The sequence below is a fragment of the Wyeomyia smithii genome, chromosome 2, assembly GCF_029784165.1.
Source record: "Wyeomyia smithii strain HCP4-BCI-WySm-NY-G18 chromosome 2, ASM2978416v1, whole genome shotgun sequence".
NCBI lineage: Eukaryota > Metazoa > Arthropoda > Insecta > Diptera > Culicidae > Wyeomyia > Wyeomyia smithii.
The window spans coordinates 269191951-269420053 of NC_073695.1; the positions used below are offsets into that span (position 1 = coordinate 269191951).

The 228103-nt window shown below is 36.4% G+C and overlaps 1 protein-coding gene and 1 long non-coding RNA gene across 9 annotated transcripts; one reads left to right on the plus strand and one right to left on the minus strand.

Moving 5' to 3' along the window:
• Window positions 1–17000: 17000 nt before the first annotated feature.
• Window positions 17001–222657, minus strand: LOC129725904 (putative polypeptide N-acetylgalactosaminyltransferase 9). 8 transcript variants are annotated; one of them, XM_055682331.1, is made up of 11 exons: window positions 222458–222657; window positions 218988–219418; window positions 97561–97637; window positions 53047–53727; window positions 52610–52981; window positions 52382–52546; window positions 52124–52317; window positions 33625–33843; window positions 33323–33556; window positions 32724–32828; window positions 17001–19271 (listed from the first exon to the last, which is right to left on the minus strand). In XM_055682331.1, exons 4-11 carry the CDS (start codon window positions 53453–53455, stop codon window positions 19002–19004), a joined length of 1968 nt encoding a protein of 655 aa, XP_055538306.1. In that variant the 5' UTR covers window positions 53456–53727; window positions 97561–97637; window positions 218988–219418; window positions 222458–222657; the 3' UTR covers window positions 17001–19001. The 8 variants fall into 8 exon arrangements, with proteins under 8 accessions (XP_055538306.1, XP_055538304.1, XP_055538301.1 ...); XM_055682329.1 differs by lacking the exon at window positions 32724–32828 and adding an exon at window positions 33133–33243 and having other exon boundaries at window positions 218988–219163; window positions 222458–222655; XM_055682326.1 differs by lacking the exon at window positions 32724–32828 and adding an exon at window positions 33133–33243 and having other exon boundaries at window positions 218988–219358; window positions 222458–222655.
• LOC129725906 (uncharacterized) lies at window positions 222353–224599 on the plus strand. The gene is made up of 4 exons (XR_008728203.1): window positions 222353–223002; window positions 223421–223614; window positions 223678–224233; window positions 224298–224599. It is a non-coding gene; the product is annotated as an uncharacterized LOC129725906 (long non-coding RNA).
• The last annotated feature ends 3504 nt before the right edge of the window (window positions 224600–228103 follow it).

A 228103-nucleotide genomic window follows, 5' to 3' on the forward strand; every position in this document is an offset into this window, starting at 1 on the left:
ATTGCAGGTAATAGTAGTGCGATAGATACAAATGATATAAAGGTCAAACTCGAAATGTCTTTGTAAATAATAATTTAATGAACTTCTGAACTGATTCTTTTGGTTTGAATGCAACTATGTTTAAAGTAGTAATCCTTCTTTCATAGCACTTTCATCATTCAAAATCTAAGTTTTGTCCTAGAGCTCGAACTGGAAAACATGAGAGATGGTAGGTAGGTTTTCAACCATTCCTGTGAGTGTCCCTAGCCTTTCCAAAGAGTTTTTCCCTATGCAAACGTAAAAGCGACTAATCCGATAAGCAATTCCTCGGCGGCCTTCTGATGCATTTCTGCATTCTCTAAAAGCAGCAAAATTCACAGGAATGGTTAAAAAGCTGTAAAACCTTTGGAGGGCAACTTTTTTTTCGCTTTTGTCGACCAGTGTTATTGAATTTTTTTTAACACCGTTTAGTCAGCCTAGACTAAGTGACATTTTTATCAAATCGAGGAAAATAAAATTTAAGTTAACTATTCTGTAAACTTTGAAGTTTTCAATATTTTTGCACATTTTTTAATATAACTTAAAATTACTTTTTAACTGAGCAGTTCCACAAAAAATGTCTCAGTTTCAATATTTTTTGTCATTTTAGATTTGGCCTAAACTTTGCATAAACGTTTCTATAGGCTGAGAAGCTAGTTAAAATGCTATTTTGGGAGGGTTATTGTGATTATAAATATTTTCAGAGCCAAAAGTTTTTTGATCAGTGTGACGTCTCTGGAAAAGTTTTAGACAGTAATTTTATCTTTCCGATAAAAAAAACTCTGAAAAATTAATTTTTTTAATGTAAAAGAAACATTAAAATTAACATAAAAAGCTTATTTTTCAAAAATCTTTTTTTGTGTAAAAATTACAAAAAAAAATACCGAAGCGATGAAGAAATCAAAGAAAAATTAAATGTAAAAAAAATTTACAACATGTTTATTTTTGGAAGGACAATATTATTATCTATAACATTGCCAAAGGCACTATGCCAATCAAACCAACTGTTTCGATTATAAAAATATTTTAATTACCCACAGAGTGTCCAATTGGAGATTAAAATTATTTTTTCAGCTAAATCGGTTTGTTTGACTGGCATAACTAGTGTCTCTGGTAAGGTTGTAGAAAATAATTTTGTCCTAAAAAAATATGCCCTGTTAGTTTCTGCGACACCCAAAATAATAAAATGCATTCGGGACCATTCCTAAACTACGTGGTCATATTTTGATCCCTTTCATACCCCCCTTCTCCTCCGTGGTCTTTCGTGGTCTTTTGTTTTGTGATCTTATTCTGCAAATAAATGTACAATAAAGTATGAAAAATTTATGAAAAAAATGAAGGTGCAAGAAAACTGGTTATTAGATATTGCGCAAATTGTAAATAGAATTTTCAGTAATATCATTTTCTCAAAACCAAAATAACAAACAGATAATGGTTGTTTAATTATTGATAATATTTCATTGTCTTTAACAAATATAATAATTTCCTTACCTGAAAGTAATTTAAAATACGCTTTTCTGTTGAGTATATTCAAAATGATTTTTAATTTGTTGTTGAGTATCAAAATAAATAAAATTTGTTTAAGCAGATTGATCATCTACGATAAATTTTTCGCTTATAGTTATGGTAAATTGTATACTCATCTAGAAATCATTTTAATTTAATTTATTTCCGATGTATTTTTTACACTTGAATCGCTAGAACAAGTTTGCACTTCCAGTGAGCATCTGCTCTTTTAAGGAAGTGTGATACGATGTTGTTAACTATAAGTTGAAGCTGGTGATGATACTTGTCGACAATTGTGGGGTGGTGCTGGTGGTTCGCGCGTTGATGGCGTTGCTCTGGTTACGGCGTACGGCAGAGGCATTGGTGAGTAGTGTTTGTGGTATTCGGGTGTAATCCAGAATTGGGCTAGATACTGTGGTATTTTCGTTTTCATGATAGCTCGCAAACGACGCTTGAAGATATATGTTGTGGGGGCATTTTTACATGATGGGGGGAGGTCGTTAAACAGTTTGCTACCAATGTACTACATTTTTTGCGACCGTATTCCGTGTTGAATCGTGGCAAATACAGGTGACCAGTTTGTCTGCCTGAGCGGTTTTCGTGCATTCTTCTTGTGACAAGGACGGTTGAAGTGATGTTATTTCGCAAGTGGATCAACATTTGATACTCCTGGGGTACACGGATTGGTAGGGTTGAGTCCCTGGGATCTTCGTATAGTAGATGAGTGGGATACAGATGAGGTTTCCGGAACACGGCTTTCAAGCTTCTGTTTTGTATCACCTGTAGCTCTCTCAAAGAAGATTTGCAAGCCAGTCCCCACGTTGCAACTAGGTACTGGAGCCGAGAATGGATTAGTGAGAAGTATAGTGTTTTCATAGTCGCCAAAGGCAAAAATGATGAAACCTTCCTTAATATACCACAGAGTGATGTTAGCTTCCGCTTGAGAGACTCAAGATGGGCCTTCCAGTTCATTCTATTGTCTAGCGTTAGGCCGAGAAATGGGTATTCAAATACTTCTTCGATGACACGATTGGCGATTTCGATTGGCTCGCGAGCCGGGAGTTCTCTGCGGAACGAGTGAATGAGCATATACTTGGTTTTCGATAGACTCATTGACATCAAATTAGTTTGAAGCTGGATAGCAGTGCATTCTGTTTCTTGATAGAAGACTGACGTGTCGTCAGCAAAGAGACGTAACTTTCCATGCAGCTCTAACTTGGCCAGGTCATTAATAAACAGCAGAAAAAGAATTGGCCCCAAGTTACTACCTTGGGGCACACCAGTCGACACGGCCCCATAGTGATCAACGGGTAATCATCTTTTAGGCACCTGACGATAGCATTACTTAAACCTGGGACGTAGGGGAGTGATGCGATAAAAAGCCCGAGAAAAAGAAATTGAATCCACCAACGCATCGTGCTTTGTGATGTGGTAAAAGTTTGTAGGTAATCTCTAAACTGCCGCTCATAGCAAGTCCGTCCCATTTGCGTTTTGGTGCTGACGAGAAAACAGCAATTGAAAATCGTAACGCTTTAGGTGAAATTTTGCACTCAAATGCTTTTTCAATCAATACCATCAACAGAATTTAGTACTGCAATGACAATCTAACACTTTTGCATCATAAAACTTGCATGAACACCGAAATTTGATTAAAATTTGTTGAAAATCATAAGCTGGGACTCACATGCGATTACTTTTACGGTACGTAGCCAGAATGATAGCAAGTCAGTCCCATAGCCAGCTACGACCGGTGATGAAAAACAAACTACTGCAAATCGATGGCGGTGCTATACCGTGCGTTTGGAATGAATCTATCGCTGGTCAATTCATAAATGACCTTCTTTCGTGCTTTATTAAACAAGTTTTTTGTGAGAAGCATAACACAATATACCTACCAACTGCGCCGCTCAAAATAAAATTAGATTTTGTTTTTACATACTGATAAATTCAAAGTCAGTTTAGGTGTAGGAACTTGTTCTAAATATTCCTGAGAGCGGACACACGTTCGTGACGGCGGACAGCTTTCACGTAGCAGTGGAAACAAATATGAAAGAATACCTATAGCTTAGGAAAATGTTTGCTCCGTTAAAAAACAGCTAAGTAGCGTACCGAAGTATTTAATATGACTGACAAATTCTTCAAAACGAAATTCACGACAATAATTGAACAATTCTTAAGCACGTCGTTACATAAAATACGGATAAAATACGAAGAGTAGTATTTACTCAAGAATGCTTCAACTAACAATACAGTGACACACCTAAAGCGTTCACTGTCAACAAACAACAGCTGAAAGAAGCTACTGGTGGAAACTTTGTCTTGAAGAAAACATTGTACTATCAGCTAGAGCCACACGATGTAGAACGCGTAAAATTTAATCAAACCTCCTATCGAATATCACTTGGTACATCCAATTCTAAACCTGAAGACCATTAGTTTTGGTAAATATCACATTTTTCATAATCATTATTGGCTGTGGGGTTAAATTGCGAAGATTTTTTCAATGGGACCGACTAGCGATCACTTTTGCTATGGGACAAACCAACTTGCTATTTTTTTCATAGTTCCTCAGAACAAAGTATTCAAAAATATTTGTTTTATCGAAAGTAGATATAAAAAGGAATTGATTCCATAAATAAACTCAAAATAGATAAAAATGCAATTGGGACAGACTTGCCATGAGCGGCAGTAAAGCTCAAACTAACTCTAACGTTTCAATATAGGTACTTTGAAAGAGATCCTATAGACAGCTATGACAACCTATCGTAAAGCTTTGTACGAAAAACGGTACAACTATATGTAAGTTTTTTGAAAAAAACAATGTCAGAGTTTTTGAAGAAAAAAAAATGTACTATTTTTATAAAATGTTTTTAATAAACTTGTAGATCCCCTTAGGAAGGCCAAGTTCAAAGGCCGAAACGTCGGACATAAAATCTAGTAGCGTTTTGATACACCCCTAAGACTGAAAAAGCCGTATTTCCCTTGAAATAAATTACAAAGTTTTTGAATGTCGAACAAAATATAAACATCTTTCTTTCTTCCTTCAGTTCACGAACATCCAGGTCTTTTATATTGTTTTTAAGACCAAAACGTTGATTTTTTACCGGTCGTTGAGTATTGAAATATACTTTCAGGAAAAATAACATAAATCCCGACGCATTGCAAAATAGAACTATTATTCTAAAGAAGTAAATGCCATATAAGGCAAAGCCTGTTTAAAACAAAAAAAAATTTTCTTCGTTCGGATAAATTTGAAATATGTTTCAAAAATTTGATTACAGTTGATTGCTGACAACTCTCAAACTTTCCGTGACACTTATTAATTAGTAGTGTCAAATAAATATATTAATTAAAAAATTGCGAAAGCTTCGACTTGACTTAGTGGCAATAATAAATTATAAGTCAGAAAAAAGACAACGTGGTCTATTCGTTAACCCGCACGCGGGGGGATTTTTCGTGGTCTTTTGATAAGCCACCCCCCGTCTCCCTATATATGACTACGTGTTTGGGAACGGCCCCTTTGAAACAAACCAAAAATTATTTTTCTTTCAACCAATCAACAGTTAGAATGGAATGTTGTAATGCAACAAACAAATAGTTTTCTCTTTACTCAATCAAGTTATTCGAAATCATCCTCGTTCTCTTATTTCTCGTTCTTTCTAACCTTTCTTTTCTTCTACCTTGTATATTCGTCAAGTGCAAAGTCAGAATCACTTCTATGCCATAATCTGAACTTGTTTTTGACATTGTAAAATTGTGTGTCCCCTAAACAAGAGTAACATTTCTCAATTATGTGTTCAACGATAGCGAACCATTTACTTTTTATTCATTCATTGATCAAGTATACTCTTTTGATAACACGTTTAAAATATTTTTGATAAGGTACCTGGCAATTTTGAAACTTATGCTGACTTTGAAGTCAGAGTGTTTTGAAACAATACTAAAAATTCAGGCAATTACAACTTTTTCTGCTTAACACATCGATCACTCTGTCTGCACACTATAAGGCATGATATCTGGTCAGCCTAGTGATAGCAATGAACTATCTGATAAAACACATTTAAATACACTACGGTGTGCGAAGAGGAGTCCTCTAACACAGAGAAATCCGAAAAAACGCTTGAAAATTTTTACAAGTCGAGTAGCATAGAACATTTGGCCTGTAAGATAGAGCTTCAGAGCTTTAGTTTTGACAGAAATTGCTATGCCCTCCTAAACGAAAGACAAAAAGTGACCTCTTTAACCTTGTGGGCTGCAAATATAACCACATTTGATGTACGTAAAAGATGCGTAAAATTTATTCCTACAAACAAATTACTAGATACCTTGTAGCGCATTTGGACGGCTTCATATTCCTCGAATTTGACTTCAGTGATGACATGAATTTTATGCTCTGCGTGAATAAAAAATACCTCCCGCATGATGTTACGGTTTTGTCTTTAAAAACAAAAATTACCGGCTGAGAGTTTATTCTTCTATAACTGACTTAGTATACCAGATATCTGTTGAGATATATTCAGTTTAATTTATAGTCGCAATGAGCACAAACCAAAATAATGTAATAATGTGCATCGGAAATTTGGTCCGAAATTTCGCGAAATTTCGTAATCGTCGAAATTGGAACTTCAATTTCGCGAAATTTTAGGCGGAATTTAGCGAAATTCAACGAAATTTTTCGGCAATTTCGCGAAACCGAAATTTCGCGAAATTTCGGGAAATTTCGAGTTTTGCGAAATTATACGAAATCATTCGAAATCTCGCACAGCCTTATAAGGAACTGTTTTGAAACAATTCGGAATTTGAACAATTAGCTTGAATAAATATGCGAAATCTTTTCCTCATCCATCACCAAGTCTGTGAAAAACACTGCTCTGCTGTCATAACTTCCGTCCAGCAAGCTAGTTGTTGTGTTGCTCTAGTGCATGTTCAAAAAAAACATCGACGTCCTCTAAACCTTTAGAATAAAATAAAATGCAAAAAAGATCAGGCTTTGAGCTCTTATATAGCAGTTGTTTCTTTAGACAAATTCAATGAGACAAAAAGATCTGAGTTGAAGAGTAAATAATTTTATATTATAAAAGGCAACTCAAGCTATTCTTAGTTTACTTCGAGAACTAGTTTATTCTTGTGTCGCAAGGCGACTTTTACCAACCACAGCACATACAATGCCTAAGATATTTATTATCAGCAGAGCAGCTCCAACAAAAATCCAACATAGATTGCAAACGTCACTTTCCGATTCACCGTGTACTGCGATTTGCGTCCGATAGCAACGGCCTACTTTTCGATTCAGTGCATTTGCCCGTGGACCAAAATTGCACAGCGACGATTCCAAACAAACACTGAGACTGGCTGTCCATCCACTCGCGTTGTGGCCCGCCGGAATGTTATAATCCAAATTCTTTTGGCTGTAGTCGCATTCCGTAAGATTAACGACCGTAGAGAACCACATTGTTGAACGGTCAATCTGACTGATGACGAATTTATTGGGTGAAAGCTGTCCTTTGTAGGAAACATGACAATGGCTGGTTGTTTCGCCATTACAACTATTAATTACTAAGACAGGTAATAGAAATTGAAGGAGTCACAATCGTAATGTGGATATTATATCTTATGTAACCAATATTTACAAGTTCTGACCCGATTTTGGATTTGATAGAGAATGACGCATAGAACTCTGGATTCTTGAAGCCTAATTACTGGTAATAAGTCTTGTGTTTTTTCCCACAGCCTACTATTTTATTGCGCATAACTCAATTAGGCAACAGCATTTCTACATTAATACATTAATAGCATGAAGCTTTAGATACAGTTCATACGAACTATTGAAGGACTTCAGGACAAATTTTTCTAATATTATTTAGAATAATCCGTTGCCCATAAGATAACAAACGGCGAAAAATTTGTTACAATTGTTGGATGATTGGTATTGTGATCCTAATGTTGTTGGTAACTATTTGTTTTATTTTCTTTAAAAACTTTTCAAAACAATCGTGTAAATGAACTAATAGTTGCCAGTCAGTAGATTGGTTTGACAAAATTCCAAACTATACCAATTAGTTAGAGTAATATATGTTTGATATATATCCCATTTCACTATTTATTGAAGAAACCCTTATTTGAAGAAATCACTTATACGTTGATTGAATGCTAGTTCGAATAAAGATATGAGCGATTCCCGTTTAGACTGCGCAACTATTTATATGAAGTTGAGATTTCGTTTGATTGAAACCCCATATTGATTAAAAAACTGCATTTGTATAATCAAATTGATGAACTCCTCGTTAACTGGGAATTATCGTTTTTTTGTGGATCTTTCATCTCGAACTCTTGAGTTTTTTCGTGGAATTATTAAATCTAACATATCATTGGACAGAGGAAGAACGGTAAACATCAAAGTTAGTGGTCACCATAATGAATGTTTTTCCTTGACAAGTCTATTAATTACCGTCGCAAAAATCAATTTTTGGAACCACTCTATTTTAAACAGTCTAGCCCCTTAATAAATAGTAGGAGAGTGGTACCCAAGGCACGATCGCATGACGTAGGACTACGGCATTTTTCCATATATCGATGCTTCGAAGAAATCGTCTTCCGCCGATCCTTCGCTCGCTTCTGGGAATTGCGTTTATACATCATATTCATATGACGAGACATTGCACATTTATTTACTAAACGAAACTGCTATCGCTGTAAAACTGTAGTACAAAAATCTGGCGTCCGTATGTCACGGGTACGGTCTAGAAATAAAAATGATGATAAAATTTTTGAATGGTACCTTTTCTATCAGTTCGTCTGTTACTTGGAAACTTGGAAAAAGGGCAGAGCGTAGCAGATTGGGAAATGACAAGGAAAGTAAAACATTTTTGAAAGCTGCACCAGCCGCGGTCGACAAATGAACACTAAGAAAAAGGTGAGAATTCGATTATAAGCTTATTTGAATGGCTTTTACCGCTATCAAAAAACTACCTACTATCTGCTTCAATTACATAATTTTGTGGCACCAGAAGGTGCCAGTTGCCGATTATTCTTTTTCTGGAGAGAACTTTCATATGTTACTCACATCAGTTTTATTAAATAGAGACTTATTTTTGTTAGGCGGAGAGTCAACAGGAGTACTGTAGAATCCAGATTGAATGAAGGATACGTGGTAGAGAGCCTGAGAATAAACCCATGCTAAAAGTCCTTTGACAACCAAATGGCCTGATTCTACTAAGATTGGAATCCACGACCATCCGCTTGCCAAAATGGTCTCTGTAACCTTGCGGATACGGAGTTCTCTTTTTCTCTGGTTATTTCGGGCAGAATTTTCAGCCATTCTGGGCATTTTTGCAGCTACCAAGTACTGCTTAACAGCCGCTAGAAATACGGGTGAAACCGAGTACGAGATAACCGGTGCTATTTTACCTTTTTTTTTCCTTTTCACGATCAGAAGTTAGCATCCTTATGATATCGTTACGGTTTTGGAATGAAAATGTTGGTAAAATGTTTGAATGGTACCTGTCATACATTTCGGATAAGCGTGGCGTGTGTACTAGAGCGAGAAAAACAACAGAAACAAAAACAAATCGCTCCAAAGTCAGAACGGTTGTATACTTTAATGTCGGCTGTGCTTGGGATGTAAGGTAGTGATTGGTTGCTCGGTGTGATTTAGACAATCCATGCTATTTACTACTTTTTTCAAAGGTGCCTCAATCAATTGGTTGTTTTTGTTACAACAACTTAACCGTAAAAAAACCTAAATTAATCCACCTAGCGGTGAGACTCAGCCTTTCTCATTCGAACTTATCATTTGTTAAAATAGATTTACACCAACACTTAAAAAATACACTTTGATAATTTCTGCTGGATTTATTATTCTCTTGTTGTTATTCTCATTAACACACAAATCATTTACACACATACACATGCAAATAACATTAAATCCTTTCCAATATATGATGCGATTTTGTTTTTGATCAAGGTATAATCGATTTGTACTCATATACAGCGTATAAATATTTAGATTGTTTTTGTCAATTTTAGTTAGTAGATTTCAAATAATTTATAATTAAATGTTGTTCCTTATACATTAATTTGAATTCTTTAACGCAGTTGATATTACTAATCGTTTCTGAGGGGCATCCAATGAATGTGCAAATACCAATCAATATGGGTTAGATTATACCCAGTGGTCAGAATCCGACCTCAAACCCCATTTTTAATCCAGATGATCAGTACGATTTGGGGTAGCGGTATGATACCCGGAGGCCAAAAATTCACTTTCAGACGCCATTTCAAATTACTAAACAGTAGCTTCCGGTTTCTGGAAACCAGTCTAAAAGGGACAAACATTACGCAGTGTGAGTTTTTTTTCAGTACCCGGGATGATGCGGCCAGGAATCAACTCCATACTTCATTTTGAAATCCTAATTTGCGACTTCCGGTTTCTGGAAAATATCCTTCAATTGCCAAATATAATCCAACAAAGCAGCGGTTCTCAATTTGGGGAACGCGTACCCCTAGAGGTACGTGAAAGCTTTCAGGGGTACGCGAAAGAAAAATCAGTAATGGCGGATAAAGCAATTTTTCTTATAATACTTCATTTGTTGTTCAAACTTGCTCTTGAAGCATGAGCATAGTAATCAAACAAACCATAATTCAATTTGAAACCTGAATTAGACTACCACAACATGATCTACCACTAGTCTACGCGAATAAAAAAAGGTTGAGAACCGCTGCGATAAAGGTATATCCACTCTTTGGATTTCAGAATATTGATGTTGTATTTGAAGGAATAATTGGAGCATAGTATTTGAAGTTTAACGTAATATTTGTACTAATTAAATAGTTTTTCTATCATATTATGTCCTAAATTCAAACTTTGATCAAAGCAGCTAGTTTTAAACAGCCTTTGGGTTTTGTTTCTTCGTAAGTTTGAGGAACAGGTTCGTTTGACACATGTTTTCTTTAAAAAAAAGTCGTGAAATCTTTGAGAGAATAGACTTTCAATATTTTAACAATTCAACACATAATGGTTGAAATAAAAGTCCAATTACACTGGTCAACACAAGTGTGGCCCCGAAGGTCAAACTAAAATAAATTAAAAATTATAGCTTTTCCCGTGAGTTTTTCTTTCTAGGGCAACTATTGTGAGCTTTAGAGCAGCATTTTTTTCGATTTTGTCAACCAGTATGATAATCAAATGTGATGGGTACCAAACCAGCAGCTGAACCCTTAATTGAAAACTAAGATTGTTGAAATCAATCATGCCATCTTTGCCAAAACGAGTGCATTTAAAAAAGTTTTCTGAACACGTTTCTCTTCATAACCTCCGAACTACATGATCACTCATCATAAAATTCGTTATTTAGGGGTTTTGAAAACAGTCCGTTCATTTGATACCTATTTTGTTCAAATCGGTTGTGTAGTTTCTGAGATTATGGAGTTTCATAACTTTTACATTTTGATACATAACAGACAAAGTTACAGTCCGATTATAATTAAATTCAATAGGTTCTTATCAGGCAACTAGACCTTTCTATTGCAACTTATTTAGAAAAATTGGTCCATCCATCTCTGAGAAAAGTGGGTGAGTTCAAACAGTCTTAGAAACATGTTTCTTGTCATAGCCTGATTTCACATTATTATACATAACGGACAAAGTTAAAGTCCAATAACAATAAAATTCAATACGGTCTCATGGGGCAATAAGACCTTCCATATGACACTAATTTTGTGAAAATCGGTCCTGTCATCTCTGAGAAAAGTGAGTGAGTTTAAACAGTCTTTGAAACACATTTTCTTACATAACTTTTGAACCACATGTCCGATCCTTATAAAATCATTTTACAAATGGTTCAAAAAAACCCGTTCTTTTGATACCAATTTTGTTCAAATCGGTTGTGTAGTTTTTGAGATAATAAAGTTTTGTGATTTTCACATTTTGATACATAACCTCGAAACTAAGAATCCGATTGCAATAAAATTCAATAGGGTCTTATGGGGCAATTAGACCTTTCATTTGCAATTAGTTTCATTAAAATCGGTCCAGAAAATTGAGATTGGGAGACCGTTACATACATACATACACACACACACACACACACACACACACACACACACACACACACACACACACACACACATACACACACATACACATACAGAAAATGCTCAGCTCGTCGAACTAAGTCGATTGATATACGAGATTCGTCTCTTTGGAGCACTTTTATACCTTTGGTTTTTTCAGTGATTGCTATACCTTTCTAAGAGAAAGGCAAAAATCTGATTAATTGATGCCAAAACCTCGATAATCTCATAAAAAAATATTGATATATAAGCGCTCAAACCATGATCACTTTTTCCATGGTTGATTATGATTATGGTTGATTATGTTCGATTATGGTACAAAAACAGCGCGTTGGATTGATATCATGCTTTTAGTGATAAATTTTGAACATTGTTATGTATAGCTAGAAAAAAACGTTAAAAAAAATTCTGAGTGATAATGTCAAAATACTCAAACGATTATAACTTTTTGGTTTTTCATTTTACGATCACCAAGTTTTGACAAATATTAGTACATATTGTTATCTTCAATGTGTGAAAAAATTAGATTGTAAAAAAGAGTTACTTTTTAAGATATTTAATATTTTGTAGCAATTTGGAAAATTGTAAATGAAAATTCGCAGTGTATATAGTTTTTAGAACCACAATTTTATTACCTACAACCTTGCTGAAGACATCTTTTCAATCAAACAAGCCGTTTTTCTGATATAGAAATTTTTATCTATCAGGCACTATTTTGGAAAGGCCCTTTTGAAGTAGCAGTCGCCAAAAAAAAAACATGTTTTTACCTATTTTCCATGGAATATCTCTATATAGATAAGCCAAATGAGCGAAGCCTTGGTACTACATTTCGTATCGGAATTCGACCTTCTGTTTTACTATACACAGACTTCGCAGCCGACTGTTAAGTGTACAGAACAATTGCGGGGCTAGCGCTACGATCCTACTGACACGGACAATCTCTCCCGAGCCGAGACTCAAACATACGACGACTGGCTTATTAAGCCAACTGGGAGAATAAGGATAGTAACCAAAATAGCACAAAAATGGCACTCAATGCCAATAATTATGAAAATGGCAAAAATGACATTACCGACAAAATATGACGACAATAACAAAACACATAAACGATTTAAAATAACTACAATATTTGCAAAGAAAAAATTATCCTAACAGCGAAATAAAAATGATTCAAAAAACTTGAAAATAGAAAAAAATAAAAAGTGACACAGAAATGGCAGTAAATGACACAAAAATGACGCAAAAGTGCAAAATTCATGCAAAAGTTTTGCATTGACACTGCTATAAAATAAGGCAACATTTCACAGTGATACAGAGAGGTAATTTAGGCAGACATGAGCTTTTAGCCATAGTTACTTCTAAAAAGTTGTTTCTTAAAGTTAGTCCTTTATTTAGGTGCAGATGAAAATAAGGGTGGTCCTAAAATCAGCGGAATAAAACAATTGACATTTTTATTTGCAGAAATTATTGTATACATTCTTCGGCGAAGTTGTAGATCAACTAATTTTATGTATCGAAGATTATGATTAAAAGTTTCAGTAATTAATCAAATAAAACTCTTTTTGTGCATAATTTTATCGAAAAATTAATGAAAAGTGAACAATTTCAAATGAACTTTATGGTGTTTCAAAAAATAGTATATCTCCAGTATTTTTTCACAGTAAAGTACAATATTTGTTTTTTCAAACGGTGCCAAACGATATTTTTTACGTTAGCCCCAAACGGAGATATAAATATCTAAAAAAGGCCTATTTTCAAAATAGAAATGTTAATAACTTTTCACCTGTTCAACATAACGACAATGTTTTTGTGTCAAAAGTTGCGTCTTTTTAAGCTTTTATAGTCATCCGTAGACAACTTTGTTATAAACTTTGAACCTTAAAAAAAAAATATAATAAAAAATAAAATAATAAAAAAATAAGCAAAAAAAATGTTTTTATGTTTTTATATTTAATACATTCTAGAAAAATACAGAAAAATGATATCCGGCATACAAAAGTAGATAATGACTTTGCGTCGTTGTTTTGAAAATTGTTACAGAACTACACAGAAACAAAACAAAAAAAACACACTCTATTGAATAAAAATGAATAGTGAAATAGAAATAGCTGCATTACTTGAGAGTTAACGAGTGACAAAATACGAAGTGCCCTGCCAATCGTTGCCAATCAGCGTGAGATAGGTCTCGTCGTCTATCTTCACCGCTACGTCGCGATTTGCCGGAAAACTCGACTTGAAACTGAAGAGCGTTGCACTGCAGTGACAGTAATTCACAGTGATTATGTGTTCAAACCTAAGTGAAGAAACTAATCCCAAAGTTAGCAAAAATATGCCACTGGAGAATCCACATTTGATTAGCAGCATTGCTGTTGTTGGGATGTAGCCTAGAATTATTTTAATTTCAAATTGGCTATATTGTAACGAAACTTGCGGACAATCTGTTCTTAAGCGTTTCAGTAGTCTGTATTGGGGCGTAACAGTATTTAACTGACTGAGAAAAGGAATTCAGTACAAAATGAAAATTTCAAGGATATACCCTGTTAACGTCAATATAGCTAGCAGCGCAAACCCAGTGAAAGTCACACGAAACGAGTCCGATGGGTCCAATGGGTCCGACTTGACATCCTAACGTCTTTACCTGTTGAATAGGGGCGTCTTAAAATGGCCAACGTCATAACTCAATGGGTCGTAAACTGTTAGTTTGGCTTCTATGACCACATCGTCGATCTCCACTACGCTAGCTTGGACGTATATAGTATACAACACGATACTGTCCCATAGTGCTTTGCCTACACCGTAATGCCTTACTTTTGGGCCGTAAGAACACAACGTAAGCACCAGGTGATCCCTTTGTGTAAAGCTTAATTCTTTTGGCTTGTTCTGCCAAGCTAAGTAAATTTCCCTGGATACTTTGTGGCGACCGGCCGCGAATAACGCGTGTAATGTTGTCTTCCAAGGCTGGAATTGTTGTTGGCTTATCCGCATAGACGAAAGACTTAACGTAGCCCCACGATAAATAATCTAGCGGTGTTAAATCGCATGATTTAGGCGACCAATTCACCGGTCCATTTCGTGAGATGAATTGCTCACCGAACTCATTCCGCAGTTCGCGCGATGTGTGGCATGTTGCTCCGTCTTGCTGAAACCACATGACAACAAGACTCAGCTCTTCCATTTTCGGCAAAAAAAAAAATCAGAAATCATCGCGTGATAGCGAGCGCCATTGACCGTAACGTTGCGATTTTGATCATCTTTGAAGAAGTACGGACCAATGATGCCTCCAGCGTGTAAACCGCACCAAACCGTGCATTTTTCTGGGTGCATTGGCGATTCTTGTATTGCCTCTGGTTGCTCTTTGATCCAAATGCGGTAATTTTGCTCATTAACATACCCATTTAACCAGAAATGAGCTTCGTCACTGAACATAATTTTTCGGTAAAAAAGTGGATTTTCGGCAAGTTGTTCTAAGGCCCAAAAATTCGATTATTTGTAAGCGTTGCTTAGGCGTAAGTCTGTTCATGGTAATGTGGCAAACCAAACTGAGTACATTAGACTTTGACAGCTGTTGGAATTCCCGCGTGAAATGTCAAATCTGAATACACGAAAAACCAAATAGCAGAAAAGTCTCCCTTTAAAAGTCGTTCAAGAACAGTTTCAAGATAAAAATTAAAATTCAAAAGTTAGAGCGCAAAATGTGTTTTTTTATATTGATCGAATGTTTTCAAAGATAGAGAAAAACTTTTTTCCAAAGAGTTACTCAAAATTAACGGAGCTATAACATTGTAGAACATTTTTTCTTCTATCTTCAAAGATCAAAAAGTTAAATACTTAACTTTATCGAAAGTTTTGGTCACCCTAATTTTCGATATTTTTTGTATAAGCACTTTATCATATGTAACAACTTTGTAGAAGAAAGTTTTTCTCTAAAATATTGCTATAGAGCTCTAGACCCAAATTTCCCCCTAAATTTGGTTTTTGGACCATTGTGCATTGACACCAAAATAAAATGGAGAACCCAAATATCAAAAAAGAGATGAAAACCGAATACTCAAAAATCCCCAGTTGAAGGACAGAGAGGTAAAAATGCTAAAAAGAATAAAGATTGAAAGATTGTCTTTGGAAGATGGAAGAGAAGTAAAAAGGGAAAAAGTTAAAAAAAATTAAATGTTGAAAAATTGAAAAATAAAGTAAAATTGAAGGTTGAAAAGTTAAGAAAATAAAAAAAATAAATAGTCGAAGACGTAAAAAGGTAAAAATTTTGAAACGGTCAATGTTCTGTTGGGAGAATAGTAAAAACATGGAAATGGAAGAGATAATAAATAAAAAAGGTAATGAAGATGAAATGTATAAAGGTAGAACGGTAAAGAAATAAAAAAATAGATTAAAAGGTAGAGGAATGAAAAGACAAAAAGTTAAACTGGCTAATAAACAAAATAGTAGAAAGGTATATATGTAAAAAGTAAATTGCTTGAAAAAGTGTCCTTATGCTCATCTGTACTGTAGCTTATGATAGGCATAGAACACTTATTTCGAAAGAGGTCCAACCTCAGTGGCGGTTTCGTAAATACTTAGGACTGGAACATAAGAAAAATAGTGAAGATAAACATCAAGCCAGTAGCGTGTGCTATAACAGTTTTTTGTTAGAAAAAAGATTGAAAACATATGATCTAAATTTAAATTAATAATAAAATATTATTTGATTCATTCAGTCAGAAACGATCTCAAGAAAACCAGCCCTCGTTATATTTTACTACTTTGTGACAAATTAAAAAATAATAACTATTTTCTCCCGCTTACCGTTAACAAAGTTTTATGGACCAAAGAATATTTAATAAAATAAAAAATAAGCGCTCTCACCATTGCCATCCGGGTCAGGAGCCAGCTGCCTGTATCGGAAGAAAAATCCGCAGAATTCTCTCCATAGTTTTATTCTTAAGCTCGATAAGTTGCTTCTGGAATTCTAGGATTAATACAAACTTTACTGAGCCGGTCACAAACACAAAACAAACTTTCACTAAAACAAAACACCATAGCACAACAATCTAAACACTATATAAACGAAATTTGCTATCACGTTGTTAAAGCACATGAACAATTTGTGACTTTTCGCGGTCGCGGCTTGCTCCGATCTGTTTGTCAAATTCTGAACTACCAGTTTATATTCGAACTTGGTAATTTCGTATAACACCTGTGATGATTTTGAAGTCCTGAGTAGCCTAGTTTTTAAGGTCTTGGATTCTGAAACTAGATTCGCATCAACAAGTAAACAGCCATGATGTTATGTCAAGCAACAAATTAACAATCAGTGATATTATCTACATAAAACATGCCTTAAAAAGCACCCGATCGAAGATAGGGTTGTTCAATAATTTCCTCATACGGCTTCACAAAGCACACCGCTTCGCTTTTCATAACATTACATACTTTTGTTTTATTTATTATTTTCATAATTGTTTGTGTTTATCCGCTATCATTTCTAGGTTGATTTGCTTGTCACATGTATTGATTTTATTGCATCGAAAGTTTGTTTTTTTTTTGCTTTGTTACTCTTACTTAACGAGGAGGATATGTATGTACAAGTATCTTGTAATAATTAGGTTTTTATCGGCCTTGCTTCTCGCCTCCCCCAGCAGATCTACGGGAATTGTGCCGGAGGGGAGACAGCAAAACCTTCTACAGTAAAGGAAAACCTACAACTTTTGCTTTGAAACAATGCGTGTGATTTCTTCTTGTGTTTGTGTGTGTATGTTTGTATTAGATAATTCTGTTTTTTTTTTGCTTTTGTCTCAGCACAAGTAGTAACTTTTTTTTTCATTAACTTATTTTATTTTTTGACAATAATTTACAAGGCACATGTAGAAATACGCTCATTCATTCATTCTTTTTTTTTTGCTGTTTACTTTTTTTTGTTTTTGTTCGAATTTCTACGGTCGATCGAACACTCGCACACATGCACAGACACGTTCATCAGCTACGTCGCTTGTCATTCGTAGGTTCTAATCTTGTTCTTTTTTCTCCCAGTGTTTTGTATAAATTTGCCTTTTTAGTCAAGAGTTCAGGAGAAGGGTTAACGGGGAACCTAAATCACATATCTAAGTAAGTGCTATCGTTTATTACAACAAAAAAAAAGTTTTTTGTTTCCCTTTTTTCTATGACTTATTTGATATGAAAATAAGTATATAAGGTAAACGTTTCAGTGTAGACTCTCTCGGAAAAGATTTGTTTGCATCATAATCGTGATGTTCGTTTTTTTTTATAATATATATGCATATTGCAAGAGTGGGAAGATTTTCATTTCTCAGATATGTAAAGTGGTAAGTTTTCTGGCTTGGGTTTCCATCAAAAACCAACACGAGGAGTCAGAAAAATCAGTATTCACTACAATAATGTATGGCAAACCTGTCTCTTTCTTTCTCGCGCTCTCTCTTTTTCTCTCGCTATTGATCTCTTCTCAGAACATCGTATCGTGATATGTTTCTCGGGAGCAGCCCTACTGTCTGCCATGTTTGTATACTAATCAGTTATTTTATAAACTTTATACGCTAAGTGATGCTTATAGTGTAATTTTGGAATGTAGGACTAACAAGGAAGAGCAAGGCAGGGAGCTTGCAGTGGGCCCTCTACACTTTCGTTGAGCAATTCCGACGAAAAAAAAAACAGTGAATGGCAAAAAGCCGTGGTGGAAAACGAAAAACTCGGAAACTTGGAAAACTCATGGCTTGCTACGTGCCTATTTCACTGTGATCAGTAACTTTTTTTTTTGCTTGTTCGTTTTTCAGACGGGAAGAGATGCCAGATCTACAAAAGTCCGTACAGATTATACGGATTTTTAGTGAAATTTTCGATACAGAAATTCGTGGATTGAACCAATTTAACGGACGCAGTTGTTAAAAAGTTCGGCATCTCTGCACGCAAGATCGTTCAAGCGAAGTGGCAAGGGGCAGTCGTTACTGCCTCCAACCCAGCGCATGATTTGAAATCTTTCGGTTTCATCTGCTTTTCGGTACAGTGACAACAATATTACTACTAACGTTTGCCAGGGATAGTGCGGTTCGACTTCGGTAATGTTTATGGCAGTTGACGTTCTCATAGCTACATGATTTTTGTTGTTCTTGTTTTGTTTTGATAGGAAACAGAGAAAACAAACACGTTTTCTTCTCACTTTCTATGCGTACTTGTAAAGAGGGTTTCAATACTTAATACAGTTTGGATAGATCGCATGGGGAAGCTAACTCAATAATTAAATAGGTGTTTATCGTAAAAATCACATTAAAATCATTTTTTCTAACTACGACTATCGGTCTGTTTGTCTGTTTCTCTCGGGTATGATGGAAAACAAAGTTTGCGATACATTTCGATAAAAACTAATCCATGCTACCAGTCGTCAACTTGCGTCGACCGCCTCTTCACAGCTTGCTCGGATCGTAGTTCTGGAATACCCACTTCTGTGCGTCAACCAGCGGATCGCAGTCCGCCATGATCAGCTTCTGCTTGCTTTCGTTGATGGCCAGACACTTGTCGGAAGAGCCGTGCCGCAGCAGCCGCGAGCTTGGCGAATAGTTCCAGAACTGGTTGCCCTTGGAGCCGTGGCACGGGTACAGTATCACCTCCTGGCCGGCATAGTCGAGACACGCCTCATCCCGGCGAATTTCGCCCGTTTTGCTCAGCATCCAGTACTGTGAAAAGATTACTAGGTTAGTTCTTCTTGTCACGGCGATTTAAAAAGCTGAGCTCGATACTGGCAAACGAATCAAAAGTTCTCTATCATTTTTCATCACTAACTAATGATTTGCTTGCACTAACATCGAGCGAATCTATGAAAAAAGCAACAATGTCTACTTGGGTTCGTTAATTTTAACGACATAACCTAAACAGAGAGAACAACATATTTACAGGAATCTGTTACCAACATCCAATCATTACCAGCTTGGCCTGTTTTTGTTTTTTTTTTCTTCCAGTTGGTCTGCAAAATGGGGTAGTAAAAAGCGGCTGGCACTTTTAGTTATTTGCTACCGGTAAAAGCTCTAGTCTAAAAATCAATCCTCAGGTTTTCCTATTCCATTTTTTATTTCCTCAAACTACAGCGAGGACATGCATTTTCGGGAGCTAATTTGTTTAGCTTTAGGTTCGTTTTGGAAGGGGGTTTTGTTTTTATAAGATTTGTCAGTTTTAGTCATTACAATAAGGATGGAAAGCTTTAGTCAATAACCATTTCCGAGGATCATAGTGCTTACAGAATAATATTAAATTAATACCAACACCCATACGCTTATCTACAATATTCTTAGCTCGCTGCTTTAGGGATTATTTGTTTCTTTTCAGCCCATTGTTTGAAATATCGTCGTGTCGCGGTTGTAGAACATAGATCGCAGTAGTCACTGATGTTGCTCCAGTCAATGCGAAATGAAATGTGGTTGGTCCAGTTTTGTGGTTATATTTTCACCAGTAAATTTTTTTTTTCGACATGTGAAAACGAAATAGTGAAAGTAGTGATTTTTTTTTGCAAAATTGCAGTGTTTCCGAAACTAACTGTGCTCAACATCTATCATGAACTAACAATAAAGTTTGGCTTGTGCATGCGGTTTATCAATACCAGAGTTGATAAGGTGAGTGAAAATTATAACTCTAGAATGTGAACATTCATACAATAGATTATTGCACACGAAAAATAACCTCACTTTTCTGACACTTCCCACGGGTTTGTTTACAAGGTGTTAGATTTTTTTTCCATTCACTGTTGAGTGATAGAAGTGAAAATAAACGAAACGAGTACGAAAAAAATGGGAAAACTCTCCGCCGTTGCTGTAATCTTTTGGTTTATTCTTGGGAACGAATTTTTAACAAGATACTTCCGCATTTTTATTCGAGCCAAAAATTTTACTATGAAAGCAAACCCGCGACAACTGTCAAATCTCTTTTTTCTTGTTTTTTTTTATGTGACGTCATCGTGCAATGATCTATATAAAATTTCTATGTTGTTGCTTTTTGTAGGTGTAAGACTTCAATCGAATTACTATGAGACTTTGTTGAAGGGTAACATGCCATCGTAGCAAAATTAAATTTTTGCCATACGCATTTTACTTTTAACAAAACGAAAACTCTTGAGTGTAAGACTACTAAGGGCACTCCAAGAGAAATCAGTGAGGGCCGATCATTGCGTTAAGTTGAATTATGAAAAGCTGTTTAAAGAAGTAGTGAAAAATGTAGGCACGTAACAACGAATATGTTGAAAAAATGAAACAAAAAAGAATAGTTAGAAGAAAACATAAAACCTGAAAACTGAACCCAAAGTAAAGAAACACGACGAAACAGTAAATATAATACGAAACATAACAAGAAAGCCGAAGAGAATTAAAAACCAGAAATACAAAATTAATTTAAAAAATACATAGATGTTGCTAAATGGAAAAATAAAAATCAAATAAAACTTAGGAAAAAAGACCCTATTGAAACAAATAAATTAGGAATAGCTTCCCCATTGCATTGTTGCTTACGAAAGTTATCGCAAATGTTCGAAGTTCGAAGCAAACTTCGCGTGTAGAAATATGTTCATGTCAATAACTTTAATCCAACCCCAGCTCCAGTGCATTAATCCAATTAAGGAAATATCCGTAATTAGTATTTGGCCATTTTTAGCTGTTTTTCCGAAATTTCCAAAAACACCCGTATTACCTTGCCTTAGGTTCAGTTTGATCGAATTTTTGCGTTCAAAACAAGGCTGGACATTTTTCAGTAGCTTATTTTTCTAATCGTTTACTGCAAAAACGAAGGAAATCCGTTTGAAAATAGCCGAGTTATAAGAATTTGAAATTTCCAGACAACTTCCGTAACATTCTCGGTTTGTCAACACCCGCTCTCAAAAGCTTTCCAAAAAACGTGGCTTCACATTAAAAAGTGCACAATTAAAACGAGTATAAATAGTTTTTCATATTAAAACACGAAGACATAAGAAATTTAAATGCAACGTATAGTAAAAAAACTGATTTTTTTTTTTAAAGGGGGGATTTGTTAGTAGCTTAAGTATTTATGATAAATATTAGTAAATAATGAGTATGTGTGTCCAATCACAAATGGTGACTTCTCAACACTGTTAGAAATTTGTAATTTTAATTGTTAGGATTTGTTTGCTTTCGCAATTAGGACTTATCATTCGTAGGGATTTAAACCTACTTGTCAGAAAAGGGGAAGTAAACTTACAACTAACTTAATTGCTAACTTATTGGCTATAAAGAGAGCTTATCGTAGCAATTGAGGATTGCAACGATTTTTGTCGAAAATTGTTAATAATTTTATTTGACATAGCTTCTAATGGTTCAACACCAGTAAGTCTATGTAATTCGAGTGTACCAAACCAAGGAGGACGCTTCAAAATCATTTTCAGAATTTTATTCTGAATCCTTTGGAGCGTTTTCTTCCTTGTTGAACAGCAACTTGACCAGATCGGTACAGCATAAAGCATTGCTGGTCTAAAAATTTGTTTGTAAATCAAAAGTTTGTTCTTTAAACAAAGTTTAGAATTCCTGTTAATGAGAGGATATAAACATCTCGTATATTTGATGCACTTGGCTTGTATACTCTCAATGTGCTCTTTGAAAATAAGTTTTTTATCATAAATTAGTCCCAAGTACTTAACCTATCGGACCAACTTAAAATAACCCCATTCATCTTGACAACGTGATTATTGTTTGGCTTGAGGAAAGAAGCCCTAGGCTTATGCGGAAAAATTATCATTTGAGTTTTAGAAGCATTGGGAGAGATTTTCCACTTTTGCAAGTAGGAAGAAAAAATATCTAAACTTTTATGCAATCGACTGCATATGACACGAAGACTTTTTCCTTTTACGGAAATGCTTGTGTCATCGCAGAACAATGACTTTGTGCATCCTGGAGGCAAATCGGGAAGATCTGAAGTGAATATGTTGTACAGGACTGGACCCAAGACTGAACCTTGAGGTACACCTGCTCTGACAGGAAATCTATCAGATTTTGAATTCTGATAGACAACCTGCAGAGTTCGATCAGTAAGATAATTTTTTTTAAATTTTGATTAGGAAAATTGGAAAATTAAAAGTTTGCAATTTCGCAATCAAACCTTTATGCCAAACACTGTCGAATGCTTTTTCTATGTCTAAAAGAGCAGCTCCAGTGGAATAACCTTCAGATTTGTTAGCTCGTATCATATTAGTAACTCTGAGCAATTGATGAGTTGTGGAATGCCCATGGCGAAATCCAAACTGTTCATTTGCAAAAATTGAATTTTCGTTGATGTGTGACATCATTCTGTTAAGAATAATTCTCTCAAACAGTTTACTTATTGAAGAAAGCAAACTGATTGGTCGATAACTTGAAACTTCAGCTGGGTTCTTATCCGGTTTTAAAATGGGAGTAATTTTTGCATTTTTCCATAATTTGGGAAAATATGCAATTTTGAAGCAGCAATTGAAAATTTTTACTAAAAATTCCATTGTGCTCTCAGGGAGATGTTTGATTAGTATATTAAAGATTCCATCGTCACCAGGTGCTTTCATATTTTTGAAATTTTTAATAATTGATTTAATCTCATTCAAGTTAGTTTCAATTATTTCTGCAGGTAAAAAATTCTGGGAAGAAATTAAATCAAATTGACGTGTGACTTCATTTTCAATTGGACTCACAAAATTCAAATTTGAGTTATGAACACTCTCAAACTGCTGAGCAAGTCTTTGAGCCTTTTGTTCATTGGATACAAGAAAACGTTCACCATCTTTTAAAACAAGAAAACTGATTCATGTGATAAAGAAAAAGTTATTGGAAGATGATCAGAATCAAAGTCAGCATGTGTGATCAAATCACTACATACATGACTTTGATCTGTAAGCACCAAATCAATTGTTGAAGGGTTTCTTACAGAAGAAAAGCATGTAGGACTATTCGGAGACAAAATAGAATAGTATCCTGAAGAACAATCATTGAATAAAATTTTGCCATTGGAATTACTTTGAGAATTATTCCATGAACGATGTTTAGCGTTAAAATCGCCGATTATGAAAAATTTCGAACGATTTCTGGTGAGTTTTTGTAAATCACCTTTAAAATAATTTTTGAGCTCGCGTGTGCATTGAAATGGTAAATATGCTGCGGCAATAAATAAAATCCCAAGTTCAGTTTGAACTTCAATTCCCAAAGTTTCAATAACTTTCGTCTCAAGATGGGGAAGAGCACGATGTTTGATTCGGCGATGAATAACAATTGCAACTCCACCGCCGGAACCCTGAATCCTATCATATCTATGAACCACGTAATTGGGATCATATTTTAATTTTATGTTAGGTTTCAAAAATGTTTCAGTAATAATTGCAATATGCACATTATTTACTGTTAAAAAGTTAAAAAGCTCATTCTCATTGGCCTTCAATGAGCGAGCATTCCAATTTAATATTTTAATTGTTTTATTTAAAATCATTGCTAAATTTTAAATTAGAAACAATTTTAATAGTAAAATTTGTGCCTATTTGAATGGCTTCAAACATTGATTTTGCCTGCAACATGGCGTTCATAAGATCGAACATTGCCTGTTGCAAAAAAGAAAGTTTACCTGCCGTAATAGGCCACAGGCAGTTGACATTAGAAAAAATATTTTCGGCAGCAATATTAGCTGGGGTAATGGGTGTACAATTATTTTCTAGCGTGTTTTGCTTACCCATATTAACGGTCATTTTCGAACTACCAACACTAGGCGGTATAATGTTCGAACTACCTGTAACCTGTGCATAAGTTAAACGGGTATGCAAAGGAGTAGGTAAACTATGCGTCACTGGTACGCTTGGAGAATTTTGTTTTGAAGTTGGTTTTAATTGAGAAATTGAATTTTGTTTACCTTGCCTTGCCTTAACAATTGCTAAACGGACTGGGCATTGATAAAAATTTGACATATGGTTGCCGTTACAATTCGCACAGCGAAAATTTTTACTCTCTTTCACAGGACATGTATCCTTTTTGTGAGAAGAATCTCCACAATTAAGACATTTTTGGTCCATGTTACAGAATTTGGAACCATGGCCATAACGTTGGCAAGTACGGCATTGGGTGATATGCTTTTCACCTCCGCCATACTTCCTATAAATTTCCCACTTTATACGCACATTATACAAAGCATGTGCTGTTTCAAAAAATTTTAAGTTGTTAACCTCATTGCGATTAAAATGAATTAAATAATTAACAAGGGAAATTCCAGCTCTCTGACTGTTTTCGCCTCGTGATTTTTGTTTCATTAGAATTACTTGGGTAGGGGCTATGCCAAGTAATTCTGTTAAAGTAAGTTTGATCTCATCAACGGTTTGATCGTTGGTGAGACCTTTCAAGACAACCTTGAACGGCTTGGTGTTCTTGGTGTCATATGTAAAAAATTTGTACATCTTGTCAGTTAAATACTGAACAAGACGATCACGACCCTTTACTGAGTCGGCTATTAAGCGGCATTCACCTCTACGGCCAATTGATAGGTAACTTTAACGTCAGAAACAAACGTTGAAAGTTCCTTTTTGAATATATTAAATTCAGAAGAAATAGTTACCACAATAGGTGGAACTTTCTCCTTTTTAAAAGATTTTATATTTTGTATAGTTTCATTATTAATAACTTCCATTTCACCAGCTTCTTGCTCAGGCAAAATATCAAAAGGATTGTCACTACAGACACTCGATGTGTCAGAAAGAGATGCCTCTCTTTTCCTCCCCGCAGCGATGCGAGGTTTCTTTTTCCGTCCAGCCATTTCAGGTGATACGAAAAAAGTTAAAACAAATGTTAAATTCAAAAGTAGGTAGTCTTGAGAAAGACTGATGGGAAATAACTTTCAGGTAATCTTTAAAAGACACACTGACAAAACACAAACTTTGAAGCTATAGGCAGTCAAAGACCAGTCCACAAGCAACCGAAAAAACGTCTGATCTGTAGGACAGTTCAAGACGCACTCAAAAAAAAAAAAAAAAAAAAAACTGATAAGAATACGAACGAAATCATGAGAAGGCAAATCAAGCCATGAATAACTAACACAATAAAATCCAACCATGAGTTGAATAAGAATGTGAAAACAAATTAAAACACAAATAAACATGAGAAGGGAAAATAAAAAAACACATAGCTAGCAAAAAATTAGGAGATGGTATAAATTCAACATAGTAAAAAAAATCAGGAAAATCATGAAGAAAAAAAAAACATGAGGAAAAGAGTACAGGATTCGCAAAGCAGAATTTTTGAAAGCTGAGTCTTAAAGACATACAGAGTGAAATCACGAATGGCCCAACAGCATCAGCAACCAATTCAACAAAGAAAAAGGAAGTAACATAAAAAGCCAAACAGTATCGAACAAAAAAACAAACAAATCATTGAATAACTGAAGAACCGAAATTGAAAAACTAGCAAAATCAACGGACAACAGCAAAACGATAAAGTGGAAAACTGCCGCGAAAAATAGTGAGCAAGGAAAAAAATATAATAGTTTAACAGCAATAGAGTAATTCCTGTGCTGCTTCTTATTTCGATGATTTTTGCCAAATAATGAAAAAACATCTCAAAATGAGGCGCTAAATAATTAAAAAACAGCTCAATATTCAAACCAACAAGAGAAAAAAAAGGGTTAACGAGAAGTTAAACATAACAATAAATAGAGAAATACGTGCAACAAAAACTATAATCCGAAAAAAGGAAATAAAACGAATAACACTGGTCGACAAAAGGGAAAAAACGTACTGCCCAAAAGCTCGAAATAGCTGCCTTAGAAAGATTATAGCTTTTCAACAAATCCTGTGAATGTTGGTACCTCTAGCCATTACCAAAACGCGTCAACTTACGTTCGTCGCTCAACGTTTTGTTTACGAAAAAACTGATTTAAGTCTATGAAAAAATGTTAGTGGATGGAGGCACCAAAATTCATAGTAATAGGTAAAAACCAAAAAAACAGTGCAACATTTTTTTTGCCTTAGCTTCTTTGCATGATTTTTTATGTATAATGATGTAAAAACAAATTTTCCCGAGTTTGGACGAATTTCACCTTAAAGGGATTGACGAACCAGTCCGAAGACTGAAAGTCTCTATGATAAAGAAAAAAAAAACCTTAAAGGGCAACAATGGCGCCATTTTGAATTTTCGAGGAGTCTAAAAATTTCAATGTTTTTTCGACGCCATTTTGTTTTAAGGCAAAGTATCAGAATTCGAAGAATTTGTTCACATAACAGCTTTTCCAATACATCTTTGAAAAAAAAAACAGATCCTAAATCGGACAGAAACAACTTTAAAACGGTATGGCTTTAATATATTTTACCAAGCAAAATAATATCAAATATGTAAAGCTGTAATGGATATTATGTTCTATATTGAGGAAAACAGTCTCAGAAATTATTTGGTATGTATCTAATTGACGTAAAATGTCAGCAACATGTCGATTTTGCCCCAGTTCCCTACAATACTGAAATAGGCTTATCTCGACGTAGGATTGACCTATTACATCAATAACAAGAACGTAGGTGATGCTCAAAGATACAATAACAACAAATCAGCATTATCCTCCCGAGATTCCTTTGCGGGAAGAGGGCCACATTTTTGGCCAGGGCCAATTTGGTCTTAGCATTTTGATATCTGGCGTGAAAAAATGGCAAACATTGAAAATTTTCGATTTTTCAAATGTCCTGAGACTGCTGAAAACTTCATCGGTCCGGGTCCATTGGTTGCCAACACGAAATGAGATTCATGTCTCGTGCATTCTCATTATGTACGGAATAAAACGTCTAAGCGCTCGTGAAACTGGGAGAATGATATAACTTGAAAAAAAAGGCGGGACACATGGGTATGAAATAACCATCGCAAAGCGAGGTGGTTATTTATATCAAATGAACTGTGATAAAAATCCGTTCCAGATGCGCTGTAATGTGATGTTTATCACAACCCGATAATACTGTGCATATTACTTAACCTGTCGTTTAAGACGTCGGTGTTCAGAATCCGCTCAGTAATAACATGATTTTTAGCATATTGAATAGAAAATAACACAATTGAACCAAACACACAAATAAACATGACTAGCCAGAACGTAAAACAACTAGAGACACGAGTAGACAAGTTAAAGAGTTGTCGGTAGGGTTGTTGGATGTTGAAAAGCAAATTACAGTAATTTAAAAAAAAGCAAAAAACAGGGACAACAAACTTTGAGAATAATCAAACATGATATTTTCAAATCAAACGCCTACACGGAAACTGTAGGATTAATCAATATAGAACTAAAATTAAACGAATGAATATCACGCGCATCGTGTGAAATACAAAAGCAGTAGAAAACGAAATGAAAAAAGCATAACGATAACCTTAAACTGTAAATTGACTATTCGAAATTTAAATTGTCAAGCCTTTTTAACAAGCCGTTTTCGATTGATGCTTTTCCTAACACGGTCGACCCATATTTAACCTAGTTAACCGCGGTAATGGACTCTTGGGTTATATAACAGCTCTCTTCTGCTCAAACCAGTCATTTTTCTAATGGATGGCGTGAAGAACGGTCTTAACTTAGCAGCTACTGATAGCAGCAGCGGGAAGTACGATCCGTAATAGCAGTGCACAGTGGTCCAATTAGGCAAAAAGTGGAACTTTATTCCATAGCGCCTTTCACCTTCATCCTAGCTTAAAGGTGTCTTCGGAACAATTGTTTGTATGAATGACCCGCATAATCACAAATTGTCAAAAAGTATGAGAGGTTTACTATACTAATAATAAAAAAATTACTTTTTTGTGTTAAGAGATAGAAGAATAGTTTATTCAGCAAAGTTGTAGAAGATTCAAAAATATGAAACTTTGTTGAACAAATAAAACCCTATCTTTTTTTGGTACAAAGTTATAAAGTGTATAACATGGAACTTACTTAAAAGTTAGTTTTTTGTACTTAACTTTCGTTAGTTGCATTTTACTCTAAAGTATTGTTCAGAGGAATTGTTAGGGCACACAAAACACACATTTTTGTCAAAAAGGTCATATATTTCCAGGACTTTTCCTTACAAATTTATATCATATTTTAGCTTATTTTTTCGATAATTTCAAAAACGTATAGGTTAAAAAGGGGCAAGTGGAATCATGATGTCAATACTTTTCCTTGAAGTTAAGCTGAAGTACTATAAATTCTTTTAGGTTCCATTTGTCCCAATCCACCCATATTAGAGTACGGCGAGCATATGTTATAGTTGGTTTTCATATATCAAAAATACTAACTTTTTTGTGTTTAGAGATAGAGGAATGGTTAATTCGGCAATGTTTTAGAACGTGCAAAAATATGAATCTTTGCCGAACAAACGAAATTCGTATCTTCATTGGGTACAGAGTTACAGAGTATTTTCTTAAAAGTTACTTAAAAGTTAATTTTTTGCACTTAACTTTTGTTAGCTACATTTTACAAGAAAACGTTGTTCTAAAAAAGCATTTGGGCATCCAAAACACACGTTTTTGATGCAGACCACACATCTTCAGGACTTTTCCTTACAAAGTTATAGCATGTTTTAGCTTATTTTTTCGAACACTTTAACGACGTATAAAGTAACAAGGGGCAAGTAGAATCAGGATGTTAATACTTTTTCTCGAAGTTTAACTCGAGTGCTCAGAACTGTCATAAGTTCCATCTGTCACAATCCACCTAATCTTTATTCTATATGTTGTTGAAGTTATCGAAAAAATATGCTGAAATGTGCTATAACTTTGTAAGGAAATGTTCTGAAGATGTGTGGTCTTCAACAAAAACGTGTGTTTTGGATGCCAAAATGCTTCTTCAGAACAACTTTTTCTTGTAAAATGTAGCTAACAAAAGTTAAGTGCAAAAAAATATTTTTAAAGTAACTTTTACAGAAAATACTCTGTAACTCTGTACCCAAAGAAGATACGAGTTTTGTTTGTTCAGCAAAGTTTCATATTTTTGTATGTTCTAAAACTTTGCCGAATTAATCATTCCTCTATCTCTTAACACAAAAAAGTTAGTATTTTGATATATGAAAACCAACTGTAACATATGCTCGCCGTACTCTCATATGGGTGAATTGGGACAAATGGAACCTAAAGGAGTTTATATTACTTCAGCTTAACTTCAAGGAAAAGTATTGACATCATGATTCCACTTGCCCATTTTTAACTTATACGTTCTTGAAGTTATAAAAAAAATAAGCTAAAATATGATATAACTTTGTAAGAAAAAGTTCTGGAGATATATGACCTTTGGCAAAAATATGTGTTTTGTATGCCTCAACAGTTTCTCCGAACAATACTTCCGAGTAAAATGCAACTAACGAAAGTTAAGTACAAAAAACTAACTTTTAAGTAAATTCCATGTTATATACTTTATAACTTTGTACCGAAAGAAGATGGGATTTTTATTTTTTCAACAAAGTTTCATATTTTTGAATCTTCTACAACTTTGCTGAATTAACTATTCTTCTATCTCTTAACACAAAAAAGTATTTTTTTTATTTTTAGTATAGTAAACTTTTCATAATTCTGACAATTTGTGATTATGCGGGTCATTCATATAAACAATTGTTTTGAAGACACTTTTAAGCTAGGATGAAGGTGAAAGGCGCTATGGAATTAAGTTTCACTTTTTGCCTTATTGGACCACTGTGCAGTGGTATATTCGATCACCGTTGCAAGAGAATGATTTTTTAAGAACTGGATCGACCTGCAGCGATATCAAATATCTCGCTACCTTCCATAGCGGACGGTAAGCTTGTCATTTCTCCTCAGAGAATCGCCATTGTGTAGGAGAATATATTTCACTGCGAAAACAGCTGCTCTGACACTGGTGGACAAAGCGCCGCCTTCGCTTGAAGAGAGCAGCGAATCTGTTCGAATGCTATCGAATTTATCTTAGCAGTGCGTACCTTTCTAGAGTGATTCACCAATCTTGTTTTTCTGGTTTTTCTGGCTCTGGTGTAAGCAGGAAGTGTATTAGTTCTTCTGCTAGCGGCAGAAACACAAGACGATGCAAAATGAAGAAGTTTGGTGGAAAAAAATTATTGCTACACTCAGCGCTCATGCTGGGCACAAAGTGAGCGGTGAATATTCGCTCGCTTTCCAAAAAAAACATATCGAGGAGAATAACAACCGTATGGGAAACAGCAGAACGATATACTTTTCGAACATATACAGGTCGTACTCGATTATCCGGAACTTTGGAGTCGATTAGCCGGAATATTTTTTTTGCTTCTCAAGACTTCACCTCTTCATCTAATGGAAATAATTTCTGGCTATACAAGTAAAATAACAAAGAAAAACAATTGTTTTTAGTTTCGTTGATTGCGAATTGGAATACTCGATTATAAGGAGTGAGAATTCTTCCGATACTCCGGATAATCGAGTCCAATCTGCAGTAGAATCACCACTAGCAGAGACAGTACCAAGAGACAAACTAATGAACAGAAGTCTAAAGGTCATAGAATAGTAATTTTGAACAAATGGTTGAAAAGCAACATGGTCAACAACATGGCAGTGTAGCAAGACTGATGTTATGTAGAGCTGTTTAAAAAGATTAATAAAGATTTCCGTTGTACGTTTAAACTTCAAAAATATTAGACGTGTTTTTAATTTCTCTCCAGCTTGCATTACTTTTCAACACAACCCTTTCTTTCCGTCGCTTTCCGTCGCAGTCGTGGAGATGCAAAGGTTAACTCGGTCTGCAACAACGGTCATAGTTGGCTTGCTTACCCTAACGACCATATGGACAAGCCGGCACCGTTATCAATCTTTACAAAGCGGAAGCTACTAGATTGTAGCACATTGAAGATAGTAATCTAATCCCTAGTAACCATGTTTTCCTGTGTTGACTTATCACTGCAACCAGATACATTTTATTAATTGTGATATTGCCCAGGTGTTTTCTGTACTCCCCACTTCCTATTATTGGCAGTATCACTTTTAAAATAAGTGATACGCTAATCAGCCAGATTTCAGCTTGAAGCAAGGATATGTGGTGGGGAACCTGAGACTAAACCCATGTTAAAAGTCATTAGACAACCAAATGGCCTGATTCTAGCTAGATTCGAATCCATGACCATCTGCTTGTCAAAGCGTACTCTGTAACCTTGCGGCTACAAAGCTCCCCGTAAAAAAATTTTTGAAATAAGGAAGATTCCCAGCTCAAAAATTTCGAAGTCCCAAAAAGTCGAGTTCGAAAATGAGGACGGGGATCCGAAACTTCTAAGCACTACTTCTAAGTGAAATTCAAAAAATCGGTTTTCCATTGCCACACTAACATGCATCCGCCGTACAAAACCACTACAGAACACAAACCATTTTTCGGAAGAGACAATCAAGAAGCGAAGTTGCCTAGTTTTTTCGTTCAGGCTTTAAAAATGGTTTGCCAAGATAAGCAGAAACATCAGGCATAGATAGACGCAACGTCCCACCTCACAAACGATAGCAAATCTTTCATAAGCCGTGATATCCGATTCGTAAAGCTAGATGATGAAATCATTTCTTATGTGAAAAAGGTTCAGCCAGAAGAAAAAGACGAACACTAAAACACTAGATGATTCTGTGCAGTTCTTCGAGGCTGAAGATGGTGATGATTGTAGACAACCAAACCCAGAAGAAGATTTTTCTAATCCAGTGTGACGTTTAACTCGTTCGAATGTTGGTGTTCCTTTCGGAATGGTGGTTGGTCACAAATTATTAATTGAATGTTACTCTTCTTGTACAAGCCGCAGTGGTCTTGTGATTGTTTGCTGTCATGGTCTTAAAATTAAAACTAAAAGTTCATTCCGATCTGCTTCTGATGGAGCATCGGTTTTTTTCTCGCAACTCCGTCACCAGGAGTTTTTCAGCAAGTCGAACCTCTGTGTGACCGTGCAAACCCAAAATTTTGATCCCGTGTGAGTTCTGCCAATTCTACCCGTTAAAGTGTGTGAGTCAACTATTCGACGTCGGACGGTGGTGGTTATCAGTTCCTGGCTTCCCATAAAAAAAAATAGTAAACAATTTTACGAAGCGAATTTTGCCCATTTACCAAGGTGATACTAGAACCTTCTACGTTGTGAAAAAAACTAGGGATTTCTTTTAGTGTACATGGTTGAAGCTTTGGTTTTTTTTTATCCCCCGTGTGTTTTGATTTGTACTGCTTAGGTTAAATACCTGATTACCACCCGCCTGGTGGCAAGGCCACACACCGAGTGGCGTATGCATGTCCTCGGGCTTGGCGGCTGAATCAATACACAAACCTGACCACCGGTTCGCGACCTGAACGAGCGACAGTTTTTTGTTTCATTTTGTTTCCCCCGGCGAACACGAGAAAGTAATCGGAAAGAAAGAAAAGAAAACGCGTAGAAGAGAAAGAAAAAAAACAGAATTGAAATGAAATTTGCTAGCAAAACAAGATGGCATGCGTTTAGCATTACATAGGGCGCTACTGGAAAATAAAAACAAAATGGAAACAGAACGATAAGGCTTGGTGCTGGCGGCTGACGAACAGATTCCTGCAAACTCTGCTCTGCTCTGTTGAGAAACCTAAACAGACACTGGGAGTAGAAGTAAGAGTATTTACTTGATTTCCGCCTTGATTGTGGCAAGGATAAAGCCCTGCCGGTTTGCGCAGGTTCTTTTTGCCTCCAGGAGCATCCAAACACGTACGGTTTCCGTATCCCATGTTTCTTACCTTGATTGGTTACATTAAACATTCGACTTAGAGAAAAAACGGGCGAAAGAAAGAAAAAAATATGAACAATAAAGTTTACCTCTCCCGAAGCTACAGCTTCGCCAGGGATGAACAGCTCCGGGAAGATGTTATCCAGATACCACCGGAATGATTTACAGCCCAGATCCTCCCGGAGCTGTTTACGCGAGGACACATCTCCGTAGTCGCCCTTATCGTTGCCGATCCGCTGATAGTAGTACTTGGCATACTCATCGAGCCAAACTTCCGCCAACCGAACCGAGTTCCGCTTGATCACGTTGACACCCGTTCGCCACTTTGAAAAAAAAAAACAACAATTCATTCTAAATCTTTCAAACAAGAAAGCTTCTACGCAAAAAATACCTTATATGGTGAACGTTTCCGGAAAATGTGACCGACGTGGGAACAGGGCACGATTTCCAGCGTTCCACCGCACATCCACGTTTTGAAGGACAGCTCCAGATTCTCTCCGCCCCAGATGTCGAACCCGGAATCGTAGGTGCCAAGCCGTTCGAAAAATTCCTTATCGATCGCAAACAGACCGCCGGCCATCGTGGGCGACCAAACAGGTTCGGCGGTGCTCTGAAAGAAGATAAGGATTCGTCGTGTCCATTATTGGATGGGTGTTTTTTGGATAATTTTTGGCCTGTCATCGTCATGATGGGCTAGTACCATTAGCAAACGAATGAGTTTGCTAATTTGATTGTTCCGGTTTTGAAAACCGTTAGTTTCCTATTCAATTTTATTTCCATATTATTTTATTTTTATTTTTCGTCGTTGTTGGTTTATCAAATCCACTCAACTTTTATCGTTTTATTTAAGTGATTTTCTTATTATCTTCATCCATGTTTTTGCTGATCTCATATTTTTTCACTGGTTCGTGCATTTTCATTTTTGCTCAGTTTCGTTTCCATGCATTTGCCTCAATTGTTTGCTGGTTTTTCCACTTCACTTTCATTTTACTTTGGAATGTACACTAAGGTCGCTTTTTACGGTTTTTTCAAATGGGTTTTTTGTTATTTGTTATTTATTGTTAAATCATCTGACACATTGGTGGTCTTAATGATAATATATATTACTATCTAAATGCTAATTAATATTTACAAACGATAAGAAACACTTTAAAAACAATTGAAACACGCTTCAAAAACAATTAAACCTGTCGTCTACGAAGAATTTGTTTGAATGTTGTTACTGAGATGTTAAAATCGAATGAATCTGCTACGACGTTGAAGCTAGCTGACATGAAACGAACGGGGTCGTGTTGCCCATATGATGCAGTGCGATTCGGTAGCGATAGAAAGTTTCTCCGCCTTAAAGACCTTTCCGGAGCATACAAATTTAACTGCTGCAGAATTTTGCAAAAGCTGGCAGCGATCCGAGTACGCCGGTAGCTGCTGCGGGTGTCGCCACGGAAGAAAACGTAAAGCGTACCGTACAAATTTCCTTTGCACGGATTCAATTCTTGCAATCCAGTTTGCGTTGAATGGACACCACACTACGGAGTTTGTTTCAAGGACAGATCGCACCAGAGAGTAGAATAATGATCGGAGGCACAGTGGATCATGAAAATCCGAGGCTACCTTGAAAATAAAACCGAGTTGTCGGTTCGCCTTTGCTATGATCTCATTATAGTGTGGCCTGAAGGACAGGGCTGAATCCAACGTAACACCCAAATCTCGGACCAGGTTAACCCTTGTCAGAGTTTGACCAAGCATAGTATAGCTGAACATTTCCGGAACATTTTTCCTATGGAACGAAATCACACAGCATTTCAGGATACTAACTGTCAACAGGTTAATGGAGCACCACTTTAAAAAAACGTCGACTAGTCGCTGAAGTTCGAGACAGTCTGAAGTATTTCTTATTGTCTTGAACAACTTTACATCGTCTGCAAAAAACATTCGGCAATTTTCTGGCAACACTAACGATACATCATTTATGTACAAGGCAAAGAACAGTGGTCCTAAATTACTGCCCTGCGGAACGCCTGATACATTTGAAAAATGAGCAGAATGTTGCGATTCATGCGGATTCCGGAATTTAAGCGTTTTTTTACGCGGATTCCGGAGTTTACGCAGTTTTTTTACGCGGATTCCGGAATTTACGCGGTTTTTTTACGCGAATTCCGAAACTTACGCGGTTTTTTTTTACGCGGCACGTATCCCTCGCGTAAAAAGCGAATATATTTCACTGTAAAATTTTTAGTTACGTTTCTTTACCTTGTTTGTTGCTGTTTTTCTTTTTCTAAAGGTAAAGAAGCAATTAATTGTTATTAATTGTTAATTTACAATTTAATTTTTGAATTTTAATTTTGTGTCATTGTTCCAGAGTTTTTGCTGCTTGTTGTTTTTATTAAATTGTTTTCACGTTTGATCATTTTTATTTTTTTTCACTTTTTTCCCTAACGCCTGATTATTTTTCCAATTTATCCATACTTTGTTATTTTGTTTGTTATCATTTTCCTGATTTTTTGCCTTTCTCCTAGAAAGGTACAGCAATCATTTGCAAAACCGAAGATATAAAAGTGCTCCAAAGGGCCGAATGGCATATATCACTCGACTCAGCTCGACGAGCTGAGCATTTTCTGTATGTGTGTGTGTGTATGTGCAGATTTTTATTCTCACTCACTTTTCTCAGAGATGGCTGGACCGATTTTCATGAAATTAATTGCAAATGAAAAGTCTTGTTGTCCCATAGACCCTATTAAATTTTATTGTAATCGGATTTTTAGTTTAGAGGTCATGTATCAAAATGTAAAAATCATGAAACATCATTATTTTTAAAACCACACAACCGATTTGATTAAAATTGGTTTCAAATGAACGGGCTACCTTGAAAACCCCTAACTTTTGAATTTTATAAAGATTGAACTTGTGGTTCAATAGTTACGAAAAGAAACGTGTTTTGAAGACAGTTTAATCTCACTCATGTTTCTCAGAGATGGCTGGACCGATTTTCATAAAATCAAAGTCAAACGGAAGGTCTTGTTGCCCCATAAGACCCCATTGATTTGTTTTGCAATCGGACTATTACTTTGCCTGTTATGTTTAAAAATGTGAAATCCAGCTATGAAAAGGAATATATTCCGACGACTATTTGAACTCACTCACTTTTCTCAGAGATGGCTGAACCGATTTCCACAAAATTAGTGTCAATAGATAAGTTTAGCTGCCTTATAACACCCTATTGAATGTTACTGTAATCGAACTGTAACTTCGTCTGTAATGTACCGAAATGTGAAAATCACGAAACTTCATTACCTCAGAAACTACACAACCGAATTGATCAACATTATTATCAGACGAGCGGACTAGTTAAGCGTTAACTGATGAATTATGATTGAACACGTGGTTTCAAAGTTTGGCTGCCCAATACGTTCCCATTTCATTTGATTATAATTGAACTTAAGTAATCGTTATTAAATTGTTAATAAAACAACGAAAGTCTATTATCTCAAAGATTACATGACTTTTTTGAACATAACTAGTGTCATACGAACGAGTCATCTCTCAAACTTACAAATAACAAATTTCATAACAATTTGATATGTGGCTCAAAAGTTATGGAAAGTAAAGAAATTCAAAGTCTATTTAAAAAGATACCTGCTTTTTTCGATATTTGTGACCTCAATATAATTTAAATGTGGTATTGTACTGTTTGAACGTTCCAAATTCGTTGATTCCTTGCGATGTGTTTAAAGGCTGCAAAAGCACGGAGAATCGGCCATAGGATATGATCGAAGTTTTTCACAAACCGGAAGTCGCCGTCTTGGATTTCCAATGGTAGGGTAGAAGCACCGGTTTTGGCCATGATAGAATAAAATTGATAATTTGGAAGAAGTATCTTGAATTACTTCTATTTCGAAGTCTCCTTTTGAAACTGCTGATGTTATTCGACAAATACATTACTTACTGTAGCAATCAAATATGCGTATTTTACTTTTAATAAAGGAACTAATTATACTCTCCCAGGTTTACTTACAGTCTAACGTTTAGGTAATTTGCAAGCTATTTTTGATAGAGCATAATCTTGTTTAAGTTTGTACATTTCTATAGCAAATTTTGTTACCAGCATCAGGCACAACTTATTACAGCACATGGATAAAAAAATAGGCATTATGGTAACAATTTTTTCTGCAATATCAAAAATAACAGAAGCTTCTAAAAACGATCAATGATCAATTCTTGGCCACATGTCAAAGCAATTCCATAATTCATAATCCTGATAATGGCCATATGTAAACAAACCCATGGTAACGTATTAACATTGATGCAAAACATGAAAAGTACGAAGTTTTTTGGGCTGTCATAAGATATCGCACGAGATTCGTGAAAACACAAAACTGGTTTTGGATAAGAAAGATTGTATTACTACAGCACCGCTATTTAATATAATATATCCGTTCTCTATTTGTTCAGATTATTTACAAAATTGCTTGTATCTACCGAAACTAACGCTTTAGACTTTTGACTATAGTTGGTGAATAATACGGATAAGTTTCTATGTGAAAAAAGCAAAAAGCGGAAGCTTTTTAATGAAGATAAAAGAAAAATGAACGTAGATCATAGATGCGATGTCAGTGTTATTAAATATCCTACTCAATCTAAATAAAATTCTAGCTCGAAGTGCTTTGCATTGCTAGCTATGTGTGAATATAATATTATTATTTAGTTTGCTTAATAGATATACTGGCCTTTTAGTTAGTTAAATAACGAGGTTTTTCTGCTGATAGAATATATGGTAAAGTCAAATTATAAAACTAAATTCGTGGGAATCCAACTTTTTCCCGAATTTGCCAAAACAGGAGCCCTGAGTGGCCAATTAAGAAACGCTATGGCCAAAATAAGAGCCTAGAGAAGTTTTTTGGTTGGAAAATATATAAGCAAAATAACATAATTTTACTATTTAAACTCAATGTTAGTGAAAAATACAGGCGAGTTCTTTCGATTTTCATGTTGAACTGATTCAATTACATATTTCCGAAGGAAGCAGGCCAAATATCTCTCATTAATAACATACTATGGCCAAAACCGGTGCTTTTGCCCTATTTAACATAATTTCTGACCTCTGAGCGTCATTCTGATTGAAGAAACACCCATATTGGGTGTTATTCGATCATTTTCGGCTGTTTTCCAGGAACCGGAAGTCGCTAACCTAGAATCCAAAATGGGGTCTGTGGTCGATTTCAGCTGCTGTGTATCATTCTAGTTCCGGAGATACTCATGTTAGGCGAAAATCGGCCATTTTTGGCTGTTTTCCAGAAACCAGAAGTTGCCATCCTACAATTCATGATGGTGTCTGAAGTCAATTTTTAGCTTCTTGCAACATTCTGGCTCCGGAGATACTCATATTGGGTGGTATTTGGTCATTTCCAGCTGTTTTTCAGAAACCGGAAGTCGCCATTTTAGAATTCAAAATGGTGTCTGTGGTTGATTTGAGCTCCTGTGTATCATTCTAGATCCGGATATTATTATATTGGGTGGAAATCGGCCATTTTTAGCTTTATTCACTTATGTTCGAGCGTCTTGATAGAAAAATTTTCACTACACTTTTCACTTTTTATTCACTTTCACTATTTAATTTTATCACTTTTCACTTTTCACTTGCAAATACGTATTTCGGCACTGACATAGTGCCTTCGTCAGTGCTTATTTGGACTGTGGAGAAAATAGCGAAACCCCAAGAATTTTATACCTAATTAGGTAAACGACTGGGGCAAATTTTAACTCAGAAAACGTAAACAACTTGAGTTAGGTAGAGAAATGTGCGGCCTGGTGATCCATGCCTTGTCGGGGAGTTTTCGGTAGAAATTTAAAAAGCCAAGAGAAATGATTACCCTGATCTCTGTTAAGGAGGGTAGCTGGGTTTTGTTTGAAAATTTCTAAACTTTCTGCGACATCTAATTTCCAAGGGGATGTTACTGATCGAACTAGACTAATGTTGTCGGTAGTCATAGCGTGATCTTCATGAAATATATGGCTATTTTGGATCTGAAATGGTGAGTTATTCCTTTTTCTGAGTCTTTCTTAGCCTTTACAAGTTCTGAAGTATGTTCCTTGAACCGGATGTCTAAATTTCTTTTTGTTTGGCCAATGTAAACTTTATCACAATGTGGACATGCAACTTTATAAACACCCGCCCTATGTAATTTGTCAATAGTGTCTTTAGTAGACCCCAACTTTGTTTTCATTTGATTATTTCTACTACTGTAGATAATATCGATACCAAATTTTCTAAATTTTTTACGAAGTTGACGAGTGAAACTGACGTCATATTCAACCACTACTCTTTTCCGATCTTCTGTTAGCGGAGTGAGTGTTGTGTGAGATTTCCTATGTTTGATTCGTTTCTTTTTGTCATAAATGGCTTGTATGGTTCTTCTGTTATATCCATTCTGCTCACCAATATCAAAAATATATTCCATTTCGTTTTTCTTACCTTCATTACTGAGAGGCAAAGATTCCATACGGTGGATCATATGGTGGAAAGAAGCCATTTTATGCTGGGAGGAGTGGTTAGAAGTGTTAGGTATTACCCGCTTAGTATGTGTGGGTTTCCTAAAGATTTCGAATTCAAAGTGGTTGGAGTTTTTAACAACGACTACATCTAAAAATGGAAGCCTGTTGTTTTGTTCAATTTCCAAAGTGAACTGGACATTTTTATGAAGACCATTCAAAATTCCCAAAAAACTTTCCAAGTCCCCCTGTTGTAAAATACAAAAAATATCATCAACATACCTCCACCAACGATCTGGTAAGCAGTCTTTTTCATTTAGTTTATTTTCCAAATGTGCCATGAAAAGCTCACATAAGAAAGGTGAAAGAGGATTCCCCATCGGTGCTCCTTTTGTTTGTTTGTAATATTTCCCACGAAATGAAAAATAATTGTCTTCCATGCAGAGTCGAGTTAACTTCAAGTAACTGCGTACTTTAGTTTTCCAAGGGTTGTCACATTGTTGGGAAAGAAGCCAATCTTCCAAAAGATTTATAGCTTCTTTCACTGGAACACTCGGAAAAAGTGCTGTGACATCAAAAGAAACCATTATCTCGCCAGTGTTGATGCCCCCCGATGATTTTAAATTTTCAACAAAAACTCCTGTGCTCTTAACAGATCGACTAGGAAATTTTTTCGGCATTGATTGAAATTCCTTGACTAACCATTTTGCCAATTTTCTGTTGGTGCCCCCACCGCAGAAACGATTTCTCTCATTTCATTACCAGGTTTATGTACTTTAGGGAGACCCTTTATTCTAGGAAGAGAAGGGTTCGAAACACGAAGATTTTTCAAAGCGTCACCAAAAATAGGTTGGCATTCTTTGATAGTTTTTTCAAAGTTTTTCACCATGTCGGTAAGGGGGTTGACTCTCTGTTGCCTGTATGGGCCATTATTAATTTTCTCCAACATTTGTTGATCGTAATCATTTTTGTTCAAAATAACAATTTTATTCCCCTTATCAGCTTTTAAATAAAAGACAGGTTTATTACATAATTCTTTGATTGTCTGTAAGTCTGTGCTATTATTTACAAGACGTGGACATTTTTTTAAACTATCCAAGAAGGATGTGCGCACTTCACTAATTTGTGCGGTGGAAAAATTACAACTGCCCATCCCACTTTCAATATCAATGATTGCCTGTTCAACATTTGGTTTAGAAGAAACAGCAAAGTTGAGGCCTTTGTTCAAAAGATTTTGTTGCTGTTGTGAGAATTCACACGAAGATCGATTGACCACAAAATTTTCTATATATTTTATCTTAGTTGTCATTTTACTACTCTTATTTCGTAAAAACAACTGGTTAATCTTTTTTGCACCCAATTTTCGTTTTCTTTCCCCCTCACACTGTTCTGCAACTTTTACTTTGGTTAGGAATTCTGGGAACCCAAAGGGAAACTCTTTGGCCAGTTTTAAATGAAGGGAGTAGCACTCTAAAGTGACTGAATTTAATTTACTATAAAGAAGTTTTATACTATTTTTTATCCATTCCAATTCCATCTTCTTAATGAGAAAAGGAGGAGTTAAAGTTCTAATTTTAATCTCATGACTTTTGGGAGTCAGTCGATATTTGACACATTGCTTTAGAAAAGCTATGTCTTTATGAATTCTTGCTATTTTCTTCCTCAACCCCAAAAACTTATTTGGCTCAAAAGGCTCGGATGCCATGTTCAAATTTATTCACTTATGTTCGAGCGTCATGATAGAAAAATTTTCACTACACTTTTCACTTTTTATTCACTTCCACTATTTAATTCTATCACTTTTCACTTTTCACTTGCAAATACGTATTTCGGCACTGACATAGTGCCTTCGTCAGTGCTTCATTTTTAGCTGTTTTCCAGAAACCGTATGTTGCCATCATAAAATCCAAAATGTTACCTGAGGTCAATTATGGAACATATTTGTTGCCACTGGAAACTTTCAATCACCAAATATGGTTCCATTTAGTTGATTAGTTCGCGAGATGTGCAGAAATTTGTGCAGAAACATGTGCTTCCAGAAGAGGGAGGGGCGTCGAACTATTATGGACATATTTGTTACCCCTCAAAACATTCTCATACCAAATTTGGTTGTATTTTCTTGATTGGTTCTTGAGCAGTACGAAAATTGTGTTTCATTTGTATGGCACCCCTCCCTTCCAAAAGAAAAAGGGTGTCAAAACATTATGAACATATTTTTTACCACTAAAAACATTTACCTGCCAAATTTGGTTCCATTTAGTTGATTAGTTTTCGAGATAGGCAGAAACTTGTGTTTCTTTTGTATGAGACCCCTCTCTTCCAGAAGACTCAAACTATCATAGGAACCTTTATCGGCACCAAAAACCCCTACATACAAAGTTTCACGCCGATCGGTTCGGTAGTTTTCGAGCCTATATGGATCAGACAGACAGACAGACATACAGACCGAACTGAATTTTTATATGTATAGATTACAACATCAATTTTTTAGAACTTTAAGAGTGAATATACATTTTTGGATTGAAGCGTTCATGTAAATCTGTTTTTACAAATAATAAGTTTGAATGAGAAAGGCTGGGTCTGACCGCTAGGTGGATTAATTGAGGTTTTTTTTTGAATGCATTGATATTTTTTATTTCATGTTTTGCTATATGTCATTGAAATTTACTAATCATCTACTTCAAGTTTTGTGTGTGTCATTTTTCGCTCCTGCTCTGCCTCTTTTCCTTTCCTCTGTGACTTTTATAGACTTTGAGTTTCGAATAATTTTATTTCTTCATTTCATTAGCTATATATTTCGATTTTATTTCACTTTCCATGCATGTATATTTTCATGTGGTTTTGCATATCTTTTATATTTGTATTCCTGTTATATAATTTCCATGTTGAACTTTTTTATTTATCTTATTTATCTTATTTATCTCATCTTTTGTTTCCTGCCAGTTCTTCACCATTATTACAACCATCACTTTTTATTCTTTTTTGTTTCAAGTTTTCCACCATTTTACTTCACTTTCATGTTTCTATTTTCAAACTTTCATTTTCACTTTAATTTTCGCTGTTTTCATTTTTGGTTTTGTGCATTTTTTTAATGATATTCCTTCTATTTTTTTATAATTCCTGTTTTTCCTATGTCTCTAAAATTCTAAATTTCCTCGTCTTTTTTCACATTGTTGTTTATTCAGGTTATATTATTTCATTTGCATTCTCGTTTAATTTACATTGGAATTTTTACCAAGTTTTGTTCATTTTTCGATTATATTCACGATTTTTTCTTGTGATTTTTAGAGTTGATCGTTTCTATCAATTATTGTTTGTAATCCCTTTTACCAGCTTTTGAAATTATTTACAATTCACAATACGAAATTGATGGTGTTATTTTGCACTTCTGCAGCAGTAACTCTGCTTATTCGTTTTTTTTTTAATTTTTTGATTTCTATTATTTTCTATCATTTCGCTGCGCTTTCAAGTTTCCATTTTTACCCTTACCTTACACTACTTTTATATCAAATTTTGCCTATCCCATTTTAACGTTTTTGGTTTTTGTGTTACGTTTTTTTTTTAAATGTTTTCACTACATCTTATTATTTTAACATAACATCGTTTCGTGTGTCTGTCATTCTACTTTGCGACAGTTTGTCCCTTTTTCCCCGTTTGAAAGTTTCTTGAATATAGTAAACAATGTTAATATCATTATTTGTCGCATCACAAGTAATAATTTTGTTGGTTTTTCGTGTTTTTTTTTTTTATTAATTTGCTTATATTGTTTTTATTTTTTAAATTTATTTGCTGCGCTCCCTAGTTTTTTTTTTTGATTTCGTTAAAAATCTGTCCACGTGGTATGTGGATGGCCCCTTTGCTCCTAAATTTTTGAGGATTTAATTCTTTCTGCTTTTATTTATAATTTACTGTTACGATTTTTAGAACTGATCCTTTCTTTCCTCCCTTCTAGTTTTTTATTATTTTTTGATAAGAATTTATTTATTCATCGTTCAATTTGTCCCTACATTTTTTTTTTAAATTTATATTCTTTCGATTTTTTGTTACTCAAACGGTGCAGCACTTTGAATGTTTTTTTTTTACATTTTTACTCCTATTTTAACATTTTTTTTATTTTGACTTGCCATTTTTTACATTATTTTGTTAATTAATATGTAAGTTGATCAATTTCACTCAAATTTTCAATAGTTTCCATCCTGTGTATTTGCTAATGGTGCTTCCATTACTTTTTGATATTTCTGCTTTTTTTTCTATCACCACCAAAATCATAAAATTGACTTTTCTACTTATTAGTATTTTACACTGTTTCATTTTCCTTCTCTTTTAAAATTAACTGCTTCTCTGGCATTTGTTTTCACGGCCCATCTTTCTTGTTTTTTCGTGATATTATTTTGTTGCGCTTTCAAGTTTCCATGTCTCCATTTTTACACTTTCACTTATACTTTCTATGATTTTTTCACCCTTCCTGTAAATTTTGATGCTCCTAGTGAATGCAGACGGGTTCGTTGCTTTTACGTCTGCCATCTTTGCTCAAAAAGTTATTTTTGCTTTGCTTTCATTTTATTCCAGCTCTAGGACAAAACTTGTGTTTACCAGTTCAATTTTCTGATTTTTCTGGCCCGTCTATTCAACTCTGCCCAGCTAATTTATCGTTTTTATTTTATTTTATTTCTTTCTTCGTTGAAGTTACCTCTGTGTTTTTGATTTTTTATTCTTCTACAGCCCACATTACCATATATTTTTTACTATTTCCTGGAGTACACAGTGGTACGAAAGCTCAAAATCGTGAACTTTTTTTATTTACTCTCTAAATACTGGTGTTATTGATATACTATAATTAGTATATAAAAAGCCGTTTAAGAATGCCAATAAGTTTTAGTTTGAAGCGTCGCCGCTTACTTTTCAGTTTTGCACTTTAGAGAAATGATGTCTTCAACAAAGTTGTTGATAAAGTTGTCTCAAAAAACTATGTTGACGACTTTTTGCTTCTAACTTCTCTGTATTGGAGATACACCGTAGCATTTAGAAGACCACAATGTTCGGCAGACATTTGTGCACCATCGAGACACACAACTTTGTAGAAGACACAGAAAATATAGCTTCTACCAAATCCGAGTAATTACCAAAAAAATTTAAAATATGTCACTTTTTGTCCATCCCTAAGTCATTTTTAAGTAAAACCTAGCAGACAGAACCTGTATAGGATGAATTACTATCATAATCACTCTGAGAAATTAATGCTTTTTCGTGTCTTCTACAAAGTTGTGTGTTTCAATGTTATACAAATATATGCTGAACATTGTTGCCTTCTGAATGCTACAGCTTTTAAACATTCAAGAAATCAGTTTCTAGGGACTAGTCTGATACAAAACGATGTATCTCCAAAACAAGACAAATTAAGACAAAAGTCTTCAACAAAATTTTTGTGACAATATTATCTACAATTTTGCCGAGATAAACATTTCTCGAAAGTGTAGGACTGAAAAGTTAGATTTTGTAGCGCCACTAATGGTGATGTTCCTCACTAAAACTTGTTGTCATTATTTGGGGCCTGTTATATACTAAATATTTTTGCAGATAACAATTGCGGTTAAAAAATGGACAAATATTGCCGATTTCTCATGGTCACTGATGTTGCTTACACGCACTAACAAAACTACAAATTAAGCATCAATCATATTAACCCATGAGTCAGCAGAAAAAATTTGACAGCCTTATCAGTCGAACTCTAACCGTGATGGCGAAAACAGTAAAGCTACTCCGTTGAGGAGTATGCGCGTTCCTGCATCTACAATATCTTGGCACTATTGGACAACAATCAGAGCATTGAAAGAAAGGCCGGTTCCGGATGGTCGACAACCCTGAGCGACAAGAAGCTTCAAAGGATGCTGAAGGGGAAGACCGAGGGATAAGTGACTACATCGCTGCGTGCGTTTGGCAGGGAGGTCGATGCAACGGGCCAAACAGTGAAAAAGTACCTGGCGGACATAGACATACATGTCAGGACACAGCAGTCTCGTCCTTTAATCTCGAAGCTGCAGGCAACGACGCAGTGGCAGCGCCTGAATAAAATGGTCATGTCGATTCTCCCGGCAAATCGCGACGTAGCAGCTATGATGGACGGCGAGACCTGTTTCACTCTGGATGGCAACGACTGGCAGGGCACTTCGTATTTTACTTCCCCCACGAAGGAAGTGAGCACCGAGGTGGAGTTTATTTCACACACCAAGTTTCCCAAGAAGGTGCTGCTGTGGCTGACAATCAGCGAGAAGGGAATGACAAAGCTGTTCTTCTTTCGCTCCGGACTGGCATGAACGGGGACATTTATAGTACGAAGTGCCAACCGTTAGTTGCGTCGTTCATGTTTTGGCCGGATCTGGCGCCGGCCCACTACTTGGAGCAATCGTTGGAGATGGAGCGGCTAAATATCGATATGGTATGAAAGTTGCGTCCCATTGAGGATTTCTGGGCAAGTCTGTATCGTAAGATCTACTCCAACAATTTTATCGCTAAAACTGATAAAGAATTGATGAATGAAAAACATGCCTACACGTATGTTTTCGTCCGCCATGGCGAGTAAGCTAACATAATTGCCATCCATGGGAAATTTATCAACCTCAGTTATCTGTTTTACCACCATCTGAGAAAAGTCCATTTTTTCACCGCATACGTTAGTATGTCAATAACATTACTTGGAGAGAAAATTAAAAAAAATCACGATTGTGAGCTCCCGTATCACTGTAGAGTGGATCGTTTCTTTGTCATTTTTACACGGTTTGTCAACTTCTGTTTCCCGTTTTCAAGTTATTTACATTATATGATTATAACTTTTTGTTTGCAGCGCTTATAAACACTCCGTTATTTGTAAAATGTTCAAATAGCTTTTCAATTTATTTGCTTATAGTATTTTGTTTCTCTTTTCGCTTAATTTGGTTCTGTATTTATTTCTGTGATAATTTTTTTTACGAAATTTGTTTTTTTTTAATTCATGTTTTGTTTCACATTTCTTTTATTACTAAACTTTTCATACATTATTTCATGTTTATTTTTGCAAGTTATTTAATTTCACGGACTTTTTTTGTAATAACTTTCACCAATATTGAGTTTTGCTCCATGTTTTTTTAACCCACCTCAAACACAAGAGATCTTTTCTGTAGGTTCTTCGATATTATTTTTTCTTGTTTAGGCCGATACAAATTTCCTTTTTTCATTTTATGTCACCCCCCCCCCCCCCCCTTTCAAAAATGTTGAAAATTGGAAGGGGAAGAAAAAAAAGTTCAAGCCGTTTTGTTTATATTATTGACTTTTAGACAGCGTATATGCTTAATTCAGCAACAAACAAGTCCAGTGACAGTGAAAGTGTCACCAAAAGGCAAGCCAAATGATTAATAATGATAACAATATGATATTTTTCAACACACTTTTGCATGCAAGTTACAAACGTCGTAATTTGTGCACAATTTCCAATGAAGGCCATTCCTTTTTTTCTTCTCAGTGTTATTAATTTTTTGCGCTCCCCTTAGCTAACTTTGATAACCGTGGACATAAAAACTTTTCAAAATTTGTATCAGCCTTATTGAGGTTATATTATTTTTTTCATCTCTTGCAATTTTTGGAGTTGATAGTAATTCTGTATTTTTATTTCACAAAACACACGATTATTTTTAATCCCTCTTTCACTATTTTAACCAACGGAAATGTCTGATTTTTTTTATTTCTATCGTTTTTTATTATCTCGTTTAACTTTTGCGTTTTCAAATTTCATTATCACACATTTACGTGTTCTACTTCACTCGTTTTTTTATTTGAACTTCTCATTTAGAAAACTAATTACGTATCTCGTTTACTTTTGATTCTGTTCTGTTCTTTAATTCTGTTCTACCTCTACGTGTTTACCCATAACCACTAAATACCACTAAAATGTACTAAAAACCTTCTTTGCAAGTTCTTTATGTTATGCAGTGAGTTTCTCATACATATATTTCGAATCTTCTGTTTAGGGAACATCCATGAATGGCGTAGCTTTTTTTAGGTTTTTTCGACTCCCCCATCGTAGCATTTCGTCACAAAGTCAAGACCCTCTATGGATAATTACGTAGCTTTATAGCAACCCCCCCTCCCTCTCATGATATTTTTTTGCCTGTTTATATTATCAAAAACACATGAATGAACAAGAAAAAACAAAAAAATAATAAAAATAACCCTAAACAGTCAAAACAGTGATAAAATAGAACAATTAGAAAAAAACACTTTTTTTTTGGTTTCATATTCGCTACAAAGCTTGTCTTGACCCCCTACCCACCCCCTCGTCACATTTCGTCACAAAACTGCAAACTCCCTTCTTCCCCCTCAAATGCTACGTCATTTATGAATGTTCCTTTATTGAATGATTGTTTCCTTTTATTTTTTTTGTTTTAATAATGTGTTTCATTATTTTGTTCCATGTTTACCTTTTACCTTTCTTCTTTGGTTTTATAAAATATTTTCATACTTATAATTGGTAATTGTTCCATTTGGCCGAAGTCATTTATCTTTTATGTTCTGTAGTGTTTTTTTTTAATTTTTTCAGTTATTTTATATATTCTATTTATACTATTTTATTACTCATCTCGTTTAACTACAGTCGACTATCTTAACGCATAATTTTGTTGAATAACCCACACAAACTGTCTGTTTTCTGTCTGAGATTTTTGGAGTTGATCATTCCTCTATCATGTTTTTCTCTATCATGTTTGCAAACACTTTTCATCTAAAAAAATATTGTTGTAGTATTTTTTTTATCAGTAATTCAATTTTGCCCAACTTAATAATTGTTTCTGTTCTGCATATCTGTTTCTAAATGTTTTCACTATCTTTTTATTATTCAAAAATGTTTTTTCATCGCCTCCAACAAAGCAAAAAACCTTCTCTGCATGTTCCTCGTAATTTGTTTTTTTTACTCTTTTTGTTGTATCTATTTATCCAATTTTTATTATTTTATTTTTCTTTTAATTTGCTTTCACATTTTTCAAACTTTATTCTTATTGTTTTCTACATTCTTAAACGAAGCAAAGCAAAGCCTTGATGCTACATTACGATTCGGAACTCTCCCTTCTGTTATTATACAAAGAATTCGCGGCGAACTGTTTAGTGTACCGGACACTTTCGGGGCTAGCGTTACAATCTAACAGTCTCTCCCGAGCTGAGACTCGAACCTACGATGGCTGGCCTGTTAGACCAGCATCGAATCTCGGGACCAGCTGGAAGTGATTACCTACCTACGCGTGCTTATTTTTCTCATTTTTTTCCAACAACTTTCTATTATTTTTCTACGAATATTTAGTTGATCGCCTTTTTCATTTCTATATATTTTCGAAATTTCGTATTAAATTTTTTTTTCGTATTTCAAATATCACACAATAGTCATATTTTTGTCAATTATTTAATTTCGTCTACTTTATTATTTTGACTCCGTATACTGCCGCGCAGAGCAAGTCAGTCCCATTTGCATTTTCAGTAAAATTGAGTTATTACGCGTAAATGGTAGCTAACAATGCATAGTTTCGTAACAATGGATGAGATCAACAACTTTGTTCTGAAAAACTGCTGGAAAACATCCAAACATATTGTCCCATCTCGTAAGAAGCAATGTTATAAAATCATATAAAAAAGCGTTTTTCTCGGCTTGCTGAAAATGCAGGTGGGACTGACATGCAATGCGCGGCAGTATAGCCGTAACAATGTTTTCAGTACACTTCAATATTTTCTCTTTTTTTTTTTTTGCTGTCGTTACTAGAGCTCTAAGAAATCTCTTTTTGGTTCGTCGTATTTTGCAGTGTATTTTTCCCTATGTTCTCGATTTTATGTTTCTTCAATATATATTGTTTCTTTTCCTATTTAATTTTCTTCTGCATTTTTAAATTTACTTTCGAATTTTTATACATTTTTAAATGCGCATGATTTATTATTGCGATTTTGGAATCGTTTATCTGTCATTTTTCAACATGACTTTGCCTTTTCGTAATTGAAAGTTTCTGATTTGTTTTTTTTCTGTTATTTACATTGTTTCACCGCACTTTAATGTAATTATATCCGCACGTTCACTTTCTCGTTCACTATTGTAATTGTTTATTTTGCCTGTTTGTTCCGATTCTTTTTTCAGATTCATCTCTATTAGCTATTCATTTTTACTAACCTAGTTTATCGTTTTTTGTTTCATTTTTCGTATTTTCTTTGTACTGTTTTTCTATTTATTTTCCATTTCATTTTTATTATTTTGTTTTGGTAATTTTATTTAACCGTCTTCGACACAAATATCGCACTGACTGTGAACTTATTCTATAATATTCTACCAACTAAACTAGTCTACTAGTGCGGTATTTAAAAACATTTCTAGCCATGTTGCAATCAAATTTGTCGTACACTTCGTTGAACAAGCGAATGCATTTTTCCAAGGGATTGTTGTATCTATAATTGGTTCTGTGGTAGCGAGTAGCCAGTAGAGTATAGTTCCGGACGACGAGAAAGGACATTCATCTGCGTTTGCTCGAGTAACGCAGGGCAGTCAATCACCCCTCGAAGCACATCAAGCACATTGCCTTTTTATATCAGTCTTTAGCTCAAATTTGAATTCGCGTTTGGATCCTTTTTAATTTCGTTTCTTGTTTATCATGTTTTTGTCCTATTTTGTTGTTACTTTATTATTGCTCGCAGCTACTTTATTTATCAAAGTGAATCCTGATCCAACGAGCCCTGCCTTACTAACAAAAACCTCCTTCCTGTGACCTTTGTGGAGATGCAGAGGTTGACACGGTCTCTAAATAGCAAGGGTCACACTAACATCCCTTCTCTCTTCGCACCTGATTGCAAGGACGTGGCCGGCATCGTTATTGATCCTTCAAAGTATTGAGTCACAAAAGCTTGTACAATGAGAATGGTCGGTCACTCCCAACCCCATTCAGTTGATTCACTGTGCAATTTTACTGATTCGGATCAATCACGGAGTGCAACAATTGATATGTGCAGTCAGTCAAGCTAAGCTAAGCTAAGTTCGCAGCTACTTTTGTTTGATTGATTTTCTCCTTGTTTTTTTTTAATAATCCACGCGTCTGATTTTTTCTCCACAAGTTTTCGGAGTTAAGAGTTTTTTTTCCTCTGTGTGGACTCATCACTACGACCAGAGACATTTTGACAGCCCAGGTGTTTTCTGTACTCCGCACTTCATATTATTGGCTGTATCACTATTGAAGTGAATGATACGCTTTTCATTTATAGCCGTGCTTGTGTGCGAGAGTTTACCCTTCCATATCAAGCTTACTGCTCTACTATACCGAGCCTCTTTTCTATCCTACCAATATCGCCAAATTACAATTCCCTGAACTGAGGCTACACCTAACGTTCCTCTCTGGCCAGGTTTTTTCTAAGAGGGACTTATTATATCAAGAGGAAGGAGTCTTATCGAACCTCGTTCTTCCTACCAACACCGCGTCACAATCACAATTCTCTGGAGAGGCACTCAATGCTCCACCTCTGGTCAGGTTTATTATGGGTTGGACTTATATTTTTGTATAGAGGAAGGAGTCTTATCGAAAGCTCGATCCTCCAGCCAAGACCGCAATTCCCTGAAGAAAACTTTTATACGTTACTCGGAACAATTTTATTATAAGATGGACTTTTTTGTTAGGATGAAAGTCAGCGAGGGTACTATAGAATTCAGTTTGAAGGAAGGGTATGTAGTGGAGAGCCTGAGAATGAACCCATGTTAAAGTCCTTTGACAACCAAATCAAGCCTGATTCTACTAAGATTCGAACCCACGACCACTTTCTTATCAAAGCGGACTTTGTAACCTTGCGGCTACGAAGCTCTCTTGAGTTAATATTTTTAACCTAATTTTCCCTTTTTACATTATCCATGTTATGCCTATCAACGTCGTTTTTGTTTGATGTCTTACAAAATTCATCTCTTGTATTTTATCATTGCATTGTGTTTCACTGCAATTTATTTGCTGATTGTTTCATTGCATATAAAGTTTGTTCTTGTTTTATTTAGTTTAAATTTTGTTTTAAGATTTTTTCTCTAGTTTTTTTTTTTATTCTCGCTTATTTTCCGTCGGTCTAGTTCCGCCACTGTTGTGGCCAATCACCGACGCCCAGGGAGACGACTTATGTATTTTTTACAACAGTTTCTTGGATCCTTACGTTTTTTTCGAGTTATCATTTCGTTTTATTTTTTTTATTCATGAGTTGTTACGAGATAGCAGATTTGTGAATGATAGTTTTTATCCAATTTCGTTTTACTTGTTGCTCGATTATTTGATTCAAAAATTCTAGTTTTTTTTTGTTTTCGTTTGTCTAATATTCAAATCCAGTAGAGCAAATCCATACAAAGAATGAGCCAAGATAATGTTCAAAAGTTCCCAACTTACCCTATGTCGTTTCTTCTCTCTCTCGGGGACCGCGTGCCAATTGAACTGCAGATTCCAGTCGAATCCACCCACGTTGACCCCACCGGAGTCCCGATAGTGATACTCCATTGTGTTATCATCGATCACGTCGATCACGGGACAAACCACGGTGGTAGAATTCTTAGCAATCCGATCAAGCAAAGGTTCAAGCCATCCTAAAAATTTCAAACGAAATTTGTAAATCGTTTCACATCTCACCCATCCCAGCAGTCCACTCACCAGTTGTACACTCGCAGTGAGAATCCAAGTAGGTCAGAACGGGAGCAGTTGCGTAGCGAGCACCTAGCAACCGGGCTCGAATCAAACCTTCACGTTTAGGAGCACGTACGATTTTTACCCGCGGATAGGCCTCAAAGTAATCCTCGAGTTGTTTCTGAGTGTGAGCTGTCGAATAAAGAAAAAATATTATTCCTCCATTTATTACACTCTTGATCCAATAATACTCACGCATATCGGAGAAATCATCCACCAAAATCACCTCCTTCACCAAATGCTCGGGCGAACGATCCAGAACGGAATGAACTGTTCGCAGCAGCACCGACCAAGCCTCGTTGTGGAAGCAAATGATCACCGAGGTGGCAGGCAGATCATCCTGGTAGCGACCCGGTTCCTTACACCATTGGTCCCGTGGATCGGGAAGACTTCGTCGGATCGAGATTAAATCGGCCGCATACTGATTGAAGGCATTCTTAGCCCACCCATCGTCGACGGCTTTCTTCATCTCCGGGGACATATCCTTCGGTAGAACCACCGGTTTGCCCATGGCCCCCGGAGCATCCGGGCTGTCCTCATTGGGAGGAGCTATAACTCCTTCGTGATCTGCTTGAAAACACGACAAATTAATTAGGACCAATTCAATACCAGAAATTCAAAGTCATAATTACCAGGGGCAATCTCGTTCCTCTTCTTGCTTTTCGGAGGAATCCGCTTTTTGGATTCTTTCTCCACCTTCCTAATCGGAACCTCTTGGTCGATGTTGTTATCGACATAGTCAGCGACCGGACTCTCCAGATCCTGATTCAGCTCGTCCTTGTTGGCATCCTCGCGGGCGTTGATGATAAACTGGTTCAGCTTTTCCCGAATTCCCTGCAGCGGCAACCTCCTTGGGGCTTCAAATGCACTGTTCCCACTTCCTCCGATGGGTCCCAGCATAGCGGAACCGGCCGATCTGCTGTTGCTATTACTACTGCTGCCATCGTCGGAATAAATTACGAACACAACCATGAACCAAACCACGCCCAGCAGTGCGATTATCTTCAGGAAGCTTGATCTCCGCCTACCTATCAGTCCCATTGTTTTGTTTTTCTTTTGTTTTTTAATTTAAAATAATGATGTGTTTACTGTTTACTTAAGTGATTTTTTGTTGCTGTTGCCTGCCTAGCGCCGATTGCTTCGATCGGTTTTCAGTTCAATGGTAACGTTGCAGCGGGCAGAGAAAATTCACATGGTGCGAAAATGCTCTGATTTCCCGGTTGCCTCATCCGTGGTCTTCTGGCGGCGATATGAATTAATTGAGGCGCATCTTCTGGTGCGAACCAGCTGCTGATATGTGTGCGTGTTTTTTTCTGCAAGAGAACAAACGAAAGGGAACGTTATTAGTTACATGTTCACCATGGGTGCGAAACTGTTTTTATAATATTTGCAAATTTAATGCTCTGATAAGTGAATCCCGCTTGATCGCTTGAACAGGTGAGAAGTAGGCTGTTGCACCCAAGCATCATAATTAGCATCAAAGTTGGCGTGAATCGCCACCGGAGCAAACAGAAAAAAAACACCCAACAACTCATGACAATGATGGGCGCAATTACTTCATTAGAAGAAAAAATAAAACCTAAAGACGAAGCAGAGATATAATTCCGCATAGCTCGCCTCGTTGGCTTTCTGACGAGATTTTACACTTCAACACCTCACCAAACAATCGACTAACACGACGTCAACGCTGCTGCTACTGCTTGTTTACCGAGAAAAATGCCGGCAGCAACAGGGAGTAAAACACCACAACCGGGCAGAGGTTCGTTTCTTGTGCCAAACAGTCTTTCGTGATGGCAACCAGGAAGACCGGAAAGAAACAATCGAACAGCGTTTTAACTCACATCGCCCATTTCCTTGATCGCAGCAAGCAAACGAGCAAACTGGCGTCGCGTCGTCGTGTTGGGTTCGAAAGGAAAATCAAAACAAAACAATGACTAATCTCTCGCCTCTTTCTTCCGCGCACAGTAGGAGGCGGCGGTGATCTTCAACAACGACATAATAATGTAAATTATAAACATAGTAGGTCGGGTCGGGGTTGGAGACCAACCTCGATGATGCAATTTTTGGTTTTGTAAACATTATAGGTATGTGGTTCGCAGAAAATTAAATTGGCACGACTGGTACCGAGTGTCAATATTGTAAAAGTAATGCTTTTCAGAATATATTCATACCAATAAACTTTTAAACTAAAATTTCGATTGAAGGAACTTTGATAGACCTACGATTGCGGATTATCGACAATGGTACTGATAAACTGTTGAAAACAATAACACAATATGGTAAAAAACTAATCATATATTCAAAAAATAAAACACAATTCTGCTAATTCAGTAAATAATTGTAACATATACGCCGACAATAATTAACAAATGAATGGCAAGTACCAGAACTGCAGTAAGAAATTTTTCAAACAGAGACAGTGTCAAAAAAATTGCCAATAAAAAGATTGAAATAACAGTAATCTAACAGTTCACGGAAAAACTAATTGATTTGGGGAAAAAAGAAAGCAAAATTATTTAAATATGCAAAAAACATTAAAAGTAGGAATATGAATAACAACGAATAAACGAAAAAACTGTCATACAAACAAAAATTTGCTGAAAATTGACAGAAAATATTTTCGAAAAACTTTCTACTGGTTAAAAAAAGCGACCTACAAACTAGATCAAATGGAAGATTATAGCCTTTTAACCGTTCCTGTGAATTTTGGTGCTCCTAACCGCCTCGAAGAATCGTCGAGTCTTCAGAGACTTCAAAGAAGTTTTCCCGTAAGTAAACGGAAAAACGACGAGCGATTCGTCTGTGGCCTTCTAATACATTTTCACCAAAGGTAAAATGGAATTGTTAAAAAGCCAAAATGCTCGATTGTATCTCATTTTGAGCTCTAGGGTAAAACCTATGTTGACCAGTGTAATTATGAACTGACGAATAGTTAAAAACAAAATTATCAAACTTCACAGCATATACAGGAGATTGCGTTGACACAAAGGCAAAAAATAAAGGACAAGTTCTAAATTTTAATTTTAATAAGAAACACGTTAACAAAATGTAAAAAATTATCAAATGGAATCAATCGGCTGGTTGATGGAAATCCACTGAATGCTCAATGGCTACAAACCGCTGAGACGATCAAAATACTCGGCGTATTTTTCACCAATTCGATTCGGGCAATGGTTAAAATAAACTGGGACGTGCTCGTGTCAAAATTTTCCCAGCATTTGTCGCTGAGGAGCCTAAACCTTCAGCAGAAAGTAATACTGCTGAATACTTTTGCGACGTCCAAGATTTGGTATGTGGCATCAATTCTTCCACCGTACTGCGTTCACACGTCAAGAATAATTGCACCCATGGGGTCCTTCTTGTGGCGTGGACTTCCGGCGCGCGTTCCAATGGAGCAGCTTGCGCGTGACATAGAATCCGGAGGGTTGAAGCTACCAACTACCCTTTTAAAGTGCAAAGCGCTGCTGTTAAATCGGCACATGCAGGCGAGTGGCTCCCTTCCCTTCTATCAATCCCTACTGAACCAGAACATCCCTCCCCCACAAACCTCCATGCCTTAAGTTTATTTCACAGCAAATTCCCCTTCTTACCCCACTTGTTCGAGCAAATCCCTCGAGTGACCAGATACACCGTCTGTTCCTCGAACGGACTGAAACGCCTCGTGTTGAGCGAAAATATCCAGGTGAAAATTGGAGACGAATATGGACCAACATAGTGAACAAACAGATGTCGTCAAACCTGCGTAGCAACCTCTACCTGTTCGTAAACGAGAAGACGGAGCACAGACGGTTGATGCGAATCATCCAACGAGCTGACGGTGAGAACTGTCTTCACTGTAATGCGACGGTTGAATCGCTGGAGCATAAATTCAGTGGCTGCGCTCGTGTAGCACACGCATGGGCGTGGGTGCAACAGCAGATATCCTCTATACTTGGTGGGTGGCGGCGACTCTCATTGGACGATCTAATGCGGCCTGCCTTGGTAAATATACGCCTAATAAAACGAAGACAGATATTGAAACTCTTCATATTATACATCACCTACGTTGATGAAGTTAACGGTAGGATCGATGTTGGCGAGCTTGAGTTTTACATAAGGTGTGCATCTGTATAATATGTAAATATTATTATTATTTTTTTTTTTGAAACAATAAACAATACTTTTTTACACCAAAAAATAAATATTCAAAAGCTTCAAAAATATTTGGTTAAGAAAAATCAAAATACACATAAGGACGGCATCATTTGCACTCCTTTGCACTTCAAAAAAAAAAAAAGGCCAAAGTTGACGTAGAACGACATAAGGCTGTTTTTAACATTTTTTTCACAGTTGCATTCGACTGTGATAAGATAAGAATCAAACTTCTTTTCTTCAATACTTCTTCAAATGATAGACTCAATTCGATCATTTTGGGCAGGACCGTGGCTTTAAAAATTAAGTTTTCGTCTTTATTTTTGGCCTTTGTATCATTTCGATTAGGAAAATACTTATACTGGGTGGCATTTGATCATTCCCAGAAACTGGTTGCCATAATGGATTTCAAAACAGTTGATTTTCAGTTTCTGAGCTAGAAATATCCTTATCGGGTGGTATTTGGTAATTTTAAGCTGTGTTCCAGAAACCGGAAGTCGCCATCTCCCATTCAAAATACTATTAATAATACTATTGAGGTCGATTTCCAGCCTCTGAATATTATTATTATTCCGAAAATACCCATTGATTAGTGAAGGATAAAAGAACGCACTCAATTGTTTTCGCAACAAAACTTTTCCAATAAACTATCATAATATTCGGTTTTGTTTCCATGCGAACCTGTTGTCTTCAAAATTAAGTACCAAAGTTTTTCGATTTTTTTTCGTAGCATGAGGATTTAACTTTTTGGAAAAACCTGCTGCAGTGCTTTAACCGTGTGTGGCTTAAGCAAATATCAAATGAGAGAAAAATCTAGGTAGGAAAATATATAGCGGTGTTTACTTTGTATATCGAAATTGAAAAAAAAGTGAATTCAGCCGCCCATCACGCATATTTGCTCCGAAGTTCACATCGCGGCCTTCTTCTGTGTATTCTCACTAAAGTAATTCACCATTCTTGTTTCGCTCAGCTGTGGTGCAAAAAGTTAGTAAGTTTTTCTGCGAGCAGCAGAATCACAGCACAAAACAGAAAAAAAGTGTAGAGCAAAAAATTACTACATGCAGCGCTCATGCTGGACAAGAAGTAAACGGTGAATATTCATTCTGCTCGTCTCACATATTGAGGAAAATAGTAAGCCTAATCTCCCAGATGGTCTCGAGGTACGATGCTGGCCTAACAAGCCAGTCGTCGTAGGTTCGAGTCTCGTCTCGGGAGAGACTGTTAGTGTCAGTAGGATCGTAGCGCTAGCCCCGCAATTGTCCTGTACACTAAATAGTCGGCTGCGAAGTCTGTGTATAAACAGAAGGTCAAGTTCCGAATCGAAATGTAGCACCAAGACTTTGCTTTTAGTAAGCCTGATGTAATCAATAAAAAATATTGAAAAAAATGCTTAGATACTTAAGAAAAGAGGAAGAAAATCAAGCACAAAATAAATTAAAATTCTTACCAACAATACAGAATTTAAAAATCAAAAAATTTAAATTTCATTAATTTAAAAGAAATAAAAAAATATATATAATGAAAATATATGTTAGTGTCAGTAGGACCGTAGCGCTAGCCCCGCAGTTGTCCTGTACTGTACCCTAAATAGTCGGCTGCGAAGTCTGTGTAAAAATAAATGTGGTGTGGTAGCACCGAGGCTTTTCTACATAATGAAAATTTGCTGAATGTGGTAATTTAATTATTTTCACTGGTTTCAGTGATTTTACTTATTTTCCTGTTTTCCGTGATTGTATTAAGTCAGTTGATTTTACTTATTTCACAGAGCTTAAAGATTATACTAAACTTATTGCTGTTGCTGCATTTACTTATTTAACCGATATTGTTGATTTTACTAATTTATCTAAATAACTGATTTTGTTGATTTGGATAATTCTATTGATTATACGATTTCACCGATTACTGGTACATTATTAGCTAGTCTCCTGCAGTTATTTTTTCGAACTAAGTTTCTATTTTTAACAACGGCTTTTACCCGTTGACATTCAAGTTCATTAAGCAGACAATGTGTGCAGTAGGGAAAGCGAAAATTAAGCGAACTGGAAATATGATACAGATTTGGAAAAATATACCGCATCCCGACGGGACTTGAACCCGCAATCTTCCTGTCTCCGGCATGGTGTTTTGACCAATTAATCTACGTGGGACGGTGGTTCTGTTCCACATTCTATATCGTATCACATTCTACTGCCGACTTATTTTATTGCTCATTCCTGACTACACACACTGCTGAGCAAGCGTTATTTATACGACTGAAAGGAATGTCTCATCACACACAGAAGAATCAGCTGATGCAGATAACTCTTATAGACCTGTGTGATCGAGACCAAAGTCGGTGCAATGTGACCTGACATAGGAATTATGAAGTGCTTTAATTAATATAAAACTGAGCATGTTACTAGCCTTATTGATAATTGTATTGTGATGATCAGTGAATGTTAATTTTGAGTCGAGTACGACTCCTAAGTCCCTAACTCGTTCACATTTCTCTACTACCTGATCTCCTAAGGAAATAATAATGCTTGGTATGTTTCTTTTTTTGCCAAAAGCCATCGAACTACATTTAATACGTTTAGCTGAAGAAGGCTTTTTTACACCAAATATAAAAATATTTTATCTCGTTACGGAAAATGTTTACATCATCATCGTTTTTAATTTTAATGAAAAGTTTTATGTCGTCGACACATATAAGAGTTTTTTCATGTTTTAGGATAAAGGAAATGTCGTTTACAAACAATATAAATAGTAGAGGGCCCAAGTGAGAGCCTTGAGGAATTTCTGAGGTTACCTGAAAGTCTACCTTTAAATTTGACTGTTTGTTGAAATCAGAATATATATATTATATACACGAAAATCGTGATGTTCCGCTAAACTCTAGTTTTGGCCGAACGATCATTTTGGGGCGCTTGAAAAATCGTACTTCATTTTCGTGCGCCGGTTCATATGACCGACTTGCTCATCCCTGCTAATTCTTTGCAGCCAAAACAGCCCTCAGCGAACCATGTTACCTCACACAACTTAGTGACGCTGGTGCCAGTAACGTTGAATCATATGCATATTAATAAATCAAGAGTCATAGATCAATGCAAAATATTTTGAACAAACTTAATGTCCTTTGAATTGGTAATGATCGATCAGTTAATATTTTCATTAATCTAGTCAGTACTTAAATTATTAGTATTGATTGCTGGTTGCACTGTTTCAACGAGATCAACCTTCTAAAAAACATTATCAATACCAGTACAAATCAACATGACGAAACTTAAAACTTTCAAAGTGTAGTATTTTGGAGCTGTCAACCACATTGAAAAAAACGCTAGAGCATGATTTGTGTTATGCCCAAAACGCAATCATTGTGCTGGTTCCATACTCCATCAACAAATGGGCTAAAAACGCAAAATTTTGTACTGGTTTCGCACCATCCAACTTTTGCGTGCATTGAAAGTAAAAGTTTATAATGTCGACCTAGATTGCACACTGGGCCAGAAATGGAATCTAGCGGAACGAAATTAATAGCGCTCTCTGGGTTTGACCAATCGGTTTCCAGTCTTCTACACAGATTCTTGGTATAGTTAGGGCTTCATTTTGGATGTTTGAATTAGTTCGGAATTTAGCCGCAAAGGTAGCGTTGCGATGCCAACTTCTTTCTCTTACACGCTAGAGCTTTGCAGTATTCGAAAAAGTTATAGATCTCTAAATTCCATGAAACTTTACAGAACATACAAAATTTCTAACTCATCAAGTTTTAGAGATCTACGAGTTTCTATAAATTTTGTCTGAATTTCACGTTTTTTTGTGATAATTATATGAGTTCACTTGAATTAATTTCTTACAAATTTTTTCTCGATAGAAATTGAATAAATACGTCGTTTTCTTCGAGTACAGAAGTTTTTGAAGTACTTAAATGAAAATATTACACAAAATTTGAAAAAAAATACATAATTTTGCGAATTAGATATCTCAGCGGGTAGCAAGTATTAGCAAACCATGATTTTTTCTAAAAATTGTCCATCCAAAAATCTTCATTTTCTGAAATTTTGAAAGAGGTGTTTTTTGGTGTTTATGTGATATTTCAGTTTGAATATAAGCATAGGTTTCATGTAAAAATACAATTGCTATGTATTTAATGCATGGAATACACGGTCCAGTACTTTGATACTCTATCCAACCTATGTGCAGTCTTCAGCAAAGTTTCTCAGTGTAATAAGAACTTCAACTTGACGTTCAGTTTAGTTCGCGATTTGGCCGCAGAGATGGCGCTTCGACACCAACTTTTTATTCTTACTCGCTAGAGCTCTGCAGTTTTCGACAAAGTTTTAGATTAGAAAATTTTATGTAACTTCGTAGAAGAAACAAAATTTCTGTTTTTTTTAAATTTTCGCAATTTTCTGAATCAGCATACATTCTCGGTTTAAGTAGGCGTCGAGTTTTCGTTAGTAAAGCTAGGCTTATTGATAGTAGAATTACAAAATATCGCTGAAAACCGATTTCCGGTTTCAAAGCATCATCCTGGTTTCGGAGATACCCGTACTGAAGGGATTTTTGAATGCTTTCCGCAGTTTTATACAGCTTCCCAAAAACCGAAGGTCGCCATCTTGGATTAATGAAGTGTGTCGAAAATGTTCCGAAAATCTGCTTCTGGCCCCCAGTCATGAGGAAGGGCTCGGCAATCAGCGAATTTATTTCAAGAGTTCTTATACCACAGTGCAACAAAAATTAACTTTTTTCCCTGCCTTGGCTCCTTTATATGACTCCTCCCCCCTCGCAAAAGGAGCAGTATCATGTAAAGACATATTGTAATTGTATCCTTGAGTATCGCTCACACTCTTGATATTACATTAAACAGATTCCAAATAAGTTATTATTACGTCGAGGTAAACCTATTTTAGTATTGTAGGGGAGTTGGGGCAAAATTGACTTGTTTCTGATATTTACGTGGATCAGACACCTACCAATCGATACCTGAGGCTTGTGAAATATAGTAAAACCATTCCAAAACCGTTTTCGTATAATCACCGTTTTGAGCTCAGTTTTTGTCCGCTTTAAGATCTGTTTTTTTAAGATGGGTAAGAAAATGCTAATATGTGGACAAACTCTCAGAATTTTGATATTTGGATTTAAAATAAAATGGCGTCGAAAAAACATCGAAAATTTCCGATTTCTCAAAAATTCAAAAAGGCGCCACTGTTGCCACTTAAGGTGAAATGTGTTCAAACTCGGGGGAATTTGTTTTTGCGTCAGAATACATGAAAAAATCATACATACAAGCCAAGGCAAAAAAAATGTTGCAACTAAAAATCTCAACTTTTGTTTTTCAGGGGTTACCTCTCCCTTTTCCAACACGCCTGTAACCACCGTCTTTGTAAAAGGAACTCGTAAGCTAAGTTTGATGTAAATAAAATCAAGAATTCCAAAGTTGGGCTGGAACATAAATACATACATAACTTGATTATTATTATAAATTTTACCGTAATATTTTGGATCATCATCGGGGATATAAACACTCAGATCCCAAGGTGATCGAGGCGATACGTTAGAAATGAACAATAACACCCAACGATGTGTAAACTTGGCAGCTTCCCGAGGACTGATAGTTCAAAGATCGTTCGTTCTCGCAAAGACATCCATGAAGCAGCTACCTGCAGATCAGCTGACCATGTTGACCATATTCTCACGGCTTAGTATCGTGCAGTTTTGGAACCCGTAAAACTGCCCAATACTATGCACAACGACTGAACAAGGTATTACACACTGCAGCGGAGTGAGGCACAACTATTTTGGAGAACGGATTGCGCAGAATAAGCACTGCTATAAAAGAACCCACCACTACGAAACATGACCAAGTTCAAACTGTCACGGTACGACGTGACCATTTTATTTCTCTGTGTGGATTCATCATTGCGACCAGAGACATTTGATCTATTGTGATATTGCCCAGGTGTTAAATGTATTCCGCAATTTATATTATTGGCCAGTATCACTATTGAAGTCAATGATACTTTTTTTTTTAATTTATATCCGTGCTTGTGTGTGAGATTTTACCCTTCCGTTTCAAGCTTACTGCTCTACAATACCGAGCCTCTTTCTATCCTACCAATATCGCCAAAATATAATCCCAAGGAGTGAGACTTCACCCTACTTTCCTCTCTGGCCAGGTTTTTTCTAAGAGGGACTTATTATGTCAAGAGGAAGGAGTCTTATCGCAACCTCGTTCCTCCAAGCCAAGATCGTACCATAATCACAATTCCCTGAAGAGAGCTATTATACGTTACTCAGACAAGTTTTAGCATAAGGTCAGCAGGGTACTACAGAATTCAGCTCGAAGGAAGGGTATGTAGTGGAGAGCCTGAGAATAAACCCATGTTAAAGCCCTTTGTCAACCAAATGGCCTGATTCTACTAAGATTCGAACACACGACCACCCGCTTATCAAAGCGGACTCTGTAACCTTGCGGCTACGAAGCTCCCCCCGACGTGACCATGGTTCTGAGACGAAAGAAATGCCAGGAAAAGAGAAAGCATGGAGCGTTCTTCCGAGCCAATCATACGCGGAAGTTTCACGAGAAGGTACCATCCCCTACCTTCAGGAAATCCAGCAGGAGATTTAATATATTTATATTTGGTATCGCTTGGTTACTACTATAAACAATACTAACAAAGAGAACCAGAGACGCATCTAATGTGGGAATTGCATCTACTTTTCACTTGGGAAAACCCTGAGGTCGAGTTAAAAGCGCAACCGAACAAAATAAAGATTGCAGTAAACTACAAATAAACCGGTGGTCCACTACAGGCTTAAAGTTACTATACTGCTCTCAAAGGACCTGAACGCCCTTGGAGTTTTCGAAAAAAGAGGTGCTATGGACGGTCACAGCAATCCTTTCGGTACCAGAATTCGAGGAGCACAGCGGACACGATGGCACGATCTAATCGTTAGCGAATTGCGAGTACTGAGACGCCCAAGATCCGGGTGACAAATAATCCAAAAGAGTTTAGAATGGAGAAGAGTCACACCAGCTCTTAGCTTATTAAAGTAATATAAGTAAGTTATTCAGCCATTCTACGTCCAACATCGGCGCAACTTTTCTCACACTTTATCTTTTATTAATAAAACTTTGTAGCTCAAAACTTTCAGATGTATAAAACAACTAAATCGCGATCAAAAATATATTGAAAATAATATTAAAACTATCTTAATAAAATAGAGATATAATATTTCATAGAAAAAAATAAAAATTCATTCACAAAATTTTGCGAAATACGCTTTGGTGGCCTTGTTTATCTCCAGTTCTAGAGCTAATAATGACAAACATCACTTACGACAGTCTGACTTCACAGCAGACCGGCTAGATTTACTAACCCGATTCGAGAAACTAATTTCATAACTTCGCTACTGCGTATAAACGGGCTGCTCTCCCGTCCCAGAGCCAGGCTGACACAATCGCTTAAGTAACAATAGAGAGCGTAATGAAGTATCAATTTTCCGACACCCAATGAGCACAGGCCGGTGAAGAAAGCCGCGACGGTGCGTGAAAGTATTCCATTCAGTTCAGACACAGCAGACATTATCATCTCTTACTGTCGGCCGTGGGTGCCAGAGCACAGTAGGCCGCCGCAGGGACGCCAAATAACCCAGAGCCCTTCTGACTGAACTCGAAGAAAGAAAACCCATCGCCACCGGCCTGCTGAGAGACTGATCTGCATCAATGTTGTAACTCGGTTCGGCTGCTGCCTGCCAGTGCAGTCAGTCAGTGGGAAAAGTTTGTCGTGTGCACGTGCTGAAGGGAGTAGCAATAAAAAAAAAACAAAGTGTCGGTAAAGTGGCTTAACAAATAATGCCGATGAAATCGAAAGCTTCGAGTGGAGAGAGAGACGAGGCGCCACCATTTTGCACTTCTCGGCTAGCTAGCTAGCGGTGATGATGATGATGTAGATAATGAGATATAGCGTAACAATTAGTCGAACATTTCTTGAGGTTTTGTTTTTCGTTTCGATATCGTGCCGCATCTGATGGCAGCTTTTCACAGTCATTGAGCCGATTGATGAGAGTGCCTTTTGTTGCATTTTTTCTTCCCCCTGCCTCTCTCTCACCATTGAGAGCCGACAAATTGATTAACGATGGCACGTGAGACGTGTCGAAGTAACGGTAATAATTAATTAACAGTTTTGAGGAATGTGTGTACGAAACGATATCTAATTGGTAATGGGCGCATGTATGATCGGAAATGTTGGGTAAAAATCAAAGTTCAACACACTCCACCGGAGTGCTGTTTTTTTATCGGCAAACTCTGCATTGAACGATCGGAGCAAGTCATTGCTCGCGTTTGTACCACTGACACTGAACTGACCAAGCGCCTACTGATCAGCTCACGTTTTAATAAGATAATTAGATCCATGCAAAAAGTGGATGAACCGAAGCAAACAAAAAAAAACGTAATAATCGCCGAAAAACGGGGCTCAAACCACTTCGGTCGATGATTGATTGCCAGCGGAAATTCCCGATAAAGTGTTAGACAATATACGCTGGGAAAAAGTAGTTCAAGATCGCACACAAAAAGTGGGATGGGAAGCCCGCCCATTCGCAACGGCCGACCGTTGCGTAAACGGTTCACAAACGCATTTTCGACAAGGTGTCAAAATTTGAACTTGAACAGTCTTCGACGTTTTTAACTGATTGAGAGATTTCAAAATCTACACTGCTGTTCTACGGATGTTTATCCCATGTCTTATATAATACAATCGAGTGAAATAGTTAAAAATTTTCACAATAAATTACGCATTGCTTTAGTTCGAGAAAAGTAATAAAAAAAAGTCTGTCCAGATTCACATTATCGAATTAAAACTTTGTTCTAGAAAAACAATCCCAAATCTATTGTTACCAACCACACAGAGTTTCACTAAAACCACAGAGGGTGCCAAAAGCGGAATTGGCGGGAAATCAAACACATTTTTGACGAGGCGCAAAAATCTGACCTCTCAATCTTTAACGTCTCAGTGTCCACGTGGTCGTGTTTATGTTTCAAAGCTTTGCAAAAAAAAGCTAATCAAACACGTTACTTTACTGGCATTCGACGGCTGTTTGGTTTGTTCAACTTTACGCACTCTCCCTTTCGCAGGCCATCTGCGATACGCGATCCATCCCAAACATGACAGCTATGTTTCATCTAGCAAACCGTCGCCACGCTCCAACGCGTACTGCGATGAAAACAAAAAACAAAACATTTCAATACTTCAACTAGCGGTTTGATACGGTTTCCAGTCACTGCGTTTCGAGGAAAAGATCGGTGAACTGAGATCGACATTTTTTTCGTCGCTCAATCCGTAAGCCATAATTTAGCAAACAGGTACACCCTTCTGTAGAGGCGCAATGATTTCGCTTTCATATTACTAGGTACTTGTTTATGTTTCTCTAGTCCAACTCGGATTCAAGCCACATTCAGCTCTGCTCTGCTAGCAAGCTGTTGGATTCCACGGTGCTAATTTGTGATTCGTTCGGCGGCCCACCTGAGAAGCGGATGTGATTCAGCACGAAGTGTACGGTAGCTTTTTAATGCTATTTCATGTGTGAATGACTCCGTCCAACTGATTCTACCGATCGTACCGACCGAGAATGCTACAAAGTTTCGCTTTTGAATCTGAATGTTAGTTTCGCTTTTTGACTGCATACATAATCGACCGAATAGAGAAATCTTTTGTTTTGTTAATCGTACACACTCGACCGTATTCGCATTTAACTGCGGTTCACTCTTTCGGTCAACCCGGAGTGGAAGCCGGTTTCGGAGCAACTAGAGCGAGTCGGTGTCCCCCAATGTCAGGTTATTATTACACATGTGGTGTCGGAAAAAAAGTAATCACGTCAAATTTTACCGTCCATCACATCACATCACATCGCACGCATGCAATGACGGATGCGGCACGGCATGCTCTGATTACCAGCGACACAGAAAGGAAAAATCTTTAACAACTTTCGGAACCCGGTAATATCTCTAAAAAAATTAATATTCGATATAGGTGGCTTCCTACTGTGCTTCAGCTTAACGTTCATTCATCTCCCAAATGTCAAACGATCTTCTCGCCTTTCTCCAGCCCAGAAAAAAAAGAAGACGAGAGAAAACGACATAATTTTTATTCCCATCACATTATCGTTGTCGTTGTCGACGACGTCTGCTGGAGTCGAAAAACGACAACCATTAGCATTAGCTCTGTTTTGTGTCGGCAGAGGCTTACCGAATTGTTACGAGAGAATGCGGCGGCTGCTGTGTCTCCGCCGCTGCTCGTTTTATATACATATATTGCGTAACGATGACGGCGGTAGCTTCTTTCTTCGATCTCCGGAACCAGTCGCGGCGCGACTACTAAATGTTAGAAAACGACCCGCAGAAATTTCAATCTTCCCCCTTTTGGCTAGCAGCGGGTGTAAAAGTGCAGCCAATAATCAACGACATCATCCTCCTTTGTACCGGGCGGCGAAAAGTGAGCGTAGAAAGCTTACCGCCTGCTGATGCAATGCTGGTTTTTTTTTCTACCGCTCGAACGTGACTTTTTCCGGATGCTCTACGTTGGAGATGAAGGGTAGAAAAAAAATAAACATCGTAACACGGTGTAAGTTCATGAGCACAGCCGTCTGTGCTGAGAAAAAAACGATTTATTGGTGAGTTCAGCTGAAAATGCGAAATTGCATCGTGTGTTGAATCATAGTTTTGCCTTTCCTGAAACCGTAGGTTTATTGCCTGTTTTGCCTGTTCCTGACGTAAAACTATACATACGTGCTTTCTAAAACGCAATCGCGTAGCAATGCGTTACTCTTCTTTACTACAAAGTATTTTTCTAATTTTTATTTTTACTTTTTACTTATTACTTTTTATAGTCTACTTTCAACTTTAAACTTTTACTTTTCAATTTTTAACAATTAGCTTTTAATTTTAAACTTTCAACTTTAAACTTTCAAATTTAAACTTCAAACTTTAAACTTCAAACTTTAAACTCTAAACCTTCAACTTTAAACTTATAGATTTTAACTTTCTACTTTTTACTTTTTACTTTTTTACTTTTTTACTTTTTACTTTTTACTTTTTACTTTTTACTTTTTACTTTTTACTTTTTACTTTTCACTTTTTACTTTTTACTTTTTACTTTTTACTTTTTACTTTTTACTTTTTACTTTTTACTTTTTACTTTTTACTTTTTACTTTTTACTTTTTACTTTTTACTTTTTACTTTTTACTTTTTACTTTTTACTTTTTACTTTTTACTTTTTACTTTTTACTTTTTACTTTTTACTTTTTACTTTTTACTTTTTACTTTTTACTTTTTACTTTTTACTTTTTACTTTTTACTTTTTACTTTTTACTTTTTACTTTTTACTTTTTACTTTTTACTTTTTACTTTTTACTTTTTACTTTTTACTTTTTACTTTTTACTTTTTACTTTTTACTTTTTACTTTTTACTTTTTACTTTTTACTTTTTACTTTTTACTTTTTACTTTTTACTTTTTACTTTTTACTTTTTACTTTTTACTTTTTACTTTTTACTTTTTACTTTTTACTTTTTACTTTTTACTTTTTACTTTTTACTTTTTACTTTTTACTTTTTACTTTTTACTTTTGACTTTTGACTTTTGACTTTTGACTTTTGACTTTTGACTTTTGACTTTTTACTTTTGACTTTTGACTTTTGACTTTTGACTTTTTACTTTTTACTTTTCACTTTTAACTTTTAACTTTTTACTTTTTACTTCTTACTTTTTACTTTTTACTTTTTACTTTTTACTTTTTACTTTTTACTTTTTACTTTTTACTTTTTACTTTTTACTTTTTACTTCTTACTTCTTACTTTTGACTTTTGACTTTTGACTTTTGACTTTTGACTTTTGACTTTTGACTTTTGACTTTTTACTTTTAACTTTTAACTTTTTACTTTTTACTTTTTACTTTTTACTTTTTACTTTTTACTTTTTACTTTTTACTTTTTACTTTTAACTTTTAACTTTTTACTTCATACTTTTTACTTTTTACTTTTTACTTTTTACTTTTTACTTTTTACTTTTTACTTTTTACTTTTTACTTTTTACTTTTTACTTTTTACTTTTTACTTTTTACTTTTTACTTTTTACTTTTTACTTTTTACTTTTTACTTTTTACTTTTTACTTTTTACTTTTTACTTTTTACTTTTTACTTTTTACTTTTTACTTTTTACTTTTTACTTTTTACTTTTTACTTTTTACTTTTTACTTTTTACTTTTTACTTTTTACTTTTTACTTTTTACTTTTTACTTTTTACTTTTTACTTTTTACTTTTTACTTTTTACTTTTTACTTTTTACTTTTTACTTTTTACTTTTTACTTTTTACTTTTTACTTTTTACTTTTTACTTTTTACTTTTTACTTTTTACTTTTTACTTTTTACTTTTTACTTTTTACTTTTTACTTTTTACTTTTTACTTTTTACTTTTTACTTTTTACTTTTTACTTTTTACTTTTTACTTTTTACTTTTTACTTTTTACTTTTTACTTTTTACTTTTTACTTTTTACTTTTTACTTTTTACTTTTTACTTTTTACTTTTTACTTTTTACTTTTTACTTTTTACTTTTTACTTTTTACTTTTTACTTTTTACTTTTTACTTTTTACTTTTTACTTTTTACTTTTTACTTTTTACTTTTTACTTTTTACTTTTTACTTTTTACTTTTTACTTTTTAATTTTTACTTTTTACTTTTTACTTTTTACTTTTTACTTTTTACTTTTTACTTTTTACTTTTTACTTTTTACTTTTTACTTTTTACTTTTTACTTTTTACTTTTTACTTTTTACTTTTTACTTTTTACTTTTTACTTTTTACTTTTTCCCTTTTTTCTTTTACTGTTTTACTGTTTTACTGTTTTACTGTTTTACTGTTTTACTGTTTTACTGTTTTACTGTTTTACTGTTTTACTGTTTCACTTGTTTACTGTTTTACTGTTTTACTGTTTTACTGTTTTATTGTTTTACTGTTTTACTGTGTTACTGTGTTACTGTTTTACTGTTTTACTGTTTTACTGTGTTACTGTGTTACTGTTTTACTGTGTTACTGTGTTACTGTTTTACTGTTTCACTATTATCTGTTCTTTGTTTTTTTTGTTCTTTGTTCTTTGTTCTTTGTTCTTTGTTCTTTGTTCTTTGTTCTTTGTTCTTTGTTCTTTGTTCTTTGTTCTTTGTTCTTTGTTCTTTGTTCTTTGTTCTTTGTTCTTTGTTCTTTGTTCTTTGTTCTTTGTTCTTTGTTCTTTGTTCTTTGTTCTTTGTTCTTTGTTCTTTGTTCTTTGTTCTTTGTTCTTTGTTCTTTGTTCTTTGTTCTTTGTTCTTTGTTCTTTGTTCTTTGTTCTTTGTTCTTTGTTCTTTGTTCTTTGTTCTTTGTTCTTTGTTCTTTGTTCTTTGTTCTTTGTTCTTTGTTCTTTGTTCTTTGTTCTTTGTTCTTTGTACTTCGTGACTCTTGTGACTCTTTTGATTCTTGTGACTATTGTGATTTTTGCGAATCTTGTGAGTTTTGTGATTCTTGTGACTTTTGTACTCTTGTAGTCTTGGAAGCTTGAACTCTTAGACTTATGGACTCTTGGACTCTTGACTCTTGAACTTTTTAGCATAATTCCGAAGGTAAATCTAAAGTCGCATTTCAACTATGAAACATCTCTTTCAAGAGTCAAGCATCAGAAACTAGACCAAACCTATTTCGAACGACTAAACCTACATTATGTCACATTCCTATGAGGCATCTTTGAAAAAACGAATCACCAAACATTTTTGTTTCGGTTTCCTACTTCGTACCGTGAACAATTTAACGCACCGCATCGAAAAAGTCGGAAACTTGAGCGGCTAATCAAATTTTACTCGCAAAAAAACAAACTCCACATAAGATCAATTATCTGTCGAATTAGATTAAATAATTATTTCCAGTGCGAGTCGAATTGACAGCGGTAAAAAAAGCGGAAGACGAGTAGCCAAAAACAATCATTTTCCAATCAAACTGTTTGAACTTGACCGTGAAAGGATAATAACCGTTACGGCATCCAAGTTGTCTAATCACCGAGAGAGCAACGTGGTTTCCATGGGTGATGGCAGCACATTTTACTTGAAAGATCGAACCCAAATCGGAGGAAAACAAGCAAATCGACAGTCAGCGGTTTTATTATTGAAAAAAAAGGCTTAAGGTTTAAACACAATTGATACGTTGCGGCTGCGTTTGCGGCAATTTGACAGTTATCCCATACATTTTCTGTCAAATTAACGTCAACGCAACGCAAACGTATCCATTGTGCTTGGGCCTTTACGCTATTACGGGGAATAAATAATTGTGCATTACGTGTTTACAATTGCCTGCTTTGCACTTAGTAAATGTGTAATTAACTGTTTTCAATGGACCGTTTGGTAACTGTAGTAAGGGTGAATATTTGTGTTAGATTTTCGTACAATCAGAAAGCTTTTGTAAATAATTATTGTTTTAAGATATTGACAAGATACGAACATTCAGGTCGACAATTGTTTCGGAAACGTTGTCTATCAATTTAACGAAAGAATGTAATGACATCAATCATTTTTGACACCATGAGCTCGCGCTATCAAATTTCCATAGAATTCGAAACATTTGACATAGCGGATTGCGATACGCTTGAAATTATAAATTGATAATAAAATCATTCTTCCGTGACGCCACGCTCGTTGACCCGCAGTGGTTACTACAGTCATCATCCAACCTTCGATCGGTCAGTGAAAGGTATTCGCACACTCAATCACTCACAAACTCACACATACGCCTACTCCGATGGGGCGGTAGGAAAAGCGCGTCCCCACAGAATAACAAGCCCGTGTCGGAATGGAAATTGATGACACGATGATTATTACGGACTGCGGATACGTTTATTTAAATAGTCTCACACAGCCGGCTTACGTCTCATCCTTGACCCCCTTCGCCTCCCCTGTGGGTACAGCATAATTACACTCATCCAAGAGCGCCCACCCAAAACGGGACTCCACAGCTGTCTGCACTACGAGACGCACTGGGCTGGGGTAATTGATTGCCGTTTTGGCATTAACAAGCATAAATAATGATCCGTTGGTTGGTTGGCAAGGGGGGCTCGCGCTTGAATGCTAGATTTTGCGGAAAATTATGACTTACGATCGACTAGGGAACGAGGTCGATTTGATCGCGATTTGTTTTCATTACACCAGACGGTTCGCATACGAATACTGGGTAATTTGCTCTCCGGGGGCAAATTCGAAGAAAAGGTGATTACTATGCTAATCAACGGTGCGACAGCTTGTTGACCTCTTCCTGCAAAAAAAAAACGAAAACGTACGGTGGGAAAATGATCCTCTTTTTAATTGCGTAGAAGCTGGTGAGTGCCAATCATGGCTGCCATGACATTTTAGTTCGCCGAAAATCGATGAAGATTTGATCTATCCAATCGACACGACACTAACGCTCAGGGGGAATCTATCTGTCAAATATCGTGAAACCGTGACCAACACATTTGGCAACAAAGCGTCTGTATGTTTGGTTTTTGTCGTTTTGATCGAAGTTGAATGGAACGTTCTCTTTTAACAAAACTCGAGAAATCGCGAAAAACTTTTATTAATAATGCGTTCCGTAGTGAAATTTTAAGACAGCAACAAGTTTTTAACGAAAATTGGTGATGTTTTATCGTCACATTGGTAATTTATCAAACGTCATGGACCAACAAACTACATGGACCAGAGTTGATCTGCGATAACGCACACATATATGAAATTTGACAGCGGTAATTCCCCCCTGCTAACGCTATCGCTGCTTGTGCAACAACACTTACGTAACCCGTTTTTCTTGCAACTGATGAAGAATGCGAACCATCCTCTCAAATCCGCTCACTTTCCAACGAAAGCCTCGAATATTTCAGTCCGCTCTGATACATTTGAATGCACATGTTAATGTGCCAAAAAACACAGCCGACCACAAATCGCTCATCATCCAACTCGGTGGACACCGCAGAAAAAAATAGCAGTTTCGCAGTTCATTACCAGGGTATTCGCGTTGACGATGTTGCTGATATTTGTTTGGTTTTTGCATGCGAAAAAGAAGGAAGGAAATATTTTTGCTTTTGTCATCACGCACATTTTGACAATTACCTATGAGTGTTCACGTAGATGCGAACAGCCTTCAAAATCTCTTTCAACGCGAATAACCCGAATAATAAACCCAGATTCGAGCAACGAAACCCGGAAAGCCAACTAACGACCGACGCATCACGTGGAATTCTGTTTTTTTATTTATGACTTGAGCGAAAGCGAGAAAAAAACGTAGTAGACCGTCGTAGCATCCTCGTACGAAGCATCGAATCGAAAGCTTTCGCTTAACTTTCGTTTGTCGGTTTTGCGTTGCGTTTGTCACACGCGGGATAACGAATTGCTTTTGATTGCACCGACGCACAGTGCGTTGCGTGTATGAAAATGTCGGACAGACTATTTGCATATATGACGAATATACATAATCGCAAAAGTAATTAAAGCGACAAATTAATTTTTTCTTGTTTATTGTTTCCTTAATATTTCTTATTTAGGAAATCAACTCAATAGGTCTGTTCGACAAAGAGCAAACTTGCAGCTAGAACCACTTCCATAGGTTCAAGAGTGCCAAGCCAAAGTAAGCTTTGGAAAGATACCTTGCCATACTTTTCTGAGAGTTATATTTAATCTATATTGGGAATTCAATGATCTACAAGTTTGTCAAAAAATCTCTGGGATCACGCCTTCCATCGCATGAGGAAGTAAAGCCGTTGGCGCCGGTCCGTTAATAAACGGGTCGTGAGTTAGGGTCCTGGGTGTGGAGTCGCCTCCCTGGGCGTCGGTGATTGGCCACAACAGTGGCGGAACTAGACCGACGGAAAATAAGCGAGAATAAAAAAAAAAAAGTTTGTCAAAAAATACAAAGCTCCAGAGTGTGAGAGAATGTTAGGAGATTGTATCCAAGACTCGACCGCATAACTGACGTAGGATAGGTACACTTCCCGACAAAAATTTTTGTTGATTTATAGCTTGTAAAGTTACGTTTGAATGGATTCCGGCTGAACTACAGCTTAATAAGCTGTTCTATAACACCATTGTTTGTTAAGTTGGTATTAGCAAATTCTTTGTTGATAGTGTTCCATTAATAAGTCATAAAGTCTACTATTATTCGTTCAAATCAAGCAACTCTTCATTGGTTAGCCCACATGGAATTTGATTTGTGCAACTCGAAACTGTTGAACAACGCAACTGATGCACACATCACGAACAAAACCCTTTTTATTATTAATGCGCTTTTTGGTTGGCAATCTATGAACATTAAATTTTATTCCATTTATATCCAGGCACGTTCGCAGAGTTTGTTGATAAACTCAATCAAAAAATTGATCTCAGACTACATATTTATTATTGTGCCTTATAGATAAGTATTTACTATGCTTTTTGTTGACTTTCGTCCCAAAAAGGACGGTTGAGTTCATATTTTCCAAAGCTGGGAATCAATCAAATAATACCAGCTATAATAATAATTCCTGCTTTCTTCGAAGGCAGAACAGCTTGGTTGTTACAGAGAACATTTACCTGGACAACTGAAGACGCCGGATAGAAGCTCGTTTAGTTTCTCGTCATTACGAATTGCTTCTTGCAGGATGATTCTCGTTCTATTATCTCTAGCAACGTCCCCTGCCAAATCCAACACTTCTGCAGCAAGGAACATTGCAGCCGCCAGATCGATAGGTACTGCTATACCAACCCGCATAATTTACGAGTACTGGCCAGTACTCGTATCGTGAACAGTTTTAGAACGTTATGCATCTTTTTCTAAGTTTTGCGTAGGTGACGTGGTGGGAATGTAATCACGAAGAATAAATGTGAACTGGAACCAATTTTAAAATATACACCCGAATAGCGCGAAATTCAGTTGACGAATGAATGATGATGTGATGAAATTAATTCGTGTGATTGTCTTTATTACCTACGGAGAGGACTAACGCGACAAGTGGGCCACGCACACGGTATTATGAAAGAAAGTAAAAAAAAAGTTGGTTTTCCGTCAACTGTTCAACCGTCAACAAACTCGTCATTAAAATTGTCGAGGACACAAGCGGCTGAATAGCCAAGTTTAGCTTCCCGTTCTATTGCTGTTACTAGTAGAGTTGGCTAAATACACTGGGTTTCTCAAGGCCACAAATCCGTTCTTGAAGCAAAGCTGATTTTTTACCATGCAAATTATGAAATATGCAGTTCTATATTTATATCAAGCGAATAAAAAGAAACTATTTTTAATCAATTGGATAATTTTGATGCGCTAAAAAACAAGGCGCCGTCCGCTACGCAATGCTACAATCAAATAAGCCTGTAAAGTAGGGAAAACTATCAAACATAAAACGGCAATTCTGCTAGGTCGGTTTCCAATAAATCATCCTTATGCTACAGTGATTGGATGAACAATGAAGACTCAATTGTTACATGCTGGCTTTTATATGTGACTTATGACAGTTATACTGCCGTGAAACGCATATCAGTCCCATTTGCATTTTCGTCGCAAATATATAATATATAAACAGTGACTATCTGGCAAAACTATTTCTCTGGACAAAATGTCTTTTGTGTTTCATATTATCACCGTTACTACTTAATGATAAAAATACCCTTGCTTCCAAAGTAAAGTAATTTGGTCTGTGATTCTTTAGAGAAAAGCTTGTAAATTATATTTCAATTGTCACAGATACAACAATTAGAAAAGTTTGTTTTTGAATGAAAACTTTTGTGACTCTTGTGAGAAAATTTGCAAAAGTTTTTCTATAAAAAGTAATAGTTACACAATTACAAAAACTGTTGCCCCATTTTTTTCTAAAACATTTGGGGGACAATATTGAGACCAAAGCCTTATTTTATTTGTGACTCTCGTGCGGATTGGGAATTGTTTCAAGATGCTTTGCGATGGTTGCAGAGGGACAAAAAAATAATAGGGTATATCGGACTACTTCGGCAGCGGTTCGCTTCGGTTGGTTTTACATTAGACTGCTGTGAAAAAACTTACCGAAGCAGTCCGATAGCCTACACGTTGCACTGTGGTCCAGCAATGAAAAAAGGTGGTCAAAATTCATTTTTTCATAAACGTTACATTTTAGAGCAATACTGTCTTCGGGAAAGTTTTAGAGTAAAAAAGACCCTTCTTTGGACATCAACAGATCCGTGATGAATCCCCCTACAAGTGAGATAAAAAGAATATTTTCTCAAAAAATCAATATTTTTTATCGCCGTTTTTAATTTTTATCGCCGGCAAAGTTTTCCAAAATAACATAACAAAACACTGAAGACACTAGGTAGCTAGTTCTCAACCTTACTGAGCTATCTGATTATGTTAAATGATGTTTAAAAAGAAAAGGTTTTTGCCGTTAAAATTCATATTTTATACCGCTATACCTCTGATATTCTCACTGAACTTTTAAAACAACGTCAGACCTTTATTTTTTATATGTTATAGCAGACTTTATTTTATGATAATTAGGTTTCTATCAATTTTTCCTGCCAACAAATTAACTTTTGACAAGTAATTTTCGGTTTTCTGCCGTTTCCCAGCACATCCCACGGCAAGATTACCACCAATTGAATTGTCAATGTGCTCTGCACACACGGCAGTAAAAATTTCTTGCAGAAATTTACAGAAACTTATAAAATCATGCAACACAATGACTTTAACGTAAGTTTATTTATGTCACGTTGATCATTAGCGGATCTTTGTTGGAAAAAACATAGCAAGCTTTGCATTTTTACGTTTTGACACATCTTTTGAAGCATAATCGATGCATGTAAACACGTGTTTTTTGAAATTTAAATTTCAGCTCAAATATTCTCGAATAGATGCACCATCCATATAAATTATCTTTAGTAGGCAACAATAATAATTAGCTATTGTTTACATTCATTGATAATACTACAAAAGATGCACCAAAACGTAAAAATGCAAAGCTTGCTATGTTTTTTTTTGCAACAAAGATCCACTATTGATCAACGTGGCATAACGTTTATGAGAAAATGACTTTTGACCACTTTTTTCATTTCTGGACCACAGTGCGTTGCCCCACTGTCGGCTGTCGGTGCATGAAGCAAAACCGGGAAGGAAGTACTCCTCCTAGTCGAGCAATTTCAGTCGAGGATAGCCCGGGGTACGTAAATATCCTTTGCAAACCTGCAGTGAAGTGCAATAACTCTATTAATAAAATAATACTATACCCTAATAGTGGCCATTTTACCAAAGTTTAAGAGCGCGCTCTTATGATTGTGCCCAGTATGGTTACTTGATACAACAATATGAGCATTAAATAACCACCCGATGTAATGCTAGTTGTTCAAGTGTATCTCCATTTCCACGTTTATTTTACTTTTGACGTAGAACTACGACTTACTTTTGAGAGAGGGTGTAAAGTGAAGATTCAAGGGATATATAATATTTTGTGTCTAATTTCAAATCCTCAGAATTTGGTTAGTTTTCAACGGATTTCTTTTTTTTGCAGCAATCGATTGGAAAATTAGCTGCAGGAAATTTTATATTCTAGGATGTTAACTAATGTATAATGTCCAGCCTTGTTTTGAACGCGTATTTCGAACAATCAACACGGAAAACAAGGACAAATACTATCCAATATAGGTATTTCAGGAATCGCGACAACATCCAGAAGCCATAAATAGACCTCAGACGCCATTTTGAATTCCAAGGTAGCGAAAACTGAAAATCGACCCCAGACGCCATTTTGAAATCCGATTTTTTCCGATTTCTGATAAAAACCAAAAAAAGCCAAATACCATTTAATATGAATTTCCCAGCTGTCAGCTGTCAGCTGTGTCAGTAGGATCGTAGCGCTCAATGAGGTATACAAAGGTGAGGAAGAAGAAGACATTTGTCTGTATTAGTAACGAAAATAAGGTAAACAGAAGCACGTGTTGGGGTTGTGACGTAGATCTCCAAAAAACGAAAATGCCATTTAGAATTGTGTTCCGAATTGTTTAGCGACGCAGGTAGGCGTTTTCAGCCGTAAACTGTCATAGCTTGTGAAAATTTCTTGAAAAAAATGTACCGAACATTGATTTTTGAGCATTGTTTTTTGACTTCTACGTTATCACTGTTAACAAAAAAGAACCCGAGACTCGAACCATCTCCGTACCTTTCTATATTCCATTGCGTAGCGCTAGCCCTGCAATTGTCCTGTACACTTAACAGTTGACTGCGAAGTCTGTGTATAATAAACAGAAGATCGAATTCCGATACGGAATGTAGCACCAAGGCTTTCCTTTTTCACCATTTAACATGATTATTTCTGGAGACAAAATGATACCCAAAAATCGGAAATTGATGTCCAATTGCCCATGTTTGTCCACGGGAGGAAGGGTAGGGTGTAATGATAATGTCAACGTGGAACGATATTTTCATTTTTCATGAAAGTTGTAGCTCTGTGCCTACTTTCCAATTAGCCATGAGCTTAATTTGGGAACAATTTCATCCATGTATGGAACCACTTTTAGTTGAATTTGGAATTAATTTTTGTTCTGCCTTCTTCGCTTAACGCATCTGTTCTCCAACCATTAGGTTGAATTTGAATCATTTTCTCATTGGTATCGTCCTCTCGTTAGAATTATTTTATTAATTTGAAGAAAATTTAAGATCATTTTCTTTATTTTTTTCTGGATCGCAGAAGCTTCCTCAAGCATTTTTGCGTTTTTCAGAGAATTTTTTTAAAAATTACGGGACGAATGTTTATTATCGTTTGTTTTATATGTACCTAAGAAGCATTTTTCAGATCTTGTTGTCTATGTTTTGATCATATTTTATTTTGACTTTTTCCATGTAGTCAAAGTTCAGAGACGTTTTGCAACCATTTTAAGCTGAATTCAAAATTAATTCTTTTCTTATTTTGCCAAGCCGTTCGGAGCATTTTAGGATGTTTAGGGCGAAATCTACCAGAGTTTTTATGCATTATAGATTTAGTCTGGATGACTTTTTCTTGAGTTTGGTATTTTTATTGATTGGTTTATAGTTGCCTTTCTAAAGTAATTAGATACTAATTTTAAATCGATATTTTAGATGTGTTTTTTTTTTCTTTTGATTTGGACTTATTTCTGTTGTGGCCTTTTCACTGTTTTGTTTTGTTTTCGTAAGCTTTCGAAGTACTTCCAGTTATTTCAGGGTGTTATTTTGATTATTTTGCTCCTGGGTTTTCCAGCTTTTAAGAGCACTTTAGTTAAATTAAATTGTTTGTTTTTTTTTTTTGGACGCTGTTGTTTTTTTGTTCTAGCAAACCTCATACAGGAAATTATGCATTTAATTTTTTCGTAAACGCCTCAGAGTCGAACTGAATTCATAGTTATTCTGTTCACTCAAGTTAAATTAGGAATGTTCTGATAAAATATATAAGAATTTTTGAAAGGACGGTCGGCTTCCATTTGTGAATTTTCGTTCCGTAATATTTTACTACAGTAAAATATGTTCACAGGTAATAGTTTGGGTCTTTGTACTTGTGTTGGACTTGAACTTCTGCTTTCAATGCACCATCGAAAACTTTCCAATCCCGAACTGGGAGTGCAACTTGAAACGTCTTCATATTTATCGAATGGTGTGGTAACGTTGGCGAAAAAACGAATAAAAAAAAACAATGATCTCCATCATTTCTGAATCCTGTTTCGTTACACAACTCGCAGACCAAAAGCTCAAATCAAACAAGGATCCACGCTGTAAGCGTTCGAAGCCGATGAAAACGAAAAAAATAAAAACGCTAAACAAAACGATAACCGCTGCCAAACAAATGAATCGACTTAGCATGGCGACCGGTGCGCAGCTTTTTCACACCATAATCATCCCAGTAAGCAGGCAGGCGCCTTCTAATCGACCATACAGCCGAATCGGCTGCCAATGAAGATTTTTATCGTCATCACCGTTGGAAATCTTGCGTGTGCAGCGCGAAGCCGTAAAAGCTGGGTGCGCTAGTCTGGCTAAACAACTGCACACATAGCAGGCAGGGAGCTGAAAGAGATTGCGGGAAAATTGAAAAGAAAAAAAAAAGATGAGATAACTTTGGATGCAAACGATGCCAGACAAACAATCGCAAAACTTGCGGCAGTCTTCGATGAATCGTTAAAGAAGGGTACGAAGCGGTTATCGGGTTACTCTGCTGGGCTATGCAGCAGCACAGAGATGCAGTACAGGATAAGCAGACAGTGGGAGAAGACCCTGCGCTTCACAAGTGCTTGCTTGCTTCGATGCGGTGTGACGTGATCTTCGTTATGGAGAATGTGCAGTAATATGCATACCTTTGGATGATTTTGTATTGTTGTTACTCGGTTGACAACAGCAGGGGGTAACCAGTGGCGGTGTAAAAAGAGCCTACTGTAATGAGTTTCAATGCTTGGTGTGATGGCGTTTGTTGAAAGGAAAATTATTACCTAATTAAGCGATTGCGCAATAGAGCTGAAAAGTGACATTGAATCTCTTGCTTCGGCTGTTCAAGTATTTTGTTCGAAATGCAATCTTTTTGTAGTAAGAAAAAAAAAAACGGTACAAAATTCCGGGATGCTATTGTTGTTAAAGTCACGATAATCATTACCCAACTACAGTTGGCCTGTGACATTGAACTATGCATAGCTATGGTGGTTTAGGTTTTGTCATAAAATCGTGGTGCAGCACAAACGGACCCAAGGCAGCTGCCAGCTTCCCTGGCAACTTGTAGTCTCGAAGCGTTGCGATCATTTGCACGCGATAAATGCCAGCATACTGCGGTGATGCGAGAAAAGGTCGCGTCTCATTTCGAGAGACGAATCCGAAGCTACTCTGACGCGAATTCGTTCATGCTTGTTATGTTTACAACTCTTTTGTCGAATTCCGTTCAGCCAGCACCGTGGGCACGTTTTTTTGTGTTTTGATTCCAAACCCTGCGAAGCGGAAGTAAAGACACACTTTTGATGACAATGTTGGGAAAAAATAATCAGAAGAGAATTTTAATTACACTGTATCAAAAAGTTTTGGTTTTTCAAACTATTCAAATGTTTAATCAGAAATCTTTGGCGCATATTTATCAATCTAAATCAGCGAGAAACCCAAAGGAAAATACTAACAGTCAGCAAAGGAAACCCTGTGCACGACCTTGAATTCAGTTTTTAAAATCTCCCTTCGTCTGTTCTGTTCTCTTAATGCACATTAATTATGATGAATAAACTCAAAATATTTGTCGTGACAAATTTGAGCCGCCCCGGGTGGCCTTAGAATTGAATTATTCAGTACTTCTTGACTTGGCGCCTGTTTAACGCACTTTGCTCAACGCAAAACCGCACGAAATGCAGCCAACCTCAACCCTGGCCCTGCGGAAGGCAACAACGCGGACAGCGGCTACTAGATCATGGATTATTTTGTTCTGCTAGGACCGGGGTGGTGGCGTTTAGACACTTGTTTTTCTGCGCCCCCCCGGTTGTTGAATGTTTACGTTTTCACTTGCTAATGTTTTCGAGTGCAACGACGCTTTGTTCGTGCCCCGTCATGGTCACTGGAGCTCGAGTGGCGAAGGGCCGGGGCAGGCTTGCTTTTTTCAATGTCAAAAGCTGTGCTCTGCTCACGCCAAACCGGTGTTCAATGTAAACAGTGTTTTGATTTTTTTTTTCTTTCGCGATTAGCTGAATTGCCCTGGTCACAGCACAGTAGCCGGTGAGTCTTGCGAAGAAATTCGCCGCATCAGTTTGCTCCTTAGATCTTATCATGTCTAATTTGATGGACTGTCAAGGCTGAATTTAAAAGCGTTTTCATTGGCAGATTTCACTGCAAACGTTCTACGAATGATTGTTTCTAATTAACTCTTCATTTTAGTACCTTCGGTATGACGATCTTGATAAGACAAAAAAATAATCGGAATCCCATCGCAAAGTAATAACCTAGGGCAGCGCCTACTTGTTGGAGGAGGGGATGTTCATACAGTACAACTCTCTACACAATGCAGGGGAAGTGGTTTTGCTAATCCCTCGCAGCAGTAGCATCATGTTCGTCCAGTCCAGTTTGACCGTCCAGTTTGACCGTTATACGCCTTTGCAGTGTTGTTACGGACTCTTGTAGCAGCAGCAGCAGCATGTTTATAATTTAAATGTAAACCTGCTTGTATGTTCACCCGTTCGAATGCGGATTGCAGGAAAGTGCATTTGCCTCAGCCAGCAGGTCGGTCAAACAACGGACTTTGACGGGTAAGGAAAACACAGAACAGACAAACCGGACGCTGACTGCGAAATGTAAACCCTTTCCGAAGTTTGTTAAATTTCCGGCCCGGTTCTGTGCTTCCCATTCCGTATGTCATGTTAGTTCAGAGCAATCGAATGTCCAGATGAATAATTCAATCTTCAGTGGGTTTGTGAGTGACAGCTTAGATAGAAACAGGCTCTGTTTGCCTACTACATGTCAAGATTGGTGGCACTAGAACAAATGTAGAAATGTTTCCTTTGACTTTACTTGATTTTAGTACAACTTCTGAAGGAACAATTCAGGCTTGTAAGAGCTTGTCTACATTGTTCGCTGCTGTAACTTTACTATTTCTAGAACAAGTCCTAATGTTTGTGACTACATTCGGAATGAGGTTTATGGTTGGAGCTTGTTTTGTCGCCTTTTAATAGGCTAAATATCAGAAGATCAGTCAAGATCGACAAGAAGAAATCTAAATTTAAGGCAACAAGAAGTTAAATGGAATTCAACACAAGATTTTACAAAAGCGACCACGAACCTTTTCATTTTTTGTCACTGTTAAGCATTGAAGTAATGATGACTAACTTTGCACAAAATTCTTCTTCATTTTATCTGTCCAATGACGTATAGATTATGGTTATCCAGTTTGTTGTTGAACCGTTTTTACCGTTTGAAATCTGATGTAACATAACGTAATCGTAGGTGAAAAAACAGCTTAAAAATCTTAGTAAGTCCGATAGTATGAAAATTTCTCAGACAGCAAATTCAAAAAAAGCTGCCTTCAAAGTCTAATAAGTCGCAAAGAAATGATTTTAAATTGAAAAATACATGTTTTACCACCACAATTACTCATGTACTTGAACTAGTATGGGTTTCTTTAGTTAAACCTCAACAGAAATGCATTCCGGTCGATAATTGGTGAAGCAAATCCACCAACTGCAGTCTGCAGTTTAGCATCAGAGATTCATTTCGAACCGACCCTACCAGGCGTTGTTGACCGTTCCGAAGTGTGACAGTGACAGAGAAAGCTCACAATATCGCGCCATTCAACGTCACGCCGCCAAAGAGTCAGTGCAAAAGTGTCATCAAAGCTAACATCAATCCGCTACCGCGTGCGTCCCAAAACACGACAAACCGTACGTGCATGGCTTCCAGCTAACCTGCCAGAAAGCCTTCTGGGTCGTGTGTGCGAATACCATGACGACAAACGGATTACTACATGGACCTACCGAACCACCAGAATCATCGAAATGAAACCATTAGAGCTTTGAACATTCAGGGGCCACAGCTTGACCCACTCGGCAGCCGTCACTCGACCGGCACGCGTTCAAATTGCTGCGTGGCACGGAATGTTTGGCACGCTGTTTTGTGTGTGTGTTTAATGTGTTTATTGTTCTGGGACAGTAGCCGAGACCTTTTCGATTAGGCACAGTAGGCCTAGGTTGGGCACCGACTTAATGCGGAATGTACAAATTGTTCTCCGCGTTCAAGATGCCAGTAAGTAAGCCATCAGCAAATTCTTCAATCACGATCGCTGATCTGCAATTTGCGATCTACAATTCAAATGTCAACGGACCTCGGAACGGACGGAGAAAAGTCCACGAACTGGAAAAGAAAATCCAAAAATTAAAGGTTATACCACCACGATACGAATGAGGTACCGCACAGTGTGGGAGCGTCAATCGCTGCGATACTCCACAGGTGGTGGAGCGAGAACCGGGATCGATTTCTATTCCCATAAAGGTGCAAAACTTTGCCATCCAGCGGAGCTGGTTTTGGGCTATCAGTTGCATCAAAGTAGGCTTATTACCAGTGAAGGCGCAGCTGCAGCATATTCCAGAAGAAAAATAAACAATCAAACTAGTTTGGGGCACAATGCTTTGATAGGCTAGTAGTAAAGCAGCAGGCTACTTGGACCGCGGTTCAACTGAGGTTGGCTTGGAAATTGGTTGGTCTTTTTCTTGTTCGCTTGCAAATTATCGAGTTTCTCTTTGAATCCACGAGAAAAAATGCGATCTTGGTTGGTTGATTGTCGTACGGAGGATATTGAGACTGGATTGAGGGTATTTTCTTGGTATTAACCACGGGAATGGCATCGCTGTCAGCTACCATACATTTGACGCGTTACCAACATCACTGGTACTGGCACCCGAAAAATGGGCAGTTTACCCTTATCTTATGTTGATTCGGGCAAACCGGCTAAATGTTGACTGCAATTATTAATAGCATATCAGACAGTTTTGAGCAATTTCTTAAGGTTTTCACATGGTATGTGATATTCTAAGTGATATTTAGTACATTAATTGTGTCCCAAAGCAAAGTGAAGCAAACTGTGACAGCAGAAAAAGTAGTTTTGGAACAAACGGTACAGGAATAGATGTTCGTAATGCTTGAAGGCTACTATACCATTCCCTTGGTATTAACCATCTTAGGACGAAGAACTACACAGTTTGATGCTGGGGATCAATTAATCGACCTTTAGGGGATAATTACAACGATTATGATTTGCCAATCATAAAAGACGTTTCTATTTGTTTTCACAATTGCAGACAATTCGAAAGAGTCAGATTTGATTTTTTTTTTAAATTCTACAGAGCACTTGTTTAAGGAATCATGGGATGTAAATTATAATCTCAAAGACAATTGGAATTTAAAAATATCCAAAATTTTTAGAAGTTCCTGAATATTCTAAAGGATTTAAATTTTGTTTTCTTTACTTTACTGATGAAATTCCGATAGAATTTTATTTACTTTGCCCATGAAAAACGTATTTTCGTGCCTGCACCGAACTCAGAGTACTGTTTCATAACAAGTAAAGGGTAGAAATTCGATGTCTATCGGTATGGTAAATTACGATGGAAGGGATGTTGCGGATATCCGCAATCGCGGATTTCTACGGATTTCCCCTTATGTCCCCCTCTTTTCTACGGATTTCCCATATAAATGTTAATCCGTACTCCGTAGACTTGACTTTTGCCTGCGTCAACGAATTTTTTTCGAATCACGGATAGATATTTTTCAGATTTCAAGCAGATTTTTCCGGTTTTTCGAGCAGTTGCAGATAGTTTTCAAAAAAATCTGGCATCTCTGGTTGAGTGCATGAGTACGAGAGAATATTGAAGCAGAGAAAAACGTTAAAGATAAAGTGTTTTCTTGCTATCTTTATCGATACAGTTTACTGTGCAAAACCAGGTATAGCCACCAAATTCGAATTCCACAGACAGACAAACACTCGGAGCAGCTATTTAGGATATTTTCTCAGATAGAATATTTTTCAATATTCAATCGTCGGAATAAACTGCTGTTATTAAACACACCTTGTTACCCGTGGGAGAAACAACGACATTCGCATGGTAGCAAAATCGATTTTTTTTTTCATGCCAACTGTCTTAAGCCTGTAGTACACTTTTTGTCTAATGGTCAAATATTTGACCTTCTGACATAATGGTCAAATTTATTTGACATCATGGTTGTTGTTTGCCCGTGTTTGCCCCATGTTGAAATCGGAGAGTGACAAATAATTATCTTTGACCAAATTTTTATCTGTCAAAAAGTGACAAATATTTGACGCTCGGTCAAAGAGTGTACTACAGGCTTTAGAAATGCATGAATTGTCGAAATCTGGTGATGTTTCTAAACAAAATTTTTTCATCAATCGACTTTAGAAGTCAGAAAATTTTCGACTTAGAAGTTTATTTTTGAGATTTTTTTTTGAGACTACACCAGATCTCGAAGTTTTATGCATATCTGAGACACCTGGTTTAAAAAAAAATCTATTTCGACAGTTTCTGTGCATTTTACCGTCGGTCAAAAGAACCGAAACTTTTTGAGGCTTCCAGTTAGAATGTCCGATTGAGCTGAAATTTTGCATGAGGGCTTTTTTCGAGAAGGGGAAACTTTCATTAGCACCCTAATAATCAGTAATACGGAACTCTAATATTGAAAAAAAAATGAGGCTTGCACTGCCAATATTTCTATGTTTACCATATTTGGCCTTGCCAATGTTGCCATTTTCGGCAGTTTTAGCATTTCTGACATTTTCGATATTTTTGGCGTTTTTGACATTTTCAATATTTTTACATTTTGGAAATACCTTATGTCACTTCTGACATTAATAACGTTTTCTAGTACCATTCTTAATATTTTTGACATTTATAAATATTTATAAATTTGTAAAACTGTCCCGGCAAGCTTAGTACCATTTTTTTTAAGTTGAATTTTTGTTTCGAGCATTATCACGACTATGGAAATACTCATATTTGGTGATATTTGGTTACTTTCAAAGTTAGGAGAGGTGTCGACCCATCATAGAAACATTTTTCACCCCCGAAAACTTTCACATGCCAAATTTGGTTTCATTTGCTTGATAAATTCTGGAGTCATGCATAAACTTGTGTTCTATTTGTATGGAAGCTCTCCTTTCCACATTTCTTATCCCCAAAAACCTCCGCATGCCAAAATTGGTTCCATTTAATTGACTAGTTTATGAATTATACAGAAATTTGCGTTTCACCCCGCCCCCCACCCCTTCCTTGGAAGAGAGGAGTGTCCAGAGAAGTGCCAAATTTGGTTCTATTTGCTTAAATAAATCTCGAGTTATACAGACATTTGTGTTTTGTTTGAATGGGAGCCTTCCCTTCCAGAGCAAGGAAGGGTGTCAAACTACCACAGAAATAAAAAAAAATATCTTTTCAATACATGACGGTGTCAACTTTGGCCTCATTCGCTTGATCAGTTCTCGAGTTATGCAAAAAAATTGGTTCATTTGTATGGAGGCGCTCTCTTCCATAGGAGGGAGAAGTCTCAAACTATCATAAGAACATTCCCGGCCCCGAAACCCCCTACATACAAATTTTAATGAGGATCGGTTCAGTAGTTTCCAAGTCTTTGTCGATTGTGACAGACATACAGAACTCAATTTTTATGTGTATAGATTTTCATTATTAGACGAAGCGAATATTTGCTATTTTTGGTACGAATTTTGATTGCACAAAATAAAATCTGTACCAAAAATCGCAAATATTTGCTTCGTGTAATACTTGCCTAAACATATAAAAATGCAGCTCTGCCTTCCTGATCCATATTGGCTTGAAAACTACTGAACCAATCGGCGTGAAATTTTGAATATAGAAGTTTTAGGGGCCGATAAAGGTGACTAAGTTAGTTCGAGACCCCTCCCTCTTCTGGAAGGGAGGGGTTCTATACAAATGAAACACAAATTTCGCACAGCTCGAGAACCAATGAAGCGAATACAACCAAATTTGGCATGTGAATGTTTTAAGGGGCAACAAATATGTCAATAATGCCTCGACACCTCTTCCTCTGTTGGAAGGAAGGGGTTCCATACAAATTGAACACAAATTTCTGCCCTTCTCGAGAACTGATAAAGTAAAGCTTAGCTTAGCTTAGCTTGACTGACTGCACATATCAATGGTTGCACTCCGTGATTGATCCGAATCAGTAAAATTGCACAGTGAATCAACTGAATGGGGTCGGGAGTGACCGATCATTCCATTGTACAAGTTTTAGTGATTCAATACTTTGAAGGATCAATAACGACGCCGGCTACGTCCTTGCAATCAGGTGAGAAGAGGAAAGGGATGTTAGTGTGACCCTTGCTATTTGGAGACCGTGTTAACCTCTGCATCTCCACAAAGGTCACAGGAAGGAGGTTTGTGTTAGTAGGGGAGGGCTCGTTAGATCAGGATTCACTTTGATAAGTGATGCGATCATACATGTAACTCCTACCCGTCTATATTTAGCAATTTTCGGTCTATTCTATATTCAGCCGGCTGACTAGAGGATTCTCGAGAACTAATCAAGTAAATGAAGCCAAACTTGGCATGCGAATGTTTTAAGAGGTAACAAATATATTCATAATAGTTTGACACCCCTCCCTCTTCTGGAAGGGAGGGGTTTTCTACAAATGAAACACAAATTTCTGCACATCTCGAGAAATAAATGGAATCAAATTCGATATGTTGAGGTTTCTGAAAGCAAGAAAAAAAATTCATGGTGATTCGACACCCCTCCTTCTTCTGGAAGAGAGGGCTCATAAAAGTGAAACTCAAATTCCTTCACAACTTAAGAACTAATCAAGTAGATGAAGCCAGATTTCGAATATGGAGGTTTTCGGGAGCAAAAAAATATTTCATGGAGGTTAAACACCCCTCCTACTTCTGGATGGGCGGGCTCTTATACAAATCAAACACAAATTTGTTTCGACACTCCTCTGTACTCTGGAAGGGAAGGGAGGTCTCCCTTAAAAAAAAAAAACAGATATTTTAACGAGGTTTTTCGGGAAACAGCCTGAAATGGTCGGGGAACAGGAGCCAGAACTCGACTCCAGACGCCATTTTTGGCGACCTCCGGTTTCTGAAAAACAGCCTAAAGTGACCAAACACCACCCAATATGAGTATACCTGGAAACAGAATGATGCAAGGGGCTATAAATTGACCTCAAACACCATTTTGAATTGTGAGATGGCAACTTCTGGAAAACAGCCGAAAATGACCGAATACTACTCAATATAGATATTTCCGTAATCGGGATGATGCACAGAAGCCAAGCATTGACGCTGGACACCATTTCGAATTCAAAGATGACCACTTTCAGTCTCTGGAAAACGACCGAAACAACTGGATACCACCCAATACGGGTATTTTCGGAGTCAGATTGATGCCAAAGAACAGCTGAAAACGACCAATATGGATATTTTCAGAATAGAGATGATGTACAGAAGCCAAAAGTAGAGGCTGTTGTCATTCCGATAAAACCTATCATTTCAAACGATTTGCCTTTTGACTTTGATCATATCCTATGTCCGATTCGTCGTGCTTTTGCAGACTATAGCAAATCGCAATCAATGAATTCGGAGTGTTTAAAATTATTTAATTAAACACAAAAATAAGCGGGACGAAGTTTGCCGGGTCAACTAGTTGTTGAATATAAAGCAAGTCAAACTATTTTTTATTTATTTTTTTAGTTTAGGCAGTGAATGTAGGGATGAAACTGGAGAAATCAATTAACTGAAAAATAGGATATTAGAAACTTCGAAAAAACAATAGTTCTGGAGGTGGGACATTATTGCTACCTTGCTAATGTTAAATTTTTGCTTCATTGTCAATGTTGACATTTTCAACGTTTTCGATATTTTTTACATTTTCGGCAGTTTTGACACATTTGATGTTTAAGATCTCTTTGACATTTCCGGTATTTTTATATTTCACAAACACATTTTTGCTACAATATTGGCCTTTTCAACGTTTACCATATTTTTGACGCTTTCGGCAGTCTTGACATATGTTCGTTTTTCTTTTTTTCCATTTTAAACATTTTCGATCATTTTACATTTTTTATTTTTATATTATTTTTTTCCATTTGCAGCAATTCAGACTTTTGGCATTTTCGGGATATATACATTTTTACCTTTGTGTCAATGCAGTATTGTTATCTTGTCAATATTGGCATTTTTAACGTTTTCGATTTTGTCAATTCTAAACAAAAAATTTTTTTCCAAAATTTTACCTTTTCTATCACTTTTGGGGTTTTCGTTACTATTTCTGTGTCTTTCGGCATGTTTGGGACATGTCCAAGAATAGTATCCATTATTTTTGGAAACATTTCCAATATTTTTGACATTTGACATTTTTGATTTTTTTCGGCAATTCTATGATTTTAGATATTTTGTCATTTTTACGTACATTTTTGCTATTTTCAACATTTTCTATGTTTTTTCACATTTTAGGCAGTTTTGACAAGAGACATTTTCGATATTTTTAATTTCGATATTTTTACATCGGAATATATATAGTTTGCTTGTCTTTCAGTCACGCACACGACAAACGAAAGTTACTCAAATTGCCTTTTTCCTCAGCAAACTCTGAAGCTGGGGTACACTAAAGTTTGTTATTTTTTTGTGGGTAGCAACGCAAACACTCCTGTTCTAACTACAAGTTACCTTTGCTTTTAGTCCTCCACTCACTCTTCTCGCCTGGTATGAAACCAGTCGTAAGGAAACCAAAGCTAACTGCGTTTTAACTAATATTCGGCACACGTGTTAAATTAGCACATGGCTATAGGTTCTGATGCAGGTGCATCGACAAAAACCGCCAAAACGTAATAAAGAGCGGAAGGCAATTTCAAGATGTAAGAAAGACATAATATCAAAGATATCAAGCATGTAAATGAAACCTAAAGTTAGCCAAACCACTGTCGGTTGATTATGAACGTTATTTCATAGTTACATGTCCAATAAGTTCTGCAATGTCATGGGCCATGGCATTACCATCAAAATTAGGTTGTCAAGTGATGGAATAAGGCAGTACCTGTTGTAGTTCATTTAGGATAGACTATGAAAAAGTCAAGAAAATAATGGGGATTATAAACCTTTTTGCTCGAGAAAATAAGCAAAGCCATTTTATGCAAAACATCATATCGAGTTTCAAGTTTAGCTTATGGCGCGTGACAAGACGCACTTGATTTTTTTTCGATATTTTCAAAAATAGAAAAGACATTTAACCTACACTAGACATGCTGCACATATTGTACCCCAAATTAATTCTTTAAGTATACTGCGACGTTCAAGATGTATGGAGAAAGGGATAATTATTTTGCTAATACGTGAAAATTTTAGCTGTTTCAAAAAATCTTAGAGTATAAGATAAAGCCATTCCCGACGAGTGACATTCAAACTTTGATTCAAGTTCAACAATTATGCTTGAAAATTTTCACGAGGAAATTATTCAGTAAGGTACAGATTGATCTTTAATTTGCAATACAGTTTGTAATAATTATGTTTATAGTTGATGAGTAATAAGAGTTCAAAGTTCATTTTTGAAGGTAAAAACTGATTTCTCTCCGCCTGGATCGGGTTAAGCTATTGGCCATTATTTTTTAACATTATGTAAAATCTAATCAACAGTTTTTATTTAAGATATTTTGATATATCGACATAAAATTTTCAAAGTTTTAAAAATTAAACATAGGTTTATCAACTATCCTGCAAATGCGCTACAGTAAGCCAACTTTTTTTATCAAATAATATTTGTTTGCTTATGTATAAGAAGACGCAGAACAAAGAAGTAGACAAAGGTGGTGGTGATGGGATGAGGATTGTTATGTTGTTACGCAACACTATAAAAGGTTTCTGTGATGGAACGCAGATGACAGATGCGCGTCATTTATCATGTGGGAAGATATAACGGAGTGTTAGAGAGGGATTTGAACTACCCATCAATGATTAAAAGAGGACAGTACTTCGCTATTCCAAGCTTTGCTATTATTAATAACAAATTGCAGGGACAAACTTTTGCATATGTGAATGTTTTTTTAGCAATCCAGTATTTTTTCATGAACTATAGTTTTTGTAAATTGTTTTTTTTTTCAATCACATTCAATTTTTGTTATTTTGTAAGTTTAGTTTGAATATTACCTATGTAATATCAAACAATTGAGAAAATAAAATATTATTCATGTTATGAAACTTGAAAAAAATTAAATCGTTAGAAAACAATTTTTCGAAAATAATCAAATAATGGAGAAAAAGTATTTAGATATTGGAGAAAACAGCTGTGCAGTTGATCCGTATAAGAAGCGAGATGCATATTCGTTTTCGAGTAAGCAATCAATCCACGATCTACTGAACGAAGGATTTATCGCAGTTTAGATAATTAATTAAGTTTTAAACCAGCGCTGGCCATCTGAATCGAATTGTCGATAGTGTCATAGTTACATCTTGAACTTCAACTTGATATTTAAAAAAAAAATTCATTTTAGATTAAATACCAACTTTTAATAGTTTAAAATGCATTTGAAAGTGGCTAGCCACTACGGGCCAACTAGTTTTAAAATACTTTGTTACTACCAATATTGATGTATTTGAAGTTTTCTATATTTTCACACATTTTCAGTAGTTTTGACACAGTTGACATTTTATAAATGTTTGACATTTGTTTAACACATTGTTGCTACGTTGCCATAATTGGTATTTTTAACGTTTTCAATATGTTTAACATTTTCGGCAGTTCAGACATTTTTAACGTTTACGATATTTTTCACATTTTTGGCAGTTTTTACTGCGACATTCTCGATATTTTTAGTGCTACCTTGCAAATACAGGTCGGACTCGATTATCCGAAATATCAAAAAAAAAAATTCATTCCGGAAAATCAAATCACAGAAAAAATATTTGCTATTATTATAATATAGGGTAGGGAACATATTCTAAGCAGCTTTAGGAACCGCCTGTGTATTGAGACGAAATACTCGAAATGTGTTGGGTGAAATTCAAACAGAAGTATATCAATCTGTTCTCTATCTTTTATCCTTGTTTAACTTGTTGTCAGGTTGTAAAACTAAGTTAGCAAACTTTAACAATAATCAATTAAAGTTACCAATCGAGGGACACTATTCCAATCACCCCTAACCTATTTTAAGCAGTCTCCATCTGTTTTGCAGGCGTTTTTTTTTTGCAGCACCCGAAGTGGCTCCTGAATGGCAATATAGGTCGATTTGTTTCAAATGGTGATTGTTCACAGATTGCTTTGTGATTAACGGTATTTCTTATATTCGTAAGACAGCTAGACAATCAAAGTTTTCGTTTCCATCATTGAAATTGTCGATATTGATCAAAATTTAGAAGTTTGAGGCCTGTTTTCTTCGACTGATTAGAATAGATGCTTCTGCTTAAGCCGTTCCTTACCCTAACCTGCTATTAACGAACATAAAATAAATATTTCCTTTTTCTATTTTACTTATATGAAGCAGTGACGTAACCAGAAATTATTCCTGAGACGAAAAGGGGTAAAATCTTGAGACGCAAAAAAATAAATTGGACATTGATTATTTTCACTTAATTCGAACATGTCCAAAACATGCCGGAAGTAACATGAATGGTCACAAATATGCCAGAAGGGATAGTAGAGGTAAAATTTCGGAATAAAAATTAAAAACAAAACAAATAAAGTTCCGGATAATCGAGTCCAAAATTCCGGATAATCGAGTCTTCGGATCGAGTACGACCTGTATTAATATCTTTTACGTTTTCGATATTATTGACATAAATGACATATTCGATATTTTTGCATTTTTTGGATATTTAAGGCTGAAACAAATTTCGTATTTTTTATGTCCAATGTAATCAAAGTTATACAAGGGGAGCGAAAAATAAAAAGGGCTGAGAAGAAAAAAAAGATTATTTATATTGAAAATTTGTCTGCAAGTTACGATGTTTGTAACTTGCATTCAAATGAGTGTTGAAAAATAACACTATCATTTTTATTAATAATTTTGCAAGTCTATTGACGACACTCTCACTGTCACTGGACTTATTTGTTGCGAAATTGAGCATAAACGCTGTCGAAAAACCAATATTGTTAACGGCTCAAACCTTTTTTTTTCCTTACAATTTCCATCATATTTGAGGGTGGTGGGTGACATAAAATGAAAATAAAGTTTGTATCGACCTTATCGCCACCTTGTTTACATTGGCATTTATAACGTTTTCGATATTTTTGACACATGTAACATTCTCGATTTTTTCGACATTTTCGATATGTTTATATTTTTTTAAATACATTATTCTCACACTCACACAATATTAACATTTCTAACGTTTTCGAGCTTTTGGAGTTTTTTGCAGTTTTGACATGTGACATTTTCGATATTCTGGCATTATCGACTTTATATCATGTTTTTGACACTGTAGATGACGTTATTGTCGGAATTTAGGCCTTTTCGATAGTATTGTCTAACCGTTTTTGAAACATATGAGAATTTGACAATTATTGCAACCTTGTCAACATTTCTAACGTTTGCGATAGCTTCTACATTTTCGGTGGTTTTTACGTGTGACATTCTCGATATTTATGACATTTTTGTTATTTTGGCCTTTTTTAACGTTATTGCCACCTTGCCATGTTGACCTTTTTTAGGTTTTTGATATTTTCAACATTTCCGGCAGTTTGGATTTGTGACATTTTCGATATTTTATAACAATATTCGATATTTCAGCATTTTTTATTTAAATTATTGCTACTTTGTCAATCGCGAATAACTACCTACTAGTTAAAACGTCTCTATTAAAATTAAACAATAATATATACCTTGTACCAATTTCAACGTTTTCGATATATTTGACAATTTTGGCACTATCAATTTTTTTGCATATTTTAGACGCTTTTGATGGCATTATTACTGTAAATTAAACCTTTTCGATATTATTGCTTTGTCATTTTAAAAATTTTTGAAACACATGATAATTTTTCATTATTATGGTTATTTATGACATTCAAGACGTTTTTGATATTTTTTAATTTTTGACAACTATTAATGTTGAGTAAAATAGTAAATAAACATTAAATTATAATTGAATCAGGGTTGAATTTTTTCTTCGAATTAATTTTTTCTTGAAATTTAACATTATTCTAAAAAATTTTATAAAATGAAAAACAAATTTTTACTTAGAAGTTAAGTTTTGCACGATTTTCAAAATTTCAATTATATAGAAAAATAATTAAATCCTGATGATGCGGTATGATTTAAATAGTAAATTCGAAGCATAAAACTCTTGGTAGTTAATTCTCTAAATGCATCCGTTTTTGAGATATTTTAAACTAAAATTTAGAAAATTTCAGTTTTCTATGAAAATACACTTTTTTGTATGTTATTTGTGGTTCTCCAGCATAAACATGAAGTGAAGTTATGGTTAGGTTCACATTCACGGAGAATTATTTGCATGAGTTGAATAATAGGTTGTGAGAAAACCAGAAAACTGAGTTTAATACCTAAAAAATGAATGGTATCATTTTTGTTCGTTGTTTTCGGTTTTGGCGTTCTAGTAACGTTTTTTGTGCGAATTTTTTACCCTGTACTTCGAAACATTTTTTGATTAAAATAGTTAACTTAAATGATCTCTGTCCCAAGCAGCACTTGCAACATGTTTTCAAATGAGATTTCTCAATATTTGTTGTTTTAAAACTTTTTTAACGGTGCAAGAAACTTTTTCGGTTACTCTGAAGAAATATAAAAGAATTGAGCAACATTTTGCTATTTACGTGTATCATTCTCGTAACTGAAAACTAGAAATTGCTCAATAATCTTCTGCAATCTATTTCCAACTGCATATTTCATGATGCTTTTAAATAACGATAATGTCACATGATGTTGCATATTGTTGTTTCACAAACGTTTTCTTTGAGGGAAAGCAAACTAGTGATGAACATGTATAGCAACATCTTGTTAAACCATATATTTGCTAAAATTACCACACAGTAAACAGCCATCTCTAATATAAACGAATGATAAATGATTATTGTTGGAAATATGGTTTTGTTATTCCATATTCCGCATGATTAACACTGCAAATCCACTGAGCAAGGTTTTCTGAACTATCGTTTCCCAAAACATTGTTCATAATTTGGCGAGTTTGAATCATAAAATTTCTTTTACAACACTTTATAAAAGGCGCGTGAATAATTACGAAGCAAAAACATTTTTTGCACGGTAAATTTTGAATCGCAGGTAGAATAACATACCTATCAGAAGCGTAAGTAGAGAAAAAGTTCGATATATTTGAGGTTTTTTATAATGTATGTAGTTATATTGAACTTCGCGACACCATCACCGAAGAGTAATGACAGTAAAGGTAAACAAACTTTATTTTATTTCTCCTCTCTTTTCTTCCTATACTGCAGCGGCTATCGATGCAGATGATGCTTCACATAGCACTGTTATATATAGGCTCCACCTCCTGCGCTTTTTCGGTTATTTACAAGTTGAATAAAAGTAACGGATGCGATTTATTACAATCTTTAAATGCTGCATTGATAGTTGCATTTGCTTCATTGCAACAATGCATGCTGCTTGGGGTTCCATACCTAATTATGAATAAAATGTCATGTTCCACAAATATTAACATTTTCACAAACAAACATTTCCCGATTCTGGCCCAATCTTACCCCGACAGACGGTATATCATCAAAAAGCTATGATTATTGCATATTTCTCATAATCAGTTATGAGGGAAAATATTACAACCCAAATGTGGCATGAAAAGCAATCAAATAAACTGTTATACTTAAATGGGCAGTTTAATGTACTCAAGAGTGTCGATAACTCCGGCACGCAACTGGTCGAACACCCATTGCAAATCGAAACCCACCGGTGGTGGTGGTTGCTGAAAGGCACTTCACTTACCCGCGACCATATGCGAAAGTATCAGATGTGCATCGATCGCAGCCGCACAGCACAACAGAGACCCACTTTCTGGTGTGAGAAGCTCTCCGATCAGCGGAAGAAAGAGCAAACAGCACACAGCGATCATCTGTGTTAAAAACCGCTAGCGTCATAGCAATTGGCGACGACGACGACGACGACGACGCAGTCGTGGCACGGTACGAAGAAAATCAAAACCATCTTCTTGCAACCCAAAGCAAGGAAAGAAAGTTCCATCTTTTCTGCAGCGCAGAACCGTCCGAGGACCACAGCAACAACAGGTCAAACCGGTCCTGGTGGGGTAAATATTTTACCGTTAGAACCGGACCGATGCGTAGCCGATCGTGCTGCCCCAAGGACCGTGAAACTTGTTCCGCCATCATCGGACATCGGCGATAAGCAATTATGTCAGCGTAGGAGAGCAAGCGAAGAAAGAACACGTAAAGAGAAGGTTTACACCGAAAATTACCAGTTCGATTGCAACGAACGAAAAAAAAAGAGCAAAGGTAACTGTAAGCAAGACGAAACCGTGGAGAAATCACGTCCCGATCGCGAGCTGCAAAGTATGTTTCCACGGCAGACACGGGATCACGGTTAGCCTTGAGATTGATCTTGCAAGCGGATGGAGCAAAAAAAGGTGGAACGTGCCAAGATGCCGAAGGCTGATAGAACAACCCACAGCTGGTTGATCACAATATTTGATGTTATTATTTATAGAGAATACGAAGAGGAAAAAACCATCGCAAGGTAAACGGATTGAACAATCGTTTTATTTGAAGCCACAGATAAAGTTTTTTTCTTTTACATTGTATGCACAGAGAGGAGGAATTCCATTTGCTCGTAATCAAGATGAAGATGGATGGTTATCATTGTTTAATGTTTCCGATGAATAAGGCTACTACTTGTACGGTTGAAACTGGGTTAAGCTAGGCCAATGTGAGCAACGTTTTTCACCATCAAACAGGATGACGAACAGGTTTGATAGATGCAAGCAACCTGGATTTCTCTAAAAAAAAAACCATATCGCTGCCCACAATCCCGTTTGAACGGCTCGCTCGGTGGATTAAATTATTTAGCTGCAAAAGATAAGAGCGGCTACACTGTCGGACACCGATGACACTCACTCTAGCAAGGCAAGGAACCAGTTTGGACGCCGATCGGACTGCCGTTACAAAATAGGTCGTAAAACAATTCACCAGAAACCGCATCATCATCATTGTCATCATCGCAGTAGCCGCAGCTTTGCTACGATGCCACGACGAGTATATTATTTTCTATTTCAGAAGGCTGATTCTACAACTCCGGAGGCTCGACTAAGGCAAAAATCGAACCGGAAAGGAAAGTTGCGGTAGCCGGAAACCGACCTTTGGGGGGATTGTCTGTGCAACTAGCAAAAACCACACATACGAAACCCGCAATAATGCCACCAAAGGCTAACTACGTTTACACTAATGTCAAGCTTTTCCGTCACCAACTTTCTCCGCTCAGTCCACCGTTCGTTGGTACATTTCTACGCCAGCAGTAACAACAAACAGGGCGATAAAATCTGTCCTTACTTATTTCATCTTGTGATGTGACATACCTCAATTAATAACGGCTGACGGGCGGTCGGTCGTAGTTTTGTCGTGCACGCTGTTTTCACTGCGCGATCGTCCGCACCTGTAATGAGCGGAAATGAGAAGAGAGGGAAAAAAATATGAGCAAAAGTTTTATCTGTCACCAACAGATTATTAGACTGCAGTGCCGAGGGATTTTACGCTAATTCAGTGGACTGTTTTTTAAAGTTCTTTTTGGAAACTGCTTCAAAATTTTGACTAATAGAAGTGTTATAATAATACTTAATAATTTAATAATTTTTAGTTCGGTTACTCTCTGCTTAGGTTTAATTGTGCAACATTCCATGTAATAACTATTTGTTTAGGTCTACAATCTTCAAACTCTTAGGGAATGTCAAAGTGCAGTCATCAGTGCTGATAAAAGTCATTTTCCCCAGCAAAATTCTTCGAAAATTACAGCCAATCATTTTCATTTTTCACTTCCAATGATCGCAGCACTCTTTCAGATACACTAGATTTTCGTCCTAGTAACGTGCTTTTATACTCAGATGAAATAGATCGCGCGCATCATTCACGGTTACGGAAGAAATTTGACGACAAATCAAGCCAAATGATCTTCACTTCAAAGCGAAAAAGAAAAACAAACAGTCCACTCAACCAAAATAAACCTCACCGAAACACTTTTTCACTGACACTGACCGATGCCTTGACAATCTTCGTTAACTGATAAACTGATTTTGTTGTCTTGCTTCCATCGCATGAAATATAATGAGGTGTTTTGACAGTTCATTTCCATGCAAAAAGCGGGAAGGGAGAACTATAAAAGGATTGTAAAAAAATAACGTTTATGGATGCTTTTTTTCATTTTCACCCAAGAGTGTCAACAAATATCAACTCTGGCAGTCATACCTCGATATAAGGCAATTTTATTTTTATATTCGTTACGTAATATCGAGTTCATTATATTGAAGCAAAAAATATCTTTATTTAATTCCTGCAAGAATATTAATGGTTACTCAAAGATGCGCGAAAACCTATTTTCCATCACTTATCAGTATTTTTAAACCTTTCTAATGCTCATTTAGAGAAAATTTCATCAAGCAAAAAAAATTTTTTTTATATGATGCTGATGAATACTGTGAATTGTTACTGGAGGATGCGTGAAAACCTATTTTCCATTACTTTTTAGTATTTTTAAACCTCCCTCATGCCCATTTTGTACAATTTTCTCATTGGTTGCATTGGTTTCAAAGCTTACTATAAACAATGTTTTGAAGTAATTTATAGCCCAAAAACAGTTGCTGTATTATTTATTTTCAATTTCAATACATTTTAAAAAGTTACGTTATATCGAGGAAAAAGTTACGTTATATCGAGGTTGCCTTATATCGAGGTATGACTCTACTGAGAAAATGCCAATATTGCAAATGCATATATTATATTAAATATTATTAATAAAATTAACAGAATATAATAAAAAAAAACAGCTAGAAGCCAGCAGTCGAAAAAATAACGTTCGCATTTAGAGTTAAAACCAAATCATTCCAAACAAATAAACAGAAAAAAGTTAACAGAAGAAAAAAAAATAAAAGAGGATTTAGCCCAACTTCCTTCAAGCATTTTTGTTGTAGTATCTTATATCTATCATTATTTTTTTCAATGGACGCTTTCTTGAATATTTGAAATACTGTAGTCTCAAACTTCTTATTTGAATTATATGTATGTCATTAAAGCAAAAAATAAACCTGGCAACGTTAAACCTTGAGAAGGTAAACCGTTGTAGTTGGAGTTGGAGTTGGGTGTATATGTGTAGAATTAGGCCATTCAATGTCAAAGTATTTGAGCATGATTTCATTCTAAGACACATTCACAATACTTCTTTCCAAATTCTAGACTAAAAATCTCTTCAATCTACAAATCTTCGATCAATTATTTTCAAAAAATAACCATGGACACTCCAGGAAAGAGCGGATGTTTTGAACAGCTCGATCGATAAATAGCCAAACTTTAACACCTCCTTTCAATATCCGAAACGTGTCGGTTCTAGAAAGACTCGACGTTTTTGAATCAAATGATTGGAACGTGTTTTTCGTACATCAAGCGGCCAATAGACTGGTTATCAGGGTGGGGAATCGTTATATGGAAAAAACGAAACTTGATAGCAGAAAGCCAGAACCAAGTTTTTTTTTGTTCTATTTGGGGCCCCAAACAATCCTAAATTTATCGGAAGTCGATTGGTTTTGTCTCCGCTTGGCGCATTGCATTTCAAATTTATATGGAGATTTGTATGGAAATTCTAAAGAGCTCAAAATGGCTCAAACCATTGAAACGCGTTGTAAATCCATTCTACGTCTAGAATATTGACCTAAATTTGTTTGCTTGATCCAGCTGAGTGTACAAACTCGTAACGACAGGTTACTTCTGGTGGGAATCCTACTGACGCCGGTACATTGGTAATGTTGGCAGAAAACAAGATTTTCTGCATTTAAATCGACATACTCAACTTTGAACAGCTCTTCTTAGGGACATTCTAGCACTTCAATGTCCTCTGCAAAGTTGTTAGGCATCTAAAATACTATACTTTAACATAATTTAAGGCATTATTAGAGCATTAATGAGCTCTCTAGAAAGGTAAATGCAAAAAAGTAGGTTTATCCATATAAATTTTCATACAAATTTGAAATGCAATGCGCCAAGCGGAGACAAAACCAATTGCCTTCAGGTAAGTTTGGGGCCCCAAAAGGAACCAAAATAACTTGGTTCTGGAAAATCGATAACTTTTCCCCACCCTACTGGTTTTCCTCATAATATATCACCGGATTCTCCAATTCCTTCACCAACTCCTTGAGCAGACGAACTAGTCAATTGCTGTGACACACAGCGGTGCACAAGGCCTCGAGCTATGCTTCTGTCGAAGACGACGAAATGGTAGATTCCTGGTCAACCAACTCACGGTGCCGCGACACAACCGAAAGATGTATCCAGTAAGGAACATATCCACTGTTGAAACCTTCGCTGAGAACACCAGACCTAAGTACAGTTTCCCTATTTACCGCAATACCCTCTTGGCTTGCATTCACTGTTGATACCTAGAACAGCCTTGAAACCAACGCAGATACCTAATCACAACACACAGGTCCGGTCTTGACGTCTTTGTCCCTACTTCGTCGTTTCAAAATGATAGAGTGCAACCTAGTATCAACACCGATTGCGCGCCTGCCTTTGAAGAAAGGTAAGGAAGCTGAGCATACTGTGTGCTCAGCTTCCTTACCTTTCTTCAAAGGCAGGCGCGCAATCGGTGTTGATACTAGGTTGCACTCTATCATTTTGAAACGACGAAGTAGGGACATTTTTTGATCCGGCTGATTTGCAGCGTTCTCTCCTCCACGTTCCGGTCAATCTTCATGCCGATAAACGTTCGCATTGCCATTAAAACCGTCTAGTGAACATTTGATTTCCATTCTGACGAAAGCCACGAGTCTCGCCTTGTAGGGCTTCGTTGTTTTTCACTCGTACTCATCCTTCAAGAAGCTTGACTAACGTCCATGTTTGATTTCGCTAGGAAGATTCCATCTTCTCGCGACGGATGCTTCCCTTGTTTTATGTCCACTAATGAATCTGGCAGGTCAACCCTTCAAAGTTCATATCGTATTCCGCATGCCACCTTGGATGCTCCTCCTATTTGTCCATCCAATTCATCCTCCGGTCCTCCCGGTTCATTACCTGATTCATCAGAAGCATAATCTGGTTGATACTGCGGCCAGGCTTTGGACGTTTCTGAACTCGTTTTGCTTGCACCCTCGACGAAGGCTATGTCTCGGGTCATGACGATTCCTCTACGCTTGAGGTTTTACACTCGGTAACCACAATGGGAGCAGGTCACGAAAATTTCTCCCTAGGGTTTCCTTCTTTCCTCGGGGATGTGAGTTCCCGTTTGCTCCAAAAGCCCTCATACCCCGGACACTTGGATTTCGTTCTTCCCAAACCTCGTACAGAGTCTTCCGCAGATCGATCTCACTGTTGGCCCCCAAACATCATACCGGCGCCGCGGCACTCGTGCATGGACCGAATTTTCTTCATGAGCTTTCATTTCATTCGCTCGCTCGCACCGTTCTGGTCGGGAATAACGTTTGCATTAAAATATGAACAAAAATATAAACATTAGGGCGACGATAATTACTGATTGAAAAAAAATTCATGATCGAACTTCAAAAACCGATCACATACACTTTGTCAATCGGACAAGGTTTAGGGGTGCCACCAAACCGCTCAAAGTTGTGATTTTTTTACCTTCGAAAATCTACAAATGAAAGAAAAAATTTGGATGCTAAACGACTTTAAAATTCATAAGACGTCGAGATCCGGTCTTATGTCGAAAAAAAAACATTTTGACCGAAAATCGACTTTCTGGGACTTTACCGTTTTTTAGACAAACGACAGCCTAATATGGGATATTTTCCTATAACCAATGCAACATCAATCATAGTAACCACTGTTGCCAACTGCGCAGTTTTATTTGAAAAGTACAGATTTTCTTGGTTTTCTCGGCAGAAATTCTGTACCGTACAGATTACAGATTTTTGTGAAAAAGTACTGATAAATACAAATTTTTCAAATGATTTCAAAAGATTAAACACTACATTGCAACAGACTCCACAAAGATTCAATGAACCTGATCTTGCAACCAATACACTTAGAATATACTGCCGAACCTCGCAAAAAGCAGCTGTCGCCATTTTTTTTAACAGTCGAAGTAGAAGTTCAAAAGAAGTTGTTTTTCCAAAAAAAACTCAAAATAACAACCATGGTCCAATGGTACAGATTTTGATACAAATTTATTCAGATGGAAGAGATTCTCGTAGCTTCCAGTACAGAAGAAAATGTGGTAATGATATTAACCCATGAGTCATGGCAAAAATAGTGAAGCTACTCCGTTCAGAAGTGTGCGCGTTCACAGAACGGTATCCCGCCGCACAGTGGGACCAAACTGAATAAAAGACGGACAAAAGTCTTTTTCGACGTTTTAGCATATAGGTGTCTTCAGAGAAGTTTTCTAATATGCGATTTTGAATATTTTAAGGTATTCTTTAAAACTGTTATTAAGGGGGTATTCTGTCAAAATAAAAGCAACAACATCTAGTTGCAAGATATCAAATTCAAGTCTTCGGCAAAGTTGTAGAACTATAAAATTTATGAATTTTTCTCGAAGACACTAAGTGTCTAAATCTTAAAACCATTGAGCTATAGTAAAATTTCTGTCAACACCCCCTTAAAACAATTTATTGAGTTTCTTGAGTTTGAATCGCATTTAATCGAGTTGACATATTCTACAAAGTTGTTGATATCATCAAGATAGACAACTTTTCTTAAGACTTCAATATCGTATATCGAATGGTTTGTTCAGAAAATTAGTTTTGAGCCTAAATTTTACTCATTTTTAATCAATATATCTCAATGTGTGGCACTTTGTGGCAGCCAAAATTAGCATCATTTAATCAGTCGTTCATCAGAAATGTGATTGGTATGATCTAAAACATTGCTGGGAAAACCATAATACCCGGCCATACCCGGCCATGATTTTTCGTACACTTCTAGTGTATACAACGACTGATTAAATGATGCTAATTTTGGCTGCCACAAAGTGCCACTCATTGAGATATATTAATTGAAAAATGAGTAAACTTTAGGCCTCAAAACTAATTTTCTGAACAAACCATTCGATATACGATATTGAAGTCTTAAGAAAAGTTGTGTATCTTGATGATATCAACAGCTTTGTAGAATATGTCAACTCGATTAAATGCGATTCAAACTCAAGAAACTCAATAAATTGATTTTAAGGGGGTGTTGACAGAAATTTTACTATAGCTCAATGGTTTTAAGATTTAGACACTTAGTGTCTTCGAGAAAAAATCATAAATTTTATAGTTCTACAACTTTGCCGAAGACCTGAATTTGATATCTTGCAACTAGATGTTGTTGCTTTTATTTCAACAGAATACCCCCTTAATAACAGTTTTAAAGAATATCTTAAAATATTTGAAATCGCATATTAGAAAACTTCTCCGAAGACACCTATATGCTAAAACGTCAAAAAAGACGGCACTTCGTGAAACAACAAGAAGCTTCAAAAGATACTGAATAGGGGAGGGATAAGAGATGGGGAGGTCCGTACAACCGGCCAAACAATGAAAAAGTACCTGGCGAACATGGAGTTATATCCGGAAGTGGCAGTACCGTCCACTGGTCTCGGAGCTGCAGGCAATGGTGCAGCGGCAACGGCTGAATAAGATGGTCATATCGATTTTCCCGGCGAATCACGACGTGGTGGTGATGGATGACGGAGCTTATCTCACCCTGGATGACAACGACTGGCAGGGCACTTCGTATATTATTTTCCCACGAAGGAAGTAAGCTCCGACGTGAAGTTTATTTCACACAGCACGATCAGCGGGAAGAGGATGCCAGAGCCGCTCTTCTTTCGCTTCTGACTGGCCGTGAACGGGTAAGCATTGGCCCACTACTCGAAGCAATCATTGGAAGAGATGGAGCGGTTGAATATCGATATGGTACCCAAGTCAGCGAACCCACCCAACGTCCCTCAGCTACGTCCCATCGAGAATTTCTGGGCAAACCTGAAGTGTAAGATTGACTCCAACAATTTTGTCGCTGAGAAGGAATTAGCGGGTGGTCGTGGGTTCGAATCTTAGTAGAATCTGGCCATTTGGTTGCCAAAGGACTTTAGCATGGGTTTATTCTCAGGATTCCCACCAAGTACCTTTCCTTCAATCTGAATTCTACAGTACCTCTGTTGACACTCCTTCTAACAAAAATAAGTCTGTTATAATAAAACTGGTGTGAGCACGTATGAAAGTTCTCTCCAGGGAATTGTAATTAGGCGATTTTGTTAGGAGGGACAGAGGCTCGGTATAGTAGAGTAGTAAGCTTGAAACGGAAAGGTAAAACTTACACACAAGCACGGATACGAATTATAAGCGTATCACTTACTTCAATAGTGATACTGCCAATAATAAGAAGTGCAGAGTAGAGAAAACACTTGGGCAATATCACAATAGATCTAATCTCTGATCGCAGTGATGAGCCGACACAGGAAAAAAAAAATCATGGCAAATGTTCTTGCAAACTGCCGGCAGACCGTTCGCAAGGGCGTAGATTATTTCGCAAGTAAGCTAATATAACTACCTTCCTTGAGAAGTTTATCAAACTTAATCTGTCTTAATTTTTTAACATCATCCGAAAAAAAGTTCATTTTTAATGCGAACGGTATAGGAGACGATTCAGTTTGAATCCCCTTCTGCTTGCCAAAATTCTTGAACTCACGACCGATGTATCCTCCACCGTTGTCACAGTTCGAACTACCTAGCGCTCCATACTCTCTGAACTTTTTCAACGATTCATCTACTGACTCCAGTCGTCGACGAATGACACGAAATACTTTTCGTTTTCAATCCTCACCGACGATGGTTCTAGCTGGCTTGTCAGATCTACGGATTCCTCCGTAGATTTACGAATTTGTTTCACTTCTTGAAAATAGTTACGGAAATCGGATTTTTCAAAATATCTGCGAAAATCTACAGATTTTATCGATTTGGGGTGAATATATTTAATACATTTGAAGGGAATTCTCTCGCAATTCGGTTCCATTTATAAAATACGGTTGCTAGTGATAACAAAATTAAATGATACTTTCGTCGTTATTTGCACAACCTTCACTTTTTCTTCGAAATTTTACCATAAAGAAAAAATCCGTTGAAATCCTTACAATCCACAGTGGTCTAAACTCGAAAAATCGTGATCGTTTTAGATTTGACTGTGAAATATTAACTATATGTACACATTGTCTTCAACAAGTTTATACCATATAAAAAGGCCTTTCTTTTGGCGTTTTCGGTTTTTTGATCAATCAATTAGATATAAAAACTATTTTTTCTAACTTTTAAAATACCAGATTGCTTTCTTCAGCAAAGTTGTAGGAAAATCTATAAGTAAAAGAATTGCTGAACACTGTAATCTTCTATCTGTACGTCTGATATGACGAAATAGAGTTCTACGAGGAACATTCCTCAAAATTAGTTTGTTTATTAGATGTTCTAAGATTTTGTTCATTCTGCTAAACCTCGCATTTTTGTAGAATATGTTGATTTGATATTTTTATTTGTTGTAAAGATATTTCTAGTTTTTGCAGATAATAGCCATATTTTGATATTTGAAAATATAATATATAATATTTTTGATTTCTTTTTATATTGCCTCCGCTTACTTCCCGGGTGACCGCCATCCGAAGTTACAGCGCTTGTATGGTACTGCCGAGGAATCAATAAGCTACTCAACGTCGGCTGTGATGCCAACGCGTACCAAACAGTCTGGGGCTTCTAACAACGTTAATGTATGCACTGTAGGAAACGAACCAATTTTTAGTAATGCTTCTAGATAAGAGGTCTTAGATCTCACTCTATGTAGCACCTCGATAACTGAGAAGGTCAAAACTGGCATGTCTCTGATGAACCTATTTTATCAGACCATAAACATATCAGAATTGACATCGAGGCAACTCCTCTCAGAGAAGAACACTTGAGGAATCCTAATAAAACCAACTGGAACTTTTTCAAGAAACATCTGGTTAGCTCAAGAACATACTGCCATATAAATATTCGAACTCCAGTTGAACTAGATATCACAGCGAGTGACCTACAGCATAGGATCACGGAAGCTTTGAATTCAAACTGCCCTTCAACAAAACGGACAGTATGCCGTGATGTGCCCTGGTGGAACGAAACTTTTAGTAATCTTAGTCGGGAAGCTAGACGTCTGTTCAACAGGGCCAGAATCACATCTAAATGGGATGCTTATAGAGCATCCCTCACAAAATATAACGCCGAGCTTTGCAAAGCGAAAAGGAGATCCAGAGTCCGATTCTGTGAGAAAATTCAGACTCTGTCTGAGGCTACGCGACCGCAAAAAGCGATGTCCAAATATCACACGAATGGTCTTGGGCAATTAAAAAAGGGAGACGGAAGTATGACTGTCACTACCAAAGAAACGCTGGAAACGCACTTTCATGGCTCGACAGTGACCACCGGGTCGAAGGTTGAGGAGCAACAAAGCCGTGATCCTAAAGAATCGACGGTGGCATCTCCGCCGAATGAAACATTAGAACGAAAGATAAATATGGCACCCAAGATAGCAGATAGATTATTTAGATGGGAAAGGAAAGGGGGAAGATAGACTAGGCCTAGAGAAGTGAAACATTGAGTCAAATGTTTGACGCTAAGTTTAAGTTAGGCTGAATAAACCCCATGTAATGGTACCATCACACTTGTGACGATTTGGTGATGTTTAGGGACAGTGGTAAATCGCGATTTCGCCGAAGCCGCGAATCTCGCGAAATCCAGCATCGGCCGCGAAATTCACTAAAACCCGCGAAATGCCACGAAAGTAATGAAAAACAGCAACATTCTATGTCAATTATGAAACGTTTCGATTTGAAACCTGCGAAATTCATGAAAACCAGCTAGACGGACAAAGTTGAATATTAATGGGCACCCAGATAGCAGCGCGACGCCTTCTTCTACGCAACCGAAAAGATTAAACAGTACTAAATCGCTCACTTACAACGCGATTTTGTTAACCTGAGTTGAATTGTCTTCGGAAGATTCGGCTGCTAGATACACTCGGAGGTTTTAAAAACCTACATGATAGGATAAAATCCAAGTTGCGAGATGAACTGAGGGCGAACAAGCAAGCATTTTTTTAATATCTGACAGTGAGATTGGTTTTATAATTTAATTCGATTCGCGGATGTTTTCTTGAACTTTCCCGGTTTTTAATTGAATATTCATTGATTACCGGAAACTCGATAGATACGGATACGGAAACACGGAGCCAATATAACTGAAATAATACGTGCCTGTCAACACTGCAATAGCACTAAAAACAATTTGATAAAGCATGTAATTTTAATTAGTAATAATACAAAGAAATTATCGTACGGGTAAATTACCGCATATTAAACTTTTCTTGTTGTTTCTTGTTTTTTCATTAAAAAATCTCTTTTTTTAGGTTGCCGCGATATTTGAATATTTTCTATTTCGCCACCCGTCTCTACTAATAACATTACATTATGTGTACCTATTAGAATACTGTAGAATATTTTTTTTATAAATCATATACCCTATTTCCAATACAAATCGGGTCGTTTACAAATGCGTGTATGCGAATCCGGAAGACTGTTCGAAATGAAACTGATTCTTGAGGTATCAATCAATGAATGTCAGTATCGCCGAAACGATTCCTCTCACGATTTCGTCACCAAATTATAGGTATTCTGAGAATTCTCACTCAGGATTACTTAGTTACTTAGGATTTCTTGTTGTGAAATGTGAGAATATGGCGGTTAGGTGAGACTTCCCATTCGAGCATTTTTATGTAAGTTTTAACGGCTTTCGCAGTATGAGGCCGAGCGTTGTCATGCAGTAGAATCACTTTTTCGTGCCTTTGTACATAATGTGACCGTTTTTCAACAGCTCAAAATAAATGACACCGACCAGGTTCCATCAAATACACATCATCACCTCTGCAGGGTGTATATTCGGCTGAATCGACGTCGTAGAAGCTTGACTTTTCGTTTCTACAGGTTGCTGTGATGAATCACATTTTTCAGACGCTCAACGACCCTTGGCATCAACTCATAATAAACCCAATATCTTTGTTTTTTAAATCATTCCAAAAGCATAAATTAGCATGGATTTTCATCCAGCGATTCCTCCTATATGAAAACTTTTTCCTTCCTTCAAGCGGACAATCTACAGCGTTAAAATCACCGCCTTCAAAACGACAGAAATACAACACGGCATCGTTTCACTAAGGGCGGCATTTTCGGAAACTTTTTTTTTTAGCTCTTGATGCGTTTAAGATGCTATTTCCACTTATTAAAATGAGAAAAGTTAAACTTTCCGCAAGTACCGACTATTTGGTACATAATCCGACATTTTAACATAAGTATATAACGCCTCGATAAAATCACTAACGTGTCAAAGCAGTTTGTTCACCATAGGTCTCAGCTTAGTAAATGACATTTTAGACATGTCAAAATCTTACCACTCATTGACAATAAGCAAGAACTTAGTTGCGTATACAATATACAAAACAACATCTTCTGTTCTTTCAAACTATATTTTCGTGAAGAATACAGGTCGGGCTCGATTATCCGGAACATCAAAAAAAATTTCATTCCGGATAATCGAACCGCAGAAAACATATTCAAATTTGCTATTAACGAAAATAAAATAAATATTTCTTTTTTTTTATTTTACTTGTATGATGCGTAACCAGAAATTATTTCTGAAGCGATGAGGGGTAAAATCTTGTGAAGCAAAAAAATTAATTGGAAATTGATTATTTTCACTTAATTCGAACATGCCCCAAACATGCCAAACAAATACTGGCCAACGTTACCGGGTGATTGGGGGTTTTGGGGTCCTCCGAACGACTCTCACCAGACGAAAATCAATCGACAGAGTCCCGATTGAGTTTTAGTAATGGATCCAACCATCTATCGTCATGAATCGCCACAAAAAGTCCTCCGTAATCAATGCCAAATTTTATGCCGAAAGTTTGACACAGATCAAAGAATTATTTGTTCAGAAATGCGGCTTCGTCATGTGAAAACATTTATGAATGCTATGATCAGCGCGTACCTTAAGGAAACCTATGGTCTGAACTAGCTCACTCAATTTCACTTAGCGGTCATACTTAGAGGTATGGAAACCAGCTCTTTCCGTACCAGTTACCGTATGCCATTGCTTCGTTCGAACATTATTTAATCAGTATTTACACATACTGGCATTTTGTCTATTTTTATCGGCGATATATGTAATTTATTTTTTAAATCAGTAAACTGTTCCATTAAACCTAGTATTTTCAAATAATTTCAAAGTAATATGTTTCGATAAAATTTGTCCCTGGGCATCCAGATGTTTATTGAGGTTTCAAGTATTGCTCAAATTACCAATATCAATATGTGAGCTTAGTTCCACTGAACTCTGAGCAGATGTTACCGAGTGTGCGTAAAATCCCCCCATAATGTTGGTCTGACAAAAACAAATGAGGTCGTGATCACATAATCAACACCTTCCATTCGAATCAAATCCGGCAATTTCCCCAAAGGAAAAAAAGAGATAGAAAAAAAATACCGGACGCCGATTATGACCCAACAAAGTAAGCACTTGCAGCTATCGCACAGCGCTAGCCACATTGGGCGCTAGGGAAACTGCGCTACCAAAGCGACAGATTCAGCGTCGGCATAACACTAGCCAGCACCGCACTCAAAAGCGTAACACTATCCGGAAGATTTTATCATCGTCGTTTTGCCAATGACAACTTCGAGACCGATAATCGGAAGTCTTTCCTCCTACCTACTGATTGTTGGTGTTGTCTATCATCCATCACTGAAGATGCTATCCATGGCAACTGGTTGCCACCGTCTTAGCAACCAGGTAGTCGACGTTGGATCATGTTAAGTAACCGTTCAATTTAATCGCCGCTCATCAATCTTCCGCCGATGAAACAATTCCCCCCTTCGTTTTCAGTAGCCTAATTCCTCAAATTACGAGCCTAAAATGCAATAAATTTCCATTGCAGCGTCTGGCTTACTGCACTTCACAATGGCTGGCGCACGGGACACAGTGTTTTGAGCAAATCACACCGGAATTAAAAAACCCATAAATTTTGCTTTATTCTGCTAAACCCACGTGCAGAGGGCAGGAATTATTCGGTCACAGACGGGAAACACTGCGGAAGCTTTATTCCGTATACCGAATCTCGAATGCCGGTGACTGTGGGCTCTCCGCACCCATCCATTACGAAGTAAAAATCACGAAGAAAAAAAAAGCTGCTAACAACACTGCAACGCTTTGCTGGTGAAAAGTTCAAAATAACACGAAATGAAAATGCACCGAGAAATAACCGAAAAATACTGCCCCCGCTAGGCGTACTCAGGGCATGCTCGGATGACCGGCAACGGGACACTCGGCCTCGTTCAGCGCCGACACCGGAACGAAAAGTATAAACTTTCATCAGGTCATCCCGAAGGTTCCATAGAAAATGAAAAGTTATGAAGCAAAAAAAATGAGAAACAAGTCAGTAACTGTGAATTTCGAACGAAAAAAAAACACTCGATTGCTGAATTGGTTGGAAGATGAACAGTGAAAAGTTCGAAATAGAACAAAAATCTGGAAAAGTTCTTTACAAAATTTAAAAGACTTTATGCAACATAGTTCAGTGATCTCCGAGAAACAAGTGACATTCCAAGGTTGTTGACATAACTCGCTGTGAAGCTTGGTTCCAAACATGGACGAAATAAAATCGGATCCTAAAGCCACGCTGGGCCCAGTACCGAGGGACGACAACATTTCAACCCGTGAAAGTTTTTTTTGCCCCTTTCATCGGCTCACCAATGCCCACCACGAACATCAATTTATCCCTCCATGTAGGTCCAAGTCCGAAAATGTGCCATATTTCACGTGCATTTTCCGGTCCACGGTCTCCGCATTGACCGAGCTTGAATAATTGAAGCTCTTCGGTCACAGCAGGCTGCGAGCGACGTCTGCGGCGCTCGTATCGAAAGTCTGCTGCAATCGTAAAAAAGCAGAACATGGTTCCCCTGATTGGACTGCCAAATTGGTGGTCTCGAGATGGAATCCGTTAGGAAATTAAACTTTTCATTCTACCGCAAATGTTGTTAGATAAAGAAGAAAAAACACCATCAGGAAAAGCGTGACGCGCAAAGTTCGATAATGAAGCCGGACACCAGTCAGCTGAACGCACTAGAAAAACCCGAACCAGATTTCTGCGCCCTGCCTCGGACACCCAGAAGGGGGGGGAAGGGGGTAAGAGCGCGGTGTGGTGTGAAAACTCTTCCAATCCACTTCTCCGCGGCTGCTGCTGCTGCTAGATTGGAACCGCTAGGAGAGCGCGAAATTACAATCGATTTGTGACGGTGAACCGCAATGAAAGAGAAAGAACCCATCCAAAGTGCTTTGGATTTTCAGATTTTAATTAAAATCGCACCTGACCCCTCCTCCAGTGGAGAGCAGCTCTTATTCCAATCGAAGCAGTCTGGGCTGCACTGGGCAACCAATTTGTGTCCAAATGTGAAGCCGTCAAAGTTTGGCGCTTAGCAGGTGTCGTACCTTCGTTTTCCTGGAGGCAGGAATGTAAATCCGAAAACGGGGCCTCTGAAGCAAAGAAGCAAGTAGAATATTAAATAACCAGCGCCATATACTTTTTTTTGGTAAGCCTACCTGGTTTTCTTTCTCATCGTGTTTGTCGGGATAAGATTGTTGCTTGATTGGAAAGCTTTTACCGATTCTCCGTCCCACTTCGGAACCGTTTTCTTTACGCCAAACGTTGTAAAAAATGAAATTAACTTTAAACTAGAAAAAATTTTTTTTCTATTTTTGTTCCACGTTACTTCTAACTATGAAGAGGCAAAATAAATTTTCTCTCGCATCTTATAAAGCATTTTTTTTCATAATTTATAGTCGGTCAGCTAACGTCTGCTCCCATGAGCCCAGACTAATTTGATGCCCTGATGGTAAAGCTTGTTTAAAAATGTTTATTTTCAATCAGCTGCTAGTAGAATTTGCTTATAGTTGTACGTTGAACGGGTTGTGTATGAAACACGACAGCAAGGTTAACGTAGAATTACGTATAAAGCGGTGGATTTCAGTGATAATACTCTTAAATTTCTGTTTTTTTTTTTTCAATTGTTGGTTTCAGTTTCGAGTGATATTCAGTAATTTTAGGTGGTTTTACAGACACTAGAAGTCTCCATTTTGGATTTCAAAATGTCGTCTGAAGTTGAATTCTAGTCTCTGGGTAGCTTGATTTCGGAACTACCCATATAAGACGCTATTAAGCCTCGTTTCAGCTTGAAATCAGCGTTCAAAACAAGGCTCTAAAGTTTTTTGTGATAAATCAAAATATCTGAATAATGACAAGATATAGAGAAATGTTTTCAGAGGATGACTTTAAGGTGAAACCTCATTGAATCCAAAAATGGCCGACTTCGAGTCACCACTTCGAATTTTCGAAGTTCGGAAATAGTTAATGCGTTCCCTGTGAAAATGCTATTTTATGTTTGCTGTGGTGAAGCAAACATAAAATAGAATTTTCATAGGGAGCGCAATGAGTATTTCCGAGTCTTGTGATTTTGAAAATTCGAAGTGGTGACTCGAAGTCGGCCATTTTTGGATTCAATGAGGTTTCACCTTAAGAAAAATGTCTAAACTTTCATTTAAAAATATTGACAAAATTGAACACTGAGAGAAATTCATTTTGAAAACAAAAAGGAATTAAAAAAGCCGGTTATCTTAGATTTTCAAAAAATAAGTTTTTGGGCTGACAACTTAGTTGTCCAAAACTCTTCTGAACAAACCCAAATGTGTACTCTTAAGGGAATACTACAAGGTGTACAGCCCTAGGGGTTGTATTTGTATGAAATGGTGGCGTAGGACTAAATGTATATATTATATGCTGCGTTAAACTGTTCATAGGCAACACTACCGTTTATATTTGATGGTCGTTATTGTAAAACTAACGATGCATGGATACATGAAAATTTTACACTAGTAGTAAATGCAAAAATTCTCATAACTCTTATCTTCAAGCAACTATAGTTTTGAAAAGAACCGATTCCATAATCTTCAGTTAGAAATTCGAACGCTGATGATCGCACTATCGGTACCATTGAATATTTTGCTTTACCGCGCATAATAAAGTTTGCTCTCCGCTGTGCCCTTCAGTAGTTATGCCAGCTAAACATTCTGCAGCGTACGATGGTAACTGTTGCTGCCGTATGCAAAATAAAGGTAACATGCTCCGCAGTGCCTGGAAGATGACTCGTATACAGCTCTCGTTTCTCAATGTCGCGTACCTCTAACAGCTATACTCCACTCGCTATTGTGTGTCAAACTAGACTGAAGCTGAGTTTTCTACACGCAGTCTTCTGTATCGAGTTCAGCGTAGATTTTTGCCATGAGAGCGAGGCCACGCAGTTTCGAGAAACACAAACGGAACAAAACACTTTGTTGAGTCAAAATATGTAAGCAGTGGAATTTATTCCGTCCATGTTATTGTTATCCGTGCTCGGGAAGCTAGAGAATAGTAAGGAAAATGTATGGGAATGCTTGACCTTGGAACTTTTCACCTTTTTTCACCATTAGGCAGTAAAGCAACAATGTTAAACATTATAACAAACAATTGTTACACATTTTATTTATCCACCGACATATAAATGACTAAAACGCATTAAGTCGTTCGCTTGCTATAATCGTTTGAAATTTGACGCAACATTTGCCAGTTTCATTTTCAATTTCACAAAATGTAATCTAGTATAGAAAACAAAGACTTACGCCAAAAAAACTACTCTAACAGAAACTTGTTCAAGTTTGACGCGGTGTCACATTTTTTAATAATACTGATTTTACTGAGACCATAACCAAAATGACAAAATTTAGAGAAATTATGTCAAGGAAAGAATTCTAAAAAATTGTCTAAATTTTTATTTGAAAATATTTAAAAAAAATTAAAACTATACACTGATATTTTTTAAGAATCAAAGAGTGGTATTAAGAAAAATCGGTCATACCAGATATCTCACAAAAGAAAAACTTTTTTTCGTAAAGAATGTCAACAGTCATTTGTTCAGAAGAGTTTTAGGCAGCATAATTGTCTATCTTAAAGCTTATTTTGGAAAAAAAAACATATGACCGTTTTTGTCAACACCACTTCATGTTCTTCAAAAAAATATCTTATTTTTTTATATATTTTCAAATAAAATTACAAACAATTTCCTTCTCTCTAACCCGTGTCATTACCGGGCGGTTATGACCTTGGACTGGGGAAAAATTATACCAAGCGATGACAGGTTTTTGATGACATTCGAGTGCGTTCCTGTTTTTTGTGACTATAACGTTGCTGTCTAATTTCCCATACACAAATGTTTTTTCTTTGCCATTCATTTTGTTGTCGTGTCGTAACATTCGGTATGCGATACACACATCCCCCAATGAATTCTTGCTTTCCTTTTGTAATATACTGTTGCCAAAACGTTCTCAATGTGATTACTCGACTGCTAGCTTGGGTAGGTATCTCGAACAAACAGCAACAGAAAAAGTATTTTGAGAAGACTTTAAAAATGGCCTGTACTCTTGGAATGCCTGTCCTTGGAAGGCAAAAATGTGAAACCGAGTCGAACATGAACAAGTTTTTGTAAGAGAAGCTTTATTTCCTTGAGAGTGTTCACTTTTAGGTTACCTTGAGAGTGTTACTTCTAGGTTACTAAATTGTCTATCTAATATGCATATTTTGAAAAAAAAAACCTGAGAAGATTTCTTCAGCACAGTTGTAGGTGATTAGGGTTTGCAATATTCCCGAGATTTCCCGGGAAACGGGAATGAAAAATCTCATTTCCCAGGAATTCCCGGAAACCGGGAAAGGAAAAAATCTTAAGCAAAAATGAGATTTCAAATAAAGTTTATTAATAAAAAGTTACAAACAATCGTTTACAATTTAACTATTAATTGAAAAACAAAATTTATTCAAGTTCACTCCAGAAATTCATGAACAATCGTCTATCAATCGCCTCAGTTCCACTGACAATTTTTCGTTAGGCCCAAATAATGTAGTTCCCTTCTGTAAAACTTTGCTTAAGATCGCTGAATCACCGCTGGTGTCTGATTTCTAAAATACTTCTAAATCACCGATTCCAGCTCTTGCTACATTTCATTAGAAACTGAAGAGTCCAATACTTTCAGTTTGTTAAAGATAAAGCTGAGTGTTTGGCAGCCAGATTTTAGAGCATTTGAATGCCTGCGTAATTAGTGTGAAATCGCGGCCACGATCCAAATTACACTGACTGACAAAATTTTTTGTCAATAAACAAAGAAAAAATCAAGCAGTAGTAAACTCACTAGCAAATAAAGACATGAGACGAAGAAAATATTTCTTAATTTATCGTTTACTAAATAAGGCAGCATATATTTTTGACAAATAAATTAGGCAAATAATTTGATATTACACGGCAAGCAAATATTGATCGTCGTTTCAAGCAAATATTTGCTTCGTATAATGCACACTATGAAGCTGCTCTACACTTCTACGACGTAAGTTTCGTGTTTTGATACGATATTCAGTTTTATTGCAATATTGTATGTAAAATTTTCCGAGGAGCTCGAGAATCCCGGGATCCCGGGAATCAATATTTCTATTCCCGGGATCCGGGAATCCCGGGAAATCGTTCCCGGGATTGCAAACCCTATAGGTGATAGAATTGCGGTTCTAGAAAAAAAATTGTAAACTGTAAAGAATTTTTTTTTCTGTGCCAAATTTTCCAAATTAAAAAAAAAATTATAAACGTTTGAGTATTTTGTCATTTTTACTCTGAACTTTTTTTGAGTGTTTTTCTCTGGCTACACATTACAATACAGGCCATGTTCGATTTTGGCAACACGTCCAAATTTAATTTTTTTATGATGCCATAATCAATCATTTCTATACTGGCCCTATTGAAAATATTGAATTGCGTAACTCACCGGCTAACAATGTTATTAAAAGAACTCCAAGGAAACTGGGACAACTATGCATAGAACGACAGTGTAAGTATGGTAATAGAGAATATGTGGTAGTTCTTGAAAGGACTTTAGTTTTTTCCAATTTGGGTATTTATCGAATTATGCAATAGTGACGCCGGATAAAGCATGTTCAATTCCTCGTCATTGCGGATTACCATCTGCAGATGGCGCGGGATAATTGGTTATAATATTGCGTTTAAAATCTCTAGAATCATTCCCCACCAATTCTAACACTTCTGCAGCAAGATACTCCATTGCAGCCATTAGATCGACAGGTATACCAGCACCATCGCACATAATATTCATTACGCAGCAAACAATGTACTCGGCCTGCCGCGAATTAAAGCCCAGCACGAGATGATCGGGACTTTGTCCTTCTTTTGACCTTGCCTCCTTTACTACCACCAGACAATATAACATGTAAATTCCCTCGAAAGGAATAACAATGAACAAAACTCCTATATAGAGCGGGGGCCTAGTGTGGTTGGTAACGTCTCCGCCAACCACGCTCGACGCCTGGGTTCGAATCCCACCGCCGACATAGGTGTCGATGGTTGTGAGATGGCGTGATCCACTCACAACCAACCTCAATCCTAGCCGACACCGGGAGATTTTCTGAGGCGAAAAATCTCTGGGATCACGCCTTCCATCGCATGAGGAAGTAAAGCCGTTGGCGCCGGTCCGTTAATAAACGGGTCGTGAGTTACGGTCCTGGGTGTGGAGTCGCCTCCCTGGGCGTCGGTGATTGGCCACAACAGTGGCGGAACTAGACCGACGGAAAATAAGCGAGAATAAAAAAAAAACTCCTATATAAATGTTAAAAAAATCCGTGTAGTTGTCTCAAACAGACGTTAGTGTGCGTCGTAGTAGGCTTTCGCTCGTAAATGTAGAACGACCGTCGGCTCTCGCACACAGAAATAGTGGTCAAATAACATTCGCGCATCGAAGAGGTACACACTGTCATTTGTTTGGCGATGATATGTTGCATTTTTGCTGTCTATTCAATTCTATTTTTGTTGAGGAATATTATTATAAGATCAATTATATAAGTTATTCCCAAAATCGCCGCACACAATGTGCGTAACTCTCATTTCTATAAAAAAATGTTAAAATACGTTTAAGAGAAAAACCGTTGTGGTGGTAAGTACTTCCTTGTTTGTTCAAGAATATATTTAGACAGCGAGCCTGGCCAACGTTAAGCAAAAGAAGACTATTATCGCAGTGAAAAATGGTTCTTCCGTGACCATTCACAAGTCTGCTCTTAAATACCTACGGAGAGGACTAGAGTAACAAGCAGGCAGCGCTACGTAGGTGATAGAATGAGGGAATGTGAAAAATGGGACGGACTGCGCTTCATATTATTTGTAGGAACACAGACAAACACTTTGTACTTTAGTTTTTCGTCAACTGTATACCGTATTCGAGGATATCGTGGGAAGCACAGAAAAACGTTTCTAAGATGCCAGTGAAGGTTAGACTTCCATACGTTTGCTGTTACCTGGAGGAACTAAAGCGGTTACAAAATACACTAGCTTCAAGTAAATTGTTTCATTCCTCCTACCAAATACAAATCACAATTTGCCCTTTTCTAGACCACAAACACGTCCTAGTAAATTAAAATTTGTTTGTTGTTGTGATTGACTCATTTAGTAATGTGTAACTTCACAAAATCTGTAGTAATGTGTAACCTCACAAATTCGATATCTTCAAAATCTTCACATATTTGTAGGCTATACCATTTCTATATTAAAGTTTAAGTAAAACATCATGCAGTCCACACATAGACATTTGTCTCTCGTTGTCTCCTGTGAAGATATCTGTAAGTGAATTAGTGCCATATTTCAAAAAATTCTTCAACAACTAAACAAATATAAGAGATAAAAATAAGCTTCATCCGGTGAAATTGTGTGTTACTTTATAGGTAACAACATTGTAGAACATTGGGAAATTTCAGAAATACACAGTAGAAAGTTATATAATAAAAATGCTGAAACTTTACGTGATGCAAAGTGAATGTTTATATGCAAAAATGAGAAAAATTAAATTCGTTTCTCACTTTAAGGTGGATTGATCATAAAACTCAAACTTTTATAAAATGAATAACAATTAACAAAACAACTTTGCAGAAGACATTACGGCTCCAAAGTCTTTTTTTTAGTGAAAAGTAATTAGTAAAAACCGTCTGTAGAACATTTAATAGTTTTAGAAAACCACTACAAAAAGTTAAATTGAAAATCATTTACTTTAAGGGGTAATCTAAAGAAAATTCCACAAAAGTCCACTTGAATAGATAGATAGAGGTATGATGTCTTCAACAAAGTTGTTTCTTTTAAAACGTGCTAAAACTTTGCCGAACAAAGTTGATTTTTATATTCCAAAATGAAAATAGTAAAATTCGTTGCTCACTGTTCAGATTAGTCACAAAATTTGAACTTTTACAACATGGATAATAATCAATGAAACAACTTTACTTAAGACACTGTGACTCTAAAATCAATTTATTTGAATCAAAATAATTTCAATCACTTTTCTGCAGCTTTGAAAACAGTGCGCGATGGCGCTTCTCAATGCCTCGAAATATATTTGCCTTTCTCCTAGAAAGGTATAGCAATCACTGCAAAAACTAAAGGTGAAAAAGTGCTCAAAAGGGCCGAATGTCGTATATCACTCGACTCAGTTCGACGAGCTGAGCATTTTCTGTATGTGTGTGTATATGTGTGTGTGTGTGTAGCGCTCTCCCAATCTCACTCGATTTTCTCAAGATGGCTGGACCGATTTTCAAAGAAATCAATTGCAAATGAAAGGTCTAGTTGCCCTATAAGACCCTATTGAATTTTATTGTATTCGGGTTTCTAGTTTAGAGGTTATGTAACAAAATGTAAAAATCACGAAACATCAATATCTCAGAAACTACACAACCGATTTGAACAAAATTAATTTCGAATGAACGGGCTACCTAAAAAACCCTTAACTTTTGAATTTTATGAAGATTGAATTTGTGGTTCAGAACTTATGGAAAGAAACGTGTTCTAGAGGCTATTCAATTTCACTCATGTTTCTCAGAGATGGCTGGATAATCAGTGTCATATGGAAGGTCTTGTTGCCCCATAAGACCCTATTGATTTTTTTTTTTTTTTGCAAGCGGATTTTAAATTTGCCTGTTATGTTTAAAAAATGTGAAATCCAGCTATGAAAAGAAACATATTCCGAAGACTACATAAATCCACTCACTTTTCTCGGAAATGATTGAACCGATTTCCACAAAATTGGTGTCAAATGAAAGGTCATAACACCCTATTGAATTTTGATATAATCGGACTGTACCTTCGTCTGGAATGTATCGAAATGTGAAAATCACGAAACTTCATTATCTTAGGAACTACACAACCGATTTGATCAATATTGATATCAGATAAACGTGCTAGTTAAGGGTTAACTGATGCATTATGATTGAACGCGTGGTTTCAAAGTTTGGCTGCCCTATATGTTCCTTTTTCATTTGATTATAATCGAACTCAAGCAACCGTTATATTTCAAATTGTTAAAACAACGAAAGTCAATTATCTCAAAGATTACACGACCTATTTGAACATAACTTGTGTCATACAAACGAGTCATCTCTCAAACATACAAATATTAAAGTTCATAACAATTTGATATGTGGTTCAACAGTTTTGGAAAGAAAAGAAATTCAGACTATTCGAAACTATACCTGCTTTGATCAATATATATGGCCTCAACATGATTTAAATGTGGTATCGTACTATTTGAACGTTCCCGGTATCGCTCTTGATTAAATTGTTCGAAATTAAGAGTCATTTCTTTTATTTTACTATTTTTAAGGCAGTAACATTACGTCAAATGTCATATTTTATACTTCAATTACAACATCAATATTTTAGAACCCAAAGAGTTATTGGATTTAAGCATTCATGTAAATCTATTTTTACAAATAATAAGTTTGAATGAGAAAGGCTGAGTCTGACTGCTAGGTGGATTAACTTAGGTTTTTAAGCAGTTCATGCTATAATTTGCTAAAGCGTTGCGGATAGAGAACGGCAAAGAAATTTTGCCGTTTTTTCTTCCAATCTGTCGTCTACGAAGCTCCTTCTCTTACTGAGAGTTTGGTCGAATAACATGATTATAAAATGTACGTTCTTTTAAGCTTCAGCACAAATTTATCCGAAATTTAATTAAAATCAAACAAGCAAACATTCTTGAACATGCAGTGACAGTCTCATTTTAACCAAACAATCTGCGATGACATGGGGTCTGTAGAAATGCAGTTGAACAAAAAGCATGTTATGAAGTACGAAAGTTCACGAAGGACAAAAACTCAGTTGATTTAGTTGATTTCTCCATGGAGTAATTTGGCTATAAACACATTTATTGTAATCTGCGAAAATACAAAATTTGCTTATAAAGGATCCAAACCAGATTGCAGTTTTCGAGCAGCGGACGTACCAATGAGCAGTAAAAATATGGTGGAAGGTTATAACTCCGCATTGGGCAATACTGATCACGAGAACATTCCTTCGGTACCAGCTAGTAAACACATCCAAAAAACCTTGTGGACGATGGCACTCTTTGATTAGTTCGAACTTTAAAAACAGACTCAAGTCATCTGCATACACCAACTTGCAACCATCACCTAGCAGCAACGTTACAGCGTTAAAAACAACAGTACGAATAGCAATGGCCCCATATTGCTTCCTTGGGGTACATCTGACTTATTGGTTAATTGCGATAAAACATTATCTCAGCTTTTCGATGAACTGCTGGGAGGCACTAAAATGCAAGATTTTAATCCTTCGTCATATTTTTCGTCACCCGTGCTTGGATTGCATCATTGCGAGCGATTGATTGAATTACAATAAAATTATTTTTTGAATTTCAGCCACTCGACTAAAATAACATATTTTGAAAAATAGATTCACAAACTAGAATAATTTCTTCTCTATCTAAAGAGATATCAATGACAAAAACCCGTTTATTGGTAATAAAGTAACAAGCATTTAAAATCATTCCATCTACCGCTTCACTCCATTCTCGATTTTTTGGCATGCCACCCTGGTAAAGTAAGACATAATTCCACGTCAAAAATTTTGTGAATCTTAATCGCTTTTTTTTACTTTTACTATAAGTTCAAAAAGTTGCTTGGTAACAGAAATTCTTTGCCAATGAATTATGCTTAAACAAAGCGCTAAATTTGGGTTAAGGTGTCAGAGCATCAATTCTAAAGTCGTTAAAATAGACGCAATTTTAGAAGGGTGAGATCTAACTTGTTAGCAATGCTTCGGTGAATTTGCTTTAAAACTAATGATTAAAAGTTTACCCATATGGGACTAATCACTATCAAGGCTGATATAAACAATAATAACACTAACTAAGATGCTACCAGTCAACTTGAAAACTTGTTTCTCGCTCGCCATGAACGTCATCCGACAGCAACCGGATAACGTGTTTTAAGTAGAAAAAAAATAACCTAAACCGAACGAAGGTTCGTCGCTTGATCTTCGAGAAGACGCTCTCCGGCCATATTGCTGTGGCAACGACTTACCGAGCCATCATCTATGTAAGTATGCTTACCACATCTTGCTGTAATTATAACAAACAGCCTGTGTCTACCCAATCAGCCTCGATTAGTGTCGTTTTTTATTTCTTCTCCACCCGAAGAGTATCTCTAGAATGACGGATCTGGCGCACACTTTGTCACTGCCAAGGTCTTCTTCCATGACAATCTAGTAGCCTGGGCAGAGCTCTGAAGAGGGCAATTATACACCCTGCTTACCAGCAGCAGCCACCACGCGACCACATTCTCGTCATACAACAAATCGGTGTCAGCGGCGGCGGCGGCGGCGTCGACGGCGATTGCAAACAATTATATTATGCTGCTCATCAGACGGTAATCATAATTCCTCAAGCTAAGCGCCATCAACTCATCATCATCAGCAGCAACAGCAGCTGCATTGGATGTGTGCCGGATGCGCATCGCCATCCGCTTCTTGTCCCCCTAATTTGCAATTTTTCCCGGCATATGCGATGAAGCGAGTGAAAATTGCGCCCGAGTGGCTAGAAAACTTTTCATCCGTCCAGCAGCGGCGGTCTCAGTGTGCCACGAAAACTCGTTTCCACCGTGAACTTGTGTGTTTTTTAACCAATCAACAACAGTGAACTATCGAAGTCCGTGGATGGTCATGCTGATAGCCAAGAAGAAACGTACGTGGGAACAGCGGCCATTAGGCCAGAGCGCCACGAGACCGACCTGCAGTCCACCAACTCCAAGGCAAGCCCGGACCGAGATTGAAACAAATAATTTTTCATCAGAGCCAGATCGTTCGGATGATAGTGCAGCTTTCCATGTTAAGAGGTTGGCGTGGTGATGGGAAGCACTGTGTAATTGAATTCTGCCTGTCGGGACGAAGCAGGCGGCGAAATGGTAATTGGCGAAAAAGGTGATTAAAGTTTGGGATATTCTCTCCCGGGAATGCAAATTGCACACAGCCAGCTGCGGTGATTGCGTTGGCAACATGAAAATCTGTTTTATTTCCGTCGCGCAATTTGTTCTCGTCCCCGGCAGCGGAGCTGCTTTCTCCTAAAGAGCTGTCGTTACTATTGCGTTGCGATTGACATCTTTTTGACAGTCAGTTGTTTGGAATTTTATTTGCTGTCATTTTCGTACTAGTTGTAAATTATTATTTGTTGAAAAATAAAAATATTTAAATTTATATTTGTTGAAAAACTAAAAATTAACCATTAATATGTCATTGGATAGAAAAATTATCAGCAGATTTCAAAAACATAACAATACTGGAGCTCTACTTTTTTGGTATTCGATTAATTTTTTTCCAAAAATCGACTGTTGCTACGCATGGGTAGAACCTGCATCTTATTTGCTCCTGGTCATACGAATCACTTAGATCAGGTTGATCAAAATGTTTGATAAACTTTACTCTAAATCCACATTTACAAGAATGAAATCGCATGCTTTGTCTGTTTCTATAGCGAATCAATGAAAAAGGCGTAGGGGAGGATTGTACAAAACGCACCAGTTAAGCATTTGCACGATTTACAGCACTTCAAATCATTTCAAAGCGACATTGAACGTGTAGGATGATTGTAAATTCTGTATATTGTATGTTTATGACGAAGTTTATTATAAAATACTCGATTTCAATGTCTTTTTTGGTAAAAATTACCATTGCCGCCTAACAAGTCCGTGACCAAAACGCACCACAACAAAGGTCAGTATGCTCCAAAGCAGTAGGCTAATATGCCACTAGCAGAAATCAGCACACGAAGTGAGAAGCGCTTGAAGTCTCGAAAGTAAAATCAAAAATAATGGAACATGCTCTAAGTTGTCAAGCAATCTCATTCTGCCCTAATTTTAATTTTGATTGTTTTTAGGTAAAAGTTAACGAAAGTTAGTGAAATTATTTGAAATACTCATAATATTATAAACTCCAAAAGTGTAAAGGTTAGAGTAGTCATGATTTTTTGTATTATTTACAAGTAAGTTAATCATAAAAGCTTAAAGAAAATTCATGAATAATTACATGTTGGACAGAGCTACAGCCAATTGCACAGGTTTTTGAGTATTTTAGTCATTATGGCTCACTTTTTTATATGAGAACTATAGAGAAGCTGAGAATTTCGTCATAAAAAGCCACATGTGTATGTATTTTAGGGAATTAATAGCATGGGTCATCTTACCAAACTGGTGAGTCTTGTACGGTTCTCCCCTACCAAAGAAGGGAGAGGAAAGAACGTGACGAAAATCTCTGCGATACCTGCTACGAAACGAGCGGCATTCGGTCAAATACAACCGCAATGAAAAGACAGGGAGGGTCGCTTAACGCATGTGGCTGTAGGTAGAGTGCTGCTACTAGAAGAGGAAGAGGGAACGTTTCTGTGTATCGCTAAAGCATAATGTACGACGTGGATAGCTTCGGACAGTTTCCCCTGCAGAGGTTACATTTTACATTACGTAGAAATTACATGTTTTGTAATTCGTACTTTTTGGATAGTTCGGTCATAGTTCGACACTTTTGCTCGATTTTGCTCCGAGCTACATTCTTGAAAATTCAACAATATGAAGTTATTCATGTGACAAAATTGCAAAACTTTGTTCAAAATTTGAAGTGATGACATTTTTGCGAGATAACGCGAACGAAATCTTACTTATGATGGTCATTAATCTACAAGATTTGAGGTTTGGCTGTTTGTCAGATTTTCCAGGCAGAACGGCAACATTGCTCTGTTCTCATATTAAGTTGGGCTGTGTGCGTTAGTGCTCTAACCCTACACAGGAATAGGGTTGGGAGCGAGCTAGTTTGCAGTACCGAAAATTTCACTTGTTGGTTTACTTCACAAACTGCTTCGAAAAAAGATTCGCATCCTTATGCTTCACATAGGAAGGCTTGCGTCTCAAATCATATTGCAAACGAATAGTAGCTGATCGGAGGCAAACATGAGGAGGGAAGTATTATGATTGTATCCATATTCTTTGCACGCTATGCTCTAACATCAATTCGCTTTTGTGAAGGTATTGCATTTATACAAAAGTATTAACGCTTTTGCTGCGCTTTGATGTGATTCAACGATGAAAAATGGATTTGAATGCAGTGCGGTTAAATTCAGTAGCCCTAAGTGGAATATCGTTTAAATACAAAATGAGAAGAAGTGGACCCAAATAAAAACCCGGGGCATCCTAGATGGGAATGAAACGGGTTTTGAGAGCTGTTTTTGAAAATGTTATATGAAACTTTTAAACACCCATAGTTCCGAGAGATCCTAATTTCTTGAGCCTTAAAACGACAAGAAAACTCAAATCTTAGAATACTTTTAAATCCTCTTACTTCTCCACAGATATTGTATGCGAACCCTCAAAACAGATTTATTTTGCGACTTGATATTTTTCACATTTTTTCCTTCTTGTTTTGCAAGTTTTGGACATTTATTTTGTCTCTTTTTAAGCAGTACAGTTGAATGGAAAGTTTGCCTATTCCAAAATATAATAAAATATCAGTTTTACTCAAACGCTTAATAAGAAATTCATTTTATTTCAATCTTTAACACTTCAAAGATAGTTTTATGACACTTTTCGATGTCTTTTGACGTTTACTTCGGTATTTTGTGCATTCGCGTCCTATTTTAATTTACCTTTTGTCATAATCGTCAGCAAAATTTTCGACGTATTCTTCACTCTTTTTAATTGTGGCTTTTTTACCATTTTATAATATGTTTCCCAACGTATCTTATACATTCTGCTGACGTTCTGTATGACCTTTGTTGACACTTTTTTCAATTTGTTTACGCTATCTAAGTTATTTTGTCGACAATATTTGTTGACGATTTAGTTTTAACTATTTGTTATAGCAAATTTGTCAAAGATTTTCTTGATTCAAACATTGACAACACTCCACAGATTCAACACACATACACTAAAGTCGCTTTTTACGTGCCGCGAATAAAAACCGCATAAAAAAACCGCGTAAATTCCGGAATCCGCGTAAAAAAACCGTGTAAATTCCGGAATCCGCGTGAAAAAAAAAACGCGTAAAAAGCGACCTTAGTGTACCTGTATGTTTGTGATATCTTTTGAAAGTACCTTTGATACCTGTTTGTTCAACACTTTTTAAGTTTGTTTTCGATTTATTTGCAACTTTTTTTTCGCAAATGTTTTTGATCATTTTTGAACTTATTGCCATTTAATGTTACTTCGAATAGGTTTCTGGCTTTTTTTGCGTTATGGGTCTGTATTTTTTTTGCTGAAATTTTTTTGACGTTTCCTAATTTCTTCAATATATTTTGACCTATTTAAATATCTAACAACTATTTTTGAAATACATTTTTGACATTTTGCTGAATTGACATTTCGGCTCACTGAAAAAAAAAATCTACCTATTTTGATGCTATCTTAAAAATTCTGCCAGTTTTTTGTGGCTTTGACGTTTTTTTACGACGAAACTTTTTTAACTCGTAAAACAACTTTGACATCTCTTTGGCATTTTTTTTTACTTTTGTAGGACGTTTTTTTTCAGTTTTAGTGTTTCTAACATTTTTTGTCATAATTTTATTTGTCGTCTATTTTTGCATTTTTTTTAGTAAACTATTTTTAATGTTTTGTCATTTTACAACACTTTGAAGCCATTTTTGTAACATTTTTCAAGTGTTGTTGTTGTTTCGATGTTTGGTGAAATTTTTTTGGCATTGTGTGCATTTGTGTGGCTTTTTCAACATAATTTATCTCTTGATATTGTAGACATAGAGATTTTTTAGGCGTCGCACACTGTTTCCAAAGTTGCAAAAACGTGATCGAAATTATTTTGACCCAAAAAAACATATTCTAGAGCCATAGTGCCTTCAGGAAAGTTGATCCATTGATTATCCTCCATTTTATAGAAGTTGAAATTTTGTGAAACAGTGAGAAGCGAATTTTTCTTTTTTCATTTCTGCATATAAAAAATTCACATTGTTCAGCATAGTTGCTGCACATTTTATAAGAAACAACATTGTCGAAGGTATCATACTTCTATCTGCCTTTTTAAATGGACTTTTGTGGAGTTTTCTACAGATTGCCACTAAAAATCAATTTTTTCAATATAACATTAAGTAGTGATTTTCTACAATTCTTTAATGTTCTACATTGTTGTTTGCTATTACAAAACAAACAATTTCATCGAAGAAAGTTTATTTTTATCTCTCTTGTTGCATTGGTTATTGACAATTTTTATTGAAACAATGTACCGTACTGCATCAAATTTCGAACACTTAAGCTATGATGTAACTTCTTGCACTAAAAAAACAACTAAAAATGAGTTTTCTCGTCGATCTTAAAGGTTCAACATGTTGGTTAATTTATTTTTGTTGCAATCAAGTGCTATTTATATAGAATAAAACATATTTTGTTTATTAAATTAACGGAAATTTAGAACTCGGCTTCGATTCAAATTCCGAACACTTTAATGTAATCACTAAGAGATAGATAGGCACACCGTCTCAACACTGACTGTCACTTTTTTCAACGCCTGCTGGTTCCCTGGAAGTGGTCCTACAGTGAAGAGCAATACATCCCTTGGTAAAAGACATTCCGAGGAACGAAATGGTATATAATAATCATACTTTTGATTACTCTAGCTATAATAATGTGATTTTTATTCCAAAGTGTTCGAAGTTTGAAACTGTTCTAAGTTTGAGTCAAAACGGTCTGCAAATATCTACAGACTAAACCATTTCTATATTTAAGCATAAGTAGAACATCATTTAATTGTGATATAGGCATTTGTCTCTCGCTGTCTCCTGTGCAGATATTTGTAAATAGCAATGGGCGATCTTTTAACAAAAATCGATTCTCCTGCATCGATTAATCAAAATCAATAAAATCGATTCATAAGAAAATCGCGCCTGAAAAATCGATTTAACAAAAAATCGATTTTTGTTCGGTATAAGCCTTTTACGACTTTTTTTGGCTATATTTATGGAGATTTTGTTTTGTTTGCGTTTTCTGGTTTATTAATCATGTTCATCGAGTTTTCGTACACAACATCTACTAACGATACGGCTTTTTTAGTTTATTGCCATCTTCTTTAACCGCGTGTACTCTTAGCGTTTTTTTTTTCTACTAAAAGTTTTCGTTGTCGCTCATCCCATAGACCATTTCACGAGACGTTTGGGAACTTGATGCATGAACGAAATTTTGACAGAAAGTTTGGAACCGCTGACATAATGCACGTGAGAGCATCAAGAACATCAGCAGGATCCGTGACACCTGTCAGTTCGTGAAATGGTCTATTGTTTCGGATGCACTAAGAGCAATCCAAAACTGTATACAGTCAGGTTTTTTTTACGCGGGGGATACGTACCTCGTAAAAAACGCATAAAAACCGCGGTAATTCGAAAATCCGCGTAAAAAAACGCGCTCATTCAAAAATCCGCGTAAAAAAAAACCTCGCTAATTTAAAAATCCGCGTATAAAAACACGTTTTTTTTTAAATCCGCGTAAAGTAGTCCAGCAAGAAGGGCTTTAGAAAAAACCCGAGACGCTCTAGAACCAGTATTTAAAATTGTCCTCTTTGACGGTCATTCCGGATCTTTCGGTGGGCGGAGGGTATTTTTTGGACTAAGTCTTTTACTAGCTAAACACTTAAACGTTTCTGGTTCCAAACCCACGTTAATTCGGAAATTCGCGAAAATTGTTTTGAATTAGCGCGGTGTCGCGTAAAAAAAACGCATTAATTCAAAAATCTGCGTAAAAAAACCACGTTAATTCAAAAATCCGCGTAAAAAACCGCGTTAACTCAAAAATCCGCGTAAAAAAACTCGTAAAAAAATCCGCGTGTAAAAACAGCTTAAAAAAAACTGACTCTAATTAGGTCGTTTAGTTATTCACGGATTTCCGATTTTTATATATCATCCAAAAGAGTGTAATTTTTTAAACAAAACGAGATTTTTTAAAACTTAATATAATTTTCCCTCGGTTTTTAAATGAAAAATAAAAATTCGCTCTAAATCGTTACAATGACAGTTGGTAGATGGGCGAACTGTCATTGTAGCGGTTTCGAGCAGATTTCAAGAAGTTTTAAATCGTGATTTAAAAAGCGAAGGACAATGTTAGAATTTTTTTTAAATCACGTTTTATTTGGAAAATTTAGAACATTCAGATGATATGAAAAACTGATATAGCTGAACAACCCAATTCATAAAAAAATCGGAACATCCTCAGAACAAACTCAAATAAACAAAAATGGTGAGCGCGACACCATGCAGAACAGAATACAGCACGGCATATACACGACCATTCAATTCAACTTTTGCAATATTTGAGTTAACGAGTACCCCGCTACTCATAGTTGAAAAATAAGCGCATATGCCTTTTCTACCGAAATAAAAAAATTGGTGCTTGATAGTAAACACCCACAACGATAGTAAACAACGTCCCTACGGAAGCCAATTTTCAAAAAGTGCACTTGCAGAGGTAGCAAATATGAAATAATGTTGGCTTATATCCAAAATGGTAAATTCAATATCCAATGCAATGCAAAATTTCAGCTTAATCGGAATTCAGGAGTATTTGGTCTAAATTTCACTTTCTCGACTTATGAAGAAAAGTACAGTTTGTAATAGTTTTTTTTTTGTGCCAAATGCCTTATGCCTTGTTCACACTATAGCAGATATCACGTGATATCGCGTATCTTGAAACATACATACATCTAGTTTTCACGGAAAATTTGGAGTATGGGATTTTAAATCAAGATGGGCGATATTACATCATGTGAACTGGTTATTAGAAATGTATAAAACGTCGAGGTCGGGTGTTATCCAAAAAATCGAAATTTTGCTAACTGTTTGTGAAGGCGAAATTTTGTACACTACTTCTAAATAAAACTGTCAAAGTCAATTTCCATTGCCACCCCAATGTACACTAATCAGATAGTAATGATTGTATACAATATATGTCAAACTTTCGAGACGGTCTTGTGGTCTGGTAATTTATATTCAGCTCGAGGTGCAAACTTGTCTCGTCGTTCTTTTCATCCTCGCTAGGGATGGGCGAACGGCTCACTAGCCGTTCATATGAACCGGTTCTTAGGAAAGAGCGAAAGAACGAACGGCACACGAAAAAGAACCACGGTTCCTTGGGCGCACCAGAACTGTTTGGTTCGCGCGAACCCGAAGTTTACTGAGACAACACGAACTGTCAACGCTCGTGAATCATTGTGAACCATGAGTCGGTTTAGAGCCGCTCTTGCAAAAGAGCCGTTTCACCCACCCCTAATTCTTGATATATTTCACAACGCATGCGTATTAGCCAAATTTCATACGGGTTTGTCTATTGATGTCGCGTTTACAAAGGCAAAAAATGGTTACTGCGTTAAAAATACTGGAAAGACTTAATTTGGCTGCGGATTGTTCTTTTTCAACTCGACGACAAGATTATCCAGCTTCCCTGACCTACAGAAAACGTCAAAATGGGCTGCGTGCACTATACGCCATTACCGTTCGTGAAAAGCTGGATATGGGGGTGGTGACATACTCATGAAAAAAGTTGTCATGGACGTAGACAATTGTTTGAACCAACAAAAACATTTGAAATGCGTTTTTCTCGGTTTCATGTCTATTGAATTTTAGCCCATTCTTCAACTATGGACATCCCGGTAAAAAATTGACACATTTTTCAGAGCAGTGCCCGAATTCCGAGCACACACTTCTTCGGAGAGAAGGAAAAAATTTCGTATACTTTCAATAAAGAAATTTTCTTCTCTTCAAAGAAAAGTGTTCTCGGACCTCGGCCGCAGATTACGTTAGCAACAATAAATGCAATCACTATTGTTTTCAATCCGTTTTGCACACATTTATTTTTCAGGCAGAAAAAAACGATCTTGCCATCCAAAGAATCGATTCAGCAAAAGATCGCGCGCGGAGAAATCGATTCGAAAAACCGATGAATCGACTAGAAAAGATCGATTTTGCAAAAATCGGATCGATCTTGCCCATTGCTATTTGTAAATAAATAAGTGCATTATTTTAATAAAAATCTTCAATAACTAAATAAACTTAAGAAATAAAAATAAACTTTCTTCAGTGAACTTGTGTGTTTTATTGAAGTTAACAACATTGTAGAACATTTAAAAATTTTAGAAGATCACTATAAAAGTTATATTAGAAAAATGATTTTAGGGGGCATTCTAGAGAAAACTTTACAATAGTTCATTTAAATTAGCAGATACTAGTATAGTATCTTCGACAAAGTTGTTTCTTACAAAATGTGCTGAAACTTTACTCTGCAAAGTGGATTTTTATAGTTAAAATGAGAAAAATAAAACTCATTTCTCATTTTTAGGTAGATTAACCACAAAATTCTAACTTCTAAAATATGAAAAATAATTAATACAACAACTTTACTGAAGACACTACGACTTCAAAATCATTATTTTTCAACAACCGTAATAGCAATAAATTTTATAGAACATTCAAAAATTGTAGAAAATCACTATAAAAAGTTAAATAGCAAAAAAAGATTTTTTGTAATAATCTATAGAAAACTCCACCAAAGTCCATTTAAATAGATAGATAGAAGTATGTTGTCTTCCACAAAGTTGTTTCTTTTAAAATTTACTACAATTTTGCAGAACAAAATGGATTTTTATATTCCAAAATGAGAAAAGTAAAATTCGTTTCTCAGTGTTGAGTAGATTAATCATGGAATTGCAACTTCTATAGCATGGAGAATAAATAATGGAACAACTTTGCTGAAGACATTACAGCTTTAAAATCAATGTTTTTGGGTCAAAATAATTTCGATCACATTTTTGCAGCTTTGGAAACAGTGTGCGTCGTACACAAATTACGTAACGCATGAAGGGCGGGCGGGAGTGGAGTTGAGTTTACGTTACTTATTGTGACATATGGGGGAGAGGGGTAGTTAAAACAGTTACGTAACTACGATTTTCCTTCAAATCGAAATTTTTCGGGGATTAGGCGTTACGTAATTTCAGGGGGGAAAATGGGAGGAGGTGGTCTAAAATCTGGGTTTTTAGCGTGTTTTTAGCGTTACGTAATTTGTGTACGACGCCTTATATGTTTTACCTTTGTTATACTAAACAAAGGTTATAAAATCGGTCGAAAAACGCAAAATAGATCCGAAGACCAGAGGCCCGAATGGTAAATACCATTCGACTCAGTTCGACGAACTGATGAATGTCTGTTCATGTGTATGTGTGTATGTGTGTGTATGTGTGTTGTCTGTATGTATGACGAAAAATACTAACGCACCTTTCATATAGAACGCAATATCCGATTTTGATGATTTTATATGCAAATGAAAGGTACTGTGCTCCCCCAGAATGCTACCGAGTGGAGTTTTGATTATTGGTTTAGATTTTGAGATACTGATCATAGAGTATTTTTTAACATAGGGTATATAACTTTAAACACAAAATGAATCTGTTGAGGGCCAAGTGACGTATACCAATCGACTCAGTTCGTCTAAATGAACATTGCCGTTATACATGTGTATGTGTGTATGTAGTATTTGTAAATATGTTGTTTATATGTGTAGTATATCAAAATCGAACATAAGCAAACAAAAAAAAAATCGATTCAAGTGTTTACAAGTGCAAAAGGAAGCTCCAAAACCTTTTGAAAATCATACTGAACGAGTTTTTTATTGGTTGCTTGATTTTTAGAATATTTACCAAAGAATTTTCAAACATGGAGTATTTTACTTTTTGGATCATTTCTCGCTCTCTATCCTTTTTTATATTGGTATCTCTCTTTCTCTAAGAGTAAAAGACATCTGTGCATAATTTTCATACTCTGCGTAGTTCGTTCTAACTGGTGTAAATAAATGAACCTTTTATTTTAAATAGGTTTTTATTAACAATATTCGATAGATTTCAGAGGAAACTGCAATGCTTATTTAAGTCCGATTCTCGTTTACTTGATGCACTTCACTTTTGTATAATATAAATATTGTTTCCCAAATTTATTTCAAAATCATTTAAAGGTCAGTGCAAACAGAGTATCCATGCTATCCCGATCCTCGTTTGGGCAGTAAGTTTTATAAAGTTCTGAAAGTGTTTCAGTTTTTACCATACAGCCTAGGTCTCCAACAAGAGTTACGTTCCCGAGTGCACTTTAAACAGTCAAAATTCTTAAGTCTTGCGAAAAACTTTCATTTTGAAAAAGTGCATTTGAAATAGAATCAATTCAACAACTCTTAACAGCATCTGATGTGTGCTGGGAATTGACATTTCAACAGTAGTTATAGAAGTGTCAATAAAAATTTTTAGCACTTGATCCTCACAGATTTTATCAATTTTTTTGTTGATTTCTTGAAATAATCACACGTTTTTATGGTAACAAAGCATTTAATGCGCTGTTTTATTCTGAACTATAATTTTTTGAGAGCAAGTTTGTAGGACTTGCTGCGATTCGTAGGATATATTATCATCATGTTCTTTTTGAAAACGAAGCCGTTGTGGTATTGAGAATGTATGTGAGAACCTCATCGAGATTTGATTCAGTGATGTTATTTGGTTCACCTCTGGAAAACTATCTATTGGATTCAATTTTAAACGATTTATGGTTCACTGGCATAACAAATTTATATGTAGTAATAGTTAGTATAACGAAGGTTTCTGCGCTGCTAGGTGGATAAATTCAGGTTTTTACTATCTTTTGATGGCACTTTCTTCTATTTCTCTTTGGAAATTTTCGACGTAATTTTAATATATATTTTAATTCATTCTAACTTTAAACTGTAAAATTTAGGGATGAGGTTTAGTTTGCCCTTTTTTTGTCTTTTTTTACAATTTGTGGATTTATTTTCGAAACCTGTTTGAGAACATTTTTGGCAATTTGTTAACTTGTTTCTGAAATCTCTTTGACCTTTTTCGATCTCGCTTCTTATCTTCTAACATATTTTATAACGGGTGACAACTAAACATTTGGAATTTTTTTGAGGCTGAGAAATGAGAGTATGTGTATGAAAGCTCTCTCTGTCTCTCCTCTTTATGCCAGTATTTTTTGTTTTGTTTATGCATGCCCAGTAGAGATGGTCGGGTTCGGCATTTTTCAAACCCGTACCCGACCCGTACCCGAATTTTTTTTTCGGTTGAAACCCGAACCCGAAACTTTTTTTTTTCGATCAAACCCGAACCCGACCCGAACCCGAAAATTTTATTTTTGTGAAACCCAAACCCGACCCGAACCCGAAACTGTGAAACCCGAACCCGACCCGAACCCGAGATTTTTTTTAGGGGTAGATTTTTTGTACCAATTTGAGGCTGCCCTGAAGCTTTGGGCCTCGAATGGTATTGAAATGTTAGTGTTTTTGCAGTTGCATGAAATTAGACATCATCATCTTACAAAAATGCTTACTTGATTTAGTCGGGTTTCGGGTTTTCAGACCTAAACCCGACCTTTTTTAAACCCAAACCCGACCCGAACTCGAAATTTTTTTTCCCACCAAACCCGAACCCGACCCGTACCCGACACCTTCAAAAATTTTCAAACCCGAACCCGACACTTTCAAAAATTTACAAACCCGAACCCGACCCGAACCCGACGGGTACGGGTCGGGTTCGGGTCTCGGGCTTGAAAACCCGAAACCCGACCATCTCTAATGCCCAGTTGTGTTCAAAATGGCGTCGAAACAAGAAGCATTTCGCAAGCGCATTGTATAGTTAGCGATGAACTGCACAACAATTTTGGCGAACAGCTCACGGTAAACCATTTTGGAAGCGAAAATCTTTCGGTTACGACTGTGTATGATTTCCTTCAAACTCCAACAACAATCCACCCAGAAGGTAATGGCAAACCGGGCAGAATACTGGACAGAAGAGGACTTTTTCCTTTTTGTCTAAATCATGACCATGGGCTTAGCTATCAATCAAAATGTATGCCAGAACTAATGTTTAAGCAAAACCTGATTACATTCCTTCCAAGATGCCGTACCGATGAAAAGTATTTGTTTTGGCCAGATAAAATATCATCACATTACGTCAAAAATCACTCGACTCCAAATACAGTGTTTCTTTAAGTTCGTCTTCTTTGACAACTGTAAAAAAAAATCCAAATTTTTAGTTGTCACCCGTTACATTTGTTTTGACGTTTCTTGACAATTCGTTTGATTTTTGTTTCAGCTATTGACACTTGAAAATACAAAACTTTTATGTGCCACTTTAGGCACTATAATTATTTTTAATAGGGTTCACATTTCATTTGACCTCATATTTGGCATTTTGTTTGCATTCTTTTAAGTAGTCTTTTAAATCTAATTTGTTTATTGACAATAAAATACAATAAAATTTAATAAGGTTTTATGGGACAACCAGACCTTTCATTTGAGAATAATTTTATGAAAATTGGTCCAACCATCTCTGAGAAACTAGGGTGAGATGGAAAAGTTGCACATACACACACAGAAAATGCTCAGCTGAGATAAAACATTTTTACGAAAAATTAATTACGAAATTTAAAACTATTTTCGTAAAAATGCTATATACCTGGGATTGGCTCATGTAACCATGGGGTGATAAGTATTTCTTACGTATATTTTTTCGAGAAATACGATGAAAACATCAAATTTAAAATAAAATTGGCTGCATTTGCTTGAAAATGCAAATTTAATTTTAAAATACAAAAACAATCTATCTGGCAACACTTCCGGTCAAAAACAATATTTTTTCTCGATTATTGGTTCATTATCTTTAAAATCCACATATAACTATTTTTCGGGTATCTTACGTCTATAAATTGTAAAAAAAATATCTACGAAATTTACAACTTTTTTCGTAAAAATGTTATATTTCGAGATTGGCTCATATTACCTCGGGATGATAGTTTTTTCTTATGTGAAATTTTCCAAGGAACACGATGAAATTATCAAATTTAAAATAAAAATGGCTGCATTTGCCAAAAGAAGTAAAAGAAAAGAGTTTATCTGGCAACACTTCCGATCAAAAATCAATATTTTTCTGGATTCCTTGGTTTATTTTCTTTAAAAATCATCTATCAGTATTTTGCGTACTTTGCACAAACAGGGGGTCCCACAGAGCGGGGGGTATTCCAAATCGACCCCAAATTTGGGATTTTTACAAAGTGACAGTAGAGACTTTGAGCAAAATCTTAGATGGTCGTGTAATTTATTTGACATTTTGGGCATGTCTTTTTAGTTCAATTCATCTTTTGATATTTTACATCTTTTTTATTCTTAACATTATCTCTTAATTGCGACCTCGATGTTTCTTTGTGTTTTCCAACTTATTTGTTCTTGTTATGATGGTTTTTGACAATTGTGTTCGATCTTTATAGGGCTTTTCAAACATTTCTATGAAGCTTTTCACGCTATTATTTCTCTCGATATATAGAAAATTTTTTTTTTCTTGTATTTATACCATTCATTTTTCTTTTGATTTTTTCTCATGGTTTGATAATTTTTATGCTTGTTGATTTGTTATTATGCTTGTTGACAAAAAAACTTTACGTTTTTTGGAATTTATTTTATGTTTTCGTTTGATTTTTCGTCATACGTTATGCCTTTTTTTGACATATTTTTGACTTCCTCTGAAGATTATGTGTGGTTTTTGACACGACATTTTTTGACTATAGTTTTCTGAGACTTTTCGACAATCATTTTTGTTAATATTTATGATTTTTTTTTGGTGTTTGGTTGAAACTTTTCGACAAGTTTTTTTGTCCCTTTGGATACATATTATATTGTTGATATTTACTTCACTTTCATAATAATGTATTGAATTTTCCTGATCTTTCACACTTTTTGATCATTTTAAGTTCATCATTTTCATCATTCATCATTTTAGAGTTTTTTAATATTACGTTTCACCTTACTGTTTCTGATTTTTTTTTGACATCTTGAAGTTTTTGCATTTCTGACAGTTGTTTTTGATGTTTTGTCATATTTTAATACTTCGAAGATATTTTATTAACGCTTTTAGGTATTGAGTTTCCTCTCTTTTTTTTTAACAATATGTTTATTTGACACGGTACAATACACACAATGTTCAACGGAGCCAACTAAAAGTTTCTCCTCTTTGATATATTTTATTTGGCATTTTGTGCATTCGTGATACCTAATTTATTTATCCTTTAACTTTTTTTAAATCTTTTATACTTTTCACATCATGCTTGACAATTGACAATTATGTTTTATCTTTATATGGCTTTATTTAAACAATGACGCTTTTGACGCTATTATATATTATTATATATTACTCTACTGAATTTTTTTGGACAATTACAGGTCGGACTCGATTATATATAGTCTCCGATTTTTTTTCCACTAGATATCACTAGATATCACTAGATATAATCGAGTTTTATATATAATATATACTATATAAAACAACTATATAAACTAACTTTTTTACAGAAATGATGTGTTGTTTTCGAATGAATAAGAAGAATTTTATTTTTGACTCATCCCTCTAAAAATCCGAAAACACATTTCTTACAAAAAAAAATAAATACAGGGTGTTAGAAAGCTCATTTAAAATCCTTCAAGGGGCGATAGAGGACCCTATTTGATGAAAAAAATCCTTCCAAGCATATGGCCAAAATTCAACTACTGCAGAGTTATTCACTTTTTTTCAATTTTCGGTTATGTTTGCCTTTAATGAGGTCTAGCACAAGAAATATGATAGTTAGCTGAATTCTGTGAGTTTCGTTGGAAAGCTGAGAAAATTTCGTAATCAATAATGTCTAAAAAACGTCAAATTAGAGAAAATAAGATGCACTTAAATAGGAAAAAATGGGAAATCAAATGATTTTTGGAAATTTAACTGAAATTTTCTCTCTGAAATGTGTTATAAACATGGATTTTGTTGTTAACTAAATTAAACATTGAAGTCTACTCTACAAGTTGTTTTTTGACACCAAGCATCTAACACTTTTAGTTTAGCTGCTATTTCACTTGAAAAGCAATAAGCTGCGCCTTCATTCAACGACGCATCTACATTAACACAGTGGGCAGAAAATTGTGAACCCTACAACAGTGAATAAAGGAGCAACTTTTTGCTTTTAAAGTGAAATAACAGCTAAACTAAAAGAGTGAGATGCTTAGTGTCAAAGAACAACTTGTATAGTAGACTTTAATGTTTAATTTGGTTAACTACAAAATCCATGTTTATCAAACATTTCAGAGAGAAAATTGCAGTTAAGTTCCCAAAAAACGTTTGATTTTACATTTGTTTCTTCCTAAGTGCTTCTTATCCTCTCTACTTCGACTTTTTTAAGACATTATTGATTACGAAGTTTTCTCAGCTTTCCAACGAAAACAACAGAATTTAGCTAGCTATCATACTTTTTGCGCTAGATTTCGCTAAAGGCAAACATAACCGAAAACTGAAAAAGTGAATAACTATGCAATAATTAGATTTTTGCCATATGCGTAGAAGGATTTTTTCATCAAATAGGGTTTTTGAAAATTTAAATATTTGTAAATTTTTCTTCTAGTTTTTTTTTTAAATTTTTTCTATTTTTTTTCTATTTTTTTTATCTTTGAAATTATTTTGTTTGGGTATTTTTATTTATTTTATTTTTAAATTTTTTATAAAATTTTCAAAATTTTGAACATGTTTTTTTTTATTTTTTTCTTCTTTGCGTATTTTATGGATGTTCTCTTACGACATATTAGCTCTAGACAAGTCATATTTGAAATTAAAAAAAAAACAACTTTTTCGCTACTATATATAATTGAGTCCAAAATTATATATAATCGAATCATATATAATCGAGTCAATATATAATAGAGTCTCTATATAATCGAGTCCGACCTGTACCGTTTTTTTTTTTTTTTGGCATTTCATTTTATATCTGTTCTACCGTCCTATTTCTTTTATTTCTTCGGTATCCTTTGGTAGCTTTGATCATTTCTTTATATTAAAAAAAATATTTTGGTGACAAACTTTTTTGGTATGTTTTTTTTCGAACCAGTTTTGCCGCTTTGTTGACTATTTTATTTTTACCTTACTTGTTGCTTTTTAATTTCTTTTCTTGTCAGCTTTACGTTTTCTGGCAATATTTATTATAACTTTCCGTTTGATTTTTCGTCATTTGTTTGGCATTTATTCGACATATTTTTGACTTCTGAATAGATTTTTTTTAGGCTTGACAATACATTTTTTCGAAATTTGTTTGAATTCACTGAGATTTTTTTGACAATCTTTCAATTTATTTGCTGTTTTTGCTATATTTTGATATTTTTATGTGTTTGATTGAAACTTTTCGACAAGTTTTCTTTCATGCTCTTGAATTCATTATATTCTTCAGAGAATTTTTTTACATTGTAAGATAGTTTTTGTTATTGTTCTTCACGTTTTTAAACAATTTCGACATTATTTTTTATCTTTTTATTTTTTTTATTCACCTTTCGTTTAATTTTTGATACTTCTTGTATTTTTTATTTTTTCAGAATGTCTAATCCAAACCACCACCAAGCTTTTTTACGTCTTCAGTTTTTTTTACAAATCTTTGAAAATTTTCGCATTTCTGTCATTTATATTATTAATTTTACGTTTTTAGCAATATTTATTTTATGACTTTAGTTCCATGAGATTTTTTTTTGACATTTTTTCAATCTGTTCGCTATTTTTTACAATTTTTCCTAATAATTATGATGTTTGTTGGTGTTTGATTGAAAATTTCCGACAAGTTATTTGCACGCTGTTGGACTAATTTGTTTATTCTTCTGGACTTATAAATTTTTTTATAAGAATTCCTGGAGAGATTTATATTTTAAGATATTTTTTATTATTGTTATTCCATTTTTAAATACCTACTCATTTCGACATTATTTTCGATCCTTTTCTTATTTCAATTCACTTCTTTTTTATACTTTTTGTATTTTTTTTAGAATACCTGATCCAAACCAGAACCAAAGCCTTTAACTTTCTTCACTGCCGCATCGAGAGGCAAATAGAATTTTGTTCAAAAATTTGTAGAAATTTGACAAATGAGAGAAATAAGATGAATATATGTGCACCAAGCTGTTGAATAATGGAGCGATTACCCTATTTAGCTCGGATGAATATAGCGTCAGTTGAATTCAATACAGGCACAACTCAAAATTCATAGTTTCGAGAAAAACGCGTTTGAAAATTTGCGTCAGAAATTTCTCATTTTCGTGAGAAATTCAAAATTAAAGACTTCTCATTTTTATTGAATCCATTTGGGGCTATCATGTGCTTTTAATAAGCAAGTTATAAGAGTTGTAACCCCATTTTTCGATCTTTTTAGGGATATTTTAGATTTGTGCAATAAAGGCACATCTACTTATATTTCTGGAAATATTGTGAATTTTGAACAGGTCTTTGTGAGATGAAACTTTATAGTATTTGGCATCGTTTGCCATCAATAACTCAAAACTGCAAAATTTTGAGTTGTGCCAGTATTGAATTCAACTGACGATACGTTTCATATTTTTGTTTTTTGATTGAATCAATAGGAAGGAAAAAATGCAGTGGTCTACCTGCGTCTACTGCGTTTAGCTCAGTTGTATATTTTGGCAGTGTGACTCTTATGCGTCTATGGGCAGTTCAGTTTTTACAAATTTTTAGTAAATTGTCGCATTTCTGACATTGATGCAATTTAAAAATGGTGCAGATTTTTTTATGTTTGTTTTATTCCTATAAACCTTTTTTTGATTTTTGGTATTCATGCACGTTTCTGCTATGTGACATTTTCAGAGCATACTGGAAGTTTTACAAAACAGATATGACCGTTATCGATATTTTTTATTTAATTCTAAACATTTTACATTTTCAAAAAAGTTTTTAACAATGCAATATATTTTAAAATTTTTATCCCGCATCATTTTTCTCTTTTTTTTTTGCACGGGGGATGCGCAAAAAAGACATGTAAAAAAAATTTTGTGACCGTGTGACTTTTTTGAAGTAGAATACTTCTCTCAGGAAGTTCGGCTACATAGGGATGTGAAATGAAAATTTAAAACCGGAAAAAGTGAAAAATATGTCCAATTTCAAATGCTAATAAATCGGTTATTATTCGATGGATTTCCTTCGTTCTTGTAGCAATAGATTGGAAAATCGTCTAAGATTCTTCCCAAAAGAAGATAATAGTAATTTTATTATTCACACTATTGTACTATTGAAAATAGTCAAGTCTTGTCAAAACGAAAAATTCGACCTCTGATTGGTCGTTATATGATTGCTTCCCAAGCACGGTCGACAGAATCATATACCTTGCAATTGAAAACATCCTATTTGGCCTATATAAGAGCCTGTTTCAGCCGAAGCCGCTCATAATAGTTCTAGACAGCGACAACAGCAGTCGTCCTTCCTTAGCAGCAGCACTAGCTCTGTGGTTGGTCACCACGTCTCAGGAGCAGCGCGGTTCTTCTCAGCATGTGTCGCCAAACTGCCATTATTTCCCCCGTGTTGGGGCAGCATGAAGATTGCCATCAGGAAATCCAATTTTAAACATCAAAATGCCTTTTTCAAGGCAAATAAACAAGTCATTGAAAGTTAATAATTTTTGACAACGCAAGCAAGCATTCTGTGTTGGATCCTAGCAATTTAAATCTGTCGCGCCCGTCACAGTGCATTCACACAGTGCATGTTGTCCGTGCATCTTAATTCCCCCACTGTTAGGGCATCTCAAAGGTTGCGATCAGCAACCGATTTTGAACCACAAATTGCCTTTTTCACGGCAAATAAACAAGTAATTGCAGGTTAATAATTTTCTGGCATCAACACAAGCAAACATTCTGTGCGGGATGCAATCAAATTCTGTTGTAGTTGTCTAATTTTTACTTTATTTAGTAAACTCCCCACTGTAAGGGAAGCGCAAAGGCTGCGATCAGCATAACCGACTTTGAATAACTAACTGCCCTGTTAGAACGCATTCACAAAAGCAGTTAGTTCGACTATGCAGAGCCAATATGAAGTCAATTCAATCAATCAGCATAAACAGAATTTCGTCGTCTCCCAACTGCCAAGTTGCAACATGATGCAACACGCAACAGCGAGCAAACGTAATCACTTGATGTTACAAGCCGCAATACGGTTAGGGGTAAAATCGTTGCGTGTGTGAGAGCACCATCGGTGTTTATTCGCTGGATACAAAAATCAAATGCGAATTGTGGAATTATTCGTCTGAAGAACATTAGAAAATGGTACAACTGACAAGAAAGACGTGGTCTATTTCGTAGCACCCTTCGGCTATAAAAAAGTGTTTCTGGGAAAACTAGATACATTCATTAGTCGGAAGATGAGCTGGATGGACCGTCCACAACGTTGACAGCAGTAGCAGCAGATATCAGCACTCAGCAGTAACAGAAAATAGCAGCGGGTTGCGCCTGTGGCTGCCTTCAAATTAAACAAATCACTTGCCCTGTGGTTGGTCACCACGTCTCAGGCCTCTGCCAGGCTGAACGCCAACGCGAGCGATCGGGCGAGATTTTTTCCGTACATCAGTCGGCACTTCCTCTAATGGAAAAATTGGATCATTTTGTTCAGAAGAACATTACTGTCGGTAATATTACACAAATGCGATTGCATCATATCCGATATGGAATTGAACAATTGTTCTTTTGAGGACAAATAAAACACTTAATTTGAAGAGTTAATAGCTTTGGGTACCAGTAGCAGTATGGTAACAGCCTCAGCGGTAGGTGCAGCCGTTACTTCCCTAAGGCCGATGTTATAAGGAAGTAAATGGAAGCGGCACGGCGAAACAGTTCGGGTGTGCTTAGACGCACGTCATTTTTCGTTGTTGATATTATTCCCCACATGAAACGACGCGCTTTCGTACGATAGCGGCTGTATTAGGGGTAGATGCATTTGCCAACACTTACTCCAGTAAAGCCGTGTCTAATTTTCAATGTGAAAACACCTTTTTTTTTGTGTTGGCCGTGCGCATTAGGCCTCTGCCAGGCTAAACGCGAAAAGCGGCGTGAACCGATTCGCCGGCCGTAGGTAGAGCTGTGTAAAAGTATTCTACTTCAACCTTGCGGTCGTGGCTTTGCACACAACCCTCCTGTGATTTTTTTCACAGGGAATGCTTCCCGTGCAAAAACAAGCGGAAAGGAAAATCGTGTTATTTCGAGAAACCGTGCAGAAAAGGCATGTAAAACCAATCCGTGTAGAAAAAGATCGTGCAAAAAGAGGATCCGGTGTAACTACCTACTTTATACATGCTTTCGACATATATACTTTTTTGACATTAGTAATTGCATATTTTTGTGAGTTATTCATCAAACTACTCAATGACATTTGTGGTGTTCCAGAAACGGACCGATTTAGTTATTTATGTGGACAAAAATTGTAATAATATAAACAAAATTTAGTTTAGAAGATGCAACAGTATATTGCGTTACTGAGAGCGCAACGGACTGGCCATGTGCACCGCTAGGCTGGCAACACACAATGGGAGGTAAGGATTCCATTCTCTCTTATTAGGTGTTGGACCAGAAGACTGCCAAGGGAAGGTTCGAAGAACTTGGCACATGTTCTGAAATTTCAACTAATCTTTCTGCTGGTTTACTAATAATAAAATATGCTAATCATCACTAGCAGTAACATACTTGAAATCTCTACAGATTTTGCTTAGCAAGGGAATATCTATAAACATTCTATACCGTTATAACCAGGCTTCAGTAGAAATCGACTCTTCAATCTTTGTTCCCTGATAAAAAATATGCCGGAGCGATCAATTTAGCTGACTTGAAATATTGCAATCGTTCGTTTTGGCGAATCCTGTTTCGTGCTCAATGACCTACTATGCTGATAAAAAGTACCGTTCAGATCCAGATCGAGGAGATTTACTCTGCCCACATAGGTTTAAATTTATGCCACAAATCACAATGTTCTTCCTTGCATTGCGACTATAAAATTTCGTGTTGATAAAATTGGCTAACTTTGATGATGTTTTCGTTCAGAAATATTCAAGTAAAACTATCGGTAGAATGGTACAGGTAGCCTACTTGCATTTCGTGAAGATTTCTTTTAATTTCTATCCTCATGTTCAGGTCAAGTGCAGTTGATGATCGCTCGCACATATCGTTCGTAACCTAGTTTTGTTTTGGTAGACAGGGGAAAGACTGGCAACCAATGTGGTTGCCGTAGCAGCAGATTAACATCGATGTCTACTCATAAAGCATTCGAAGCAAGTCTCTTCATAAACTAAATGCTAAGTAGCCATTGAAGTTCAACCTCATTTTCCGCAGCCATACGGTACGTATTTTCCCGATGGCCATTAACGAGCCGTGACCACGTCTCGGATGTGCTCTTTAGCCCCCGCCCCGCCTCCGACCGTTCGCGGCTCGGTACCACGGGAACGAAGCACTACATGTTAAAACGGCAGCCGAAACTGAAGCTGGCACTTAATTTTCGCTACTAATTGAATAAAACCGACTCAACTGAACCGTCCACAGTTTATTGCATCCCAGCTTCGAGCCCGGCTGTGGACCGAAGCAGAACTTTGAACGTTCCAAACGGCGTCGATTGTATGTTACGTCTCCTGCGAACTAGAAAGTAACGGCAGGATGCGAACAATGGCCGGCACGGCACTCGAGTGAAGAAGACGCCAGCCGAAATCGAAACCCATCGAGAATACGGTTTCAACCTTTGCAAGTACCGAATGGAACGGAACGGCGCAGAACGTGCGAAGCTTAAAAGCCCTTTCACCAGGCAGTGGCGCGAAGGAAAGCCAAAAAGATTCACAGTTCCACACTGGTTGATTGCTTCATTTTCCAGCGAAAATTGCACACATCAAAGTAACCCGATAAGTCCGGAGGGTACATTGTTTTATTTTTGTTTATTTTCTCCTTCTCTGTAATAGCTTATGGCGCCAATGGGTTCCAATCGAGGCAAACCGTTTTGCGGTGTTCTTTAATTATAGAATAATGGAGCCGTGATGGGCCAATGAACTAAGCTGTACTGAATTCAGCTATACACAGTGGAAATTTCATCGAGGAAGTGGCAATTTTAACACAGCCAACGCTCAACCTTTCGGCCTTAAACACCAACTCAATTATCATAAATTGAGACGACCCTTAACAAAGTGCCTAGAATTGTGCATAAATCAACTTCCAGCCAGGGATTGAACCCCCAACAAATCGATGATCGAACACACTGGAGTAGCATTTTACGCTAAGGGGATCGAGTAAAATATAGAAAACTGCGTAAAAAGCGAATACAGTGTACTTCATCTGCTTGCGCAGTGTGGGTGCAAGCAGCAGCAAACAGTTACCTTTGTACTTGCCTCACCTCAGCAGCGCAATCCGGTAGAACTACTTTCGAATGCAGCCGAACTGAGCAGGCGCCTCAACGCCACAAACACATCCGTGCAAAGTTCAAGATCTCTGTCTTCTCCTTATTTACAGCAAGCTAACATGAGCGCAACGTTAACCAATAACATTATTCATGGCGCAAGAATGCCGGAGAGTTCGATTTCTTGAACTTGAAAATTATTCAATCGCTCGTTAGCTTGGCTCAGAACCAGACTCTAGACGGAAAGAAAACCCACTCTCAGGTTGGACAGATGTCGAAGGCGAACTTCAGTCACAATCGTTACCAGCGGCTTAATGGACCGCCAATTGCAGCAACACTCCGATCCCCGGTCCAAAAATTTGTGGCCAAACAATAACGAACCTCAAGGGTAATTCAATTTCGGACTCAAATCTGCCAACAACTCACTGCACTAACAACTCAATTTCAGGGTAATGATAACATGTTTTTAATAACGCACAATTGAAGCGAAATAAAATAACAATCGGTTCGCATTGGTTAGCGATTCGAAAATAGATCAAATGTGCAAAACAAAAAAAAACACCTCACAACACCTCAACAAATAGACGCAGATTGGCAACTGCCCCCCCTATGGACTGCTTCTACAGCAACCACACATCATTCATATCCACCGTTCGAGGCATACAATACAAACAATAAACACGTTAATATTTATAAATATGAACGAATAAACACAAAAATGGTTTACAGTTTTTTTCTGCACACCTATGCTGTTCTCCGGCACTGGCAGCACTTTTTCATTCACCCGCTTGGTGGAACCGTACGGTGACGTCATCGCAATTGGCCGAGCGCGGGTTCGCTTTCGTGTTGCTTGGGGACAAACTCGAAAACATATGCTGCGAATTTATCTTATTATCAGAACTACCTTGCCCTTTCTGGTTCCTTAACCCTATAGTGCCCAAGTTAATTTCTAGACGGGCTTCGGCAAAATCACTATGAAACATTATAAACACTTTTTGAGTATTTATTGAAGCTTTTCAGAGGGTTGACTGAAGCCCGCCAAATGGCGGCATTGGGCACTAGAGGGTTAAGGGGTATGCATCTTTGTGTTTCTTGATTATTTTACCAAATGTACTATCAATGCTCATACTAAGTAATACAGTATGGTCTTTTTACACGGTTTTTCATGCGGGTTGCTTTCCTCAATTACTCAAAAATGGTACAAGATATCGACCTCATTTTCATCACGTTTTCTGTTTTAGGCCAAAGGTTATTATTATTACTTTATTAGGGTGGCTTTCAGCCACAGACTGGTTCGCCACCACCCAAAGGTAATCAAGTATCCGTTTTCAAAAAAAAATCACAATTTTTGGTGTAAATACTGAAAATTTTAAATGTTGAACGTTGGTCTCTAGATTGACAACTTTCATATTCAAACGAGGTTCAAACATTTTAAAACGGTTTTCTTTGTTATATTCGCAACTTAAAAAAAGTCTTTTTCACGCGATCTCATACAAATTTGGAACGCATCCCTCGTGTAAAAAAAAACTTACTGTATTCTATTTGAAAACAATGGCCTTACTGTATTCTATTTAATTAACAATGGCTAAGCATGCTTCGATTGTCCCAATCTTTGGTGGAAACACTAATTTCCACGCTTGTATTTGTGCAAACATCAAAATACAAATAAAATATTCAAAATAATCTATGTCCAAAAACGACAACAATGCACAGAAATATCATGAATATGAAATTACCAGTGTCAAAACAGTAAACGTCGAAAGCATGTAAAAAGTATTTTGGAAAATGTTGCAAAATTAAAAATGTAGAAAATATTCTATTGTTCAAATATATTTTGCAAATGCAACATGATCAAACTAAAAATGCCGAGAAAGCAAAATCAAACATAAAAAAATCTGCACTTTCTCTAAAATAATATCAATATCAGATATGCGAAAATTCAAAAAAAAAATGCAAAAAAGACCGCAAAAGATGAGTTCGGTTCATATATTCTAAAAAATTACAAAAAGTATCAGAACTAAATCAAAAAGTGAATTAAAATAATAAAAAGCTCGAGAAAATGTCGAAATTAGTTTTTAAAAATGTTAATAACAATAATAAACACACACACACATACAGAAAATGCTCAACTCGTCGAGCTGAGTCGTGTGATATATGCCATTCGGCCCTTTGGAGCACTTTTATACTTTCGATTTTGAAAGTGATTGCTATACCTTTCTAGGAGAAAGGCAAAAATATCTCAAAATGTAAACAAGTTTACTCCAAAAAGATCGTATTTCTTGAAAAAAGACAAATAAACAAATGAGTTCGAAGACATGGGAAAAGCTTTTCAAGAAGTGTCGATCAAACACCAACAAAAATCAGAGATATTAGAAAAAATGTCGAAATTAGTCAGAAGCAGTAAACAATATTTAGAAGAAGTCGAAATATGTCGAAAACTAAACGAAAACCCAAACGAAAGGTTCAAACAAATATTGCCAAAAAAATTGTCAAGAACACGAAAAGACGACAATGTACCATTTTGAAAGCACCAAGTCAAAAAATAACCAGTAAAATGGCAAAAGTGTTTAGAAAAAAAAAAAACAAACAAACTAAAAAAGAAGGTAAGAGTATTTTTAAAATCCAATATCCCAAAACTTACGAAAGAAATATAACAAACGATGTTATTAAACAGGTAAAAAAATATTTAAGAAATAAAGGAAATTCTTCAAAGGAACAAAAATAAATTGAATGCAAATGCAAATAAATGCCAAACATATCGAAAAAAAATCGAAACTGTCATAAAAAGTTAAAATCGAAAACAGTTGTCAAAAATCTACAAAACAAGGGTAAAGTTTTTAGAAAATACAGAGAAATATCAAGGCCGACGAAGAGAAGAAAAAATGTCAAAAATATCGAAGGATAAATCAAATTTCAAAAAAAAACTAAAAGAAAAAAACAAAACGAAACAGAGAATTATAACATCACGCAAGCCTTGGCCAAAGCAAGCAAAACCTTGGGTGCTACATTCCAATTTGGAACTCGACCTTCTGTTTTCTTATACACAGACTTCGCAGCCAACTGTTTAGTGTACAGGACAATTGCGGGGCTAGCACTACGATCCTACTGACACTAACAGTACCTCCCGAGCCGAGACTCGAACCCACGACAACTAGCTTGTTAGACTAGCATCGTACCTCGAGACCAACTGGGAGGTTTTTAACATCATAAGTGTCATAAAACTGTCTTCAAAGTGGTAAAAGCTCACAAAAAATCAGAAACAATATTTCCAATAATGCGAAAACTAAAATATCAGAAACGGCGAACAAACGTTATATAATACACTCAAAACATGTCAATAAATATAAGAAATGCCAAAGAGATAATTAAATGTGAAAAGTCAAGAAAAATGCAATACACTATTAAAACGAAATTGCTATGAAAATTAACGAAAAATAAAAAAATGTCACAGTGTCATCAGCAATCATAAATTTAAAAAAAAAATATCAAAAATCTCAGAGAATTGAAGGAAAAGTCAAACGACATTTGAGAGGAAAGTCAAAAAATGTAGAAAACATGTAGAAAATGTAGAACAACATTTAATAAACCAATGTGAAAAAACATGCCGAAAATGACCATAAAACAGATCAAAAAGCCAAAATAATTTCTAAAAGAAATAAAAAGAATGGGTTTCGAAAATAATATAAAGAAAGAAGCATCAAGCCGCTTCGAAAAACATGATATGAAATATATAAAAATATAAAAAATCTATATAAAAGATTAACACAAATACAGAGACGACACGAATGCACAAAAATGCCAAATAAACAAACGAAAAAAATTTACTGTAAAAAATATCAGAGACATTTCTTAAAAGTGTAAAAAGCCAAGGAAAATCAAACACAATTTTTGAAAAATATAACAAAAAGGCAAAGAAAAGACGAGAAAATCGAAGAGACATCAAAAATAAGTCAACAGAATGCCAAGAATGTCTTCAGAAAAATCGAACGATTAGTCAACAATACATCAACGAATATTGTCGAAAAATACGTAGAAAATGTCTACTCAGCTGAAAAGTGTCAAGAAAGGCTACAAAACAAGTGAGCAGAATGTAAAAAATACGTTGGGAAACATTCCAAAAATGCTAAATATTAAAAACAAAACAATAAAAAAAATATGACAAAAAATTCTTATGAAATATGAGAAAGATAAAATGAAAAGAAAAAAAAAGGTACAGAAAACGCAATGCAGTGTAACAATAATATATATAAAAAAATAAAAAAAAAATCATAGCAATGTGCTCAAAACATGTCTTACAAATGTGAAAAACGTCAAACAGATTACAAAAATATTATACGATTTACGGAAAATACAAAAGAAATCAAAAGTTTTACCAAACAAAAAACAACGATAATAAAGCCAAAATTTTGAAGAAAGTGTTAATAAAAGTGAAGGAATAGTCAGCAAAATTTCATAAGTATATTTTAAAAACAAACATCAAAGTTTTTGAGAAGATTTTTTGAAAAGTCAAAATCAAAACAAAATAGTCCAAATGCATGAAAAGAAATGTCCAAAATTTCAAGCAAAACAACACAAGTAATTCAGAAAGAGCAAATAAACCTTCTTAGACGACATCGATAAAATACGTAACGCAAAAAAAACTTATTTTGGATCGAAAAATTAAAAAAAAGTCCAAAAACAATTACGAAAAACGACAAAAAAGGATCAAAACAAATCAAAAGCTAAAACAAATCATAGCACGAAATATCATAGCATACACAGTTGCACAAATTCGTAGTTGGTGCCAACAACAATGCTCTGTTTACGAGAACAAATAACCCTTGATCGTTAGTAGTGACATGAAATTTGGGAACTAATTACATGTTGCTCCACAAGTGTTAGATGTCTCCAGCGATTTAGCATCGCCCTGGCCACTTCTTTGCAACTGTTCAAATGGGAAAAGGAATGTTAATTTAATATTTGCTTAAGAGAGCCGCACCAAACTCAAAATATGCCAAGATGGTCAAAAGGTAACACAAACATATCAAAAAACAAACGAAAATGTCGAAAAGTATAGCCAAGTTACCTCAAACATGTCAAAAATCAAACGAAAATGTTAAAAAGTATTTTCGAAGTCTGCGTGCTTTGTCAAAACATGTCAAAAAAATTGAAAGAAGTTGAAAATTTAAAAACAAAAGACAACTGAAGTAAGAAGAAGTCGACTTAAAATAGATAATTTGAAAAAATATAATTGAGGCAACAAACTATGTTGAAATGGGTAAAAGATAAATTGAATTAAAAGAACTACACGAGACAAAATTAAATGTCAAAAAATATCAAAGGGATAATATTGTCGAAAGTGTCACAAAACTCGAAAAAGTAGTCAAAATATGTTACAAATAATAGTCTAAAAAATAGTTTTTTGTCAAAATTATGAAAAAAAAAGTAAAAAAAAATATGAAAAAAAATGTTCTAATAGTCAAAAATAAATCAAGATAAGTGAGAAATATGTAAAAAAAATTTAAAGAGAGATGACAAAAAGAGCAAGAAGCCGCCATAAAAGAGATGATATAAGAATATATAAGAGATCAAAATATATGTCGAAAATATCAAGAGATGAAATGAATTTAAAATGCACAAGATGTCAAATGAAACTTCGATACCGTCGGAACAATAATAACTTTAAATATGTCACAAATGTTTCCAGTAACAAAGCATCAAAAGCAATTATCCAAAAAATAGAAAACGGGTGTCGAAAAATATCAGAAAAAAAACAAATGTCATATCAACAACCTCAAAAAATTGTCTTACAGATGCACAAAAGAGTCAAAGAGATGTCAAAACTTTTTACGACTTGTACCAAAAACATAGAAAAATCGAACGAAAAGTTTAAACAGTTTCGTCGAGCAAATATTATGAAAAAACTGATATAAATTTTAGGAAAGAGTCAATAAGGATTAAAAGAGTAGTCAGCTAAATGTCAACAATATGTTGAAATACACTAAAATTTTGTAAAAAAGTTAGTTAGAAAAAAACAAATAAAAAATGTTAAAAATTTTAAAATAAGAAACTACAAAATATGTAGGAGGAGTAAAAACAATTTTTTAAAGTTGCGAAAAGTATAAAACAATGCAAAAATAATTGTCAAGAAACGTAAAAAAATGAAAATAAATAAAAAATAAGATAACAGGGCATACCCAATAAAACGCAAAACCTATCAAATGAATCAAAAATCAAACGAAAAGTGGGTCGCATTTCAACAACACCACCAACAACGGTGGCTTGTTGAAGAGGGTGTTTTAAAAACTAATGAAACTTACAACAGTGCTGCCGGCATGCGTGTTTACAGAGAGGGCGTACTAATTCTAAGGGTTCCAAGGCGTGACTTTATTACCTGCAAAATAAAGAACGAGAAGAAGATTTGTTAACAAATTATTGCAAATTTCGAAGAAGTATAAAGTGAGTTTAACATCGTGCCGTGTCAAATAAACTATTTAAAACTAAATCGAGTTTAGCGTAGACCAAATTACTTTAGTAAAAAAAAATCAGAAAATACAAGGAGATGACGAAAACGATTAAATGGTGCCAAAAATAAGCCAAAAATCGAATCAATAATTAAGAAACATTATTTGAAGAATATTTCTACAAAAAGGACCAAAAAGGTCTCAAAAACTGTCAGCAAATTCGAAAAAATATGTTAAACAGGCGTCCACAAGAAATGACATATCAACAATCTTAGAAATCATCTTACAAATGCACAAATTGAACGAATACAGTATCGCTGTTTACGCATTGCTTTAGGTTGTATGCATTCCACTCATACGATCAGTTTAGAAGTGTTAGCGGGCGTTCTCCCCTTGAAAGATCGTTTTTGGATTATCACTTCTCGCATTCTTGTGAAAAGTGAAATTTTGAATCCTATGATAATAAATAACTTTGAAAGACTTGTTGAACTTCAATCTCAAACTCGTTTTATGACTGTTTATTTCAATTACATGTCTCAAAATATCAACCCTTCTTCATTTCCTTTAAATAATATTTACTCATTAGATACCTTTGATTCTACCCTATTTTTTGATACATCAATGTTAAATGAAATTCGTAGTATGCCTGATCAACTACGTATACAACAGATTCCAAATCTATTTCGTGAAAAATATCAAAATATAAACTGTAATAATTCATTTTACACCGATGGTTCTTTTCTCAGCTCAGATCTACCGGTTTCGGTGTTTATAACAATAATTTATCCGTCGCTTACAAACTCGAAAGCCCTGCTTCTGTTTATGTCGCAGAGCTGGCTGCTATTCAGTACACATTAAGTATTGTTGGAAATTTGCCTAAAGACAATTACTTCATCTTTACGGACAGCCTCAGTGCTATTGAAGCTCTCCGATCGATAAAAAGTATAAAGAGTTCTTCGTATTTTTTGAATATAATACGCGACCATTTGAGTACTTTATCCGAAATAGCATCACAAGTTACATTAGTATGGATCCCTTCTCATTCTTTATTTGAGGGCAATGAGACGGCAGATTCATTAGCTAAGATCGGTACGGTACATGGTGACATTTATGAAAGACCTATTGAATTCAATAAATTTTTTAGTTCTATACGTCGAGAGTCGCTCATGAACTGGCAAAACTCTTGGGACAATGGAGATCTAGGAAGATGGTGTCATTCAATTATTCCAAAAGTTTCTTTAAAACTTTGGTTCCACAAATTGGACGTAAGTCGTGATTTTATTTGTATGATGTCTCAGCTTATGTCCAATAATTACTGGTTCAATGCTCACCTTCGTCGTATAGGACTCACAGAGGATCACCTTTGCACCTGTGGCGAGGGTTACCACGATATTGAACATGTTGTTTGGTCATGTCCGTTATATCGTGAAGCTAGATCCAATTTAGAAAATTCTCTTAAAGCTCGGAATAAGCAACCTAATGTCCCTGTTCGTGATGTCTTAGCAATTTTAGATTTCCCATATATGCGTCTTCTATATTCCTCCCTAAATCAATTGATGTTCCTATTTAGTACACTTTTGTTTTCATTTCAGATTCTATTTACGCGCTTAACCAGGAATAAGACGTTCCCGAAAATATATTTGGCTCTTGAAGCCGCAGGAACCATATTTATCAAGATTGTGTTTTATGATTTGTAATTTATTTATAATTGTATTATTGTATATGAAAAGATGAGAGGGTTTTTATGCCTATTTCGGGAGAAATATTTATCAATTTTACTCAAGAAGGCTTTTCCCTACTCCAATAATTATTTCGGCCCCGTTATGCTCTTTGCGATTGGGCCTTCATCTTAATACATTTAATTAGAATAAAAAAAAATGCACAAAAATGTCAAAACTTTATACGAATTGTATCAAAACCACATGAAAAAAAATCCCAGAAAGTTGAAGTTTCGCCAAACAAATACTATCAAAAAAAATCGGAAAAGATGAGAAAAAGGTCAAATACAGGTCGGACTCGATTATCCGGAATATCAGGAAAAAATTTATTCCAGATAATCGAGTTTTCCGGATAATCGAATCCCAGAAAAATTATTCAAATTTGCGATTATCGAACGTAAAATAAATATTTCTTTTTGTTATTTTAGAAATTATTTCTGATGCAAAGAGGGGCTCATTTCAAGATGGCTTGACAAAGTATTTTTTTTAATTCTTTTAGCACCAATATTTAGTGGTTAATTTGTGGTTTCGAAATCCAATTTGTGGTAATTTGTGGTTGAGAAATTTCTGAGAAATTTTCAGAAAACTGAGTCAAGCCATCTCTGAAAATGATTTCGCTTCAAATGAATCGGACAACGATGATATATACATCCATCGAAAGCTCTTAATTTGTGGTTCACAAAAATGTAGTTTTTGTAGGCATAGTTCATATTAAAATAAGTAAAAAACTATTATTTAAATTTTCGAACATTGTTTACCTCTTGTTGTCTACACCGACCGTACGCGGCGTTGGATGAGCATTGTACTGGCACCTGCCGATGTTAGTGCTAGTGGGTTATCTAGAACATATCGACAGTCGTTCATATACACTAAGGTCGTTTTTTACGCGGGGGATGCGTTCCAAATTTGTATGGGTCCGCGTAAAAAACGACTTTTTTGAGTTGCAAATATAACAAAGAAAACCGTCCTAAAACGTTAAAACCTCGTTTGAATATGATAGTGGCCAATCCAGAGACCAAAATTCAATATTTTAAATTTTGAGTATTTACACCAAAAATTGTGATTTTTTTTTAAAACTGATATATGATCACTCGTGGCCTAAAACGGAAAACGTGATTGAAATGAGGTCGATATCTTGTACCGTTTTTCAGTAATGGAGGAAAGCAACCCGCGTAAAAAAAACGCGTAAAAAGCGACCTTACTGTATACGACATACAGTTGTCGCTGCCGTTGAAAGCTTTTTTGTTTTATTATTCAGGGGGTAGTTGTAGTAGCATATTCCTGAGACGAGAAAATATCGAATTTTAAATCTAGTCAGGACTCACACCTTTGGGCATTTACCATGCGTTTCAACCGTTCCCTACAGTTCTAAGGCCCATTCCCGATCTTCAGGCATCATTCCGGTTTCTAAAATACCCAACAGTCGAATACAGTTGCGTAGTTGGTTACCAAAATATTATTATATTTATCGAAACAAAAAATTGTTCGTTATTATTATCAGGCTGTAATTTATTCCAAGAGTTAAAACGTATGTTCTAATAGATTTTAACATATAATAGATTTTGTATGAGAAAGACCAGATCACACCCCTAGGTGTATTAATTTAGGTTTTTTTTTTCAAACAATCGGTAAACGGCAAAACTACATTTCCGGAAATGATTCGACCGAAGATCGAGAAAATTACGCTCGCATGTCTACGTAAAACTTCAGTTATCTTGAGGAAATTAAAGTGAAACACACGGAGGCTTGCCAACTACAAATATCTGCCAATTGATCAACATTTGCATTTCGCAGCAAATCTGCACATATAGTATCCCGGCTGTTTACATACTGTTTCACCTAGAAATACTCAGAGAAAGAGATTCGCGGTGAAAAAAATCGCCAATTCGGCAACTGGGTTTCATATGCCAGAGGTGCCAGATCTCTTCTCAAAGCGCAATGTTGAACATTCGACTTGTATAATCGGTGGTGACGGTGAAAGTCCTTAAGAATAGTGATTAATATTTTATGCTTATGTTTAATTTTATACACCTTCACTTATTTTGTTACCTATACACAAGGTTTGTTGAACTCCGGGTAAAAATCACTCATCCATTGGCAATAGAACAAAAAATCGTATAGAAATGAACACGTTCTTTTTTGTACCTGATTGCAATACCTCTCAATGTTGTGTTACCTTTCTTGTTCGTTTGGCTCCAATTTTGACGGTTCGTTTGGCTCACCGCATATCTCTCCCTCTGAGTATCTCTAGTTTCACCATACTTATCGCTACACGAAAGCTTTCTGAGAAAAAATCATCTTGATGGTCTACCAGCGCCGCGTACGGTCGGTGTTGACAACAAGAGGTAAACAATGTTCAAAAATTTAAATAATAGTTTTTTAATTATTTTATTATGAAGTATGCCTACAAAAACTTCATTTTCGTGAACCACATATTAAGAGCTTTCGATGGATGTATATATCATCGTTGTCCGATTCATTTGAAGCGAAATCATTTTCAGAGATGGCTTGACTCAGTTTTCTGAAAATTTCTCAGAAATTACTCAACCACAAATTACCACAAATTGGATTTCGAAACCACAAATTAACCACTAAATATTGGTGCTAAAAGAATTAAAAAAAATACTTTGTCAAGCCATCTTGAAATGAGCCAAAGAGGGGCAAAAACTTCAAAAGCAAAAAAAAATAAATAGGACATTGATTATTTTCACTTAATTACAGCATATCCCAAACATGCCGGAAGTGACATAAATGGTAACGAATATGCCAAAAACAGTACAGGTACAGGTGAAATTTTGACATGAAAATTAAAAACGAACATCGAAAAAATAAAATTCCGGATGATCGAGTCTTCGGATAATCGAATCGTCCTGTACATGTTAAATCGTCAAAACAAATCAAATATTTACCAAAATTACAAATCATAAAAAAAGGAATCAAAAACAGTTGTCGAAAAACATCAAAACAGGATAATATATTATTAAAAAATCAAATAACAAGTCATGCCAGCAGAATCACAAACTGTCAAACAAATTTAAAATGTTAAAGATATGTCGAAAATGAGTTAAAAACGTATCAGAAACATGTAGCAAAATGAACAAAATAATTTCAACAGAAATATTTCAACAAATCGAAACAGATTTTCAAATTATGTCAAAATATGTAAAACTATAAAATAGCAATGACAGCATGAATGAAAAATTGAAAATATAACAAAACTATCTGAAGATAACATGAGTTGTAAAAGTAAATGAGTTCACAGGCACACTACCAAACGAATGTGAAAAATTTGAAAGAAAAATATCAAAACTGTTTTAGAAAGTTACCAAAACCATGCCCAAAATAGAACGTATAGTTCAAAGAATATTGTCAAAAAACGTAAAAAAGGTCACAAAAACAATCACCAAAATAAACAAATCATTTTGTGAACAAAAAATATCTGAATTTTTTAATTAAAAATATGTCTAAAATTTCGAAATAAAAATGACAAGAGCAGTATGGATCTGCAATAAAAAAAATAGAAGATAAAATAAGTTTGCCATAGAAGTCGAAAGATAAATTATATTTTATTAAAAGCATCACGAATAAATGCAACATAGAATAACAAACGAATATCGGCATGAAAGAGTCTTGAAAATGTCTCTAAAGTGTTAAAAAATATGCGAGTGTGAAAGAAGTGGAAAATGTCATATTTTTTATAATGTTCAATGATATTTTTATAACAAACATGTCAACAAGCAAACGAAAAGTTAAAGAAATATTGTCGAAAACCGTCGAAACTGGCAAAAAATATTCAAACGAGCCAAGAATGACAAGAGCAGCAAGAATGAGTGATACAAAATATATGTCAAAAATATCGTGAGATAAAATAAATTAAAAAGATAACATCAATGCACAAAATGTCAAACTCAAAAACTGCCAAACAAATGTAAAATCTTGAGAAATTTCAGAAATGTTTTAAAAGGCTAGCATGAACATGTCAAAACTAAACAAAAAGTTAAAAAAAAACCTGTCAAAAAAATTGGCAAAAAAAAATAAAAGAATGTCAAGAAAGTTCACAAAATCAGTTCGAAAAACTTAAAAAATATACTTTTTATCAAGCCAAAATTAGTTATAAAAAAGCAAAAAAAGAAAAAAGGATAGTTAAATGTGTCATAAAAAATCAAGAGATAAATTACAATAAGATGAACATTCAAAGGTTCATAAGAATTTAAAAAATAATAAAAGAAATTTTTTTTTTTCATCTTTAAAATAATATATTTAAGGTACTTCTAACGTTTTCAGAGTGCCAAAAAGTATAAAAAACATCAAAATAATTGTCAAAAAACGTCAAAACAGGTGTCATAAAATAATAAATCTACATCAAGATACATGTTATAAACATCGATAAAAATATCGATTCAAAAAAATAATGTCGGTTCTCTCTTTCCTCTTCATTTCTTATTTTCTGAATTATTCATAATCGTTTTTCGATTTGAGTTTCTGGCAGCACGGCCATTGGTAGGCGCGTTAAAAAATTACTCCGTCATATTTTCACGAGTGTATTTTGCTGGATTTGTGGAAAAAGAGTCTGCAGTTTAAATTGACATAATAGTTCAAGTTTGTATTGTGTGAAGTTGGCATGAAAAAAGAACGATATCATGTGAAAATCGTCCGGTAAAATGTGTTTTATTTTTCTGTTTTTTTTTTTGTAAGCCAACATTCAACGAAGAAAAAAATGTCAAAGTGTTACGTCATACAGTGGCAAGTGCTATAGTAAATGTTGAACGAAGGCGGAAGGAAAAGGGTCGAAGAACCTATGTAAAGCTAAGTATTCTGCTTTTATTCGTTCAATTATTGTTTCATATAACTAGCGCCAGTTAGAAAAAATTGTTTCAATAAGAAAGCGCTAGAAAGATAATTCTAATTGGAAAATTTTGCTGTAACACCTGCACTGTCTGTCTGTAGGGATGTGCAAGTTGTTACGTGTTAATCGATATTTCTTCGATATATACACAGAACAAAAATATTTTAACTTTAAAAGTGAAATAAATCTACAAGCAGTAAGTGTTGTGTTTAGTTTTTGCGTTTCATGCGTCTCGGTTGAGCAGTGCACTGACGTCGGCAGGGATTCTTTAAACACCCTGCCTGCGTTGTCAATTGCCGTTTTGAAAATAATTGGTCTATTTATTTGTTTATTTTTTTGGTAGATGCCAATCTGGGTGCATTGCTTACAATATGTCGAGATTTATTTTAGCATGGTTTTGTGGAGTCGTTTCATTTGCTAAAGCTCTGCTTGAATAATCAGGATTGCCCCAATAGGTAAGAGCTTTACCATTGTACACGCTGGCTCTCACAACACCGAACGGTTACGAACATTTGGCCCAGTTTTATACTCTTGTTTTATATTTTTTCTAGCTTTTGAACAAATATTGAAACACATAAACAATTTTTATCAATTATGTGAAAATCTTGTTGGTCGGAATAGCTACTAAATTTTGATTGCGATTGCTTTGGCATTTTATCAATCAACTTAGAACTCTGTCTTGTTCGATATGCATATTGCATTTTTTTTAAAAAGTTTGAGCTATGATTGCATGAAACTTTGCCAGTTTTTATATTCAGTAGGTATCTTAACTTTAATACAAAACAAAAGATTATCGGGGCGAAGCACCGTGTCCTCTCGCGTATGCGTCGGTGAGAGGAAATAAAGCGGTCGTACATAATGCTTCGGTGTAAACGTGTCTTCGGCCTTGGTGAGCTTTGCTCATCTAAGGATTATACTGCCATGAGATGACAATGTGACGTAGATCCAAGTGATCAGTTTTTCAGTACGGCCCAAAAACGAAAGAATTCTTCGTCACTTTTGTATGGAAATGTGTTCCAACGTCACTTTGTTTTTTTGATTTTATGCAACGTACGAATCAGTAACAACGAAAAGAAAGATACCAAAAGATAGATCTTCGAATAATGAACAAATTGGCATGAAAAACTCATATTCGAGAAAGTGGCACTTACGTCACTTTGTCATCTCACGGCAGTATAGGTGTATTGTGATTTCCGAGATTTACCAAATCATTATTTCGGAGACTGTACGCCCGTTGGTTCTTTTTTAGCACGTTACGATTCAGAGTAGGTTTCGTTCGTTCGATAAATGTTGTAATTATTCAATCGCGTTAAAGACAAACCCTGCATGGATGCCAAATCTATTCCTTTTTTTCCCGGTTCCCTTTTTTTTCCTTTTTTGACGTTGACTAACGTCTATATCGAAGTTAGGCCCCTGAATTTGAAAATCTAGTAATTCAACCAGGGAAAACCAGAGAAAAGTGGTCAGGTTTTTAGCGCTTATTTTGCAGTCATCTATAATCAGGTTTTCGAGGTTTTGGCATCAATCGATCAGAAATTCTTTTACGGTTAAATTTATGTAACAAAAACAAACTTTTGTTTGAGATACACTATTGAAAAATTGGTAATTAATATCGATTGTCTAAATCATACCGCGCAGCCAATCACTACCTCTCTTCCCAAGCACAGTCGACACTAACGGATACAATCGATCTGACTTTGTTGTTATTGTTGTGGTCACTTTCTGTTTCCGATGTTTATGCTGCTGCTAGCGGAAAAAACCTTGCAAATATGCGTTTTTTTGTTGGTGTTAATATTACGACAGCGGCCGGCGCACCTTCAAGAAACATTTGTCTCTACCATTCCATCATCTATGTAGCCCCGCCTTCTTTCTAATTATCTGACGAAGCCTTGGTATAAAACGTATCGTTCGAACATTTTACCCCATCAGTTTCATTACTAAACCGTACCGGATACATACGGACGCTCGGTGTTAGCAGCTAAAAGGAGGAAAAACAAAATAGTACCGGTCATCTCGTGCCGGTTTTACCCGTAATGCTGGTGGCTACTGCAAAATACTAAAATGGCTGGAATTCTGGACGGAAACCAGTAAACAAGAAATCGGCAACTGGCACTTTTTGGTGCCTCGCAGTTTTATAATAGAAGCGGTTAGTTGAATTTTATGTTTTACAATTGCTGCTGCTAGCGGAAAAAACCTTGCAAAAATGCTTGTTTGTGTTGATGTTAATTTCACGAAAGCGCTAGGTGTTAGCAGCTGAAAGGAGGAAAGACAAAATAGTACCGAATCTAGAAAATCTATAACGAGCGTCTAAGCAGAGTGATTGAGATCAATCAAAGATATAGTTATCGGTTTCCGTTATACTCTACTAAATTTTTTGGAAATAAATATTGAAATTCAGTCCGCAAATATATATTTCGACTGTGACGTACAGTCTTCCTCAGTGCTTATGTGGACTGGTAAAGAGCAAAGCGTAAATCCTGTTTTTTAATTTGTAGTAGGTAAAAATGAAAAATTTAGCACCCTTAATTGGAGTTAGGTAGGGAATTATGCGGTCGATTGTTTACCGTACCATGTCTGGGGTTTTTTGGGAAGCAGATTGAATAGCCATGAGGGGTGATTACCTGCGTCTTTATTGAGAAGCGTGCATGAGTGTTGTTTATAAATTTCTAAACTTTCAGCTACGTCTAATTTTCATAAATTATTAACGGGGCGGAGGAGGTGAATGTTATCCGAAGTTAGTGGATGTTCCTCGTTAAAAATATGTTCAGCCACTTTTGATTTGAAATGGTGTGGTGGGGCATTTGTTGAAACTTTACTTGCTTTGGTCACTTCTGCGAAATGTTCTTTGAAACGTATCCCTAGGTTACGTTTAGTTTGTCCAATGTAAACCATGTCACAGTGACTGCATGCAATTTTATAAATTCCAGCTTTGTTCAGGGTATCAATAGGGTCTTTGGTAGACCCTAATTTTGTTTTGAGTTGGGTGTTTCTACTAGTGTAGACTATATCCATCCCAAATTTTCTAAATTTTGAACGAAGTGGGCGTGTCAAGTTAACGTCATATTCAACGGCTACCCTTTTCAGATCTTCTGTTATTGGGGTGAGTGTTGTAAAAGATTTCCGAATTTGAGCACGCTTCTTTTTATCAACAATGGCTTGAATGATACTTTCATTGTAGCCATCAAGTTTAGCAATTTCGAAAATATATTCCAGTTCCTTTTGCTTGGCTACTTTACTTAGAGGTAAAGTTTCCATGCGGTGGATCATATGATGGAAGGATGCCATTTTATGCTGGAAGGGATGGTTTGAAGTGTTAGGTATTACCCGTTTTGTATTCGTGGGTTTCCGATAAATTTCAAATTCCAAGTCCGTAGACTTTCTGACTACAACGACGTCCAAGAAAGGGAGTCTGTTGTTAAGTTCTTTTTCAATTGTGAAGTTTATATTTTCATGGGTATTATTAAGGGACATGAAAAAAGTTTCAAGATCCGCCCTTTTCAAAATACAAAAAATATCATCCACATACCTCCACCATCGAATCGGTAGGATGCTCCTCTTCTCTAATGTACTTTCTATATTTGCCATGAGGAGCTCACATAGAAAGGGATAAAGAGGATTCCCCATTGGTGCCCCTTTAGTCTGTTTGTAAAATTTACCACGAAATGTGAAGTAGTTTTCTTTCATGCAAAGGCGTGAAGGTTTCAACAAACTGTCAACTTTCTTTTTCCAAGTATTATCAAAATATCTAAACGTAACCTAGGGATACGTTTCAAAGAACATTTCGCAGAAGTGACCAAAGCAAGTAAAGTTTCAACAAATGCCCCACCACACCATTTCAAATCAAAAGTGGCTGAACATATTTTTAACGAGGAACATCCACTAACTTCGGATAACATTCACCTCCTCCGCCCCGTTAATAATTTATGGAAATTAGACGTAGCTGAAAGTTTAGAAATTTATAAACAACACTCATGCACGCTTCTCAATAAAGACGCAGGTAATCACCCCTCATGGCTATTCAATCTGCTTCCCAAAAAACCCCAGACATGGTACGGTAAACTATCGACCGCATAATTCCCTACCTAACTCCAATTAAGGGTGCTAAATTTTTCATTTTTACCTACTACAAATTAAAAAACAGGATTTACGCTTTGCTCTTTACCAGTCCACATAAGCACTGAGGAAGACTGTACGTCACAGTCGAAATATATATTTGCGGACTGAATTTCAATATTTATTTCCAAAAAATTTAGTAGAGTATAACGGAAACCGATAACTATTTCTTTGATTGAAAATAGTACCGGTCATCTCGTGCCGGTTTCACCCGTTATGCTGGTGGCTACTGCAAAACACTTAAATGGCGGGAATTCTGGACGGACTAACCAAAAAACAACAATATAATCGGCAACTGGCACCTTTTGGTGCCTCGAAATTTTGGTACAGAAGCGGCTAATTGAATTTTCTGTTTTACCAAATGCTGCTGCTAGCGGAAAAAACCTTGCAAAAATGCATGTTTGTGTTGGTGTTAATATTACGACAGCGGCTGGCGCAGCTTTCAAGAAAACTTTCAAGAAAGCTTTCGGCAACTGGTACCTTTTGGTGCCTCGAAATTTTGTTACAGAAGTTTTGTAAAAGAAGCGTTGCAATTCCCTCTTCAATGGAATATAAGAATACGGTAGTCAACGTCATGCGGTCGTGTCTTGAATACCACCCTCCTACTTTTTTAATAAAGCGGGTGTTTTGGCTTTTTCGTCATACCAGTGGTCGGCACGCTCTTGTTTGCTCTCTGAGAAGGCAGTTCAGTTTCGTGGACGGTATTGACGGTATTGACTGCGCTCAGTGTGACTATCCATTCGTTTTTAAGTAAATTTGAATTGAGTTCACGGCATTAAACGCGAAGTTTGGTGTGATACAGACTGTTAACGATTGGTAGGTTGCCGAAAATAACTAGATCGTGGCGTGGTTCTTTTTATATCGTCTCCTGGTGGCCGGTTGCCCAGAGACCGAGAAGTAACCATATCGTGCGCGAATTTGTATAGAAAAGATCGCACCATCAACCTCGATGGATCCAGATCAATTCCTTTCCACTAACACTAATTCCTTCCTTTGATACTTGTGGATGATGCAGAGGATTCCTCGGTCTCTAGTAGCAACAAGTATTAAACTAACACTCCCGATATCCCTTCCTCTATTGATCTGCATTGGGCGTGGCCAGCTTCGTTATTGACCAGTGAAAAGAAAGATCACCAGAAGTTGTACACTGAAAATGGTTTGCTCTTCCTAGGCACCATTTTGACGGTTCTTTGTGCAATTTCAGCTGATTCTGTTCAATCGCGGGCAACACACGGGCGATCAAATATGCTATGCTATGCTATTCATAATCGTTTTTCGATTTAATTTTGATTAATTTGTTCGTTATCGATTTAAAACCCAATTAAGTATTATACTTGGAAACTAACGATTCGTGGAGCCCGAAAGATCGAAGTCAACTCATCATGAGAGCACGATGTTTTACGAGACCAGACAGATTGGAAGAGGTTGGGTAATTCAAAGTTGGTCTTTTTGTATTGCTTGATTAGCTTGTACGTAATAACTTGAGCAACCAAGTCATGTTGTAAACCGTTTCAAACAAACGCAGTAAAAATGTTATTCTGGGTGAATTTTTCAAAAGTAAAAGTTATTTCTAGGGGGTTGATTTATTGGAGAAACAAACAACTCATTCCATAACAATAAATACTTCCACTTTCTTTACAGTTAAGTATCACAACACAACTACTAACGCTCATCAAATACGGTTTAAGTGTGCTATATGAGTTACACTATTGACTTTTCCATCCACTGCTGACTGCTTTCTGTAAACATCTTACAGCAGATGCGCGCATATGAAAATTCATTTCGCTTTTCCAGCGAACTGACAAATAACAACACCAGCAAAAGCAAGCACAGCAGGCATCTCGTTTTATTCGTACAAAAATCCAAGTAGGCACTCCTTCGCAACTCTTTAACAAAAAAAAGAGGCAGCACACTAAAAGGTAACACTCAAAACCAACAACGGTGAACGGGATCCCAGCGCCTGCTTTTCCGTTTTGTTATGCGAACGAGGGGCTCAACATCATATGATGCCATCATCATCAACATCAGCATCCCATATTCATACACACGCACACACACAATCACCGTCTGTTTGTTATCATTGACGGGCGGAGGAGAAACATAAATTTGCCTAATTGGAAACTATCCGATGTTTAGAAATTGTTTACCTTTATACGGAACGCACGAACCGATTCGCGTTTTTGTGCACCGTGTTCAAGGAAGGAAAATAAAACAAACAAACAAACGTGAGATAATCGAAACGCATGGGTGATACGGGGACGACGATGTCTAGATATAGCTGGCACCCGTCACCGATGCCACCGGATGACGAAGAGGAAAATTCAACCGAGTAAAAGAATCAACCCTCCTTACCCCTGTCATCCAATTTTTCGCCCACTTTGCAATTCTTGAGGAGGCTACGCTTCTAGAGCAAAGTCAAGGCTATTTTCCGACGTCATAGAATAAGACGCGAAGCGCCACACAAACTCGCGAGATGTCACTCACCAGAATCGGTGTCCCCAGAGGGAAAACTGTACAACTGCAGAGCAGCGTCTGAAGAGTCTGTGATCAAGTGCGCAGTATCTCTCGAGAAGGAGAACTTGTTAAGTTTGCGTTTTTGGTGCATGAGAAAAAAAAATCTGCTGAAGGAGCAAACCGGGAAATGCCATGCCAAACCGAAGCTTAGCCGAACGGAGCGAAAGGCGAAGATTAAATTCATCATTACGATAAGGAAGTGATGTGGAAGGTAAAGCGAGGAAAACGGTGGATAGTGGAAAAGACTGTTGAGCAACTGCGTGTAAGTGTGTTAGTAAAAGTAAATGCCTCTTCCTCGCGCATGTAAGAAAATGTATGCACGCAATAACGTGAGAAGCGGTAGATGGAAGGACACGAGAAGCGAGGTCGACTTTTCTCCAGCAGTCTTTTCCCGCTTATCTGTTGCCAACTTTTCGAAGCGGATTATTAATCACTTTTCTGAAAGGAAAGGTAGAGATTAATTTCAACTATACAGAGAGAGAGAGAGAGACAGAGAGGGAGTGAGATACGTTGCTAATTGAAAATACATGTCGGGTTGGAATCCGGTTTAGATGTTCACTTATAATCGTCCATAATTGATCACGCAGGCGAAAAGGTGAAGTTAATGTTCAATCTAAAACCATTTTCGGAGCTAACAACGGAATAGGTCAAGAGGATGACATTAATAAGTAATCAATTGTACATCCTTTGAGGTTGAATAATCTAAATATTATAATCACATTGTTATCGTTGAGTCACCCACAGATTTTGTAAGTAAAGATCTAAATTCTAGATAAATTTTAAAGGCAACTATTCATCCGCTCCATCCGACATTCCGCAAAAGAAGCACAATTCTCGCGGCTGCCGCAACCGATTTCTGGTCGAATCAAAGCAACCCAAGTGACCCCAACTTGAACGGAACCCCGACAATCGTTATTTAGCTCTTTCGAAATCCTACACTTACAAACTGTACGGCCTACTTGGAGTGCACTAACTGAGGAAAATTGGCGATTTCCACCCTCGCATCAATCTGCTCACCGTAAGAATCCCGCCTTGCGTCACCCACGGACCCACAAGCCGTCTAAGCCGTGTCGAATAAGGGAAGCCAAATGATCGGACACTCGGTGGGTTTTGCGCTGCTTGGCGCTTCTGCCGAGACAAGAGATGCCATGATGATTTCCTCACAAAAAGTTCACGTTTGCGAACCGACATGAGGCCATTGTTTCGAAACAAAAAAACCGGCACTACGGCACCTGCAAGTGACCGATTCTCTTGGCCTGCTTGGATGGGTTTGCAATAGCGATTAAACGACTGATTCCGATGTGCAATCGCTGCATTATAGGTTTACAATGAAGCATAGTTGAATGGGCAATAATGTTTCAATAGCGAACCGAAAAAAAAACAACATAGGATCCACCGACTGTATGCTCGGAAAATGTGCAATGATTCCGCTTATCGCTGACAGATCTGCGTTTGTTGGATCAGGGTAGAAATAATACACTTTTCGATTTGAATGTTTTACGCTATCCCAAGCAATGTGCACCGTCTGCCGGTTTTCAATATTGACGCAGTAAAATATTTACCCGACCCCCGCGCGTAGGCAGGCGGAAAATTGGTGTCAAAAAGGCACCCCCATCTGCCGAAAGCATCGAGCTCAATACTGCCCACTTCGCCATGTTTGCGCAATTCAGAGCACTATGATACCATCCAAAACACTCTGATTGTCGATTTTAAATATCGCAAACGTAGCAATGCATAGCCTACTGCTCGGTGTACAGCGTTTGATGTCCACCAAAGCCGGGCGACAGTAATCGCTGTTATCCCAGACCGATGTCATGGCAACTGTTTCCTGAAGCTGCCGCCGATGATGATGACGCTAGTGTTGAAAATATGATCATAAGCTCCGTTCATTGTGCCGCATGTGTAACTGTACAGATTTTTTTCGTGCTTCTAACTATATTGAATTTAGGGCTATCCAGAACGTGTTGAAACATGTTTGAACATGACCATTTGTGTCCTGCACAAAATCCATAGAACGTTTAAAACAAAACAGTCGTTCTTCGCTTTTTGCATTCTAGACACCACTTGCAGCAACAGTTGATCTCGCATGGACGGAGCTTATTCGGCTGTTTCGCAAGCCTTTTGACGGATAATCGAGCCAGAGAGCCAGAAAAAAACGGCTTCAAACAAAATGTATGGGGATGGCGTTCGTGACAGGGATGTGTGTTATCCCCTGCTCCCCATAGCAAATGCACTACCAACCAGAATGGGAGAAAGGCTCCGGCGAATCGTCGTGACAAAAAAAAGATGTTTATTGGTTGCCAACAGACACATACACACAATGTAATCATCAGTGCGGCAGGCAGCACCAAATCAAGAGGATGAATGAACGTAGTGATTCGTTAGCTTTTTGTGCAAGCCCTTCTACACTTCCTGGCTGCAATTAGGCGCGAGAGTAGAGCAGCACAGGCAAAATGAGAAGCGATCGGCGCCGAACAATTGATCTACTCTACAAGTAGGCTATGATGCGGGTCTTCATTACCTGCAGCTCTTTACCGAATGTGTTTCGGTGAAAGGTTATACTCGGCAGAGGAATCTTCACCCAGCTCTAGCCTAGCATGATGTTACGGCAAGGTTGCCGGTAATCTAATTAGGCAATCGATGATGCACTGAATTAAAACTGCAGAGTGGCAACCGAGGGTGGAGATTAGTACAAGTTTCTTCGAACAACTCATTTTTCATGTGTTGGAGAGATTACTTAATCGAGGTACACCGAATCAGTGGTTTATTTTTGCCTTTCTGGCTGTATACTCTGAAGCTGTAGCAAATTGAGAGCTGATTTACAAATGGACTTGAAATCTAATGATTGGTCATTAACACATTTGAGTATGTCACAGGATGCAATAAAAAACCGTGTCCAAACTCTAAGATGGTTTTCAAAAACTCATCCACACGCAAAAGTTGAATGGTGCGAAACCAGTACAAAATTGTGCGTTTTCAGCGCAAAAGTTGATGTAATTTGGAACCAGTACAATGATTGCGTGTTGGGCATAACGCAATTACTGCTCTAGCGTTTTTTCAATGTATTTTGCAGCTCCTAACTACTACACTTAAACAGTTTCAACTGATATCAAGCAGCATTGCAAAGCGAGCGAGAATCAAAACCTTTCTCCTCCTTTCTGCTTGAGAACGAGACATATGCTACGCTTCTCAAGTCTTTTGCACACACGCTTTCGAGATACTCTTTCTTCTTCATGCATTCCCCGCAGCAAGCACGCACCCCCAGTATGAATGACACTGACAACACTAGTATCAAGTATGTACAGCACGGGTATCTTGCTCATTTCGTAAAGCGACGAGACACGAGACCTTGCGCGTCGCAATACGAACCGAAAGAAAAGCGAAAGAGCAACCAGCAAATTGTATATGACGTGTCTAGTCTTGTCGCACCCGTACGTACATGGGAATTCTACGAGCGAGAGAGAAATTTCTCTCGTCGCTTGAGAAAAAAGCTGCACAGGATGAGAAATAATAATCATTCACAATTTACAAGTGTTGCCATGAAAAATCAGCAACGCTTTTGTGGCTTTGTGGAATGGAGGGTTTTCGGTAAAGCTACCGTTGATTACAAAATGTTGTGAACAGAATTTTGTTTCGTTTTTTTACAAATCATTCAATGGTACTTTCAAATGACCAAATCCATCGAGATAAATGGATCGAGCATTATAGCTATATAAATCTAGTGAGTTCACAAGTTGTTGTTCGCTGCTTGCACTGCTCCATGAGTAGCAGTCACTAATACACTCGACGTGAGAAATATAGTGTCGATATATGATACATATTCTGATTTCAATCTGTGTCAATGTATTCGCAGTACAACTGTTGCGTTATCCTTTTCACACATTTATTGTGCGATTTTAGTGCAAAATTTGTGCGAATCGGGAAGACACAATGCTTGTACAAGACTTGAACTTTTGCGTGCAGCTTTTTACGCGCCATAATAATATATGAAGTCTTCATATATTTTATCAAAAGAAAAATATATCTGGCAACATTCGTGTTGCTAGTTTTCCAGAAATCCCAAATCTGACGTAAGCAGAGAGGTTCGCATATTACGAACACGCATTATAGCGACCGCCATTATGGTGCGTAAAAAGCTGGATATATTTCAGCAAAACTTCTGCACGTGTTAAACAATCTAACGACGTCCCTCGAAAGTATATGGAGTCTAGTAAAAAATCGGAATTCTTTCCTATCCTTCTATGGTTAGCAGAAACGATTTTGGAGGACAAAATTCTCAAGGTTTTCCGAACATCGTGAAAAGTATAACTGAGTTTGTAGAATTTCAAGACTCTTGATCATCACAAAACAATTTATTTCTACTCGTTCTAAATCGTTAGCGAAAACATCGATAGTTTCCAATGTCTTATCGATATTATCGATAAATTTTCTGTTATTTTTGCAGGAGGTGCGGGGTCGCAAAAGCAAGGATAATGTCTGTTCACTTGTGAATTTTACCGAAGTCTATTCGGCCAGTAGAGAATTGGGAACAATAATTTGCTATTTTGGATAACTACTATGTGATATTTTGCAAGTGCAAGAAATAATTCGCATGCTTTGTGCCACCTGAACTGCCGCCTGCGACTTATCGATAATTATCGCTAGCGCTAAAATTTAACGATATTATCGATATGAAGCAATTACCGATATTAACGATAAATATCGATAACTTTCCAATAACTAACTCGTTCTTCTCCTCGCACTCGGCTCGCGTTCATTTCCAATCTGGCTTCTAAAACAGAAGCACCCGCAGCAGTTTTTAAATATCTTCCGAGAGATGATGCATATGAAACATACACAACTATACAACTTTTTGAAGTAACATCTTCTGCGTTTACGATGCTGCAAATGGAACACACACAACTGTACAACTTTTTAAAGTTCCGCCATTCTCGCTTCTGCGTTTGCGAAGTTCTTTCTCTAAGGTAATGAAAATGACCAGCTTCAAGAGAACCATTCAAGTTTCGATATTGCAAAATTCAACCACTGATTTGGCAAAATCGGAACAATTCAAAAGAACCCAGAGAGGCAATAAAATTTAAAAAAAAATAAGCAAGAGACTGTAAACAATAAAGAGAATTTAAAAAATTAACATGACATAGTGCAACAAAAATTGACTTTTTCTTCTGCCTTGGTTTCTGTATATAATTTTTTTTGTGTATTTTGTTGCAAAACCAAATATCCCCGAGTTTGAACATATTTCAACTTAAGCGGCAACAACAGCGCCATTTTAAATTTTTGAGAAATCGAAAATTTTCGATGTATTTTCGACGCCATTTTGTTATAAGATCAAATATCAAAATTCCATGAGTTTGTCCACATATTAGCATCTTCTTACCCATCTTTTCAAAAAAACAGATTTTAAATCGGACAAAAACTTAGCTCGAAACGGTGAAACTGGCTTTGGCATGGTTTTAGTATATTTCACAGAGCAGTATGTATGAGCATTAATGGTAATGCGCTAATATTTAAAAGTGATAGTCAAATTATATCTTATATTGAGTAAAAAAGTCTCAGAAATCGATTGGCAGGTGTCTGATCTACGTAAGCTGTCAGCAACATGTCGATTTTGCCCCAATTCCCCTACAATATTGAATTAGGTTTATCGCGACGTTAAATTAACCTATTTGAAATCTGTTTAATGTAATTTCAAGAGTGTAAGCGATACTCAAAGATACAATAACAATTTGGCATCACATGATCCTTCCCCTCTTGCGAGGAGGGGGTTGAATTTTTGGCCAGGACCGGTCAAAACATAAAAATCTCGCTTCAGCTATGAGACGGAATCATCGCGTCTTCGACAAAGTCAAATGCGAACCGGTGGGAACTTGGTAGTATGCTGACACGGAAGGAAGAGCTGTTCTCCTTAGAGAGCCGCTTACCTGAGCGTCTGTTCTCCAGGTTAGGGGCGGCTCTAACAGCGACTGATTCGGAGCGGACGGCTGAACTATGAAATGCGGTATCTCGCCAGCTACACATAGACGGCAGCCCCGTCGCAACACTAGGCATCGCAGCCCTAGTAAGACAGCACGCTGAAATAAACACACTACGAACAATCCAGAGAATGATATGAATCAGAACAATCGGTATAGACCTAGGCAGACAAAAAAGAACAACGATTGGAAACTTGGCAATTGAAATGTTAGGACCGGCACGCGCGAGCGTCTTGACCAGAGAGCTACGGAAGGCAAAAGTGGAGGTAGCAGCCATACAAGAGGTTCGTTGACCTAAAACCAAGGAACATGAATTCGCTCTTTGAGAAAACGTATGGACCGTACCCACAATACGATATAAAGATCGTCATCGGAGATACGAACGCACAAGTCGTACGGGAGGAGTTCTTTCGTCCCGTTATTGGTAGGAAAAGGCACTCTACCACCAACGACAACGGTTTGAGGTTAGTGAACTTCGCCGCGGCCAGAGGAATGGCCATCTGTAGTACCCATTTTGCTCGTCGACCACATGCTGATCGACGGCCGGCACTTTTCAGACGTCATAGATGTGCGGTCCTTTCGAGGGCCAAACATCGACTTGGATCACTATCTCGTAGTAGGCAAGATTCGCGCCCGATTGTCCAACGTATTTAAATCGAAATCGACGAGGAAGAAACGTATGGAATCCAGAGGTTATCAGCAGAAGGAGTTGCTACCGAGTATACTCGGAAAGTTGATAGACGGATCGGTGAACCAGCTGAAGTGTACCTGAACGAGCAGTGGAAGCACATCTGTGATGCGGTCAGCGAAACAGTGCGAGAAGTGACAGGCTAACCGTGTGACGCGTCACATGCGGAAGAAGTACCGGAAGGCAAGAGCTGCCGAAAAGAGGCTTCACCACCGTAGGAAACGTAAGCACTACGATCGCGTCCCGGTGGAGGCAGAGAATTGCTTCACCAGGCACGACACGAGGAGCTTTTATAGAACGATTATCGGAATCAGGAACCGGACCGTGCCAGTACCTGTCATGTGTAATGGCAGGGAGGGGGACTTGATTACCGATAAATCGCAGGTGGCCAGGCTTTGGAAGCAACATTTTGAAGTGGTGTTGAATGGTGAGGAAGGCAGGATAGTCGTCGAGAGGAACAGGATACCAATGCGGTTTTCGAGTGGGGCGATCTACAAAGGACCAGATGTTTACCTTGAGACAGATTCTCGACAAGTTTCGAGAACAAACCTTGCAAACGCATCATCTGTTTATTGACTTTAAGGCGGCGTACTACACAGTGAAACGCAACGAGCTTTGGCAAATAATGCTAGAACAGGGTTTCCCAACAAAACTAATTTAACTGTTAAGTGCAACGCTTGACGGTTTCACATCATGCGTCAGGACAGCGAGTGAATTTTCGGACGCGTTTGTGACGTTAGATGGTCTTAAGCAAGATGACGGGCTTTGGAACTTGTTGTTCAAGCTTTATCATCACTAAGTATCACATGCTTCTGGGCTTCGCTGACGACATTGATATAATTGGTGTTAACCGTAGAGCAGTTGAGGAGGCCTTTACGGCTCTCAAAAGAGAAGCTGCGAGAATTGGACTCACCATAAACACTACCAAAACGAAGTACATGATGGCTGGCAAAGAGCGTAGTAGTTCTGCGGATGTTGGTACTGCGCTGGAGGTGGATGGTATAACTTTCGAAATGGTCGACAAATTTGTTTAACTTGGTAGTCTCGTGACATGTGATAACGAGGTGAGCCGCGAGGTGAAGAGACGAATTGCGGCGGCGAATAGGGCTTATTACGGATTGCGTAGCCACCTTAGGTCCCATAGCCTACAGATCCGTACGAAATTGGCGCTCTATAGGATCCTGATTTTCCTGGTGACGCTCTACGGTCATGAATCGTGGACGTGGGAGGAGACCGATTGACGAGCGCTTGGGGTCTTCGAGCGTAGAATCTCTCGCGATCAATACTCGGAGGCAAACTAGAGAATAGAGTGTGGCGCAGGCGCATGAATCACGAGCTGTTACAGTACAGTACGATGTATACAAACACGCTTATATTATCAAGCTGATTAAACACGGCAGGTTATAGTGGGCTTGCCATGTAGCACGGATGGCGAATGAGAACCGGATAGGGGCCGACGACTTCGGGGCAGACCCTGCACGCGCTGTATGTGTGCTGTCGACGAGGATGCAAGAACAGCGGGTGTAAGGGGAGACTGGAGAGTAGTAGCCCAAGACCGAATTTCGTGGAGTCGTATTCTGGATTCGGCATAGGATCTCAACGATCTGTCGCCATTAAAGTAAGTAAAGTAAGTATTGATTTTCGCTCGTTTCTACGTTTTTGTTTTTTGTTTTATTTCATTGATTTTATGTTTCTTGTTTCATATTTAGTTTCATTTTAGGATTTTTGTTGCATATATTTCCAAATTTCCTGTATGTTGGTTGTGTGTGCAATTTCTTCGTTTTAATTGTTTATTTTTTTTAATGATTGGTACGCACTTTTTCGTACCTCTGCTCATATTGCGGTCGTTTTTTGCGAAATGCTTGGCTTAATCGCATCTATTGAAGCCGATATCGTTCTGTTTCAACAGCTGATTCCACCAAACACACAGCATACCCTTCGCAACGTGTATATTCGAACAAACCGACGATATAGGAGCATAACAGGACAGTTCGCATGATTTCCTTTTCTTTGAGCTGCTGTATAGAAACCATTTTTCATCACCCGCCACGATGCGATGATGAAAAACTTCCTGTTTGCTACTGGAGCAATTGTTAACGGGCAAAAAAAAACGACGTTCAACGTCTCTTAGCTTTAAATTGTGAAGAATCCGAGTTCCCTATTTTTGAATCATTTCCAAAGCCTGGCGGGTAATTTCTGATACTGAAGTAAGCTGTTCCTGCGTTAAGCATGGGTTCTCATCGAACAATTCCTCCAATTCAGTAAACTTTCTCAGCAGTTCAAAGGCACGGTGAACAGTCGGTGCGAATTTTCACCGCTACGTGCGGCTGATGAGCATGACAATCGCCGTATTTTGACTTTAACGTATTTTAACTTTAACTCGCGATTTTGACCAGATAGAAAGTTGTGGTTTTCAGCAAACTTGTTCAGAAGGTCATTGTTTTTTGGATGATGGACATTTCATACGGAATTCCACCCTCATGTAGCGTTTATTTGCACGCGATTCCTCGTATTTTAACCATAACCTATTCTGCGATTTCTAAATCCTAGAAAGTTACAGTCTCCTGCCAGTGCCACGAGTGATGTTAATGTCAACTAAGAAATATTTTAACATCGCCGGTATTGCTGTACAATGTATGATGTCATAACCAAGCATGGAAAAGTTCACTCACTAGCAATATTTCATGCAAATGTGTTATTTGATTCTTGAGTTATCGTTTAATCATTTCCACTCGCGTACAAGTTTTCCATAGAAACGCTGCTGATTGTTTTTCGCTTCTAAGAGTTCCGAATACCGTAGAAGGAGACTGAATGATTCAAACACGATAGTATTGATTGTATCCAAGTTCACTTGCATTCAACATTATCGCGAGAATCTTTGAGATATTATCGCCAGTGATACAAAATTAAGAATCCAAATGAACGTTAGATTGCGTTCAATTGTTTGCTTACCGGAGCAAGCAGGTATCATCAATGCTAACAGAAATTGTAGCATGCCGCATTAGCATGTGATACTTGAAATCACCAAGCATCATCGTGGTATATCACGGTGTAAGCACCACGTGGAGTAGCCGAATTCCACCTACAAGCAACCAATATTTGAAAGAATCATTGCGATCGCTTGAGTGCAATCGTTTACGATTCTTTCGTGAAACACTCGCTATATGTTGCTCGCTCCGCCTAAAGCATGCAATACTGAAACAAAATCATCAAAGAAAGCTACCATATGTTTCTTTGCTCTAAGTTGTCTCTTGCATGCGTGAGAATGTGTAACTTTTAATAGCGATGGTTCGCTAGGATTGAAACTTATAAATAGCACATTCAGAAATGATACCCGAATGATTGTTATACGATACGAGTTTTTCCATCCTTGGCCATAACTCATATGAAACATGAAAGCATGAAACAAAAAAAACTCTTCAATCGAATTTTGAAGTTATCTCCATTCTTTGACACAAAAAGCGCTTTTTCGTGGAAAAACTAAAATGTATCAAACTCAATATTGATATATCTCAAAAACGGATACATATAGAAAGTTAGTCGCCAAGCGATTTCCAGATCATAAAGCCACAAAAACCAAAAACGGAAGATAATTCATATTATTTTACGATAACCCATATGGTCGTCACTATCCCCTAACTAGTTGTTAGGCACGTTCTAAGGTTATTGATTATGCGGGTCAGCTTCTGAATATCATTCTGTTCTGGAAATACCCATATTCAGTAGTCTTTGTTCATTTTAGGTTGTTTCTCGGACACCCGGAAACACTACCTTGAATTTAAAAATAGCATCTGGAATGAGTTGAGTTCTGGGTATCTTTCTGGTTCTGAAAATACCCTTGTTGGGTGGTATTTGGCTATTATTGGCCGTTTTCTGTAAACCGGAAGTCACTGTCTTGAATTCCAAAATGTCCTCTGGAGTAGAAAACACGCAAAACTTCATGCACAGTAGTACCGGCCGAATTTCAAATCAAAATTTGCACCTATAAAAAACCCTTAACCTTCTTAACAATTTTTCTTCAGATCGCAACTCACTTAGTGGTGGAATTTAGGAGTAGGGTGGCAGCTAAAAGGGTCTTGTCGAATTTCGAAAACCGTACATTTTGTTCATTAGCCCAAAAAAATCATCTGTGCAAAATTTCAGCTCAATCGCACATGATTTAGGGGTGCCTCAAAAAGTGTGATTTTTCAACCCCCGAAAAATTACCAAGAGGGGCAGTATATGTAGTTGAGAAAATAGAATTTTTTTTGATGTCAAATGACTTAAAAATGCATAAAACGTCGAGATCTATCTCCTGGGACTTAGCCGTTTTCTGGGTAACCGAAGACTTAATATGGAATATTTTAGAGCTGGCTTCTAAAATGATTGACCACTCGTTCTAAACCAGATGTAAATTCTATTAATGTTCATTAGGTATCCTAAACTTGAATTTCATTAGGGTGGTTAATTTTTTTCTACTCGGCTACAGTTAAAATTTAATTTGAAGTGGTTAAGCAGGAAAAATATTCATAGTTATTTGCCTATTTGACATATTATACTTAATATACCACAAAGATGGACCAAATAGTTCCTGTAAGGGTAGTGCCAAATACGAAAACCATGATTTTATGATATTTAAAGGTAAAGACTAACCCCTTAACCCTTTGCTACACTCGCTGTTATCTTTTGTACAAAACTCTTTTCAATTTTCCATTCAAAAAATATTGCTAGTCATGGCGCTAGTAACGCAATGTTAATGACATAGGTTTCCTACTATGATTGCTTTTTCCTATTCAATAACAATAAATTTAATTGTTATTATTTTTGGAACCACCCTAGTCAAAAATAAATGAACCACCCTAACAAAGATCAAGTCAGTTCTAAAATATTCCATATTAAGCCTTCGGTTGCCTAGAAAACGGCTAAGTCCCAGAAGGTCGATTTTCAGCCATATATTTTTTTTCGAAATAACACCAGATCTCGACGTTCTATGCATTTTTAAGTCATTTGGCATCGAAAAAAATGTTTCGATTTTCCCAATTCATGTACTCCTTTCTTGGTACATTTTCGAGGTAAATTTTCGAGGTGAATTAAAAAATCAAACCTTGTAGCGCGTTGAGACACCCTTAAATCTTGTCCGATTGAGCTGAAGTTTTGCAGAGATCATTTTTTAGGAGCCAATGGACATTTCAGAAATAGACCCCCTAACAACACGCTAGAAGCACTTTGCGTGACCAATTTCGGAATTGGGTGACCATAAAAAACGGTAGTGTTCGATGTATTTTATTTCAAAAAATTTATAACTTTTGAACCAGTTGATCGATTTTCGATTTTTTTTGGATCAAATTGAAGTTATTTACTTCTAGTCATAAGAAAAAATACCAAGAAAATAAATTTGTGTGCTTCTGTATTAGGCTGTCCCAAAAATAATTGATGTTGAAAAAGTCAAGGTGCTCAACCCTTAATTGAAAGATAATGTTATTTAAAACATTTTTGTAGAACATTTCAACTTTCTTAAAAAAATGTTTTCAGGTTGCTCAAACGTGATTTAAAAAAAAAGAGTTTTTAAGCTACATTACCACTCCTTCCACTTTTTTAATTCTGTTCGATTCCTAAATTTTTTCATATATATTTTTTATTTTTGTGGAGTTGTTTTTGAATATTTGGCATGGTTTGGTTCAGCATCGTATTCAATTATTTGACTCACAGAGCCCATTGAACAACACAAAAAAGTGAATTTTTCTCATAATTTTCAGATAAAACCCTTCAAAACACATATAAAAATATTTTTTGATAAAGAACTGAAATTTTTGCTACAAAGCGGGATTCAGGACGAGAATTTACATGAAAAAAGACCCTTGATATCTTATCGGGGGGCTGAGATATTGGCGTTTTTACATGTGATGGAAAACTATGCATTTTGTCAAAAATGCAACTGAAGCTCAATATCTCCATTGCACAGTTTTTTTGCCGTTTGTGCGTATAATTTCCTAAACTCTTACATATTACGAGCAACATTGAGTTTTCTATTAGAAGATACTAAAAATCACAATTTTCGTTCTAACTTTTTTCGCAAATTTTTTCGTATTTGCAACCTTCTAATAAGTTATCAGCCATCCAAAAATGCATTTGTTTTCTCAACATTGTTATTTTTTATCTCCCAAAATAAAACAGTTATTTAACCTTTTTGTTTAAATGCATAGTTCTCCATCACATATAAAAATGCCAATATCTCAGCCCTCCGATAAGATATCAAGTATCTTTTTTCATGTAAATTTTCGTCGCAATTTTAGTTCTTGATCAAAAAATTTTTTTATTTGTGTTTTGAAGAATTTTATCTAAAAATTAAAAAAAAAACTTTTCTGTGATGTTTAATGGGCTCTGTGAGTCGAAAAACTGAATGCAATGATAAACCAAACCATGCAAAATATTCAAAAACAACTCCACAAAAACAAAAAAATATATGAAAAAATTTAGGAATCGAACAGAACTAAAAAAAGTGGAAAGGAGTGGTAATGTAGCTTGAAAAAGTCATTTTTTCATAAATCACGCAACCTGAAAACAATTTTTTAGAAAGTCAAAATGTTCTAAAAAATGCTATAAATAACATTATCTTTCAATTTTGGGCTGAGCACCTTGACTTTTTCAACATCGATTTTTTGGGACACCCTATTCTGTATGCATAGCATACAAAATTATTGAAATTTTTGTCATGTTTTAAATTGAATTTACTTAAATTAAAATGAATAACATTTTTTTAAATTTCTCCATTTATAGAGTCAAGTATGCCCTTCAAAATGAGACCAAAAGATATTTGTTATGTCTGCCCCAAACATAATGAAAAACAAATGAAAAACGCATATTTTTTATAAAAACCATTAATAACTTTGAGTATGATTACGATATTCGCGATGTCAGCATTCCAACTGTTTCTCTTAAAAAGCTCTAAAATTCGTTTGGAGACAGTTTTAAGATGAAAATTGAAATAAAAGAGTTAGAGCGCAAAATGTGTTTTTCAAGATAAATCGGTTTTTGAAGAAAGAGAAAAACTTTTTTAACAAAGTTACTTAGAATAATGGAGCTATAACATTGTAGAACAAGCTTTTCTTCTATCTACAAAGGTAAAAAAGTTAGATACTTAATTGCTTCGAAAATTCTAGTCACCCTAATTTTTGATAATTTTTCAATAAGCGCTTCATCATATGTAACAACTATGTAGAAAAAAAATTTGTTTAGAATATTGCTTTAGAGCTCTAGACCCCAATTTCCCCCTGAATTTCGTTTCTGGACCATTGTGCATTGGTTAATTAAGTCTCGAACTTTTACGTATATTTTATATATATTTAATATATTATATATTTTATACATTATATATTTTATATATTTTATAAATATTTTATATTTTATATATTTTTGTTTCATTCTCATTTTCGCTTGAAACTACAGTTACAGCCGAATTTTCGAAATTTGCAAATTAACTTGATTCAATTGTGAATTGTTTAGTCCCGTGAATATTTGTTTCTGAATACGTTTCACGAGTTCCATTTGGAATTTTCAAATGCATAAAAGCTGGTACTACTTATATAAAAGGGCTGAAATAAAATGATTAACCCTCTAGTGCCCAAACTAATTTCTAAACAGACTTCGATGAAATCACTATGAACCATTATAAACATTTTTTAAGTATTTATTGAAGCTTTTCGGAGCTTCGACTGAAGCTAGCCAAATGGCGGTATTGGGCACTAGAGGGTTAAGCTTCTCTGGTATTTATATAATACCCGCAATAATGAAATTAGGCAATAAATCCAACATAATCAACTAGCGAATTATTATTCTTATTCGACGTTTCTAAGATTTTTTCCTGCTGAATCATTGTTTTGAATAATTTCCAAATTGTTCATATAGCGATCATTTGAAGCATATTATTTTTAGGAAAGTTCATGCCTTATTTGACTATTTTTGACTCAGTTTTCCTCAGTTAAATTGAAGTTGAATGTTGTGAAAAGATTAATTTCCAAGTATGTATCACATTAAAAAAAAAGTCTCATATGACTTCTTTGGGGAACATTACATTTAGTTTAGAAGAATCATTATTTTTTATGCTTAGATTAGGCTGATACAAATTTCGAATTCTTTTTATGTCCAAGGTTATCAAAGTTAGCAGAGGGGGTGGCAAAAAATAAATAACACCGAGACGAAAAAAAGAAATATCTTTGATCAAAGTTTGTGTGCAAGTTATGACGTTCGTAACTTGCACTCAAATAAATGGTGAAAAATAACACTTTATTATCATTATTATTTATTTCGCTTGCCTTTTGACGACACTCTCGCTGTCACCTGACTTGTTTGTTGCTAAATTAAGCATTTAGGCTGTCAGAAAACCAACGAAATGAACAAAACGGTTTGAGCTTTTTTTTTCTTCCCCTTCCATTATTCAAGATTTTTGAAAGGGGGGCTGACATAAAATGAAAATAAAATTTGTAACGGCCTTATTTAGGTAAGAAAGTTAGAAAATTTAAACCACAGAGAGTCTTAAGTTCGATAAAGTATCTATCATTGAAGTGTTAATAGATTTCCACCAATCAATTAATTCTCATCAAATAATCTGTGTGCAGCAATCTGGCCAGGAAAACAATTAACAGCATTGCCGCATTGTGGTTTGTTGCATCCCCCTTTTTGACATACAAACTTGCAAACAAAGGCATTATTCGCCTTCCGAATGGCAGACGTGTTTCAAGGTTCAGTTGTCAATTTGTTCTGCATTCTGTGCCGGTTAGCCGCAATGACGGCACCTGCTGTGGCATTTATTATGATCATCATAGAGGTGGAACTAACTAAGTAAAACGATACTTTCGTTGCGCTTCTGCTGCTGCTGCAGGTCGGAAGTGTGGCTTCTGCATGAGCAGGGAACAAATTCATGCAAATGTCTCTTGTTTGCATAGAAACGTCACCACCTGCCGCGTCCGAGCCCCGGCTGTCTCTCGCTATCGAAGCAAGCGTGGGTGATGATGTCACAGCCTCGTAGCGACACGTGTTTTCACCACCCCACAGCTGCTCGTCTATTGCTCGCTAGTGGCAAGAGAAATGGCCACCCGAAGCAGTCACTTGAGTGCAGTTAAAACGTAATCGAAGTGCAGTTTACTGGTGGTGTAGTGGCGCAAGCAGCAGCAGCAACGCCATTAAATATCTTATTATAAATTAATAGCAAGAGCCTCTTCCTTTTATATTGTTGCTGTGTAGCAAGCAAATCAACCGATTTTATAGTGCCCCGCGCCGCTCCCACCACATGGGACTCCAAAGCTCCTCGTTTTCCACCCAAGTATCAGAGTAGGATTTCGCTGTGGGTTTCCACCACGTCACGTAGATTAGAAAGTAACACCCGCCAAGTGTTTGCACAAGGCACTCACCACAAGCGCCTTCTTTACAACAAATTTTCCCGAATAAAAATTGAGAGATTTCGTACTGCCGTTAGCCTGCTCCGATCGATTGGTTTGGCAAGCGCCCTTCAGTGCGCTCCAATCTCCTACACTTTTGCTGTTGAGTTTGTTTTTACTACTTTTTGTGGCTTCTCCTGCGGTCAAGTACACCCGCAATGTTTGGTTATTGGCCGTTTGCGTATCCTCTTCTTCTTTCGGGGTGGGTATACGATACGATTGATTGTGCAATTTTTTTAACAATCAAAGCCCTGTACCGTCCGTGTAGCGTGATGATGAGTACCCAAGGTACTTGCTTTGCTTGCTCACCAGAGGGGTTGAGCCACAACAGACCGCATACCTACACGCGCGATTGAAGATGGTGGCGACGAAAGGGAAGGTACCTGAAAAGCCGATGAATTTCGACGCCACTTCACCGGTCAGATTCGATTGTACGACGCGGTTTAAAATCAGTTTTATTGCAACTCAGTAAAAATTAATGTAATTTCCTTGTCGTGTTGTACAGGGGCTGATAAAAAAGGCAGATGTACTGCTGTAAAAATATACTTTCCGGCACTGATAAGATAAGCTCCAACGGGGTCACAAAAAGGGAAGGACCGGAGATTGCCCACCAGAACTTTCCGAAATACGATTGCCTGGGATTTCGCATAACCTTTTCCAAACAAATCAGCCGCTTAGCAGACTGACTGCGTAATCCTCTCCCATAATCCTATTACAATATTTTCTGCTAAACCAAAGCTACTTTCGGTAAAGCGGAGAGTTTAAAATTTTCTTTTCCGCTTTTTATCTGCTGTATTTAAACATCGCCTGCTCTGTTGGTTTTCTGCGTTCAGCTTCAGGGCAGTGGGTGCGAGCTTTAGCATCTCCTTTTCTCTGCTTGTTTGCTGGTGGTAGAAACAATAGGTCGGGTAGGCTGGAAACATGTTTGATATCTCAAAAATGTCGAAAATGGCAGAAAAGTTAAGTCAGTAAAGTTAGAAAAATGTCAATTTTATTTTCAAATACCCCTGTTTTATTTTCTTATGTCTCTAAATTCTTCTTATGTGGTATTTTTCTCTGTCAGAAATTGATACCTAATTACTAACTTTGATATCATGTAACAACATTGCTTGTCGTCAGATCAAATAAAAAATGCAAAGCAACCAATTACACCGTACAGAAATAGGCAAATGTGGCAGCCATTTTATCAGGCGTTCGCTTCGCATGATGATGCAATGTGATTGATTCCATCAACAAAAAACCGGTTCGAGGTTAGAGCTTTGCATCGCATCGCAACCCAACATTAGTCATTTATAACTACATATTGTTTTCGTAGCAATGAATCAAAGTCGCGACTTTGACTAACGATGCCACATTTTACTGGCGAACTAACTGTACAGTGAAGGTTGATCACGAGGATCGAAAAGAAAACATGAATTTGGCTCGATTTGACCTCAGATTCCCCACCTGAAGGTTTTAGATTATTTATTTCTAAATTTCTATCGAAATTTCGTTTCGAGAAACTCGCTAGTCAAATGACACTGTAAATTTTTTTTTAACTGCACTAAGAATTTAGTTAGACGTTCAACTTCCAAGGGTCTCTGGCAACACTCCTGTTTTTCTAGGGCTGCTAGAAGTGTGCAATATTATTTTGGGAATCATTTATATGCAAACAAACCGCGATTCTAAAACGTTTCCAGAAAATTCTGTTTCAGTTTATCACTTATCTGTTAGATTATTCAGTACTAGTTGAACGTTCCCGGCGATGCCCGGGATCAAAGGTTACAAAGATAAGAATCATTTTTTTATATTTCATTGCATCATTAGCTCAAAATATAATTCACATTTTATACGTACATCTTTACTTTAAGTACTTTAATATTCTGAGAACGCACAGAACGGAAATACCCTTATTAGATTGTATTTTGTGATTTTGGGCTGATATACAGAAACTGGAAGTCGCCATTTTGGATTTCAAAATGGAGTTCCGCTTCCGTAAGTATTAAAATTGTTGAGCACATATCACTTTATGTTAATTTCCTGAAACCGGAAGTCGCCATTTTTTAATCCACAAAACTTCGTTAAAAATAAAAAAATAAAAGATTTTTAATTTAATTTAATGCCTAAGCTGCCTCTTAATCGATATTCAAACCAATGAATCGTAACCTTTCCTCCAGCTAAATGTCCCAAGAGTTCTAGTTTGGATTAACGAAAAAAAAGTAAAAAAGTAAATCGAATCTCGTAACGTGTAACTATTCACAAAACTATGAAAACATCAGACATGAAATACTTTTATGCTTAAAACATGGATTATTCTGCAAAAAAAAATTGTAGATGTTGAAAGAACAACGAACATTTTATTGAAAAAAAAAAACTCATATCATTGAATTCTGAATTGATTCTGAAGCGAACTGCGCATGAAAAGTCAAAATTTCGCATGTATACGTATAATACATGTAAATTTAAAAAAAAATATTTTCAGGTGTTTTTCTGTATTCTGTGTGCTGTATGTGGTCTCCGTGGCTCTGTGGTTAGCGATGTTGATTGGCTCCCACACAGTTGTGATATCGGCTTCGATCCCCGATCAGGTCGAAAATCAACACACCATGCAAAATGTGCTACAAACAATATCGATAACAAATTTCCTCAACTAATCTGGTTGATCAAGAGAACGTTATTGAAAGGCTAGCGTGCAATATTGTTGTGCCATATGTGGCATTCCATACGAAGTGTACATGCCACTTGGACACGACCATCACAGATTTTGCTCAAAGTTGGGAGAATTATTCATCCACTGTTTCTTTGAAAAAATCCTAATTTTGGAGTCGATTGGAATACCCACCGCTCTGTAGGACCCCCCTCTTTATTGCATAGTCACGCATTTTTTGTTAAAAATCTCTTTTTTATCCTTTTCTTACAATTCACAGACGATTTTTGAAGAAAATAAACCAAGGAATCCAGAAAAATATAACTTCTGACCAGAAGTGTTGCCAGATAAATTATTTTTGTATTTGAAAACTAAATTTTCATTTTTCGGCAAATGCAGCTATTTTTATTTTAAATTTGATAATTTTATTGTGTTCCTTGGAAAATTTCACGTAAGAAACAACTATCATCCATTCTTGAGATATGACATTTTTACGAAAATAGTTGTAAATTTCGTAATTAATTTATTTTATAATTTAAAGACGTAAGATTTAGGTGAACTTTGAAGAAACTAAACCAAGGAATCCAGAAAAAAAATTGTTTTTGACCGGAAGTATTGCCAGATAGATTATTTTTGTATTTCATAACTAAATTTGCATTTTTTGGCAAATGCAGCCAATCTTATTTCAAATTCGATGTTTTAATCGTATTTCTCGGAAAATTTTACGTAAGTAACAATTATCACCCCGAGGTAATATGAACCAATCCGAGATATAGCATTTTTATGAAAAATTAATTCCAAAATTTGAAACTATTTTCGTAAAAATGCTATATCTCGAGATTGGCTCATATTACCACGGGGTGATAAATGTTTCCTACGTAAAATTTTCCGAAAAATACCATGAAACCATCAAATTGAAAATAAAAATAGCTGCATTTGCCGAAAAATTCAAATTTAGTTTTCAAATACAAAAATAATCTATTTGGCAACACTTCTGGTCAAAAACAATTCCTTTTCTGGATTCCTTGGCTTATTTTCTTCAAAATTCATCTATTGCTATTTTTCGTGTGTATTACATTTAGAAATTGTAAAAAAATTAGTTCCGAAATTTACAACTTTTTCCGTTAAAATGTTTTATCTCGAGATTGGCTCATATTACCTCGGGATGATAGTTGTTTTTTACGTAAAATTTTCCAAGGAACACAATGGAATTATCCAATTCAAAATAAAAATGGCTGCATTTGCCGAAAAATGTAAATTTAGTTTTCAAATACAAAAATAATTTATCTGGCAACACTTCCGGTCAATAGTTATATTTTTTCTGGATTCCTTGGTTTATTTTCTTCGAAAATCATCTATCAGTATTTTTCGGACATGTTAAGTCTATGAATTGTAAGAAAAAGAAAAAAGAGATTTTGAACAAAAAAGCGTGACTTTGCAATAAAAAGGGGGGTGGTCCTACAGAACGGGAGTATTCCAATTGACACCAAATTTGACATTTTTCCAAAGTGACAGTAGATGAATAATTCTCCCAACTTTGAGCAAAATCTGTGATGGTCGTGTCCAAGTTTGTGCTGTTTCGTGGTCACTTCGTATGGAATGACCCATATACAGAAAATCATCTTCAAACATACGTAGTTTTGTGAATAATATTTCAACTTTTAGCATTAAGATACCTTTTATTTTTCCTCAAATGTCTTTTCTGAACGTTAGCAAACATTTTAATGGAAAAAGAGTCACATGTCATCGCTTTGAACTTAGATTTAGAGGCAAATTCAGTAAAAATGGTCATAATTTTGCATTTTTCGCATGTCATCGCTTTAAATTTTGATTTAGAGGCAAATTCTGCATAATAAGCCATAAATTTGCATGTTTTACGTAGTTTTGTGAAGTCATCTCGAGTTTTAGTAATCAGATAATTTTTATTTTTTCTCAAATGTCTTTCCAGAACGTTATCAAACATTTTAATAAAAAAAAATCATATGTCATTGCTTTGAATTTTGATTTAGAGGCGAATTAAGCATAAAAAGTCATAATTTTAGTAATCAGATGCTTTTTATTTTTCCTCAAATGTCTTTCCTGAACATCAACAAACATTTTCATGAAAAAAAACCACCTGTCACCGCTTATTTTTTTGATTTAGAACGATTTAAAATGATGGTGGTGATTGTACACCTCAGAGAAGAGGGGAATAACATCAATAAGATCAATTCCATTTTTATATAGTAGATTGACGTAGAATTATGTCTCACGGCAACATTCTGACAGAAGAGTATAATTTGGTAATTTCTCAATTTTCATCAATCGATTGGAACATTAACTTCGCGTACACCAAAATACGATGGGTGATTTTGTGCTAACTATTGTTCTATTTAAATGTAAAGAGCCTTGTTGAGCGCATATTTCGTCCAAACGGAGCAGAAAACAAGGCGAAAGCCAAGAGTTTTGTATACGACGAAAAAGAAGACGAAACATTTCATTGCCGTTTCCGAAAGCTGTACTGGCGGCAATCGAAGAATAAAACCTAAGAAGTGAAGCGATAATACAACACTATGTTTGTCGCGTAGTTTTTACTACCATCTGCAATGTTTTTGGCAAATTATATGGACTACTTTAATCGAATGATTTTTGGGGGCTAACAAGCGCCATTGAAGTGTCACAATAGAGACACTTAGCAAGCTGTTTAATTTCTCGTCACTGCGAATTGCCATTTGCGTATGACGTGGGATAATTGTTGCTTTATGGTTATCTCGGCAGCATAACAATAACAGCCACCAGATAGACGAAATTCTCGAAAGTGGTACTGACTTACTTACTTTACTTTACTTTGTTGGCTAACGGATCGTTTCACCGGTCTAGGGCCGAACGAACTAGAGATGTCCAGCTTCTTCTGTCTTGGGCAGCCGTTCTCCAGTCTCCTCGTACACCAGCAGATCGTGCATCTTCTTCCACCGCGCACATCCACCGCGTACGATGCCTACCGCGGAGCCGACGGCCTCTTCCTGGTTCTCTACTGAAAATAGTTTTGGCGGCTTCTTGTCAGGCATCCTGGCTACATGTTCAGCCCACTGAAGCCTGCCCTGCTGTATTACCTTCACTATATCAGCATGTTTGTATACCTGGTACAACTCGTGATTCATGCGTCTGCGCCACACTCCATCTTCCAGTTTACCGCCAAGTATCGATCCCAGAGCTTTACGCTCAAAACCTCCGAGCACTCGTCGATCGGCTTCCTTCAGCGTCCATGCTTCATGTCCGTAAAGGGCCACCGGGAGTATCAGCGTCCTATACAGCGCTAGTTTTGTGCGAGTTTGCAATCTACGGGACCTTAGCTGGTTACGCAGTCCGTAGAAAGCCCTTTTCGCAGCTGCAACTCGTCGTTTCACTTCACGGCTCATATCGTTGTCACATGTCACAAGCGTACCAAGATATACGAATTCGTCAACCACTTCAAATCGTTCCCCATCTATCTCCACCTCAGCACCAACACCACGGGGACTCCCACGCTCTCTGCCAGCTACCATGTACTTCGTTTTGGCAGAGTTAATGACAAGCCCCAATCTCGCTGCTTTCGTGATGATCGTACTGTTTTTTTCCACGTTTGCTCTTCGTACTGCACCCTCAAGAGCGATGTTAAACAGTAAGGTGGTAATTCAGTCCATCCAACGTTACGAATGCGGCTGATGTCTCGCCAGCTATCCGCACGCACGATTTCGATCCCTCCAGCGTCATACGACTCAGCTTAATCAGTTTCGTAGGGAAACCGTGTTCCAGCATGATCTGCCACAGCTCTACTGATGGCTGTACATTAACCTACAGCTGAGCGAATCGATTCGCGTCGCATTTCGCGTCTATTATGGCAGAGGCCTAATGGGAAAGTTGTATCAGTTTGTTCAGAAGAATATTATTGTCGGTAATATTACAGAGATGCGATTGCGTAAATCCGAATTTGAATTGAACAATTGTTCTTTTGAGAACAAATAACACACTTATTTGAAGAGTTAATAGCTTTTGGTACCAACAGCAGTATAGTGACAGCCTCAGCGGTAGATGCAGATGCAGCCGGTACTTCCCTGAGGCCGATGTAAAGGTAAATGGGGGCAGCACGGCGAAACAGTTCGGGTTATGCTTAGACGCGTGTCATTTTTCGTTGTTGATATTCCCCACATGAAACGACGCGCTTTCGTATGATAGCGGTGGTATTAGCGGTAGATGCATTTGCCAACACTTCCTCCAGTAAAGCCGTGTCTAGTTTTCAATGTGAAAACACCTTTCTCATTGTGTTGACCGTGCGCCTTAGTCTTCACTATCAAGGTAACACGGAGATGTAAGATAAACACTACATCCTATGATAAATTGAACAATTGTCCTTATAAGGACAACAAATGAATTAATGAAGATTTAATTTTGAATTAGAATACTTCTCTCAGGAAGTTCGGCTACATAGGGATGTAAAATGAAAATCTAAAACTGAAAAAAGTGAGAAAAATTTCAAATGCTAATAAATCGGTTAGTTTTCGATGGATTTCCTTCGTTTTTGCAGCAATCGATTAGAAAACCTTCTAAGATTTCTACCAAATGCATGAAATTGCAATTTTATCATTCGAACTATTGTACTATTGAAAATAGTCAAGCCTTGTCAAAACACAAAATTCGACCTCTGATTGGTCGTTATACCGCGCTTTCCCAAGCACGGTCGGCAGAGTTATGGACCTAGTAAATTGGGAATGCATCATTTGGCCTTATAAGAGCTTCATCAGATAATAAACAAACATTTCATCGGATATTAAATTGAACAACTGAAATTTGAAGAACACAAATGATTATTTGAAGAGTTAATATTTTCTCGTTTTGCGCTATAATCCAAAGTCAATTATCTTCATCTACATGCATACTCTGACTATTTTTACGTGTTTGCGTCGCTTAGTGTTTGGCTACGGTCATGCAGAACGCAAATAACGGCGCGATGCGATTCGGCAAGACGAAATCTGTTGAAATGTATAGCTCTACTTCGCCTTAAAAAGAGCTGTACATTTCACCACGGTAAGGCGAATCGCATCGCGCCGGCATTCGCGTTCTGCATAACCGTAGCCTTTGTTCCGTTCCCGTTTAATGATGTCGTATTAAAATTGCATATTACAATTCGGCAGCACTTCAACTTCTCATTTGCACAAAATTTAAAAATATCCAATGAACTTCATTCAAAATATCAGACAAAAAGAAATTACAATACTGCCAATGAACGGTCAACGTTTATTTACTAGGAAAAATGACTGACACGCAAGTAGCCAGGTTATCTTTCTTGTAAAAGTATTCTACTTCAACCTTGCGGTCGTGGCTTTGCATACAACCTTCTTGTGATTTTTTAACTTGGTGTCTCAGCAGTTCCTAGCTGGACTAATAATAGAGTAAAATTTTCATTATATTAATTGAGACCTATTTTCGAATTCTGTGAACCAATTCCGATAAAGTTCATAAGAATTTTAAGAAATCGCTTTCAAACGAAATTTTTTGCGTGTAAATTCGTTTGAACATTAGTATATTATAACTCACATTGACAAGTACATTACATACGAAGCCAGAGTTACAACTTTGTCAAAACTTACTGACATCATTCTACACAATTCGTGAAATGCTCGAGAACTCCTGGGTAGATTTTCAGTCCATGTGTTTTAGTCACAAACCTGTAAATAAAAGAAAACATAAAAACATCCATCAGTAAAGAGTTTGCAACTACAATCCATATTCTACGACCGTGACAAACAATGTTCTAATCAAAAAATGCGTTTTATCAAAACAAGCATACTTCAATGACACCGAGCACACACAAAAGAAATAAATGTAATTATCGACCTGTCACAAAGTGAGCAATCGCCCAAAACATATAGGTTCCCAATTTATCTCTCTCCGACAATGTGACGGATGCTTGTTTCTGTGCAATGTATGTTTTTTTTTTTTTTTTCAACAAACAGCAAAGGAATTTGAGGCCAACAATATCGAACGATAGAGATTGATAAGGCTGCCAAAAAACAGCAAAAAAAATAACTTGTGCTCATTCACACCAAACAGAACACAGCCGCGCGCTGCCGCCATCGTTGGAATTATATATGATAAATGATGATGACACCTGGTTGGAATTTTAGATCTGCTCAGTACGGGGTTCAAACTATGGCACCAGTCCTTGGCCTGCAGGGCGGAGCCATATCACACTTCCACACAGCAGTGCCAAAGTTTCGACTTTGTTTTACGAGGCCGGTCACGTTCCCAAGGTGCGTCCATCCACTAGATCGATATATTTTCTTTGGTTTCGGTTCTGACACCTACGCATCAGTTGAACAGAAACGTTGTTCTACTAGGTTGAGAGAAAAAAAAATTCTACCGAGAAACAACCCACCGCCAGCTGCAGTACAGGTGGGTAAATTATTCGCCCGCGTAACGATTTACCCCCTTTCCGGAAAAGCGTGGAGAATCACTAACCGCAGGTCATGCGCATTTTTTACGGCTCTACCACCGCGACCGGCTGCGCTAAATTTCGTTGATTGAAGCTTTTACAAGCCGCGAACGCTGATAAATTTGCCACTAAATAATGTAGAACGGTACGTTCGGTGGGAAGTACACAGTTTTTTTTTCTGCACCAGCTGCTTTTCTGTACGATTTTCGGTACTTTTTCGGAGTACCGAAAACTGTTTCATTTATTCACATTCGATTAAAATTGTACGCGGGCGTTCGCTGCTGCTTTACCCAGTTTCTCCAGTGGTTTATGCCGCTATAAACGCACATTAAGGCCGCCAAATCGGTCGACTAAGGCGTCTCCGATGTTATACTTCACCCACTTTCGGACAAATAAATACAGGGTAACAGTTGTAGGAAATGTTCTCCTCGAGTTGCAATCAATTTTTGATGTGCAGGCGGTGGCACCGAAAATTTATACCAGCCGTTTTTTTTTTCCTATTACAGACCTGCACTTAGATGGGTAATTGGATTGGCATGGTTTTAACTTGTTGCAACGTTTTAAAGTGCGCAAAAAAAAATATGTAAAACACGTAACATAAAATTGATAATTTGATAATTCGCTAATTGGTGAACAATAGGTTTTATCGGCCATCAATTAGATGAACAATCAAAGCTCACAAGAAAAACTAATAAAGTAAGCAAACTCACTGAACCGAATAATTACACTGATAAACAGTCACGGACTGAAGGGTTAAAAAAACCTACAAAGAAGAATGCGACTTGTTATCGCCAGTTTCAAAGCACTTCATTTGTCATTAAGTGTGAGACCAAAACACAATCTACAGCTCGGAATAGTATGCATTGCAGAGCAATTTTCGTGACGAAAAGTACTCTGATAAGCAAACATACACTCACACATAGAACACATCGAGTATGCACTGCTCTGGACTGCACGTACGTAGGTACAACTCGTAGTAGGCCAGTCATGAAACAACAGGCACGTAAAATCTCCTCAGAAAATGATGACATTTTCCCGGGCACTAGAGACGGGAAAAATCCACCCACACACACGGGGCTCTCGGAAATGTGAAAAGCATTTTCGTGTCCTGGGGAACGTTTCCTGTGCACGCTTGGGTCGACATTTCCTGTCGTCTTTGGCGAAATGGCACCCAGAAGCGAACGTGTTAGGTTTAGGTTAGTGAGAGTAGATGTGCTACTGGATGCCATCTAGTCAGCCTATACACCAGAGTAGCGAACCTATACATTAGAGAAATGACAAGACACTCACCGTTGAGACAACTGTCAACATCAAAACGGGCGAGCTGTATAATTTTGTATTGCCGTTATCCGTTTTGATGTTGACAGTTGCCTTAACGGTGAGTGTCTTGTCATTTCTCTAATATACAGGTTCCCTAATGCCATCGAGGTCAGCGTCATCGTTCTACAAAGTGCACCTTGCTTCCTTCGCTTCGCTAACGCTCGCAGCAAACTGACTCTGTTTAGACATAGGTCAGACAAAAGAGGTTAATGCCATAAAAATACTCTCTAAACATTTTGTATCGAAATAGCCGATGAATAGCTAGTTTAAAACCATAAATCAACATAAAACGTGCAAGTCGAAATTGATATTTCGACCGAATCTTTTAAAAGCCTTCAATATCTTTTACAGTATTTTAATGGAAAATTCCAAAAAACGAGCAACCGTTTAGAGCTGTTTAGAAAGGTCTATCAAATGATCAAGCTGGAATGAATTTAAATATGGTTTAACAGAATTACTTGGTTTTCTTCTAGCCGAGTAATTTTGATGACACGTAAGGCAAATTCGAAAATTGATGAAATTGGAATGTTAAAAGACTTAGCAACGCTGGAATAGCCAAGACTATGGTCATGGAACTCATAACTGCCATGTGGTAACGCTTCTCAGATGAAGGACATCTGTCCCGTGGAAGAGAGCATTAGCAGTAGGGTGCCCCAAAATAACGTTTTGTCAGATATTCTGGGGGCTCAACCGGAAAATGATTGGTTATGGTGTAGCAAAAAAAAACTTTTGTATGGCGACAACTCTGGATAATGTTTAGTCGTTGTGCTAATTTGAGTTTTATGAAAAAAATCAATTTTTCATGTTTTTTTATTTTAAATTAATTTTATCACTTAAAAATCCTGTAGAACCGAACCCAAATATATTCTTTGCGCATCCTCCGGAATCCAAACTAACAGAAAAAAATTTTTTACGGCTTGTTGTGGCTCAAATTTCAATGTTACAAATTTTTTAACTCTTCTGAAATTTTTTTATTTTGGTGATTTCTGAAATTAAACCTTTAAAAAGCAGACCAAACTTTACTCTAGCAACCATACTATACCATATAAAGATGCGAAATTTTATGAGGAGAAACTTTCTAGAAGACACAAAAATCCTATCTTGAATCGTTGTTGAGCTATTCGAGTTTTTCCATGGAAATAATATCGTAAAATAGCACAACAACTAAACATTATCCAGAGTTGTCGTCATACAAAAGTTTTTTTGCTACACCATAACTAATCATTTTCCGGTTGAGCCCCCAGACTATTCGACAAAAGGTTATTTTGGGACACCCTAATTAGCAATTTCAAATAGTATGTAAATTGTGGTGGTAGATACAAATCAAATATCTTTGAATGTCCTTTTAGATAAAAAATTATTTCATTCAGACAACGTAGGTACCCAAAACAACCTGTTATCATGTGAGTAATCAAAATATTTTCAATACAAAATCAAGTTAATCAAACATAAGCAGGCATTTCACATGCTTATGTCCTTTCAGGTAATATTTCAAGTTCAAATAACGACAGGCCTTCCGTATTTGGTGCAGAGAAATCAGCCAATTGTGATTTGGGTAGTACCACACCTGAAAAGATGGACTACCTACAACAATCCATGCTGCAGTTAATGTAATGCAATTGGTGAGCGACGAAATCATTCCAAGGGAGATTTACAAAATCTCACGAGAAGTGAATCTAAATTTTTATTCATTGGTGATTTAAATGCGAAACATCGATCATGGAATAATACTTAAAGCAATTCCAATGGAAAAATATTGTTCAATGATTTCTCGATTGGATTACATTCAATTCCGTTGGGAATGCACCTATGATAGATTAAGTACTAACAAATCGAAGTCAGTCATGTAGTGATTCAGTAACTCATGCTGATTTTGATCCTGATCATCTTTCTATGACTTTCCATATCCCGTGAAACTGTTTCAAATTGCACTCGTTCTGTGTTTAATAGAAGACCAATTGGGACCAAAAAAGTTTGAATTATGATATTAGTCTACAAAATAGTTCTGACATTGACAGAACATTTTAGGACATTCGAGGAACCCGGAACTCATCGAATGAAATATAATATACTAATTATTGATAACGAATTTAAGGAAATCATATATTCAAAGGTTCACAAAAGAAAATCAAACAATGATTTACTCTCTAGCAAGTCGTATTTTTACTCACGCAAATTCGTTTAAACCATATAAATCACCAAGTTCCCCTTGAATAATTATCCAAGTTTTTGCCCAATTGGCCGTGGCCATGCTGAGAACGGTCAATTTAAAAAAAAAATCCGTCCCGAGTCTTTACGCGTTAAAGCAAGCTTATGGCTAAAACATATTCCAAAAAGCTGGCGACAAGTTCGCGTTGTATTTATTCCGAAATCTAATGAAAGATACAAAACAAGTCCACAATCGTTTAGACCGTGAATCATGTGAAAACTGATGTAAAACTCATCGATGACTATATAAAATCGGAATATCTGAAGCCAAAACCTTTGAACAGAGATCAATGCTGCTTATCATTCGAAGTCGACGAAATTATGCTAGCAGCCTTTCTAGATATCGAAGGCTCTTTTGATAATACATTCCATGATTCAATGAAAGGTGTTATGTTAAAACGTAACTTTAACATACCTATCATTGTTTGGAGCTTTGAAATGTTTAAAAGAGAAATAACTTGTAATCACGAAAGCTCAACAGTCACAATAAGGACCGCAAAGGAATGTCCACAGGGAAGCGTTATCTCGTCTCTGCTGTGGTAATTAGTGGTTGATAAACTGTTGGTACAACTAGAACCACAGGGCTATGAAGTAATTGGTTTTGCGAACGATATACTCGTTATAATTCGTGAAAAATTTGAGCATGTGATCAGAGTTACACTCCAACATGCTCTAAATTCTCAGAATGTGCCCTCAAAATAGAACTTAAGAAGTGGGTGAAACCAATGATTGACAACATTAGGAAAAACAATAAATCAGCTCGACAATCGAAAAGATTTATAGCAGCCCAAAAAATAGTAAACCAGCGATTTCTCAGTATCTCAAAAAAGACTCATGTACCTTCAGTGGCCTTCTAACGGGACATTGCCAAGTACACTGGGGTCGCATTTTACGCGGTTGGTTGTACCGCATTTAAAGGATTAGATTAGATATACTTATACTAAACTTATTTGATACCGCGTACAAATAATCTTCGGAATCGAGTAAAAATAATCCGCGTTATTATAAAGATATCCCGTTAAAAAAGACGCATAAAAACAACCCGCGTAAAAAGCGACCCCAGTGTAAACAATATCGATTTTGTAACCCAGATAGAAGAACCTCGGAACATCTACTATGTGACCGTGAAGCACTTTTTCAAAAGAGGTATCAATTCTTTGATAAATACTCAGTATAACCATTAGATATCTGTATGACTTCTTCCAATAAGGTAGTGAACTTTTTCGTTCAATAATACCTTATTGGGACGATGTCTTTAATCAGTAAGCGGAAAGCATTCATCACAATAGTTTTAATACACCCTGGTTAGGCTTACATTCAATCGGGGCTCGCCACAAAAGATCAGTTCTTCAAATCCCATTCTAGTCCACAACGATGATGATCGCATTTTTCTCACGAATGAACAAATAGCTCAAAAGCTTGCTCAGCAGTATGGGAGTGTTCATAATTACAGTTCGAACATAATGAGTGATGACTTCAATAAAAATCTTTGAAAATTTAAGGTATATAAGAGATAACAATAACCTTTCCTAGGCGAAGCTGTTTGTTTTGTTATAACAAACAACATTATGTAAATTTGAAAAAATGTAGAAAACTACTATAAAAAGTTATATTGAAATGATTATAACCGTAGACCTACGTTCAAAACCAGCTGAAGAGTCTTCATCCCTCGACTTTTCTGAGAAACAACGAATATGGTGTAAGAGCGGGGGCCTAGTGTGGTTGGTAACGTCTTCGCCAACCACGCTCGACGCCTGGGTTCGAATCCCACCGCCGACATAGGTGTCGATGGTTGTGAGGTGGCGTGATCCACTCACAACCAACCCAACTGGTCTAGACTCAATTCTAGCCGACACCGGGAGATTTTCTGAGGCGAAAAATCTCTGGGATCACGCCTTCCATCGCATGAGGAAGTAAAGCCGTTGGCGCCGGTCCGTTAATAAACGGGTCGTGAGTTAGGGTCCTGGGTGTGGAGTCGTCTCCCTGGGCGTCGGTGATTGGCCACAACAGTGGCGGAACTAGACCGACGGTAAATAAGCGAGAGTAAAAAAAAAACGAATATGGTGTCTGTGGTAAAGTTGTTTCTTGTCGGAAAGGTGTATTTATTTATGCAAAAATGATAAAAGTAAAATTCGTTTTTCACTTTCAGGTGGATTTATCACAAAATTGCGAATTCCAAAAATTTGAGAATAATTAATGAAACAACTTTACTGAAGATATTATGGTTGTAAAAACAATTGTTTTGAGTCAAAAGTGTTTCAGATGGTCTCGAGGTACGGCAAAGTCATTCCAATTTCAAAAGCTACAAAGAATTCAGCTGAAGTATCAAGTTATCGACCAACTAGTTTGCTGTCATCTATAAGGAAACTTGTTGATTTAATAATTTTTTATAGAATGATAACACCAGTGGTGGGCACCATTTCGCTAATTCGCTAATTAGCGACGCTAAAATTCAGTTAGCGATTCAGCGATTTCGCTAATTTTTGAGCTGGTTAGCGAAACTGTTAGCGTCGCTAAAATTTTTGCCTTCGAAACGCTAATCGCTAATTCGCTAAATTTTGTAGAGAAGCGACAATAGAAGTATTTAGAAAAACTGTGGATTGCTGATGGCGTACGTAAATTGATTCGAAAGATGAACATACTTTACTGCGAAAGTTACTTTTGTCAGTTTTTTTTACCCTAGAATGGAGTTCCAGTTATCGTACAAGCCACAAGAGCATTTTAAAGAACAAGCACAAGGTCTAGATTAAATTTTCGGCACACCAACATGACTACTTTGGTTCTACTTTTTCGATTCAGATAATAATTGAATTTTTATGAAAACATTCCTAAGAGTATCTATTTTCAATGCAAGCTAAATAACTTTTGTTATTCTTGTTTTTACAAAATCAAATATGAATACCGTTTCGTGAACCTCTTATTGTAAATACTTAGCTTTAAAAAGTAATTGTTTTCGTTTGTTTAACCAAAAAAGATCAAAGTGGTCCAAATCTTACAAAACACGACCAATAAATATAGCGATATGACTATTTACATATTAAAAAGTTAGCGATTAGCGAAAGTTCCGCTAATGTGGGTTTAGCGTTTAGCGTTTAGCGATTATCGAGCTAAATTTTCCGGTTAGCGGCTTAGCGATCAGGGTCGCTAAATTTTCGTTTAGCGGTGCCCACCACTGGATAACACTCATATCAATAAGATTACAATTTTTACAAATCAGTGGTTTCGTTTTCGCCATTGGCATTCGGCTACTAATCGGTTACTTAAAGTAACTAATAAATCTGTAAGTTATTGCACTGGAGCTACTCTTCTAGACATGTAAAAAGCAGTCGACAGTGTTTGACATAAAGTTTTCAATAGCTAAAATGTCGAATTCCAGCTTTTCTCTTTACCCACAAAAGACGAAAAATTTTGATTATGTGACGCCAATTGGTCCGATACAAATTTTATTTTCATTTATGTCAACCCCCTTCGAAATTGTTGTAAATTGGAAGGGGAAGAAAAAATAGGTCAAGCCGTTTTTTTAATATTATTGGTTTTTTGACAGCGCCTATATGCTCAAAATAACAACAATCAAGTACAGTGACAGTGAGAAAGCCGTCAAAAGGCAAGCCAAAAAATTGAAAACAATGATAAAGTATTATTTTTGAACATTCATTTGAATGCAAGTTACAAACATCGTAACTTGCATACAAATTTTCATTAAGGATATTTCGTTTTTTCTTCTCATTGTTATTTATATAGTGCCCACCGGAAGTAAAACTCTCAGTAGTCACGTCTATAAGATAACATGCAGAAATTCATTCATTCATTCATTGTATAACCCAGAGTGGTTTACTGGAAACTGGCTCGACCCACAGCGAGCATAGCAGCGGCCACTCCACACACTATTGCCTACTTTGCAAATTTATCTGGAGTTGATTTTCTTAGTTATTTTGATACAGATTCTGTTCCGCCCAATCTGTACGATTTCTGTGAAAAAGTACAGATAAAAATAGATTTTTTTAAATGGTTAGACGACCTCCCAGATGGTCTCGAGGTACGATGCTGACCTAACAAGCCAGTCGTCGTAGGTTCGAGTCTCGGCTCGGGAGAGACTGTTAGTGTCAGTAGGATCGTAGCGCTAGCCCCGCAATTGTCCTGTACACTAAACAGTTGGCTGCGAAGTCTGTGTGTAACAAACAGAAGTTCCGAAACGGAATATAGCACTTTGCTTTTTTTTATTGGTTAGAAAAGATTAGACAAAATCTCAAAATCTTTGTTACAAACTCTGCAACAATACAATGAATGCGATCTTGCATAACAAAAGTTTAATTGACGAGCGAACTAATTTAACAGAGTCAGCAACAGTGGCCTTAAAACAATGAACAAATATTGATTCAGTTGTTTTTCCGAAACCTCGCGCATGACTTGAACAAAGCTTCTAGTGACACCATTCGAGTGTAATACAGAGTATAGTTCATAATTGTTACCGAACGATGAAGGATTCTCCTATAATATGTTTTTTCCTTATACCCGAGTAAAAATATCGCATTCCCTACCCTATCAGAAAAAAGACGACTTGTAAATTGATCATACGATTCAACAATGGAAATGACTTTCGTAAACATATTTTGCAAATTTCTAAAACTGGTAGCAAGGACCAAAAGACAATAATGTTATATTTTAGAAAATATTTTTAATTTGAATGCGTGCATAGATTTTATCACAATGAGTATTTTTCGAATAAGAAAACGGTCATGAAAAATACAACCATTCTTCCACTAAATTTGCCTACGAGAGATTGATTGAATTTAAAATAATTCGGGTAAAAGCCGTACATCCAGAAAGCGCAAGTTTGATAGCCAAAGTACGCTGACATAATCATCGCTACTAAAAAGTTATGAATTTCAGTATTACATGGCAAATTTCATTGTTTTCGGATCCATAAATATTTCATTGAACCACAATGAATACTAAAAATGATTGCGTTGGATATATTTTCAAGCAACGCAATGCTCATTTAGTTATAAAAATACATATTACTAAAAGATGCTGTTTTCACCTGGTTCAAACTGACAGTCGATAACTGCTATTTCTGGTTATTGTTGACACTCCAGCTTTGTATCCTTTTTTTACTCTCAGGTCCAATGGTATAGATTTTGGTACAGATATTTTTCGAAAATAATACAGACAAAAAATTTTGCAGCTCGCAGTGCAGGTGAAAATGAGGCAACACGGCTTCCACAGCAGACAGACCAACAGAGGCTAACAGTGGATCGCGCACTCACTTGAGATTGTATATCACCTTTTAAAGCGCTAGATTTTGCAACCCCCTTCTGTGTGGGAAGCACCGTTTCACAGGCATGTCACCAAATTTGTGAATACTAAAACCAACCGTCCTTCAAGGACGACCACATATTTTCAATCTAAACTGGCACAAATCATAATTCATAGTTCCGAGTGAAACGGATTTGCACATTTGAAATTACCATTTACATTCCCAATCTAATCCCATTCTTCTTTCAACGATTTAGGTCTAATTGAACCTATTTAGGTCTATTAAGTATAAAGACTTTGAAAGATACATAAACGGTAATAATGCTGCCGATAAATTGAGTTTTTGTTTTAGCGAGTGGCAGAAAAATCTTAACTACTTATAATTCAATAAATTTGGGACGCTTAGAAAATGAAACCCAGCAATTTCATTTAATTTCTCGTCCTTGCAGATTAACATATGCGTATAACGTCAGATGATTCTCGTTCTGTTATTATCTCGAAAGCTTTCCTTTCCAGAACTTTACCAGCTACTAAGTATTCCATAACAACTAGCAGATATATGGACGCTCCAGCACCAGAGCAATATTCTTCGCAAATGATCCCGTTCATCTTTAACTCATTGGCGTCACTAAGAAAAAATGCTAGGGGGGGGGGGGGGCAAACACTCTATATTTTTCATGCAAAAACGGTATAGCAAGTTTTTTTACTCTTTATATTTCTCGTGGAGGTAATCTCCCAGATGGTCTCGAGATACGATGCTGGCCCAACAAGCTAGTCGTCGTAGGTTCGAGTATCGGCTTAGGAGAGACCGTTAGGGTCAGTAAGATCGTAGCGCTAGCCCCGTAATTGTCCTGTACACTGAACAGTCGGTTGTGAAGTCTGTATATTAAAAAACAGAAGGTCAAGTTCCGAATCGGAATGTAGCACCAAGGCTTTGCTCTTTTATTTCTCGTGGAATCCGACTTCGACACTGCAGCAGTAGCTGGAGGAAGTCGACAAAAATTACCGAATATCTGCTCTTCTGTTCTCATTCTTTTTCATTCCTGGGAAACATTTGATTTGTGGTGATATGAACCTAAGTCCATAGTTGAAACCAGTTGTTGAAGTAGTTTTACAACTATTTTGGTGTGGTCGATGAAAGAAATTATTATTATTTAGAAATCCCAAGTCCACTAGTGCCAACTGTACAATTTTGAGAAGTAAAATTGGTAATAGTATGATCACCTCTAGGCAGGGCTACAGAAACTGTCATAGAAATAGAAATGAAAGTAAAATTGTTGTGTGGTACCTTTAGTTCTAGGGAGAGAAACTCTTAAAGGAGAGAGGAGAAACCCTTAGGGGAGGAGAAACCTTGTAGACGACAAAATGAATGATAAAACGAAGCATTTTTGTGCCGATTTCAATAGCTGTACTGACTTGAAAAATGAACACTAAAAGCACAAATGACAGAAAATTTTTAACTACTGCGCTAAGAAGCGAATTCCTCTTTTTTGCCGATTGTCATTCGCGTAACATGCGGAATGATTCTCGTTCTGTTGTTATCTTGGCAGCATTTTCTACCATTTTCAGAACTTGTTTAGCTTCTAGGTTATCCATAAAAGCTAACAGATACACAATGGAACATAACTTTATGAAATTTAAATTTCATTTCAAGTTGACCGAACTAAATAACAAACAGAACAGAAAAATTGTTGATTTGCTTCAGATCAGACTAATATGCGGAGAAAGTTGATGAATTATATATTGAATGAACTATAGCATAACATAAATAACACCGAAAAGTTACTCGCAATCCCGAAGGAGGAATAACTCCGGGACGAGTTAAATTTCGTATTTCTCCGGCGAAAAATTGTGCTCCACAATCGCAGCAGCACAAGAATCCCTTCGGTCGTCGGACTGAAGTCGTTGCGAATTCCAAACGGCCCGCAGCATACTGCGATTGCGGTTCGAGACGTCTGCTGAGACTCGTGAACGTCTGTCCTAGTGGAAAACCCATCCTTAGCTCCAGATAGAAACCCGCCGGGGGGTTTTCTATTTCTATTTATGCCATAATCGTGTTCACAACTATTCCCGTTCTTCATGCAGTAGCAGTAACAGTAGCAACAGCATTCCAGATTGCAAAGCAGTTAGCCCGGGAGGCGTGTGAAGGCCACAATAGAAACAACAATGTGCATCACAACGTGTTACTCTGGCGCCAGCGCAGCTGTCAGAAAATGGGGCCGATTTCCGATTCACGTAAAGTTCTTGTTTATTGCACAAAAGTAATGCCTGAGTTGCAGATCATATTTCAGCACTATTTACAAACAATTTTCCTCGGAACGATTGCAGACGAAAGTTGGTGCAATACTCGAAATGAAAATAGTAAAGCAACTTTCCGTTCCACCAGGCACAAGTTTCGTATTTGTAAACTAGCAAATTTGCGAAACTATCGTTTCATCTGCACGACTGGACGAGCACCGGACTGACCGGATGACGTCGCAACCCCAAAATGGAACGACGCTCTGCGCTAGCCGGACATTCAAGGATCCACAGTTTTGTTTTGTTTACATAGCGTCCGTTGCTGCTAATGAAGCCCCAAGCTCTGGTCGGAACAGAGATGTCGCATATCCGCAGTGTCCCCGCGCACACTGCTCGGAACGACGACGTCGCCAATACTAAGTCTTAAGCCGGTGCACGGAGAAACTAGATTTACTCGCTTTTGTTTTGCTGCTTGCTTGTTAATAATAATAAAGGGGGGGATTTGTTAGTAGCTTAAGTATTTATAATAAATATTAGTAAATAATGAGTATGTGTGTCCAATCACAAATGGTGACTTCTCAACACTGTTGGAAATTTGTAATTTTAATTGTTAGGATTTGTTTGCTTTCGCAATTAGGACTTATCATTCGTAGGGATTTAAACCTACTTGTCAGAAAAGGGGAAGTAAACTTACAACTAACTTAATTGCTAACTTATTGGCTATAAAGAGAGCTAATCGTAGCAATTGAGGATTGCAACGATTTTTGTCGAAAATTGTTAATAATTTTATTTGACATATCTTCTAATGGTTCAACACCAGTAAGTCTATGTAATTCGAGTGTACCAAACCAAGGAGGACGCTTCAAGATCATTTTCAGAATTTTATTCTGAATCCTTTGAAGCGTTTTCTTCCTTGTTGAACAGCAACTTGACCAGATCGGTACAGCATAAAGCATTGCTGGTCTAAAAATTTGTTTGTAAATCAAAAGTTTGTTCTTTAAACAAAGTTTAGAATTCCTGTTAATGAGAGGATATAAACATCTCGTATATTTGATGCACTTGGCTTGTATACTCTCAATGTGCTCTTTGAAAATAAGTTTTTTATCATAAATTAGTCCCAAGTACTTAACCTTGTCGGACCAACTTAAAATAACCCCATTCATCTTGACAACGTGATTATTGTTTGGCTTGAGGAAAGAAGCCCTAGGCTTATGCGGAAAAATTATCATTTGAGTTTTAGAAGCATTGGGAGAGATTTTCCACTTTTGCAAGTAGGAAGAAAAAATATCTAAACTTTTCTGCAATCGACTGCATATGACACGAAGACTTTTTCCTTTTACGGAAATGCTTGTGTCATCGCAGAACAATGACTTTGTGCATCCTGGAGGCAAATCAGGAAGATCTGAAGTGAATATGTTGTACAGGACTGGACCCAAGACTGAACCTTGAGGTACACCTGCTCTGACAGGAAATCTATCAGATTTTGAATTCTGATAGACAACCTGCAGAGTTCGATCAGTAAGATAATTTTTCAAAATTTTGATTAGGAAAATTGGAAAATTAAAAGTTTGCAATTTCGCAATCAAACCTTTATGCCAAACACTGTCGAATGCTTTTTCTATGTCTAAAAGAGCAGCTCCAGTGGAATAACCTTCAGATTTGTTAGCTCGTATCATATTAGTAACTCTGAGCAATTGATGAGTTGTGGAATGCCCATGGCGAAATCCAAACTGTTCATTTGCAAAAATTGAATTTTCGTTGATGTGTGACATCATTCTGTTAAGAATAATTCTCTCAAACAGTTTACTTATTGAAGAAAGCAAACTGATTGGTCGATAACTTGAAACTTCAGCTGGGTTCTTATCCGGTTTTAAAATGGGAGTGATTTTTGCATTTTTCCATAATTTGGGAAAATATGCAATTTTGAAGCAACAATTGAAAATTTTTACTAAAAATTCCATTGTGCTCTCAGGGAGATGTTTGATTAGTATATTAAAGATTCCATCGTCACCAGGTGCTTTCATATTTTTGAAATTTTTAATAATTGATTTAATCTCATTCAAGTTAGTTTCAATTATTTCTGCAGGTAAAAAATTCTGGGAAGAAATTAAATCAAATTGACGTGTGACTTCATTTTCAATTGGACTCACAAAATTCAAATTTGAGTTATGAACACTCTCAAACTGCTGAGCAAGTCTTTGAGCCTTTTGTTCATTGGATACAAGAAAACGTTCACCATCTTTTAAAACTGGAATAGGCTTTGAAGGTTTCTTAAGAATCTTCGACAGCTTCCAAAATGGTTTTGAATATGGTTTCAATTTTTCAACTTTAGTCTCAAAATTTTGATTTCTCAGAAGAGTAAATCTATGTTTAATCTCTTTCTGTAAATCTTTATAAATAGTTTTAAAAACAGGGTCACGAGAACGTTGATATTGACGTCTGCGGACATTTTTCAAACGAATTAAAAGTTGAAGATTTTCGTCAATTATTGGTGAATCAAATTTCACTTGAGCCTTTGGAACAGAATAATTCCTGGCATCAACAATTGCACATTTTAATGCGTCCAAAGCGGAATCAATATTCACTTCGTTTTGCAGATCAAGCTCATTATTGAAATTTCTCTCAATATGAGTTTTGTATCTTTCCCAATTAGCCTTGTTATAATTAAAAACAGAGCTTATAGGGTTTAAAACTGATTCATGTGATAAAGAAAAAGTTATTGGAAGATGATCAGAATCAAAGTCAGCATGTGTGATCAAATCACTACATACATGACTTTGATCTGTAAGCACCAAATCAATTGTTGAAGGGTTTCTTACAGAAGAAAAGCATGTAGGACTATTCGGAGACAAAATAGAATAGTATCCTGAAGAACAATCGTTGAATAAAATTTTGCCATTGGAATTACTTTGAGAATTATTCCATGAACGATGTTTAGCGTTAAAATCGCCGATTATGAAAAATTTCGAACGATTTCTGGTGAGTTTTTGTAAATCACCTTTAAAATAATTTTTGAGCTCGCGTGTGCATTGAAATGGTAAATATGCTGCGGCAATAAATAAAATCCCAAGTTCAGTTTGAACTTCAATTCCCAAAGTTTCAATAACTTTCGTCTCAAGATGGGGAAGAGCACGATGTTTGATTCGGCGATGAATAACAATTGCAACTCCACCGCCGGAACCCTGAATCCTATCATATCTATGAACCACGTAATTGGGATCATATTTTAATTTTATGTTAGGTTTCAAAATTGTTTCAGTAATAATTGCAATATGCACATTATTTACTGTTAAAAAATTAAAAAGCTCATTCTCATTGGCCTTCAATGAGCGAGCATTCCAATTTAATATTTTAATTGTTTTATTTAAAATCATTGCTAAATTTTAAATTAGAAACAATTTTAATAGTAAAATTTGTGCCTATTTGAATGGCTTCAAACATTGATTTTGCCTGCAACATGGCGTTCATAAGATCGAACATTGCCTGTTGCAAAAAAGAAAGTTTACCTGCCGTAATAGGCCCCAGGCAGTTGACATTAGAAAAAATATTTTCGGCAGCAATATTAGCTGGAGTGATAGGTGTACAATTATTTTCTAGCCTGTTTTGCTTACCCATATTAACGGTTATTTTCGAACTACCAACACTAGGCGGTATAATGTTCGAACTACCTGTAACCTGTGCATAAGTTAAACGGGTATGCAAAGGAGTAGGTAAACTATACGTCACTGGTACGCTTGGAGAATTTTGTTTTGAAGTTGGTTTTAATTGAGAAATTGAATTTTGTTTACCTTGCCTTGCCTTAACAATTGCTAAACGGACTGGGCATTGATAAAAATTTGACATATGGTTGCCGTTACAATTCGCACAGCGAAAATTTTTACTCTCTTTCACAGGACATGTGTCCTTTTTGTGAGAAGAGTCTCCACAATTAAGACATTTTTGGTCCATGTTACAGAATTTGGAACCATGGCCATAACGTTGGCAAGTACGGCATTGGGTGATATGCTTTTCACCTCCGCCATACTTCCTATAAATTTCCCACTTTACACGCACATTATACAAAGCATGTGCTTTTTCAAAAAATTTTAAGTTGTTAACCTCATTGCGGTTAAAATGAATTAAATAATTAACAAGGGAAATTCCAGTTCTCTGACTGTTTTCGCCTCGTGATTTTTGTTTCATTAGAATTACTTGGGTAGGGGCTATGCCAAGTAATTCTGTTAAAGTAAGTTTGATCTCATCAACGGTTTGATCGTTGGTGAGACCTTTCAAGACAACCTTGAACGGCTTGGCGTTCTTGGTGTCATATGTAAAAAATTTGTACATCTTGTCAGTCAAATACTGAACAAGACGATCGCGACCCTTTACTGAGTCGGCTAATAAGCGGCATTCACCTCTACGGCCAATTTGATAGGTAACTTTAACGTCAGAAACAAACGTTGAAAGTTCCTTTTTGAATATATTAAATTCAGAAGAAATAGTTACCACAATAGGTGGAACTTTCTCCTTTTTTAAAGATTTTATATTTTGTATAGTTTCATTATTGGTAACTTCCATTTCACCAGCTTCTTGCTCAGGCAAAATATCAAAAGGATTGTCACTACAGACACTCGATGTGTCAGAAAGAGATGCCTCTCTTTTCCTCCCCGCAGCGATGCGAGGTTTCTTTTTCCGTCCAGCCATTTCAGGTGATACGAAAAAAGTTAAAACAAATGTTAAATTTAAAAGTAGGTAGTCTTGAGAAAGACTGATGGGAAATAACTTTCAGGTAGTCTTTAAAAGACACACTGACAAAACACAAACTTTGAAGCTATAGGCAGTCAAAGACCAGTCCACAAGCAACCGAAAAAACGTCTGATCTGTAGGACAGTTCAAGACGCACTGCTGCTTGCTTGTTGATCAGACGCTGAACAAGGGAATGTTTTTCCAGTTGAGTTTTTTTTTTGTTTTGCTCCCTTTTGCAGTGTAACGAGCACACTGAAAAGCACGTGACTAGGAATTAAAATTGGTTGGCCTCGGGTGAACACGTTGGCATTGACTTTGCGGGCGAAAGGCGGAAAAGGCGATACGACTGGAGTTGATCATCTTTAGATAAGAATTTTTTAGCTAAACTTGCTGATATCAGATAGTAGAAGAATAAACACAGTGTAAGACTTACAATATCAAACAAATTCCTTTCGCAGAATTTATTCCAGCCATTGTAACACTAATGCGTTAACTCGTGTAGATAAAGTTGCAAATATATTACCTGCTAAAAACAATTAGAAACCATTCCAGCCTTATCAACCGTGGTGTTCATTCGAGTTGGTCGTTGGAATGTCACAGAAGAGAAGCGCTGTTTGTGTGCGATTTATCAAATGAAAAACGTACCTTCGCGAACAAATCACCCGAAAAAAAGCTTCACCACGAACGCGGGATAACGCGATAACGCGCGCGCGAACGGAACAATTAATACAATTTCCTCGTCTTTCGTCTGTCGGCGGGTGGTGGGGGCGCAAACAACGTTGATAAAATCCCAGCAAGCCACAACTTTCCGAGAAAGGAATTTGCTTTGACGTTTACTCTCGGCTTCTGCTAATGCAGCGCCCCGCAGTGTTCGCAGATTTAGCACTACGCGTTGTTAAGTGTTGTTCGCGAAATTTGTGTTTTGAAAATAATACGAATGACAGCTTCAACTTCATCGCACCTGGTTGCGAAATCATGCCACGTACACAATGATTTTGCTTCTGCGGCCATGCTTTTCCTGGTATCGGCGTTCGTTGGTATCTATCCGCCTTCGCCGTCTCTCGCGCTGGCAGCCGTATCAGTAAACTCTTGATAATGGTGCGACATTCTGGAAGTGAGCGCGTCGCTGGTAATTACTGATAAGAGCTGTGGCGCGGTTGAAACAAAATACGAGCGGCCTATTCAAGGAGGGAATTTTTTGTCACTTTCAAGCGAAGTTTATGTGAAAGATTTTCTACCAAAAATTGCCGCAAGCAGATATTGCTGTACGTTTTGTCAAAATTATAGCCTCGTCACGAGAATATTAAAGTTTTTTGACCTTGAGAGTTCAGACAGTTCTGAGTTTATACTAATGATTTGTATATCAAACAACTCAGAAAACATTCACCTATATAATTTATTTATAGTTTTGGGCTTCTTATGGATTATGACTATGTTTTCAACTTAAAATACTGCGACTTCTAGATTCCATTTTACAATGCGGATTTATGATTTAGTTTTACTTCATTATTTGACTTAGCTCTGAATTCTGGACTTATTTATTTCACGAATTTGGGATTTCAAATCAAACTATTATTTTACATTTTAGATTCATTCTAGATTTTAAGTTTGGGAAGTGTGGATTATACAACAAATGGTATTTTCCATTCTGCATTATAAATCTTAAATTGCACATTCTCTATCTAAATACTAACATCAATTGTATTTAATCTTCTAAATCAATTTCATTACTTTCAAAACCAATCCGATACTAATGCGAACGTTTTTTCGATACCAAAAAGTTGTTTTTCGTAACTTCAGAGTCCTTTTTGATTCAGTTTAGTTTTCCTCAATCGACTGAAAATGGTTTCACGAAGCTAAATCAGTCATTTGAAAACATCCTGATACTTAGAAATCATCTCATCACATACTTGAATGGGACACGCTTTTTCTGAAAAATTAAGTGTTTCTGGTATTTTACTTTTAAGAGAAATATGAGTGAGTCCACGTGAGTTGTCTTGGAATATGTTTCTTTTCATAGCTGGATTTCACATTTTTAAACATAACAGGCAAAGTAAAAATCCGTTTGTAAAAAAAATCATTAGGGTCTTATGGGGCAACAAGACCTTTCATATGACACTAATTTTATAAAAATCGGGCCAGCCATCTCTGAGAAACATGAGTGAGATTAAATAGTCTCCAGAACACGTTTCTTTCCATAACTTCTGAACCACATGTTCAATCTTCATAAAATTCAAAAGTTAAGGGTTTTCAAGGTAGCCCGTTCATTTGAAACTAATTTAAATCAAATCAGATGTGTGGTTTCTGAGATATCGATGTTTCGTGATTTTTACACTTTGATGCATAACCTCTAAACTAGAAATCAGATTACAATAAAATTCAATAGGGTCTTATAGAGCAACTAGACCTTTCATTTGCAATTAATTTCATTGAAATCTGTTCGGTCAGACCATCTCTGAGAATAGTGAGTGCGAAAAAAGGTGCACATACACACGTACACACCCACACACAAACATATACACCTATACATGCTTATATGCAGAAAATGCTCGATTCGTCTAACTGAGTCGAGTAGTATATGACATTCGGCCATTTGGATCACTTTTCTACCTTTTAATTAGCCAGTGATCGTTAGGAGAAAGTCAATATGTTTACTTTCATTATGTGATTTCACATTTTCATGAACAACGGACAAAGTTACAATCCGATTGCAATGAAATTCAATAGCAATCTATGGGGCAACTAGACCTTTCATTTGACACTAATTTTGTGAAAATCGGTTCAGCCATCTCTGAGAAAAATGAGTGAGTTTAAACAACCTCAGGATAACTTTTCTTTACATAACTTTTGAACCATATGTTCAATCATTACGAAATTCAAAAGTAAAGGGTTCTGGAGACAGCCCGATCATTTGAAACCAATTTTATTAAAATCGGTTGTGTGGTTTCTGAGATATTGATGTTTCGTAATTTTTACATTTTGATACATAACCTCTAAACTAAAAATCTGATTACAATGAAATTCAATATCAACCTATGGCGCAGCTAGACCTTTCATTTGCAATTAATTTTATAAAAATCGGTCCAGCCATCTCTAAGAAAAGTGAGTGAGAAAAAAAAGTTGCACATACATACACACACACACACACACACACACACACACACACACACACACACACACACACATACACACATACATACATACATACAGAAAATGCTCAGTTCGTCGAAAGGGGTCGAGTGGTATATGACATTCGGCCATTGGGACCACTTTTATACCTTTGGTTTTTCCAGTGATTGCTATACCTTACTAGGAGAAAGGCAAAAAACGATGTGTTGAAAAATTAGTATCGTAGAACACTTCTGAATAAAACTTTCCTTTGCTGCTCATATCACCGTTAGGTCAAATCACGATAGCTAAGAGAAGTCTCCTTCTGCTTTTACACGCAAAAATTCAAGCTTTATTCAACCAACGCGTCCTCTCAAAACGCACATTGGTTGTTCTGGCATCGCACAAAGAATGTGTAAAATGGATAAAGCAACAGATGTACAATGAATACATTGACAGAGATCGAAATCAGAATATGTATCATACACATAAAAATCGTGATATTTCAGTAAACTTTGGTTTCCGGCGAACGATCAGTTTTGGGGCATCAGTACTGGTTTTAAAATTACACAATATTGGTATGATTCCGCATCCATCCAAGTTTTGCGTGTATTTTAGATCTTGACCTCTCGGAAAGGAAGTATCCTATCTTTCGACAAGCTGTCAACCGATTTCATCTCAACGGTTTTCCCAGTCTGTACGCTTTGAAATCAATGGAGAAAAAAGTGTTCAAGGAAAAGATAGCAGCTCAAGTAAATCTCCAAAACCTCGTTAACAAGACTGCAGATAGTATTCTAAACCTGCAACCTTCTACATCGGATCTGATTGTCAAAGAGGAAGACACTATAAAAGAAAAAATTGCAGAGCTTAGCAAGTATGAAACTAACACGAATGGTTCAAATGGTCCAGAAATCAAATTTAGAGGGAAATTTTAGTTTAGAGCTCTATAGCTATATTTCAGAGAAAAACTTTCTTCTACAAAGTTGTTACATATGATAAAGCACCTATTGAAAAATTATCAAAAATTCTACTCATTTCATATATTTTGCATGTAAAAGCATACAGATTTATTTTGTCGTAGGACTACGTCTATCTGGAAGTTAGGTACCTGATTTTGAAAATCTAGTAATTCAACCAGGGAAAACCAGGGAAAAGTGGTCAGGTTTTGAGCGCTTATTTTTCAGTCATTTCTAATCAGGTTTTCGAGGGTTTGGCATAAATCGATGACTTTTGTGACATGAAACGTGTCAGAAATTCAGTTTCACCCGTAATGCTGGTGGCTGTTAGTAGTACATGGCTACTGCGTTTCTAATTCGAATACCTGCAAAGTGGGGATGCCAATATAAATAAGGTTTCATTCATATATTTCATTTGTATTTATTATTAATTATTGTTCAAAGCGCTCTAATGTCAGCAAATAAGAATGCACTGTTAGATAAAAAAAAATAGAAAAATACCGTAGTCCTATGTCATGCGGTCGTGTCTTTGATATCACCCTCCTACTATTTTGTTTTAGACGATAAATACCCCTAATTTGTTCCAAAAAGATCGAGAATCGATCAACTGCACAGTGGTTTAAAACGCGAAAAACGTGATCGTCAGCCTTTTGAGTTTAAAAATGGCATTTAAATGCTACAGTATATTCGACAAAGTTTTTGTAGATATTAAAGGGCATCTTTTGATGTAAATGAAATTTCGATTAATTCACCTAAAAGTGAGATAAAAATTTTATTTTTTTATTTACTTATCAAATCAAAACGAAGTCTTCAGCAAAGTTGTAGACAATCTTATGTAGAAAAACTTTGCTGAAGACACTTTGGTTCTATCTCTTGAAAATCGACCACATAAGGTAGTTTTATACACAGACATCCTAAAAGTTTCTAAAAATCGAAAAATACCAAATAACTTTTTCCGAAGTGATTTTAGAGGCCTACTATGTTCTAGAATTTTTTTCATATTTAAAAATACATCATTCGGCCGGACATACCTTGGGAAAATTTTCGACTTTTTCATAGGGTTTAGGACATTTTAAATAAAAATATTCACTTTTTCAAAATAAAATTTCTCGAAACGCTGCAAAAAGCTGCAAAAACAACAGACTTCACTTGGAAGACAGAGATTAGTACTAGCTTCCCCAGGTGGTTTCACTAGGTTCTTGCAGTCTCTTAAAGACTTGGGCGTGGGTGAAAAAATTAGTTTTTTTGTTTTTCGGCGTTTTTTCATGTTTTTTTTCCAAAAGATGTACAAAATCGAAACGATTTTTGATTTTTCATTAAAAAGTACGAATAGCATTTATATTTACGGCACCGTGCATTATTTGGAAAACATAATATATAGAAAAAATTTATTTTTTCCGAAAATAATTGTTTTGTCACTAGTGTATGCAAATGCCAAGTTTTTTTTAACAAAATTAGCAACATTCTTTGACGTTTTTCCAATGCTTGAATTCTGAAAAGGAAATGTCAGCTCAGAAACAGATACCCTTATTTATTTTTTTAATTTGGACATACGGAGGTATTTTGGTATGGATTAGGTACTTCCGTATGGACAAAATTAAAAAAAATAAGGATATCTATCTCTGAGCTGACATTTTCTTTTCAGAATTCAAGCATTGGAAAAACGTCAAAGAATGTTGCTTATTTTGTTAGAAAAAACTTGGCATTTGCATACACTAGTGACATAACAATTATTTTCGGAAAAAATCTATTTTTTCTATATATTATGTTTTCCAAATAATGCACGGTGCCGTAAATATAAATGCTATTCGTACTTTTTAATGAAAAATCAAAAATCGTTTCGATTTTGTACATCTTTTGAGAAAAAAACATGAAAAAACGCCGAAAAACAAAAAAAAATAATTTTTTCACCCACGCCCAAGTCTTTAAGAGACTGCAAGTACCTAGTGAAACCACCTGGGGAAGCTAGTACTAATCTCTGTCTTCCAAGTGAAGACTGTTGTTTTTGCAGCTTTTTGCAGCTTTTCGAGAAATTTTATTTTGAAAAAGTGCATTTTTTCATTTAAAATGTCCTAAACCCTATGAAAAAGTCGAAAATTTCCCCAAGGTATGTTCGGCCGAATGATGTATTTTCAAATATGTAAAAAATTCTAGAACATAGTAGGCCTCTAAAATCACTTCGGAAAAAGTTATTTGGTATTTTTCGATTTTTAGAAACTTTTAGGATGTCTGTGTATAAAACTACCTTATGTGGTCGATTTTCAAGAGATAGAACCAAAGTGTCTTCAGCAAAGTTTTTCTACATAAGATTGTCTACAACTTTGCTGAAACTTCGTTTTGATTTGATAAGTAAATAAAAAAATAAAATTTTTATCTCATTTTTAGGTGAATTAATCGAAATTTCATTTACATCAAAAGATGCCCCTTAACATCTACAAAAACTTTGTCGAATATACTGTAGCATTTAAATGCCATTTTTATACTGAAAAGGCTGACGATCACGTTTTTCGCGTATTAAACCACTGCGAACTGGTTCAAAAGTTATGAATTTTTGAAGATAAAAAACATCGAACAAAGCCGTTTTTATGGTCATCTATTTTTTTTAGAAGTGCCATAACTGGTACACTTGCCCTAGTAGATAAGTCTAACTTCAGTTCTTTGAACATTATCTGTCATAAATAGGCGGTTCGAAATAAAGGTGTGCAGAAAACAGAAGGATTTTGACATATTAAAAGAGTATTCTCTATTCAAGCAATTTCTCGCTCTTTCTCGTTTTTTTTTCTTGCTCGCACTCGCGTCTACTCCACTACTCGCGAGCACAAACACCGCGGGAGGATAAAAAAAATATTCCCAATTGTGTATGGGACTGCTTCGGTAGCGGTTTACTTCGACTGGTTTTGCATTAGACTGCTGTAAAAACCAATGCGATGCTTTACAGACTCTTCGCCCCACCCTCGGCTGTCGGTGCACGGGGTCGATGAAGATAGCATATTCGTTTTCGAGCACATTGTTTTTAAGCTCCAATTTTAGCCCCAATTTAAGCCATTTTAGTTGGGACTTCATTCTCACAAGTAAGAACTCGCGTGCTCTTTTACAGTCGCTGAGTAGCAAGACAGAAGAGTTTTTGCGTACCGGTGAATTTTGGCTGCTGCTCCGGCGAATGCATGAAAAATAAAGAATATCTCGAAAGCGTGTGTGCGAAAGACTTTAGAAGCGTAGCAAATGTCTCGTTCTCAAGCAGAAAGAAGGAGAAAGGTTTTGCTTCCTGCTCGCTTTGCAACGCTGGTTATTAAGGTGGTAATGAAAATCGAATTTTCAAATTTCGCTTAGAAGTAGTGGTAAAAAGTTTCGTTTTCTCGTGATAAACCTCCATGCGAAATTTCGGCTCAATAAGAGTTTGAGAACATGTGCCTCAAGGCGGACAAAGTTTCTCGAAAAATATCGATGAAAAAAGGCACAGGTAGTACATGATATGGTCGGTATTGAATTTTTTTATGCTAAATGTCTTGGAAATGCATGAAACGTCGAGATCTAGTGTTATCTCGGGAAAAAAATCACAAGGGTTGTATGCAAAACCACGACCGCAAAGTTGACGTAGAACTACATAAGGTGATTTGTTACATTACTTGTATAGAATATGGTTAAAATTTTGTGCAAAAAAAAGAGTTGAAGTAGGATAGCGAATGGCTTCGGCAGTGGTTTTCTTTGGCAGGTTTCTGCATAATATTGCTGCAGAAATCCTGCCGAAACCGTTCGCTACCCTACTACCGAATTTCAGTTTGCACATATATCACTGAACAAGAATGACACAAACACTATCCAACGTTAACAAGTTTAAACAGTCATAGTGCATGCAGATTGAAAAAACATTCTATTAATTATTCTATCGCAAAACTAGAAAATAATGAATTCTCAATAAATTGTTTGTTGTCCTTATAAGGAAAGTTGTTGTTCAATTTCATATCGGATCTAATGTTGATCGCATCTGTGTGTTACCCCGATAGAGGGGATTAAAGTACTTTTCTGATTACACAGTTTAATGCTGTTTTCACATTAAAAATTTGACGGCCCATATATGTTGAATGCCAGCGTTTGTGTGTTGTCAAAATACGGCAACTTTTCATTAGAGGAAGTTCCGGCGAACGTACTTACTACTGATATTGCCCGTTACTGCTCAAAGGAAGCTTTTACTAGAAGAAGTGCCGCTGCACCAGCTGGCCCTGCCAACATCGTTGCTGATACCATTGCTGCTGCTGTTAAGTAAGGAGTCGCTGTCTAGAACTAATATGAGCAGTTTCGGCGGAAACTTATATAGGCCAAGCACATTCTAAATTACTAGGTCTATAATTTTGCCGACCGTGCTTGAGAAGCAATCATACTAACGAAGAAACAGAATTTTGCGCTTCATCAAAGATTAACCATTTTCAAAAATATTTATTACATTTATTATGCGAAAACTTAATTTTTATGTACATAATAAAAGCTGTTTGGGTGTTATGCTTATTAATGAAGAAAAGAGTAAGTCAGTATGTTCTGAGGCATGCAGATGAAGTCAAATTTATAACTTCCAAATTTGGAGCTGAAATTAATTTAAGAGAAAATATTAACTCTTCAATTAGGTATTTATTTCATCCTGAAAAGTAAACTTTGCTGTTTAACTCAATATCGGATAATATGCCGGTCACATCTTGGCGTTATCACTGACAGTGCGAATAAGGTGTTCCTTGTGCTAGATAACACAGTGAAAAGTTGTTTTAACACTCAAAACTAGACGGCTCATGTATTTTGAACGCCAGCTTTCCAGATCGTTGGTGTGTTGTCAAAATAAGGCAACTTTTCATTAGATGCATTTACTAGTGCCCGCTATCGCACAGCGACAGCATTTCACTGTAGGAAGTGCCCACTGCATCAGTTGGTCCTGCTCTTATCGTTGCTGATATACCCGCTGCAACTGCTGCCACTATCCGTTGTGCCACAGCTGTGGACGCTATCCGATGCCATTGGGCTGTCCTTGCTAATATTAATGCTGAAGCCCACTTCCCGAGAGACGTAGTTCTACGTCAAATAATTTCGAAAAAAATCAACTTTCTGGGACTGGGAATTTTTGAAATAAGGAAGATTCGCAGCTCAAAAATTTTGAAGTCCCATAAGTCAATTTTTAGATTTTTGAAATTTTTAATGATTTCGAAATTCTGGTTTCGCGAAATTGCAGAAACATTTCGTTGCATTTCCCCAAATTCCGCTTTAAAATTCGCGAAATCAAAATTCAAATTTTGATGATTATACGAATTTTCGGACCAAATTACCGATGCAAATGATTACATTATTCTCTGGTGTGTGCTCATTGCGACTATAAATTAAACTGAAGAATTCTCCACAGATATTTTTTTTACTGATAAAAGCCAGAGAAATAAACTCCCAACCGGTAATTTTTGTTCGTAGAGACATGTCGGGCTAACGATTCATGTCATCACTTTTTGTTTAAGCAGGGCATAACGATTCATGTCATCACCGGAGTCGTATTCAAGGAACATGTAGCCGTTCAAAAGCGCTATAGATTAGCACTAGACTTAAAAAAATGGCAAAAAGGAAATGAAAAATCTGATAATAATCCGGTAGTCATTTTGTCTTGAAGGTATCTAGTAATTTTTTGGCAGGAATGTAACTCATTTTGAAATATCTGGCACAGTTTAAAATATCGAAATGATTAATTTCTGTTTTTTGTTTGACAAATTTTTTTCATTTGCCAACAATTACATTCACTGTATTACGAAGACAGCTAATATACGTAAGAATATTATTTGTTAAGTTGAAAACAAAATTATACCATCTCACAATGTTTAAATGCAAACAAATATTGTGAATAAATCCTAGTGAATCGACAGAATATTCAGAAGCATTCGCTGGCTCTTAAGCTTCTATAAATTTGTATTTTCAGAAATCTACTCTTTCGATCAAGATCATTTAGTAAATATCGAAGATAAAATATATAAAAATCTTATGAATCCTTAATTCTAGTTTAATTTTTTTCTAAAGTAACCAAATTCATGAAATAAACTTTTAATTACTATCAATGCAGCAGCATTGCACTTTTTCCTTGATTTCACGGAAATAGGAGTCGTGTACCACTGCATGATAGACGACGAGAGACCAGCGGCGCTCTGTTCCGCATAATATGTATATTATACTGTACGGTATTGTTGCTTTTACCAGCATGTTTTCTTTCAAGACATCAGTTTTTATTATTCTCTGACAGCAGGTTTAGAAAATGTTCAAGTAAAAGGCTTGTTTCAAAACCTTTCGAAAGATCTTCACTTTCGAGGCTTCAAATTAGTCTAAGTTCATGGAAGCAAACTCAAATTGACCTGTTGGGACGGGGAAACTCTGTCCATTTTTTTTTGATATTGAAACTTAAAATATCACAGGGAATGGTTGGTGTCCATTCACATAATCTGTGCTAGGAATGCTTGCGTGTGATTCGTGCTGTTGCTTTTACCGGCATGTTTTCTTTCAAGACATCAGTTTTTATTAGGTTCTGAAAGCAGGTTTAGAAATTGTTCAAGAATGGGGATTGCTTCGAACTTTTCGGAAAACTTTTACCTTCGAGACATCATTTAAGTCTAAGCTCATGGAAGCAAAAATAAATTGATCTATTGAGACGGGAAGACTCTGTCAATTTTGTTTTCGATACTGATACAGAGAATATCACAGGGAACGGATGGTGTCCATTCACGTCGTCTGTGCTAGGAATGCTCGCATGTAATTGGTTCATTACTCGCGTAAATTTGTCATTGAAACTTTTTGTCAATTTTACCGCTTAGCAATTAAATTAGAGTGATAACTAGCATATTACAAAATTGTTCTACATTTTATCTATCCGACAACATATTGGTTATTGTTATCCATCATGTGGTTATTCTGTTATTAACGTTCGAAATCTGACGCAATATTTGCCAGTTTCATTTCCAATTTTACAGAATGCTTCCAAGTATAGTGAACAAAGACGTAGTCCCACGTCAAAAATGGCAAAAAGGAAATGAAAAATCTGATAATAATCCGGTAGTCGTTTTGTCATAAATCCTTGAATTTTAAAGGTTTATCTGTTTGCAACGTTTGATTCGGACTTGATAAAAACTGGGGAATCAGAACAGAAGGATTTTGCTTCTGTGGTTCAAATAGTTTCGCAAAATAATTGACAGAAATAAAATCTGTCTTCATAAGCGGATTCGTCTGTAGAATATGTCGCATACACCGCATTTGGAGCTCTAGATCTCAATCTCACAAGAAATAGTTACGAATGGCTTCAGAAAAAAGCTTTGGAGCGTAACACAGACCTCTATCCATCCGAATTATCGAGTCCAACACTGATAGTCTTTCAAACTTCGCTATTGTAAAATTAAAAGTTTAGGTTATGACTATCAAATAGATAGAAGCCTTTATAAAAGTAGAAACACACGGAAAAATTATTTTTCAAAATAAGCATCCTTTATCCGTACGTTAATCCAGACCAGTATAAATTCAATATGTGAACGAAACGACCTGAGGTTATAATCTTGAGCCCACCATTATGGACTTAGATGGAATAATTGTACAATTATAATCCGAATTTCTTCTAACGACAGTAAGGTTAATGCCGTACAAACAACAAATCCCACCAAAGCTACTAGAAAAATATGAGTAAAATTAATGACAAAATCGAAGAAGATACCAGTGAAGAGAACAACTTTCCAGTTCAGCTTATCATCTTTGCTCTACTGGTTACGTTTGTATGAATACATAATTCAGTTGGCATATACGCTACCTTCGGAACAGTGAAACGCGTAAAAAGTGATGATACAAAAAAAACTTCTGCAGCTATAATTTAAACCCGGAAGCTCCGAAAATTCCAACGACAGAGATGCTGCGAGAAAATGTTTCCGAAATGCTGAGAAGGTGTCTGAAAAAAGGGGTCAGGAGTGTGATGCAATAAAACGTTGCACGGCAATTATTCACTCTAGCTTCTATAAAATAAACCAATACTGGTAAATTCGAGCAAATATTGCAGACTTTTGATGTGGGACTACGTCTTTGTTTTCTATACTGGTATGCATTCTTTGAAATTGGAAATGAAACTGGCAAGTTATCATTATTTTTTCATTGCAAAGCGGTAAAAATCGATAAAAAGTGTCACGGACAAATTTACGCGAACAAAGAACTAATCACAGGCTAGCTTTCCTAGCACAGACGATGTTGAAACGAAGCGAAACAAAACTGGTCTCTAACTTTGATTGATGTAGTACAAGATTTCGAAAAAAACTAAATGTTTCTAAAACATGCAATAAAATATTTTAGGTAATTTTCCATTGGTAATTTATTGATTCATCTGGTTTAAATGAATGAACGAGAACGAAAACGATACAGAAAATTGTAATCAATTTTTCACAGCACTTTCATCATTCCAAATCCATATGAAGATTTGTACTTTATCATTACAGAGCCTTTAAAACTTAGTTTGTGGAAATTGCTACACAGCACTGAAAGTTACAATAATAATATTACTCTACTTTATATACGGCAAATAGTGTACTCACAAAAGATGCCTTCTATCTTCGGTTCAGGTTGTTGATAAACACGCGACATAGTTCCCTAGCGTTTTTACCGGAGCCTCAATATCTTAACACGAGTTTGTTCAGAGTACCCATATAACACAAAACAGTTTAGGGTAGGTTTTTGTCATCTATAATTGCTCTAATGCAGCAACCATATCGTCCAGAGGCATCATTAACTTTTTCAATCGCTAAAAACCATCTGCATCCGGAATAAAATTTTCAATCAAATAAGTTTGTCAATTTCGTATTCCGCTATCGTTTACGGTCTAGCTTTCTCATCAAGAGTCTCACAATTATGAAACGAGCGCACAGAGCTTTCATTTCATAACCAATCAATTTAACCAAAAATAAAACTCCAACAGGGCATAAATTTCGCACAAGTATCCGTTTCATCCTGCCAGCCCCCCCTTCGGAGGAGAGTGCTACAAAGTTACTGCACTTAACGCCGGTGTGTACAGCGTGCGCATAAAAAGATGCCTCCTCCGCTTCAGAGAGTAAATGGAAAGGAAGGAAAAGCCTTCAACTTACACCGGTCTCCGGCAGCAAAAGGTTACCCGCTTGCCAGCTGGCAGTCGGGCGACGTGATTTAAGCCGGTGCTTAAACATTCATAATTTATATCGCAGACCCCCGGATATAACTTTCCTACCCGCTGAAGGTTTATTTTTCGTTTGGGGCTGAAATGCCCCGAAAAAAACAAACAATCAATATTCAACGCAGAGCAGCATATTTTTGTGAATCCACTCATCATCGAAACAAAGAAGCTTAGAGCGCATCTCATAACTGAGTTAAGAAACACCAATTCGCGGCAACTCATTAGCATACGTGTGTCGTACTAGCGGAGCCGACTTTCTCGTTTACGTACCTGTTTATTGAAACATCAACGGAAAACGCCGTTCGTCGCCTCTTCTCCCGTTCGTAGCGGTCCACTGCAGGATGACATTTAGCATGCGTTGCTGTAACCGGCTGAGTGCATTTGCGATTACTGGAAGGATGGGCACACTTTTTGTACAACAAGGATTGATGACTCTTCTCTTCTCGCTTTGTGCGCAAAAATAAAACAAAGGCAAACTAATCAAAACAAATATGTGCAGCACTTTTCCGTCTGACGCTCCCGCACCTGGGCTGTCGTAATTTTCGCAATTGATATTCTGTACACTTCTGTCGATATGTGCTGGTATTTTATTTATTGTTGTTTTCACTTCTGATCAGTTGGACATTATTCTCAGATGTTTCCTGCAGACGCACACACGGACATTCGGGCGATCTAATCAAGCAGTTTACTCTCGTACCTGGCTGGCGGCGATAAAAATCAATAACTGTAAGTTTTCTTCACTATTCGTACGAACGTACGTACGTACGGACACCGAAAAAAAACTGAACCCGAACTGCTCCAGTTACGCACCGACACCGACGCAACCCAAACTTTAAGTTTTCCTCATTTTAACCTCAATTCAGCCAACGGAACAGACAGACAGACAGCGTATATCATGTCCGAAAAGTACCTTTTTCATTAAAAATAAAACAAAAACAAAACAAGCGATGAATTGGCTACTAGGATCGAAATTTTCCCCTTCGCTGCAATCACTAACACACAGCTAGTTGAATACGGTGGATAGTGTAGAGGATTTTAGGATACAAGAACTTGGTTCACAGCGCATAGTGGGATCAATTGAGGGAAAAAGTCGGTCATATCTTTTCCCATCGTTTTAGCATGTAACCTCTATTAAATTCAACTTGCGAAAATTATATAAACGCAGAAGTAAATAAATTTAGACGATTAAATAATGAAATTGAACATTAAACCATAAAAATTATATCATGCCTATCGATAGGACGGGGGCCTAGTGTGGTTGGTAACGTCTCCGCCAACCACGCTCGACGCCTGGGTTCGAATCCCACCGCCGACATAGGTGTTGATGGTTGTGAGGTGGCGTGATCCACTCACAACCAACCCAACTGGTCTAGATTCAATCCTAGCCGACACCGGGAGATTTTCTGAGGCGAAAAAAATGGGTCGTGAGTTAGGGTCCTGGGTGTGGAGTCGCCTCCCTGGGCGTCGGTGATTGACCACAACAGTGGCGGAACTAGACCGACGAAAATAAGCGAGAATAAACAAAAAAAAATCATGCCTATCGCCAAAATTGCGGAAAGTGATGGGAAAACTGTAACGAGCAATCAGACCGGGTCATGTTTTTTGCAGCACCTCTAATGTATAATAAAACAGTAAAATTTTGACATCAAACTATTTTTTTCCTTTGAAAGTGTTTTCTATAGTGCAATTTCTAACTTCTTAATTCTTTCTCTGTCATCTGAAAGAAGATAAGAAAAACTTTTTGTAGGATTTGAACGATAAAAAAATCAGAGCTAGGGAATTAAAAAGAATCATTTAAGTTTTGACGTGAAAATGCCGAAATTTGATTCAAAGATTTTTTTCATTAAAATAATTTAAAAAACTCTACTAAACAAATGATTTTTATGTTCTTTTGAAACAGATGGCCTTTTAAAATAACAATTAGTTATCGGCAATTTGAAGTTCAATTGGTCGGCGTGCGATCAGACCGAACCAAGCGCCAAAAACATTATTTCGAGTAATCGGCGATCAAAGTTTAACCATCCCGTATGCTTCCTGCAAGCTGTTGCAGAGAAATTTTGTTATAATACCATAATAAACTGTTCAAATGATTTCGTTTTTTAATAAAAGATAGATTATCAGCTTTAGAATCCACTAGTGTTAAAAACTCAATTTTCAAAAAAATGGCACTTGGTTCGGTCTGGTCGCACGCCGACCAATTGACGCTTGAAAAACCGATAATGGTTAAATAATTTTTTTATTTTGCACGATAACGAGTCAAAATGTTCGGCAGGAATATGGAAAACTGTATGGCTAATAACTTTGTAGAAGGTATAGAATTTGTAGAAAACCCTGAAGAAAAGTTATGTTGAAAATTGTGATTTGAGTGAATAAATTATATTTGTATCTTTATAAATAGAATATTGACATCTTCGACAAAGTTGTCAAAAAAAGCATCTACTAAAACATTCTCGAAGACACTACCTATCGTTTATCTCACTATCCAAAAAAAATAAATCCTTCATATTGCTTATAGATGAATTAATCACTAAATGTTCCATATTAGAAGAAGCACAATAAAATACAGAAAAACTTTTCCAAACAAGTATTATCACTACAATTGAATTGTCTTCACTATTAATTTTAAGCACACAATTTCAACCCGGCTGGTAACACCTATTTTTTTTATTTTTTCGAGTTCACACCATGTTATAACTTACAAAATGTTATTACGTAATAATGTCTGGAAAAAATAACACGAAACTTCATGAAGAACAATTTTTAAACTGTGAACCTACTTCAAAGGCTGCATGCTAAAACGTCGGAAAAAGTTTTTGACCGCCTCTGTGTCTCACTGTTACACCGTCCGCTTCAATGGCGCACCCATACAACCGTACGCAGTACGCAGTACGGAAAAGGACGAAGAATCCACCCACATGTTCACCAACACCCACTCAGAATCGGGTTGGTGTTCTCTCATGAAATAAACTTATATTAAACTAAAATATATCGAAAAGTTGATTGATAATCCATCAACCAAATTAATTAGAATAAAGATCTGCTCCAGCATCGAACGCGCGAGCCACCATCGATCGATGAATAACGGGAAACGTTATTAGCATCTCTTTTATTATTTTTTTCGATTTTTCCTATACCGCAATCAAACCACTTTCCAGTCAGCTAGTCACACAACGACGTAGCCGGATCGTAGAAAAAAAAAACAGAACCAAACCAAATCAATGCGTTGCCCAAGAATCTCTCACTACAGCTTTTTTTTTGTTTTCTTTTTTTAGAACTGGAGAAGAACACATAAGTGAATTGTCCGTCATCGCAACACCGTCGTCGTCGTCGTCGTCGTCGTCGTCGTCGTCATTCCAGTTGTTGTAAAGTGAACTGGGTAAACAAAGAGGAACCTGAAGACGGATGACGATTGCGATCTACAGCAGCACACACCCTGCCGGAGGCACGCACAGGTGAGTCTGGCTAACAGCGGCAGCCGCAGACGTTCGATCTGATTCTGAATCGAAATTCAGGTGCCCTATTTAGTGTTCGCCACGCGTTTCTGCGCCCCTCAAGCATGTGTGTGGGTATAGCAAGCAAGTACATAAATTCCCAGCAGCTACGTGCTCTGGCGATGTTAAACAGTGGTCACTTGGATGATGTCTGTCACTTCCTGGCTACTTTTTTGAGCACTGATACCAACACTGGTGCTGTTAACTAATATTTCACTGACAATTCACACATTCATCACAGCAACCCACCAAAACAACAGAGATCCGTTTCCTAGCAGAGTGGCTGACGCGTTTCCGGGTTTCCTTTTTGCAGGAGTTTTATCTGTCAATCAGTCAGTCAGTCACTTTTTTTGGGATGGAAGCCGTCGCGACGCACTACCGTTTAGCAACACGAACGAACGTTTGCAACCGTACAGAGAACCCGATTCCGACTGGCATCCGCTGGCAGACGGTACCGTGAAGTAAACCGAAGAGAGAGCTGCGGACTCCGACTCAGACTCTGATGATGGCGACGGTGACGACGGAGAGGATGGCTGGATGCTCGTATCGTAGCCGCCAAAGAATCACACCAACTACCAGCGCTGGAAAGCAACACCAACACCAACAGCAGCAACAAAAAAAAACGAGCCAACAGAGAGGAGAGCGCCAGAACGTGAGGGCAAACATTGGCTGGCTTACGTTCCGGTCGGTGGTGGATAAGCTGATAAACAAAAATAGTGTCCGTACGATAAGCCTTGAGCTGAGCGCTAACCGGTTTTGTCGCTGGCCTGGAGGAGTGAGCTGAGCATGTGTTGGTAAGTACCCCATCGTGGCAGAACCAAAGTGACGTTGAAAAGCTTTTTCTTTCATGTAATGTTCGGCGGCATCTAACGGAAGCTTTTTACAATTATTAAGCTCAGCTTCATGTTTTTCATGCAAGTGAGGCGAGCGAAGGTTATGGTTTATGGGTTTATGTCGCTTATCCCTCTAGTGCCCAGTGCCGCCTTTAGACGGACTTCAGTTGAACCTCTGAAAAGCTACAATAAGAACTTAAAAAATATTTATAAAGCTTCTTAGTGACTTTTCCGAAGTCCGTCTAAAAATTAATTTGGGCACTAAAGGGTTAAACATTGAAATATCATTAACCCTCTAATGAAGATGATCGATTTTGAGGTTGAGGAACTTCAAGTTGATAAGTTCTGGCAAAGAATCAAAGAATTCCTCTCAACGTAGGTAACAGTTTTCCTTCGAACTGGGGTGTTGATAAATCCTAAACTGGATGGATGACGAAAGAAGATTTTATGGGTTACATCACCAACGTTTTTTATCCATACTTAATCCGTGAGAATATTCAGCTTCCAGTGATCTATTTCGTAGACGGTCATCGAAGCCGGTTGATGTGACCATATTCCAGCTGGACCAAACAGGTATCTTATTTTCCCTTTTTTTGTCTGTTTTACTCAATTGAAATATATTTCATCCTTATATAGGTGCTGATTTGGTGACCTGAGCATCCAGGAAAAATAATCAGGTTGGATGAACTTGATGGTATTTTGGAGATGACAATGAGGACCTCGTTCAAACCGCAAACTGTAATGAACGGTTTTTAAGTTTGTGGCCTTTATCCTTTCAACGCTAATGCAGTTGACTACTCTAAATGTATCGCGGGAAAGTATGAAGATCAGCTTCGTCAGAAAAAAAAAACGATGGGGTCTACGATAGGGTACTAATTCCCAGTCAAGACATTGAAAATGCAGTCAACATGATATCCACCGAAAAAGCTGCATTGTATCGATCAGTTGAACCGGATGATTTTATAAGTAAAACCGAAAAAAAAATATTGTGCTATATCTATAGAACGCTATTGGCGCCGCTCGATGAATGCGACATTTCTGAAGAGGAATTGACCTGCGAAAGCCTAGCAACCGTTGGTAGTATTACAGAAAGTCATCAGCATGGAATAACCCAAACCGACCCAGTGATTGAACCATTACAAAAGACGCTTGTGCTTGATCAAGAGCAAATGACCAACACAGATTTTTGTCGGTGAGTTCTAAAATTTTCCTGAATTTCGCTTAAACATAATTGACTCCTCCATTTTGTCAATCAGGATGATTCAGCAATCGGATATAATATTTTCAAATAATTTAGAAAACTGCCAGCCGCAGTATGAGAAATCGTATGCAGTATCAGTATTCTGATGAAGTTTCAAGGTTCAATGAAATCGAAGTACCAGTACTTACATCCAAAAAGCGATTTGAGCTCCACCAGGCCAAACAGGCGGAAAAAGAGACGACCGCAAGGAAAAGTAAATTAAATGTGACGAAAAACGTGCTGAACGCATGAAGAATGCAAAATTGAAAAGGTTGTCTTCTATCAAAATATTAGAGGAGAATTTGGAAGAAACTTCCAATGCATAACAATTTACAGTACGTATTGCATTGTTTTTCATAACCTAAAGCCTTGGGTGCAACATTCCGCTATCGGAACTCGATCCTTTGTTCAGTATACACAAGCTTTAGGATACGAATCGGATTTCGTTTTCGTACCACGATTTTGGGCTGGCACCTGTGCCGAGCTACCTTAGTAATGTCGTGTGACAACGGCTTGAAACGGCTAGATTGCAACTGGTGCAGAGGTCTCCGTCCCATTAAACCTGGCAGGCCTTCCAGTACGTTCTAAATCCATTGCCCGGTGGGAACCGTTCAAGAGTGGGATCAGATGTCCTTTCCTTACTTGCGCCGGATGGGGGTGTCATAGTCATGGGACCAGATAGGCGACCATTCCAGAATGGGTATGGAAAGCGGCTAGAAGGGGGACCCATTTAACAAAAATACTTACAAACAAAACTTTGGAGATGGGCGCAGATTGGTTGGGAAACCCATTTCCACGAAATGGCATCCAGCGGTCTCCGCCGAGGAAGGTGGAGACCGATGCAGTGAAGGACATCCACGGAGACGGTAAAGGCAGTACGCCTATCGGATCATCGCAAGACATCGCGGTGGCTGGTCCACAGTTGTTAAAGGCGGTCGGAAGACAGCGGGACACGCTACCGAGGGTAGTAGCCCTGTCTGAGCAGCTCGATGCTATAATCGGAAAGTCGCAGCAATTCAACGAAGTACCTGAAGCAGGCTCTCTACATGCTTCGGTCCTTCGTTGATGCTGCGAAAAAGGAGCATGCCGAGCTCGAAATAACAGCTGCGGCTGCGGAGAAAGCGGAGACGAAGGTGACCGAGCGGGCGACGAAGTCAGTCCAAATCGAGGAGCAGAAGGCTCCAGGTAATTCGTGGTTAACGGTTCCAGAAAGAAGTAGGAACCAATAAGTGGTGGCCAAAAAACCAAAGCTGGTCACAAACCCTGCGACGAAAAAGGTTAAGAATGCGGGCGACGCACTCATTCTTAAGACAGAAGAGTCAAAGTACTCGGAAGTCCTTAAGGCAATGAGAAGCGACGCACGCGACGCTTAAAAATCTGAGGCGGATGTGCGTTCTTGAAGTTATCGAAAAAATAAGGTGGCCTCCAACGAAAAAGTGTGTTTTGTATGCCCAAATGTTTCTTTAGAACAACGTTTTCATGTAAAATGTAACTAACAAAAGTTAAGTTCAAAAAATTAACTTCTAAGTAACTTTTATAGAATATACTCTGTAACTCTGTACCCAATGAAGATAGGAATTTAGATTGTTCAGCAAAGTTTCATATTTTTGCACGTTCTAGAACTTTGCGGAATAAACCATTCCTCTATCTCAACACAAAAAAGTTAATAGTTTTGATATATGAAAACCTACTGTAACATATGCTCGCCGTACTTTAATATAAGTGGATTGGGACAAATGAAACCTAAAATAGTTTATAGTACTTCAGCTTAACTTCAAGGAAAGGTATTGACATCAAGATTCCACCTGCCCTTTTTTAATCTATACGTTCTTGAAGTTGTCGAAAAAATAAAAGAAATTTGATACAACTTCGTAAGGAAAAGTCCTGGAGATATATGGTCTTTGGCAAAGATATGTGTTTTGTGTGTCCTAACAATTCCTCTAAACAACACTTTCGTGCAAAATGCAACTAGCAAAAGTTAAGTAGAAAAAACTAACTTTTAAGTATGTTCAATGTAATATACTTTATAACTTTGTACCGAAAACAGATAGGACTTTCATTTGTTCAACAAAGTTTTATATTTTTGAATTTTCTACAACTTTGCTGAACAAACTATTTTCCTATCTCTTAACACAAAAAAGTTTTCTTTTTTAATTTAGTATAGTAAACTTTTCATATTGTTTGACAATTTGCGATTAGGCGGATCATTCATACAAACAATTATTTCGAGAACACTTAAGCTAGGATGAAGATGAAAGGTGCTATGGAATTAAGTTCCACTTTTTGCCTTATTGGACCACTGTGCAATGGTCCAGAAACCAAATTTAAGGAGAAATTTGGGTCTAGAGCTCTATAGCAATATTTCAGAGAAAAACTTTCTTCTACAAAGTTGTTACATATGATAAAACGCTCATTGAAAAATTATCAAAAGTTAGGGTGACCCAAATTTTCGATGAAGTCAAGTATCTAACTTTTTATCTTTGTAGATAGAAGCAAAATCTGTTTAACAATGTTATAACTTAATTTTAGGTAACTTTATAGGAAAAAGTTTTTTTCTATCTTTGAAAACGACCGATGTAAATTGGAAAAATATATTTTGCTCTCTAATTTTTTTATTTCAATTTTGACCTTAAAATTGTTTTTCAACGACTTTCAGGGCTTTTTAAGACAAACAATTTGCAATGCTGATATCGTGAAAATTTAAATTCTACTCAAAGTTATTATTGTGCGAATTATGAAATATGCGTTTTTTCATTTGTTCTTTTTGTGGCGAACAGAAAAAATATTTGTGTTTATAGGGCATTCGACTGTATAAATGGAGAATTATATAGGGTGGCCATGAAAAACGGCTGTTTTCGATGTATTTTATTTTTAAAAATCCATAACTTTTGAACCAGTCGATCAATTTTCAATCTTTTTGGATCAAATCATGGTAATTATTTCTAGTTTTAGGAAAAAAATACTAAAAAATAATGCTGTGTGCTTTTATATGCATAATATATAAAATTATTGAAATTGTTGTCGTGTTTTTAAATTGAATTTACTCAAATTAAAAAAAATTACATATTGCTAAAAATTTCTCCATTTATAAAGTCAAATGTGCCCTTTGAATTGAGACCAAGAGATATTTTTTATATTTGCCCTTAAAAGAATAACAAACAAATGAAAAACGCATATTTTGTGGTGAAAAACAATAATGACTTTGAGTAGAATTTAAATATTCACGATGTCAGCATTGCAAATTGTTTGTCTTAAAAAGCCCTAAAAGTCGTTTAAAGAGAATTTTAAGGTGAAAATTGAAATAAAAAAGTTAGAGCGCGAAATGTATTTTTTTTTTCAATATAAATCGGTTGTTTTCAAAGATAGAGAAAAATTTTTTTCTACAAAGTTACTTAAAATTAACGGAGTAATAACGTTGGAGAAGATAAAAAAAAGTTAGATACCCAATTCCATCAGTTGGGTCATCCTAATTTTTGATAATGTTTCAATAAGCGCTTTATCATATGTAACAATCAATCAATTTATCAATATATTTATCAAACAATCAATTTATCAATATGTAAAAAGTTTTTCTCCAAAATATTGCCATACAGCTCAATACTCAAATTTTCCCTTAAATTTGGTTTCTGGACCATTTTGCAGTGTTATAAATTTAATTTTAAATTTCGAAAGGTGATCACAATGGCGAGGTTACCTAGGTGCTCATCTAAACTTTTCAAACGTATCTTAAAGGATTTTCCTCAGCTTTCCAATGGTGGTGTCAAATTTAAAATCGATGGTTGCAAATATACTCAAATAATCGTTTTTCTGATAAAATCCAAG

What these genes read in the sequence shown, in the direction of transcription:
- LOC129725904 (XM_055682329.1), bottom strand. Translation starts at nt 53,455, where the DNA reads ATGGGACTGATAGGTAGGCGGAGATCAAGCTTCCTGAAGATAATCGCA. An exon ending in GGATGATTTCTCCGATATGC is followed by an intron (nt 52,547 to 52,609) that starts GTGAGTATTATT and finishes TTTATTCGACAG; the next exon opens with CTCACACTCAGAAACAACTC. An exon ending in TCACTGCGAGTGTACAACTG is followed by an intron (nt 52,318 to 52,381) that starts GTGAGTGGACTG and finishes TGAAATTTTTAG; the next exon opens with GATGGCTTGAACCTTTGCTT.